Source organism: Leptodactylus fuscus, chromosome 4, assembly GCF_031893055.1.
Source record: "Leptodactylus fuscus isolate aLepFus1 chromosome 4, aLepFus1.hap2, whole genome shotgun sequence".
Lineage (NCBI taxonomy): Eukaryota > Metazoa > Chordata > Amphibia > Anura > Leptodactylidae > Leptodactylus > Leptodactylus fuscus.
This window is the reverse complement of record NC_134268.1, coordinates 52349188-52637545: the sequence shown is the minus strand read 5'-3', so window position 1 is coordinate 52637545 and position 288358 is coordinate 52349188. Positions and strand designations below refer to the sequence as shown.

The following is a 288358-nucleotide window of genomic DNA, read 5'->3' as shown; positions in this document are numbered from 1 at the left end:
CAGAATGGAGAAAGGATACCAGGGAAACAACATGGGCACAGTTGCAACCTCATGTGCATATGAACTACAAGTTTATTTTCTAGAATTCTACACATTTCAGGCTGAGTTCACACGCAGTTTTGTGGTCTGGAATTTGAGGCAGAGGCCGCCTCAGATTTCAGACCAAAAAAACGGTAGCTGTGACTGGATGTCTGTGCAGTGCAAATGAATGGTCCTAGTCAGGAGGGAGTGTCTTTAGCCGGACGTCCGTGGCTGAATCGGCTGTGGCATCCGTCTGAAGAATCAGCCGGAACAGGCCGCTTGATGTCAATGGGAACCTTTTTTTAGGTCAGGGTTTTGAAGCAATTCCACCTCAAAATCCTGACTAAAAAACTTTGAGTGAACTAAGTCTCAGACTACAAAAGCATGTTCTTTATGATGTTAATATAATCATATCTGTGGTTTGGGAGTAACTTTTCTGATTTTTCCTTTAATATATTACATAAAATAAAAAAGTGCACTCAACATATCTCATGATAGATAGATAGATAGATAGATAGATAGATAGATAGATAGATAAAATATAATAGTACAAAAACCTACAGTATCTATAAAAATGTTAAAAATGGCCATCTTTACATTGTACCTTATAATCTTAGATCCTGAAAGCATACATAAATTACAGCATTGTCCTTGTCACAATACTGTCTTGTTCTGATCTTTCATTTCTTGGCACACATTGGCACAGAGATCCAGATGGATAAGAATTGGGCCAGAAGGCTGGATCTGAGATTTCCGTTGAAGTGTGAACTTTTTTGGTAAAAGAAAAAACCCTCCTATTCATTTAGGCCATCTGACAGGTTATCTGGTAAAGAATTCTCCACAAATAGTCTGCAACATGCCAATATCTGAAATCTAACAAATATGCACAAATGCAATACATTTATATAAATAGCAAAAGAACAGATAAATGTTAAAATAATTCACGTGGTAACTATTGTACATAGCAGCATTTTATAAAGAATATCCAATATGTGTGATGAGATAGATAGATAGATAGATAGATAGATAGATAGATAGATAGGAGATAGATAGATAGATAGATAGATAGATAGATAGATAGATAGATAGATAGATAATACTGCACATACTAGTCATGTAAGACACAATAATGGGTAACAAGATTTTACTCACAAATAAAGAATGGGCAAAATCACTCGTTGACATTAGCTTTGGTGTTGCACACTACGTAGATATGTTCCTCTTACCTTTCCTCTTGGTTTAGTATATCCCAAGACACATTGACTACAATTTCCGTTCCTTTGCATGTCTATATCCGGCCACCCAATGTTTGGGATGTGACTATAACTGGCCGAGAGTTCTGCTCACATGTAATAATAATGTATTATATTTACACTATTAGAAATTGGAGTCTTTATCTTTAACTAAATTTGTGGAAATATAAGAGTGAATACATCAGTATGTCAGGCCATAGACGGTGGTCATGATGGGGTTAAATTCAATTGTAGCTCTAAAATGGATTTTCTATCCTAAATCTTGGGACTCGGCCAACAGATGAGAATGTTGATTTTCCTATCATTTTAATGCACAAGTGCTATAATTACAGATAAGATTACATCATTTAGTCTCATTGTGTGGGACCACACATTACACTATGTAAATGAACTGGTTTTGTTTGTTGTTGGATTGAGAAAATATGTTGTTAAGTCATTTATTATACTGTAGAAATTCCAGGAGTATGTAGCCACACATCGATCCAGGTCCAAGGTTTGTTTAGGATTATTATGGGGAACATCATTCAGTAAGGATGAGCCATGTATTAAGCCATGAACTAAGCCTTGACCCATGAATTTCATTGTCACCTATTATGTGGAGCACCAAGAGATAGATAGATAGATAGATAGATAGATAGATAGATAGATAGATAGATAGATAGATGGTTTGGGGGACTTACCTATTGATGACCTATCCTTAGGATAGGACAATACGTGATCAATGGAGGTCTGATATCAAGGACCCCCGCCAACCAGCTGTTTGAGGAGAATGCATCACTCACAAGCTCTGCGGCCTCTTACCTATGCCGATGACATCACGTTCATCAGTGACATGATACAGCAGCTCAGCCCCATTTAAGTGAATGGGGTTTGGCTTCAATTCCTAGCACAAACTTTACAACATATAAGGCAATCTATGGGGTCCCTGCTATCAGACACCCCCCACACACACACACCAATCACATACTGATGATCTATCCTAAGGAAAGGTTATTAGTCCCATTAAACCCCTAACTGTCATTCTATTATATTATTATTAATTATAGATTATTAATTCATGTATCAAGTATATATACATGGCACAAAACTCAGGTGGATAACGTGCATTTTTACTCCTTAATACCTAATTTTAGCTTTTAGAGACAATAAAAAAATTTCCCATCTGTGTTACAGAGGTCATACTTTTTTTTATTGGGCCCTCAGAGTAGCTGTACAGTAAGACACCTTATATTGCGCAAGATAAATTGTTTTTTTATAAAAAAAATTATAGAGTAATTATATGTATTTTTTTAATAATAAAATATTTTAAGTGGATTAAAAAAAATAAATAATTGAATGTTACTTAATACTGTTTAGCTTTCCTAAATATTACTTGGCTAGGTAAAACACTTGAAAGGTAAAAAAAAATAAATAAAATAAAGGCAGAATTAGTTATTGCAGTTGAAGGAGGGCATAGAGCAACACTCCTCCTCAAGGAACCCAAATATGTATAATGGAAAAGCAATTTTGTTATTCCTTTTGGCACGATGATGACTTCATTATCCATTCATCACATAAAAGATGGATTGACCAAATCAGTAAAAATTTGCCTTGTTAATTCACTGATGAAAGTATTTTGTATTGCTCTAACCAATAATTCACCATTTCAGCTTCTAGTTATGTAAATGTGGCAAATACTTCTACATAATAGAAAACTTGAATTTTTACAAAACATTAATGAAGCAATTACATGATTTACCCCTCGTTCACATCTGTGTTGGTATTCCGTTCGGGGGAGTCCGCATTGGGGACCCCCCAAATGGAATACCAAATGCATTTGCAAGTGGTGAGCAGTAAAAACACACAGACCCCATAGCCTATAATGGGGTCCAGGTGCTTGCCGTGAGTCATGCAGATATGAAAGTAGATTCTGAAGTACTTTCCTCTCCGCATGTTCCCTGTGGAGATTTCATGGCAAGCACAGGGACCCCATTATAGTCTGTAGGAATCCGTGTACTTTCACTGCACAATGCTTGCAAATGCATTTGGTATTCCATTCGGGGGGCCCCTTGCAGACTCCCCCAAACGGAATACCAACGCAGAGGTGAACGAGGCATTCTCATAGCACTTCCCAACTGGTTCATCTGGCTCTTCAGGCAGCCACCAGCTAAACCAGGTTGCATAGAGTAGATTTATGATTTTGTTTCTGCAACCAATGGTGAATTCAATCCTGGAATTGCCACCGATGATGATGTCAGGTCTATATACCTATTTTAGACCTGGTTCACATCTGCGTTCGGGACCCCTGAATGGAATACGGACCACATTAAAAAGCGGTGCTCATTGAAAGTACATGGACCTCATAGGCTATAATGGGGTCTGATGTTTTCCGCACGGTGTCCACACAAATCACGCGGAGAGAAAATAGTGCTTGAAGTACTTTTCTCTCCCCATAACTTGAGCGGACACCATGCGGAAAACACATGGACCCCATTACAGTCTATGGGGTCAATGTGCTTTCATTGCTCACTGCTCTTTAATGCGTTTGGTATTCCGTTCCGGGGGTCCCGAACAGAATACCGAATGCAGATGTGAACCAGGCCTTAGGGACAATTAAAAAACATATTTTTGTATATAAACATTTTTCCTGGATTGTTTCATGATGGAATTGATTCTCCAATCCCTATCTTGACTTTGGTCACAGATTCTACTTCTGTCTTGCCCATTGGATTTGTCTCTTGGTACTTATAGTCTATGTTTATATACTGGTCGTCTTCTTTGAATCTGGTGGCAACCATTGGCTTCATTTCTAGCAATAGAAGTAAAAAAAATAATAAAAGAAGAAAGTATAGAGTAGACAGAAAAGTAGAAGCCACAACCCAATTCTCAGACGTCAGCAATACTACATCATCTCATAGGGTAGGTTCTATTCCCCTATATAATCCATGTTTGCAGTAGTTTTCCCAAAACTGTTTGCCCTTGTTACCCATGCCAATAATTAAAGAGGACCTTTCATGGTTTGGGGCACAGGCGGTGTAATATACTGTTGGAAAGCCAAGAGTGCGCTGAATTCAGTGCACTGTTGGCTTTCACGATTGGTGCCCCATGTGAAGAGCTATCGGTGCCGATACTGCAGCTCTTCACAGTCAGAAGGGCATTCCTGACAGTCTGTCAGGAACATCCTTCTTCAGGACTGTAGTGTGTGAGCAGGGAGGAATGCCCCCTCCCCTCCCCTCCTGATAGTATTTGTCCATGGACGAGTATTATCAGGAGAGGAGGGGGGTGTTCCTCCCCGCTCTAACAGTACAGTGCTATAGGTGCTGCTGTGAAGAAGGACATTCCTGGCAGACTGTCACCAACGCCCTTCTGACTGTGAAGAGCTACGGTACCGGCACCGATAACTCTTCACATGGGGCACCGATCATGAAAGCTTTTCAGCAGTGTATAACACCGCCTGTGCCCCAAACAATGAAAGGTCCTCTTTAATGACTTTATTCAAGACATGAGAGTAACATGTTATCCCCATAACCATGTCTAGACTTATTGGCTTTTGTAGCTTTATAAGACAACCATCCATATCCTGGCAACAACATATAAATCCCAAATTCAGATTTTCCTATCTGTCAAATAAATAGTTGGATGGCTTAAAAACCATGAGAGAATATTGACACCTTAGTTAAAGCCGCCTCACATGTGGAGCAAGGCACAAATCAACCAAATGTGCAAGTGCCGACCAACATGCACATAAATCATTTATAACGATAATCTAAAGCAAGCTCCAAATCTCATTAAAGTATATGAATCCTTAATCTGTTTTGGCAAAAAAGAGCCAATACACATTTTTTTCTTTTTATCATAAATTACAGTTCTGTGGCACTGTGCAAATATTACCAAGCTGTAAGACAGCTGTGCTCCATTAAAATGTGTAATGGTCGCTGATTTCTTACAGCACATGGTCATCAGGCCGAATCTACAGCCAGTAATTAGGAAGATGAAATGTTTAATTGTGCCTTAATTTTGATAAAATTTATCTGTCACACATCCCGTAGTCAAGCATTATGCTCACAAATCAATGTCATCTGTACTAAGCAGGAACTAAAGCATGAGGCTCTTGTTCCTTACAGACTCATTTGAATGTCAAACTGTTCTTGGTGTAAACAAACAGCGTCAAATGAGGGGACCGTATTCAGAGGCGCGCAGCGTTACTTCATCAAAAGCGATACCCTAAAAATCATACAGTAGTTTCCCTCCGATGTGACAAATACCTCTCGGCATGTGTTTTGTTTTCGAGGCTGTTGATAGAGGTAGATAAGGAAAATTTCCAAAATTTCAGAAAGTTTTCTTGATCCATAATTTTGCAGAGTAAATTGTGCCCAATTAAAAAGTGGGAAGGAGAGGGGGCTAATAGGAACCATATTCTGTCTGGGAAGAACAGAATATAAGCCGAGGCCCCTAATTTTACCACAAAAAACTGGGAAAACCTATTGACTCGAGTATAAGCCTAAGGGGGGGAAATGCAGCAGCTACTGGAAAATTTCAAAAATTAAAATGGTCAGAGTTTTTGGGTGCAGTAATTGCTGGATGCTGGGGAAGGGGAGGGGGTGTTTTGGTTGTCTGTCTGCCCCTTCCCTGAGCTTGAGGACTGGGTTTTTTCTTCCCCCACTTGGAATTCAGTCTGGCTGAATATAGGGTATCTGCAGTGCTCCTATTAACCCCTCCCGACAGAACAGGAGCACTGCAGATCCCCTATATTCAGTAGACCGGGCACTTTCAGACACAGGGATACCTAATGTGTATGTGTTTCACAGTCATTTTCTACTTTTATATGTATTCTAGGCAAAGGAGGGATTTAGAACTTTTATTTTTTTATTTTTTGTAATTTATTTTTTTTTGCACTATTTTATGAGAGATTCTATACATTGATATTGTGGCTGGTCATAGACCCCACCCCACCCCCCACCTCCTAAAAAAAATATTTCTTTTTTTGTTGCTGACTCGAGTATAAGCCGAGGGGGGCTTTTTCAGCAAAACTGGGCTGAAAAATTCGGCTTATACTCAAGTATATACGGATAGATGGTTTTTTTTATGTAAGAACAGTGAGGTTATGGAAGTCTCTGCCCCAGGAAGTGGTGATGGTGGATTCATTGAGCAAGTTCTAAGAGGCACTGGATGTCTTTCTTGAAGAGAACAATATTACGGGTTATGGGTTCTAGATTTTAAGGACATGTTGATCCAGGGTTTTATACTTACTGTGAGATTGGAGTCGGGAAGGAAATTTTTCCCCTTAAATGGGGCAATTGGCATAATCCTCATGGGTTTTTTTCCCTTCCTATGGATCAACACTGTAGAATTATAAGTAGGACTTAATGGTGGACTGATGTCTTCATCCAACCTCATCTATTCTGCAACTATGCTGTCAATTTATTTGCTGTAAAGGTGCTCAAAGAGGAGTTGGACACTATTCCAAGGTTCTCCCCATTGTCACTGATATATTTGCTGAATCTGTCTAGGACAGGCTGTCAGCTTACTGGAGTAACAAATTACAGCAGCCCATAGAAGTCTTTTTAGAGGGAAGGGGGACTAGGCTCAGTGAGAGGGAAGCAGAGGGACACACAGACATGATGCTTTATTCACATACATACTGCTCAGTAATTCTCTATAATGTCCTCCATGCTGCTTCTCAGTGAGTGAGGGACAGTTAGGGAGCAGAATCTGTTTGCACTGTCTATAGGAGACCTCATGTAGCTGCTAATCTTTCCCTCTAACTCAGGGAGCAGTCAGAGAGAAAAACTACTTAAAGTGGAACTAAACTTTTGGACAACTTTAGATTTTCTGGCAGTATTTGTGTCTTTAATACATTTTGTAATATACTTTATTAACAAATTTTGGTTCCTTTCTGCGCATTTTTTTCACTCTTTCCCTTTCTATTGAGGGCTATTCCCTGCTTCTCAGAGAGATCACTGGTTGAAAACACAGTCAGGATTAGGATATTTCTATACAACTACACATAGATATGAGCACTATGTAAGGTTATGTAATTCGTACTTACTGATATTAAGTAATGTGATTTATGCACTTTCTATTCACCGTAGGCGGACTGTATGTTTGTGTACCTCTGATACCTCGTGTATCTTCCTACTTGCTTTCTTTTCAATGATCTTTCCCATGTGAATACATTGCTGTTTGTTATGTATTTTAATTACATCCTGATTATAGGTTTTGCTTTTAATTAGTATTTTAGATTCTGGTTGGTAAGGTGTCAATTGAAGAATTATATGCTTAACCCACTTATGCGCCAGGACATACCTGTACATCTTGGGTTACGCAGGGATTAATGGCACCTGCTTAGGAACAGAGAGGGCATCCTAACTACCAGGTATCTGGAGACAGGGTCTTTGACTGGAGACAGCTCAAATCATGACCAGATTCTAAGATCAGATGTGGCTACTTTATCTCAATGGTTAGCTTTGTTTTAACTTTTGTTAAAAGTAACAGACTGGTTCTCTCATTGGGAAATTGCACATGCTATTTCATTGCTATTATACACTGTCTACCAATAAGTATTTGGACACCCATGCAAATGAAGATCTCTACGGTTGTGTTGTCTTCCACCGTTAAATAGGAAACAGCATTGGCATTAGTGCATTGGCATTAGTCGCATCCAAGATGCCACGAAGTGCAGAGTTGTCTGATTTGGAGAAAGGGGTAATTGTGGGGTACCACAGAAATGGTTGATCCTTAAAGGACAGAGCAAGCGAACTGAATTATGCAAAATCGACAGTGGCCTATGTGATTACGAAGTGGTAGGTGAGCGGTGATTGCCGGAATGTGCCCCGAGTCGGCAGACCCCCAATACTGGGAGATACTAGAGACCGACGAGTGCTGGTCAGAGAAAAAGCACCCAACCGATGGCTGACATACACCAGGAGTTTAAACAGGCATCTGGGAGTATTGTGTCCATCAATACCATCTGTAAGGAAGCATCTGCTGGGTTCTACCAACTATTGAATATGAAGAAATGTTGTTTTTCTATTCTACCACAGGTGTCCCAATACTTATTGGTAGACAGTGTATCTAGGAGCCTTCTGAAGTACTATTGAGCTATGTCTGTTCAACTCAATCCCATTGTGATTTTTTTTTTCCAGCTTCCTAGTACAACATATTGGAGCCATTAGGAAATAGGATTTGTCCCAAGCCCCATATGGACACTTTGACTGAAAAAAAAAGAAGAAATTCAACAGAAACACCCAAACTAAAATTGGCCCGGGCCTGAAGGGTTTTATCTCATCCAAGTTTTCCCCAAGTCTGTTGACCAGTAAGAATGTAGACTTTATGCTAAAAACTGCACCCCTCAGCAACTACAGCGGTTACGCTTTTAAAAAAAAAATAAAAAATTAAATCTCTGTTGATTGTTGACTAATACTATCTTTTTCTTCCCTGTGGTTCCCTGCAGTTCAAATTGCAGCAAATATTACTAAGTAAGTAGAAATGACTGAATTCATATTCTCGTGCATCAGTGTTAGACGGTGGATTATGAGGACCTTTTTTGCTTCTTTTTCACAGCATGTTTATAGCCTGGTGTCATCTAGGTAATTTTTCCTATTAGTAAAAAGGCACAAGCACAAAAACAAAACAGAATATGCATTTTTAATGCCAGTCACAGAACAAAGTAGGGTAAAATGGTAAAACGGGAAAGTTTAACACTCTGATAATAAATGGCCTTTAAATGTAATATTTCTTCAATGGATCAATGTGAATATGCGAATATCATAAAAAAAGGATAAAGACAATAATTTACATATAAACAGCCCTATGTGGATTGTAAGCCCCACATAGGGCTGACAATGTACATTTTTCCCTTTCCCTTTGGAGTATGGGAGGAAATCCACACGAACACAGGGAGAACATACAAACTCCTTGTAGTTTGTCCTTGGCAGGATTTGAGCCCAGGACTCCAGCATTGCAAGGATAACCACTGAGCCACTGTGTTGCCCCTTTCACAATGTCCCTATTATGTCAGTTACATTCAAAATAGAATATCCACCTCCATTGATAACTCCACGTAATTCTATCATCCATTACTTTACTACTGACAATAGATGATGTCACAGTTTATCTACCCCCCCCCCATACAGACCATGTCTGTAAAATTCTACCATATACCTCAGTGACTCAAGCTCCTGACTATTGCTGCCCATGGCAATGACTATGCTGTGAAGCATATCACAAAATGCTGTTAACATTGCAGAGGAGAAGTTTAGGCAAGATGGCGGTCCCTATAATCATGAATGGAAAATAGAATAAAAAAATATATAATCAGGAAATAAAAACAGAGTAGAAAAAAGTGATCTATCTCACTTTATGGTTATCATAAAGGGGTTTTCCTTTTAAAGGGGTTTTCTGGAGGAATAAAATGGATGCCAAAGAAAAAGCTCTACTCACTTACGTTAGGTTCACACCTGTGTTCGAGTTTCTGTTCCGTTCCCAAGCAGAGACCACAGGTGTGAACCTAGCCTTATGAGTCCACACTGGTCTCTATTTCCTGGCCAGGTCCTAGCCTTACTGAGTCCAAACTGGTCTCTACTTCCTTCGTCAGGTCCTAGCCTTAATGAGTCTACACTGGTCTCTACTTCCTGGCCAGGTTCTAGCCTTACTGAGTCCACACTGATCTCTACTTCCTCGCCAAGTCCTAGCCTTACTGAGTCCACACTGGTCTCTACTTCTTTTTCCAGGTCCTAGCCTGACTGAGTCCACACTGGTCTCTACTTCCTTTGCCAGGTCCTAGCCTTACTGAGTCCACGCTGATCTCTACTTCTTTCGCCAGGTCTTAGCCTTACTGAGTCCACACTGGTCTCTACTTCCTTGCCAGGTCCTAGTCTTACTGAGTCCACACTGGTCTTTACTTCATCGCCAGGTCCTAGCCTTACTGAGTCTACACTGGTCTCTACTTCCTTCGCAAGGTCCTAGCCTTACTGAGTTCACACTGTTCTCTACTTCCTGGCCAGGTCCTAGCCTTACTGATTCCACACTGGTCTCTACTTCCTGGTCAGGTCCTAGCCTTACTGAGTCTACACTGGTCCCTACTTCCTTCGCAAGGTCCTAGCCTTACTGAGTCCACACTGGTCTCCACCTCCTGGTCAGGTTTCAACACACAGGAAGTAACTGGAGATGCCTGCTCGGCCAATCACAGCCCTGTAGCCCACAGAACCGTTTAGACCATGGCTTAACATACCGTAAAACCTTGATATGCTGATTAGTAAAACCAAAAATATGTCATACATAGGGATTTAGGTTGAGTACAAGCTGTAATAGTATCGGATACAGCGTTACACATGAGCGGTCGTACATTAATTACATTTCCTCTCAGTATAACATTGACTTGTCTATATGATGCAGTAACTTACTTGAAGTTGGGAGGTTTTCCTAATATATCACAAGGACAGACACGTTAACCTGCCTTTAATCTGCTCTAATTAATCCTGTATTCCCTACAGCTAGTATGCTAAACCCACAGTTTAAGAATATCATTACAATAATCAGATTTTTAGTTCATTTGACAACAGAAGGCTTTTATGGTTACCTATCTCCAAATGTTCCTCTTTGTAATTAAAATACAGCGATCAGCCGTAAGGATTTTGAAGCTGTTTTAGTAGTTCCGCTATCCTGCTAAACATGTGGCAACCGTAATAATTAAAATGATACTAACACATGCACAATTTTATAGCCCTTATGGTACAGCCCATTATGCCAAATAAGGTCCTCTGTTTTCACAGCATACTGCACATGGTCTCATTACACCCACTTTTCTTTCTAGTCTTCACACTAACAACTGTTAAAGTGAATCAACACACAAAACGCACTATAACAGCTTAGTGTTTATGATATATGTGCTGATAGTCAGTGAACAGGAAAATCCAAACATTTACAGTTTATAGAAGGAACGTTTAGACATCCAGTGGCTCGCCAGCTGTTATCCAGGCACCACTCCTAGCAGGCTCGAACCGTAGCGGACAGCAGATGCTGAGAGCTGTAGTCATATGGGAGCTTGATGTTGCTATGTGTCCGTAACGCTGATTATAGGGTTGTTAGTCGACTCTTCAAACAGTCTGGCGGTAGTTAGTGGCAGGTATGTGCTAAAGCTTCTTAAAGGGGATCGATAGATTCACATGAACAATACTCATAGGAGCGTAGCCTGGATCAAAAAACATTGCAATCTATGGGGTTTTTAATCCAGCTCATAGACCTTGGACAAAAACTACTCCACCAATTGTTGAAAATGAACCCATAAAAAACCATAAGAGTTCTATCATCCATATCAACCATAATTCTATCATCCAACATGGTGCAGAATCACTAGAGGGAAGAATACCGGGTGATAGGATATATGTGAACACAACCTAAGAACCAGTGGTGTACTAAAGCTACAGTAGCTTAAAACAATAAGGTAGATTTATCAGAGTTTTTTTTAAATATATTAAAAAATATGGTACTTGGGGTAGTCATTACCTTATCTATGAAGGCCCTTTACCGCTTTGGGAAAAGTAGGCTGTGCTGTACAGTAGCATTGGGTATAACCTGGTGAAGGTTTTTTTAGCCTACACCAAATATGTTAGTATGTGCCCTTGATATACTCTGTTCTGGCAGAGGGACTAATGCGCCCCCATATCCTGCCGGAAATACCAACCACAATCTACTGTCTATGGACAAGAAACAAAGATCTGATAACTTTGGTTTAGAAGATGTCTATACAGGAGAACAAACTACATTGGTTCCTCAAGTTACAATGGCCTCAGGACACAGTATTTTTAACATACTTTGGTCTTTTCTGGACTATTGTAGCCTGAGACCATCCTCAAAATACAACGCTTGAATGGAAGGTCCAAGATATCAGCAATAAGATTTCCCTGGAAATATCTATTTGTTATCTTATGTTTTTTTCCTTTAGTCTTAATTTTTTAGATGTATCACATTTTGGAGCATTTGGATTGAGTTACGGTCTGAGGAGGTTACAATGGTTACAACTTGCAATGGTCGTCCAATTGATACTGTAACTTCAGGGACCATTGTGTTATGAGATTACAACACGGAAACTGATCATTTTTAGATTAAATCATCTGTTACTTTTTGTACCTCCAACAAATCATTGGGACAAATTTATTAAAAAGGTTGCTAAGTTCTTTCTTATTCATAAATCATGATCTATCCTCAGGATTGGTCATCAATAAAAGATCAATGGGGGTTGACGCTGTTATTACATCTCACACCCAGTATGGAGTAAGCAATGCAATGTAAACAATGAAGGAGTCACAGCACTTGCACAAACATCTGGCCCCTTCAAATAACTGATCAGTTGGGGTGCTGGGTGTCGGACCCTCATAGATCTTTTATGGATGACCTATGGTGAGAATAGGGCATAAATTAAAAAAAAGAACCAAACAACCCCTTGAAACAGTCTAAGGCTCCACGTAGCATACCGCAGCCAAAAAACGCTGCAAAAAGAGACTGTAGCAGAAACGCGTTGCATTTTTTGTTGCAGAACTTTTCACAGAAAGTCTTCAGAATTTTCCTCTATGGACTTTCTGCTTCAATTACACCTATACAGAAAATGCCAACAATTCTGTATGTATAAATGACATGCTGCAATTTACAAAACCGCAAGGGTTGTTATAATTTCAGAGAGTCCATTGCAGATATTCTTCTGCAGCATGCGGATGGGATTACAAGAATCCCATCTACTTTTGCACATAATGTAAAATTCCTTTTCTCATTTTACAGCGGCGTTTCCACCACAGTCAAATCGCATCATTTATGTTACGTGGGGCCCCAGCCTAAAAGAAAAACAGTCAATTATTGCAACCAATAAAAACTCGGCTTTAATTTTGTAATCTCCTGTGCAGAATACAAAAAATAAAAATAAAAAAATGCATTATCGACGTAGGGTCTCAGCCTAAGGCCGAGGCCTCATGGGACGTAAACGCCGAAATTTTGCCCTGTGGGAAAAATTGCGGTGTTGTACAGTGCAGGCAAAGTGGATGAGATTCATACGAATCCCATCCCCACTTTGCGGAAAAAATCGCAGTGTGTCCGTTGCGGCTTTGCAAATCGCAGCATGTGAATTATATCTATGGAAATGCTGGCAGCTTTCCTGTAGATAAAATGTTAAGAGAAAGTCTGCAGAGGAAAACTCTGTGAACTTTCTCTTAAAAGCGCTGTGGAAAGAACCGCAATGCGTTCACGCAGCAGTTCTTCCCACAGCGCTCTAGTGCTGCGGATACGGCCCGTGGGGCCTTAGGCTCAAGAGGATTTCCCATGAAAATAACCATATTTAAATTTGGAGACAATTTAAAATTAAAAATGTTTGCAAATATGAATAATTAAAAATGTACAGAATTTCAAAGCTTCTAACCATCTGACATCTGTGGTTTGTGAGTCTTTTGTTTTGATATGACCATGGATGCAGGAGCTTAGTATGGTCTAGCACTTGATTTCCTAATCATGGTCAGGTTAACACGCACAGAAATTATATGTATGAGAAGATAACCTGACCTAACAAGTGGCAGATCAAAGAAAGTTGTATTCATGGTTGTACACGACCACACACTGTCATTACTAAAGCAGTTATAGAAAATCTTTAAAACGCTGCAAAATTTTTCTTAATTTTTACAAAAATATTTCATTTTCCACAAATTTAAATACGTTTATGTTCATGGAAAATCCCTTTAATAAGTACAAGGTCCTAAACCTCTGAAACTCATTTTTAAAAAGGACCTTTCACATCCTCGGGGCATGAGGTGTAATATACCACTAGAAAGCTGACTATTGCCTTTCCCATTCTGTGCCCCCAGTGAGGAGCTATCAGTGCCGGCACCGTAGCTCCTCAGGGTCAGAAGGGCGTTTCCGACAGTCAGTCAGGAACGCCCCTCCTCACACTAGCATCTATTGTGCTGTACTGTGAGAGCAGGGGGCATTGCTTACCAGCCAGCCTTGACGTTACTCACCGCTCTGCGTCATGGCTGGGCAGTAAGGAACGCCCCCACTCACAGTATAGCGCAATAAATGCTAGCGTGAGGAGGGGCGTTCCTGACTGACTGCCGGAAACGCCTTTCTGACACTGAGGAGCTACGGTAACAGTACCAATAGCTCTTCAGTGGGGGCACAGAATGGGAAAGCTGATTCAGCGCACTGCCAGCTTTCTTGCGGTGTATCACACAACACGTGCCCCAAGGACATGTAATGTCCTCTTTAATGATCCAGTGTATCTAAAATAAAAAAATTAAGCACAATTGCAAATACACATTGATTAATAATATCTCCATGGTAACAGACTACACACCCTCTGTAGTCTGATTGTGCAGGTTACTCCCTTCCCCAAGTAGATCAGCAAGTAGGCAAGAAAAGGCAATAGAATAACACATGATGGCAGGATCTGACTACAGTCTGTTTGTAGTCTGTTACCATGGAGACACATACCTCTGACTAGGGACTGTAGACAAAAACCTGTAGAATATTGTTAACAGAGACTATATGCAAAGTTGTTTCATTTTTTAAAAAACAATTTAGGCACCCTTTAACCATTTATTTGCTGAATTTTATATAACTATGTTCAAATAAAGTTTCAAAACTGATGTTTACCAGCTGTAAATAAATTTTTCAATGCTGCCCACCTTCTTCCTTCCCTGAGGTCAGCTCACACTGCAAAAATATAATAATTATAAATATGGGCCATTTTAACATGAATAATTTTGTAATTAAAAAGCCGGTCTACAGACTCCTAAACTCATTTTACACTCATCAGCTTCGAATAGCTTTCAGAGTCTTTGGTCTGGGACAGATTCCAATGCAAGTCTCCTAGGTGGAACTCCAGCGGATGAGGCTAAATTTATCCTTTGCATTTTTTATGATAGTTTGTTGTGAACAGTATTTAAAACTTAAAATGAAGAATGACAGTCATTTATACAAGGAAAATGTTGTAACCGAAATACAGATGAGTCAAGAGCATGTCAGCGATCTGCAAAAGATAAAGGCATTACATGAAATACACTGAGGAAAGCTACATATGTACAGGCGCCTACATCTCAAGGCTTACTCACATTACTTCCATTTTGCACATGCTTTATAATATTGTATTCTTAGTTATAATGGGACAAATATTTTATTTATTGGTGGATCTCCTACTCCGCAGGCAGGATCCTATGCCATAAAACAATACTAACCTGAATCCGAAATTCAGAATTACTATATACGCAATCCAAACCAACATCTTGGTCCCATTTGGACTTGTAACAAACAATCGGATTGTGTATAGTCTTGGCATGCAATGGCAGCCAGATTCTCCTTAATACTTTATTTATGTAGAACAAGATGTGTAAGAAGACATATGGTAAGATTTTGGGTAGGTCTGGCCTGACATTGGTTACTGTTCTGTGTTGTCACTTTTGGTAGCCCCCCTCCATACTGTACCTATATATTAGCATCTTTAAGTGCCAAATATGTCATAGCGCCTATATAGCATCTGACAGTACCCAAAACTGTCCTAATAATACTTTCATATAGTTCTCAAAAACACATGCGATACAGTGCTACAGCGAACATTCACTACAAAATGAATATACTATACAATACCTTGGTAGCAATGCCCCACAATGCCTAAATGTGCGTAAATACCAAAAAAGATTCAACACCATATAATATTAACCAGATAATTTCACGCATAAAATAACCTAATGGCAGGACTATAAAATATATAAATAATATCGCCATACTATTAATATTACAGTTTCTTGTGGTCATAACATTCAAGTGACAGGTCACTGGAGTCATTTTCTTTACCAGAGACAAATAATGCAACCTGTGTGACCACAAAGGACCTACACCACTAAGGCTGTCTCACCTATCGGGGCCTCGTGCCTTGTGTTGAATGCAAAAACAGTCATTTGACCAGAGGAGGGCGATCCTGTATTTAACATGGCATGGCGTGGCTTTTATCAACAGCATGTTTGCACATAGCCATGTTACAATATTCTGCCATGACTATGACAATGACGTTAACCATACTGGAAGAGCATTTACCGTTACTTGATTCTGTAACGTGTAAAGAGTGAATTTAGAGAGCAAATCCATATCTCCACCTTACTCTCTCCTTGCAACTTCTCGCACAGAGTCTAAATCTTCTCTTTATTAGATACCCTAAATAAATGGTGTGAATGACATATAGTTAAAGAAAATGGGGAAAATGCTGGCCATACACATTAAATGGTTATGAGTTGAATCCTTCACGTCCTGGCAAACTTCTCATGTCCCTGTGGTAAAACAAATTGGGCCATGTTCACACTACTGTAATTACAGTCTATTATTATCATCTGTCATAGGATTACAATGGACATTAATGGTAGTAAAATAGTGGAGTCCCCCCTTTGCCTGGGTCATTTTCCTTTGACTCTAATGTAAAAAACATGATTGAGAAGAAAAGTAAATAACACAACAGAAGAATGCTTCCACCATGTTTTTTTTTATCTTGGGGTGAATGCAGATGGATGGCTCCACCTGCACCTGTCATTTAATGTCCATTGCTCTTATCCTGCAACAAGCAGAATGGAGGATGGAATCCCCAAATGGAAAGTAAGCGCTGGTGTGAATACTGCCTTAATTAAATAAAATTTTTATTCCAAGTTTCATGTTTGTTCAGTGCTTATAGGAGCCAGGCTGACAACAATATAGTAAAGGTTTTCCTATGACTTATTCCACTGCTGGGACTCAAATCAAATCAAACAGGCTTTATTGGCACGTCCGAATAGATATTTGGCAATGCCAAAGCTAGTAAAGTGGTGTGGGGGGGGGGGGGAGTTGGAGTCGGGGGGGGGGAGTGGTGGGTATGGGGGGGGGGTTGATTTGGGGTATAACAGTCCGTGGAGTCTCGTCTTCCTCTTATTTGGTGACTGCTATATGGGGAGGTCGGGTGGGTGGTCTCCCATTCTAAGAAGAGTAACACAGCGGTGATTGTCTGTGTCTGTCAATCCTATAGACTCAATGAAGCAGTAGCACTGGGGTTCTCTTGGTGGGGCCCACAGATATCATACATTTATAGTTTATTATAATGTATTTCATGGGATACCCCCTTAAAAAAGGGATGGTTCAGATTCAGAGAATGTCTCTCCAAAAGGGGACACTTTGGCAGTATGGTAAGAACTGATAAGTGCAAAAGAGGAAACGTGAATGTCAGACTTGTTGTTAGAATCTGATACATGTGGCTCGTGTCCTTTCATTGAAATGAACATTTGTCAGAGGCATTAACCAACCCCATGATCAGGAACAAGTAATCCACTTTGTTTGTTTCTTCTACCAAATGAATTATATTAGTCACCATTAGGAGAACTAGTTGTTTGCAGTCTTGCTGTAGCGGTGGCAGTATTTGAAGTTTCCTGCGGTAAGTTCATTACACGTATTTTGTCCAGAATTAGTGAAGCGTGCTGAAAATTGCTAATGACAGATGTTTCTCCACTCTGTCACACTTCTTGTATCATTTGATTTGGAAAGCAACATACGGTGTTCTGCTCTATCAGTATGTCACAGACTGTCTGCAAACAGCTGGTCATAACTCAGTTCAGTGAAAACCATTACTTTCCAATGAAGTGCTGGACACCCTCCAAATTGCATTTTGGCATGGCCTAGGCTACATAATGCACAAAGTTCTTCTGTTCTGAGGTTACCTAAGGAAGGTTTCTTTCGCTCTGCTTTGTATTGTGGTTTTTTTTTTTTTTCTGAATTAAAGCTTTTTTTTTTCCTCCTAAGCAGTTGATATGTACAGCAGAAGGGAATTGCAACGCTATTCTCAGGAGCACATAAAGAGGAGGCCGTGCTGCTCAAGAAAAGGCTGAAGCATAATTTAGATTGTGCTGCAGGATAAATAGGACATTAGGGTAAAGGCACAGAAAGGAGAACAGATTAAAAAGTTCCCATAACACGGCTGACCCATATGTGACTTCAGCCATTGTCAGAATGATCCACATGGTCATATCATGTAAGGCGGCTGTCCAGAAATACTCTCCTTATGTTGCACTGCAAATAAACTCTATTGAGTCAGGCTTTGTAGATCGTTGGAGTTCTTTTTACGGATAAAGTGATTATTTTACGGTGAAGGGACCATGGTTAATTCACAAAGGAGTCTAGAGCATGTGCATGTAAAGTAGATGGAAAGCATTTCAGTAATATCTGCATAAGACACTAGTGATGTCTCCAGTATCCTACTGTCTAAGAGAGGAAGTGTCATAAATGGCTGCCAATGTTGATTGATCAATTTAGTCAGATCCACCAAGTTCAACAATGACTCTACCGTGTTGGCTTGTTATGCCCATAAAAATCCAATTTGCATGGATGGTTGTGTCTGATTATAATGGGTAGGATGGAAGAGCAGGTCATCTGGTGACTACGAACACTACATGTAATGGCAAGCTGCACATGAGTATGTTACTACTAATAACAGCATATATTGTAAGCCTTATATTATTATTTTGCTTACTTATATGGCGCCATCATATTCCACAGCGCTTTACAGATATTGAATAAATGATCGAATATTTCTGAGAAATGTGTATTTTAATCTCATTATCATTGCTGATAATTCCATTTCTCAGACCTTCTAAAGGTACAAAGCAACAAACACCAATTGTTATATAATAAACACACATTTAGGGAAAATGTCAGAAAATATGAAACAGGATAAAGAAACGAAAATAAAATAAGCTTACAAAGATATATTACACTCATTTCAGGAGATACAATAAGACCCCAGTATCCCCTGGAAATGGGTTCCAAGAATGAATATCCATGGGTAATAGAAACTGTGGATAGATCAAACGCTATTCTGAACAGTGCAGGGAAGAAGAAGACAGCTATGTGCACTGTGTAGTGAATAGGCTTCACTATTGCATGGCTATTCACTGCACAGTATACAGAGCTATCTGGTTCTGGTTCCGTATACTGCTCAGAGAACAAAGGATAGGTGCGGGGCCGGGTAACAACCCTCCACTGACCTTATACGGATGACTTAAGTCTTGCATAACTTTGAAAATGAAGCCACGGATACCGGGTGCTTACCAAATTGTAATAGGAGAAGCTTCACTACAGCCCTTCTAGTACCTTTCACCAGGTGATGTCCCTGTTTAAAAGTTGGTTAAGGAATATGACAATCAAAAGAGTCATACTGGACTGGAAAGGAGAAAGGGAAGGGTGGAGGACAAGGGTCAGTAAAGTCCAGCCCAGAAACGCTGGGTGAATATAATAGAGGTGAGTTGAGCAGCCACCCTAAACTGAGACTTCTTACGGTAAGTTCAAACGTGAGTTTTTTGGGATGGATTTTGAGCAGAATCCGCGTCAGAATCCAGCTCACAAAACCACCTCCCAATGAAATCAATGGGATCCGGTCATTTCTTTTTCCCGTGAGCAATGTGTTCTCACTTGCGGTAAAAAGAAGCGACCTACCCTTTCTTCAGGCGGATTCCACAGGCGGAATCAGCCACAGATGTCCGCCTTACAACACCTCCTTCCCCACTAGGTCCATTCATTTGGGCCTAATGTGGTGCAGAATGCCGCGACTGGATGCCAGTGCACTGCACCAGCATCCAGTTGCGGCTAGCTGTTTTTTTGGACTGGAATATGAACCCAGCCTAAGGGTCCATTCACTCGGAGTAACGCAAGGCATTTTTTGTGCTTATTTTGTGCTTATTTTTACGGCCGTAAAAAGACATTTCCATTGAGTTCTATAGTAAAATATGCCTGTATTTTTACGTCCGTAATTTTATATCCGTTATTTTACGGACGTAAAAATACAGGCGTATTTTACTATAGAACTCAATGGAAACGTCTTTTTACGGCCATAAAAATAAGCACAAAATAAGCGCAAAAAATGCCTCGCGTTACTCCGTGTGAATGGACACTTAGAGGGCATGTACAAGCAAAGAGTTGATTCACTAATGTCCTTTTTATTGTAGTTTTTGCCATGAGTCAATGCAAAAGCACAGTATAGCTGCCTTTTTAATGGGTACTGCAATAGTTTGGGGGTCTGGGGTATGTATTTATTCCAGTCTCATATATGGTCTGGATTTAGGAATCTGTAGTCTGAATTTATTTGCAATAGAAGTAGGAGGCTGCTGCAGAAGTGAGAGCTTTCTGACTCCTTACTCCTAATCCTATTACAATGCAGGGCAGTGCAGGTGTAATTCTTCTTTAACTTTTTGGAATACAGCTTTAAATATGGATGTAACAACTAAAGAAAGACTGAGGTCTAAGGTACAAAGACTATTCTGAAATAAGGTAGTATTCGGTGGAAATACAGCATAAGCTAAATCCAAATTTAAAATTTTCTTTATGTGCAGTTATTATGATCACATAGAGGTCAATAGGGTTATAGATGGGACAACTTAAGCAAAAAGTAAAAAAAAAAAAATTATATATATATATATATATATATATATATATATATATATATATATATATATGTTCATACTAGAGATGAGCAAATTACTCCAGATTCATTTTGTGTTGGGGTTTGGAGCCTTAGGTCCCTGGTTTGTTTTGGAACTAACAAGTTTGGTACCAGCCACACTTCAAATTGTCTTAAAACATAGTGAACACTCTCAGGGCTTCTAGGAACCTATCTAACTAATTTGTAGCTCTCTAAGGCAAACAAAGCTGAAGTTATGTCAAGGTGAAAGAGACGTTATACTCTGGAGTCTCTTCAGACCCAAGAGTATAACAGATGGAGGCCCAGGGGAGTTGAAAAAAATAAAAAAAAACATTCATGCTCACCTTTCGTTACCCCTCTTGGGCCTCCTCACAGCATCAGGCACTTTCCTTATGACATCCGGTGCCTTTCTGTGACATCATTGGCCAAGGGGTCTCGGCTGAGGCCTGTGATTGTGCCACCAGCGATCTTACATGCTCAGGTCACTGCTCAAGCCCAATCACAGGCCTTAGCACTGAACCCGGGCCGATGATGTCACAGAAAAACCCCAGAGTATAATGCAACAGCCATTTAATTTGCACATGTCAAATCTCCATTTGTTCTGTTTCATAAAAAAAACAAATAATTTGGAATATTCAGGACTAACCCAGTTCTTTGCAAGCTGATTCGCCTATCTCTAGTACATACAACATTTTATATTTACCATTGTATTATTACAGCTCATACATGCAAATACATCATGTCTCAGACCAACCTCTAAATGGTACAGTGCCATACTACAACATCCCAAAGCCACTCTATACCTCCAAATTCATACCAAGGTATAGGGAGTGTCTTCTCATTGTATATGAATCTCCATATTTCACAACTCTTTTCCCCTATAGGCATTGCTTTTATGGGAGACTATCTCCATAATACTATCATGTATGGTACACAAACTGACTCCTGTCTTGTAGTACCAAGCTAAAGGAACGCAATAATGAAAAGTATCATGGTTATTTTAATAATATTAGATGGACTGCGCCAATTTTAATTAATTCCCCTACAAGCATTAGACACACCAGAGTTACTAAGAGACTCCAGCTTCCTAATTTTTCTTTTGCATGTTGGGAGATCCCATGTGCCTTAACTCAAATCTACACATGGCAGTAGATCTCCGGCATAACTCACACATTCTCTGGTGTAAGATATAGTAAATCTGATAGATTACGGCATCCTTGCTCTGCTCCGCCCACTGTTTTAAAAAGTACTGAGCGATGAGCAGGAGATGAGACACATCATTGTGCGCCAAGAAAATGAGCCAAGTTAAGGTTGGGACCAGTGGCGTAACTACTAATGGCAGGGCCCCGTGGCAAACTTTTGACATGCCCCCCCCCCCTTCCTGACTGACACTAAAGACCTCGACCAACCTCCGCCGCATTCCTGCGCGCTCTATTATGCTCAATAGTGGCCCCTGCATACACCATTATACCCCATAGTGGCCCCTACACACACCATTATGCCCCATAATGAACACCTATGAACAATTATTATACTCTGGGGTCTTTTCAGACCCCAGAGTATAATAATTGGAGACCCTGAAAGTAACCGCTTTTTAATGCATATAGGTTTCTGTTTGGGGGGTCGCAAACAGACTCCACAAACGGAAACCTGAACGCAGATGTGAACCGGGCCTGAACATCACATTATAAAATACAATTCTAGTATGTATAATGGTAGACATGTATAGAAGCAAATACAGATAGATAGATAGATAGATAGATAGATAGATAGATAGATAGATAGATAGATAGATAGACAGATAGGTGCATAGACAGATAGATAGATAGATAGATAGATAGATAGATAGATAGATAGATAGATAGATAGATAGATAGATAGATAGATAGATAGGAGATCACTATGTGGGGCCCTAGCCTAAAGCACAGTTTTGGCCACTATCATGGTACAGCCCTGTTAGTAAGTCTGGGCCATTGAAGTCTCACAATATGGTTACTAGGGGCGGGCTCACACCTGCACCCGGTCTCTGCTTTGTGGGTTTCCGTCTTCTGCCAACAGGAGACAGAAACCCCACGGTCAGTGTCTGGTCGTGAGCGCCCGTGAGCGTTTTGTGGTCTCCGCGGTGAAACCTTTTTTTTTTTTTTTTTTTTAACAGGACACAAAGTCCTGCATGTCCGACTTTGTGTCCGGTTAAAAAAAAACGGTTTCGCTGCAGAGACCACAAAACGCTCACGGACGCTTACATGTGGACACTTTGCAAACCCATTCAAATGAATGGGTTTGAAAAGTGACTGCCAGTTTCCTTCTCCTGTCCAGTTTCTCGGGCAGAAGACGGAAACCTGAAAGCGGAGCACAGGTGTGAACCCGGCTTTAACAATATGCAACACACAGAATACTACATTATATAAAGCAATGTATTATTCTAAGTATTTCTAATAGTCTAATCATTTTAAGTACTTGTAAAGAATTTCTAGTGTTCGATATGTAACATAATGCTATTACCGCCATCATTTCTTACAATAAGTCCAAAAGAAATCAGAAGAGTGCTGATTTTTTTTTCTTAGTAAAGCGATAGATAAATGAAAAGATTTTCGCTACGACATGGGGTCTCTGTATTTTACAAATGACTGCATTTTTCCAGCTCTATGGTATGTTAGAAAAATGACACAAAAGATGTGAATTGGATTAACGAGGACGCCGCCTGCACCTTAATGGACGGTAAATTCATTTGAATAAATATGACCTTTCCCTTTTCTCGTCATCTTGTAAAAACTGAGCCCATATCCAATCATTATGATGACCACAAGTCCACTCAGGGATCCTGACAGCTGAATCAAACTCTCACTTCAAGAGATTCTGCCTCGGGCATCTGGCTGAACAGACACACATTAGTTGGTCCTCTCCGCACATTAAATGTATTTACAGATTTCATATTCTTTCTGTTTTTACACTGTTTTCATCTCGGCCCCTTGTTCTCTGTAGTTGTCGATAATAATGTGAATTGCTTAGATCCGTTCACAGCACATTGAGCACTACTGGCACAATTCAACATTGTTTGTCCTTTTAATGCATTTTCTTGATTATGACAGAAGTGCAAGACAGCTTTTCTGGCCAGTGCAAACAAGGCTATTTCTAAAGAGGTGCCAGGCTAAGAAAATCTATTTTCAGACGCCCTATTAGGGAATTCTGAGTTACAAGAAGGGGTGCCCTATTTAGGGGTCTCATTTATTATAGTAGGTAAAACAGAGAACAGCTACAAGAGCCTTTTTCCCTCTAGAGGACCTGGCACGTCCATGAATTGCTCCGACAGCTCATTGATTTCATCGGACCCTGTGTAATGCTTCATTTCCCTAGTGGTGGCGCTGCCAGGGGGACTGAGCCATTGCTGCTGGATTTCCTAACAGATTACACTTGATTGTTAGATTCCCAGTAACAATAAAAATGTTATTTATATAGCACCAACCTATTGCACAGGGTTGTACAGAGATTGCTATCATTCACTCCTTTCCCTGTCCCCATTGGGCTTACAATTGAGTTTCCAAATTAACCTATCAATATATTATTGGATTGCAGGAAAGAACTGGAGTACTCAGAGGAGAACGTGCAAAGTACAAGCAGAAGTTGCCCTGGTCTGAGTCAGACTTGGACCCAAGATTTGCAAGTCAACAATGCTAACCTCTGAGCCAACAACATTTCCATAGCAGACAACCCTTTAAATTATAAACTCATTAAAGGGATTGTCTCATTAACCTTCAGACTAAAGCGGCCATGTCAAATATGTTGCCAGAGGACACCACTTCAGCCAGACATTACATTGCAGTCATAGCAGGGAAAAGATAAAATATTTTATATTTTTTAGTATTATATGATCTCATCTGAGCTTTATAAAGGGGGTCCGGAGTGGAAACCCACTTATTAGAATCTGGTTCGGGCATATATATCTGTGTCATCCTCATGAGACCTGGGATCTTTCATTATCTCATTAATGCTAAATTTTGCTCAAAGACAAGGTGAAAATAATGAGGTATATGGAGACTGTAATGTCTTGAACAAATATATATACTGCTCAAAAAAATAAAGGAAACACTTAAGCAACACAATGTAACTCCAAGCAAAACTGATTGACAATCAATTTCACATACTGTTGTGCAAATGGAATAGACAACAGATGGAAATTATTGACAAATATCGAGACACACTCAATAAAGGAGGGTTCTGCAGGTGGGGACCACAGACCACATCTCAGTACCAATGCTTTCTGGCTGATATTTTGGTCACTTTTGAATGTTGGTTGTGCTTTCACACTCGTGGTAGCACAAGACGGACTCTACAACCCACACAAGTGGCTCAGGTAGTGCAGCTCATCCAGGATGGCACATCAATGCGAGCTGTGGCAAGAAGGTTTGCTGTGTCTGTCAGTGTAATGTCCAGAGGCTGGAGGTGCTATAAAGAGACAGGCCAGTACATCAGAAGACGTGGAGGGGGCCATAGAAGGCCAACAACCCAGCAGCAGGACCGCTACCTCTGCCTTTGTGCAAGGAGGAAAAGGAGGAGCACTGCCAGAGCCCTGAAAAATGACCTCCAACAGGCCACAAATGTGCATGTGTCTGTACAAACGGTTAGAAACCGACTCCATGAAGATGATATGAGGGCCCAACGTCCACAGATGGGGGTTGTGCTCACAGCCTAACACTGTGCAGGATGCTTGGCATTTGCCACAGAACACCAGGATTGGCAACTTCGCCACTGGCACCCTGTGCTCTTCACAGATGAAAGCAGGTTCACACTGAGCACATGTGACAGACGTGACAGAGTCTGGAGACGCCGTGGAGAGCGATCTGCTGCCTGCAACATCCTTCAGCATAACCAGTTTGGCAGTGGGTCAGTAATGGTGTGGGGTGGCATTTCTTTGGAGGGCCGCACATCCCTCCATGTGCTTACCAGAGGTAGCCTGACTGCTATTAGGTACCGAGATGAGATCCTCAGACCCTTTGTGAGACCATATGCTGGTGCAGTTGGCACTGGGTTCCTCCTAATGCAGGACAATGCCAGACCTCATGTGACTGGAATGTGTCAGTAGTTCCTGCAAGATGAAGGCATTGAAGCTATGGACTGGCACAACCATTCCCCAAACTTGAATCCGACTGAGCACATCTGGGATATCATGTCTCACTCCATCCACCAACTTCACGTTGCAAAGACTGTCCAGGAGTTGCCAGATGGTTTAGTCCAGGTCTGGGAGGAGATCCCTCAGGAGACCATCCGCAACCTTATCAGGAGCATGCCCAGGCGTTGTAAGGAGGTCATACAGGCATGTGAAGGACACACACTACTGAGCCTTATTTTGACATGTTTTAAGTACATTAAATCAAAGATGAATCAGCCTGTGGTGTGTTCTTCCACTTTAATTTTGGGGGTGACTCCAAATCCAGGCCTCCATTGGTTAATACATTTATTTTCCATTGATGATTTTTGTGTGATTTTGTTGTCATCACATTCAACTTTGTATTCAATGAGAATATTTCATTCATTCAGATCTAGGATATGTTATTTGAGTGTTCCCCTTATTTTTTTCAGCAGTGTAGTTTAAAATGTGCTCAGTTATAGAGAGGACTCATAAGTCTTCTTTATTACATATTCTTACATGTCTGGAAGACTTCTCTCATGCTGCACCCATCCTGTAGACTTGTTCTTCACAGTGACTGCTTCACAGTTTTTCTGCGCTCCTTGAAAACTTTTTTTTTTTTTAAGAACGACATCACTGTATTCCAGTTATGCCTCATACACAGGCCTACCATCAGAACAGTACAGGTATTACTGTTGTCAGAGGCCGAGCTGTATGGGAGCTACAAATGGAATTAATGGACCGTACTTAATAGATATTGATAAGCAAACCTGGCTCCCAATATGGTGTCTTATATTTCCCATAAGATTGAATGCACAAGCCCCAATTAGTGTTCACTTCCCCCTTCCCTATGGGTTCATTAATTATGCAGTACAGACACGAGAGGCTGCATAATGATCAGATTATTCCCCTTCATTGCAAAATCAAGGGGTCATAGTGCATCAACAAAGCAGCCTTCCTCAGGCGCCCACCAAATATATTCAGTAGGCTGCAAGATCAAGGTTCACAGGAGGACCAGATATTTCAGTTGCTAGTCCTGCCTGTACACAACCTGATCATGTCACTCTGCACTTTCCACCCTTGTCAATTCCCATACCGGCCAGGTGAATGCTTCATGCAGCTTTAGTTTTGTTTCCCCTTGTCAATACCTGGGGCTTGAGCCCTGTACAAAAATAGCATCATTTACCTTTTGTGTCACTCATATTATTCCATTTCAATTGTAAGTTCTTATGAACTTATCCTTTAGTCTCATTGTCTCAAGGAACAGCAGAACATCATCAATATTAAGATGTCTTAATAGAAGTGTTTTATCCTACTACACAGTGTTCAGACATTTTCATCCCCATCAATGTTCTATTAAGAACATGAAGTGATAGTCTCCTGAAAAAAATAATCAAGTCCAAACCTGTAGAAGAATTTTTGGATAGCATACTATAGATCTGAGTCACACACATTCCTCAAAATGGCCAGGTGCATGAAAGTCTGTTGACAACTGAGAATAGTAAAAAGATTGTCCTAGACATTTCAGTAGTTATAACCTTCTTTGGTGGGAAGACCAGGTACAGAAATAGATGAATACAAATCAGGAGTGTGTATGTACAGTATATAGCATGCACGTGCCAGGAACCAGGAGCACAGGCATGGACTTCTTGGACACACCTTGTCCACTCATCCCCTCTAGGTGACTGACCATTGAACTCCCTTAAAGAAAACATTCACACATTTTCTTGTGGATTATGTGGGGTAGGCCACAGCCTTATTTATAATTCTTTAACATAGTAACTGTAATCCAACAGATTGTACCATTCAACCATTTCATGCGTGTTATAAACGGTTTTCATCCAACCATTCTTCTTCTTTGTCTTCCCAAATGCAACCCAATTTCTCCGTGCTTCTTGGACATGGTATCAAACTAACCTGTGACAAAGAACTGCAAAAGAAAGAAAAAAACAAACAGACACCAAAAAAAAACAGTTCATCATAACAAACCAAAGGGGCAGCGGGGGTTGGTGTTCCTCTCACCAACTTGTGGTAGAAGGTCAGTCCCACCTACGTGTCCCCACTTTTAAGAACTTCAGCAAACTCTTCCTTATAAGAGTAGCCATGTAAGGGTGGGTTCACACCTGCCCCTGGTCTCCCCTTTGTGGGTTTCTGTCTTCTGTCCAAGAAACTGGACAGGAGACAGAAACCCTGCAGTCAGTGTCCGCCTCTAAGCATCTTGTGCCTCTCCGCAGCAAAACCATTTTTTTTAAAAAAAGGACACAAGTTCCTGCATATCCGACTTTGTATCCGGTTAAAAAGAAAGTGTTTTGCCACAGAGAGGCACAAAATGCTCACAGGCAGTCACTTTGCAAACCCATTCAAGTGAATGGGTTTGAAAACTGACTACCGGTTTCCATCTCCTGTCCAGTTTCTCGGGCAGAAGACGGAAACCTGCAAAGCAGAGACCAGGTGCAGGTGTGAACCCACCCTTTTTTGAAAAAGACAAATAATAGGGTAAGGGGAGAGGGATAACACAGCCCACAAGTCCAGCTTCAATTATTCATTATATATATATATACTTCCAGAAATGTGAAAAAATTGAAAAAACTTACGTCCTGCAGTAGTGGAAAGATTGTACGGAAAAGAAAGCTCCTCGGTTCAAACCACCCTTAGGGTCCATTCACACGGAGTAACGTGAGGTGTTTTTTGTGCTTATTTTGTGCTTATTTTTATGGCTGTAAAAGACGTTTCCATTGAGTTCTATAGTAAAATACGCCTGTATTTTTACGTCCGTAATTTTACGTCCGTAAAATAACGGACATAAAATTACAGACGTACAAATACAGGCGTATTTTACTATAGAACTCAATGGAAACGTCTTTTTATGGCCGTAAAAATAAGCACAAAATAAGCACAAAAAACGCTTCGCATTACTCCGTGTGAATGGACCCTTACCTAGATTTAAAAGATAACAGTATTTCGGCCAATAAGTCAGGAGCCCTTTCCTTATCTATTTCAAGGCTCTCCAAAGTGGCAAAAATCAGTAAGTATAGCAGAAGCTGGATGGAGAGGCACATTATGCTGCTGGAGTGCCTGGAATTATCTTTACACTTGACACTATAAGGGTATGTTCACATAGCGGAAAATGAACAGGAATTCCTCTTCGTTTTCCACCACCGGCATTTTTGCCGCATCTAGCCGCAACCAGATGCTGATGCAACATCAACATTCCGGCGCGGTATCCCGCTGTTGATTAGGCCTGGATGAGCTTACTCTGTAGGGAGTTTCAAGCTGCAGACTCTGTGGCTGAATCAAACGCGGTGTCTGTGACAACATTGAGCAGGACGCTTCTTTTTTCCATGTTCTGCTGAGATCTCTGCCTCCCATTGAAAACAATACGGGGCGGATTCCAGATTCAAGGGTGAAATCCATTCCCAAATCCGCGGCAAATTCCTCTGTGTGAATACAGCCTAAGACAGTTGAAGCATTCTGTCAAGTGGGCGGGCCACTGCTGCACAGCAGTCACTGTTGCCTGTACAGTACCACCAATTTGTGCAGTAGATGAAAGTAATGGTACCCAATATTTTTGGAACAAGGGGCGCTAGAGAAAAATAATAACAGTGAGGGATTCAGCAGGACAATGGAAGCCTATGGGTATTTACAACTAAACAGGTCAGAGAACATGATAAGTCATCTTTAAGGGGTCAATAATCTAGGAATACCCTTTATATTTCCACAGTCATGAGAACCAACTATTATCGTATCTTTGTCTTCAGTATTAGGCTTGATCCTTGAATTGACCCTTTCTCTCTCCCTGCTTTTCTTCATTACAGCATAACTCTTGTAATAATCCTTCCTATTTTCAGTGTCCGATTCACAATATTTTTTTACATTAGAATTTATTGGATTCCTTAAATAGAAATACTGGATCAAGGTGCCAGGTTCATACTGTCTGTGTAAAATGGCTATATTTAATCTTAGGTACAGAAGACAAAAGGGTGAAATTCATTGTCCTTCTTTATGCCTAAATATATTTTTTAAGATAAAAGTGTTGAGCTATTAGGTTCTGAGCTGAAGCACGTATCCACTTTGGAAAGGTAATTTAAAAGCGAGTTGAGCCATGACAAATAGGGACAGCTGGCCTAATTGAATCATTTGATCTAAGACAGCTCAACTTGGTTATCTTCACTAGAGCCCCCACTGATATTAGCAAGTGAATCATTAGCCATGAAATCATGTCGACTTTTCCGACTGCAGCATTCTTGACATGACAGGGAACGCAGTCTGCTTTTCATTATAACACCAATGAGTTTTTTAGCTCATCATAAAGAAACAGGTGTCTGGAAATATGTAAAACTGCTAGAGAGTCTATGTTAATTCCATAAAATAATGCCATAAGAATGTGAAAGGGGTCATTCCAAATGTTTCACATCTCACTTGTCCGTTCCATCAGACACCTATAGATCTGAAACCAATGGCAATCCTAATATAAGGCCATCAATGTGAATGTCCCAGAAACCATCTTTAACAAGTACTGTAAATATACAATTTATACAAGAATGTATGTTTTCCTTCCAGTAGATGCCCTTATCCCTCACCTGGTCACTGTAGATATCTCCAGCATCCTCATTCCCCAAGTTTGGATGGGGTCATGAAGCTGAAATATGTGTATTAGAAGCTCATATTCCAGATACACTTTGGTGGCCCTTACATCTGATTTCAATGTTTCCATTGTTGAGGGAACACTAGGGTCACAAGTTATTTTTCCCTGATTAGTAACAATATAGTGATATGGTTTTAGGGTTAAAGCATTAAAATGCAAAATTCTAAGGTTTTCTCGCTAAAACACTTATCCCTAGTCACAGGGAATAACTAGCTAAACACTAGAGGACCATTCCCAGTGACCAAGAGAATGAGAAAAGTAATATACTTGGCTATTTCCATCAGTCCTATAGAAATGAATAGATTAGTGGCTGTTCGTGTGCACTATAGCTCAATTGATATAACTAGGTTCGGAGACCCCCGATCTAATGATCTCAGGGTGTCCCAGCAATCAGACTCCTATCCCATATCCTGCAATTAGGGTATAAGTGTTGATAATGGGAAACTCCTGTAAGCTATTTTCTAAATAGTTTTTTTTTTTTTTTTCATAAAAAGATTTTCTACAGTTTTTTGCTGTACAGACTATAGAACTCCTATACATAGCTGGCTGTGCTGCTGCTTCAGTCATAAATCTGGCAGCACACTGCTACTGGCTGCTCTCTGCTCAGATAGGCTGATCTTAGTGTTAGCAATTCCAGGAATTAGGTAGAGAAAGCTTTGAAATACCAGAGTGATTCAAACTTTATGTGATATAGAGGGGAGGTCCAAGAATCTGCAAGGGAGGTGTTATGATATTTATATAGTTTGATGTACGTTTTTCTGGTCATGCACATATATATTTTAGGGAGCTCACATGTTTAGTTGTTATGATATTGCAGGAGAAGCAATTTCCAGAATGTGGAGATACCAGAGAGCAATAGAAGAAGCTACATAAATCTCACACTGTGCTGGGATACGGGACTAAGGCAACCCAAATGCCTTCACCAGAGTCCATTGCAAAGCCAGTTGGATTTGAGCTGGTTTTGGACTCAGAATATCACCACAGAAGCTTAGTGTAAGAAACAGATTAAATCAAACCACGACCCACAGAAATACTCACAATGCAGGTCAAACCAGGAGAGCGGAATCAAAGGGATAAACACATCCAAGACAAGGTCAAATCATTAAAGGGATTCTATCATTACAATGCTATTTTTTCTCACTAACACGTAGGAATAGCCTTAAGAAAGACTATTCTTCTCCTACCTTTAGCTGTCTTCTCCGTGCTGCCGTTCGGTAGAAATCCTAGTTTTCTTGGGTATGCAAATGAGTTCTCTCGCAGCACTGGCAGCGTCCCCAATGCTGCGAGAGAAATCTCCAGCGTCGCCTCCATCTTCTTCTGGAACAGCCTTTCCCTGCGTCTTCTTCCAGCGGTGGCTTCATACTTCTAGGCTTGCTCAGTCGGCTCTGAACGTTGGGCCTTGAGCAGAGCCGACTGCGCATAACCTTGGCCATTTTCTTGTGGCCCCTTACCCCAGCTTACTGTGTAAGCGGCCACAAAAAAATGGCCATGGGCATGTGCAGCTGGCTCTGCCCGAGGCCCGATGGCTAGCAAAGAAGATCAAGCAAAGAAGATCATAAACCTCCACAGACTGTTCAAAAAGTCTCTCTGCAAGAGAAGAATACTTTAGGTACCTTATGTCATTTTCTACCTGTGCTGGACATATATAGAGAGAGAGAGCGAGACCTAATTCTAAAATTAAATTGTGATGTTGTGTAAAATGTAAAGAAAACTAATACGCACATGAACATTAGATATTTTTCCGTTTCATTTGATTTCATAACTTTTTAAGAAATTGATGGCAGCATCACATCTCAAAAAAAGTTGGGACAGGGTCATGTGTATCATTGTGCCCCTCTTTTTACAACAGTCTGTTAACATCTGGTAAGTGAGGTACTAGTTGTTGGAGTTCTGGGAGAGGAATGTTGTCCCATTCTTGTTCAATGTAGGATTATAGCTGCTCAACAGGCCTGGCCCTCCTGGGTCTTTTTTGCCTAATTTTTCATTTCATAATGCACCATTGTTGTCTATTGGTAAAAGGTCTGGACTGCAGGCAGGCCAATTCTTCTGCCAAGCCATGCTGTTGTGATGGATGCAGTATGTGATTTAGCATTGTCTTTCTGAAATATGCAAGGCATTCCTTGAAAGAGACATTGTGTGGATGGGAGCATATGTTATCCTAAAACCATTGATAGTGCCTTTCCAAATACATAAACTGCCTATGCCATAGGTACAAATGTAACCCCATACCATCAGAGATGCAGGCTTTAGAACCATGTGCTGATAAGTTGGATGGTTCCTCTCCTCTTGAGACAATAGGGCACAGTGTGCATGGTTTCTATACCGAATTTCACATTTTGATTAATTTGACCATAGAACAGTTTTACCCCAGCCCATTTTAAATCAGCTTTGGTTTAGGGAAGACAGCAGCGTTTCTGGATTCTGTTCATATGTATCTTCGTCTTAGCATGATACAGCTTTAACTTGCATTTGTGGATTGCACTCTGAACTGTGTTCACAGACAGTAATTTCAGTGTTCCTGAGCAAATGCAGTAATTTGCATTACTGATTTATGCCTTTTTTTTTTTTATGTAGTGCCACTAGAGGGCCTATTGATCATCCAGTGTTGAAAACCGGCCTTGTCCCTTGTGTACATCGATATTTTCAGATGCACTAAATTGTTTACAGTCATTATTTACTGAAAATGGTGGAATATTCAAAGTCTTTGCAATTTTTATAGACAGGCATGTGACTTACGGTAATATTGAAATACGGTATATTGATGTATGGATGATCAGACACACTTGGTTTCAATTACCCTAGGGGTTCTAAAAATAAAAGCAAAAATAAAAAACTTTAAGGATGTAAAAATAATGTAAGAATTAAAGTCATACCTATTTCCCTAGATCACATATACAAATAAAGGAAAAAAATCTAATCACAATAGGCATCCTGTATCCACAAATGCCCAAAGTATAGCAATATAAAATTATTTATCCCATACTGTGAACCACATGGGATAAAAAATAACAACACAAAAAACAGAAAATGGCTGCATCACAAAAGGGTTAATATCTCAATCCCACACGTTGTGCTCTTCTTGGGCAATGACACAATAGAAAACCCTTGGATCACTGGATGCCAAAAACAAAAATATACAGATGGTCATTAAACACTACCAGTTGGTATAAAGCATTCTAGTCTCAAAGGCGAAAAAAAAATTGACATACATTTGTGAGTACATCATTATATGACATGTACAAGACACAAAATAAGGAATATACACCCAAAATGGTGTCTTTTTTTTTGTTTCTTTTATAGCCATCTGTAATAATACCAAAATAGCTCTAACAGGAAGAGGGGCCATCCTGAGCCAAATATTCCAAAAATTAATATTTTTAACAAGCTTTTAACCCCTCTATTGCCAGAAGGTGCAATGGATGTTATCTTAACATATTGTTATTACAGCAGTCTGGCATGAATTGTTCTGCTAACAATGCTTTCTCTGTATTCTATAAACACATATGCTAACACTGAATCTGGAATGTTGTAGAAAAATATGCTAGTATCAGCTTGGTTTATGTAGGCCACAGACAACACTATTCTCCATGGTTTAGAAAAATAAAATTAGATTTTTCTACAAATACGTTCATATTATTCTTTATATACAGTGAAAAAAAAAAGTTAATTATATTAATCTTTATACACAATATATAAATAAATTATATTATTCTCTGTATATAGTATATAAGTAAATATTGTGTTATTCTATATATACAGTATATAAAAAAAATTGTTATTCTTTATATACCATATACACTGTCTACCAATAAGTATTTGGACACCTGTGGTCCGAGCGGCATGAGCGGTAATTACAGCCTCAACCCTATGGGGCATGCTTTCCACAAGTCCTTGTATGACAGCTAGTGGTATTTTATTCCATTCGGCTTGGAGAAGACAGGTAAGTTCTTTCACTGATTTTGGTTGGCTACTGCACTCCTTAGTTTGGTGATACAACTCATCCCAGAGGTGCTCGATAAGGTTCAAGTATGTGCTCTGGGCAGGCGAGTCCAGTTGGTTAACCAGATTGTCACTGTACCAAGCCATGGTAGACCTCGCTACATGACAGCTGGCGTTGTCATCCTGGAAGTAACATTGGTCCAACCCATAGAAGCGCCATAATGTAGGAATCACACTGTTATCTAAAATAGTGCAATAGGCATCGTCGTTGAGTTTACCATACACTGGGACCAAGGGTTGCAATACATACCAGGAGAAAAAAAACCAGACCATAACTCCACCTCCGCCGGACTTTACTGGGTGTCCAAATACTTATTGGTAGACAGTATATAAGTAAATGAAACTACTCTATATATATGCAGAGCTGGACGAACCTCTCAAGATTCGTTTAGTTTTAGGTTCGGGTGGTTCAGGACCAAGATTTGTTTCGGGTCGAACAAGTTCGGTACAAATCACAGCTTATGTTGGCTTGAACTATCTATGCAATTTCTAGCTTTGTAAAGCAAACACATCTTAAGTTATTTCAAAGTGAAGCGACATGTATTTCTATGGAAAAACAGATGGTAAGTAGTGGATACAATCTCAGAGTTTACCATGACCATGAATTAAACAGTCACGAATGCACAGGCTAACAGTTCGGGCAGCAAAATATAGAACAGGTCCTATTCCTGTCCTATTTTGTGGCCCTTGCTTCTGTGGCTCCTATTCATTTAATGAAAGGAGCCACGGAAACCACGCCCGTGCACAGGCAGCACATGGGGGACGTCTGCATGTTCCCATATTCTGCCAAAGCCTTTAAGTCATGGATGTATGGCAGCACACGTGTGCAACCGGCCTTAGACACACATGGTGCTTATATTTCAAAAACCCATGGTTTTATAGAAATGTTGCCCATTTTGCGGACTTGTATGTTCTACAGGCTTGTACAAAAATGTCACTAACAGGACTGATTTGTCATTAAAAACTATGTTAAACAGTCTATGGCTCTATTGCATTGATCTGTGGATGTCGGACCCCCACTGATATAATATTGATGGCCTACCCTACACAAAATAATAGTTTGTATATGACATCAGCACTGTAAGGTGTCCACCTACCACTGACTATTGACTGAGAAGCTGTGAGATGGCACCAGAACATCCGAATGACTCACATGACATTTCTCTTCTGTATTATTACTGTATTATTACTGTGCAATACATGTGGCAGTGGCATTTTCATTTTTCAGAGACAAATTCCATTTCTTCAGTTTAGTTAAAACTAGAGATGAGCGAACAGTGTTCTATCGAACTCATGTTCGATCGGATATTAGGCTGTTCGGCATGTTCGAATCGAATCGAACACCGCGTGGTAAAGTGCGCCATTACTCGATTCCCCTCCCACCTTCCCTGGCGCCTTTTTTGCTCCAATAACAGCGCAGGGTAGGTGGGACAGGAACTACGACACCGGTGACGTTGAAAAAAGTAGGCAAAACCCATTGGCTGCCGAAAACATGTGACCTCTAATTTAAAAGAACAGCGACGCCCAGCTTCGCGTCATTCTGAGCTTGCAATTCACCGAGGACGGAGGTTTCCGTCCAGCTAGCTAGGGCTTAGATTCTGGGTAGGCAGGGACAGGCTAGGATAGGAAGGAGAAGACAACCAACAGCTCTTGTAAGAGCTAAATTCCAGGGAGAAGCTTGTCAGTGTAACGTGGCACTGACGGGCTCAATCGCCGCAACCCAGCTTTCCCAGGATCCTGAATGGAATACACTGTCAGTGTATTCCCGTATACCCGATATATACCCCGATACCCGTTCCAACGGTGTGCCCCCCCACCTTCACCCCAGAAATACCCTGCAAGTCCCCTAGCAATAGAATTGGGGCTATATACACCCACAATTTTTACTACTGGTATACAGTGCCATTGTCTGACTGGGAATTCAAAGAATATATTGGGAATACAAATACCCTCATTTCTTGCTACTGCCATATAGTGCCAGTTTCTGACTGGTAATTCAAAGAATATATTGGGGTTACGTGCACCCACAATTTTTACTACTGGTATACAGTGCCATTGTCTGACTGGGAATTCAAAGAGTATATTGGGAATACAAATACCCTCATTTCTTGCTACTGCCATATAGTGCCAGTTTCTGACTGGTAATTCAAAGAATATATTGGGGTTACGTGCACCCACAATTTTTACTACTGGTATACAGTGCCATTGTCTGACTGGGAATTCAAAGAATATATTGGGAATACAAATACCCTCATTTCTTGCTACTGCCATATAGTGCCAGTGTCTGACTGGGAATTCAAAGAATATATTGGGGTTACGTGCACCCACAATTTTTACTACTGGTATACAGTGCCATTGTCTGACTGGGAATTCAAAGAATATATTGGGAATACAAATACCCTCATTTCTTGCTACTGCCATATAGTGCCAGTGTCTGACTGGGAATTCAAAGAATATATTGGGGTTACGTGCACCCACAATTTTTACTACTGGTATACAGTGCCATTGTCTGACTGGGAATTCAAAGAATATATTGGGAATACAAATACCCTCATTTCTTGCTACTGCCATATAGTGCCAGTGTCTGACTGGGAATTCAAAGAATATATTGGGGTTACGTGCACCCACAATTTTTACTACTGGTATACAGTGCCATTGTCTGACTGGGAATTCAAAGAATATATTGGGAATACAAATACCCTCATTTCTTGCTACTGCCATATAGTGCCAGTGTCTGACTGGGAATTCAAAGAATATATTGGGGTTACGTGCACCCACAATTTTTACTACTGGTATACAGTGCCATTGTCTGACTGGGAATTCAAAGAATATATTGGGAATACAAATACCCTCATTTCTTGCTACTGCCATATAGTGCCAGTGTCTGACTGGGAATTCAAAGAATATATTGGGGTTACGTGCACCCACAATTTTTACTACTGGTATACAGTGCCATTGTCTGACTGGGAATTCAAAGAATATATTGGGAATACAAATACCCTCATTTCTTGCTACTGCCATATAGTGCCAGTGTCTGACTGGGAATTCAAAGAATATATTGGGGTTACGTGCACCCACAATTTTTACTACTGGTATACAGTGCCATTGTCTGACTGGGAATTCAAAGAATATATTGGGAATACAAATACCCTCATTTCTTGCTACTGCCATATAGTGCCAGTGTCTGACTGGGAATTCAAAGAATATATTGGGAATACAAATACCCTCATTTCTTGCTACTGCCATATAGTGCCAGTGTCTGACTGGGAATTCAAAGAATATATTGGGGTTACGTGCACCCACAATTTTTACTACTGGTATACAGTGCCATTGTCTGACTGGGAATTCAAAGAATATATTGGGGTTATAAATACCCTCATTTCTTGCTACTGCCATATAGTGCCAGTTTCTGACTGGTAATTCAAAGAATATATTGGGGTTACGTGCACCCACAATTTTTACTACTGGTATACAGTGCCATTGTCTGACTGGGAATTCAAAGAGTATATTGGGAATACAAATACCCTCATTTCTTGCTACTGCCATATAGTGCCAGTTTCTGACTGGTAATTCAAAGAATATATTGGGGTTACGTGCACCCACAATTTTTACTACTGGTATACAGTGCCATTGTCTGACTGGGAATTCAAAGAGTATATTGGGAATACAAATACCCTCATTTCTTGCTACTGCCATATAGTGCCAGTTTCTGACTGGTAATTCAAAGAATATATTGGGGTTACGTGCACCCACAATTTTTACTACTGGTATACAGTGCCATTGTCTGACTGGGAATTCAAAGAATATATTGGGAATACAAATACCCTCATTTCTTGCTACTGCCATATAGTGCCAGTGTCTGACTGGGAATTCAAAGAATATATTGGGGTTACGTGCACCCACAATTTTTACTACTGGTATACAGTGCCATTGTCTGACTGGGAATTCAAAGAATATATTGGGAATACAAATACCCTCATTTCTTGCTACTGCCATATAGTGCCAGTGTCTGACTGGGAATTCAAAGAATATATTGGGGTTACGTGCACCCACAATTTTTACTACTGGTATACAGTGCCATTGTCTGACTGGGAATTCAAAGAATATATTGGGAATACAAATACCCTCATTTCTTGCTACTGCCATATAGTGCCAGTGTCTGACTGGGAATTCAAAGAATATATTGGGGTTACGTGCACCCACAATTTTTACTACTGGTATACAGTGCCATTGTCTGACTGGGAATTCAAAGAGTATATTGGGAATACAAATACCCTCATTTCTTGCTACTGCCATATAGTGCCAGTTTCTGACTGGTAATTCAAAGAATATATTGGGGTTACGTGCACCCACAATTTTTACTACTGGTATACAGTGCCATTGTCTGACTGGGAATTCAAAGAATATATTGGGAATACAAATACCCTCATTTCTTGCTACTGCCATATAGTGCCAGTGTCTGACTGGGAATTCAAAGAATATATTGGGGTTACGTGCACCCACAATTTTTACTACTGGTATACAGTGCCATTGTCTGACTGGGAATTCAAAGAATATATTGGGAATACAAATACCCTCATTTCTTGCTACTGCCATATAGTGCCAGTGTCTGACTGGGAATTCAAAGAATATATTGGGGTTACGTGCACCCACAATTTTTACTACTGGTATACAGTGCCATTGTCTGACTGGGAATTCAAAGAATATATTGGGGTTATAAATACCCTCATTTCTTGCTACCGCCATATAGTGCCAGTTTCTGACTGGTAATTCAAAGAATATATTGGGGTTACGTGCACCCACAATTTTTACTACTGGTATACAGTGCCATTGTCTGACTGGGAATTCAAAGAATATATTGGGAATACAAATACCCTCATTTCTTGCTACTGCCATATAGTGCCAGTGTCTGACTGGGAATTCAAAGAATATATTGGGGTTACGTGCACCCACAATTTTTACTACTGGTATACAGTGCCAATTTCTAACTAGGAATTCAAAATGCGCAAGGCTCCCGGAAAGGGACGTGGACGAGGCCGTGGGCGAGGTCGGGGGAATGGTTCTGGGGAGCAAGGTAGCAGTGAAGCCACAGGGCGTCCCGTGCCTACTCCTGTGGGGCAGCAAGCATTGCGCCACTCCACAGTGCCAGGGTTGCTTGCCACATTAACTAAACTGCAGGGTACAAACCTTAGTAGGCCCGAGAACCAGGAACAGGTCTTGCAATGGCTGTCAGAGAACGCTTACAGCACATTGTCCAGCAGCCAGTCAGACTCTGCCTCCTCTCCTCCTATTACCCAACAGTCTTGTCCTCCTTCCTCCCAAAATTCCCAAGCTTCACAGAACAATAACCCCAACTGTCCCTGCTCCCCAGAGCTGTTCTCCGCTCCTTTCATTGTCCCTCAACCTGCCTCTCCACGTCACGATTCCACGAACCTAACAGAGGAGCATCTGTGTCCAGATGCTCAAACACTAGAGTCTCCTCCATCTCCGTTCGATTTGGTGGTGGATGACCAGCAACCCACCCTCATCGACGATGATGTGACGCAGTTGCCGTCAGGGCATCCAGTTGACTGGCGCATTGTGCGGGAGGAGGAGATGAGACAGGAGTTGGAAGAGGAAGTGGTGGATGATGAGGACACTGACCCGACCTGGACAGGGGGGATGTCAAGCGGGGAAAGTAGTGTGGATGTTGAGGCAGGTGCAGCACCAAAAAGGGTAGCTAGAGGCAGAGGCAGAGGTCAGCAGCTTAGGCGAAGCCAGGCCACACCCGGAATCTCCCAAGATGTTCCAGTTCGTACCCAGCCCCGAAAAACTCCCACCTCGAGGGCACGTTTCTCGAAGGTGTGGAGTTTTTTCAAGGAATGCGCCGAGGACAGATATAGTGTTGTCTGCACAATTTGCCTCTCGAAATTGATTAGGGGCTCTGAGAAGAGCAACCTGTCCACCACTTCAATGCGCCGTCATTTGGAATCCAAGCACTGGAATCAGTGGCAGGCAGCAACGGCAGGACAAAGGCCGCCTGCCGTTCACGCCACTGCCACTGCCTCTGCCTCTGCCTCTGCCACTGCCACTGCTGACTGTGCTGGCGATGCACTCCAGAGGACGAGCCAGGACACCACTTCATCTGCCTCCGCCACTTTGTTGACTTCTACCTCATCCTCCCCTGGTCCTGTCTTATCTCCTTCTCCTGCACCATCAAAGGCACCATCAGGCGTTTCTTTACAACAACCCACCATCTCTCAGACATTGGAGCGGCGGCAGAAATACACTGCTAACCACCCACACGCGCAAGCCTTGAACGCCAACATCGCTAAACTGCTGGCCCAGGAGATGTTGGCGTTCCGGCTTGTTGAAACTCCCGCCTTCCTGGACCTGATGGCAACTGCGGCACCTCGCTATGCCGTCCCTAGCCGTCACTACTTCTCCCGGTGTGCCGTCCCCGCCTTGCACCAGCACGTGTCACTCAACATCAGGCAGGCCCTTAGTTCCGCGCTTTGCACAAAGGTCCACTTGACCACCGACGCGTGGACAAGTGCATGCGGACAGGGACGCTACATTTCACTGACGGCACACTGGGTGAATGTAGTTGAGGCTGGGACTGCTTCCCAAACTGGCCCGGTGTACCTCGTCTCCCCGCCTAACATTCCTGGCAGGGACACGAGAAGAACACCCCCCTCCTCCTCCTCCTCTACCGCCTCCTCCTCCGCCACCGCCTCCTCCTCCGCCACCGCCTCCTCCTCCGCTGTTAGATTGACCCCAGCTACGAGTTGGAAACGTTGCAGCACTGGCGTTGGTAGACGTCAGCAGGCTGTGCTGAAGCTGATCAGCTTGGGGGACAGACAGCACACTGCCTCCGAGGTGAGGGATGCCCTCCTCGATGAGACGGCAATATGGTTTGAGCCGCTGCACCTGGGCCCAGGCATGGTCGTTTGTGATAACGGCCGGAACCTGGTAGCAGCTCTGGAGCTTGCCGGACTCCAACATGTTCCATGCCTGGCCCACGTCTTCAACCTAGTGGTGCAACGTTTCCTAAAGAGCTACCCCAATGTTCCAGAGCTACTGGTGAAAGTGCGGCGCATGTGCGCCCACTTTCGCAAGTCGACAGTAGCCGCTGCTAGCTTAAAATCTCTCCAGCAACGCCTGCATGTGCCACAACACCGGCTTTTGTGCGACGTCCCCACACGCTGGAACTCAACGTTTCAGATGTTGAATAGAGTGGTTGAGCAGCAGAGACCTTTGATGGAATACCAGCTACAAAACCCTAGGGTGCCACAAAGTCAGCTGCCTCAGTTTCACATCCATGAGTGGCCATGGATGAGAGACCTTTGTGACATCCTACGGGTCTTTGAGGAGTCCACAAGGAGGGTGAGCTCTGAGGATGCGATGGTGAGCCTTACAATCCCGCTCTTGTGTGTTCTGAGAGAATCCCTGATTGACATCAGGGATAACTCAGATCACACAGAGGAGTTAGGGATAGCATCCGATCCGTCACAGCTGGAGAGTAGGTCCACACATCTGTCCGCTTCACTGCGTTTAATGGAGGAGGAGGAGGAGGAGGAGGAGGAGGAAGAAGAGTTGTCCGATGATGTGATGGTGATACAGGAGGCTTCCGGGCAACTTCGAATCGTCCCATTGTTGCAGCGCGGATGGGTAGACATGGAGGATGAGGAGGAAATGGAGATTGAACTTTCCGGTGGGGCCAGAGGAGTCATGCCAACTAACACTGTGGCAGACATGGCTGAGTTCATGTTGGGGTGCTTTACAACCGACAAGCGTATTGTCAAAATCATGGAGGACAACCAGTACTGGATCTTTGCTATCCTTGACCCCCGGTATAAAAACAACATCTCGTCTTTTATTCCGGTAGAGGGGAGGGCCAATCGCATCAATGCTTGCCACAGGCAATTGGTGCAGAATATGATGGAGATGTTTCCAGCATGTGACAGTGGCGGCAGGGAGGGCAGTTCCTCCAGTAGGCAACCAAGTTCTCACCGGTCCACACAAACGAGGGGCACACTGTCTAAGGTCTGGGACACCTTGATGGCACCCCCTCGCCAAAGTGCCGCCACGGAGGGTCCTAGTGTCACCAGGCGTGAGAAGTATAGGCGCATGTTGCGGGAATACCTTTCCGACCACAGCCCTGTCCTCTCCGACCCCTCTGCGCCCTACACGTATTGGGTGTCGAAGTTGGACCTGTGGCTTGAACTTGCCCTATATGCCTTGGAGGTGCTGTCCTGTCCTGCCGCCAGCGTCCTATCTGAGAGGGTGTTCAGTGCAGCCGGTGGCATCATCACTGACAAGCGCACCCGTCTGTCAGCTGAGAGTGCCGACCGGCTCACTTTGATAAAAATGAACCACCACTGGGTAGAGCCGTCATTTTTGTGCCCACCTGTGTAAAGCACCCCAACATGAAACTCCATGTCTGTACTCAACCTCTCCAATTCCTCCGCATCCTCATACTCATCCACCATAAGCGTTGCACAATTCTGCTAATACTAGGCTCCCTCCAACATGATTTCCCCCAACTCTGCTGGTTAGAGGCTCCCTCCACCCTGATTTCCACCAACTCTGCTGGTTAGAGGCTCCCTCCACCCTGCTTTCCCACAACTCTGCTGGTTAGAGGCTCCTTCCACCATGAATTTGCCCAAACTGGGCTGTTTAGAGGCTCCCTCCACCATGAATTGGTCCAAACTGGGCTGGTTAGAGGCTCCCTCCACCATTAATTGGTCCAAACTGGGCTGGTTAGAGGCTCCCTCCACAATTAATTGGTCCAAACTGGGCTAATTAGAGGCTCCCTCCACCATGAATTGGTCCAAACTGGGTTTTTTAGAGGCTCCCTCCACCATGAATTGGTCCAAACTGGGCTGGTTAGAGGCTCCCTCCACCATTAATTGGTCCAAACTGGGCTGGTTAGAGGCTCCCTCCACAATTAATTGGTCCAAACTGGGCTAATTAGAGGCTCCCTCCACCATGAATTGGTCCAAACTGGGTTTTTTAGAGGCTCCCTCCACCATGAATTTGCCCAAACTGGGCTGTTTAGAGGCTCCCTCCACCATGAATTGGTCCAAACTGGGCTGGTTAGAGGCTCCCTCCACCATGAATTTCCCAAAACTTGGCTGTTTAGAGGCTCCCTCCACCATTAATTGGTCCAAACTGGGCTGGTTAGAGGCTCCCTCCACCATGAATTGGTCCAAACTGGGCTGGTTAGAGGCTCCCTCCACCATTAATTGGTCCAAACTGGGCTGGTTAGAGGCTCCCTCCACCATGAATTTGCCCAAACTGGGCTGTTTAGAGGCTCCCTCCACCATGAATTGGTCCAAACTGGGCTGGTTAGAGGCTCCCTCCACCATGAATTTCCCAAAACTTGGCTGTTTAGAGGCTCCCTCCACCATTAATTGGTCCAAACTGGGCTGGTTAGAGGCTCCCTCCACCATGAATTGGTCCAAACTGGGCTGGTTAGAGGCTCCCTCCACCATTAATTGGTCCAAACTGGGCTGGTTAGAGGCTCCCTCCACCATGAATTTGCCCAAACTGGGCTGGTTAGAGGCTCCCTCCACCATGAATTGGTCCAAACTGGGCTGGTTAGAGGCTCCCTCCACCATGAATTTGCCCAAACTGGGCTGTTTAGAGGCTCCCTCCACCATTAATTGGTCCAAACTGGGCTGGTTAGAGGCTCCCTCCACCATGAATTTGCCCAAACTGGGCTGTTTAGAGGCTCCCTCCACCATGAATTGGTCCAAACTGGGTTTTTTAGAGGCTCCCTCCACCATGAATTGGTCCAAACTGGGCTGGTTAGAGGCTCCCTCCACCATGAATTTCCCAAAACTTGGCTGTTTAGAGGCTCCCTCCACCATGAATTGGTCCAAACTGGGCTGGTTAGAGGCTCCCTCCACCATTAATTGGTCCAAACTGGGCTGGTTAGAGGCTCCCTCCACCATGAATTTGCCCAAACTGGGCTGGTTAGAGGCTCCCTCCACCATGAATTTGCCCAAACTGGGCTGTTTAGAGGCTCCCTCCACCATTAATTGGTCCAAACTGGGCTGGTTAGAGGCTCCCTCCACCATGAATTTGCCCAAACTGGGCTGTTTAGAGGCTCCCTCCACCATGAATTTGCCCAAACTGGGCTGTTTAGAGGCTCCCTCCACCATTAATTGGTCCAAACTGGGCTGGTTAGAGGCTCCCTCCACCATGAATTTGCCCAAACTGGGCTGTTTAGAGGCTCCCTCCACCATGAATTGGTCCAAACTGGGTTTTTTAGAGGCTCCCTCCACCATGAATTGGTCCAAACTGGGCTGGTTAGAGGCTCCCTCCACCATGAATTTCCCAAAACTTGGCTGTTTAGAGGCTCCCTCCACCATGAATTGGTCCAAACTGGGCTGGTTAGAGGCTCCCTCCACCATTAATTGGTCCAAACTGGGCTGGTTAGAGGCTCCCTCCACCATGAATTTGCCCAAACTGGGCTGTTTAGAGGCTCCCTCCACCATGAATTTGCCCAAACTGGGCTGTTTAGAGGCTCCCTCCACCATGAATTGGTCCAAACTGGGTTTTTTAGAGGCTCCCTCCACCATGAATTGGTCCAAACTGGGCTGGTTACAGGCTCCCTCCACCATGAATTTCCCAAAACTTGGCTGTTTAGAGGCTCCCTCCACCATGAATTGGTCCAAACTGGGCTGGTTAGAGGCTCCCTCCACCATTAATTGGTCCAAACTGGGCTGGTTAGAGGCTCCCTCCACCATGAATTTGCCCAAACTGGGCTGGTTAGAGGCTCCCTCCACCATGAATTTGCCCAAACTGGGCTGTTTAGAGGCTCCCTCCACCATTAATTGGTCCAAACTGGGCTGGTTAGAGGCTCCCTCCACCATGAATTTGCCCAAACTGGGCTGTTTAGAGGCTCCCTCCACCATGAATTTGCCCAAACTGGGCTGTTTAGAGGCTCCCTCCACCATTAATTGGTCCAAACTGGGCTGGTTAGAGGCTCCCTCCACCATGAATTTGCCCAAACTGGGCTGTTTAGAGGCTCCCTCCACCATGAATTGGTCCAAACTGGGTTTTTTAGAGGCTCCCTCCACCATGAATTGGTCCAAACTGGGCTGGTTAGAGGCTCCCTCCACCATGAATTTCCCAAAACTTGGCTGTTTAGAGGCTCCCTCCACCATGAATTGGTCCAAACTGGGCTGGTTAGAGGCTCCCTCCACCATTAATTGGTCCAAACTGGGCTGGTTAGAGGCTCCCTCCACCATGAATTTGCCCAAACTGGGCTGTTTAGAGGCTCCCTCCACCATGAATTTGCCCAAACTGGGCTGGTTAGAGGCTCCCTCCACCATGAATTGGTCCAAACGGGTTTTTAGAGGCTCCCTTCACCATGAATTGGTCCAAACTTGGCTGTTTAGAGGCTCCCTCCACCATGAATTGGTCCAAACTGGGGTGGTTAGAGGCTCCCTCCACCATTAATTGGTCCAAACTGGGCTGGTTAGAGGCTCCCTCCACCATGAATTTGCCCAAACTGGGCTGTTTAGAGGCTCCCTCCACCATGAATTTGCCCAAACTGGGCTGGTTAGAGGCTCCCTCCACCATGAATTGGTCCAAACGGGTTTTTAGAGGCTCCCTTCACCATGAATTGGTCCAAACTTGGCTGTTTAGAGGCTCCCTCCACCATGAATTGGTCCAAACTGGGGTGGTTAGAGGCTCCCTCCACCATTAATTGGTCCAAACTGGGCTGGTTAGAGGCTCCCTCCACCATGAATTTGCCCAAACTGGGCTGGTTAGAGGCTCCCTCCACCATGAATTGGTCCAAACTGGGGTGGTTAGAGGCTCCCTCCACCATTAATTGGTCCAAACTGGGCTGGTTAGAGGCTCCCTCCACCATTAATTGGTCCAAACTGGGCTGGTTAGAGGCTCCCTCCACCATGAATTTGCCCAAACTGGGCTGGTTAGAGGCTCCCTCCACCATGAATTGGTCCAAACTGGGTTTTTTAGAGGCTCCCTCCACCATGAATTTGCCCAAACTGGGCTGGTTAGAGGCTCCCTCCACCATGAATTGGTCCAAACTGGGGTTTTTAGAGGCTCCCTCTACCATGAATTTGCCCAAACTCTGCTGGTTAGAGGCTCAATCCACCCTGATTTTCAAAACAAATGTTGGTGCCAACCTCAACTTACTACAAGGGCCAAATTCACTGCTGGTGACAAGCTCTCCTCACTGCAAGTGCCAAATACACATGTTTCAAGGTGTTTTCCTACTGTCAGAGAGGTGGTATTGAGTGTGTAAAGTGTGTAGTTGTTAGGCTGTGATGTTGGGGTAATAGAGGGTCTTTGGTGTGTTAGATGCCCCCAGACATGCTTCCCCTGCTGTCCCAGTGTCATTCCAGAGGTGTTGGCATCATTTCCTGGGGTGTCATAGTGGACTTGGTGACCCTCCAGACACGGATTTGGGTTTCCCCCTTAACGAGTATCTGTTCCCCATAGACTATAATGGGGTTCGAAACCCGTTCGAACACACGAACATTGAGCGGCTGTTCGAATCGAATTTCGAACCTCGAACATTTTAGTGTTCGCTCATCTCTAGTTAAAACCAATTAAGTACTTAAGTAAATTATGTCGTCCTGTGCATACAGAACATAAGGAGAATATGCTATTCTTTATATACAGTATGTAAGTTATGTAAGAGATTTTATGTTTCATATAAAGTACATAAGTAAGTGATATTATTCTTTATACACAGTACATATATGAATAATTTTATATTGATATACAATATATAAAGAAGTGATATATACATTACATAAGTAAATTATGCTATTCTTAATATACGGTACATAAGTAAATGATGCTGTCATATACAGTACATCGGCAAATGAAAACTATTCCTCATATATAGTACATAAGCAAATGTTATTCTTTTACAGTATATACAGTACAAAAGTAAATTATGCTATTCTTTATATACAGAACTTATAAGGAAATCTGTCACCAAATCCCAGCCTACCACAGTTAGACGGAATAGTGTCACCTGAATCAAACTGTATTTTCCAGTTGTGATTTGGGGACTCTGGTTATGGCTGAGATATTGATATGAGGTTTTGTCGATATGAAAATGAGTTTCATGGAGCCCTCATGGCATTGCCATTGCTCCAAAAATATAAGAGTCAATGCCCTCAGTGCTCTAAAAGGTTAATCTGCATGTTGACAAAAACTAAAATATCTTGGCCATGAAGGCTCCAATACACCAAAAGGAAGCACTATTATATTCAGTTGACCCTGACCTATCTATCTGCTGCCTTTGTTGGTATTGTGGGTGCTGGTGACAGACTGTCTTAATGTAATTGGTGTTACTCTTTGTATATAGTACATAAGTAAGTGATGTTAAAGGGATTAGTGTCCAGAATATATACCATGGTAAATAGCTACAAGGTGGGGGAACACTGCTCAGGCCTCAAGTTGTCTGCATAAATAGGTGACCTCCCATTGCTGTGGTTCATAGAGCGATCCTTCTCCTATTGTGTACCGGCTTAGATACCATGGTCAGCATTAATTGCCAGATCTCAGGGGTCAAATGGTCAGGATACAAGCTGTCTCCGCACATACCCATTGCTGTAGCTGTCAATCACATCCACGCTTCTATGTTTTCCCATTTTGGCTGTGTCACTCAGTCACTAAGAAGTATGAAAAGCTAAAGTGCCATTGTGATCATTTTTTTAAAGTTTTTTCTCTTAAGTTGTGTTTCAAGATGTAACGTACGAACGAGGTCTTACAGTCACAGCTCACCTTGTAATGTTGTAGAATGAAACCCAAACCTTAGGCCTTGAAGGTGAAAATACACAAGAGCAAGATGTTGCTGCATCCTCCATTTCAGGTGTCCGATGCAAATCATAGGTCATACATGATGTACAATAGACCATCAATTTTTGGAAAATCCATTGCAGAAATCCACAAACATATTTCTGAAAATTATCACTGGCTAGTGGGTCTGTACACAGATTAATTCTGCCATATTTAAGTAGCAATAATCCATCCAGGGAATGAATGTCAGTAAATATGTCCGAATTGAGGCATAGAATCTAAATCCTGACCCAATCATCTGAACATGGCCTTAGAGCTCATGCATATGGCTGTACTATGAATTTGTGGTATAGATTTGTAATATGGCACCCAGGAAAAGATTTACAGTTCAGTACAATGTAGACACAGATTATCTAGTGCGTTAGGGTCCATTCACATGGAGGAAAATGGTGAGGAATTTGGTGTTGAATTTCAGCGCTATAAAAGAAAAACCTCCCATTAACTTAAATGGGTTCCTTTTTCTGGTAGCGGAAAAAAAAGCTAGCAGAACCCATTGGGAGGCTTTTTTTCAGTGCTGAAATTCCACACCAAATTTCTCACTATTTTCCTCCGTGTGAATGGACCCTTAGACTCCACTCATCATGCTCGGTATGCACCATATGACCACTGAGACCAATAACAGGAATCAGCAGAAATCCCTTGAGGTCAGCCAGAGGTGGAACAAGGCCTGAAGAGGATACTGGGGGCTACAACATGACCCAGAAGAGTAAAACCAGGTGAGTATGGGTCTGGACCTCCATTTGTTATAATCTGGGGTCTGTGGAGATCCCAAAATATAATAGTGTTTCGTCGGTGACTAATCCAAAAGGTTTTGCATTCCAGCGAATCCAATTTCAAGTCAAGCTCAGTTGTAAACAAATCAGATTGCCCATCCCTAGCGTTAAACCTAATTTGCCTTCTCTGTCCAAGCGCCCAACTTATCCAGATCCATTTGTGTTCATCACTTTAAATAGTTTAGTGTCATCTGTAGAAAATACACAGTCCAGTCATATTAATGTGACCACCGCCTACTTTTGACGTCAACGTTAAATAACCAATCGCAGAAGGCACGTGTCATCAGCCATCTGGGTGCACTCATCATTGTGGAAGGCATGATGGATCAACACAAGTATGCATCTATGCTTGCGGACCATGTTCATCCCTACATGCAAAATGTTTTTCCTCAGGATGATGGCATCTACCAGCAGGACAATGCGACGTGTCATAAAGATCACAGTGTATGTGCGTGGTTCGAGGAGCACCAGGATGAGTTTACCGTACTCCCTTGGCCAGCAAATTCCCTGGACTTGATCACAATTGAGAATCTGTGGAACCACCTTGATCGGGTTGTTCGCGCCATGGATCTTCAACCACATAACCTAGCACCGCTGGCCACGGCACTGGAGTCGGCATGGCTCAACATCCCAGTGACCATCATCACAACATCCTCTCTCTTGCTGCACGTCTCGCAGCGGTCCGCTCTGCCAATATGGTTATTCTGGATTTTGACAGATGGTCACATTAATGTGACTGGACTACGTATTTACTGTGGAGACCTTCTATATGATTATCCAATGCCCTGCAGGTAGACAGGTTAGGGTCATGTGTATCAAACAGTGTTTTCTCCTTGTGAATCGGCACTTCTGTTGATCCAATATTTTTGACAAATACTAAAAAGAGCTCATAAGAGCAATGAGGGTGTTGGTGTAAGGGAATTGCTAAGACAGCAATTCCCAGAACTGTTAAACCCTGGGAGGGGCACAAGAGACAGTGAGCCCTAAGCTGAAGCCCCCCGCTTTCCCTTCCTATTGCCAGGCCCTATCCTAGGTAATAGGCGACAACCACGAGGACAAACCCTCCCTGAATACGTGAAACACAAAACGCAGACAAGACGAACAACAACAAAGGGAGGTCAGCTAGCCAGGGTTCGGTAACAGGAGAGCGATGCAGTGCCAAATCGGAGTAAAGAGAATAGTCAATGAGAAAAGCCAAAGGTCAGGTATAATAGTATAAGCAACAGGTACAGTAAGAGCAGGTATGCGCACGGCAATAACAAGCACTGGTGTGAATGGGAACCAAGGCTAAATAGGGAGGAAGAACCCGCCCATGGAGTTCACAGAAAGGCAGCTGTCAATCAAAGGGCAAGGCCGGATTAACCACTTAATGGACAGAGGCAACCTTGGCAGAAGACGGGTGTGGTGCAAATCCAATTAAGGACTAGAGCCGTGTTCACACAGTGCAACTAAAAACTTTAAGCAGATTCTCAAACTGCACACGCCTCCTGCGCCGCAGCACGCGAGCAGAGGGTGGCGCAGAGGCCTGAACAGGCAGAGATGTTACAGTTGGGGCTTACATCTTAGGTAACGCCCTTGTTGCTGCAAAAAGCTCATTTGTATATTTACAAAAAAAGCCTCAGTCACAGGAGCAACGACTCAAGGGAATAACACTGTTTGATTCAGGTGACCTAACCTATCTGCGGGGCTGTGTTGCCATGCTTGGGAGCTGCTGACAGACTCCCTTTAATACTGACCACTGTGGTACTATCCCATTAGTGCAAAAAAGAGAGGAATGGTCGGGATGGCACTGCCAAGTCTGTATGTAGTATAGCTGCTGGTAGGCGGGAAGTAAATAAACAGGAATATAACCTCGTGTGAATAAAGCCGTGGGGGTGCTCAACATCCAATAAGAGACATTTGAAAAAACAAATAGCAAAAAGAAAAGGTAGGAAGGGCACTCACCCACAAAGAGGCTTATCTTCTTTAAAATAGCTTCCTTTATTAGGGTATCACATCTTTAAAAACAAAATTCTTCTTAGGGAGGGAAGTACAGCATCAATGGCATGAAAGGGAACAGCCGTTTCGCGCTTCTACATGCGCTTTTTCAAGCCTCAAAAAAGCGCTGTACTTCCCTCCCTAAGAAGAATTTTGTTTTTAAAGATGTGATACCCTAATAAAGGAAGCTATTTTAAAGAAGATAAGCCTCTTTGTGGGTGAGTGCCCTTCCTACCTTTTCTTTTTACTATCCCATTAGTATCACTGAGGATGTACCATTGATAGCCACCCTCTGCTTTCTATAATATGTGTAACAGTATTGGCAATTAAAGGTGTAGCAGTGTGACAGAGAGCCCATGCAGAAGACAGCATAATGAAAAAAAATCGAGTACACAGAGGCTATATAGAGAGACTTGATATTAGTCACAGTGAGCAATGGAAGGCTACCTTTAAATAATAATAATACATTTTATTTATATAGCGCAAACAGTACTTTCCCAGTGCCATATTGGAAAGGGCTCTACCAATACAACTAAGTCAAGGAAAAATACCACCAAATACACATACATCAACTATATGCATGATAGATAGATAGATAGATAGATAGATAGATAGATAGATAGATAGATGTGCAAAAAAATAAAACTCCAAAACCTTCAAAATCACCAAGTATATTACAGACACTAACTACTACTACACGTAGAAAGTTGACAAAGACAGTATAAATGGTGGTTAAGGGGAAAGGAGAGGAATGTTATATTATCTGTCATGGGCTCCGACGCATTTGGAAACCCCTAAAAACTCTCCATCAGGGGACCAATATGTCGACAGCTCTATATAGATGATAGTATATCAGTGTAAAGAAGTTATAGTACGTTTAATAAATTATATGAAACATGAAATGTAATATCATCGTTACTGTGATATGTTATTTAGAGATTGTTTGATGTGTTTCTTGTGCTTGTACCCCATAAATAATAAAATAATAACAATGTACCTATAGATTATATAGGAGCCCTTTGGTATTATCAGATCTAAGCACACAATACTGTATCCTAAGCATCCTGACACAGACCTCTCTCGCAGACATGTAGCACATTTTCACGAAACAGGAATGAACCGAAGCCAAAATCGAGATGATTATTTTAATTAATGATAATGATTTTAATGGTTGAACATTTTATACTAATTAATTATGATTGATTGCCGGTTTCTCATCAAGGCGCTAACTCTAAGTTCTAATTGAAAAAAACGGAAGGCAAACGAGTCTTCAAAGAGAACAATATATTCCCGGCTCTGTGAGCGATGATCTCTTTTCAGCGGAGCAGGTCTATAGCTAATTGTTTATGGTATATTTCTATGTATTATTTCAGGTGAGATGGAATATACATCAAGATCAATGAGATGTCAGCTCACGATGTCCAATGGTATATGCTGTCTTTGCTTATCACTGTTTAATGTATCTATAGGATTGTGGATACTCAATGCTCCTATGCTTCATAGACAATGTGATCATAAGTCCATGCTCTCATTATGTCAACCGTACTTCATTGACTGAGCTGAATGACTGAGCTCATGATCATGGCCATATTATGTGTCCGTTTTGTACAGCACTGTAATAGGTTTTCCACTGAGGTACATACTGTACCAATATATACGTCTAACTTCACATAAAGGTAGTTAAAGTTAGACGTATATTTTTATATACCAATGTATACCTTCCAATTGTCAATCAGAGGAGCCAACTTGTGTTATAAGCCATACCACAAGCCATAAGCAGACCACTTTGACCCCATCCAGTCCAATTGTGCCCCCACATAGTATAGTTCCCCTTTAGTGGATCATACATAATGTGATGCCCCCTTAGTGTCCCCATATGATATCATGTCCCTTTTGTGGCCCTGACACAAAATAAAGTATCCACTAGCACCACACAGTATAATACCCTGCCAGTGGCATAGTATAGTATCCTACTGACATTTCACATAGTATAATATCCTCTTGTGGTCCCCACACAGTATAATGTCCTCCTGATGGAATCTCTCCCTTCAGCAGCCTATACTAAGTGGAAACAGCTTTATAAAGCTGAGTTCAGACGGGATTTTTTGGTCCGGAATTTAACGCGGAGGCCGCCTCAGATTCCAGACCAAAAAACAAGTAGCCACGAATGGATGCTGGTGCAGTGTAGCAGCATCCAGTCTTGGTACTCCGCTCTGGATTAGGCCCAAATGAATGGGCCTAGTCAGGAGGGACTGTCTTCAAGCGGACGTCCACAGCGAAACCAGCCGTGGAATCCGCCTGAAGAAAGAGCATGTGCGAACAAACCGCTAGCGGATTAAAAGAAATGACCAGCTCCCATTTATTTCAATGGGAGGCGTTTTTTTGGTCTGGATTTTGACACGGATTCCAAGTCAAAATCCTGACCAAAAAACCACATCTGAACTCAGACTGAACTCAGCCTAACACGGACACCGAACCCAAAGTTCTTATTACACTCAGGATATCTGAGGAGGAATCCTCTAATTTTGGACAGCAGGACAGGGGGACAGCACCCAAAATCCAGAAATGTCCAGCATGGTTGCAAAGTGTGCAACTATGTCATTCTCCATAATACTTAAAATAAAATATTCTAAAATTCACAATGATACAAATGACATCAAAATGAAAATAACCCTTTATAAATTTAAAGTAGAAAAGAATTCCTAAGACCCCCCAGAAAATGTAGCAATGAACAGCTATATTGCCCATTTGGAATCTATTCGGTGCCCATAAAAAATTAGGGATCAGCTCTGAAGGCAAATCAGTAGGTGAACATTGCACCCAAATCATGCATTAATGAGCCACATCAAAGTAAATGAAATCATGTTCGGTCACATTTTAATACTTTCATCTAAAAGGTTTTTATTATTGATTTGCAATGAGTATAATTTACCTTGAAATAAAACAAATAGGACGCAGATCGTTCTCGCAACATTAATTAGTGAAATCCACAAAAATATTTTGATTTGATTAAAATACAACTAAATAGACACGGCTTCATTAGAGACTTGTAATTAAGAAACTTAATCATTCCCTACAAGTGATTACTAAGTTTCTTTCTGACTGTTGTATAGCAGTGCAGGGATTTAACTCTCTAGTGACATCTAGTGGCAAGAATGGAGACTTTCTTACTGGTTATATTCCTGCAGAATGACATTGTATCCTCAGTGGACTGAAGGAATTAGTTCTCAATTCTCAACTGTGATTTATTCAGCGCATTCTGGGAAGCAACACATTTAATTAATGATTCATTATAAGTAACACACATACAACTTTTTTCATAAATCCATAGTGCAGGTGCAGATAGCCAACTTTGCAATGTAGTTTACTGAAGAAAAATGTTACTTCTCTTATTTGCCTTCTCCTGACACTGATGTATAAAAATATATACTATAGATGTCTATGTAAAGGAAAGGGGGAGGAAGGGGAGAGTCCCTCTGATTTCTAGAGTTGTCTTTCACAGCAAATCTGGATTATTAGGAATTAGTATCCTGGTAGAAATGACTCTTTACCCTTCATTCACATCTGCATTCAGTATTCCGTTCGTGGAGTCTGTATAGGGACCCCCCGAACGGAATACCGAACGCAACTGCAAGCAGTGTGCCAGTGAAAGCACACAGACCCCACAGACTATAATGGGGTCCATGTGCTTGCCGTGCGCTGCCTGCACAAATCATGCGGACAGAAGACTAGATTGTGAACTACTTTCCTGTCCACATGATCCCTGTGGAGATCTGGCGGCAAGCACACGGACCCCATTATAGTCTATGAGGTCCATGTGATTTCACTGGCACACCGCTTGCAGTTGCGTTCGGTATTCCGTTCGGGGGATCCTCATGCGAACTACCAACGCAGATGTGAACGAGGCCTTACTGCTGTAGACGGCCTTATATCTGTGTATCTTTCCTTCCCCTTCTCCCCCCCCCCCCGTCCCCTCTTCATAGACTGCATTGTAGAATAATGTGCTTGTATACAGAATAAAACCACTTAGAAAAGGAGTAATAGTTAAAGGGTTGTCCAGGCAAAAAAACACAACCCTTTTAATGTTTAAATAAACTGGGGGCAGCAATACTCACCTGTGCCCGTTGCTCTGGTGTCCTCCTGCACGTCCTGTATCTTCTGCTCCCACAAGCGTCTCCCAGGTCTCTGCAGGAGTTGTGCTGAATCCGCTCAGCAGGCCTCAGGAAGAGAACCCGTGATGTCACAGGTAGTAACATTGCAGGCCCTTCACTGCTTGGCCACAGCGGTCACATGACCTCTGAGGCAAATTGGCAGCTTCAGTGGACCTCCGGAAGAGACGCCGCAGGGGGACACTGAAGCAACGGAGACAGATGAATATGCATTTTACTTTATTTTTTCACTGCCCCGGCTGATTTAACAGTTAAAAGGGATGCCCATTTTTGCCTGGACAACCCCTTTAAAGACACAAGCACTTTTCTTTAGTGAAGCATGTTACATAGTTTATTTATTATTTCACCTGCACTAGTGATTTGTTAAAAAATAAATAAAAGTTTATTTGTATTTTAAATAACATTTATGTACCTGTTAAATAATATAGATGTATACTTTACATATTTAACTTCCAAAACTTGTATGTTCAAGTATAACAATGATGAAAGATGACCGGATATTTATTAAAGTAATAAATTAAACTGTCTATAAATATATACTGTACTATATTATATGTATAGAAGATATTGTAATAAAAGGAGCTTCTGCTTTAGGTTGCCTTCCAAAAACTTTAACTTGCCCCATAGCTTGATAGACAAGGAAAGTACAACTACACATCATCACAGTGCCCCTGATACACATCTGCACCACCACACTGCAGTGCCTTACTGGTACACACTGCATAATGGAGGCATTACATAACCCCAGACTATCACTGGTGCAAAGCTCTATACACAGTCAAAATGCCCCTTGTCAGCTAACGTGCCCCAATGGTCAACCATAATGCTACCTTGCCAGCCCTAATGCCTTCTATGGTGGCTCACATTAATCTTTCTGGTGCTAAAGTTTGGGTAACAGAAAATGGAGTAGTCAACAAATAATGTCACTCTGTTCTCTGCATCTGACAGTTCTCTTGGTGGCATAGAAATTTAATAACAGAGGGGTCATTAACAGCTCCTGGGCAGCAATGCAAAATCTATAAATGGGGCCCGCACTTACCATGTGCGCACGGTGGCTCAGTGGTTACCATTGTTGCCTTGCAGATGTGGTCCTGGATTTTAATCCAACCAAAGGCAACATCTGCATGGATTTTTATGTTCTACTGATGTTTGCATGGGTTTCCTGTAAAAAAAACAACTGACTCTTGAAGATGAGCACCTACATGGCAGCCACTGACTCCCCTTACTCCACAACGCTTCTTACACTTTGAGTCCTTTGGTGAGAAAAGCACATTACAAATGTTTTACATTGGTGTCTTCTTATGTTGGGCCTTTGGGTTCCTTCAGACTCCAGGGCCAAGTAGCAATTGGAAGCAATGCCAACCCCCACCCTATATTTACACCCGTGTATAATAATACTCTCCCCTAGGCAGGAAGCACCCTAGTCATCAACAAAGCAAACACATTTTTTATTTCTCTTATCATAAGGCACCTGATTCTTTAAGTGCTCCATAGATGGAAGGGTTACTGCCATCACTTGCCTAAACTTCCTCTGTCACTATGAGTGTAAAGAAGGCGATTCTCTACTGCAGCTAGACCCACCTGGACATTGTTTTTGGGGTTGCACAGACTCATATAAGATGCCCTGGCTCCTTCAGAGGTCTCAGAAACTACTAAGTAACTACACTGAAACCCTGACCAGTCCTAGCCACATACCAAGAACACTTGCAAATAGTATGACCCTGTTCAGCCCAATTCAGGTTCACAGATCTCACAGTTCACTTGCACCCTCTTCAAGTTTATCATTAATTTGTTTATACAAGATGGAGCTCAACTCCAAACTAACTTTGCTATCTAAGTCACACATATAACAGTGCAATTGTATAAGGTCAATATCTACTATCGGTCAGTATGTGAAGTATCTCATAGCTACGTCTTATAGTTGACAATATGTTGCTGTATCCACTGAAGTTATGATTGAAATGAAACAGAGACGGAGGAAGGGGATGCAGCCTAAGCTTAGGCCCAGACATGAAAGGGTTTTGTTGAAATATTGCAGTAGCTAGGGGGTTAAAATGGAGACTTGAGGTTGAAGTAGAGGTGGCGTAATAACATAATGCAACAGGGGTTGGAAAGTGTAAGCAGAGGGGGAGTCTGCAGTAACGTTGTAAGTAAGGAGGCAGTAAAGTCTGGTGTCATGGAGGTGAGGGTTTCCTCTTCAAAGGATGTTCCCTAAGAAGGTTTGTTGTTGTTCTAGGTGTAATTGTAGAAAGGTTCTAAAGGATCCATAGTTTGCATCCCCTTGTCATATTGGATAACCTGAGTCAGCGCAGCAAATCTGCGGATTTTCTTTATGGGTAGTTGTCTCAGAGATAGCACTTCATATTTACAGGGCTTGCAGGTGTTAGTCCCACACAGATCAGATATTGATGACCTTTCCTAAGGATAGGTCATTAATATTTAAAGGGGTTTTCCAACAAAACATGTTAACCCCTAACTATATTGATCAGGAGACTGGGGGTGCCTGAGATAGCTGAAGTACAGTGCTCGGCTATCTATGGAACTGTCATTAAACTGAATGGACCTGCCTGACCACTGATCCATTCAGAGCAGGATACAAAAGTCCCCCATTCTCCTGATCAGTGGGGGTTTGAGGCGGTCAGACTCCCACTGATCTGCAAATTATTCCCTATCCTATGGATAGAAGAAACTTATTTTATGGGAAAACCCCTTTAACGTCTGGAAAAGCAATGATTGTCATTTGTTGGGTAGAGAATACAATAACCTAGTCAAATCTCTGAACTTTTCTCTATACAATTACTCTTTATGTACCTACTGTGAAGCTGGAAACCCCTTTAACCATCACAGAATCTCACACTCTCCTGAATAGGAGAACATGGTGGTGAATTACCTATTTTTAATACATCAGCGGGTTCTGAAGTTCGCCATCAAAGATTTCTTTGAAATGAATGACTATGCAGTTAGCTCAGATCTCAGGCTTTGATTTCACACAAAGCTCATATCACAAGTACCTTTATCACACTCTCATTTGGGAAAAAATGAGCAAAGAAGAAGTTAAAAAAAAACTAAGATAATAAATGACACCTATCGCTGCAACTGAGAATCCATATTGTATACTGTAACAATATTGTCATGTTTCTATAAGCTTTCCGTAAGTTTTTTTTAAATCTGTGAAATCATTGACTTTAATTGGCTCGAAATGGCCCATAGATGAACAGGTAAATCCCCCAGTGGCCCCTGAGTTGGGCGGGCCCCTACCTTACCCCGGCATGGCATAGTACTCACTGTACTTCATACAAATACTCCTCTGAACCAGCATATGGTCAATATGAGATATTGAGTAGGTTACTATGGAAAATGACCAGTCATATTATATACTGTAGACACACCGAGATGCAGAGTCACGCCAACCAGTGCCCTTCCCCCGCAGTCACATTGCAGGGGCCCAATCGCACATCACCTTGCAGGGTCTTCTGCTGTCTGCAAGCGGTTAGCTACTACTGAAATATACATTTATGTTAGTGACATTTTCGGAGTTTGCATCCACTTTTCAGTTGTACTAAGTAGCTATACATCAGGTCCCTAGAAATGGGCCCTAGGCACTGGTCTTCAGTATTAAAGACAAAACAGACCATGGCAAGTATAATGCAGAAATCACGTACTTGTACGCCAATGTACTGTTAAAAGTACTTGTCATTTCTTTTGACCTATGCATGTCCATGAGAAGTAACACTATATCTGACCATTACATGACTTATATTCAGCAGTTTTCCCATATACATGCTACAGCTTGAGTTTGCAGTCCTCTCTAAACTGGTGGTTGAGACTAGCTGCCACAGAGGAGATGGGATTTCTTCTATAACTGTCTTTCACTCTTTCAGAAACAACCTCAGGGCCATGCAGAACATATAGAGAGAAACCCTTACTGTACTGGTGTGAATGAAGTACTTTGGTTGTGAAAGAAACACTTCTATTTCGCTTCAGTATCAGTCTAAGTCTTGGTTTCTTCTCTTTCTACTTTCTTTGCTCACTCCTTCCCCCTCCATGCGTACTACAGTCCATGCTGAAACCTAGAGAGCACTGACACAGTGAAAGTTGTTTTAGCAGAGATAGGGGGAGCCGGAAAACATCCCAGGGCAGACAGAAGCATTTCTCTCTAGTTTGCTACAATCGCCCGTACTATTCACTTATGCAAAGCTAGTTGTAATGTGTTTATTTAAAGGAGGTTTTCAAGATTTTCATATTGCAATATAGATTATGCAAGATTATTATCAATATTAAGTCAGTGGGAGTCTGACACCCCGCACCTTCACCTCATCTAATTGAAGATGACAATGCTCCTATAGTATCATGACCTCACGTCACATTGTTCTTCTACAGCCCATTCCCATTCAAGTGAACACAGCCATCATACAATGTACATACATTCGAGAGGCTACTACACCCAAAAGAGTTCATCATGATATGAAAATATCTGAAACCCCTTTAGGTATAAGCAGACTGACCAGGTTTGCATTCAGTCTACTAAATGTTCAGCTTAAAGCTCTATTCAAATCATGGCTTCCATTTATAACAGAGCTATCCTGAAATAGTTTTCAAACATAGAGCTGCAGACTGAGCTATCATTGTAGTCATGCAATAGCAGCAGAAATGCTCACGAAAAACCTTACTATACTCTTAACCCAATTGTGAACAGAGCCTTACGCAAAAGGCAATATAGACAGTACAGAGGTAAAAGTCACATCGGCTCTCTAATGCCTTAGGGTAAGTTCACACCGGGATTTTAGGTCAAGATTTTAAGGCCGTATAAGCCTCAAAATCCTGACCAAAAAGACAGCTCCCATTGAAATCATTAGGAGCCGTTTTGCCTCGTGATTGGGCCTGAAGACACTCCTGACTAGACCCATTCACTGGGCCTAATCTGGAGCGGAGTGCGCGACTGGATGCCGGTGCAGTGCACCGGCTTTCAGTCACAGCTACCCGTCTTTTGGACCAGAACCTAAGGCGGCCTCTGCCTCAGGTTCTGGTCCAAAAAACTATGTGTGAACTTACCCTTATAGGGACCCAAAGGCCCCTCAGCCACAGAATACGACTTTGTTATAATTTGTTACAGTCACATACTGGAAATTTGGATTGTCTATTGCCATGTTTCACTGCTGGCTAAGTAGAGTGCAGAGTCTATGGGATCCCCTGGTCTTCATCCATATGATCTTTGCAGAAGGAAGATTCTTAGGTGAAGGTTCAAGAATAGTCATGGATTAGTTTTATTCGAACTAATACTGTAGATGGGTTGTGACAGGCGTCATTTCTGGACATAGCTGGTGGCCATAAGCAGCAGCCACTTGAATTGGATGAAATGCATAACATAATTGTTCTATATGTTATCCTTAGGCTGCAGCATATAGAAGCAGACTTTTGCAATTTCAGCTGCCACCCAATGCCTTCTATGGTAACCCAAATTAGCAAATCCATACAAGAAGGATGGATCTGAGCTGGACTTTTTCTGGCAACAAAAGTGAATTATGGATTTATATAAAAATACTAGATAAATACCATTCAACTAATTTTTCAACTAAACCCTATTAGCCTTAAAAATGTTAGTAGAGTGCAATGTGTGACCCCAGGGCTGCTATCAATAGAAACATATTTGATTGTACATAAGGTTATAGGAAATATTCACACACAGAAGACATTCATTGGAAATATTTCAACGTGTGAAAAATTCTTTCAATATATGTGACCCCTACCCTAATACTCTAAGGCTAGGTTCACATCTGTGCTGGGATCTCCCTTGTTTGGATCCAAGAGCAAAACAGTGGATACCCACGGACATCAGCAGACCCCATAGATTATTATGGAGTCCACCAGGTGTCCAACCTTCATATAGGACTTTTCTCTCTGGCAATTTTTGCAGCAGAGTCTGCAATGGAGACTCCAACACAGAAGTCAACTTAGCTTAAAGCAGTAAAATATTTTAATGTATTATTTTTTTGAAAAAAAAACCTAGTGGAAAGAGGAAAAAAATAAAATAAAGTTAAATGTAGCTTTGTAAAAAAAAACAAGTTAATATTTTTTTTTAAACGTTTGTTATATTGATCAAATGTAAAAATAAATGAAATGTACAAATTCTAAGAATATAATATTATATAACAGAGTACATACACCTTACAATGGCTCTTATTACCAAAAGTGACTTTAAGGAAATCCTCACCACTTGGATTTTTTTGGTATTTTAATAATGTTAATGTAACCCTGTGTATATTCCAGGACTAAGTTTAGAGGACATCCTGGAATATGTGCATTTTTAAGTGTAATGTATAATATTAATAATCCTGTTATTATATCCAGTGCTATTCCTATCTCACTGCAGTAGTAAATATAATAAAATCAGTAGTAGAAGTCAGCGGAGATCAAGCTCTGTTTCTGCTGAATCTTCTTATGTGTAATTGTTCTTTAATGGGAAGTGACTTGACTATTAGTTGTATTTGGATTTTCCCATCACCAGTACCACAGACAGGACTGTCACGCACCATGGTTTCCAATGTATCACCATAATTGCAGTGCTCTGATTGTAACCACTATCAGGACACTAAAGAAGCAGGTGACATACTGGTTAAGCAATTCACATTAAATCATTTCACAATACCTGGTGGATTTCACATACTATGACAGGCAGTGGTGAATTATATGATGGATGGATGGAACAACTGGGGCACAAAATAGCGAAATCCGGCGTCTGACTGCAAATCATGCTGTACATACCAGACAGAAGAACGACTAGTGACTACACCTGGAGGTAGCATACTGTATAAGAGAATGGCAGTATATGAAATTGTTTCCGATAATAATACATTTTATTTATTAAACTGAGATAGAAAATCAATAAAGTTGACCCATGGATAATAGTAATTTTTTGCACAATTAAAGTTAATGAATTTGCCAATTTAGAGAAAAGTTGAAAAACTTTCATGTTTTACTTTATTTCAATGTTGCATCATTGATAAAGTTGAAAAAAGACACAAGTCTATAAAGTCCAGCCTGCTCCCCTACCATGCTGATTCAAGGGAAGGCAAAACCCCTATGAGACAGTTACAAATTGCCCCAAGTTAAGGAAAAGAAATCCTTCCCAATTTTACACATGGCAGTCACTCCAGTCACTGTCTTGGACCTTATACCCCTAGGAATACAATAGCAAAAGACATCACAGCCTATAGACATTGCACAAAACAGCTCTATGGTGTGATTTAGTTTTGCAGTCTACTCATCTCAATTCAGCACTGGGAACAAAAATCCACAAAATTTACCCACAAAGTTGTCCCACGAAGTAAAGACCTTTCTGTGCGCTCATATTCAACCTTACCGCAGCCAGGGTGAATGTGGACCGGACTGAATGGGTCTGGTGATGGTCAGCGTCTCCATTCACTTCAATGGGAGTGCCAGAGATAGGCAAGTGTTACATGGATATTTTTGCCACCCCTACCCTGTTTCCCCGAAAATAAGACATCCCCCAAAAGTAAGGCATGTGGGGAGATTTTGTTAAATTGCCTAATATAAGGCACCCCCCGAAAATAAGACATCCCCAAAAACACTGCAGCTGGCAGAACACTGTGCACGATGTTCCGTGTGCACAGGTATGCCGGCTGCTGCCTCTGCTGTGATACCACTGTTCCTGCTGCTGTAAGATGAGCTGGGAAAGCATCGTATGCTGCGGGGAGTCCACTCTCCCAGCTCATCTCACAGCAGCCGGAACAGTGGTATCACAGCAGAGGAGGCAGCCAGCTTTCCTGTGCACACGGAGCACAGCGTTCAGCCGGCTGCAATGCCCACTAAGTGAGGCTCTCCGGCACAACCGCCGGAAGCCTCGCTAATCTCTGCTAAGCCCCGCCAACCACTTCCACCACCGTGACCAACAGCAGCACCAGCACTGCTATGAAGATGGGGAAGGTAACTAGCATACCACCACCACCACCTCTTGCACCACCTACAACCGGCAGTCATGCCGGCACTCCGTTAAGGAAGCGCCAGCATGACTGCCGATTGTCCCCCGCTCCAGCCGCTCCATAAGACATCCCCTAAAAATAAGACAGGTCATATATTTCGGAAGATAATTTAATATAAGACACTGTCTTATTTTCGGGGAAACAGGGTAGCTACACCTCTGGTACATTGTATAGGTGGAGTTCTGTGGGACTGCCTAAAGATAAAAATTGGCTGAAGTGGAAGCAATGGATTCAAATCCATCTTGATGGACATTAAAAATAGACCCATTGACTTGTACTGTGTCTACCAAGCGTGTCCTATTTCTGGATGGACATTATTCACCATTACTTAAAAAAACAAACATGTAAACACACCCAAAGATTTTCATTGTTCTGAAAAGAATGTTATTACATGGCCGTATTTAACTGTTTTGTGCATGTGGCCTAAGTGTAGCATATTGTGGTAAGATTGTTCATTTGAATGATCTCATGGATGATTGTTAAAAGATGTATGTTGATTCAAAATGTATGTGTTAAATCAGTGATGGCGAACCTTTTAGAGACCGAGTGCCCAAACTGCAACCCAAAACCCACTAATTTATCACAAAGTGCCAACACATCAATTTAATCTTAATGTGCGGATCCACAATGGTACACAATTACAGACCTGCAAAATATGGTCATACGAATAGGACTTTATAGACCTTTCTGCTCCACTGTGACCCCTACACAGTACAATCAGATCCATAGTGCCCCCCACACAGTATAATCTGCTGCACAGTCATCCACACACGGCACAATTTGCTCCACGGTGGCCCCCACAAAGTATAATCTGTTCCACGGATGGGTGCCCAAAGAGAGTGCTACCTCTGGCACCCGTGCCATAGGTTCGCCATCACGGTGTTAAATGAAGAAAATCTGCTTCCAGCAGCTGTGAATTAAAGATTCATGCGGATGTCACCCGTGTGCCACCTGTGCTTCCACAACCCCTTTCATTAAATGAATAGGAGCCATGGCAACAAGGGCCACAAAATAGGACAGGAATAGGACCTGTTCTATATTTTGTGACCCAGACTGATGGCCCACACACATGACTGTGTAATTCACGGCCATGTATACAGGCCCATAGAAGTGAATGGGACAATGTGCTATCCGTAAAATACACAGATAGCACACTGATCATATCCACGGTCATCTGCAAGGAGCCTAAGGGTGATGACACCTGCTCATATTTTGCAGATACCAAGATGTAGACAGTCGCTTGTGAAAATATGTGTAGTGTGTGATTGGTAGAGACATACATGTAGGGTTTTGTCCATATGCAGCTGCCGCTATGTTAGAGCACAGCCTAACACCAGATTCACTCAACTGAGTTTCACCCATGAAACTTGGTCCATGATTTGGCCAGATATACCGGCCTGAACAGAGTTCCAAGACAGGCATTTCTAGCAGTATAGTTATCTATGATATTAAGTGTCCCGGCCTCACCTCTACACAGTGTCGGATTGAGGTGTCTAGGCCGGCGATACCGAGACAGGGGAGCTAAAGGTAATAACATGTCGGGAGTCATGCTACTCACCTACTATACCATGTGCACCACTGCACTACCTAAACCTACTGCTACATCCTGGATGGCAAGTGAACAGTTCAGCGCATCTGCATTGGGAAAAGGAGAACTGATAGTCAAGGCTCGGGGCCCACCAAAGGATTCACCGTTCCCCAATGGGCCAGTCCGACCCTGCGTCTACATACAGTCCTGTAGTGCTTATAGTATGGGCAGTATGTCTCTGGGAGGCAGGGACTCCTAGCATCATATAACTGTATTACTAGGAGTTGCAGGTTTTCACCTGGTTTTGAAAGCTGAATCAATGCACCCTTACCTTTAGGTGTACAGCCAACTTAGCAAGTAATTGTATTCCTTTGGCTCGTGTATTCTGTGATAATCATTTAGTGCTACCCTATGAAAACCTGATTGGAAATAAATGTGACCAGATTGCCGTTTCATGTTTTTTTTTAGAAAGTTCACGTTTCCTGCAGTTAAAAGTTTGTGGTAGAGTTCACACTGCTCATGTTCCCACTTCTCATGGCTGCCTGGAGAGAGTTCTGTGTGTATCAATATTGTACACCGCTGCCAATTTATAGAGTGACCGATTGATCTTGTAAAACCATTACAAATTAAACATCTCTTCCATCTGTTTTAGAGCGGAGACAAGCGTGAACAGCAGGAGGGAATCTTGTCTCTAAATCTCCTGATAATTAATTATTGGATCAAACACATAGGAATGCCTATGAAGAACGCGCTTATTTGCTCTGCTTGTATTATGTGACCTTTTATGAAAAAACATATTGTACACTAAATGGAGATATTCGTTAAATCGGATTTGTTCTAGTTAGTGCCGATACGTTACAAAGAATGATAAGATGTAATACATTGTATACTTAGAGAAAACTAAGCATGAACCTTCCTACGGTCTCTTGGACACAGAATAGTTGAGTGAATACAACTTTTATGACATTGTATAATATGTCTTTCTTCTTCTGAACCATATGCTATCCATTTCGAGTGGAATGGTGCCCATGTATCTGATGGAGCATGCCATGTACGTGGTTAGGCAGGGAGGTATGGATGAATTGAATGGGGCACCATGCAAGGTGGGAATAACCTTAGTGGATAAAGAGTGGGGGTATCTGCTCATCAGGAGCCGACATTTCAGTAGCAATGGAGAGTGGCCGATAGAGCATCATGTGTTCGTTTAAACACCTTTATTGAAACAGGCCGTTCTGTCATTCAAGCACAGAGATGTTTCCGGAATCATTTCAAAGTTGGCCGTCATGGTCGTGTTCCGAAGTTTGACATAATATGAAGTGGGTTATCTGGGGATTAGTTCCCTGCAGTCCTGTTTATTACCCATGCGGAGGGCAGCTGGGGTGGCCAAAACTTGCTTTCCTCCCCTGTTCCTGCTGACTCTGACTCTTGGTAACATGACTGACTCCGTTCTTCTTAACGGGCCGCATAAATTAATAGAAACCAATTCACAGATTCCAGATAAAGAATTGGATGGCTAAACTTTTTACCAACAGGTCATCTAGAAAGTAAACTATGCAAAGCAAATCTTTTCTATTCTCAATCCCAGTCTCCTGAGTCCATATCAAGGCAAGATGAAGCAGTTCCTATAACATGGAGCACTGCCACCACTAACATCAGTGGTCACTTTCTAATACAAAATATCAGCTCATAGAAATAACCGGACAGTTAGAAGTTGAAAAATACTGGGACAGATTTACTAAGGCTGGGTTCACATCTGTGTAGGTGACTACACTGCAGATTTTGTCTAAAATCAAGAAGTCCTCCACCAGGTGGACCCCATTATAATCTATGGTGTTCGGAAGTGCCTCTTTTTTTAGCAGATGGGCTCTTAGTTTTTTGGGTCCCCATTCAAACCCAAATGACGGAGAACAAACACTGGTGCGTACCCATCATAACCCTGTCTAATATGTATACCCTGTATATATAAAATTAAGCAGATTTATTACAATAGCAGATGTTAGAATATAGATATATTATATATATATATATATATATATATATATATATAGTGCATGTTCAGATTATCTAGTCTACGTTTATACTAATTTTGGCTTACTACACACTTTTACACTTATTGTAAGATCCTAAAAAACAGTCACTTGCCAGATAAAGTAAAAAAAAAAAAAGTGTGAAACATTGTATTAATGTAGTACTGGGCAGATATATCAGGTTTTATGGCACTTATTGCTGCAAAGTGCTGCTGAAAGGTTCTCGTTGATGCCAAAATTGCTATATTCGGGTTAAGGTATTTAGAGTGTTAGGGTCAATGCCCACGGAGTTATTGGGCACGGATTCTGACGCGGATTCCACATCAGAATCCGCGCCCAATAACTCTGTGTGCATTGACCTAGCTAAATCACCCTAGCTAAATCCCCATAGTTGCTCTGTAATTCTTCCCTAACTTGATAGTTATGCCTTTTAGAGTTCTGGGAAAGCTAAGTAACTTACCAGGTAGAGTTGTAATAGGGATAGCAGAAGAAAAATCTGCCTACATAAACTCCTCTATATGTGTCCGAGTTATGACACGGCTAAATAGCTTTGCCTTTCAGGAATCTTGGAAAGCTGGGTGACTTGCACAATGTAAATGAAAAACAACCTTACCTCTCATTGGTGTCATTCATGTCCTGGAGCTGCATTGCTTCCATTATACCCTATGGCACTCCATTGCAGCATTACCCTCATTGGGATGTCATACTCATAATCTTGTCCTTTCTGTAGTCGAGGATGGAGATGCAAGGAGGCAGGAAACACTAGAGTTCCTTTAAGATCTGGCTGATTTTTTGTATTACATTAATGGGTAGCACGTGTTACTGTACATTCCACCTGTGGAAAATCTCTAATTTACTGGCATAGTAAAAATGAGCTATTAATGCTGTAATGCATAGTGAAATGTGCTAAGTAGGCATTACTATAAAAAAGCGTTATTAAAGGGAGTTTGTCAGCAGAACCCAGCCCCGGACATAGATAGGTGAGGGTGACCTGCGAAACAGACAAGATATCGCTTGCTTGTCTTATCTATTTGAAAATGTTCCAATTCACAACAGGAAAACACGATTTGATGCAGATCACCTAACCTATCTGTGGTGCTGCGTTGATATACTGCGTTCTAGTGACTCCTTCTAAAAAAAAGCATGGTGTGAACCCCGTCTTAGGTTGCTGTCACACTAGCATTGTGTGACCATTCGGGTACTCTGTCCCCATTCTGCTTAAAATATATGGTACAAGCAGGACTTTTCTCTCTGACCCCATTATAGTCTACTAGCCTCTGCCGTGACTTTGTTTGTGTGTTATTGGCGTTGATTATCCGCCTATATTCATCAGATTGCTGGCGTCAATCGTTCACCTGCTTCAGCGTTTTGGCAGCTCTTAAGTTTTCCTTCTGCTGAACTTGTTTCTCACGCCATGCCTATGATTTTTTCGGCATCTCAGAAGCTCACTGGGACGCCAAATAATGAGCATGTTTTTGGCGTAGATGATCCGCCTGCACTGGCATTTCAGCAGCTGTCAAGCTCAACTGCTGCTGAAATTGTTCCTCGCGCTGTGCCCGTGATTGTTCCAGCATCTCAGCAGCTTGCTGGGATGCCATATAATGAGCGTGTTGTTGGCGTTGATGATCTGCATGTGTTTTGGCAGTTCTCAGGCTGGCCTTTCACTGAACTTGTTCCTAGTACCGTGCCTGTGATTGTTCTGACATTTCAGCAGCTCGCTGTGATGCCATACATTGAGTGTGTTGTTGACGTCGATGATCCCCCTCTGCTTCGCTTGAGGAGAAGTTTGTTGACTTCTGGCTACCTTCATAGCTGTCATTGTTATAGAATTTTGCAACAAATTAGGTTTTCTTTTTCCTGGCATGTTTAAAATTGGCAAACTGCCATTTTAGATTAAAGGTGTTCTCCCATCCAGTGTGTCAGCACTGCCTGGAGCAGATCAGATAATATGCAAATGCAAATACACAATGGACTGAGGGTTAGCTGTGCGTTTACATAGAAAGATAACAGACTTGTCTTTATCAGAACCTGAGATAAGCTGCTGCATCCAAACATCCAAACTTTCACATGTATAAAATTAGTAGGATAGTCTAGTTTTCTCAAGTAACCTCAACGCTAGTGTGAACCTAAGGCTAGTGTGTTGTGTTTTAGCCAGCACAATTACCTTTGGGATATTGCTATTGGGGGTGCCGAGGTAGTAGTCACACCCCGACTAGTGGCTGCGGAGGTCCTAAGGCTCCTCTGCCTTGTATACAGTATATCACATGCTATAGTTCTGAATGACCTTGCAAATCTGAAATAACTTTGTAGTCAGTTTCTAATAACCACTAGGAATGGTTGACATAACTTTCTCTCTAGTCTGGACATTTGGCAGCCCGTTTTCTGCATGACCTCTGTGAGAATGTTACATTCTTTAAATAGAAACTAATACATTGTGATGTTAAAGTAGATCCGGCATCCAAAATAACTAATTAAAACTGATGCGCTTATTTAGTTTCCAATTCATCACAGGTGGGCTCGTGTTAATGCGGAAATGAGAGTAAATTGCCACAATTTGGCAGTCTCTCTAAGTGCCATTCACTTTATTAACTGCAGGTTTCATACTGTATTTTATAGCCAGTCCACACACTAAGTCAAGCCTCAGATCTCCGGGAAAGTTGTTAATATTTCTATTTGTTCCTCGTGTCTTTGTGTTGTGCACGTTTCACCTTGTTTTGTCGGATATGTCACTAATGCCACCCGGGAATCATTGCTCAGATTGGCCGACTCTTTACTTTCTGCAGAATGTTCATTTTATATCATAATTAAAGACATATTTTCAGATCAATCGGGAGTATTTCCCTGGGTTTAGCTGTCAGTTAGTACAATGGAACCATGACAGAACCTGGTAAAATCAATGAAGTAGTGAAACAATGGATGATATGATCACAGAAAGATGAGATTTTACAAAAGAAAGTTTAAAAACAATTAAAAAATCAACAAAAATAGCCGTAAACAGAACCATTGAGGTTAGTAACGCAAAAATTTTGGATAAAAATGGTCGTGAAAAATAGATGAACTATTTTTTCACCACCATTTTGCATCCATTTGGAACCCATTTCCACATATCCTACATAGAGTTGAGTTTTTTGATGGATCCGTGAAAAGGACAAAAAAAAGGATATGTCCTCATTTTTGACAGTCCGTCAAAATGGACTGTCAAAAAAACAGACAAGTGTCCGGCCACACTGTAACCAATGAAATAGATTTATTAAGACTGGCATTTCACACGGCCATGTTGGATGTATGTGTCAATACAGGTTTAGACCTGAAATAAATGAAAGGGTATTTTGACCTCGTTAACCTTTATGTTTATACATGGAATATGGATATGGACAAGGTGCTAGAGAGGTCGTATTGGACGTGGATGGCCCAAACCATAGCAAAAATATCCATCAATATCTTATTGGATGAGATTGGATTGAAGGTTTTAATAGATGGTATAGACCAGGGGTGCCCAATATGTCTTTTAGAACAGATATGGAAACCTTAGATGGTTATTGGGGAAAACCAAACTAGTTGATGCTAATGCAAATAGAAATTTTTACAAAAAAAAGTGATTTATGTCTGCACTAATAACCCATTTCGTCTTTCCGTTTTTCTCTTTGTTTGTCCCGTCTGTTTCCCTCCTGAGCCTTTAATGTCTTTGGTACATGACCCACAAGTTGTTCTATCCTATTTCTCTTGCTGGATTTGGCACCATAATAATAATTTTTTTGCACTGTAGACACAATTTTATAATATGTTAATTTCCCTAATTTCAAGGGACAAGTTTGTTTATGCCGCTTGTATTGCGGTGAGAATGTGCGATTGGTAACTTATGTCTGCTGTTTATTTCTGCTTCCTTTTCCTAGTGTTATATAATAAAAAAAATGTATACATGAGCTTCAGGAAGATGTGATATGGGGAGTTATTTTGTGAGCGTTTTTTATCCCACAGGTGTCCATCATGAAAGAAAAAATCAGTTTTAGACCAAGGCCAACATAGCGAGCCACAATCGAAAACTGCTGCAGGAAAAAACGGAAAGCCGAAACCCACCGTGGTTTTTCCCGCAGCGCTTTTCGCAGAAGTCCTGTTTGGACTTTCTGCTTCAATTATGCCTGTACGGAAAAAGCAGGAGTTTTCCAAATCATGCCATTTCCACTGCAAATTTTTATCCTGTAATGTGTGGATGGGGTTAGCCACTATGCAGGAACTGTAAACCCTGCATCCAGTGGCGTAACTAGGAATGGCGGGGCTTTGTGGTGAACCTTTGACACGGGCCCCCCAACCGACACCAAGGACCCCGACCAACCCCCTTCCGCATTCCTGCACACACTATTATGCCCCATAGTTGCCCCTGCACACAGCATTATACCCCATAGTGGCCCCTTCACCCAGTATTATGCCCCATAGTTGCCCCTGTACACAGCATTATACCCCATAGTGGTCCCTTCACCCAGTATTATGCCCCATAGTGGCCCCATCACCCAGTATTATGCCCCATAGTGGCCCCATCACCCAATATTATGCCCATAGTGGCCCCATAACCCAATATTATGCTCCATTGTGGACACCCATTAACAATTATTATACTCTGTGGTATTTTCAGACCCTAGAGTATAATAATCGGAGATCGAGAGGGGGATACAAACATAAACACTGTTACTTACTAGAGATGAGCGAACAGTGTTCTATCGAACACATGTTCGATCGGATATCAGGGTGTTCGCCATGTTCGAATCGAATCGAACACCGCGTGGTAAAGTGCGCCAAAATTCGATTCCCCTCCCACCTTCCCTGGCGCCTTTTTTGCACCAATAACAGCGCAGGGGAGGTGGGACAGGAACTACGACACCGGGGGCATTGAAAAAAATTGGAAAAGTCATTGGCTGCCGAAATCAGGTGACCTCCATTTTAGACGAATAGTGGATTTCAAATCCGGGTCATATGAGAATGTGAACTTTGTGACTATGAGACAGGGATAGCTGTACAGGCAGGGATAGCTAGGGATAACCTTTATTTAGGGGGGAATGTTATTAAAAATAACTTTTTGGGGCTCTATCGGGTGTGTAATTGTGATTTTTGTGAGATAAACTTTTTCCCATAGGGATGCATTGGCCAGCGCTGATTGGCCGAATTCCGTACTCTGGCCAATCAGTGCTGGCCAATGCATTCTATTAGCTTGATGAAGCAGAGTGTGCACAAGGGTTCAAGCGCACCCTCGGCTCTGATGTAGCAGAGCCGAGGCTGCACAAGGGTTCAAGCGCACCCTCGGCTCTGATGTAGGAGAGCCGAGGGTGCACTTGAACCCTTGTGCACCCTCGGCTCTGCTACATCAGAGCCGAGGGTGCGCTTGAACCCTTGTGCACACTCTGCTTCATCAAGCTAATAGAATGCATTGGCCAGCGCTGATTGGCCAGAGTACGGAATTCGGCCAATCAGCGCTGGCTCTGCTGGAGGAGGCGGAGTCTAAGATCGCTCCACACCAGTCTCCATTCAGGTCCGACCTTAGACTCCGCCTCCTCCAGCAGAGCCAGCGCTGATTGGCCGAATTCCGTACTCTGGCCAATCAGCACTGGCTAATGCATTGTATTGGCGTGATGAAGCAGTGCTGAATGTGTGTGCTTAGCACACACATTCAGCTCTACTTCATCGGGCTAATAGAATGCATTGGCCAGCGCTGATTGGCCAGAGTACGGAATTCGGCCAATCAGCGCTGGCTCTGCTGGAGGAGGCGGAGTCTAAGATCGCTCCACACCAGTCTCCATTCAGGTCCGACCTTAGACTCCGCCTCCTCCAGCAGAGCCAGCGCTGATTGGCCGAATTCCGTACTCTGGCCAATCAGCACTGGCTAATGCATTGTATTGGCGTGATGAAGCAGTGCTGAATGTGTGTGCTTAGCACACACATTCAGCTCTACTTCATCGGGCTAATAGAATGCATTGGCCAATCAGCGCTGGCCAATGCATTCTATTAGCTTGATGAAGCAGAGTGTGCACAAGGGTTCAAGCGCACCCTCGGCTCTGATGTAGCAGAGCCGAGGCTGCACAAGGGTTCAAGCGCACCCTCGGCTCTGATGTAGCAGAGCCGAGGGTGCACTTGAACCCTTGTGCACCCTCGGCTCTGCTACATCAGAGCCGAGGGTGCGCTTGAACCCTTGTGCAGCCTCGGCTCTGCTACATCAGAGCCGAGGGTGCGCTTGAACCCTTGTGCACCCTCGGCTCTGCTACATCAGAGCCGAGGGTGCGCTTGAACCCTTGTGCACACTCTGCTTCATCAAGCTAATAGAATGCATTGGCCAGCGCTGATTAGCCAATGCATTCTATTAGCCCGATGAAGTAGAGCTGAATGTGTGTGCTAAGCACACACATTCAGCACTGCTTCATCACGCCAATACAATGCATTAGCCAGTGCTGATTGGCCAGAGTACGGAATTCGGCCAATCAGCGCTGGCTCTGCTGGAGGAGGCGGAGTCTAAGGTCGGACCTGAATGGAGACTGGTGTGGAGCGATCTTAGACTCCGCCTCCTCCAGCAGAGCCAGCGCTGATTGGTCGAGTTCCGTACTCTGGCCAATCAGCGCTGGCCAATGCATTCTATTAGCCCAATGAAGTAGAGCTGAATGTGTGTGCTTAGCACACACATTCAGCTCTACTTCATCGGGCTAATAGAATGCATTGGCCAGCGCTGATTGGCCGAATTCCGTACTCTGGCCAATCAGCACTGGCTAATGCATTGTATTGGCGTGATGAAGCAGTGCTGAATGAGTGTGCTTAGCACACACATTCAGCTCTACTTCATCGGGCTAATAGAATGCATTGGCCAATCAGCGCTGGCCAATGCATTCTATTAGCGTGAACTGAGTTTGCACAGAGGTTCTAGTGCACCCTCGGCTCTGCTACATCAGATTGCTACATCTGATGTAGCAGTGCCGAGTGTGCATCAGATGTGTAGTTGAGCAAAACTGACTCAGCACTGCTAAGTCTCTGCATTCGCATAGGAATGCATTGGCCAGCCTTCGGCCAATCAGCGCTGGCTCTGCCGGAGGAGGCGGAGTCTAAGGTCGGACCTGAATGGAGACTGGTGTGGAGCGATCTTAGACTCCGCCTCCTCCAGCAGAGCCAGCGCTGATTGGTCGAGTTCCGTACTCTGGCCAATCAGCACTGGCCAATGCATTTCTATGGGGAAAAGTTAGCTTGCGAAAATCGCAAACTGACAGGGATTTCCATGAAATAAAGTGACTTTTATGCCCCCAGACATGCTTCCCCTGCTGTCCCAGTGTCATTCCAGGGTGTTGGTATCATTTCCTGGGGTGTCATAGTGGACTTGGTGACCCTCCAGACACGAATTTGGGTTTCGCCCTTAACGAGTTTATGTTCCCCATAGACTATAATGGGGTTAGAAACCCATTTGAACACTCGAACAGTGAGCGGCTGTTCGAATCGAATTTCGAACCTCGAACATTTTAGTGTTCGCTCATCTCTATTACTTACCTATTCCTGCACTCCCGCTGTCGGCTATCTTCAATGATGTCAGGGACGTCATGTGACAGGGGGCCTGCGTTGCGATACATAAGGACGCAGGCCCCGGTCATGTGACATCTGAGACGTCACACAAGTAGGCCCCGAAGCCTTCGCGGAGCGTGGAGAGGTAAGTAACACTGTTTGTTATATTCGCTTACCTCTCCCAGGCCTCTGATCATTATACTCGGGGGTCTGAAAAGACCCCTGAGTATAATAGTGATGTTTGCGGGGCCCGCGGTGTCACTAGTAAGTAGGGCCCGTTACCGGCTGGAGTAAGGCCTATTTTTTAAAAAAAAAAAAAAACGCAGCGGTAGTGGCTGTCGCCAGGCCCCTAATGTCCCGGGCCCTTTGTCAGCTGCCTCTGCTGCTTCCTCGGTAGTTACGCCACTGACTGCATCAAAATTGGGGCCTTGGTCTTAATATCCTTATTTTATGGGTCCACTCTTTTGTTTGTGAAGATAAGAAATATGCAACTAAATACTCTTTGGTAAAATAAATAAATAAATAAAGGCGGAGGAATGTATCTCCCTATAGAACAATGCATTGTTTTCCTGAAACCTAGTGGCATAATCCAGGAATAAAGTCAAGCCAGGATATCTCCTCCAAAAGGAAGAAAGACCTATATGCAGACAACTGTTTCAAGGCTGCTTCAAGGTTAAATATGCCACTAGGTTTCAAGAAAATTAGGCATTGATGCTATAGGGAGCTACTTTCCAAAAGGTGGTGCTGGAGCAGTTTTCCTTTTTTCCACCAAATAGGACTTACTTGCATATTCTCTTCCCAGGGCAGTCAGATCTAATAAGTCTTCAAACACCACAAAGTGACCTAATAAACTTAAAGTCACCTTAAGGAGACCCCTTGTGAGCATAGTTAAGATACGAAATTCAAGTGTAACCGCTATCAGGGTTGGGTTTGCCTATCAAAGAACAGGCGATCATTCATGACCCCAGATACTCCCATGATATTGGGACCCATTAGTAGCACAGTGTTTATCACATTATAAGTAGCACAACCCACCAAGTAATCCTTATTGTGGATACAGCCTTGGTTTATGGGACAATAGATTCTGAAATAACAGATCATTTGTCAGTTTTAGCTAACGCATTTGGCCATGTTTCCTATGAAAAGTGAATATTTCTGTTTTCAAAAAATTCCAATTCTTTTGTTTTTGTGACAGTCAGACTAGGTTCACATCTGTGTTGGAGTCTCTGTAAGAGACTACGCTGCAGATTCCATCAGTGGAAAAAAAGTCTTGCCTATAGGACCTGAACGGCGGAGATACGAACGCTAGTGTGAACCTTGTGTAAGAGTATTTTAGTATTGTTAATTCTGGCTTAAGAAACCTTTTTTGTAATTGTGTAACTATGAATGTACTTCCAGGTCGAAAAAGTATATTATTTCTTTTAGCTTCGTAAATCTAGACTTACAAGATAGATTATATAGATAACAAGTTAGGTTACTGACCCATAAAATTCTAATTAATGGGTTATGCCAATTTCACCCAATAAATGTAATTTTTGTATATAGTGAAAAGTTATATGTCCCAATATAGCTTCATATAAATTTCTCAAGGGCTTTGTATGCTAGTCTTAATAAAGCCTTCAGCAGGCACAAGGGACATAGATTTCTATTATAACTCACACCGGGAAAACTGGATCAAGTTATAATGAATATGTCATGAGGATGTGTCTCTGCCGCGGCCTGTCGCACTCCTCCCAAATTTGCACAATGATCTTCCAATGGTACAATGGCGCAAAATATCTATCTTTCATCTATCTATCCCATATCTATCTATCTATCTATCTATCTATCTATCTATCTATCTCCTATCTATCTATCTATCTATCTATCTATCTATCTATCTATCACTCTATCTATCTCATATCTATCTATCTATCTCATATCTATCATCTATCTCTGTATCTATATATCTTCTATCTCCTATCTATCTATCTATCTATCATCTATCTATCTATCTATCTATCTATCTATCACTCTATCTCCTATCTATCTATCTATCTATCTATCTATCTATCTATCTATCTATCTATCTCATATCTATCATCTATCTCTGTATCTATATATCTTCTATCTGCTATCTATCTATCTATCTATCTATCTATCTATCTATCTATCACTCTATCTCCTATCTATCTATCTATCACTCTATCTCCTATCTATCTATCTATCTATCTATCTATCTATCTATCTATCTATCTATCATCTATCTATCTATCTATCTATCTATCTATCTATCTCATATCTATCTATCTATCTATCTATCTATCTCATATCTATCTATCACTCTATCTCACATCTATTTATCTATCTATCTCATATCTATCTATCTCTCTATCTCATATCTATCTATCTATCTATCTATCACTCTATCTATGTTTTTCGGTTACTTTTTTGTTTTGTTCCTTGCTCTTAGAAAGGACCACTAAGTCTAGAACTGTGGTTGGTCATGCTGTATTTCTTACAAGACATTTCCAAAGTTTTGGTTGCAATGGATCATTACTTCCTTAACATGCTTATTGTCGGAGTGAATTTTGAGCAGTTTTTAGGCTGCATACTGTTTTCTTCCACATAATTTGCTGGATTAAAATTAGCAGTGTGAAAAGCTGTAGAGAAATCTAAATGCCTGCCAAATCAAAGAAATAATCAAATTTTTATGAATATTTAATATCATAGTCATGGCAAATAAGGCAAGTAATTAGTACTTACCATAAATTTGCAAAGTATTATTTTATGTAAATGCTACTAGTTTGAAATGAATTATTCATTGAATTACCAGAAGCTGACACAAACCAGTAAACATTTTTTATCTACATGTGATTTGTTTCCGTAGACTTAATGACAAACTCTATATATGTGGTATAGTTCCAAAACTGATGCTTGGGAGGGGCATTTCATCTGCAGTCATCCCACTACTTGTTCTGCCTAAAATATTCCAGGGCGAATGCCAGCGGCGCTGCCAACCTAGGGCATTAGTAGAAGACTAGTAAACTTAAAAGGGCTAAAAAATATTGATAATTTATTATCGATATCAGATCGGATGGTCTAACATCAATAAGCTGTACATAGAGAATGGAGCAGGTGAGATAGATAGATAGATAGATAGATAGATAGATAGATAGATAGATAGATAGATAGATAGATGCCCCCCCCCCCCCGACCAACGCCGAAGACCTCGACCGACCGACACCCCCCCCCTCATTCCTACATGTTCTATTATGCCCCGTAGTGGCCCCTGCACACAGTATTATGCCCCATAGTGGCATCAGTACACATTATTATGCCCAGAGTATAATAGTCGGAGACCAAGGGGGGGTAAAAACATAAAAAACATTGTCACTTACCTATCCCCGGCTCCACCGCAGTCCTTGGCGGCGTTGGCCATCTTCAATGACTTTGGACGTCACATGATCCGGGACGCAGGCCCCGGTCATGTGACATCAGGAACTGCACACAACTAGGCCAGAAGCCTGTCTGGAGTGCGGAGAGGTAAGTAACACAGTTTTTTATGTTCTCTTACCTCCACCGGGCCTCTGATCATTATACTCGGGGGGTCTGAAAAGACCGCCAAGTATAATAATAGTGTTTGTGGGGCCCGTGGCGACACTTACCGATCCCAGCCCCTGCCAGTATTGGTAAGTAAATAGGGCCCCTTATTGGCTGGAGTAACTCCAGCCAGCAATGGCCTATTAAGAAAAATAAAAACGCAGTGGTAGGGGCTGTCACCAGGCCCCTAATGTCCTGGGCCCTGTGGCAACTACTACCGCTGCTACCCCGGTAGTTACGCCACAGATAGATAGATAGATGGATGGATAGATAGATAGATAGATAGATAGATAGATAGATAGATAGATAGATAGATAGATAGATAGATAGAGAAGTGGAGCAGAGAGATAAATAGATAGGGGATAGGGAAACACTAGATAAACAGATAATGGATGGATATGAAAAGAATGGATGGACATGTATTCAATAGATGGATGGATGGATGGATGGATGGATGGATGGATGGATGAATAGATAGATAGATAGATAGATAGATAGATAGATAGATAGATATGAATTTTAACATTTTGCTACATATTGTAAATGTTATTGTCATTATAACATTATATTATAGTGCTTTTTTGCTGTAACGTCGCTACAAGGGGCCTTAGCCTAAAAGGGTAATAAATTGGTTATAAATCTAGTCCCAGTACCTTGTAGAGGTGATTTTACAAATTCTAAACATGCCTTTGTTATTCAGTTTTGGAGTCCCATATTCATATAAACTTCCCTTTTATATCCATAGCCAAATGAAGGGAAGCACTAAATATCAGAGGCATAGTTGGAAACAGTAGAATCATGTCATCAAGGTATTGGGATTCAGTCTATAACCAATTTACTGCTGATAGGCTCCCTTTAAGTTATCATGGCCATAAACATACTTTGGATCTGTATTACAGAGCTGCACAAGGCCTCCACTTCCTACTTTGTATATTCTTACAAACATACAAACACATTGTTTTTTTTATTTATTTTCCTAGTAAGTGTAAGTTCTTTTAACTGTATTCCAGCCAGTGTGGTTTTCTGGCTCGTACTTTTTAATGTATGGTCATCTCTGGTAACTTGCCCTTTCTGAACAAAGACTTTCACTGCCTAAGTGAACATGACAAATCATCCGGCTTCCTTACTTTTTAAACCATCATTCATTAAAACAGCAAGAATATCGAAACGATCGCTCGTTAAATTTGATGGTATATTTAATGCAAGGGAGAATCAAGGAATTAAAAAATACTTGATGAAGAAATTACATGCTGCAAAAGTGACCTTGAGAGCAAGTATTGAAAGGCATTCTCCAAAAAAACTAAATTAAAGCCAAAATGAAAGCAATAAAAGATACGTATGCAGATATATTTATATGTATTTTCAGCAAAAATGTTGTAACGTTGTAATATTGTATCAATTATTGTAAAGTTCAACGTTGAGGAAATGGCCAGAGCTATGCGTACAGACGGAGAGTGTGCAGAAAAGTGATGACAAATGGGAAGTTATAGGGCTACAGGTAAAAGCTGAAGATTTGGGGGGATCCAAAACTTACCTGTCCTCATACCAGCATCCCTTATTTTATTTCACAGGTTGATACAAATTTCCATGTTTTCTATGGGCTCCTGACGTTTAAGGAGCCCATATTGGTGCAGCTACTAGCCCGGCTACATATCACATACAGTACACACAGTCCATTGACTATAGCCCACAAGTAATTTATTCCAAGCAATATTGCTGCTGGCTTGGATTGTATAGTCCATTTTAAATGTTTTGAGGAAAGATCATCTAAATTACTACCCTGGGTCTACTCCTCTATTCTTACAAATGCTAAAGAAACCTTCCATGAGAGACCAGAAATATGTTCCCATCTAATATACAGCATTACTTTATGGCACAAGGAGATGATTCCTGCTTTCTGAAGCAAGAAATGAAGAACAGTCTCCTTCAAGGACATATTGTAAAAGCGCCTTGGAACTAGATAGTCTCAGATGTGTTTGAGTGTGTAAATGTATAAGGCTATAAGAATATTCTGTTTATACCATATTACAGTATGTACAGTATGATATACGCTGGGAAAATCTCTCCATCTATATGACAACTGTCTATCCCCATTGTATACAACTGTATACTGTGAGTTACAAATGATATCCATTAACTTCCTTTGCAACCTATACCATACAAGTAGCCTGATATTGAAAAACATAGGCAACTATGTAGTTAACCCAATTTGTAAAAAAAATTATCCCAAGGCAAAACACTTAAAGCTACGCCTATTGGAGACTCTATTCACATATGTACAATCTTTTATATCCTATAAAGATGTAAGGTATATATGTTGGGGAAATGTGTACCATGGATTTTGTGCAAAGAATAAAATAAAACTAATTACAACGAAAAATAAAGAATTTGTTAAGATGGCGTTCTGTAGTCCAGTCTTAGGGAAGTCTCCGAATAGCAGTAACTGTGCCGGAATTATTAAAAGGCCTTTATATAATTCACTTCTGTTCGCCAGACTATCTACATGAGTCATGGCATAAATATCCATTATAATTCAGGTCAGTTTTTGGTGTGAGTTATAGCAAATTCGTCACTCAATGTAGAAACCACGACAACACAATAGTGTAGTTTGCAAATTAAGAATTCTGTTTATTCGCTCAACTGAGCTATAAGTAGGTTATACATCAGAGCCTAGCTGGTGAAAAGATGGGAACCCATTAAATGGGGTTATGCCATATAATGTATCTATCCATAGGACAGAGGACTGATCCATGGGGTCTAACCACTGAGGCTCCCACTGATCCCTAGAATGGGGAGTGTTTACCACTTGGTGGACAACCCTCCGTATCACTTCCTCGACATAACCTAGTGCTGTACTTTTGCTATCTGTGGTGTTCCCATTGAAGTGAATGAGACTGTGGATTCATCTTCCACCAAGCGACAAGTCGGACACATCCTGTTCTCAAGATCGGCATAAATATGTTTTGTGGCATAACTCTTTTAAATCCAAAGAAAACAAAGGTTTTAACAACTTGTAAGATAGCTAAAGATGATAGTAAGCAGGGGAATATGTATAGGAATACGGAGGTAGAAATTGTACCCAGTAGAGGCCCATAAAAGAAGACACTGCGTAATGGTATATTTTGCATAGGCAATATTGCAGAGATATGATACTGTAGTATCACATAGTAACTATTCCTTACAAGAATGGCTAAAAGAAAACAAAAATTACTTAAGTTTATATAGTGATAAAATTCTTTTATCTTCAATCCACAGGATAGGAAATAAGGATTTTATTAATGGGGGCCAGACTGTTAAGCCTTCCAATGATCAAGAGAATAGGAGCCTGGAATTTCCCCTTGCTCTATGTGAATGGAGCAGCGGTAAGCGTATGTGGCCATTGTGTCATTCAGGTCTATGGGGCTGCTGGAGATCGCTATCCTGGTAGTTCTATAGAACTGAATGGTGCGGTTACCACTAGGGTAAACTTCAGCTCCATTCACATGCCATTCTAAGAGTCCATTCACACGGAGGAAAATGGTGAGGAATTTGGTGTGGAATTTCAGCGCTGAAAAAAAGGGAACCCATTGAAGTCAATGGGAGGTTTTGGTTTTTTTCAGCGCTGAAATTCCACACCAAATTCCTCACCATTTTCCTCCGTGTGAATGGACCCTAAAGGGAAACTTCAATGCCCAAGTTTTTTAATGCCTTGGGTCCCAGAAGTCATAGCACAAAAAGCAAACACTCATCCCTTAACCTCTTATGCTAGGAGGGAGACCATTACCAGGTGAACACAAAACCATGATCATACAACCAAGAAGGCTAAGGCTGAATTCATATCTATGTTAGGAATTTTCTGCTATAGGAGCTTCGATGGAAATATCTAAATGTTTTGGGGTTTTTTTTTGGTTTTTGGTTTTTCACAGTGGTAGTTAAATATTTTGTTATGAAAAAAGTGTGAAATTCTGCAGCAAAGCCACTGAAAATACATGGTAAAAAACACATTTTAAAATTTGCTAGGAATTAAGAAGCAAAACAAGATATTGTAAAGAAACACCATTCACATACATGCCTTTATTTTCTAAAATAAGAAACAACATAACAAAAAGTATTTATAAAATGCCATTGTCGCACCAGAACCAGAGCCACGCAACATGAGTGTGACTATATCTTACTCCATGTCTTCTTGATATTGATGTTGCGTGACATTTGTGGGAAAGCCTCAAGTACATACAATGGTCAGCCACACAAATCAGTGAATTCCTATGGACCATAACTGTATATTCCAAAATTCTAAAGCTATTAGACTGGGACAGACACAGGCATTTAAGGGACCGTGTACTGGAGCAGTATGTGGTATTCTTATTTATTTTGCTTATGCTAGGTTCACACTATCATTCAGCTCTCCATCCTTCAGGTCCACATGGGGATCCAAAAGAAAGAAACCCTGCTCACATAAAAAAGCGATTACCCACAGACACCTGCGGACCCCATAGACTATAATGGGGTTCACCGGGTTTCCGCCGGTTTGATACTGAAACTGGTAGAGAGAAAGGTCTTCCTTGGAATTTCTCTGCACCAATTTTAGTCAGAATCTGCTATGGAGACTCCAATATAAATGTGAACCTAGCCTTGCTTATATAGCACCACTATATACTGCAGCGCTTTACAGACATTGTCAGTCACTGTCCCATATAGGGCTCAGACTCTACATTCCCTATCAGTATGTCTTTGGAGTGTGGGGGAAACCGGAGTACCCAGAGGAAATTCATGCAAGCATAGGGAGAACATACAAACTCCATACTTTCCAGCTCATGGTTAAAAGGTTTTTCCGGGATCAGAATATTGAGGAACTACTTTTAGGATTGGCCATGAGCATCAGATCAATGGAGGTCAGAGTCTTGGCATCACTAGTGATCAGTTGTTTGAAGGGTTCACAGCCGCTGTTGGATTGGGATGCCTGGGGCCCACCAGTAAGATTCATCCTGAGGGCCTACTGGACAGTTACATGCAAATATTACATCATTCCTCGAGCAAATTTCTGAAACTGAGCTGACGCACAATTGTCAGTAGTAACTTGCTGCCTACTGTTTTGGACTGTTCCTGTCTTGAGGGGCTCGGTCAGTAGCCTGGCTGGAGATACATACTCATATAGCAGAAGGCCTCAGCTAGCAACAATACTCTACAAGGTGATTCATGACAGGGCCCCACGGCAATGTCAAATGGTGGGCCTGAGGAAGGTGGATACTGGTGGGCCTGCCTCTGTGCCTACATGTCATCCCAGCCACCATATGTGTTTATATAATCATATCCTGGATAGGTAAAATGATCTATTCAGTTTGTTGTAAGGACACATAGGCTGGATGAGATAATACGCTGCCTATATGTTTGTAGTACCTGTACTGTACAATGGTCATGCATGTTGGAGGGCATTGAAGGATTTAGCTGTACCCCTGTGGGCTAGTTCCAGCCTGGTCGCAGTGTCCGGTCCATTTAAGTAAATCGGATGAAGATACCCTGCTCTTCCATTACTATGTAGACAGTATGTAAGTAAATGAACCAATGTAAACAATGAAGAGGACACAATACTCAATAAGAGATTGCACCCCACAATCGATGCAATATTGATGGACTATACTGGGGATATTCCATCAATACTTTAATCCCTGGAAACCACTGGAGGTTGAAGCCCCATGTTAGGAAAACGCAGTGCTTTTGCAACAGTGGAAACACAGCTGCGAAAATGCAGAATCTTTTCTAGCGCCTGCAAAGTGAATGGGATTCTGGCCAATCCCATTTACACATGGCAGAAAAAAATTTGCATTGGAAATGCTGGGTTTTCAAAAACACCCTCGTTTTTGAAAATCAAAACATGTCAAATATACCTGTTAAAACACTACTGTATCCTGCATTGGCATGATAAGGCCAGAAAGTCTGCAGAGGAAAACTCAGCAAAAATGCAATGAAAAACACTGTGGGAAAAAACGTGATGTTGCGCTGTATTTCTTTCCACAGCATTTTTTTAAATTCTTTTGCTGCATATCGCTGAGTGGGGCCTTAGCCTGCGTGAGAGTGAGGAAAGACTGTCTTTCATTGTGTTATCTTCAGAGGTGTGAGGTTTTTTGCACTGATTTCTGAGACTGTACCACTCATCTCAAAGGGACGTGTAAAAATCATGCACAAGAACAACCCCATGTCACATGTGAGTCGCAGGTCACAATTTGCATGAGACTTTTTCCCCATCACAGTCACACAATGTCTCATGTACAATTCAACACCATAGAGATAGACTGAAATTTTTGTCACATGACTTCTGTGTGACTTTTTGTCATGCGATAAATGTCGCTGGGAAGCCTTAGATCATTTCTTTTGCTGGTTAGGATGGGTTCACACCAGCGCCCAGATTCCGCTTTCGGGTTTCCGTCTCCTGCCGAGAGAAACTGGACAGGAGACGGAAACCCGGCAGTCAGTTTTCAAGCCCATTCACTTGAATGAGTTTGCAAAGTGACCGCCCATGAGCCTCTTCTGCCTCTCCGCAGCAGGACTTTGTGTCCGGTTAAAAAAAATGGTAGAAGACGCTCACTGGCGTTCACTTTGCAAACCCATTCAAGGTTTCTGTCTCCTGTCTAGTTTCTCTTGGCAGAAGACGGAAACCCAAAAGCGGAGCCTGGGCGCAGGTGTGAACCCGACCTTACTTATTTTATTTCTATGTTAGTCTATTTAGTATTTGATAGATAATATCTGTATTTTCATCACCATTTTCCCAATAAGTGTTGAACGTAATATTTTCTGATTTTGCAACCTGCTTTATTTCTATACTTTTTCATGTACATATTTGTCACCACTTCTGTTGTTTTAGGCTATTTTACCCCCCCCCCCCCATTCCCTACTTAAAGTAACAGCAGCCGTGAGTTACATGCAGCATTGACATATGTCAAGCTCTGACCTCATCTGCCATTTTGTATCACATCTGAAGTGCCAGTCTATAGTGTGCACTTCCCCTTTGCTGCCATGACAAATTTACATCATGTCACGTCAATGATGACGTGACATATCCAGACATATCTAGCACCTGCTGCAGGCCATAACTTCTTGAACCTGTGACAGGGGAATAATTGTGATTTTTTTTTCTCCATTTTTACCCAGCTCGCAAAGAATAAAAAAAGAATTGGAAAATATAGTTCTCTGATGTTTATTCTTATACAGAGACATCTTAAAAGAAAAAAAAAAAAATCAAAAGGGGTTAATCCAATCCTTTTGTGAGGCAATGAATCACAGAGGAAGACAAAACAAACCTGTGATCTGGAACTTCCTGATCACCCACTTAGGGTGGATTAATGAGAAGTACACGACTGTGAAATTACGTGCCCTCTCAGTCACGAAAATGGTCGTAGTGGTGCATGACCTTGAAATGAATGGAAGAAAACATCACCTGATCCACAATTAGAAAGACCTAAAGGGGAAAAAATCTAGAGGATACATTAAATGACATGAATATAAAGCACGCAAAGAAATAATAACCCGAAATAATGACAAATAAGAAAAGATATTAGCAAGAGGCGAGGTTCACAAGAGGCAGCGCTATAATCTGTTTATGTATGGAGGGCATCTCATCCGCTGACGGCTTTGCTCAAATTTGTCTATTTATCTAGGCTGAATTTTCCACTTTTTGCTGTGAATTATTGTTTAAAATGATTTCTAGTCTTAGCAGACTTACATGACAGTATTATCAAGGATTCATCATGAGGCCATCTGTCGATTCTGAAAAAAAAAAGGGAAAAAAACAGCTGAGATGGAAAGAACAAGACAGACACAAGGCCGGAGAGAAACTGATGCAAAAGCATGTGTCTAGGAGCAAAATAAGAAATAAAAGTCTAACATCAATTCTCACACATAGGGACTCATTTATTATGCCTTGTATGCCACTTTTCTGGCGTATAAGCCATGACTAAAATCACAGTTTTTGGCACAAGCCGAATCTGCGCAAAAATTTCAGACCTTTAGGCCGGGGCCCCACGGCCATTTTACAGTAACTGCAAAGTGGATGGGATTCATGCGAATCTCATGCTCACATTGCGGTTAAAAACGGAGCGCGGACACGCTACAATCTCCAAAATCAGTGCAGTTTTGGAAATTGCAGTTTATCAATTATATCTACGGAAACACCAGCGGCTATAACGTAGATATAATTGTAACAAAAAGTCTGCGGAGGAAAACTCTGTGAACTTTCTGTTTAAATCGCTGTGCGAAGAACCACGTTGCGTTCCCACCGCTTTAGCATTGCGTATCATCCCGTGGGACCTTAGCCTAAGGGTAAGTTCACACAGGTTTTTTTGGACCGGAACCTGAGGCAGAGGCCAACTCGGTTCCAGTCCAAAGTATGGGTAGCTGCAACTGGATGCCAGTCTGGAGGGAATGGGCCTAGTCGGGAGGGAGTGTCTTCAGGTGGATGTTGTGAGGCCAATCAGCTTGAAAGAATGAGCATGTCGCTTACTCTTTTCCAGGAGCCAGAACAGACGGCTCTTGGAAAAAAGAACTGACCGGCTCCCATTAATTTCAATGGGAGCTGACTTTTTGATCAGGATTTTGAAAACTTTTTATTTATTGCCTATCCTTAGCTTATCCTTGCTGGGTTTGACTTGTCATGGTTCATATTCAACTTAAAATATTTTTAGAGGAGAGGTGTATGATGTATGAAGATATCATAAAGAATACACAAGTATTACAATACCAATACTGTCATCTAGGGCCTAAAGTTATGGTAGAGTTCCAGGAGCAAATATAACGAAATAACAGGATATGGCTGATAACAGAGAGTAGCAGAACAGCAGCGAGTATTTCAGCAGTATAGCATTTTGGGAATGGACAGAAACACACCCAGCATTGGTCACAGCAGCAGGATGGAAGTGATCAAGGATTGGGGCTGGAATTGCTACGGAGGTGAAAAGTCAAAGAAGTCTGAGCTGCAAACTCTGATGTTGTGTGCACCACACATAAGTTTTAGGATTAGTAAACATGAGCGTATTATAGCTCCATGCAGGAGTATTTTTTGTCATATTATGTCAATCCATTTCATCTACTGGCTATACAACATCTGTCAGCAAAATGGAGGACATATGATGCGGTGCATGGACAGTTGTACTCACAGAGGATATGGCACTATTTGGTGAATGCAGATGCACTGGCTGAGATGTCCCCTACAAAGTGACTAATAGATGGTCTTATTTAATGGAGTATATCCTGGTGATTTATTTATTCAGAAAGTTTCCCTTCTCCTTTGTACTGTGATCCATTCCCATTTCTGACATGGAAGAGGACAAGGCTTGATTTATTTGGTGTAGGCCCCTTCACCAAACATTTAGTACCATCCGAACCCTAGAACTTGGAACTTACATAATCCCCTGTCGAGGCCATAAAATCTAAGCCATTAAAAAAAGGTATCAACTACTGAAGACTCTCAAGTTTTTTTGTTTTTTTTTTAATATTTTCTAAGCCATATATAGGAGAGACAGCAGCTCCTTCACATGGCCCTCATCACTTAAAGGGATTTTCCACCACCAAATCAAATTTTTAACGCTGATGACATTTCCGCAGGATATAGGACAGGACAGGATTAGTATGTGATCTGTCAGGGTCTAACACATAGACCTCGCGCAGATCATCTGTTCTAGCAGCCTTCAGGTACCGGAAGCTGATAATGGACTGACTATGTGTGCTTTGCCACTCCTGTTCACATAATAAGAGCACTGCTGCAGCTCACTAAAGCCACCATTAGTCTATGTATAGGTCCGTATGAAAATCCAATTTGGGGCCAGAAATCCCCTTTAAGTTATGGGAATGGATTTATGGAGACAAATGAACCAACAACTGATAGAATCATCAGTATGGCCCTACGGATTGTGAGTGGTTGCAGGCCCAGAGGTCCCCAAGGTGGCAGATGTGTTAGGACATTTGCCTCATGTGTCTTCTCTATAATCCAGCCCTTGGACCTTCCAAGCATAGTGTACAGTCTAAATACTCATCCACCACCACAGGCTATTTTACGAACACCTACAGTCCAGTGACAAACTAGTCTTTATTTGCACTGTAGTATATTTGTATAGACTTGGACATTTAGACTCCATTCCTGTTCCAGCTCCTCACAGCACACAATGCTCCATAAACCTATGTCCTGCACGCTTGTCATAGGTCGCCCTTTACTCAACCTAGTAATCCCTGATATCGGTGACTTAAAGGCACACTTGGGCAATTAGCCTAATGGAGTGTAAAACACTTCCATACAACAGCCAATTAAACAAACAGCAAACCGCTTTTCGGAGTCCCTGAGCATATGACTGGGGACTTTTCATATTGAAGAGCTTCTATTAAGCATATAAATAAGAAAAGAAGGGTGTTTTTAAACAAGACACCGCAGGGAGTACAGAACATCACTTACCCCGCAGCTCCATGTATATTTAATATGTGCCGTGAACCATGGAGAGTTTTTTTCTCATTATTGTTTTTTTTTTTCCAATCAGCAAACGCTAAACTGGGAACATTAAATAAAAGTCATTTCTTCCATAACCCATATTAGGCGGCCCATGTTTTGTGATATCGCTATCATATTCTTAACGTGAGGTGAAATTACAGGTCAGGTGCTTTGTAATGTATGTACAGTTAGTTCTGAATTTCTAATAACCTGTCATTCCTGGGATTTGGATGTCACAATACAGCTGACAGCGGTAATGCTACAAGGCATTGCTTTGATGAGAGCTTTGGGCAAATCATGAGGAATATTCCTAGCCCACATCATGAGAAGGTTACCAAGGAGAGCCTTTCATTCTTCCCTGACCCCGTGATCTGACAAGTGACACCTACAAAATGAACAGCTCTCCAGCTTAAATTGTTTAACTGTAGCCTGATCAGTTTTATTATCTTGCTAATCCAGATATCAGCCATTTCATCAGAATGGAAGATATGCATATCATGAATTATTTTGACACTGAGACCTTTTAATTTTCGCCAGCAATATTTCATTGCACCAATCAGGGGATGCAGTCAGTGATGCTGCTCGCTTCCCGGGATGTCAGAGGACAGTGCACTTGTGACAGCACCAAATCATCTGGGAGCTGTAAAGAGCCACCGCTGCAATGATTATTATCTGCTGTACTCATGCATTTCATTACAGGACAGCAGAGCAGAGCCTCAGGATCCAGACAGACTTTATCCAGGCATTTGTGTCTCCTCAATCCACTTGTGATTACAGCGGCGCAGACGATAACGTGATGGAGGGCTTTTTACCTTTTGTACGTTTAGTATGATTATTGCTATTACTACTACGGTAACTGAGACCTGAAGGGTGTCTGATTATAAAGTATTTTGGATTATCGAAATTCATACAAATTAAAATAACAAATTTGTAAGGGTTGTAAACGATATAAACATAACATCCAAGTACTCACCTCTCTGCGGGCCTTTGTTTCCAGCAGCAACAGCTCCATTGATCTGTATACACCAGTGATGTCCCATTTGTGCAAGGGGCCAATCACAGGGTCTCTTGATCTCTTCACAAATGGATTGTGACTGTGGTGAGGTGGTCTTTGCAAAGAAGTGATAGCAGGCCTCTAGCTGGGTGCAGCAGTCACCTGCCACAAACAATTGGGGGACCTGTATACAGGAGCTGTCGATGAAAATGGAGGCCTGGGAACAGATAATGGTTTGTTATATTTATTGCCCCTGGCAGGGGCGCCCTGAAGAGCACCTGACAACTTCCTTGACATTGCTGTTTTAGTAAATAATTCTAATCCTTATAATATAACAATTCTGGAACAACTTTTCTTTAATCGCTACATTGGGCATTAATCTGTTATTCCTACTAGAAAGTTATGAATCATTTGACAACTGGGTGTTAACAATTGAAGGGGTCTCTTAACTAGTCTAATACAGTCCGACTAGTGCAGATGGTGTCTTATTCTATAGGCAAACAAGGACAATGGTAACACCCACTTGTCAACTTATTCATAAAGAGGAGTAATCAAGAAACAGCACAAAGTAAAGTTATAAGCAAAGATGCACTAGAATAGATATTTACATGGGGAACACATGTAACTATTCATCCCATTGTTTACACATCATTGTCAAGGTACCCTGCCTGATATCCCATCCAGGTCAGATGAGGTGACTCAGTGCTCTGGTGGCTGGACAATTAGGTCAGCCAATTGCAGTTTGCTGATAAAGGCTCAAACAGTGTCTCTTATTTCTCTATGTAACTACAATGATAACATTGAGTTTTCTGTTCTCTCCTGCAACATGTAAGTTTGTTTTTCTCTCTAACACTGTGTAATGTAATATACATTTACTGTACATATTATTTTATCTGCATTTATGTTAGATTTCTAGTAATGATAATAAATAATCTTTGGTAAAGACAATGTCTATATCTACTGAGGTATGTCATAGTGTCCAAGCCCACCCACCAGCTTGTTAAAGAATACAGCCATTACACATCAAAATAGCAACTGTCCAGGTCTACAAGTAGTAGAACGTTCTTACTAATGTGATATGACTGTACTTTCTCTCCATATTCTACTAATACCCGTGGAATGGCTCTATTGGCAAGGTGTCAAAATAATGGTAGACCAACAAGATAACGGCAGAACAATAAGCTGTGCATGGCACAGTACACACACTGTATTACAGATAAGCAAACCACAGCTTCTCAACCACCCTACACTGAGGGCCCTAGGTCAAGGAAAGAGTAAGTCAGCATGCTAGTGACCAGACCCCAGGACAGAAGCAAATTGCAGCAAGGGCAAGGCATCAAGCCTATAATGAAGAAAGCATGTGTTGGTACACTTATAGGAATTTGCAAATAGTTGTTAGGTAATATTTATGTGTAGTTGTCTGTTGGTCCCTACAGCAAATTATACTGGTTGGCCTTAGGCACGCCAGTCTGACACTGAGCTAGAGAATGCTACGACCATGTGTCCTTGGTGCTGGGTGCCTTAGGGGGCCAGGGGACCTGCCTTGGACAGCTGATATAGATATACAGCAGTCGATTGTATTGTCTCCATGGTTGATGGAAATCCTAGTTACAAGTCCACCACCACGAACGGGGTTATGTAGGAAGCCCCATTCTCAGCTGATGGATCCAGTTGTGTCCACCATGACTGCTTCTCTATTACACAATGGATCCACCTAAAAGCAAACAAAGTCCACTTTATGTAATTTTATATCTTTTGCATATGATTACTTTAATATCAGTTTTTATTGTAACAAGACCATGGCTAAATATGGCAGAGCGGGTGCCGAGATGTTATCAATAAATTAGCCGTACAAAGCAAAGGAAAAAAATCATTTCAAGTAGTGCTCAGCATCTGATCCTCCATGAAAGATTAATGTAGTTTAGAGGTTTATTGAAGATTATCATTCTGCCCTGTCACATTTAGCACAAATGATGATTCAGTCACAGTTCAGTAATATCCAAGCATATTATTGCTGGAGAGATTGGAGAGCCGAGAGAATCATTGAAGGGCACAACGCACACATTTAGTTGTAAGGTAAAGAACTATTCAATATACGATTTCTACAAATGAAATGAATGTTCATTTTATTTCACACTGTTAAACTGGAGCAAGATCTCTATTTGAAACAAAGACAGAGTTCAGCCCTTTCATTTCTGTCTAAATCTGTGGATATTACACCGGAGCTCGCTGCACATTAGTAAAATACAACCATCTGCACAATTAAATACTACAATTAGATTTTACACCTATGTATTTTGTGGGTGGAATTAGCAGTTTGTTAAATTGTTCTCACTCACCTCCCCCCACCCCCAGTCTGCAAATCTTAGGCTTTATTCACACCTGTATATTTTGTTTCCATATTTTATCCATAGAACTCTGCCTACAGAGTCATTGTCGTTCTACAGTCAGTGGTTTTAGGTTTCTGCTTTTCTATACAGCCATACTTCTCAAGAACTCTCCAAGAACTTGACTTTTATGGCTGAAGACAAGTGATGAGTTTTTGGTGCGTTTTTCTGTTGCAGATTTTGTTGCACTTTTTGAGCCAAAGGCACCAGTGGATTCAAAAGTGACAGGGAATAGAAAGGAAGGACTACGTCTCATTTTTGCTGAATCCACTCCTGGCCACAGCCAAATCTACATTTTAGCTTAAGGATGAGGCCTCATGTTGCAGAAACGCAGCTTTTTTTGCTGCAGATTTTGCTGCGTTTTTTTGAGCCAAAGCCAAGAATCGCCACAAAAGGAATGGGATATATATAGGAAGTTCTTATACTGCGACCTTCTGTATAATCCTCTCCTGGCTTTGGCTCAAACGCAGTACAATCTGCAACAAAACAAAGTTGCGTTTCCGTAACGTGGGGCCTCAGTCTAAAGAAGTTTTACAATCTTTTATAGCCATTTATAGCCTGTGCTAGAAAATACATGTCTCTTTGTGGGGACAGGCTACAAGTACCCCAACAAATCTTGAAAAAAAATAAGCTTGCACTACTATTTTTGTGCTCATGGCTTTGGCCATAACACAACTTTGTAGGGCCCCAGAGATGGGTTACGTGGTGGCCGCAATTTTATTTATTTTTTTAAATCAGCCTATACAGGAGTGGGGAATGATAAGAGGTCACTGCCTATTGGAATAATCCAATAGGTAGCATCTTATCATTGTGTGGGGGCCAATAAAAGGGGCATTATATGATATGTGGGTGCTTAAAGGGGCATTATGTTGCGTACGGGCCAAGACAGGGGCATTTTTTACAATACAACACCTTATTTGCATGGGCAGCATGGCTCAGTGGTTAGCACTGTTGCCTGGAGGCACTGAGGTCCTGGGTTTAAATCCAACCAAGGTCAAAATCTGCATGGAATTTATATGTTTACCTGTGTTTTTGCATGGGTACTCTACATGCTAAAAATATACAGATACATGTAGGTAAGATTGCATTTTAAGGCAAAAAACTATACAACAGACTATAACTGGCTTAGAAGTGATTTTGGTGGTGGTAGACCTCTTTATGTAGAGAACCCTACATGAAATGTAACCATCTTGTCAATAACCTGATCTCCATACATCAAGCTTTTTAATCCCTGCCATCTCTTCAAGGACTTGGGTTACCGATTGTCCAGCAAGGTCCTAGGTTCTGAAAAGGAATTCAAGTTTAACCATTGAAGTGAATGAAACTATTATTAGACCGAATTAAAGTAAATGAGGTTAACAATACAACTCATCAATCTATTAGTATCCAGGACTGAGACCTCCAGCGGGTTCACTTCAACAAGGCACATGCTGTTTACATACATAACAGTATAGACGGGGTCCGGTAGAGGCAGAGATTTATTTCTGGGCGAATCAGGTTATATCTATAAAGTTATTAGTCATAATTTGCCGATAATTTCAGGTTAAACTACAATGGCTGTAAATGAGAGGATTCATCTCAATTATACGCGGAGTGTCAGTGGATGACGTACCGTGTATTATGAGTAATTAAAATGAGGCAGAAAAGGTGCACTGTAACAATATGGTGAAAAACAGCAAGTATCTCGGTGGTGAAGGTAAGGACACCGCACAGATCGCAACGCCTGAAACTTCTAGTATGATTGGATATGGGTTAGAAAATAATTACACCATTGCTTAGAACTTGGATTAAAAATCCGTATGAAAAAGGGAAATGCTTCAAGAAATTTACAGCGCCAATTCTGTGATAAATAAAATGTATATATAATAGAACAGCTATTTACATCTTTATATGAGATGTTAACCTTTGCTTGAATCAGTGATCTCCTTGGTTGTCATTGGAACCTCCACACTGTAGTTCATATTTGCATAGATTTTAATACATAAACTCCATTACTCTTAAGAAAACAATAAAGTCACTGATATCAAACTGATATTCAATGATAGCCTATAGATTATGTGATAATACCCGTTTTACACCAAAAAAACATTCATATAGGTTCAAGGGGTTATCCAAGGAATAATAAAGCTTACCACTGCTTTCCCCAAACCCAGTTTATGACTAATACAGATGCTGGTCCCCTCGGGCCCCATTTATTACATTTGCAGAGAGCAGCTGGGAGGCCAGAACTCTCGTTGCTCTGTCTCCCCTACATTCACTCCATCTCTCACTGGTGTCACCGACTCCACTGAGTAGAGAAGAGTTTGTCGTGTGACAGGCGAACAGAAAAATGATGCGAGTTATACCTGAAATCTAGGCCAGTGTCTAAATGGCATATATTTCAGTTCTGGCAACCTCTTGCCAGCGCACTATGTACCAGTCTTAATACGTTTGCCCCAGTGTATTACTTATCTTCTACTCGGTGGCATAGCTGGGGGGGGAGAGAGACTGGAGGAATTGTTGCCCTGGGCCCACTAACTCTGTGGGGCCCTTCCCGGGGCCGCCATTGAAACATGCTTTAATTTTATCTAGATCGGCATTTGCAGGACATCGATCTAGTTAAAATGCATCCTGTACCTGTCTTGTAAACCACACGCCATTTCTACAAGAGACAGACATAAGATGTCACAGCATTGCGCTTCCTCCACTGAGATGCAGACATCCTATGTGTGGTCACAGTGTTTAGGTGGCGACATAAGAGGAGGTGGCAGCTGCCGCTCTGTTCATCAAGGGATCGCTGAAGGTAAGTATAACTTATTTATTCCTTTTTTAGGGCTTTTATAATAGTATAATGGGCTGTGCATTATCACTATAGGGGGTCATTATTAAAACGGGTCACTGAGGGCATTTATATCCTGACTATTAGTTGACATTATAAATACAAGGTGATAATTGATATAAGAGGTCATTAGAGGTAGGTGGGATCAGGGGCATTTAAAGCGGTACTTGGGCTTTATTAAAGGGGTTTTCCAGTTATTTTTCTTTATTGATGAGATAACCCCAGTATAGATAATCAGTAAGAGACCAGTGGATCCCCCCCCTTACACACATACTGATCAGCTGATACAATATAAACAAATAAGAGGGTCACAGAAATTGGACAAGTGCCATGGTCCCTTCAAACAGCTGGTCAGCTGGGGTTCCCGGGTGTTGGAACCCTACTGATTTTTTTTTATTGATTACCTGGAAAACCCTTTAATTACTAAACTGATGGGACATTACTAACTAGCGGCACTATTTAAGAGGGTACATAGGGGGAATTAATCATTCTGGGGGGGTTATATATTGTATAATCGAGGGTAGTAGCAGGACGGAGACTTTTGTAGGTGAGGACAATGTGGGTCACAAAAGTGAAGAGCCAAAGATGTCTGTGCTGCAAACCTGGAAGAAGTTGTAATAGAGGCGAGAAATGTGAAAGATTATAGTCAGAGATGTCACCTGTAAGTCACTAAATGTAACTGCAATGTATTGACCTAAATTGTCTGCAGAACCGGTATATACACTGTCTAGTGATAATATCGGTATAGCTGAGTGGGGGGCACTCTCGGATGTGTTTGCTCCTATGTGCTGAACTCTACTTCTATTGATCCTGAGCTGAATTCACACGTTATTGCAAAGTTAATAAGCTTGTCGATAAGCATATTGATAACGTATCAGAGCTCCTATAAACTGCTAGGATTAGGGTTTCCAACATCAGGTTACAGTATGGTGCCTGATGTGAATTCGACACTTTCCAAAAATGCAATCACCCATACAAGGCCTGAGCATGTACTGAGCCAGAAATGAATGAAAAGCGATATTTTGAATACAGACAAGTTTTAACACACACAGAATCTGTACAAGATAATCATTTTATGTAGATTCTATCTATATGTACTAGTATTCATTGCTGGATATATTTATTACTATGCAGTCAAATATTCAGCCATAACTGTGGAGTTTGGCTCCACTTGGCCTAAGAACAGAATGGAGCAAAGTTCACCACGGCATATGCTGTAGTCACTGGGTACATGTTGGTAGAACATATACAGCTGTTAGAATACCCTTGATCCAAAAAAAAAAGAAAGTTCTTTGTCCTAAAGTGTCATCGAGGAGACTTTTGCAAGCTACTTGTCTTACAAAATGACTATAATAAAAGAGAGATGCCTAGAAGCTACATATTTTACGAAACAAGACAATAAGCTGATTCAAGTGAAATAAAAGTGTGCCTTAAGCTGGTGTCACCATGGCCAGGACTCACAAATGACACCAAACAGACAGCAACATCTAAAAATATGCTAAAAGTACCAGCATAGAAATCTATGGTCAGAGTATTGGATAGTAAAGCAAATAATCTGTAATAGTGGGTATAAAATGGTGATAATATTCCAGTATAGACGTACCAGGCTCTGTTCACACACTGGCGTCATTCGATTTTTATCAAGGGTTTTATTCATTGTGATAATAAAAATAGTGTAGTCAAAACCATAGCTAGGAAGACGGATAGATCCTGGTATAAGTCAGTGGCATTGACAGGATCTGTTGGGATCTATTCAACGATAAATTCAGTGGTCACGACTCCTTTATGACTTGAAGTCATGATTAGAGATGAGCGAGTACTGTTCGGATCAGCCGTTCCAAACAGCACGCTCGCATAGAAATGAATGGACGTAGCCGGCACGCGGGGGGTTAAGCGGCTGGCCGCCGTCAAAGCGGAAGTACCAGGTGCATCCATTCATTTCTATGGAGCGTGCGTGATCGGCTGATCCGAACAGTACTCGCTCATCTCTAGTCATGATGCTAGTGTGAATGGAGCATATATATGCCTTGTGGTACAGTTTTGAGAACATATTTTCATATATCCTATTAGGGAATTGTGAGTTGACTTGATCCCTTTTCAAGATCCTCATCTTGTAGCCGATGTGGATCGTGATGACAAAGAGATTCTGCAGTTCTGGACGACTTGTCCTCCATTATACTGTGTGGGGGCTACTGTGTGTCGCACAAGGAAGAACTATTACTGTAAGGGAGGACAAAGGGATTGGGTAGGGCCAATGGAAAAATGGGCAGGAGCCCAAGAATAAATTTGCTCATGAGGTTGCGTGCAGCAGTCCTGTGTAAAGTATGGAGGGGTGCCACATAGGGAACCTAGCATGTTCACCAGTAAATAGGGGATGTCACCTGTAAATAAGGTTGCTGTAATCTTAGAAACACATATTTTAGGTGTATAATGATAAATCTGACTAGCTTGACAATGAGCTTGGATAAAAATGTGACAATAGTAAACAGATTCACCAAATTTATCAGCCACAGTGATAGATATGGCACATTGCAGACTATCTGAATAATAGACACAGCCAATGGATACAAGTGGTGGTGTTTCAGGGAATGAAAAAAGCAGACTTTATGTTATACAATATACCACTGGCAGACAAGTTCACTGTCATGTAGCTTTAGATAGTCGAGCAGCACCAGGTGAGTCAACATCCACTACCAAGTATCTGAGGCAACAACGGTACTGAGGTCAAGAAGATATAGTAGGTAAAAAAATATATAGTAGTGGCGGGAGTACCACCATTTGTTCCAAAGAGTAACAGACCAACCATTATAGAGGCATAAAACACACTATGCTATCAAGTAACATGGAAGCTCATGGACAACTCTGAGAGAAGACCAAGAATGCTTAGTAAAAGCTTATGTATGGGACTGCATCTGAGCCCTCATCCTGTGTGCCAATCCCTATTACTGACACGTGCCACATTACATACCCACCATTGTTGAGTGCAATATTTTGGCTTTTCACAAGACTTTTTCCACCTGTAGATTTTGTTATTAATTTGAGAGTCTATGACCATGAGACCCTTTGGAGGACTGGTCACCAGGGCTGACCTACATCATGTGATAGTCGCCGTAATCTTGAATATTTTGATGTTGTTTATTCAAATCTGCTCAGACATTCCAAAGATATAAGTCCTTTTAGCATTGATGCAAATTATGGTATAGAAGCCGAGTGGGCAGTAACACTGTGGTTTCTCTGGGGCGGGGCCTCTGTGCTGTATGTCAGGCAGTGTTACCACCCACTTGACTAGCAGATCCTAATTTACATCAAAAGGACTTATATCATTGGAATGGCCACATGGATTTTGATAAACAAAGCATTAAAATGCTCAGGGTGACATTGTCTATCAGATGTGGTATCACGTCATTGGGCTTTTCAGAACTCGTCCTCTCTAAGACCAGGTTCCCAAAGGGATGAGGTTGCAGTGGACAAGCTACCACAGACTTGCAAACCCACTTATGTGTACAGTACAAGCAGAATAGATTAAGTTTCAACACATTTCATCCTCCTGCAAATTCGGCTATAATGCAGATTTCCAAGGCTACGTTGCATTACGAAGGTTACCCACAACAATTAAAAAAGGAAACTCACCCCAATTAGGGCGATTTCTGCTGCAGCGGAATTCTGGGAAACCTTTTTGTTATAATAGCAGATGCAGCTCAGAGCCAAAATGAGAACCAGTGCTAGATATACTGATTTAAGGTCCATGGATCCAGAAGGCTGAGGTGGATGATCAGCAGGTGGCACCAGAGCGTAAAGTGTAGTCGCCAGGTCCAGGTTGTCAATAAGAGGTCTGCGCAGTACAGAGGAAAATTCAAAGAGACCGTCAGGCAGGCCGAGTCAGTAACAGGAGTGGTAGCGCATTACAAAACGTTGTTCAGGAAGCAGAGGTCTAGAGGCAAGCAGGGGTCATAAACACGAGCAGGCACAGTACAAAAATCAGGAAGCAAAGGCAAGGTCAAAGGTCAAGGCAAGGGGTAAGAAACATAGGCAATCAGATAACAGGAGAAAACGCTTACTACCAGGACGCGAGGTACAACTGAATAGCTAGTGGCGGTCCAGAGCCAGAATCCTCCCTAGCCTGAAATCGGAAGTCCTTGTCCGGCTCAGGAGGAGACTGGCAACCCCTGCACATCACTGCGGAGGTTTCGGCCTGCCACCTGAGAGCCAGAAGCAAGGGACTCGGGAACGCAGAGAGGAGAGGGCCGACAACCTTCGTGCAGTGCTGTGGAGGCTCCGGTCACACTAGCAACACTTTTTTTTTTCTATTGGACAATCATCAGTAGAAACATACTAAGGCCCCATTTGCACGGCAGAATTTGCCACTTATTGGATGGATGGCTGAAAAAATAAACGCCCTATGTAATCCTCTGAACCTAAGGATGCATTCACACGGAGTAAAATGGAGTGTAATTTGGAGCATTTACGGAGCGTTTACGTAAACACTCTGTATACGCTCCAAATTACACTCCATTTTACTCCGTGTGAATGCACCCTAAGGGTGCATTCACACTACGGAACGCCAGCGTGTATCACAGCCGTACACGCGGCATTACAGCAGGGCTACTGGACACTTCCCATTCATTTCTATGGGAGCCGGCATGCGAGCGCTCCCCATAGAAATGAATGGAAAAAAGCAGTCCATTCATTTCTATGGGGAGCGCTCGCATGCCGGCTCCCATAGAAATGAATGGGAAGTGTCCGGCAGCCCTGCTGTAACGCCGGCATGTACGGCTGTGATACACGCTGGCGTTCCGTAGTGTGAATGCACCCTAAGAAGTGGTGGCAACAAATGCCAATGGTCTGCTCTCCCACTGCCATGGTGGTAAATGATGAGGAATCCGAGGCAGGTGTCTACCTTAAATTCCTCTTCGTTTTCCGCTATCTGAACGGGCGCAGACCAGTCACTTTGTGTTCGACATAACCGATACTAGAATTTGAGTAAAACAATTTTTCTACATTTTGTACTCAGGAAAGCAGATCACACAGATTAAATCTGTCATTACACTGACAGGGTAAAGTTTTTAAGAATAAAATATTTTTTTTTGCACCAAACAGAATGGTGCCGCATGCTGACTTAAAATTAGACAAAACAGATTGAAACTGACAAATGAGCATTTATATATTCAGAGAGACTTCTCATTGTAATCCGATGACTATAGGGAAGATGTAGACACATAATGACTCCGTATCATGTCATACAAGCTGAAAGTAAATTAGTGCAAACCATCCTTAATGAACTTGTGCAATATAAAGGAACTAAACAAAAAGTATATACATCGTTGCATATAACAATTATGATGAAGATGATAATTATTATATTGGGTAATAAAAGTGCAACACATAAAAGTCAAGATGCCTTATATGGACCCTTCTTACATTGTGAGCACCACCAATATCTGTGTCTCCCTGCCAGCAGCATTGTAATGTATGCCAATCATACTTCTATGCTGCCATCTAGTGGATCAAATAAAAAACAGTCACATTTTAGACCTACTTCGAATCCGTATGCAATTTTTGTACAGATTAATTAAAATTTGATATAATAAAGTACCAGATGTTGGGGTCAAATAATTAACGCGTATTAACGCTATGTTTTAGTTACTTAAAACTGAGTGACAAACACGTCTTTTCCTTTCAGAGTAGAAATCTGCTAGGCAGATGCTGAGTGCAATATCATTAACATAGTACAGATATACAGTATTCTGCAATGCTGTACTGTTGTGAATCTCCGGTGTAGACATGTATACATCCCGTTCATTAGGGTTGAGCGATCGGGATCAGAAAAGTTTGGATTCCGATCGGCGATCAAGTAAATTTCACGATCGGAGTTCCAATCCTGATCTTTTCCGGCGGGATTGAGGTCGGAGGTTATTTCCCACAATGCTTGGCTACTGGCCAAGCATTGTGGGAAAAGCTAATAATGTTAGCTACTACTACTACAATGTACCGTAATGGAGATGTAGCAGAGTCCAGTATACGGCACAGCAGGGAGGAAACAGAAGAGTAGATAATATCTACTCTTCTGTTTCCTCCCTGCTATGCCGTATACTGGACTCTGCTACATCTCCATTACTGTACATTGACTTGTCTATCTACTCTTCTGCTTCATCCCTGCTTTACCGTATACTCAGCTCTGCTACATCTCTCATCTCAGATGTAGCAGAGCCGAGTATACAGTAAAGCAGGGAGGAAAGCAGTAGAGTGGAAGGCTGAGGTAAATCACTGTGTGCTGCTGCTATAGCTGCCTTATCTGCAGTAACTGACACTCGCGGGCTGCGACTATTTCAGGTGAGTGCCCTTCTCCCTGCACCGCACTAACAGCCGGAGTGATGCCCTCTCTACCCAGTACCTTTATAGCTCTCCAGCACGTCCTTGTAGGCCTGCAGGTATTCCTGTTCTTCAGTGCACTGCTGTGAGGACGACGAGGCACACGCCATATAATTAGCCATGGCTGAAGTTCGCGAGTAGATAGATACTACTGTACATTGACTTGTCTATCTACTCTTCTGCTTTGTCCATGCTTTACCGTATACTCAGCTTTGCTACATCTAAGATGTAGCAGAGCTGAGTATATGGTAAAGCAAGAACAAAGCAGAAGAGTAGATGGACAAGTCAATGTACAGTAATGCAGATGTAGCAGAGTCCAGTATACGGCACAGCAGGGAGAAAACAAAAGAGTAGATAGTATCTATCTACTCGCGAACTTCAGTCATGGCTTATCATATGGCAAGTTGCCTCGTCGTCCTCACAAAGTGATTAAAAAACAATGTTTCATGGCCATTTAAGTGTTCCCTTGCTCTTTCTTTGCATTCTAAGAACTTGTATGTATTTTTTGGTAACTTTTTATAGCTTTTGAAAACGATCTTAGAAAAAAAAAAAATCCCATTGACTTGCATTAGGATCGGAATTGGGATCGAGAGCGGGTTCGAATGGAAAATAATTGGAAATCGAATTTTAAAATCGATCCTGAAATCTCAAGATCGGCTCAACCCTACTGCTCAGCATAGATAACTATCCTACGAAGAGTCCTTGGACCAGTATACTAAATCCATGGATGAAACTCAATCACGTAAATACGGGGTAACTTTTTTCCAATACCACCCAAAACTGACACTGCCTCCAACTTTACAGCTGTAAAATACCTGGTGTCCTCCTGTTTTTTGTGTGGTTCCCCCAGTTTTTCTCCCTAACACACAATTTTTTTCTCCCTAACATGTCGGAATAGCCTTAAGAAAGGCTATTCGTCTCTTACCTTTTCTTTCTTCTCCGCACCGCCGTTCACCTGCAATCCCAGGTTTTTCTCGGTATGCAAATGAGCTCTCTCCCAGCACTGGGGGCGTCCCCAATGCTGGCAGAGAGCTCTCCAGCGCCGCCTCCATCTTCTTCTGCGACAAGGTCTTCTTACTTCTAGGCCTCGGGCAAGCCGACTGCGCATGCCCACCAGCCACGAGAAAATGGCCGCTTACAATACTGTGGAAGCGGCCATTTTTCTTGTGGCTGTGGGCATGCGCAATCGGCTTGCCCTAGGCCTAGAAATAAGAAGACGCAGCTGTGCGGAGAAGAAAAGCAAAGGTAGGAGACGAATAGCCTTTCTTAAGGCTGTTCCGACATGTTAGGGAATAAAAATTGTGTTTAAAAGATAGGTTCCCGTTAAGCTTTGGCACCTTGAAATACTCCGTCCTACTCTTGCATAGACTAGCCCGCAGACCACACTGTGTACAGAGTAGCCCAAGAAGCTGGGGGCCATTATACAGATATGAAAAATAAACTAAGAATCGTATGCACCACCAGAAAGATTTAAAAAAAAAAAAAAAGGCACTAATCATTTTAACTATGCATTATGTATTTAATATGACACCTATATGGGGAACTATAGGGTGCTGTGCTGACAACATTCAAATATATCTGTCTAGACCAGACGTTACTTCTCTGTTGGCCAGAGTTTCAAAGTGTCTAGCAGCCATAGCCTCCATTCTCTCCTCCAGCTTTCTCAAACTCAACATGGAGTTCATATTTGACCCACCTCGTAAGGCCCTTCTACTTGACCCATCTATTAAAGTTAATGGAATCACGTTTACTCTTGTCCCATGGGTCCGTTGTTTTGGGATAACCTTAGACTCTAACCTATCCTTCAAATCGCATATCCAAACCTCAACACCTCCTGCTGCCTAAAACTCAAAAACATCCATCAAATCCGCTCCTTCCTCACCCCTGAAACTACAAAGATGCTAGTCCATGCCCTCATTATCTCCCACTTACATTACTGTAACACCCTTCTCCTTGGCCTCCCAGCGAATATTCTCGCCCCCCCTCCAGTCCACCTTTGTGCTGCTCGCTTAATTCACCTCTCCCCCCGATCTTCATCAGCTGCTCCCCTCTGCTAATCCCTTCACTGGCTACCCTTTGTCCAGAGAATTGAGTTCAAGTTACTAACATTGACATACAAAGCGATCCACAACCTGTCCCCTCCAAATATCTCTGACTTAATCTCCCGCTACCTGCCCACACGTAACCTCAGATCCTCCAATGACCTCCTACTCCGCTCTCATCCGCTCCTCACACAACAGTCTCCAAGATTTCTCTCGTGCATCCCCCATACTCTGGAACTCCGTACCAAGACACATAAGACTGACCCCCACAATCACAGGCTTCAAGAAGGCCCAGAAGACTCACCTATTCAGGAAGGCCTACAACCCCCAATAACACTATCACCTCACTGCCATCTGTACAGTCTCTATCCCTCTTAGATTGTAAGCCCTCGCGGGCAGGGCCCTCTACCCCACTATGCCAGTCACTGTTAGTATTATATTTGTATATTTTGTGTACCGAATTTAAACCCCCAAATGTAAAGCACCATGGAATTAATATAATAATGTATAGCACCGTGGAATTAATATAATAATGTACAGCATCATGGAATTAATATAACAATGTACAGAGCAAATGCAGAAAAATGAGGAAGGGCACTCACCCACGTTCACGCTTGTCTTCATAAAATGCTTCTTTTATTAAGGTAACATATTTCTTTAAAAACAAGTAGTGCAGGGAGGGAATAGAGCATATATAGGCATGTAGGCTAACAGTCTTTTTTCGGTTGTTGAGCACCCCCACAGCTTTGTATACATAAGGTTATATTCCTCATACTTACCTCCAGTTTGTCGGGACTTTCATTTGTGCATTCAGCAGTGCCATCCTATATCTTTTTTCTTGGCTTATAACAATGTACAGCACTATGGAGTGAATACACAGCACTGAGTGCCACCAAGTGCAATGCCGTATCCCATTGCGATTTTGCAACATCAAAAGAAAGAGGAGACGCGGATGATTTTATTATTTTATTTTACACAACATATTTCAAAATGTAATGTACAGGCTGCCTCCATCATGGCGAGCGCAGCGAGAGCAAACAATGCATTTTTTGGTGACTGGAAAAGAAAGAAATCTGATTACAACGGTTATTACCACTATATAGACGATGCACAAATTATAGCTGGAATATTAAAAGGCTGATGCGCTCCTCTGCAAACAAGGGCGGCTGGATTCAGACAGCTTACAAGACACGTTCAGTCTACTGAATGATGTTACAGGTTTTTAAGAGATTCGCTGTAATGCGGCTATAACAGGAGTAATTGACGTGGATAGCTTTAGCCTTTACTCTGTGTGCATATATTTGCTTCTATAGCATATTTATATCAGGAGAAAAAAAGTTACCAACATTATGGGAATACTAGTTTGCGGTTAATTTTACAGCAGCATTAGAGTCAATAGACATTCATTCTACAAGTGCGAGGATGTTATCAGCAATGTACCATTTTGTTCCATTAAGTAAATGATGGGATTCACACAATGATCATCTGTGCGCTTTTTTTTCTATTACAATACATAATATTAGGCAGCACATCCTAAATGTCCCATAAATTTCTGGTAAAAAAGGATAATTGAAAAATCAGATTAATAACAAGATCTGTTGGGACACAGACCAATTGAGATTAGTTTATAGGGAAACATTGTCCCATAGCTACAGTCTAAAGTGACGTGTACACGATCGCATGTGTGCCGCCAGGCCAGGATTGAACGGCAGGTACGGCACATGGATATCATCTGTGTGCTGCCCATGCTTTCACGGCCACATTAATTGATAGGAGTGAGCACGGGTCGCAAAATGGACAAGAATCGGACCTATCCTGAGTTCTGCTCCTGACACCGTGGAAAACACTGAGCACATGGTTGTGTGCATGAGGCCTTAGGCGTTGTTTAAATACTACTTCATACTTGGGAACCGTAAAGGAGTGAGCAAGTATCCCGAGGATAGGCCATAAATATCTGCTCGGTGGGGGGCTGACAGGTGGAGTCTTAATACTTTGGCCTTAGTCCCTGTATAGTGAACGGACACTGGTAATGTCAGTGACAGCGCCTGGCCACTATATAAAGCATGTAGCCAACCCCTTCTTGCTCCATACTATCCATAGTACGGGTGTCAGAAGTGACCCTATACAGAAATCTGTCAGCCCCCTGCCCGCCAATCACAAACTTATGGACTATGCTAAAGATAATCCATAAACAAAAGCAATTCTGACCAACCCCTTTGACAGTTTAACAGACTAAATAGGAACTGACTGCCTGACAACCATATCTAACAACCTAATAACCAGTCTGAATGGAAAGCTACGTGGGCACCAGTCTGACAACTGAGAAGGGTTAAGGAGAAGCCATCTCAGCGGATATTATTCAGCAGATTTTCTACACACGTTTGGAACCAAAAATTGTGCCTGAATTCAAATTATTAATAATGGAAGAATTTGGAAAAATGTCTGCCTATTGTTTCTAAATAATAATAATAAAAAGAAGAAAAAAAAAATGGCGCCTCACGGTGCAGAAGGTACAGTATAGAAATGGAGGTGATGAGGTAAATGGACAAGTGCTCACCTGGAGGGGTGCAGAAAAATAGCTTTTAAGCTTCTGCTATCCCTGGGGCCAGAGAACCAACAGGTCTATGGCTATGGAAAGGGATGAAGGAAACAACAACTGGGATTCTAAGCTGGGTAGCAAGAGGCACGGAGGAAGATACTGAAGAAATAGTTTTATTTAATTCAGTCAACATTTTCAACACGAGAACAGCATCTTCATCAGGCCAAAAACCGCTGTTAGGGCCCGTTCACACGGAGTAAACGCGTGTGTATTTTGGCAAAATACACGTGTAAAATAAGACTCCCATTGACTTCAATGACATTTTACACGTGTATTTTGATTTGTTGTTTTTTTTTTTACACGTGTAAAAAAACGTCATTGAAGTCAATGGGAGTCTTATTTTTACACATGCATTTTGCCAAAATACACATGCATTTACTCCATGTGAATGGGCCCTTAGCTTCTGCTAACAAGGACAGGGAATCCTTCAATGTCCTCCGCTGTGCCTCTTGCACCCAGCTTAGTGGCGCTCAGTCACCCCAATCGCTTTTCCCCACATCCTCCTATTGTGTAGGTCATCCATTCACCTTTACATAATATGTTCACAGAAACTTCTCAGACCATCAGGAAACGTAAGGAGAATTAGAGAAAACTGCTGCTGTCTGTAGACTGTAGTAATGTGTACTCAGCAGAGCAAGGCCGCTTTCAATGTAACAAGCATGTGAGGTATGGTAAATGCTCCGTATATCATCATCACATTAATGTTCATGTTTCATCTCTAAATAATACACCAATACCACTATGGCCTCCAAAACTACAAGACATTAAACAGCAAACAGATTTCTTACCTACATGTAGCAAAAAAACAGTGGAAAATGGCAGCCGTATACACTTAATCAATACCGTCAATGTACTGTGTGGGCCTTATAACCGTTCTGTACATGGCTACTAAGTGTTTATACTGTATACAGTCTGAACTCAAATATTCTGTATTACATGAACATTACTTGTAATAGCAATGAAAGGACAATTGTAAAGCTTTCCTTAGAGCTCTGCTTTGTGCCATCAAATTGTTCTCCTTAAAAATGTACCAAATTGACAACTGGGTATCACAAGTCCCTTCCACAATGGGGAGTCCCTACAGAGACTGACATTGTGCAGTCAGTAACTACAGTAGGAACATGCTATCGACAAGGGCAATGGTAACACCCAGTTGTCCATTTTTCATTCCTTTCCAATGTTTCTGTTTTAGGGTTAACTCAAGTATTTACTGACACCAGTTATTTTTTTTTTATTATATCAAATAAGCCAAGGCCAGGTTCAGACTGCAGGGTTCGGCCAATGAAATATACACACCTGCTGGCTGTAACACTCCAGGAACCCAGACTCCCAGCATCATAGTGATCCAAGAGTTTCTACCTACCCCGAGACTAATGTCTCGTATTGTAATCTCATTTCAGTAGAGGATAGTAATCTCATAGGGAGGCAGGGACTCCTAGCTTCATAAAGGAGTCCCTGCACAGTATACAGTCTGGGAAACACGGCCAACATACAATATGTATTTCATAGACCAAACACTATCGTCTATAACCGGCCTCATATAATGTGAAGAGAACTGACCAGTCCTCTTTGCATCACCAATTGATCTTCAGTTACATATCAGAATATCATTTTGACTGGATTTTCATGTAAAGAGTAAGTATAGAAATAGGACTTTGCTTTGAACTGTTGAATGGGTTGTGCCTCAAATTAAACTTGTCCCCTATTCACAAGATGGGGAGTGTCTAATTACTGACATCGACACACAAAAGCTGTCACTCCATTCAATGCTACAGACCTGACAGACAAAGCGGTCATTTCAATAGGAACCAGACCCTGATTTTGTTCAGCTAGCGGGAAAATTAAGAGTCATGCTCGATCTTCCGTCGCATTTGTCTGATTACGCCCCGTTGACGTGAAAGGCAGAATAATTCGGCCTGGCTGGTATGGAATTTGCTGCGGAATTTGGTCAAAATTTCATCTTCCTTTGTCAGGTAGGAAAAATTCTGCTGTGTGAACATACCATTAGGCTCAATTTCCATGCAGTAGATTTGTTACAGAAACTCTGTATGAGGTCCGTTTCTGCAAAACCCAGTGAGATGAATGGGATAGTCACAGTAATTTCAGCCACAAATCTGCAGCATGGAAATTGACCCTTATCCTGGGTATCATTGGTGGTCCACAAGCAAGAACTAACCAAGCCAGATCTTCTTCGTGGTGTCCATCAAAGATTATTCTGACTATATTTTGTTCTTAGCGACTTGACCTTAGTCTTTTTTTTTTTAGAAACACCCTTAGGAGCAGCATTACCTTACAAAAACTATAACTCTCTAGTGACGTAATAACCGTATGACAAACACTCACAACCAAAGTGTGCAATTCCATTCCTGGTCCATCAGAGCAACAGAAAAAAAAAAATGTATGAAACAAATCACGGCGTTTTAATTTTACATCTAAAACATACATTTAACCCCTTCTTTTCATTACAAACAGTTGCAAATATAAAAACACCACCATCATCGACAGGGAACGAAAACGGCTGTACTTCTTACATAGGGTCTCTAAAAATGGCACCACGGTATATAGCAGGCAGCAGATCTTGCACACATTATATATATATGCATTTTTCTAGCAATAGTGGTTCTTGGTTATCATGTTAAACCATCAGTCTGACCTTGCGAGCCTGTATTATATCATTTATATTTGTGGTTAACACATTGCATATTCATGGTTTATGTCGAAATCATTAGCTCTTAAAGGGGTTTACCACAGCGAGACTTATTCCCCCCCCCTTACAAGATACGGAACAAGTGCTTGATTAGTGGCGTCTTATTGCTGGGATCCCCATCATTACAGGGTCATTAGTACCTTCTAGATGAATAGAGCAGTGGTCACACATTCATGCGACTGCCTCACCCATCCCTATGGGACTGTCCAAGTCCTAAAGAATTTAACACACATGTGCGACCACCACACCCATTTAAATGATCTGTACAGATCCCTGCGGTCAGACCCCCACTGATCAGACACTTACCCCTATCTTGTGTATAGAGGATGAAGCTTGTTCGTGGCACAATTCCCGTAACATGATCGCATCATAAATACTCAGGCAGGACTAAAAGTGAACATTGTTGTAGGTAATATTTAGATTTTATTATATTTTAGGCTTGTTGCACTCCAGATCTTTAGTACTATCGCCCGCTAATAGTTAAACCTGCACATAACTCAGATCCTCTATCATATAGAAGGCATAAACTCTTTGAGATTTGGAAAGTTTTCACTTTTTGCAAAAAAAAAAAAGAGGTTGTGTTTCTGCGGACAGTAGCACGTGTCACAGGAACCAATCCTTCCATAAAATAAGGCAAGTGAAAGAAAACGTTTCTTAAAAGGCGTTCATGCACTAATATCTAATCTGAATGAGAACTGGCGGTCCTGAGTATTGAGGTGAGGAGACGCTTCCCGCGTATAACAACATACCAGTGACCTTAAGGCTGAATATCAGAGTGTTCACTATCACAATTATTTGGCTTATAACATGACAGTGTAATAGCAAAGGGTGGACCCATTTACAAAGTGAGGCAACACGCAATAAATGAAGCAACACGATCTGTGACCGTTGTCCGCCATGCTGCTTTACGAGATCGGCTATTGTACATGTAAAACACGGCGTAGGTTGCGCGAATTGAAACTGTGTGTGTGTGTAGTATTTTATTGCAAATTGCACTTCACTGGGATGATTGAAATATTTCTTGTCTTGCAGTCTTTTAGTCCCTAAGCCCATGTCACCAGTAAAAGGATCTGGATAAAAAGTTTGCTGCCGTGCTGAGCCAACTGCTCCCACCATCTTGGTGTGCCCCAACACGAGACACCGCTTTATCCTGCTCCTTCATAGGGCTTTCATCCTCAGGTAGGTAGTCAGGTAAATCTGTGTTCTGCTCCACGTCCACAGGAGTGTCTTGAAATGGCACCAGCAACTTAAAGGAATGGTAGAGGAACATGGCATCATTATGGTAAAAAAAATCACAGAAAAGCACAAAATACTTATTAAGGGTGGGTTCACACCAGCGCTCGATGTCCGTTTTGCAGGTTTCCGCTTCCTGTCCGAGAAACTGGGCAGGAGACGGAAACCGGCAGGCAGTTTTCAAACCCATTCATTTCAAGTGTCCTGCCCGTGAGAGTCTTCTGCTTTCCACGGCGAAACCTTTTTTTTTTTCTTTTTTTTTTACTGGACACAAAGTCAGACAAACACGACTTTGTGTCCGGTTAAAAAAAAAAAAAAAAAAAAAAAAAAAAAGGTTTCGCCACAGAGAGCAGGAGATGCTCACGGGCGCTTCTGCCGACAGAGGATGGAAACCTGTGTAACGGAGATCAGGCGCTGGTGTGAACCCGCCCTAAGCCTGTTGAAGGTAGAATAATACGAAGTGGACCTGATCTGACTGCTGCAAGGCTCCTTTTCCCCACACAGACAGACCCTGCACAGATCAGGCACTGGAAGTGTGTGCAGGCCGTGTCTGTTCAAGTAATAGGAGCCGCATACAAACCTTCTGAATCACAGATATACACCGGACAGGGTGCGGCACCGCTCCTATTACATGGACAGGCACATGATTCCTGTCCACTACAGCAGCTTCCAGAACAGCTGATCTGTTTGGGGTCCGGTGTCCCACGGATCACATACTGATGACCTGTCCAGTGGATAGGAAACCCTTTTAACCTTTATGTCCTACTGTACTGCATTACATTAAAATTTATTTTTTAACCTGCAATACAAAATGGCAGCTACACAAACTTGTTGTGGGTAAGACATCCAGTTTTTTTGCAGCCATTTTTATACACAGTGCATACAGTGCTGTTATGATAACTGTGTAATAGTATTATCAGTAATAAAGAATCATACTGAGCAGGTGAGATTGTGGGAGAACTCAATGGGCAGATTTAATCAATGCACAGACACCAGTGTACTGGGCGAATGCCATTTTATGAAGCCCTTTTGCCACTTTTTTCTACATGCAGGTATACGTCAGAAAAATAGTTGGGGGTTTGTGACACCATTTTGACCAGGCATTGTGTAAACCTCCACAGCAAATTCATCAAATGCCGCCATCTGTCATCTGGAAACTGTAAGGAAATGTGTAACAAGCATAAAGCCCTCAGCGAGAACATCACCAACCTCTTCTCCAGTATCTCCCTTTACTACTTGCTGCGCTTTCATCACTTTGGTAGATGCTATTGCTGTTGCCAAAGCCTGAAATGGGTGGGGGAAAAAACAGCGAGAATAAGATAATAAGAAAATAAACATACCTATAGCCCTACTACTACAGACAGTAAGCATGCATTGTATATGTGTGTGACAGGGCGCTTATAATACACATGGGAAGAGAGATACTTCTTTATAACACAGGTGATTGCAGCTCAATCCCTTTCACCTGAATGGGACGGAGCTGCAAACAGGGAATGTGACCAATGAATGCTCAGGTCACAGCCTATGAAGAGAAAGGTGTGATCGGCAGGAGTGCTAGAAGTTGGACCCTGATGAGCTAATATTTCGAGAAATAGTCTTTAGTCTGCTAACAGCTCGTTCCCCTGTCACCATTAAATATATGAGGAAGAGAAGTAATTGCCATCAGCTGAACAAGCATTCTAAGGTGTCTGACCATCTTAAGTATTTGCACTTCATGATATAGATGCACTGGTCTAGTAGGCTGAGTGTGTACAGAACATATATTAATATGGGTATTACTAGGACATACATCCTATATACATGTATGATCTACCAAGTGTGGAACATAGAAATCCGGGGCTGATAACATGCAGCATCTTCTGACATTCAAAAGGGAATATTCAGAAGAAGAATAGTACGATAGTCCAAGTCACTCTACAATCCCTCAGTATTTAGATCTTACCTCTGCTTTCAAGTCAGACCGAATACGGACAACGCATCTTTGCACTGCCATTTGAAATGTAAAGCTAATGACGCCTTTGATTTTCAGTAGGGCATCTTCACAGAGACTCCTTCGAGACTGCGAAGACAAAACAATGGTCTTTTTAAGGTAAAGCTACAAATAATGCATAAAAAGCTCAAAAGAGTTCATAAACTCTGAACAGACTGGGAAATAAAAATGCATATAATAGGATTAACCCTATTATGTCACACAAATACAACACATCAGGAAGGTTGAATGGTGGTTACTCCTACACAAGCTTATATGTAGAGTAGATTTTCATTCAAAACTAGAGAATGGGATGGGGTTGTGTATAATGCTGTAATGGCGAATCTATGGCACGCGTGCCAGAGAGGGCAAGCAGACCTCCTTCTGCGGGCACGCGTGCGGTCGCCTGGATTGTTCAGTAATGGGGAATCCAGTACAGGATTCCCAGTTAGTGAGAGATTGCTGCTTTCAGCTGGTTGTGCAAATGTACATCCAGCTAAAAGCTGTCAGTGTAGTACGCGCGATCCGCGCGGTCTACACTGACGGCGGAGTGCGACCTCTGCCCCAGTGCAGGCGTGATGACATAAGTCAACAGGAAAAGGATGCCCGGCGGCTGTTCAGGTAAGTATATTTGTGTGTGTACTGTGTGGGAAGGGGGACTACTGTGGAACATTTCATGCTGTGTGGGGAGGGTGAACTACTGTGCAGCATTCAATACTGTGTAGGGAGGGGGCTAATGTGGGGCATTTAATACTGTGTGGGGAGGGGGCTAATGTGGAGCATTTATTACTGTGTGGGGAGGCGGCTACTGTGGAGCATTTAATACTGTGTGGGGAGTGGGGCTACTGTGGAGCATTTAATACTGTGTGGGGAGGCGGCTACTGTGGAGCATTTAATACTGTGTGGGGAGTGGGGCTACTGTGGGGCATTTAATACTGTGTGGGGAGGGCGGCTACTGTGGAGCATTTAATACTGTGGGGGGGGGGGGCTGTGCATATAATCCTTTGTGGGGGCCACTGCGGAACAGTTTGTACTGTGTGGGGGCCACTGTGGAGTAGATTGTACTGTGTGGGGTCCCCCTCACTATTTATATCACACAGTATCGGTTTTATAGCAGACATGATATTAGTACAGGCAGTAATAACATTTCACAGTCACTATAATACTGATCCTGTGCGATGTAAATAGTGAACATTAAGTGTTCAAAAGTACCAAATGCAGAGACCTTTACCTTTCGGCACAAGCTCTATAAAGCCCCAGTCACACAACTGTAATTTTTGGGTCCGCAATTGTGGATCCACAGAGTTTTAAGGTTAAAATGCCATTTTGGCACTCCGTGATAATTTATTGGGTTTTGAATTGCAGTTTGGGCACTCGTCTCAATAAGGTTCGCCATCACTGATATAATGTGTAACTTCCCAAGCCTTAGGGCAAAACCCCCTAAACTATTTGTTATGTCTCATACATATGGAGAACCTATCCTCTAAAACAGCAGTTACCCGCGGACCCCATAGACTATAATCCACACCAAACTCCTTTATGTGAACATACCAAGTAACACAATAATCCGTCACAGAACACAAGCGACATTTTGTTGCACGGTGTACAGCACCAGACAGAGGAGGAGGTTGCCGGACTGAGAACACACAACTGGTCCTATGGTCTGGCAGCCAAGCTGTTAAATCACATAATCTATGCTTGGTCGGGCAGAGAACAACCTTGACATGTGTTCTTTACTCGTGACTAAAAGGTACAATGCTTACATGTTAGAAAAAAAAAAAGAAATCGAAGTAGATAAAGTAAACTGTAAATCATAAGACATTGCTGGAAAGCCAAGACTTGTTTGCTCCATATGATAAGGAAAGCATTTCCCCTTGGTTAGGCTTTGATTGACTGAAGTGGTCATTGCTAAGCAGTTAGTGTTTAGTTCTCGGTTTATCAGACACCTTGCATGCATGCTGACGGAACGCATCAAAGCAGATGTTGCAACCCTTCAGCAAATTGTAGATCACAAGCGCTGTGCACTGCATTCACTCTACATGCTCTGAAGCCAGACAGTCTTTTCAAACAAGCAGACGGGTTTCATACTTGAAGGATGAATACTATTTCTGGCAGACACGTGCCGACTGATGTCTTATAAAACAACAGGAGGGGGTCATTTGCATTTGTGTTTTCTGCATTCTTTTATGATGCGTCTTCAACGTGGAACTAAGTGGGGCGCAGAAGAAAGTGAATACAAAGAAAAGCCAACGTTTGTACCATTGGTCTTGAAGAAAGTTTATATACAAAAAAAAAAGTCACATGGGACCAACTACTCTGTGAAAGGGAGACCTCCATTATATCAGTACTGAAGACCTTAGACAGACGTAGTAATAACAGAGCAGAAAAGAAAAAAAATCATTAGGACATCCTTCTGACTTGTCTTGGTTTTTTCCATAAACTTAAACATCCATCCAACTTGAGCTACAAGAGCAGTGCTCCCAGGGCTGAAGGCCCGCCCCCGGTGAACCAATACTCTAATTTGCATAAGAAATGAAAATTGGTTTTATATAAGTCTACAAACGTGATAAACATATGTTGTAGTAACAGAGTGATGATGGCTACATATCCTTGGGGGAGGCATTAGACTCCATTTAAAGGCTTACAGAATTAGGGTACTGTGTAAGCAGCCATTTTTCTTGTGGCCGCGGGCATGCGCAGTCGGCTCTGCCTGAGGCCTAGAAGTTTGACCCCCAACGCAGGAAGAAAACGTATGAAGAGGCCATTCCTGAAGAAGATGGAGGTGGCGCTGGAGAGTTCTCTCGCAGCATTGGGGACGCCTCCAGTGCTGCGAGAGAACTTATTTGCATACCAACGAGAACCGAGATTTCTACCAAACGCGGCGCGGAGAAGGCATCTAAAGGTAGGAGAATAGCCTTTCTTAAGGGTATTCCTACATGTTAGACACAAAATCATTTTAATGATAGGATCCCTTTAACAGGGAATATGTCATGAAGTCAGAACCCATAAAGGTAAAGTTGATGGTCTGACTAAGGTGGCCACAAACCTTCTAATGCCACCTCTCTGAATGCCAACTTGTAATTTTTGGCCTGACTATCCACGGTGCCTTATAAGCTCTATGAAGGTGCCGTGGCTGGAGTCACACAGGGTTTCTAAAGGAAGACAGGAAGGAGCACCAGCTCAATAAAGTGACCAAACGTAGGCTTACCGTGTCATCAAGACCATCAATATGTAGGACCACAGTTTTGGCACGTTTATTTGTAGCTCCGAGGAAGAATTGGGCCTTTCGCCGCCTAGAGTTCATCTCATTCATACAATCTCCATCTGCGGTGCTGGATGACTGCAGAAGATCATAGATTTCTGTAGCAAGAATCTGTGTGTCCCCTGGTGTGGTAGTCCTGTATCAAGACAAAAAGATATGCATATTACATACTGCGGATACAATCTGTGGACAATAACAATTGTGAATGTGGGCGGATGGAAAACATTGAACTTGTAGTATAGTTTGTGGCTATGTAGTAATTTATTGATTTTAATCTCTGCTTATTCTGAGCTTAGGAGTCCAGTGGGCGGTCCTACTACCTGTTTGATGTTTATATGTATGCTCATACTCTAAAAAGGATATGGCTTAGCAGGAGTGTCACGTAAGGACCATCATAGTATATATGCGGCTGTCAGGGGTCAATTCACTCAATCTTGCACTCAACCCTTAACCCACACTGCAAACTTAGCACAAATCACACCCCAACACAGTCCATGCACCCCAAATGTACACTGTCACCCCCTCTCTAACAGTCAGACATAAAACACCTAAAAAAAATGTAATGGGTTCACAGAGCATACACTAAGTACCATTACATGCAATGAGTTAATACTCAAGGGGTTCAGCTCTGATACAAGTAAACAGAGACAAGATAGATGAAAAACAAGCAAAACAGTCTTTAGAAATAAAAAGGGAGAAAAGAAAGAAGAACTTCGTAACCTTTTGTTTCCATAGAAGCATGGAGAAAAAAAAAATGGACGACGCTCAGCTTAATCGCCGACTTACAAAAATGTGCCAAAATCCAACGCATTACCAGTTTTTTTTGTTTTTGCTTTTTTTGGTGGGGGGAGGGGTGCTGGACAGTGTGGTTGTGGGCTGTTAATTATGGCTGGTTGGTAATGGTTTATATCTCCCTATTCCCCCTTTATGCTTATATCCGTGTGTGTGTGTGTATATATATATATATTATATATATATATATATATATATATATATATATATATATATATATATATATATATATATTCAAGTATAACCCGACTCGAATATAAGCCGACCCCCCTAATTTTACCACAAAAAAAAAAAAAAAAAAAAAAGGGAAAACTTATTGACTCGAGGGGGGAAATGCAGCAGCTACTGGAAAATTTCAAAAATTAAAATGGTCGGAGTTTTTGGGTGCAGCAGTTGCTGGGGAAGGGGAGGGGGTGTTTTGGTTGTCTGTCTGCCCCTTCCCTGAGCTTGAGGACTGGGTTTTTTTCCCCACTGGAATTTAGCCTGGCTGAATATAGGGGATCTGCAGTGCTCCTATTAACCCCTTCCTGACGGAACAGGAGCCCTGCAGATACCCAATATTCCGTAGACTGGGCACTGTCAGACACAGGGATACCTAATGTGTTTGTGTTTCACAGTCATTTTCTACTTTTATATGTTTTCCTGGTGAAAGGAGGGATTTAGAACATCATTATTGCAGCTGGTCACAGACAACCCCCCGAAAAAAAAGAAAAAAAGGAAAATTTCGGCTTATACTCAAGTATATATGGTATACAGGATTATGTTTTAATTGGTGCATTTATTTATTAATTATTTGCAATATTCATTCTGTACAGATGGGGTCATTTATACACTTATGAAATGTGGATTTTTGTAATGGGGATTTGCATTTTGTTGTTTTTTAGGGGGGGGGGGTGACATTTTACATCAGACACATACACAGATTGTACATATCATATTTATATAAGATATTCAGTAATGATTGCCTGTCCGTATGTACCACTGTCCTTAGTGCATTTTTTTATTGATTTTAATAGTATCTTGCTACTTTATATGTCATAGATTTTGATTATTTATTATTATAGATTTGATTTCAGAAAGATAAATTCATATTGCATTATTGTCCTGTTTGTTTGGGGAACATATATTGGTTATATTCCCAGTTTTTGTAAGGTAAAGCTTCTGGCTTGTGCTTAGTCATGCCCCCGGCCAAGGTGCCCCCTTTTCCTCCCCTTGAAAAGCTGGGAAATGAATTGCTCCATCTGCATCAGGGAAAGAGGAGTCCCCTACAGATGGCTGAGGTCACTGTCCAGTTACAACCCTCCATCCTCTCTTATACCTGACTGATTCTGATGTGGGCTAGTTGTAAAGCAAAAAACCTGGCTTATCCGGGGTAATAAAACAGGACGTCTGGTCTTGTGACTGCAGGAAGAAACTGTTTCATCCCTGACCAGTTCCAGACATTAACTATAACAACACATGCCAATGTAATATAGTGTCATAAACACTACATTCACTAATGATATATACACGAACAATAGGATTCAGTACTGATATATCCACAAGTGGAGCTCTGCTCATCACACGGAGGTAACACTTTCTCAGCTCCTTCTGCTCTTTACTTTGCTGCTTCCAGACCAGGCTGCACATTCATTGTGACCAATTCACATTCATTGTGGCCATATGATCTAAGGTGACCCCACCTCATGGGATTAATGTGATGTTCTCTTCTCTCTATGTGAAAACATACCATCTTAGACACCAGACCTTCGAGTATAATTGATACTGGATAGAGTGTGTCACACATACTCTCCACTAGGGGGACACAAACTGCTATCACTAGCTACTGCTGATGACACAGCTCCTGTCACACAGTTACAACACCAGACATCACAGCTCAGCTGGGTGATTATGACCTAAAATCAAAATCATGATTACCGTATACACTAGAGTATAAGCCGAATTTTTCAGCACAGTTTTTGTGCTGAAAAAGCCCCCTTCAGCTTATACTCGAGTCAGCAAAAAAAAAAAAAAAAAAAAAAAAAAAAAGTTACTGTGACACACATACACATTAGGTATCCCTGTGTCTGAGAGTGCCCGGTCTACTGAATATAGGGGATCTGCAGTGCTCCTGTTCCGTCGGGAAGGGGTTAATAGGAGCACTGCAGATACCCCATATTCAGCCAGGCCGAATTCCAAGTGGGGGGAAAAAAAACAGTCCTCAAGCTCAGGGAAGGGGCAGACAGACAACCAAAACACCCCCTCCCCTTTCCCATCACCCAGCAACTACTGCACCCAAAAACTCCGACCATTTTAATTATTGAAATTTTCCAGTAGCTGCTGCATTCCTCCCCCTCGGCTTATACTCAAGTCAATAAGTTTTCCCAATTTTTTGTGGTAAAATTAGGGGCCTCGGCTTATATTCGGGTTGGCTTATACTCGAGTATATACGGTAATTGAACAATTTAACTTGATTACGATTAATGAATGATTACTTTAGGACATTCCTCTTTTTATATGCCACGCTCCACATTTATATGCCATTTCATGCCTGTGAAGTTTGGTTTTGGTTATCAGCAAACCTGATTGGATATTGAAATAATCGATCTCAGAAATTTCACAACTATTAATTAAGCTTTCTTTTTATTTCAATTAATTGCCCGGCTCTCCTTGACTATATACTTATTATACCGTCACAGAAAAACCTCCTTATGACTTTGGGAGAAGAAGAGCACTAAAGAAGACCCTTAGATGTCGTACACTGTCACAATATGGCCATGTCCATGTCCAAGTAACTACAAGTTTAGGAGACTGACTGTTGGGTAAAACCATACTTAGGCCTGGTTCACATCTGCGTTCGTAAAAGCAAACACATTAAAAAGTGGTGAAAAACGAAGCACATGGACCCTATAGACTATAATGGGGTCCATGTGTTTTCTGCACGGTGCCCTGACAAGTCACGATGAGAGAAAAGTAGTGTTTGAAGTACTTTTGTCTCCGCATGACTCATGTGGACACTGCGCGGAAAACACACGGACCCCAATATAGTCTATGGAGTCTGTGTGCTTACACTGCTCACCACTTTTTAATGTGTTCAGTATTCCATTTGGGGGGGGTCCCCAAACAGAATACCGAACGCAGATGTGATCCAGGCCTAATAAAAAAGAAAAAAAAAGGAAATAAACCCTACCAGTGAAAGTCATGAGTAGCGATGGAGAATGTTCTTTGGTGAGACGTTCACCCCTTTAAGGGACAGCTGATAATTCGTCTTGTACTACATTAAGGCTCCTAATCACCCTAAGTGAACGCTAATTTACAAGAACAGATTACAGCAGTGGATTTCCTTCAGCCTGTTAAAAAGGCAGACGATCCGGCCAAGGCTCACTCTAGTTTTTTTTTTTTCACGGGCAGATAGTTATTTAACATGTCGATTATCTGAAGCTATAGAAGGGAAGAAAAAAAAAGTTAATTAAAAAACTTTATCCTTTGGAAGATAAAAGAAAGCTGTTACCGGAGGGAACGTCCTTCTTTACCGACCATAAAATCCAATTATTCAATAACAGTTGAGGCTGCTAGCTTTAATGTAGTTCATATGGACACATTAAAATGTGTGAAGCATGCATAAATACCAGCATTGACAAACTACTCCGCTCTTTATTATGCTCAGCATCGCATGCACTCAGTGTTATTTCTGCATGGAACTGTGGAAGGTGTCACTTCTGCTCTTCGGAAAAGTCAAGTAAATATGTCTTTAAGCTTGACTTGAAGTCAGACTTGACATTCTAGGTTTCTGCTGACAAAGAGTTCCCAAGTTGACATAACATAAATGTCTTTAAAGTTTAGTTTCCTTGTGGAAACCAGATTAGCCCTTCACTGCCGGGGGGCCTGGAAAAAAAAAAGAGGAGTGCAGTCAAGCAAACGATCGGGGCCGAAGGGGTTAACGCACAAAAACGTCTTGCTGCGGGACAGAAGCGACGACGAGACATTGTTCGGATACGCTCTCCAAGTATAAATTAGTAGCGGCAGGTTTTATTAAAACTAGTCGTAATTGGGAGGTAAATCATCAGATGGAGACGGGATATTTAACCTGGGAAAAGCAATCGCTCGTCTCCTCCTTAACCTTTACGCTGTCTTTACGGTCGGAGCGCGCCTCGTGACATTTTTTGAATGTCAAAGGATTTGAATTTGTCACCAGAATTTCCTGCGCTGTCACGTCGCTCACCCTAAAGTAGAACGGACCGACGCTTATCCAGACGTATCAATCAATTATATCTTCTAGGTCTACATTTTATTTATCGGGACCCAAATCCAAAACCACTTTCATTTACCACTTAGGTTCAATTTATGTCAAAATAAAGGATGAGGTTTATTATAGCCTCAAGGAGGCAGACACCCTCTATATTAAAGGGACTGGACACTTTACACCAGAGCTAAGCTCTCCGACATTCGCGTCCAATGGGGGACCCAGACGACAATGCTGGACCGCTCCAACCGTGGTTACATGTGGAGACCCTATTCATTTTAATGGGGTCCGCCATTTCAAAACAGTACAGAAAAAAAGTCCACTGTGTGGGATCTTATTCATCACTATGCTTCGGGCAGAAATGAGCAATACAACATTAATAAGGAGCTGAGCATAGGCTGGTGTCCTGTATATCCCTCAACGCCTGCGCCAGATCAATTTGTACACGTGCTTTGGTTCAAGACCACATGTGTTGTCTAACACAGCACACGCACCCCTGAACTGGACCACAGCGCGTGCGCAAATCGATCTGGCGCAGGCATTGTGGGATATATAAGACAATAAGCCTATAATTAGCTCCTTTTCACGTTATAATGCCCATACCTGACACGTAGCAATGTTGGTACCGTACTTCCAAAACTATGGCCACAACAGTTTTATGCTACGCCCTGGGACCAGGTATTATATTCATTGGGTTTGTTTATGACTTGACACTGACACTCCCATAGGGGAAGTGCTAAGAAAACTTGTTGATTATAAGTATGTATGTATGTATGTATGAATGTATGTGTGTATATATATATATATATATATATATATATATATATATATATTTACATAGGAAGAATATGCAAATCTGACTTCCATGATGTAATTAGGACGTCAGTGCCTCAAGTATGCACACCAATAGAGGGCACTGACTGAGAATGTGCAAGTCTATCTTCCATGAGTAATTAGAAAGACAGAATCTCAGTCAAACAAACCTATAGAGGGCGCTCCCTTTAATATCATGCCGACCTTCTCAGAGGCCTTTGTTTGCAATGATGTTGGGATTGTACCAGATACAGTCTCTCAGCCAAGGACAGCTGTTTCGATGTACTTGCATCTCATCAGCTTTGCGCAGAGAGGACTGATCTGGCAGAGGTGAGAGGCTTAGACAGGGTTGAGGGGATATCGTCATAAGGAGAGAACCATACACATTATTTATATATATATATATATATATATATATATATATATATATATATACATATACATACACACACATACGCACTCTTGTGTGTATACATGGGTTAATCTTCTGATTTGCTCATCACTTGAAAACTGGGCGATATCCCCAAAACACATCATGCGTATTTTTGTGACTTTGATAAACTTGCTTAATATTGGACTAATTAGAGAGCGAAGATTTCCATTTTTTACATCGAGTGTATTCATATCCACTCAATCCCCACTGCATCCACTGACATCCGGGAGCTGCTCCATCCAATGTGAGAGGCCGTCTGGTCAACTCCCGTTTCGAATAGCACACACCCATAGGAATGAATGGAAGCGGCAGGCACGCAGACTTTGCCGGCGGCTGGCCGCTTAACCCCCTGCGTCCATTCATTCATTCCTATGGGTGCGTGCTATTCGAAACGGGAGTTTCGAATAGTACTCGCTCATCTCTAGGACTCATTACAATTGGCAACCAAAACCTATATCTATATAATCAATACAATATTACACTATGTGCCGCTCGGGGCTTCTCTTTTTGTCTGCAAGTGATACAGTTTACAGCAGCAAGGATAAAACTTGCATGTAAGATATCACACCCCGGTGCAGGGTTACCAGCGATTTCATGATTTTGGTTAAAATCAGAATTATGATTTATTTTTTTTTTTAAATTGAAAATTAACTACACATCCCTACTTGACCCCTCTGGGCTGTTTCCCTTATAGACAAAGTTTCCATAACATAGCTGCAGCTGGAGGAGCATATGACTATATAGGTCACTCAGCCTCCTCCATTGCACCTGCACACCTTTCCTGAGCACAGTGTGTTACTACGTGGGAAGCTAAGTGATGTCACATGGTTCTTCAGTTGCTATCGTGATATGGACCAGAGCATCAACTACACAAACCAGAGGGGTCCTCTGTAAGAACGGCCATACACATTAATACCTGCCAAACCTAACTGTTTGGGAAGGACTAGACGACTAATGTATAAGGGGTTCTTTCCGACTCTTACACAATGGCAAATGAGGTTGTTGACTTTTAACATACCCGATTCTTATATTGTCAGGAGAGAAATGCCACTAATAGAGGAGTTGTACAGCAGCTTTCCCTGTGAACATGTATATGGGAACTGGAAGGAGTAGGGGTCGGCTGACTAAATACAAAACCAATGGTCATTAAAATTAGTCTGAAGGAGAAACATCCCCCACATCACCAGGAGGGACGTAACCCCAACATTTCCATAAATAGTTGCCACCACGTACGATATACCAACACCACACCTGTATCTGATACACCCAATAAACCACTCTCTATCACACTGGCATAGAAGAGTTAGGTGTAAGGGTTGGTTCACACTACTCTTATTAATGTCTGTCATTAATGGTAGTGGAGTGATTGATGCAGATGAGCCCATTCATGTGCATTCACCCACATGTAAAAAAAAATGACTTAAGTTTTTTTCAGGCATGTTTTTACGGAGCATACTTTGCAATAACCTGTAAACAAGTATTATTATCTGCACTGGATTGACATCCCGGCATCCTGGGATGTGTCACGTGACTTGCACACATACCTAAAACCAGACAGATCTACAACAATTAACAAAATTGATAACTAGACACATGGATATACGCAAAATTCATAACACCCCCCCCCCCCATATTTCTGTCCTACAATAAACATAGCATGTATTGTGTGAATGGAGACCAGTCAACAAACTCCAAGATGATTTAGGGCTATCTCCCTTTCTCTTCCTCATTATTCTGTGCCGGGCTGTAAGATAACTGGCTAGAGGAGGAGCCATCCTTGCACACCTCAGCAAAGATGGAGCAGATCGGCAGAGAATTAATCCTTTTGTTTCCTGCAGGACTTCTACAGGAACACGCAGAAAATGCTGCAGACGGCGGGGGACTAAACTATCCCCTGTTTACATGTATTGTTGGATTTTCGAGGTTGGGTGCTCCTTTAATTTAGGGTACATCCACATGTTTTAGCCAAGATTCTGGGAAAGCAGCAAAAGTAGATCTTGGTGGCATATGAGTCGTATGGTCATATCTCTGGAAGCACAGGCAGATCTGCATGCTCATCTTTCATATGACACAAGAACCACTACCCTAAGTTGTAAAATGCCCGAGATAGAACTATTTAAAACGACAACCCCTTCAGCCTCAGTTTCTCTGCATTATACAGGAGCCCACACACCCAAACTCCAGTGAGAAGCAGGGAGAGGATTTCTGCTGATAACAGAGAGACCAGTTAAAAAACACAGAAAGGACCAGAACACTATTTCAGTGCAGGATTTCACAGTAGAGAGTCCGAATCCTTTAATAAATTATATTCAATATTTAGTAATGTCACAGATCCTGGCAGAAGATTAAACGTCAATAGTTTCTGTACACTAATTCCATGGTATTATATCCATTGTAGCAAGGTTAAATAATAAAGGTTATTCAATAATTAACACAAGCCACTCATTATTGCATAGGGCTTGGCATGAGTATAAAGGACACCATTAGGAGAAGTCTCCCCACCAGAACCACCACAAGTCAGCATAAAAATGTATATAGGCCTGGACCCAAGGATTGCATATCTGTCAACCAAACATAAATGATAAAGACAAAGCTACAAAAACGTTACCCATAAAGCTTCATTTTTAGTTCATCTGACGATGACAGTTTAGCTGGGTCACTCTGGTGCTTTCTAATAAACTCCATGAATGTTTTTATGTGCTTTGGATTTCTTCCAGCCACTTCCCCACACAGGTCAGTAGTGTCACGACTGACTGCTATTCCACCTTAGTCTCAGTCACTGACCTCTGTCGCTTTTTTAGATTCATTTTAGACTTCTCTGTGGCATAACTCTGCGCCATTTTGCTCTGACACAATTTTGGGGAACAGCAGTGCCAGAGAGGCATGATACAAACCTCCCCTATATTTGCTATCTACTGTGTGCAGAATCTCCAGTGTATTCAATAAGATGCACCTTCACAGGCAGGCTAAAGTTGCATCTCATCGGAATACACTGAACTATCTGCCTAGAATAGAGTCATCCTGTAAATCCTTTGGCTATGTGGAAATGTCCAAGATGGGAATGACCCTTTAAGAAATTCTCTAGTAAATAAACAACGTTAAGTGCCAGTAACCAGCAGAAATGCAAATGGACAAAAGTCCTATAAACATCTCTGCATCACAACAAGATCTTCATGCATACAACTGTATTACCGCTAAGTTTTTCACAGAAATGTAATATGGCTACCACCATGGTATACAGAACCATAGTCAGGCACAAAGACTACCTATGTGCTTAGGCACTTAATGGCGATTGTGTACATACAAAAGTAAAAAAGAAACTAATAATAAAGTCTTTGCCCTTTATATCACTGTTGTTAAATGCCGCTCTACATCAAGTCTAGGAAACACGTCTGAGCGCTGTACTATGTGCACCTCACTACACATTACATCATATACAGGATAGGTTACTTACTTCTGAAAGACGTTTTGCAAGCTCAGCATCATTCCTAATTCGCTCCTCATCTTTTCTCTGTTGGCGCGACATTCTGCTAAATAGCGAAGAGCCTGCATTGAAAAAATAAAAGCACTGGTCAATGAGGTGGTACAGAAAAATAAAACAACCCTGGACGTAATTTATAATATTATATTAGCTTATGTATTACTCACCACCACCAAGGTGGTGGTGGGCATTCAGGGCAAGGCATGCAGTGGATTGGGCAATCCATTACTGATAAGGGCAAAGACGACCCAGTATTAGTATACTGCTAACAGATATCTGGGTATAATACACACCCAAGTTTGTATGTTCTCCCCGTGTTTGCGTGGATATCCTCCCATTCTACAAAAAAAAGACATACTGATAGGAAAAAAAAACAAAAACAAAAAAATAATGTACATTGTGATCCCTATATGGGGCTCACAATCTACATTTAAAAAAAAAAAAAAAAAAAAAAAAAAAGGAAACAACCCTGAGAATGAAGAGTTGCGAGTCCTGAAGAGTTTACAGCCAAAAGGAAGCTCAATACCATTACGCCAGAATTCACATTGCAAACAACTGAAAGCTACCTAATAGAAACCACACACAATTTTTGCACTGACCAGTAAAGCGGAGTAAACAACTTGAGGATTGGGATGGTCAAGAAACAGAATGAGGCCCGGCAGGCAGCCTTGATCTTGTACAATGGCTCGGCGGTTCAAAGGATCTGAAGCCAAATCTCGCAGTTGATTGACAACCGCTAGTGCGTCAGGCTCCACGCTCATTTTCTGAAGATGTCTTTATGCCATACGCACAGAATACCTAAAAAAGAAAAAAACAAAACAAATGAAGAGCCTGTACACAACAGCCAAGTACTTCACCATTGCTAATGGAAATTTTACATGAAGATGGTCCAAAGAAGATCCAAAACTAGAGTCTGATCATAAGGCCCCTGGCACAGGACTGTCTGCGGACCGCTAGTCGTGACTGAACGTGATTCAATCAATGAGGGCCATGGAAGCATGGCTACAAAACCAGACAGGCATACGACCTGTCCTGAGTTTTGCATCTGGACACAGTCATGTGTATGGGCGGACAGAAATGAATGGGTCACATATGAATGATTGCCCGGGAAAAGCCTGGACAAGACACTTACCTAGCACACAGTCATGTGAATGACCCCCTACATAGAAAGATTTCAGAGCATTGGGGCCCCACTATGACATGTCCAATCCCTACTGGATCCATAGTCATAGCCAGGACTAAGGATAGGGTAGGGATTGTAAACACATCAGAGGTTTAGATACTTTGTTTTTTCGTGCTCACCTGCCTGTTCCACTAGGGAATCCATCCTTTACCCCCAACAGTCCAAGGAGTCTCTGTTTACATGGAGAAGGAACAAGACAAGCGAGTAATGTTTATTTTTTTTTTCCTATTTAGGATCTTTGCAGTTTGTTTAAAGGGGTATTCCCATAACTCTTGGTCTGCAGCCTGAAGGCTCTGTACTCTCTTCACTTCCTGGATTTCTCGCACATTGGTGGGCGGGGTTTCACTTGCTCTGCTATCTGCTATGATCCACAGTATGACGCTGATGTGGAAACTGATGTAGCAGAGCTGGCTTTGAGTGCGCTTGCATTACATACAGAGGTAACGGACTCCTTATCTCAGCCCAATTCAATTAAACCAGCTGATAAGTGGAAAAGCTGAAGATAGACAGCACAGTAATCCCAGAGTTCTCACCTCCCCCTCCCCTATATGAGGAGCTACGTTGCTTGTCAGCCCCTCCCTCACCCCCTGAGAGCAGGCAGCTACAACGGGCAGATAATCCCAAGGGCCAGTGTCAACAATGAAGTGAATAAATTAAGATAGCGGCCAAACAAAGCAGTTTAGCTGAAGCAGTGTATTTAGGAAAAGTATTATATCCACATAAACTAGCAGTATAGATAGGATCCTTGTGATGGGACAACCCCTTTAAAATGTTTTTCTTAACCTGAACAACCAATTTACTAATAATTTATACTTAGGACCTTCAGGTTTTGACCCTAGGGGTCTGACCACAGCATAGCCACTGGTCAGCAAGGCCAAAGCAGACCATAGATATACAGTATATCAGATATATTAGAGTAGGGCGATTATGACCTAGATCACAATCCCAATTAACTGAACATTTTACCTTCATTACCATGAATTAATGATTATGTTAGGACATGCCCCTTTTAAGCGTCCTCTCTTTGTATTTGACAGTGTCCAGTTAGTGACATATCTTTCAGCCAATGGCAGTGTGAGAAGAGATAATGTGGATGCAAAATAATTGAACGATTAATTTTAATTTTGGTTATTTTACGATCATTTGCTGTGGCCCTACAAGACAATTGCCATACACACGAAACATCTGCCACGGACGGGGGGAGGTCTGGTTTGCAGAAGTTTATCCCTTACATCTACTTAAATAAAAACGCATGTCTGGCCGATCCAAGGAACTGTTTCTGTGGCGTAGTACGGCGAGGCAGCATTCAGCCACCAGCTATTCTATGTGTATGGGCAGCATAGTACGTATCCATCATAAAGCTCTGCCCTTTGCTTCTGATATAATGGATTTAGCAGTAACAAAAGGCCCCATACAGCCAGACTAAACTCATGCGCTCTGTAATCTTACTATTACAGAGAAACAAATGTTACAAACCCCTTCCCAAAAAGTCCGCCTGCAGCTCAAAAGCTAAGTATATAAAACTGGTTATAAATGTGCCCACAAACTGTAAGTGGTAAAAGACTGGGAAAAAAAACCTTAAACTGTATCTGTATTCTTTCATAGGATGAACAGTTTCGGGTAGGTCCTCACTGAAATCTGGTGCAATGGATAAGAACATCTCTCTCCACACGATGCACAAAAAAATAACAAAAAACCCTGCAATGCAAATGTTAGAAAGCTGCAGCACGATGTCCGTTTATGTTGTAGGTTTTCATCCTTTGCAATGTATAACATAAAATCTGCGGCATGGGTCCAGCTATTATGTTTTGACATTTGATGCAAAAAACATGATTTTTTTGCCACCAGATAAACCCTGAGTCAGCTAATTTTCCATCTCCAATTCCTCTTCTATTTGGCCCATGCGGCTTCCTGTGGCTTTCCTCTGCTCAGGAGAATGGGGCTGACCAGTGGCCACTGCTGCAAAATCTCTGCCAAGATGGAGCAGGACACTTATCTTTTCAGAGTTCCTCCCTCCAAGTGAAAACAATGAGAAGCAGATTGAGGGCGGAATTTGAAGTTCCCCACGTGAGCATAGCCAAATTTCTATGGAGACTGTGTACCCACAAACAGCATCCAGCTCTATACTTCAGACAGATAGATAAGACCCTTCACTTTTGGGACAGGAGATCATTCACACCCCCAAGAAAAATAGTTCCACTTGTCATACATGGAAGGTGGAGTGCATGGCATTGTAACAGCATTGGTGCACATTCTAAATAAAATACAGACTATACTTCTAATCTAATCATTCCCTTTAATCTTGTTAATCATCTAATTACCAGGAAGAGCTGCAGGATCTAAAGCTGTCCATATACTTCTAAAGAACTGAAAACTTGTACAGTATTTCCATCAGCTACTACTTCTGAACTCCCCATACATATGTATGCTTTGGCTTGACCAAGCATGCATGTGTCTTCAGTGGGTAAAGGGTAATAAGTGGCAGTAAGAACAAAAGACTGGGCATTCCAAAATTCAGCATGCCTGATCCTTCTCGACACCCACAGGTGACTCTGCTCACCCCCATACACATAAACTAGTTAAAGGGGTTGTCCAGTTTCAGCAAATAAATAGCAGTTTGTATAATGAAAAGTTGTACAATTTTCCAATGTACTTTCTGTATCAATTCCTCACGGCTTTCTAGATCTCTGCTTGCTGTCATTCTGCTTATTGACAGTGAATAAAATTCAATCTCTGGTCATGTGATGGACACAGGTACACGGCTCGGTACAAGAGAGCTGTGGCCAGCCATGTACCTGTGTGTCCATCATATGACCGTGGATTGTGCATCACATGACCATAGATGGTTTTGTATCCACTGCACTTAAACAATGAATCAGAAAGATCTATGAAACCAGGAGGAAGTGATACAGGAAGAATATTAAAAACTAGAACTCTTCCTTAAGAGCCATGAGACAGCAGGGACCCCTAGTATCATGTGATGCCAGAAGCCTAGGCTCAGGTTCAGGGTTCAATCTAGGAAATCTCTTAGAGCCCGAACCCACCCTATAAAGACAAGTGCTGCACAGCAGGGTACTCCAACCCTGTATTCTTCGCTCCGCTGTCAGTCCCATCTACAGAAAAGTTATTTAAGGATGCACAGCTGGGCGTTCTGCATCTATCCCTACTAGAACATACCTGTACATCCTCGAATAGATAAGCAGATGCACAGGATCATGCAGCTGCAAAAGCAGGGAGCTGGCTGTTGTAATCCCAGAGACGGTAGGGATGATTTATGACAGTGTCTACCTACCGAATCGCTGTATACACGGCACTCAATAAGTCCTGTGTACGCAGTTATAAACGCTGCCATGATGCGGCTCCCCTACACTACCTGGTAAAATTCAAGTAAACTCAAATAACACAACTAACAAACCCACATCACAGGTTCAAGCATCACCTACGGCAACACGACAGTGGGGGAAATTTATTAATAACTCCATGTCAGATTTCTGGTGTAGAGGGATGATATTGCTATATACGTGTGACAGAGACCCTATTCATGTAAAGGTGGGCTGCGAAGTGCAGTGAACGGGGTGGGGACGCCTTGGCCCGAAATATTCATTATAACTCACACCAGTTTTCTAGCGTGAGTTATAATGGAAATCTAAAATGTTGTAGACCTCCAGGCCACATGTACGGGAAGAAAAGAAAAGGGTCAGTTCCTGAAGTTGTTAAACATTATATATTTGGCTGTAGCAAAATCTCATAAAAGTAAAAATCTAATTCTAACCATAATGTACAAACAAGACTTGCTAAACTTCATGTTGTCAGTGGGGTAAATGAACAAAAAGTCAACTGGAAATTTGACTACTGTAAAGAGCTTATCCCGTAAAGAACAACTGAAGTCACGCCATGACGTGAATGTATCTTGTATGTGAAATGTAACATTGATGGGATACAATCTGTACCTCTAGGGATAAAGCTACATTTACATTATCGAGCTGCAAAGTGAATGCGATACAAGTTTTTAGATACATGATGATTGTGTGCGCTCCGAAACTATGATCCTTCGTATATCATTGGCCATACAGTAACACAGTGTTTTATTGTGGCCCTTTTTAATGGTACAATCTCACAACGAGGACTTTGGACCAGAAACATTTGAGCATCATGTTGAAAGACAAAAGGACTTGATAAACTACATTACAACATTTTATTACAACCCTATTAAAGAGGACCTTTCATCAGATTGGGCACAGGCAGTTCTATAGACTGCTGGAAAGCTGACAGTGCGCTGAATTCAGCGCACTGTCGGCTTTCCCAATCTGTTCCCCCGGGTAAAGAGCCATCGGTCCCAGTACCGTAGCACTTTACAGTCAGAAGGGTGTTGGTGACAGTCTGTCAGGAACGTCCTTCTCCACAGAAGCGCCTATCGCGCTGTACAGTGTGATCGGGGAGGAACGCCCCCTCCCCTCCTGATAATACTCGTCTATGGACAAGCACTGTGAGCAGAGGGAGGGGACGTTCCTCCCCGCTCACACTGTACAGCACGATGGTACAACCCATATAAATCCCTATACTGTCTATGCTCAGAAGTCCAGTGCTCAATCCTAATAGATGACTGACAGCTATCTTTGTACCTACCTGCGGCCTGATGGAGCTTTATACTTAGATATTTCCCATAGATGCTCAGCCTCCTACTCCATCAAGACAGAAAAAAAATCAGACACCCGTTCTCAAGATTGGTGGGGTCCTGAGCAGTCAGACCCTCACCAATCACAAGCTTATCCTGTATCCTGAACTTCTAAAGGATTTGTCTAATCTAATGTTTAATAGTGCTGGCAATAAAAATTTTTAATCATATTTCCTTTGGCCTCAGTTTCCAGCGGCGACAGCTCCGGTCTTCTGGCTGACATCACCAGATCCAATTACAGGCCTCAATGGTGACCTCTTCACAAACAGCTTGTGACTACTGTGACACAACATTTGTGAAGAGATGGCTGCTGAGGCCTGCGATTGGCTGCCATCAATGTAAATGGAGGACAGTGGAGTCATTTTTTTTTATTTATTTTTTACGTTCATGACCCTCTCAGCAGCAGTATTAAAGGGGCAGTCAATAGAGTTTTAAAATACTTGCCAAGTCCTGGGGATTGTGGCCAGGTCAGGTCCTCTGGGTCATGTGATCTGATGTAGCATTCAGCCCCCAGACCACTCTGCCCCATTCCTTTGTTGGTACAAGTATTAATAACCTGCGCTATGGTGTTCGGCTGACTATAGTAATGCCAGCCACGTAGCACAGGTAACAAATCAGGTGCAAGATTGGGAGTGGAGGGGGCAGAGTGACCCACGAAACCGAACACTACATCAGATCACGTGACCCGGTGGTCGTGACTGGTTGATCACCAAACAGGTAAATTATTACTCTTGGGACAACCCCTTTAAGTGTGAATTAGTCCTTATAACCTGAAGCTCAGCAGTGACAGGTGAATGTATATGGGATCTGCAGCGGGTCACAGTCATAACATTCATCAATGTGCCGCCTATATTGGTCCATGACTACAACACCTTCTGTCATATGATGTACATTGCATCATGGTTTTCCTCTTGAACTTCAATAGTCATAAAAATACTAGCTAGTGCCATCTGCACGGTGTGAATGAGCCCTGAGCCAGAGGGGATCAGTATGTGTTATGTGAACTGCAGCATACTAGGAGGTAATAACCGCTGGCTGCCACCCTCATGTATACACCACCCTTACAAAGCCCATCGGGCACAGCAGTGACCCAGTGACCCTGCCCAGGTGGCCATTCCTGCAGAGCTACATGTCATGGAATGTGTTTATATGACGTCAGCACCCACACGGCCGCAGACAGCCCGGTAACGGGACACACGTGACCCTGAACTCTCTGCGCGTCCATTATATAACCTTCCCACACACACCGGTACCAGACACCGTAAACACTCACCGATTACAGGTCCGGGCCTCTCCAGCCGCGGCCTGGGTCCACCTCCCGCAAAGCGGATCTGTAATTGGCTACTGACAAGCCCCTGTCCAGTGGTCCAATCACCTGCCTCGTTCTAAACGTGCGCTGTGATTGGTTAGCAAATAGACAGCTCTGTCCCTAGCCGCCATGTTTAGTGTGGGCGGCTGATTCAGAGGAAAGATAAAGTCATCCCAGAGATGGCAGGAGATGAGTGACAGATGGCTGGATGTGCAGATAGTTTGGGACATGTTGTACAGGCTGTGCTGAGGAGAATGAGACGACATTATATTGATACGACCTTAGTTGTCACCTTCAGCAACCTACAGGGGTTGTCAAAGGATAATAATTTGACCTATCCTTAGAATAAGTCATACATTAAAGTTGGGAGCGGGTCTGATACATGGGACCCCTGCTGATCAGCTATTTAAAGATGCCGCAGCATTTGCATGAGTGCTGCGACCTCTTCATTACTTGCCAAGCACAGTGTATACAGTGTATAGTGGCTGTGCTTGCTATTGCAGTTCAGCCCCATTGACTTGAATGGGACTGAGCTGAGAACAGACCATGTGACCAATGCACATGATGTTAGTTACATGGCCTGTAAAGTGGAAGCAGCACTTAGGGAGCACCACTGCCATTTCAGAGAGCTATCCACGGAGTCTTGGGTGTTAGAATGGAGGATAAATCATCATTTAAAGGTGTTTTATCATGAAAATAGCTGTGTTTAAGTTTGTAGATGATTAAGAATTTTTAAAAAATTATCAAATATAAGTAATTAAAAAATTTGTAGTGTTTTAAACTTTTTTTTTAAAATTCATTCTAGTGGTGACAGTCTGTTGTCTTGATTAGTTACCAATGGATACGACCATGAATACAAGAACTCTCAATGGTCTGGGACCCAGCCATGTGTTCCTTATTATGGCGGCGTTATCTTATATCTGCACTGTCCCTGCCTGATAACCTGTCCACAATAAGGAAATCACAACTCGGTTTATCATAAATGTCAGACCAGAGAGTTCCTGCAATCATGGTCATATCCAGTGGTTATCTACCAGGACAAAGACACCACAAAGATAGCTAAAGAAAATCTTTCAAATGTACTTTCTTTTTTAACCTCTATCAAGGCTTAAAACAATATACACTATATATTCACCTGCTCATTTAGCTAGGGATCCACTTGAAAGTCTCTGGTGTTGCTGACCTTTGACCCATGCAGGAGTGCATTAGATACATTGTCTGAACAAAGCATCATTTCTCACCTGGTGATTGGTTGACGAGCTTATGTGCCATTAGAAAGATCGGAACTCGAACAGAGAGTCCTTCCTGCATCCCCAATCAAACAGACAGGTGAGTATACAGGGTTTGTTATTTGAAGGGCTCGTTCCCACAGGGCAAGAAGGGGCAGATTCTGATGCAGAATCCAGCTTAGGATCCGCCCCCTCACAGTGGAGGCCTATGTAGACTGCTAGATTTCTTTTTTCCGTGAGCGCTGTGTTCCGACTCACGGAAAAAAGAAACGAGCTGCCTTTTCTTCAGGCGGACTCCGAGGCTGAGTCAGCCCCGGCGTCCGCACCCTCCGGGCTGGGCCCATGCATTTGGGCCTATTCCGGAGTGGGAAGCTGCGACAGTCGTTGCAGGGACATTTTGGTCTAATTCTGATGTGGCTTCCCACATCAGAATCAGTACCAAAATGCGTGGGCTTATCCCCGTGTGAACTAGCCCTAACCTCAAATGAGGGTATAAAAAAAAAAAGAAGTGGAATACCCCTGTACTTACTTATATTTGCAAAAATGTTTAACTTTTAATTGTCTGCAAATTTAAATCCTACTAATATTGTAAATGTGAACGTTTGTGTGTTTGGATGTTTGTTTTTATCCCGGAAAATGACATGGTTTCACGACTGTTATGAATTTATGTTCATATACTATATTAAACTCTTCTTCCTGCCAGGACTATCAGTTAATTGCATTTTGCTGATATAGCCTGGTCTGTTTTTTCTCTATGTCAACACAAAGATAACACTGAGTCCATTGTGTACAAACATCTGCATATTATCTAATTATAAAATCTAATTTTTGGCAAAATTCTAAAACAATGGCAGCTATGAATGTAGCCAGAAGTCACAGACTTCTCCTCAAGTGAAACTCAGGAGGATTGAGCAAGCTGGGCGTTAAGCAGCTCTTAGAGCAGCTGAAACACTGGAGCAGGCGGATCTTCGACACCAACAACTCAATCATTATATGGAATACCAGTGAGCTCAGCACAAGGAACACACGAATCATGGACATGGCACAATGAACGAGTTCAGCAGCAGGCTAGCTAGACAGCTGCCAAAACACCGGAGCAGGTGGATCATCGATGTCAACAACACACTCATTATTTGGCATCCCAGTAAGATCCTGAGATGCTGGAACAATCACAGGCACGATGCAAGGAACAAGTTCAACAGCAGGACAGCTTGAGAACTGCTGAAATGCCAGAGCAGTCGAACCATCAATGGCAGGAATTTGCTAAATGTAAGTGGATCATCAATGCCAACAACACGCAGACGGAGTTGCGGGCAGAAGCTAGTATTCTTATATTGCACTGTCCACCTCCTCACTGCCCCTATACAAGTCAATCATTGGACTCCACACAATAGGGGACTAACTAAACAAAATATGCCAGAACTCTGTAGCAATTTGCACCTAAACAATAGGATACAAAGTGGCACCAAATTTCTTTATGTTTAAATCCATATTAAGTGTTGTGGGAATTCTGCATAACAGTGCGTAAAGTTCCTCCCAGAAAACCATGTTCTGCCCTACAAGCTAATTGTACACAGCTTTGCAATATGTGGATGGCCTTAGACATGTTCTCTACTAGGGGGTTACATTCTAAATGACTGTATCCTGTATATTCAATATACTCAATGTTATGCTGCTACTCAAAACAATTTAGTTTAAGATTCAAAGGAGTTCTAAAGAAATTTAGGATAGACTATTAAGTTACATACAGTAAGTGGGGCCTTACCCTTTTTGTCTTTACCGATCAGATATCTGAAGAGACCACAGCTGTCATTGGTCATCTATGCATCAGGAAACAGGGCGTATAGGGACGCCACAAAGTGTCATCCCTAAGGATGTTCTGGCTACGTATGGAAAAGATGGCCCTCTTGCTCCTCTGATATATCTAATCCAATGGTTCTTAACTGGGGTTCGATTGAATGCTAGGCCCTATGCACGGTTCATTTTGTGTACCAGTAAAAAAAACATATACCTATGTCTTGAATTTGGAAAAAAAATCCTATTTGATTTATCACTAAAGAAGGGTTCGGTGAATGTGCATATGAAACTGGTGGGTTCGGTACCTCAAACAAGGTTAAGAACCATTGAGCTAGTCAAACTATTCCATTTATTTTCTTATCAGCCAGATCCTTGCAATGCTGAGGATCATCCCTGCCCTGCCACAAAGAACAATGACCGGATAAGGAGCAAAGGGCAGACAAGTAACAATATCATTGGAAACACATCATGAGGCACATGTATATTCAACCAGACACCAGAATATTGTAAGGTCCATAATATAAATAAGAAGCAAAGGGCTTCTAGTAAACAATACAAAATATAAGGTGCTGAATAGAGATGAGCGAATATACTCGATCTAATACCTCTGACGCATTGCTCCTGGCGTCAGGGAGGTGGGAGGAGCAGTACAAATTTGCTGCACCGGAAGTGATTATACACTGAGAGCTAATGTGTCGGAGGTATTCGATCGAGCATATTCTCTCATCTCTAGTGCTGAATGATATTAAAACAGAGCAATCGAATAAATCATAAATACAAATAAAATCCCAATGTTGGCTCACACAATCACTCACAGGAACCCGACGTGTGTTTCGCCTCAAGGCTTTGACTGAGGGTGTCAGACAGGTAACCCCCCCAGACGAAGCCTTGTGGCGAAACAGCCAAAGTCATCAAGGACTATGTTTGGTGTTAAGAAGAACAAGGAGTCCTGGAAGTGATGATACAGTCCCCACAGAGCCCTGATCTCAGCATCATCCAGTCTGTCTGGGAGCACAGGAAGAGACAGAAGGATTGGAGCAAGCCTACATCCATGGAAGATCTGTGCTTAGTTCTCCAAGATGGCAGGAACAACCTCCTCGAGTTCTTTCAAAATCTGTGTACAAGTATAACTAGAAGAACAGAAACTGCTTTGAAGGTATAAAGGGAGTTTATACAATATTGATGGGATTTAGATTTCTCTTTTCTCATTCACTTTATTTTGTTAATTGCTAATAATAAACTATTAACCCTTCTGTTACTGAAAGCATTCTGATTTTGCAGCATTTTTTCCACACCTGTGTAAAGCTTTTGCACAATACTATGTGTGTTGTTTTTTTGTTGGTGCCTTGGAGGCTGTGCCAGAAAAATTATTGGTCCTCTTATCAGCCTTTTATCTACCATATTGAATAAATCATTTTCCTAGCATCCTATCCTATTAATATTATAAATGTGAAAGTTTGTGAGTTTGTGTATTTGGATGTTTGCATGTTCGGATGTTTGTTCCTCAATCACGGAAAAACCGCTCCACCGATTTGGCTGAAATTTTCCACAAACATAGTTAATACACCCGATTAAACAATAGGCTACTTTTCGTCACAATAGCGCACATACGTTTGTGCCAGGACCCCCACAAAACCCAAACTCACACCACCATCTCTGCAATCTCACACACTTTGGACCATAGCAAGCCACAAAATTCATATTGCCCTCTGCTGCCTAGCCCCTAACCTTAATACTTTATCACCTTGCCCCTCACCTTAAATATACTACAGGAGGTTCTCTTTAACGCTCCAGAGCAGCCATGTTTGCCGACCCCCACCGCTCTGACAATCCGCGACACCGCCCACCCATGTCAATACCCCTAGGCGGTCTAATAAATGCAAAAAAACAAAGTTTAAAAAAGTTAAAAAAAATATAAAAAAATTAATAAAAAGGATTAAACATTCAAATCACCCCCCTCCCTAGAACACATATAAAAGAAGTTAAAAACTGTGAAACACATACATGTTAGGTATCCCCGCGTCCAAAATCGCCCGCTCTACAAAGCTATGCAAATATTTTTCCTGTTCGGTAAACGCTGTAGCGGGAAAAATGGTCAAAAGTGCCAAACCGCCATTTTTTCACTATTTTAATTCTGATAAAAATTTGAATAAAAAGTGATCAAAGCAATAACATTTCCCGAAAATGGTAGAACTAAAAAGTACATCCCCGTAAACGCACGTATAAAAAAGTTACGCCTGTCGGAATATGGCGACTTTTCAAAAAATAATTTTTTAACACAGTTTTGGATTTTTTTTAAGGGGTCAAAATATAAATAAAACCATATAAGTTTGGTTTCCCCGGAATCGTAACGAAACACAGAATACAGGGGACATGTCATTTTGGTTGCACAGTGAACGCCGTAAAACCAAAGCCCGTAAGAAAGTCGCAGAAATGCATTTTTTCTTCAAATCCACCCCATTCTGAATTTTTTCCCTGCTTCCCAGTACATTATATAGAATAAATAATGGTGGCATCAAAAAATTTGTCCCAGGAAAAATTAAGACCTTATATGGCTCTGGGAGCGGAGAAATAAAAAAGTTATGGGGTTTAGAAGGAGGGGAGTCAAAAACGAAAAACAAAAATCAAAAAATGCCATCGGCGGGAAAGGATTAACTTCAAATACTTCTGTCCCAAAGTCACTATGTAAAGTTTATACCAACACCGTATATATAGCAGCTCAAATACAAATTAACTTCAACACAAAAGTCTCACGTATTCTCTGAATTACAGAAACAACAAGATACAAAGTTACATTTCATATCCCATACCTTATACACACTACGAAAACCTTACCAACGCCTGTATATACCCACTTCTACACTCACCGCAGACGAAGTCGTACCAGCTAGTAACCCATAAGTTTGCTTGACAAATGTTTCCTTATATGATAACTATATCAATTTGATTAAACAACCAACAAACTGCTATCAATTAGAGAATATCGATATCATTATAAACACATTTTATACAATCCTAAATCTTTAGAGTTGCTAGTATGGGCTAGTTTGCCAGGACTCAAAATGTCTGCCGTAAGCAGCGCGTACGCAACGTGTCTTCCTGTCTCCGCCCACTCAATGTGCCGGCTGTAGCGTGGACGTCGCTGACGTAGTGAGAAGTTGCCGCCGCTGGAGCTGGCTCTGGGGCTCCGTTCTGCTTGAGCTGTCACCGGGAAGAAGACTCGTGACCGGGCAGGCAGCTGGCGGCAGGTACGTGTGGCTGGTAACTCCTATGGGCCGGGGTCTCCGCACTGTATATGGCGCCTGTGCTGCCAACCCGTGCCAGCTGTGCGGGTGAAGCTGGAGTCAAGGTCAGAATACCTGGCGCTGGGTGGTGGAATAATGGACCGGGCTGAGTGCGCTGCAGCTCCTCTCCTCTGTCACCCGGCAATGCCATGCTAAGGTCATAGATAGAGCGCCCCCACTTGGCCCTGCGCGTACATCACACCCGGGACATGGACGCCGACAGGATTTCTGGAGATTTCGTAATTGTATTTTACAACCTGGGCTAGCAAGGTGGCAGCAGAGAGGTGCAGGTATTGTGCAAGTGAGGACATGATGGCACTTGTAGTTCTACAACAGACCATAGACATCAAGACTGTATCATCCTTCCGTGCAAACTGGCCTCAGACTGTCCACAAGAGATGTCCAGAATATTCTATGTCTGTTCAGTAATCCATGCAGCAGCATATACAGTGCAGGGATTTCCGTCTGTGGTTTTGACAGCTGTATTTATGATTGTGACTTGTCCCGCCCTGTTGTCTCCCTTCCTGATCAGCGATTGTCAGGTGGGAGGGCTCATGGAGACAGCCGCTGCCTCCTCCTGTTAGGTTCCTTAGATGCTGCATTGACTGTTGCATTAAAAAGGTGTTTTCTTGGCCCTAATGTATTTCCCTTACAGTTGATCTCTCCACAGGAAAGACCCCCAGTATATGATCAGTCGGGGTCTGACGCACAAACCTGCACAGATCAGCTGTTCTAGCAGCCTCCGGGTTCTGGAGAAGCAGCAAGTTCCATACCCGGAGCTGCACTTCCCCAGAACCTCCGCTATGCAGTGGACAGAGTGGCTGCACCGCTCCTACTATCTGAATATTACTGGAGCTACATACACCACCCAGAGGCTGCTAGAACCGCTGATCTGTCCGGGTGTCAGATTCATACAGATCACATACTGATGACCTATCTGTGGATCCGTCATCAGTATAGGGCTGGAAGACCCATTTAATACCCAATCCTTAGGGTAGATCATCAATGTGTGATTGGTGGGGTCTGACACTTGGATCTCACTGTGATTGTTATTACAGACTGTGCTGATTAAGAACACTTGTCCTCTCCTCTTTGCCAATGATGTCACATGGTACAGCAGCAGCTCAGTCCCATTCAAGTGAATGTGGCTGAGCTGCAATACCATACACAGTGCCTACGATTTGTACAACACTATACTAGGTATTCAGTGAAGAGACAGCAGCCTCTTCTACAAGTCGATCTGTGGGTGTTTTCCCCCCCATACCTCCTGCCCATCCACATAAGGATAGGTCATCGCTATACATGCCTAGGATTGGAGATAGCTTTGATCCTGGCCGTCACAGTAGGATGACCCCTGTACATTACAGCCGGCACACACTGCTAGGACAGAATAGGCATGTCCATTTCCAAGAAAGGATGAAACAAAAATGTGTGCGGGTGATGTATGGAAACAGTTGACACCCAACTGTGCTAAAAACCTGAAAATTTAGGTGTGACTTGTATTTTCTCCATGGGTGTCCATGAAGAAGACATCTGGGGTTGTCTTCTGTACGGTCCATACATGGCAGAGCTGCTTGGTCTGTGTATTCTGTTATATTTGGCCGGGAATCTGATCTGTAGTCTTATTGCATCGAAGGTGATGTAAAGGAAGGACTTGGATTTCTTCTTCCTGCTGGATCCAGTTCTGACTTTGGCTCAAAAACTGATTGTGATGCCAGCTTTTACCTGTTAACCCTTCAGAGTTTCGATTGCTGGTGACTACAGTTTTCTCCCAATGTTACTCCTAGACACTGAGACTTCTAGATCAGCTTTACAAACCGCATTCTAAATAACGCCAGGTTAGGGGCTCTCTGTCCTTCAGGTCCATCAGAGGACCCAAATAATGGAGAGCCCCGCAGCTAAAGATAGACTATAATGGGGTCCATCGGGGTTCCACGTTTTTATACTGGAGAAACGTCCTCTGTGCGCGACTTCTCTCTGCCTGTTTCGGATATTAATACGTGATCCTAGTCATAGCCTTGTAATTGGACATGGGACCCTGATATATATGAGAGGCGGCGCTGTAGAATAGGCTTTGGCATATGTTCAGGCACCGCTACTTTTGTTCCATGATATAACTAAGATTTGTTGGGTCTAGTTTTCATTCTGCTTGTTCTACATTGCACTAACTCGCTGTTCATCGCTAGATTTGCCCCACCCGGTTTGGTATTGTGAAACGCTGCGTTCTGATGGGACGGCACATAGTAACACTCCTATTACTGGCATTTTATTAGCAGATTTGGCCTGCGTTGTACTTTTCATCTTGTTTAGCTTTTCAGTCATACTAAGGAATAGCTCCAGTAGTGAGATGTCAGCTGTCATATTGTCTCCTCCAATGGCGCCGCCTTGTTGGTAGGCCAGGGACTGCAGGTGGGGTCTATGTGTGTCACTTGTATTTGCTTTGTGTGCTGCCATGTAGTGACCTGAAGATATTTGGGCTATTTTCTGGTGGATTGGATCAATGTGTTTACATTGGTGAGTCTTCATAGAATACTTTTTTTTTATTACTAGATGTTGTGACATTGTATATAATATATATAGACAAATACTGTGGTGCCATATGAATGAAATCTTTCCTCTCCGCTATCCTGTGGATCCTCGTCCAGCTTGAGAAAGGAGTCATGTCAGGTGGACCCAAAAGACGGAGACCAAGGTGCAGATGTAAGCTTGGCCCGCTGCTCCTTCCAGTTCAGTGAGGACAGATTGCTTATTGATTTCCATAGACACTGTATTTCCTAGTTTATCCTGAGGTGGCGATGTCGGGGTATTGAATACTTCCCCACAGGTTACAGCAACAGTAGTAGGAAACATTGGCCCAGACCATAGTTGGGGAACTCCTAATGAAATCAATCTGCCGCTTTAAAGGGGAGGTCCAGTTCTTTATTTTTTATTGCTGAGCTAGGCTTAGGATTGGTCATCAATTATAGATTGGGGGGGGGGGGGTGTCTGTAATTCTGGACTCCCCACCCAGATGTCTGAAGGGGATGTGGCACACAAGTGAGAGCACAGTCACTTCTTCGCTTTTTGCATTGTGTGCTATTTGTTTTCAAGCCTTGCCATATAAAGCTCATCCTATAGAAGTGAATGCAATAAGGCTGTAATTACAGTGCATGGCCGCCATGGAACAAACCGCATGCAATGCAAACACTGAAGGGGTCATGGCGCTTGCTTGAGCACCTCAAACAGCAGATTGGGGGTGTTCTGGGTGTCAGATCCCTTCACCTCCCCCCCCCTCCCCCAGAGCTTTTATTGATGAGATTGCTGTTGATATGGCTCACTTCTATCTCTTTGTCTACCGCCATACACATGCATCCTTGGGTTATTTATGGCGCAGTGGTAGAAAGCTGCTGCCATACATGGATGGATACGGTAGGTAAAATTCAGCTGCCAGTTTTTTATTTGCATTGATATCTAGCATTACACAGTAGGCCTACACTCTTTTGGCTATGAGAGCAAAGTCTGACAGCCCTGTGCAGTACATTTCTATATGTATATGGCGGGTGTATACGGCATGTCTGGAATGTAACCTGTACTCTCTAGTTGTTACCCTACAAGGTAGACTTTGGCTGTATTCACCTGGGTGTATGCACTGTACAGGAGCCTTGCCATCAGTAGAAAGCAGAAACCCATCACCATAAGGATCTTCTGCTTTCCTCTGCGGGGATTTGTTTGGTAATAAATAAGCAATTCTCCTAGGCATGTGTAATATGCCATGTGAACGGCGCCTTATGCTATTATGTCAGGTAAGTTCTTGTTTGCACAACATACCTGGAATTCCAGCTGTGTTCTTTGCCTCCATAGAATAAAGCAAGTTTTTCTAGAAACCTTGCTTTTTCACATTGATTCCACAGCGAAGAGTCATTTACTGACGCGGTTCAGAACTTCCGACTGACTTCAGGTTTCCTCTTTTTTTTATCACTTACTGAATTTATCCTGAAGAAACCTAAAGAAACATTGGGAGACATGGAGGGGGATTGGCTAGTATTGTGGTGTAGAGGGATGATATTGTGGCAAACGTTTGGCGTAAGGCCCTTTCTTGCACCAAATCTGCCCCACAAGCCTCGAGTTGCGCATCGCACACCGCATTGTGTGAATATGGGTGGAAGGGACCAGGAGTAGATTTCCATGTTGTCAATAGTAATGTGTGTAAGTGCGGCACGTACACTGCTCAGCGCCCTCCTTGGTACATGTATCACGGGTTAGAACCACTGTTGTGAACTATAGGAGTCATATAGATGACTGCAGGAGCCGGGTGAAATGTTTAGTAATCCCTCCGTATATGCTGTCGGACCAGGTTCACACAGTTTAGTTTTTATGGCAGGTATCCTGTGAGTTCAGACACTTTCACAACTGTTTTCTAGTGATCTCTATGGAGATTCTTATTGCTGGTTCTCTAATGTATTTTTCTATCTACTTTATTTCAGTTTGAGGCCTTATCCTGATTTTCGTAAACCCGACTCTGCTGTATACAGAAACCTTAGGTGGTTGTTCTGAGGATCAGCGCGCCGCAAGTTGTTATGTCCCTCATTGTAAACTAGTTTTGGGAAGCGGCGTCTACACCCTGTGACTCATGGTGGCTTCCTTCGACGCCCTGCCGGATTCATCTCTTCCATCCCCATTATATACAGATCTGCTCTATTGTATTTTTAGTAGTTGACACATCTGATCCTGTATTTACTTCCCTACTCGCAGGATTTTGATTTTGTCTTATTCTCACCCTATTTGTTTATATATATAGTTATAGGCGCTGGTCACACTATGGTGGATCAGTTTGTCAGGGGTATATATTGAGAGGATTCCTCCTACGCGCAGCTTAGATTTATTCCACTGTATTGGTGTGGATAGACTTCCATTGTAATAAGTAAAATAGTCTACTGTGATATGTATATGCAAGTGCATATGTATAGGGGAGATGGATGGTGTAAAACATGGTGTATGCCAAAAGACAACTCAAACTCCTGATGGACGATGCTGTATGGATGTGTTGGACATATTTGCCCAAAGCTTTCCCAGTATATATGTGGAATATAAACAGCAAATGTATTGTGAGCAGAGCTTTATGGTGGAGCTCGCTTTTCCAGTAGTTGCGCCACATCCCTGCTCTCTGTACTTTGCTTTACCCCTTTTGCACAGTACTAGGCGGCATGTGTGCATGTCCGGCCACCAAACTAGATTCAGATCAGAGCTGGCTGCGGTAGAATTATTAGATGTGCTATTACCTATGTGTAACACGTAAGCCTAGTAAGGTATGTGAATGATCGAGCACGTGGATGTTGTGGTAGGCAGCCCACGTTATAGTCTAATTACTGAGTAAGAGGCAGGAATATTGAGAGAAAATCCTTTTCAGCTTTGTATGTGTCTGACTAGGTGAAGATTGGGGTCCTGTGCTTCTCCCTCTTTTCATGGCCCTTCTGGACGATCCTGTTTAATACCAGTTTCTTATATATTTAGAAGCGTCTTGTATTTACCGCCCATCTTCACTCGGTTGTGTTTCCTCATTTACAACCTTGACATATCTTACATTTTTTCAGTTAATCATTGACCTACCCAAAACCGCACAGATCATATACAGCGATCGCTGGAGTCTGAAAGTAAAGGTTTTGTTTTCTAGGAAACTGAAGAAAACCCATGAAAATAGAAGTTCTGGGAGACAAAGTCTGAGGCAACAAATGTGGCCACTTCTGCATCTCCCAATGTAGTTGTCGTTGGCTTTCCCAGAGTCTTAAAGGGATCCTATCATTTAAACTCAATTTTTTTGTCCCTAACACGTAGGAATAGCCTTAAGAAAGGCTATTCATCTCCTACCTTTAGATGTCTTCTCCGGGCCGCTGTTCCGTAGAAATACCGGTTTTCGGCGGTATGCAGATGAGTTCTCTTGCAGCACTGGGGGTGTTCCACAGTGTTCAAACAGCACTGAGGGCGTCCCCAATGCTGCGAGAGAATTCTCCAGCCCCGTTCCGTCTTCTTCAGGAACGGGTCTTCTTCGCATCATCTTCCGGTGGTGGCTTCAAACTTCTAGGGCAAAGCCGACTGCGCATGCCTGCCAGCCACAAGTAAATAGCCACTTACACAGTATTGTAAGCAGCCACTTTCTTGTGGCCAGCAGGCATGCGCAGTCGACTGTCCGAGGCCTAGAAGTTTGAAGCCAGCGCTCGAAGAAGACCCATTCCTGAAGAAGATGGAGGCGGTGCTGGAGAGTTCTCTCACAACATTGGGGACGCCCCCAGTGCTGTGATAGAACACATTTGCATACCAACGAAAACCGGATTATATACCAAACGGCGGCCCGGAGAAGAATAGCCTTTCTTAAGCTATTACTACGTGGTAGGCAGAAAAAATTTAGTTTTAATGATAGGATCCCTTTAAAATGAGCGGAAAAATGCGGACTCCATACTTAGTAAAGTGTCCTTCTGTGTTAGTGCAGCTCTGCTCCCATTCACTATCTTACCTTTTCGATGTTCCTTCCTGATGGTGATTTGTTTGTCGCCTTGTGCTCGGATCCCTGCTGCAGCCGTTCACTGACCTCAGCAATGACCTGTGCATATACTGCAGGTGACAGTGGGTTACCTGTATGGTGTAAAAATTTTTTTTTTTTGTCATAAACCCCTTATAGTGAGAGTTTTGAATGTGATCCATTATGTAATCTAATTCTATATGTTCAGAATTCTGTAACCTTACAAAAATGTAAGGGAAAATCACCCCCTGTAGTTTATATCCAGTATAATCCTCACTCATGACTTTGTGCTGTTTGCTATTACTATGTATTTTCTGCAGTATGAATTGACAAACTGACTCTTTCCATGACAGAAATGTTTCCAGGCCCAAAAATCTGTCAGCAGTATGTCAGTTACTTCTACTTACACCAAAAGATGTGACACCTCGGCCTGGGAAGCTGCTTCACGTGCATGTAGTCACGAGATGCTGAAGACGTGGAGAGTTGCAAACAACTTGCCATAATTTGCAACTTTTTTCATGACGAAACGTAACTTGAAGCTCCTGGGCCCAAATGCAAAATCTGCGATGATCACCTAGCTGCCGTGTGCTATTAATAATATTATTGTAGCCTTATATTGTAGAGAGATCTTTGGGCCCCTTCAAGCTTGAGGGCCCGGTAGTGACGTCTACACCCCTGTTTATGACGTAGGACTGAAGAACACTGCATGACAAATGTCTCTTGAGTGTATATCTATCTATCTATCTATCTATCTATCTATCTATCTATCTATCTATCTATCTATCTATCTAACCGTGTATGTATTTACTTATATACACATACATATTTGTGTACTATATATATATATATATATATATATATATATATATATATATATATATATATATATGGGAAGCCATTATCTTTGATGACCTGGATTATGGCTGGCAGGCAGGCTGGCATTGCCAGGCAGGTGCCAGTACTTTTCCTCTAGTAGGTTTTGTTTGGCCGTCTTGTTCTTTTTGCAGTTATTCGTCTTGTGTAATACTTTTGTCTTTGTGACACAACCTGTACTAATTTGTACTATAGTTACATGACCTATAGTTTTACTAATGACCTTTGCTCAGTCATTGGTAACCTGAGTTACAGCTACAACTCCCAGTGTGACCTGTGTTGGATTCCAGACTATTAAAGTGGTTATCTGGCCAGAGGTTTTTTTTGTTTTTTTTTTTGTTTCTTTTAACGGTCAAAATGACATAAAAAGTAAAAATGCATATTCCACACGGGGCTTTTTTCACATTAATATTATCCAGTGCTACAAAAAACTGCTAGAAACTTACTGAACAGGACCGCGGTGTCTGTCGCTCTCTCACGAAGCTCTTCCTTCCTTTTCATTAGACTTCTTTGTAATTTGTATAAGTGCTTCTAACCCTAAGGCTGGTCTTACACTACTGTAATGATTTTACAGTCCACAAGTTGCTGATCAGCAACATAGATACCGCAGATGCCCGTAAACTGCATAGAGTTCTATGGGCAAGTCCGTGCAGTGCCGCAATTCATGGCCATCGGCCCGACCACACCACGGATAAAATATCCAGTGGTGTAAGAGGCCGCATTGCGTATATTGTTTCCGCAAATGGTCCACAATTGAAAGCCCTCAATTGCGGACCATTTGTGGACTTACATTACGGTAGTGTATGACCAACCTAAATGTGTACAGTTTAGGAGGGGGGAGAGGAAAGGAGCCTGATAAATGGCGAAAGAAACAAATTATTACAAAATTTCCTAGAATTGTCTGTACAAATGAAGAGAATTGGAGCAAGAGTTATTCTTGTAGTAATGTCATCCAATGCACTAATATGACCTAAATATAAAAATTGTCATATCCAATATGTCACTGCCCAACACTTAAAGGGGATGTCCCAGATTATTTTGTTTTTCTAATGGCCTACGTCAGCTTTTCAGGGTTGCTTCTGTTGCCCCTCACTATACAGTGCTCAGAGCTTTCCAGATTGTTTATTTTTTTTGTTCCCTTTTGTCTATTATTTTAGTTACAGTTAAAGTAATCTATGAACCTTTTCTGTAGTTAAAAATGTGTACAATCTGCATACAATACTGCTGCTTACATCCTTATCTTTGTATGATGTTTGCATTTTTTCCTCTCTGATTTCTGTTTTATCTCACGTTTTAGGGATTGAGATACCACTGGAAATGCATTGCTGAAGAGTGCCAAGAGAGCACCGAATCTGGTTTAAGGTACTGTTATATATTTTTCACAGTGAACTCATTGAAATTGTCTGGTTTTTGCCAAGGCTGGCCCGGCTTTCACTTGCAAAATGTGCAGTAACTTGTTTCTGTGTTCAAAACATGCAGCTCTAAACCCTTTTCACTGTGGGTTTTTATTTGCAGTATGGGGGTTAATAGTCTACAGTACACTGCTTACTGTACTGAAGGTACTGTGCTTTCTTCATGTTGTCTGTTGTTTTTTTGTTTTGTTTTTGTTTTTTTTATTTTACACACTGGTTGTGAATGCAGATGAACACCATATTGTGGGGGCTCCGTCTGCATCTGCTGTTTAATGACTGTTGTTCTCATCCTTTGATTAGAGCAATGGATGTTAAATAACATTAAAGTGAACCCAGCCTGAATATGACTGTCAGTTTTCAGGTATATAGTAGGCAGAAGGTGCAAATGATGGCGTGTACCATAAACTATTTTTTTTTTCTACATCTGATGTTCACAAATCCAGAAAGTTTTAGTCTGTCCAGTGCACTTTGCCCAGAAATTTCACACCAATTGTACTATAGCTCCACATATTACATAATCCAACCCTAAAATGCATAAATGACCTTGATGAAGAAATCCTATAAATAGTAAGATGCTTGCTTTGTAAGAGGCGTCTGGCTGCGGTATTTTGTCTGGTTGCTATAAGCAGCTCTCCTTATAGGGCCGGCAGAAATAACGGTTTACATTTGTCTTTCCAGCTTGACTATGGAACAGCAGCGTCCCAGTACTCTCAGGCTGTTTATACAGGGCTCTCTGTGCAAAGATTTACTGCTGTCCGATGCTGCACTGGATTTTATGTCTGGTTAGGATGGTTCTACAGCAAGTATCCTACAACATGGAATCGGTAAGTTCTGCTGTCAGATGGCGACAAAACTGAGACACGTAAATGAACTGCGGAATTACAAGGCCTTAATACATTACTGGAAATCTATAAGTAGGCAGTTATTGTATTGAGAAGACTTCAGGTAACTATCTGACTGCCGGCACAACCAATAATATGTTATTGATGACCTATCCTAAGAATAGTTCATCAATATCAGAAAACCCCTCTAAACTTCCTATTGTAAATGACCAAAATAATGGGTGAGGAACAATAGAAAATATGGATTTAATGTTCAGCTGAAGAAACTGTAAAACATTACAACTCTGAATCTCCAAAAACAATTAATGTTGTAAGTGTGTTAGCGGGATTGGTGTAAAGATCTAACATGCTAAATAAATCCTCCTATGATCCTCGGTATACTCAGCATTTTGCTTTTCTCAGCATGTGGCAAGGTCCTCTGCTTGTGTCTAAGGCCCCGTTCGCACGGGGCAAGAGGGGGCGGATTTTGGCGCGGAATCCACATCATAATACACCACCTCACAATGGTGGTCTATGTAAACCACTAGCGTTTTTTTTTTTCGCTAGCAGCATGTTGCCCCTAGCGGAAAAAAGAAACGAGCTGCCATTTCTTTAGGCGAAATCCGTGGCTGATTCAGCCGCATTCATTTGGGCCTAATCCCGAGTGGAAAGCCGTGACAGGATGCCATGCACTGCACCGGCATCCCATTGCGGCAGCCACGACGGAATATGCACATGAAATTGCGTGTGAACTAAGCCTAACCTTAACAAGCTGCAGTGGTAGACACTTGCTCTGCCTACTTTAGGATTGCATGGTTTACGCAGGTTTATGATCTCTCTAGAGCTGGCCATACATATTAGATGTGTATATATCTATACACATATACAGAGAGTGAGGGAGAAAGCGTTACAGCCAAAAGTGAGAATAGCCCAGTCAGTCATTGGGGCAGATTTATGAAAACCATATAAAAGCAAAACTATCCATACCAACCAATCACAGTGCAGCTTTCATTTTTCAGGAGCAGAATGTGGACTGAAAGCTGTGCTGTGATTGGTTTCTATGGAAAACTAAGATTGTTTTGCTTTTAGACCATTTTAATAAACTTCACCATTACGCTCAACTCTATATGTCACTAGTACTATAATGGCCTACCAATGGAAAACAGAACAGAGAAAACATTCATACTAGTCATATGGGTCTATTCACACTAGCATCATGACTTCCATTACTAATGAAGAAGTTACTCTGTACGGCCCCTTATGGCATAGTCCAGTGTCCTGGCAGACTTGAGAAATATCAGCCTGGCCGCAGCTTTCCCAGGCACTTTAGGCTGTTTTCTGGTCATATCCCTGACTTCAGTATGAAACGAAATAGGTTTCATTAACATCACCATCAAAATGTCCCATTATATAAATACTATTGGTTACTTGGCATTGAAACCTTTCTGCTGCTGGCCTGACTCCAGTGCTATATATCTCATGTACTTGATTTTTATTTCAGGCACTTTGGTCTGGAAAATCTTATGGGTCCTCGCGAAGTATCGTCCGGAAAATTGGCTCTAATCTCCCCATCATACAGTCGCCGAGAGTTCATTTCCAGGTATGAGGCCTGTCCATGCTGAGTAGATGTAAGGCGACAATGGCTTTGAACCCCGTAGTGACCAGCTCAGGGCCTGATGTGCACGTATGGTCTTTGTCTATTGCAGTTTTTTTTTTATAATAGTCTGCGTTGGCCTGTCAGGCCTGTGTTGTTCTATAGCTGCCTCTCTTTTTATGTGCACTGATGTACTATGATGGATGAGTCAGCCAAGCAGTCAGTGTGCATTTCTATCATTTGTTTCAGCAAATATAACTTACTTATTGTGCAATGAAAACTTAATTACCGTATATACTCGAGTATACACCAAATTTTTCAGCACAGTTTTTGTGCTGAAAAAGCCCCCCTTGGCTTATACTTGAGCTAGCAAAAAAAAAATAAAAAATCAATGTATAGAATCTCCCATACAGTAGCGGGAAAAAAAAAAAAGAAGAAGCTATAAATTTTTTTTAAAAGTTCTAAATCCCTCCTTTCCCTAGAATAGACACAAAAGTAGAAAATTACTGTGAAACACAAACACATTAGGTATCCCTGTGTCTGAAAGTGCCCAGTCTACTGAATATAGGGGATCTGCAGTGCTCCTGTTCCATCGGGAAGGGGTTAATAGGATCGTTGCAGATCCCCTATATTCAGCCAGGCGGAATTCCAAGTGGGGGAAAAAAAAAAACTCAGTCCTCAAGCTCAGGGAAGGGACAGACAGAGAACCAAAACATCCCCTCCCCTTTCCCAGCACCTACTGCACCCAAAAACTCCAACCATTTAAATTTTTTAAATTTTCCAGTAGCTGCTGCATTTCCCCCCCCCCCCCCCCATTTTCCCGGCTTATACTCAAGTCAACACGTTTTCCCAATTTTTTGTGATAAAATTAGGGGCCTTGGCTTATATTCGGGTCGGCTTGTACTCGAGTATATACGGTATTTTATAATTTCTGCATCAGTTTCCCAGTGTCTTCTTGATGTTTGCTTCCAGTGGGTTGAAAGACTTATCCAGAACCCCATGTATTTTGGTACTGATGACTTATCCACAGTCTAGGTCATCAGTATTTGATTGATAGGGGTCCAATGCCATGACATATGTTGCATGTATACGTAGGATAATTCTACTAAAATATACTTCCAAAAATGACTTGCTGCCCACTCAGGTTCTTTGTATTGAATATTGGATTTTGGGCTGGTTCTGATACCAGGTCACATGATTGGATCCAGATGCTGGGAGTTGTTTCTGATCATGTGACCTGGTTTGGACAAGCCCTGAAGCCGGAGATTCAACACACAAAACACCCAGGCAAGCAGTAATAAAATGGCCCTGGAAAACCCCTTTAAGCTTGACCATTCTTGGTCATATGTTCTTGTGAGGTTTGTGGGACATCGGTGAATGCTGTGAAGCCTAATAGGTTGTAATAAGCGCTTCCAAACCAGACAGATACCTGTAGGAATAGGTAGAAACCTCAGTCTGTGTGTGACATGTATGGATGGAGTCTAGGAAAGTATTGACTCAGTCTGAGTAAAGCTCGACTGTTCCTTGGTCCAATAGCTGTTAACTCACTAAAACTGCTCTGTGAGCGCCGTCTTAGGAATATACTGCTGCCATATAGTGTGGCCCAGTGCAAAGCAGAAGTCTATGGTCTTCTATACCCGTACATTCCACTAAGTCATAGTGTCCTATGACAATACTGGAGGTTTAATGATGTCGCTGTTATACGTGTGTGTAGGTGAGAGAAGAATTTCCAGTGCCATGGTTTCCTATGGTGATTATTCAGGAGACGAAAGTGGGAACGCTGTGAATACTTGGGCTGTGGAGTCCAGACAATACGTCTTTGTTCTGCTTACGTCCTAAATGTTGATCATAAGACAGTGAGCATATTGTACAGACAGAGGAATACAAATGTGTATTTAGTTGTGATGAAGCGATACCTGGCCTGTGCACGCTGTTGTGTATACTGGGAGCATTCACATGGCCAGGTTTTATATAGAAAGTGCTTGTTCATGTTAGACAACCGTCTAGTCATTTAGGTTTCAGAGACTGCAGACCAGTTAAAGGGAAACTCATCCGTTTCAACACCCCTGAAGTACTGTCACCACTAAATAGCATATAGGATGGTATAACACAATTTCTGAAGGTAGGCATATATATACACAGAGGAGTGGGGTGTTAGATGCAAAATAGATGGAGAACAGAACACAATGTAAATAAACATATATATCAATTCCCAGGAAAGTTCTCTGGGTTTATAGCTTCTTTGATCAGTGACGTGTTGTCTAGTGGTTGTAAAACGTCATAAAACCCTGTGCCTGATTTAACCCCCTTTGGAGCGTGTCAAAGTTCACCATAAGTTTAACCTCCCGTATGAGGCGATCTTTTCTGCTCTTGAAATTCCCTCTCAGTACCAGGATCTTCATATCCTGGGCCATAGAATGATTTTGATTGCAGAAGTGTTTTGGCACAGGGAGGTCCATTCTCTGTTCTCTAATCGTATGTCTGTGTGAGTTCATCCTCATCCTAAGTGACTGTCCTGTCTCACCTACATACAGGCCCTCAGGACACTTAGTACACAATATCAAATACACTACATTAGGTGTGCTGCAGGTGAAGTTACCTGGGATCTTGTAGTGTCGATCGGAGTTCGGGATCTTTATTTTGTCTGTAGTCAGTATGTGCGGGCAGGTCTTGCACCTCTTATTTCCACATGGAAATGTTCCTTTGTTATAGCAGCTCACTGTCACCTCTAACTAACACCCAGCGTTAGGCAGTATATACTCTATGGGCACCATTTGTATAACAGTATACACTGTTGTACACATGGCTTTACTATTTACTACTTAGCATATGCAGTGCTGTCCTCATAGTATGGGGAGAGCATTATATACAGCCTATGCTGTAAGGAAAACGGTGTATACAGCTTACTACACAGTATCATTATATAACCACTGCTGCCGACCCATATATAATACATTAAGCATTCTGCTTCTATGTGTCTTTAATGGACACATGTATGATACATGAGCAGAGTGTGTAATATATTACTGGTATATACAGGCTGGTGGCCTTAGTTATTTACACATGTACACAATGGGCATATGAGCAGGGTCGTCTAATGTAATATACGCATAACAGCAATTACCATACAGTACAGACCAAAAGTTTGGACACCTTCTCATTCAAAGAGTTTTCTGTATTTTCATGACTATGACAATTGTAGATTCATCAAAACTATGAAGTAACACGTGGAATTATATACTTAACAAAAAAGTGTGAAACAACTGAAAGTACGTCTTATATTCTAGGTTCTTCAAAGTAGCCACCTTTTGCATTGATTACTACTTTGCACACTCTTGGCATTCTCTTGATGAGCTTCAAGAGGTAGTCACCGAAATGGTCTTCCAACAGTCTTGAAGGAGTTCCCAGAGATGCTTAGCACTTGTTGGCCCTTTTCCTTCACTCCAGCTCACCCCAAACCATCTCGATTGGGTCCAGGTCTGGTGACTGTGGAGGCCAGGTCATCTGGCGTAGCACCTCATCACTCTCCTTCTTGGTCAAATAGTCCTTACACAGCCTGGAGGTGTTTGGGGTCATTGTCCTGTTAAAAAATAAATGATGGTCCAACTAAACGCAAACCAGGTAGAATAGCATGCTGCTGCAAGATGCTGTGGTAGTCATGCTGGTTCAGTATGCCTTCAATTTTGAAGAAATCCCCAACAGTGTCACCAGCAAAGCGCCCCCACACCATCACACCTTCTCCTCCATGCTTCATGGTGGGAACCAGGCATGTAGCGTCCATTCGTTCACCTTTTCTGTGTCGCACAAAGACACGGTGGTTGGAACCAAAGTTCTCAAATTTGGACTCATCAGACCAAAGCACAGATTTCCACTGCTCTAATGTCCATTCCTTGTGTTCTTTAGCCCAAACAAGTCTCTTCTGCTTGTTGCCTGTCCTTAGCAGTGGTTTTCTAGCAGCTATTTTACCATGAAGGCCCGCTGCTGCACAAAGTCTCCTCTTAGCAGTTGTTGTAGAGATGTGTCTGTTGCTAGAAGTCTGTGTGGCATTGACCTGGTCTCTAATCTGAGCTGCCGTTAACCTGCGATTTCTGAGGCTGGTGACTTGGATGAACTTATCCTCCGCAGCAGAGGTGACTCTTGGTCCTCCTTTCCTGGGGCGGTCCTCATGTGAGCCAGTTTCTTTGTAGCGCTTGATGGTTTTTGCAACTACACTTAGGGACAATTTCAAAGTTTTCCCAATTTTTCGGACTGATTGACCTTCATTTCTTAAAGGGGCTCTATCACTGGGAAAAGTCATTTTTATCTAAACACATCCTTGCATAGGCTTTAGAAAGTCTATTCCACACTTACCTTTTGTATGTAAATTGCCTCAGTGGTTTCTGAATAAGTCCGTTTTTATTCATATGCTAATGAGCTTCCAGCCAGCACAGGAAGTTCTCAGCAGCCTCCTCTATCCTATTATCTTCTATGTGTGTGAAGCAAACAGGAAGCTGAGTCGTCATCAGCAGCAGCAGTCTCCCATAGGAAACAACAGGAGAGGTGTGCGGGTCATTCCGTGTCAAGTGAACCAATGATTTTTCCCTCTATATTTTTAATTCTTTTGAGATTTTGTTATTTGGTAATAGTGTGTCAGAGAATGCAAAATGTGAAGAAAAAAAATTCTAGAATTTTTTTTTGATTTTTAATTGATTTTCAAAGTTCAGAAAAAGTTCGAATTTCTGTGTTGCCTGCCTTTACATTTCTCCTCATAACTTAGGCTAGAAAAAAGATAGAGAAACAAAATAAACGCCATGCTACTCAGAACTATACAGGCTTTCACCAAATATGTCACAAGAGTATCTTTGTTAATATTTTACCCATGTGAACACAAACGCAAAATTTTAAAACACATTTCTGGAAAAAAACGTTTTATTTAAAAAATTTTAAAAAAATGCACATGGGCCTGCTATGCCCTTAGCCACATCTGTACCAAAATTCAAGTTGGGATCGCGATGGGATAATATTTTAAAATATAACTATTACAGTGTCATTCCGAAAATCTTGAATTCAGATCTGTTCAGCCTGTGGTCTAAAAGTGTGGGGTCTGTATGTGAGATGTGTACAGAGAATGATCCACCTCACAAAATTTTAATGTTAACTAGTTTCAGACTAGCAGTATACAGGTCCTGTAATATGACACTAGAGTGGGACCATCTCTCTCAGAGGTGTGTTTCTGGTAGGACACTTATTGTAGTTCACCTCAGATAACCACAAGAAGGGAGGTTCCAATCTTCATGTTTGATGCATGTCCCTTATTATTAAAGGTAGAGTAATTAATACAGAAGTCATGTTGTTATGTTCTCATATTGCATTGCTCAGTATATGTTGATGCAGTCACTGATGTAAGGAATGACTGAGGACTTGATGCTAATGTACAATTACTAGGTAGTATGGAAGGACAAGATTACATTTCACTCACTAGAAAGGACAAATTGATGATAAAAGGCCAGTAGTTTAAAAATGTCCTATTAATTGTTTGATTAGTTCATATTTTATAGAATGAGGATTTATCTACTGGACTATTTTTCTTAATAAATTACATGCTTAGTGATATAATAAAAAACAATTGTTACATGTAGAAATAGGTGTTAGAAATATTGGTTCTTGTACTCTTGTTAACATATAATTAGGATGAGACTATTTAGAAAATCGCTTTTTTCTTTCGGTTTGTTCAATGCATTCAGGTTGAAAATGCTGAACAAGTTGTGTTCTGATGATAAGATGTATTTGTTCTGGCACTTACAGTATTTGTTTTTTATGTTTTTTTATTGTTGCATATAAATGTTGAATGCAGCAAGTTGTAATTTGAAAAGAAAAAAGGAAGAAGCTCACACAAACATAAAATCAGATGATTCAAGGCCTAAAAAAATTTTTTAAAAAAAATTGATCTCAATTTGGTCCCAAGTTGAAAACCTGTACAAATATAACCAAAAACACAAGTAACACAAATGCATTTTTTCACAATTTTAAAACATACGTTTTTTTCACAATTGCGCATCAAAATTTTGAATTTGATTTCTCCAAAACAAAATATAAAGAAACATCATCTTGTGACATATCAAATGAAAGCCGGTACCGCTCTGAGAAGAATGATGCCTCTCCCACCTATTTAACTTAATTCTAGCCCAAGATATGTTAAAAAATGTAAAGCCATACCAGGCCAAAATTCACACTTTTTCAAAACTTTAGAAGTCTATAAAAAATTAACTGATGAAGAAAAAAATTCAAAACTTTTTATTTGTAATTAACTTAAGTTGTACTTCATAAAAAATAAAAAAAAAAAAAAAAAAAAAATCTAAAGACGTCAGGTAAAAAAAATATTCCTATTTGGATCACTTGATATGGAATGACCCGTGCACGATCTATCGTGCACCAGTCTAATTAGCATATGAATAAAAACGGACTTATTCAGAAACCACTGAGGCAATCTACATACTATAGGTAGGTGTGGAATAGACTTTCTAAAGGCTATGCAAAGGTGTGATTAGTTAAAAATGACTTTTCCTAGTGATAGAGCCCCTTTAACCACTTCCGGACCGCCCATAGACTATATACGTCCGGATAGTGGTTGTCTAGTTCTGCCAGGACGTACCTGTACGTCCACCAGAACACAGCAGCTGCACGGAGACCGTGTAGCTGCTTTCACTAGGAGCTGGCTGTAACTTCAGCCGAGCTCCCAGAGAGATAGCAGGGAAGATTTATTACCTGCTCTGCTATCTCCATCGCTGTGTATACAGCACTCAATGAGCGCTGTATACATAGCTATGGACTCAGCCATAAATTAGCTGCCCTCTGACCCAGCAGACATGTGATCTGCCGGGAGCAGTGTCCTGCAGAGCTTCTGGGTCCTACAGGACTCAGATCAGCTCTGTATACCATGTAGCAGTGTGCAAGAGGTTGGATTTCTCCTGTAACTGAGATTAAATGTAGCATCCTCAGTTATAGGAGAAATCAGCCTCAAGTACAAAAAAAAAAGTGATCAGATGTCCCCAAAGGTCTCTTATCACCTTATAGGGACACAATCTGGGAAAAAAATAAAATAAAAATATAATAAAAAAGTTTTAAAAAAAATGTAAATAAAATAATAAAAAAATAAATAAATAATACGCTAATAAAACGCCGTTATTAAAGGTTATAGCCCCACCCCCGACGACACCATACAAAATAAAAATTACCGTAACGGAGAGGAAAAACTATATTATAAAGCTTTTCAGTGACACTTTGTGTTATTAAATAAAAAAAAAATTATAAATTGAAAACCAGACACAATTTCCCTCCTATTTTGTTTATATTTTCCTGGATATAAAAAAAATTAAAACACATTTGAAAATAAAAATAACATAAAAATAAAGCCCTATGTGTCCCCGAAAAAAGACGCAAAAATTAGTTGACTAAGACATACGAGAAAAATTTTACAGACCTCAAAACCGCACATACAAAATAAACCTAAAATGTGTCTGGTCCTGGACCACAAATTGGCCCGGTACTGAAGTGGTTAAAGTAATGATGGCCACTCGTTTTTCTTTACTTGGCTGTTTTTTTTCTTGCCATAATACAAATTCTAACAGTCTATTCAGTAGGACTATCAGCTGTGTATCCATCTGACTTCTGTCCAAACTTTTGGTCTGTACTGTATATACCTGTGTACATAGCGGTACAGATGTGTTTTACGTATACCTGGAGGTACTGTAGGGAAGTTACATTGCTGCTATTTGTGTCTCGCCCCACCACAAGTTCGCACTAGAAGGGGAGCATGGCTGTCCTCATGTTCTATTGTCTCACACTGCCAGTTGCTATCAGGTACGTCTCTGTACACTATCCCGTCAGAATCGCTGATAATTTCTGACGGCATAGCGCACAGTTAGTGACTTATCTGTGGCAGGCAATGTGAGCTAATGGAACATAATAATATAACTGTTACAGCAGATAACACCCTAAAGTTGAGAAAAATACTTGCTAGTATCCCAAAAAATATGACCATGCATATTATCTGTATTTGTGTTTGATGGTGTATCTACTGCTGTTGTGTGTATACTGTATATTTCTCACTAAACCTTCTATAACTGCTATATCTCTCCTTACCTGCTTCCTGTTCTATAAAGGAGCAAGCTTCTGAACCACCGTAGGTCAGTGCTCATAGAGTGCTGCATGTTCCCAGTCCGTGCTCTCATGCATGTTTGTTATGTGACTTGCTAGTGGGGTTTGTATATTCCTGTGTTTTATGTTGTACCTAACTCTACGTACACCTTATATTCCATGCTTAGCAATATTACTTCTCAAACCTTCCATAATGTACAACATCTCTATAATGGCCATGTAACTACAGCAGGGGAAATGACTGACTGGCCACAGCTTCAAGTGAACCTGTCACCAGGTTTAAGCTGCCCTATCTGTGGGCAACATAAAGGGGTGACAGAGGTCCTGATGCCAGCGCTGGGTCACTTGGTTTCTTGCAATAGAACTGGTAAAAGCAGTGTTTGTTTTCTAAAGTGTCCTGTCAATGCTTTGTGTCCTCTGAGTCCTCTATATTCAGGATTTCTGGCTCAGCCTACATTTATCTGCCTGTGACAGCCTTCTCGCTATATACAGTGTAGGGAGAAAGCTGTCCATCAGCAGAGCACACTGTTACTCCTGTTTGAGTCACTCAAGGCAACTGGTATATGGTGATTTTTTTTTTTTTTTTTTTATGCAAGAAAGCATAGTGACACCATGTTGGAATCGGATTCCTTGTCACAGCTTTATGCCACCCACGTGTAGGGCAGCATACACCTGGTGACAGATACCCTTCACTCTGTAACAGCTGATTGTCGTAAGGTTTCCAAAGCTGGATCCCCAGCGATCAGCTGATCTCTGGGCTGGTTTCATTGCAAAAAAAACACCCCGAACATTCAGCAGTTCCGTTATAGCTGTGGCCGCACAGATCTCTGCAGCAGGTATGCCGTGTCCTTCATTGATGTATCATTACATTACTTATATCATCTTTGTTTCCTACTACTTGGAGGTGTTACACTACTAAGACATGAGCACTGGTGACTTACGTGTGGGGATAACCATTTATTGCATGTCTTATTCTGTGTATACAGTCATTCAGCAATTACAATAACTCATTGTTTCTATAGTCATTGTACATAAAGCTGGGGTGGTGCTGCATGGTAATGCCCTGGAGTTTTGTATCATGCATAGTAATTCTTATTAGAAATCTTTTTTTTCAGCTTATTCCATATCCTGTATCAATAAATGGCAGCAATCCACACGGAGCCATAGCTTCATTTGCTGATGTAGGATGGGTCGCAGATGATGAGGGAGAAGCTTTTGCAAGACTCAGGTGAGTGTTGAATTATGATAAAAGGTAAATCCCCAATATTGTGCGACTGTAGTGGATTCCCTTTTTATTGTTTTATGCCAAGTAGTTGGAAAAGACTTGTGGGGGATACTAGTCTGAGTTTCAAAAGGTTTTTTTGTTTTAATGCATATCTCCAACATAAAGAGACTTTCCAGAAATGAATACTACAAGACGAGAAGCTTTGTGATACTGTATGTTGTATTAAAATGCATTCTTCCCTATTTCCTTCACTATGCCTGTTATCACTGCTATAAAATCCATATCCAGGGACGAAACTCACTGTTGGCCTTGCAAACAGATTAGGTTACACCTAACATTGACGTTTATGGAGAGGGGAATACTGCTTGCTTTGCTATGATTAGCAGGCAACACATTACTTAATAGACCGTAACATCTCTTCTTTCCTTTAGGACAAACCTCCTCCCCTTTCCTTAGACTTCTAAGTTAAAGAGGACCTTACATCAGATCGGGCACAGGCAGTTTTATATACTGCTGGAAAGTTGACAGTGTGCTGAATTCAGCGCACTATCAGCTTTCCCGATCTGTGCCCCGGGTAAAGCGCTATCGGTCCCGCTACCGTAGCGCTTTACAGTCAGAAGGGCGTTTCTGACAGTTAGCCAGGGACGCCCTTCTTCCCAGCAGCGCCTATAGCGCTGTACTGTGTGAGGGGGGAGGAACGCCTCCTCCGTCTGCTCACACAGCTCGTCCATAGACGAGTATTATCAAGAGAGGGAGGGGGAGTCCTCCCCGCTCGCACAGCGATATAGGCCCTGCTGGGCAGAAGGGCGTCCCTTGCTAATTGTCAGAAATGCCCTTCTGACTGTAAAGCGCTACGGTACCGGGACCGATAGCGCTTTACCCGCGGCACAGATTGGGAAAGCCGACAGTGCGCTGAATTCAGCGCACTGTCAGCTTTCCAGCAGTATATAGAACTGCATGTGCCCAATCTGATGAAAGGTCCTCTTTAAGTGAAATTAAATGTGTGTGTGAGTCTATCTCCTCTTTGGATACAGGTTCTATTAGTGATGAAACTTAGTGAAGGGAGGAAAGCAGTCTGATAAATTATTGAGCTATGCTTAAAAGAGGACCTTTCACCACCTCCACCAAGTCATTGCTGCCGCTCCATTGATTCCAGCACTGTTGGAATTTTCGCTTTAGCGCCCATGATTCCTGAGCAATGAGTGAGTTAGTTTTGGTACCTGCTGTGCTATTTAAGCTCATGGACGGTGACAGGCAGGGGATAAGATAAGATAATCCTTTAATAGTTCCACAGTGGGGAAATTACAGTATGTTACTGCAGCATAGTAATACAGATATAGGATAATACACAGTAATATATTACGGAAGTAGACACCCATATGCTGAGAAGAGAAGATATAATAGGAGTCCATAGCAGCTAAGGAACAGAAGAAAGAAGGAAGACATCATAATCATTAGTTCTCTGTGTGGAGTGATCTTCGCTTGGTCTGATGTAGATTATACAGCCTGGTCGCGTTTGGAAGGAAAGTCTTGCGATAGCGCTCCTTCTCACATTTGGGGTGAAGTAGATGGTCACTTACAGTGCTGCCAAGTGCCATCAAGGTCTCATACATGGGGTGGGATTTGATTTAGAGCTCCACTAAGAGGCCGTCAGTGTCAGAGTCACAGCCATTACCTGCTCCTGCCTGATACCGCCCTCCTGATAGTTCAGAGTCTAAATAGCATAAAAAGACTGATTGCTTGGGAATGGTGGGGGCCAGAGAAAAAAAATTCCAACTAAGCTGGAATCAGTAGAGCGGTGCCTATTAGTTGAGGTGAAGAGCTGGACTTGTTGGAGGTAGTGAAAGGTCCTCTATAACCCCTTTACGACTGGCCCATAGTAAAACTACGTCGGCACTGACAGGTCCTTCCTGACTGCCCTTTAGTAAAATTACGTCAGGCATTCAGGGAAGGATTCCCAGTCAGTGCCGACGTGCAGCCTGTGTCTCCAGCCTGTAACATTGATTCAGCAGTGAAATCATTGCTGAATCAAGTGTCCTAAAAGGGACACATAAAAAAGTTAAACAAAAAGAGTGAAAAATAAATAGTGTTTGAAAAAAAAATGAATAAAGTTATAAAGCCCCCCAAATCCCCTTTTTTCTATAGAAAATGAGTTATGTAAAAAAAAAAAACACCTAAAAATTAATAAAAACAATACATATCTGGTATCGCCACGTCCGTAACAATCTGTCAATAAAACTGAAATAATATTTAATGTATACGGTGAATGTCGGGGAAAAAAAAATGGAAAAAAAACCCCGCCGGAAGTAGCGATTTTTCGCCTTCTCACCTTAGAAAATATGTTATAAAAAGTGATCAAAAAGTCAAATACACCCCACAACAGTACCAATAAAAAGCGCAGGTTGTCCCGCAAAAAATAAACCCCCAACCAACACTGTCAACCGAAAAATAATGTTACGCCTCTCAGAAGATGGTGATGCAAAAATCACTGATTTATGTCCCCAAATGTGTTTTTGTTCTGCAGAATTAGTATTGCATAAAAAAATACTATAAATGAGGTATCGCCGTAACCGTACCGACCCGCAGAATAAAGGTCACATATTACTTATACTGTACGCTGCATGGTGCAAAATTTAAAAGGTAAAATGAAATGCCAGAATTGATTTTATTTTTTTTAATCCAGCAAAAAAGAGTTAATAAAATGTATTCAATAGATTGTAGGCACCCAAATATGGTGTCATTACAAAATACACCTCATCCCGCAAACAACAAGCCCTTATATGGCCACGTCACCAGAAAAATAAAAAATATAGCATCTACCAATGTGAAGACAAAAACCCTCAAAATCGCCAAATTATTAGAACACAACTGGCTGCGGCAGAAAGGGAAATATATAACCTGTGCGAGCGTATATCAGGGGACACCCCAGATTTAGAGCTTATGAGGGAACAGACACCAGAAGTGACCCCCAAAGTGACCCCCAGAGTGACTCCCCCAATCATAGGAGCTACTGGGACATAGTAGGGAATTTGGTGTTTGCAATGTCCTCCGCACCGCTTATATATTCCCTCTTCGCCATCCGCTGTGCAGTCACGTCCGGGATATTAATACTCACTACACCCCCTAATAAATTCTTTGAGGGGTGCAGTTTTCAAAATGGGGTCACTCCTTTGGGGAATCCACTTTTCTGGTACCTTACCGGCTCTACAAACATGACATGGCGTCCAGATACCAAACATCTGAATCTGTACTCCAAAAGTCTGTTATCTGGAGTACACCAGTGTCATACATGTGGGCATACACCACCATTTGGGTGCACAGCAGGGCTGTGGATGTGTAGGAGCGATATGTGCTTTTGGAGTGCAGATTTAGATTGTTGATGTTTGGACACCATGTCACATTTGCAGAGACCCTAAAATTGCCATTACAAAATGGGGTCACTTCTTGGGCAATTCCAGTTTACTGGCACCTCCAGGGCTCTGCAAAAACTTCATGGCGCCCAGAGGGTCCCTCTAAATCTGTACCCAAAAAGCGCAATGCTCCTTCCTTTCTGAGCCCTGCTTTGTGCCCAAGCAGCAGTTTACACCCACACATATAATGTTTTGCCCCTCGGGATGGCCCCTTAATAGTTTTAGGAGTGCAGGTCTCTGACCACAAAGTGTACATTTTTGAACACGGGAGAAATGGGGTCATCTATTTTAGGGTGTTTTTCTTCATTTTTATGTGCAAAAAACACTGACTATAAAATGACACTTTTGTGTAAAAAAAAAAAAAAAAAAAAAAAGTTTTTTTTGTTTGATGCAAATTTTCTCAAAACTTATGGGGTCAAAGTACTCACTATACCCCTCAATGAATACCTCAAGGGGTCTAGTTTATAAAATGGTGTCATTTATGGGGGTTTTCAATTGCTTTGGTAACTCAAATCTTGTTCAAATGTGCAAAGGGCCTAAAATATCTGCAAGCAAAATTTGTGTTTTGCAATCCATTTGGCCCTCCCTACCTCTTAGGCCCTACTATATGTACGTACATAGGACTAAGGCCACAAAGTGTACTTTTTTTTTTTTAACACGGGAGGAGTGGGGTGATATATTTTGGGGTGTGTTTCTTCTTTTTGATGTGTTGTGTGCAAAAACAACTGGCTTTAAAATGACACATATTTGAAGAAAATGAAAATGTCATTTTTTTTTGTTCATCATTTGTAATAATTCTTGCAAAACAATATTTGTTTGATCGAAATGCTCAGTATACCCCTCAAAGATACCTGAAGGGGTCTAGTTTTACAAATTGGGTCATTTAATGGGAGGTTCTGTCATTATGTCACCTATTCCTGTCTTCAAACATCGCTTGGTACAGGAAAAAATCACAAACTCAAAATTTCCAAAATTTGCTTATAAACTTGATAAACTTCTAAATTGTCTAAATTACTCAAATATGCTAAAATTATTTCAAATATGCTTGAAACACAAAAGGAACATTTGGAAGTATATAACGGCTAACTTTATTGCCCTGTATTATTGTGCATATGTGAATATTACAGCTGAAAATGGAAAACATTGAAAAAATGTCAAAATTTTCGGCATTTGCGAGGTTTTTTAATAAATTTACACAAGTTATATCAGTCTAATTTTACCTTCTCAGTAAAGTACAACATGTCACAAAAAAACAATATAAGAATCGCTTGGATGCGCTATACTGTTACAGAATTATTCATTGCCACACAGGGCAAATTTCCAAAATTTGGCTTGGTCATTAAGGTCCAAAACAGGCTGGTCACTAAAGGGTTAAGTGCAGATTTTGGTCCAAAGTTCACATTAAAGGGGATATTCTTGTTGTCAAAATGATAGAAACAGCAATGAAATCCAAGAGACTTTATTATATGTCGGAGTCTGCAGTGGTATCTGCACCATGAAAACAATACTACATTCTACTACGAACAGAAACTATTTTGCAGATGTCATCAGAGGTTAGGCTAGCGTCTATGGAAACATTGGATGGGAATATATTCATAAGAACAGATCACTGGCACTACTACTGGACTACTGTTTTAATATGTGCATAGCTGCAACGTCATATAGCGGTGCTCAGTGTGTGTGATGTCGTTAGGAACATATCTGAAACCACAGAATTTCAGTTTTCAGAAACATAGGGGCAAAAGCGCTCAAGCTGAATGATGGGACCTCTTAAAGGAGTATTCCCATGACGCTTGTTCACTAACCTGCAGGCTGTCGTGCTCTCTTCACTTCCTGCTTCTCTCGGCACATAGGTGGGCGGGGTTTCACTTGCACGGGATTGGTTGTAAATGAATTACCACAGTGTGAAGCTGATGTAGCAGAGCTGGATTTGAGTCAGTTTGCATTACATACAGAGGTAACTGACTCCCTGTCTCAGCCCTTATCAGCCAAATTCAATTAAACCGACTGATAAGAGCTCAGAAATCCCAGAGCTCATTCTCTGAGAAGCTCCACTACTTAAAAGACACAAACAGCTCAGAGCTGCTCCCAACCCCTCCCCCATGAGAGCAGGCAGCTACATCACTTGACAAATGAGCAGTTAATCCTAAGGGCCATAGAAAAGGAGTGTAAACAATGAAGTGAATAAATTAAGATAGAGGCCAAACAAAGCAGTTTTGCTGAAGCAGTGTATTAGGAAAAGTCTTAAATCCACATAAACTAACAGTATAGATAGGATCCTTGTGAGGGGACAACCCCTTTAAGCCTTGTTTGTCTTTGCTCAGCTCTCCACAGAGACACAAGTCCTAGACCACACAGTATGTGAGTGTCTAGACCCAACTGGTTGCATCTTGGAGCCAAGTAAAGCCAATCACAACCAAATGGATATAGCACTCAGCTCCAGCACTTCTTCCCCTTAGATTCAGCGATCGGTGGGTAGTCTCCGTACACAGACCTTCACCAGTCAGATCTCCCATGGCATGTCATATATTTTCTGAAACTGTAGGTATACTTTACATTCAGCATTAGAGATAACATCCTGCTCAACTGGATCCTCTGGATATTAACATGAGATATGATATGACCTAACTATATATATATATATATATATATAGATTTGTCTTTGGTTTTTTTTTTTTAACTAAACACAAACTGTCTTGCAGGACACAGAATAACTTGCACCACCCTCTGTCACTAGACGATGACTTGGCTCACATTGACAGACCATTACGGAGACAAGTATCTATGCCCGTTCTCATGAAAGAACAACCAGAAGTCAAGCCAGTAGCCAATGAAGAAGCTCTGCAGAAGATCAGCGCACTGGAAAGCGAACTTGCCAGCTTAAGAGCACAGATAGCCAAGATTGTCACCATCCAGGAGCAGCAGAACGTGGCAGCAGGTACGCCTTTTAAAAGGCATCACTTGAAGTTGGTCAAAGGGGTGGCAAAATTTTGAAAAGGGTGTTCTGTATCCCTGCGGGGAGAAAATACAAAGTCTGATATATCCAGCTATAACATAGGCTCTGTATAGCCCGAATATAGTTTGCTGATAATCCTACTAATATTATAAAGGTGAAAGTTTGTGGGTTTGTGTGTTTGTTCCTCAATCACAGCCAAAAGGCTGAATGGATTTTGTTGAAATTTCACACACCGACATATTGCCCAGGAAGGAAGGATAGGCTATGCTAAATGTGGGTCACTCACCACAAATCGCCACCGCGACCCTCAAAAGTTCACTCTGGCTCTGCTGTAGGAGCTGGCATTACGCCAGCCCAGGTCTTTCCACGCACCTCCTATTGGTGCATGGCAGGGTGTGGGCGGGCTATGGAGCCAGCAATGCTGCACTATACGTTGCCGGCGAAGTGTGGGCAGGGCAATTGACCGGGTTGACAGTAGTCAACATGGCAGCAGCCCTAACGGCGCCTCAGTCACAGCTGACCGAGTCGCCATGTCCTCCGCCAGCGCGTGGGCGCTGCGATGTTCCTTCTCCACTATGTTCCTTCTCCGCGCCGGCACCCGGACCAAGCTCCAGGGCCGGCATCACGTTGCTATGGCAGCTGGGAGCCTTGCGCAGGGTCCCCGGCCTGTTGGTCTTTCGCTCCTACTGCAGCCTATGCTACGTAGCCTGCAATTGAAGCGCCAGTATTGTGCAATGCATGGCATAAAAGTGGCACTTCTATTGCAGGCTATGCTATGTGGCCTGCAATCCAAGCGCCGGTATTATGCAATGCATATTATGCAGTGCCTGATATTCCCTAATCCATCCCAACCTGGCTTTGTTTTACCCCACAGGAAATCTTTTTTTCTTTAACCACTTCAGTACCGGGCCAATTTGTGGTCCAGGACCAGACACATTTTAGGTTTATGTTGTATGTGCGGTTTAGAGGGCTGTAACATTTTTCCCAGACTTCTCATTCAACTAATTTTTGCGTCTTTTTTCGGGGACACATATGGCTTTATTTTTATGTTGTTTTTTTTATTTTTGAATGTATTTTAATTTTTTTTATATCTAGGAAAATATAAACAAAATAGGAGGGAAATTGTCTGTCTGGTTTTCACTTTTTTTTTTTTTTTTTTTTTTTTTTAGTTTAATAACACAAAGTGTCACTGTAAAACTTTACAAAATAGTTTTTCCTCTCCATTATGGGAATTTTTATTTTGTATGGTGGTGTTGGGGCTATAACATTTTAACAACGGCATTGTATTGGCGTATTATTTAACTTTTTTTTTTAATTATTTAAAAATTTTTTATTTTTTTATATTTTTTTTCAGATGGTGTCCCCATAGGGTGATAAGAGACCTTTGGGGACATCTGATCACTTTTTTCTTTGTTAGAGAGGCTGATTTCTCCTATAACTGAGGCTGGTACATTTAGCCTCAGTTGTAGGAGGAATACAGCCTCCTGCACGTTGTATACACAGTATACAGAGCTGATCTGGGTCCTGTAGGATCCAGCAGCTCTTGTAAGACACTGAGCCCGACGGATCACGTGACCGCCAGGTCAGAGGGCGGCCGCATCATGGCGGCGCCCATAGCTGTGTATATAGCGCACATTGAGCGCTGTATACACAGCGATCGAGAAGGCAGGGAAGGGAATAAACCTTCCCTGCCTTCTCTCTGGGAGTTCCGGCTGACGTTACAGCCGGCTCCCGGTATCAGCCGCTGCACGATCTCATGCAGCTGCTGTGTTCTGGCAGGACATACTGGCACGTCCTGTCAGAACAAGGCAACCACTATCCGGACGTATAAAGTCTATGGGCGGTCCGGAAATGGTTAACCAGTTCAGTACTGTTTTTTTACCCTGGTTGATTTCTGGTTAATTTTTTTTTCATATACTGCGATTTTAAGGGCTATTTTTTTTCCCCCTGACAATTGGGGTTTTATTTTTTGTTAGGCCCAGTTCACATCAGCGTATGGGTTTCGTTCGGGGAGTCTTCTTGGGGACCCCCCCTGAACGGAAATCTAATCTGCATAAAAAAGCGATTACCTTAGGAATACAGTGGACCCCACCGGCTATAATGGGGTCCCTGTGTTTTCCACTTGAAAAATTTGGAGAGGAAAGTGCTGTTTGTGGGACTTTTCTCACTGCATTTTTCATGCAGAGAGGGGAACGGAATAGCCCAAATGCAGATGTGAACCGAGCCTTACCTTGTGTTTTTTCTTATTTGTATTAATATCTGAGAAAATGTTACCAAAAAAACCACTGCTTTTTAGATTTAAAAAAAAATAAAAATTCCTCCTGGTACAGTAATTGACTCTTGTTGTGTGGCTGGGGTCGGAGCTAGAACCTGTAACCTGAGGGTGCAAGCTCTAATACAGGGGTCCTCAAACTTTTCAAACGGGGGCCAGTTCATTGTCCCTCAAACCAGTGGAGGGCCGAAATATACTTTAAAAAAATTAAGATTATATACTCCACAGTAGCGCCCCCCCCCCATAGTATTATATGCTCCTCAGTACGATCCCCCACCCCACTGTAATATACTGTATACTCCTCATTACGCCCCCCCCCCAACCCCACTGTATTATATGTCCTTCATTACCCCCCCACTGTATTATATGCTCCTCATTACGCCCCCCACCCCACTGTATTATATGCTCATTATGCCTCCCACCCCGTGCAACCGCGGCTTACACTGACAAGCTTTCAATTGCTTGTGCAGCGATCCGCTCACTATCGGGGAATTGGATTCCCCATTAGTGAGCAATCCAGGTGATTACGTGCGGGACACATGCGTCGGGCCGGATAAATGTCCTCGACGGGCCGCATGTAGCCCGCGGGCCGTAGTTTGAGGACCCCTGCTCTAATACATCTGGACCACTGTTTTTAGTGCTGGTACAGAAGAAGGTGACTTATCTAGGAATGTGATTATGGGGGTAAATTGCGTGCCTGCTGCCATCTTGTTTTCTATGAACATAGAGTCCTTGGGCAGGAGGAGACCTTGAACTTTGGGGTTCTGTGGTAAGAAATGAGAATAAGTTTGGTTGGGGCCTCCAGGCTATGGCATGTTAAAGATTTCTTCAGAAAATGGCTATAGTTTATAAACCTTTCCACATGAAATGTAAAAAATGTCATTGTAAACAGCATGGCGGCACTTCCTATAGTCACCCTTTTCTGAAATGGGTATTACGGCTGAATAGAAAATATCAAATACATCTGTAAAAGAAAGTTGTCAGACATTTCTACAGCTCTGATGTCAGAATAGATACCTCCATGTAGAAAAATGCTAATCAATGGATTTCACCAATACACCTTGTTATACTTGCATAACTCCTATGTCCCATCTAAAATAGCCTTTTGCGTTGTTACAGTGTCCAGTCCCGCACCTGTTCCTGGAGCTCCTCCTATATGTGCACCACCACCTCCTCCTCCTCCTCCTCCACCGCCACCTGCTTTTCACCGGAGTGTCTCCGCCATTGACCTCATTAAGGAGAGGAAAGGAAAGAAAAGCAGTTCAGAAACAACAATGCTTGAAAGTGCACCAAAGAAGTCTGAAATACCAAACATGTTGGATGTCCTTAAAGACATGAATAGAGTAAAGCTGCGCTCAGTGAAAAGGTAACTTGTGTTAAATTTCTATATTCATACATATTGTGTCTAACTGCTGAATGTATGTCAGAGGGATTCTCTGGGTTTTAGATCTGGAATGGGTCATAAATGTCATGTTCACATTGGTAGTTTCAAAAATATATTGTTTATTTGATACTATGATGGGCAGCATGGTTAGCACTGAAGCCTTACAGCACTGGAGTCCTGGGTTTGAATTCTGCCAAGGACAACTTTTGCAAGGAGTTTGTTTGTTTTTCCGTGTTTGCTTGGGTTTCCTCCCACACTCCAAAGACATACTGATAGTGACTATAGATTGTGAGCCCTATATGGGACAGTTGAGAAAATGGCCACTAGTATCTTCTATGTAATGCCTGCATGGCACCGCTCTAGTAGGATCCTGCTGCTTACAACAATATCCACAAAAAGCCCTGCTGTCTAATATGATGCTAAAATCCATGAACATTTATTGAAAGCAGTCTCTAGAAGCCATATTGTTAGGTATCTTTTTGGGGAAAAAAAAACTCCAGCTTCAAAATAAAATGAATAATTCTTTGTAATGATTACCTAATATTGTATAATTACATGTTTAGTTACTTGTTTAAAGGGGCTCTATCATTGGGAAAAGTCAGTTTTAACTAATCACATCCTTGCATAGGCTTTAGAAAGGATATTCCACACTTACCTTTAGTATGTAAATTGCCTCAGTGGTTTTTGAATAAGTCCGTTTTTATTCCTATGCTAATTAGACTGGTACATGATACATCGTGCACCTCTTTGCTATTGTTTCCTATGAGAGTATATGCACTGGCTGCTGCTGTTGATGACTCAGCTTCCTGTTTGCACACACACATAGGAGATAATAGCAGGGACGAGTGCTGCCGGGAACTTCCTGTGCTGGCTGGAAGATCATTAGCATATGAATAAAAACGGACTTATTTAGAAACCACTGAGGCAATTTACATACTAAAGGTAGGTGTGGAATAGACTTTCTAAAGCCTATGCAAGGATGTGATTAGTTAAAAATGACTTTTCCCAATGATAGAGCCCCTTTAACTTCATAGGAGTTCAACCACCAGTTTTGTAATGAATTAGGAGCGTTCCTGTGTCTATTGCTGTAATCTATTTATGAAGGGGTCTGAGCTGGAGCAGGAGTAAGGTTGGGACAAAATAGGAGTCATTGGTGGTTTGGCCTACCCGACGCCTCAGCCCTGGTAAATGTGACCACCGTTGCTGGATAAAAGCTCTTCAGTGGTCACATGTCTTAGCATTTGTATCATCACTTACTTGCCCCCTTTACTCCTGGTACGGGTTGGTTTTCGGAAGGCCTGTCATCACTTCGAATCGTTACCTTACGGTTTCTGTGGACTGTTTCCAATAGATTTTCATCCATTTCTGGATCCTCTTTGAAGTTTTTCTGTGGATAGTGCTACGTGATCATTAGGCCTGGGATACAGCAAATGGATTCTTATCTGGTTGCTGCTATCCTTGGACAGGACACTAAAGGCCCTTGTACACAGCACAGTTATCATGTTGGTTCTGGGAACAAGTTTTATGGAAAAAATAAAAAATATTGTAAATGTATCGTCTGCCGGACAGGCAAAGGCCATGTGTATATGGGACAGGGTGCTGCTGACAAATGCAAGCTGTTCATCCCCATACATCAGGGATAACCTAGGGGGCAGTGGTCAGTAGTGAACGTTCCTGAGCACTCGCTATTCCCTATTGCTACCAGGTCGGCCTGTATAAAGGGCCCTTTAGGTCTATTGCTATCTGATAGTCCACAGGAGCCGTAGGGTACCCGGGATGACGGCACATGGCTGCCACAAATGATATGTGCTCCACTTGTAGATTGTATTACAGATATTCCTATATTTCTGGATTGCTGCATACAGATGCAGTGTCCTGTATTACCACACTGTCGGTGACTGACTCTTTCCATTTTAAGCAGTTTAGACTATTTTTCTCTTGCTGTTGAATCAGTGGTGCACGTCTGGATGCCCAGGTACTATGTGCTGTGAATTGTGTGTCCCCCATGTTGTGTTACACTAGGATATGGTGATAGCCGTACTCCTGCACCTACGCAATGCTGTAAATGTCCTAGTGTATAATCCCCTCTTTTGGACTCACGTTTTAGGAAAGAACTATATTTCTGATATGAGCAATTCTTCATTATAACTCTGGGTGACAATCGGGTATTACTAGGGAAGGGGGCGTCCATATATATTCTGCAAGTGTCCATCACAGCTAACTGTACCAGACTGTAGGGACACACCCCTTTGCCAAGAAGAATGGTAACGCCCAGATGTCAATCTTATAATCAGTAAGAAGGGTAACAATAAATATATATTTCAGTAAAGGAGTTTGACAACATTGCATTGCTCTCTGACGTCGGACCTGTCTGCGCTTCTTCGCTGGTCTACAAGTTCCTATATATGCCGACAAAGCACAGGATTGCGGCTTAATGTGTGTGACAAGCCGCCATATTGTCCTGTGCAGCGTTCATTGCACACTAGTATAGCAGCTGTGTCTACTGGCATTAAACATGGCCTGAGCTGCGGCATGAATGTAGGAAAGGAGATGAATATTCTCTATTTTATGGTTTAGTTATAGAATAGAATGGAGTGCTCACCTCTCTGTACAGATATAATGTGTGGTATTGTCGTGCTGTGCTGTGCTGTGTTGCTGTGAATTGGATTACATGGCTGTGTTCTCAGTTATCAGACTGTATCTTGTGAATGAAAGCCTTTATAGCATATGTCATAGAGATGTTTTATGCCTTTACACGTATCCTCAGAATATACCATTAGTCTGTGACTAGTGGAGACCCAACAGGCTTGAGCAGTGTTGCTGCACCAGATGAAGCACTTGGGTAAGACTGGCGTTGTATCTTCACTGGGTACCCTCAAGATTACATAGCCACTTGTGATTATTGGAAGTGTCAGCTCTTGGACTCCTCCACTCCTCACATTGGTGGCATTTCCTTGAGGTATTCCATTAATATTTAAATAGACATTAGAAGTACATTAGCCAAACCCACCGATTTCTGCAGGCCTGGTCCATTGTCTTCTATATACACAGGGACCCTCCGATCTCTTGCCCAAAAGCAGAATAGATATCAATATGTCAATCCTTTTACATTCAAAGGAATTCAAAAATCTCCTGCCATAGACTTATTCCTCTCATTCGGACCACTTGCAAGCCGGAAGCAGCTCCACATAACAAAATGGATCCTGATGCAGCGACTTCCACATCCACTGCTGAAACAGACATGTTTGACGCTTTCTCCAAAGTAGTTCCCCCATGAACATTACAATTCTTACATTTGTAGACAATTAAAAGTGAAACTTTTTGCAAATAAAAGTAATTCTAAATTTTGCAGAGTTTTAAAGATTTCCTCTAACCTTCTTAGTGGTGACAATCCTTTCATCTTAATCTGTTGCTGATGGCTACGACCATGAATGCAGGAACTTTTTATGGTCTGGGACTTGTCAGAAACCCGGCCATGATGTCCTTATTGTTGCTGGGTTGCCAGGCAGGGACACGACATACATGAGAAGATAACCTAGTCATAATGGAGTTTCTGACAAGTCCCAGCCCATTGAAAGTTCCTGCATGGTCATATCTATTGGCAACTGATGAAAACATAAGATGTCACCACCAGGGGCAACACGGTGGCTCAGTGGTTAGCACTGCAGCCTTTCAGTGCTGGAGTCCTGGGTTCGAATCCCGCCAGGAACATCATCTGCAAGGAGTTTGTATGTTCTCCCTTTGTTTGTGTGGATTTCCTCCCATTCCACAAAGACATAGTGATAGGAAAAAAAAAATACATTGTGATCCCTATATGAGACTCACAATCTACAAAAAATAAAAAAAAGTCTCTACCAAGACAGATAAAGAAAATCCTTTAAAACTCTGCAAATTTTTAAAATTATTTTTATTTGCAAAAATGTTTGTCTACAAAGGAAACATGGTTATGTTCATAGGAGAAGCCCTTTAAGGTGGTTTTCCATTCTGAGAGTGTGTTATATAGCAGGTCAAGGGTTTCTTCCATTACAATTGTTAATACCAGTGATTTTATCTTCTTACAGGACTGATGAACCTAAACCCAGTGACCCGGCTGATCCCGCCACTCTCATTGCAGAAGCTTTAAAAAAGAAGTTTGCCTACAGATATAGAAGTGACAGTCATGGGGAATCCGACAAAAAAAGCTTCCCTACAGTGGAACACAAAAAGGTTACAGAAGCTCCACTGGTACGTGAGGAGGATGTACCCCCCATCACCTAACCCCTCATCCTTACTATGTTATGGCTGCTCCATCATTCAAATATTTACTGGTATCTGGATGATGGAAATTTGTGATTGCATAACTTTTATGAAGTTGTTAGCATACAGTACAAGCGACATATGTGTGTGTATATATATATATATATATATATCTCAAAGAAAAATAATTGCAGCAGCACCAGCAAATCTGGGGATTATCCCACAAATTGCACGACAGAAACCCCTCTCCAGACAAAAGGGTTTGCAATAGAAAAAAAACAATCTGGTCTGTCAGCAACTTGTATGGATGGAAAAATGTCCTTTTATTGAAAAAAGCAGTACACCGCGTATCGGTCCGCACTTGAGAAAGGTCCCAGTGTGGACGGATACGTGGTGTACTGCTTTTTGCAATAAAAGGACATTTTCCATCCATACAATTTGCTGACAGACCGGATTGTGTGTGTGTATATGTATATTGCACGCATTAACAACGTTGTTTTTTTTTTTTTTTTTTTTTGTACAAATTAGGTTTTGTGCAAAAGTGTACAAGTTTTTTGTTCTATGCGTTCCAACCCACTTTGTTGGGCAGGGGCATGGTGTGGACACTCTAATGTTCCCTATGCAGTATTGGAAAGCAGTGAGAGTGCCGGATCTGTTTAACTTCTATAGATTATATATAACTCTTTACTTTTTCTCTTTCTTTGTAGTTCGGGCCTCACATGCTGAAATCCACAGGGAAAATGAAGACCCTCATTGAATCTACTCACTCATGACAATGCGGCTTGGGCGGTCTTCTGATTCACAATTGACTGCTTGTAACCAGGACTTGTCAGTATTTACAGCATTGGTGGACGTGCAATGGATTATTCCCGGGAGGAAACCTGGGATGTTGTGTAACACTAAGTCTTGCCATTCAGAATTGTAGTATATATAACCAAGTGATGACGATGATGATGATGATGAGTACTAGTGATATATTTATAAAGGTTTTGGTACTATGGTTTGTGAAGGTTCATACTGTATATTGCTGCTGGCATTAGAAGGATTGTGGACTGTTGTACAGACCTCTAAACCATTCACTTCAAAAGGAACTTTATGTTCAGTGAGAATCCGGTCTGATATATCATAGACGGCCATGTTGGACAAGTCTCAGATCTTGGCTTACTACTGATATTCAGAATTCAGCGCTCTATAGGGTGTATACATACTAAGATTGGTTACTGGAAATCTCCTACAACCATCTTTGTCATTGTTGTATTTTGTCCCATTTCCAATAACACGGGGGGTCTGTAGAGTCATTTTATTCTAGAAGTCGGTAGTGGTTTGTGATCAGACTCACGTGCTCTGACATTAAATCATTTTGACTAGATGTCCCCTTGAAGTGTCCTTCAGTAACTCTAATATGAACAATCTGGTTATCTGTATCTTCAGATATGGGAAAAGCGCTTAAGTAAAGGGAACCATACACTAACTTTTTGACACTTAAAAGGGGTTTCCATGACTTATTTATTGATGACCTATGGGCAGGGGTCCAACACCCAAACCCCTAATCTGCTGTTTGAAGAAGCTGCAGCCTCCTTGGTACTTACTAAGCCCACCTGAAATTTGTACAGTGGCTGTGCTTGGCATCTGAGCTCAGACCATTCACTTGAATGGGACTGAGCTGTGATCAGGCTATGTGGACATCACATGGCCTATGAAACGGAATTACTCTCATAGAGTACCGCATCTGTTTCAGCTGATCCACGGTGATCTTGGATGTCTGCCCCCCACGAAACTATCCTAAGGGATAGATCATCTATTTAAGAAACCCAGAAACCCCCTTTGAGACAAATTGTGTATTTTTTGGATTCTAAAAACTGGTAATGTTGAAGCAGTCTTCACACATTGGGGAATATTGTATACTCCCCGTCTCAGGACACTGGGTCTGCCCTCACACTAGATGTAGTGTTTCATGGATATCAGTAGTCTTCCAGATCTCCTTTGTATTCTGTTACATTATAATCTATGCCAGACCACAGTATTATTCTACAGAACTGATCATCAGATCTTAAAGGACCTTTCCCATAAACACAATCTATCACCTATCCAGATAGAAGGGGATAGCTCTCCAATGACAGGGACTCCCACTGCTATAGGGATTGATGGAGGCGGCTGAGTACAGCATGCTATCTGTCCTATAGGTCATATAGTGTCGTAGTGTGCAAGGACCCGTATTCTTGTGATTGCTGGGATCCGCAGTCCGACCTCTGGCGATCATACACTTATGTCATAAATAGGGGAAATGTTATTTAAGGGGAAAATAAACCCTTTCACAAGTAAATCTCAGCTCTGCGACCCCTTATCCCCCTCCTCAGTTATCACATTGCTTTACGGTATGTCCTTAGTATGACGCAGCAGTTCATAGTACACATGGAGGGAGCAGTAGATACACCAGAACAGGGAGCTTAGATACACTTATAGGAAAGAGCTCCTAACTGTGTGATCCATCATGTGACAGATGATTTCTGGGTGCAGATATAAGACACCCATTTCCTTCTTTACCTGTCAGAATATATGATGCGGGTACTAATAATACTGTAACCTCAGTCCCATAGTCTGAGGATATATATATTCATGGAGGGATCGGGCACAACCAATCACAACTATAACGCTCTGTGGGGCATATTGTGCTCCAGTTGTCCATTGGAGGATACGTTGCGGTCAGGCAGGATGATTTCTATAGGTAGACGTCTCTCGCCATCTCTAGGTTGTAATGTTCGGATAAAAAAGTGGGGTTTTTAATGTCTTCTATTTTGTGTTGCCAGAAAAGTTCTTTATCGTTTTATATAGAAAATGGCCGATGCTATTACCAGCACATTAACCCCTTACTGTAAAGGTTTAGTAGATTCATAGGAACGTACATGGAAGTGCTTATACTATAATGGAGGATTTCTGGATGTGTAGCAGAGAATGGGGACAGTTTTCAGTATAGTGTGTCTCTTGGAGGTTATAGCGATGGGTGGAGTGCCTAGAAATCTGGACATGGCAATAGGAACATTTGGGTTATCTCCCATTTGTATGGAATTACATTGCCCTCTGGACCTGTAATGCTGCACTAGTTCTATTAGGGCTGGCAGCCCTATAAGACTTCTTATACGTCACATTACTCATCTGTATGGCTTGAAGCGCTTTACAATCCATCATTTTCTTTATACTGTCACAGTTGGAGTGATTTTTTTTTTTTTTTTTTTTTTTTTTTCTCTTCCATGACCGCAAAAGGAAACTGGAAACCATTTTGTATATTTTAAGGTTTGACCTGTTAAATATTTTATTGTATATTTAGTTTTTTTATTGATCTTATGATTGGAATTTACATAAGGACACTAAAGCTGTGTTAACGCATCACATGTGCCGGTCAGCCATGTGCGCCAATACAATAAAACTATGGCTTGTTTACCCATTCTCATGTCTGTTTCATAGGTGGCGTACATATGGGAATGCTGTACAATATTTAATTATAGGTCACGTCTGGAATATGCCATGCACATCTATGGTCTGGTCCAGGTAGAACAGAGGTTAAGCACATTTACAGGGATATAGAACTTCTGATCTACCTGGACCAGACCATGGATGTGCATGGCATTTTTCTTAAAGGGGTTCTCCTGGCCCCAAACTGTCTTTTTATACTGATGCACCTGTCCACAGGTTAGGTCCTCCGTGTGTGATCTTTTTAGTGTCTGACACCCTGGACCCCACACAGATCAGACGTCCTGCTTTAATATGAGCGGGATCCTGGAACCACTGATATGCAGAGACAAATCAAATAAGAGCAATTTGCAGACTCTCCTTATTCACTAGAAGCTTCCAGAAGATAAAATAGCTGATCTGTGATGGGTATGGGTGACAGACTGACGGATCATCTACTGCTGACCTATCCTATAGATCGGTTATCTATGTCAAATGACCCCTGGGCCACCTGCAGTCCAATACATGGATAGCGGCAACAGCATTGAAATAGGACCGTGAAGATGTAGGATTGTGTGTATAGGCCATAGCAATGAATGGGTGTGTAAAAAGCAGAGCCATCACACTGACTGCACACAGTCCTGTGGATGAGGTCTTATTAGGAAGCAAGCAAAACAAAATCAGGACTAGTTCACTGTGAGTACATGAGGAAGGGGCTGTGCTTTCTTCACACAGTGAATGGAGGGGGTAGGGTTCTCACAGGTCTAGTACTTCTGACTATCTGATGGGATGTTGGTCTAAGACAGTAAGCAACACTGTTTCTGTGCCGGGGATCTTTTCAGCTGTATCATAAACTGGATTTGTAGTCTAGTATCTCATGGCCATATATGTGGTTGTCTTTCCTATCCGGATTTTTTAAATGTCTAAGCAGATGTAGCCATAGCTTCCTACATGAGAATACTGTAAATTTTCGTCCATTTCAGAAAAGCGTTTTTATGAACTCGTATTACTGCCATAAGTTTGTCTAAGATAAGATATCATAAGATATGTCTCAATGACCTGGACAGACAGCATAAGGGTAAATTCACCTGGAGGAATTTACTGCAGATTTGGGGATGGATTCTGCCTCCTATTGTTTTCAATGGGAGGCTGAGATTACAACAGGACATTAAAGGGGCTCTATCAGCAAAATTATGCCGTATGAGCCCACATATGTCTGAATAGCCTTTAAAAAGGTTATTCAGGCACCGCTAATGGTATTTTCAAAGCACACACCCTCCTTACTGATAATCTGATTTCCTTTTATCCTCAACAATGACACCTGTAGGAGCCCTCACCCTCGGGGACAGGAAACTGGAAGTCTTTAAAAAGTCCCCCCACCATCACTTCTCCAGTAATAACATAGAATCAGTTATACAGTATATGCTTAAATACAACGCATCAAAATATCGTGAAGGCACGTGTTGTTTTATACACTGCTAGAAATCCAACCATGCGCTGAATTCGGTGCACTATCGGCTTTCCCATTATGTGTCCCTGGGTTGGAGATATGTGTTCGTTTCAGTACCGATCTCTGCCCACTGTCAGAAGGGCAGTCCTGACAGTCTAGCTGAGCTCCACAACGGTACGTGTGTTTAATGGGAAAACGCACTACCTACTTTCTAGCAGTATATAGAATCGCTATAAAGCGCTCTTTCGGCTTTCTAGCTCTTGTTCCTTTGGTCCAGACAACCTCTCTTGATTCCGAAAGGAGCAACTCTGGTGATAGAACCTGGACTGCAAGAGAAACCCTTATTTATCAGATGCCTCCTCCAAAATCTCATCTAAACATATACACTATATCTTCAAAGGGTAGTCATGATATTTCTTTTTTCTTTGGAGATTTTGGCACAAGGGCATCAGTCTTCAGTGTGCCATCACACGGGGCTGCATCCTCTATGAAAGACGGATATTTCTCTTAAGTATCCTGGAAGCGGTGTATTTCCTATTTAGTTCCTTTCCCTCTTTGTTGTACATGTGGATATTCTTGTGGACAACCCTAAATGTCTTCTATGGAAACTGATGGAAAGTGGCTCCTTTGGTTCTTCCATGGTGGAGGATGAGATAACTTCACCATCTTCATCCTTACTCACTGAGATCTGGACCCGCTTCTGGTGTTGAAGGGAAGACGTAGAAGGAGTGGCTGTACTGCAGGCAACTGGAATGGGCAAGCGCTTGTCTACCATAGGAGCAGGTAATGCTAGAACTTCTACCGGGTGTTCTGCTCCCTGTACAGAACTAATAGAGAACTAGGGATAGAGCCGGCTGTACGTGGACTCTGCATCGGCAGGATGACTTCTATTCCACAGGCACAGGAAATGATGGAAGAGGAGGAGGGACCTTTATAAGACTTCCAGTTGTTTCCTGTTCCTGGGGGTGTGGAAATCCTCCTACAGGTGCTGTTGTGTAGTTGTAGGGGAAATTACTTTTAGTCTAGAATCACATTGCTCTAGTAAATGAGGTAAATAGTTTCTAAAGTTAGTGACTATTTCTAGCAGATTCTACCTAAAACTGTGAAATGAATGGAAATCTGATTCACATTCCTTCTGCCTGACCAAATTCATCCATGTGAATATAGTACAGCCCTATGATGCTTTCGGTTGGGGTAATTAGATTCACCGTCAGGGTTGGAATGGTTACCAAAATATAAGCAGACAAATGCTAGTGTGATACCAGCCTTATTTTGCACGGCTTGTATTGCGTCATTCAATGCTGCACTTTCAGTATGTAAGGGTATATGTCACACCTCCATAAAGTCCTAAATCTTTACTGAATATTGTGTATAAATGCAGGCTTTATACCTACTGGCCCATCTCTGATATGTACGCAGGGGTATCGCACAGCCAGACATGACAGGTGCGGAGTCTCAGCCTGTGCTCTGGGGTCTCATCAGTTTCTTCATAAATCACTTATTGTTACCTTGTATCTAACCAGGAGCCAAAACTGCCCCCACCCTGTAAATTATAAGATTAGCAGGGATCAAAGAATTAAAGTCACAGGTTGGGTGCGTTTATACAAGTCACATAATCCAAAAAGACAACTAATGTAATTATTGTATATTATTACAATATGCACCTCTGCTGTTGCAGAACCTCTTTGAGGAATAAGGCCATGAATAATAACATCATGGTGGCTCAGTGGTTAGCACTGCAGCCTTGCAACATTTGAGTCCTGGGTTCAAATCCTACCAGGAAACCATCTGCAAGGAGTTTGTATGTTCTCCCCGTGTGCGTGTGAATTTCCTTGTTAATTTTAGAGTTATTATGCAAAAAAAAAAAAAAAAAAAAAAAAGTTTATCAGTTCCTTGCCTGCACGGCATAGGCTTACATACCACTGTCTATGCAGCTCTGCTATTGCCCCATTCTTAGCTTTGAGGAGTTCAGAGGGAAGGGGAGGTGTGGGGGGCTGGAACTCCTGCCCTACTGATGCTTCAACTCTCAGTCATGAGACGGACCCCACACTACTCTACGTGCGAGAACTGTTGGCTTTCTAGCGGTATATAATACCACAAATCTAGAAGGACGTGAAAAGGTCTTCTTTAATATTGGAAGGTATTTGTTAAAGACACCCCCACTGGCCATATTTGAGTACTACAGTTCAGCTCCACCGAATGGGGGTACCGATTTCATGGTAATAGACCTCCTTCAGAGTAAGTGACGCTTTCTCCATTGTAATGTAACAGTTGTCCTCCAATTTGGAGTCGTCATCCTAGGAGTGAGGCTGTGGCCTCCATAGGGCCCCTGATGTCTACATCATCCAGTCTGGGATTACATGAAGAGAAAGAAGGACTGGAGCAAGTCTACACATACAGAAGATCTGCGCAGAGAGGTTGTTCCAGACATGTTGGAGAACAGTCTACAAGTGTACCTAGAAGAATTGATGGCAGGTATAGGGCATTTACACCAAATATTAGGTTGGATTTAGTTTATTTTTGTGAATGAAGAAAAGAGAAACCTGACACTATTTGTGAATAACAGCTGATATCCCTGGCATCGGGGTTATGAGGTCGGGAGCACATGTTGGGCAGAAAGGCAAACAATTATAGTAATGGAAAGCCCATAAACGCAGGTCCCGGAGATCTGTGTGCGCAAATAAAACAGAGCTATTGCACCTGAGGAAGAGCAATTTTCAAGCCCGAAATGCGGTGTCTAAGTTTTACTGCCAATAAAGCCGTATATTATACTGCTATGGTGGAAGCGCAGTTACTTATAAATCAGACTGACGAACAAATCCGTTTGCTGGTCCCTTCGCTTATCCCATACACATCCCAGAGGTGTGAGGAGATTTGCAGCTATACCCCGCCCAGAGCGAGGGACCCTCTGACCAAGCTGGTCCCAATGTGCAGTGAGGAGATGTGGCCACCTTCATCCTATCATTGTCATTACTATACAAAATTACACTATGGGCCGCTCGGTGTTTCTCTTTCGTTTTTGATCACTTTATATCTGAAAGCATTCTTCTTTTGAAGCATTTTTCCCCCTCACCTGCCTAAAACCTTTGCACAGTACTGAAAAATTGATATCAAGTGAAAGGTCATTATACAAGTTTAATGTGAAGCCTTGTCTAATTCATAAGACTGTCCAGTAGTTCCTTCAACTCCAAAAATCAGTCTTGGTGCATTTCAGAAACTGTAGAATAGAATCGATGACATTTTGAAAGTTAAAAACACCAAAAAAAGATTAATTTTTTTGTTTTATTTTTATTCATCAAAACTGAACAGCAACAGGCACGTATTAAAATGAGTATGGCAAAGCCGTGTACAAATGGCTTTACGCTTAAGCCGTCTCCCAAAAAATGTCTGTTGCAACAAACTGTAAACAGATGATAAACAGTCTTAAACAGCAATACCAAGGAAAATACAAATCAGCTAAAAAAGCACCAGTTTTTTTTCTTTTTACCTAGATAACAGTTGTGCTCACTATACTTAAAACAAATTACAAAATAATGGAATGTTTAAGTTTAAAATTAGTCCTGCAACTGGTCCTAAAAACAACTCATCGTACAACAAAATCCCACAAAACTAGTTCACTAAAGAAACTGAACAAAATCCAGAGAGGAAATTAATAAAATAAAATAAAAACACGACACGTTTGGTCACTTAGCTTTGTGCATAGATTAAGGCATTTTAGCAATTCGTTACATTTCACTCATCCTTTATCTGTGACAAGTAGATAGACCTCGGGATTGGCGAGCCGACGCGTCCGTTTTTTTTGCTGACCTACAACTCCCGCTATCAATGCAGGGCTGCTAAACATCAGGAAACTTGTCGTCCAGCAAAAGCATCAGCGTGTAGCTTTCCAAACCGGTGGTACAGACCTGTAACCAATCGCATGCACACATTCACACTCGCACGCAATTCAGTCCTCTCACTCAAAAAAACACAGGCACACTGCAGCAAAAAAGGCATTTGTACCCTTGTCCGAACAAAAAAATTCCCTTCCCTCTTTATTTCAGATTGGCAAATACCCTGAGCTGAATATGGTGTTTACATTAATTCCACCTTTTTTTTTCCCGTGCAGTTCAAGTGTTCAGTAGTGGAAAGTTGTAATAAAAAACCCCAGCATGCAACGCGTTTCACTCTAGCTTAGCAAAACAACCAGGACACCGTTCTTGCATTCTGCTATTAAAAAAAAAATCTTCCAAGCCTGGCTGTATGCTAGTGAAAATATTGCAAAATGTGGAAAGTTCCCAAACAAAGTAAGTGGTGCTGTGAGGGAGAGGAAGGATTGCAGTCAACATTTGTTCTCTTAAATAATCATACAAAAAAAAAAAAAAAATTCTAAAAAGATCCAGTTAGTGGTTCCTTCACAACCATGCTTCAAGGCAAGTGTCAGTCAGTATTTTCAGTGTATTTGTAAACAGCATTCCTTGCCGAGGCAGCAAAGCAGTTGTGGGCACTTCACATTTCCATACGAGAAGTCAACAAAGTGGAAGTTAGAACATCAGTCTGTAAAGTCTGGCAAATTCCCACCAGTAGCTGGAAAAATATCTTCCAATTATAATAAGAGATCGGTTTCCTTTAACGGATTCAAAAAAGGGAAGAAAAAAAAAAAATTAAAAAAACAAAAACAAAATACACCTGTGGCACATGAAAAGCTTCCTGCAGTTTCGGTCAGTCATTGCTGTGCTTTGCATATTCAAGCTTTCGTAAAAACAAAACCAACTGAGGTATGTGCATATTGCTCTATGTTCAGGCTGTGATAAAATTTAAAAAAAAAATAAAAAAAAGGGAGAAAAAAAAAATCAAAAGAAAAAAAATTTGCAAAATAAATTGGAGCATGTTAAAGGGAAAAATATATCGGATATAAATAATGCTGGCATTTTTTTTGTAAGTAACCTTGGCAATCAGGATAAATTCTCTCACACCAAGACCTTTGCTGATCACGTCGCTTGCTACAAAAATTCCATCAAAAAGTGGTTTTGATGCATACCCTAGGTTCATGGTGTGCAGTCTTCCTGAGGTAAAAAAAACAAAACAAAAAAACAACTTATATAAAATAAAGAAAACAAAAAACTACAGATAAAGGTCAGTCATCAAAGGCAGGGTCGGCCTCTTCACTACTGGACCGCTCCTGCAGCATTCCCTTCCAGCTGGCTTTATTTAGTCCCACGTGGCCCAGCATGGTCTGCGACAGCCTGGTGTTACTGAATCTGGCCCACTCCACAAACAATGGCTCCACAAGGTAGGTGATAAATCCTGATGGAACAAGAAGACGGCGTCAGACGCAATGGAGGAAAGACAGTCAAATGTGTACACACCACAGAGTCCGCTTCTCTAGCTTTTCATGATGGGTCAGCAACTGTACTATCGATTTTGCCAATTCCCCAGTGATACCAGTAGTGCCCACCAATAATAACCAGAGTGATTGATAGTATTAGTAAAATCTGCCTCTGTTTTAGAACCAAAGACCCTACAAAAGTTTATACAGGGAAACCGTTTATACAGAGAAACCACTTAAAACTTGTGAACAAGTCTGTCTAAGGAGGGAACTGGAGAGGTAAGATTTTGGCCAAATGCTCATCTCCTGTATAGTCAGCCAGGCAGTCTAAAAACCGGCTTCCCAATTGGGGCCTTCATTTCTAAAAATGTTTCCTGATCTGCTATTGAGAAGTTTGGTGCAACAAGAACATTATTATTAATTATTAATTATTATTATTATTATTGCTCTCATCACACCAAAACCAATGCTCTCCTGTGCCCAGTCCCTCCATCCATCCCACCTTACTATGACTGATTTGTACACTGCCTGGTCCATGACCGCACTCCATCATTGATTTCATGAAAATGCACAAAATAATACTGTTAAAATATGGCAGGTTCTCTTTAAATTGAGGCTCAGTTAACTATCCAGTTTTCCTTTGCTGGCTTCAGTTTTCCTCCGCCGGGCTCCGCTGTTTTAGTGGTCTGCCTCTCCGTTGTTCGGGTCCATGAGCTTCACAAAGTATAAATAGGTCATACATAGTTTGATTCTTGCTGTGCCTCTGATCCATTTGGGGTTTGTATTTTTTTTTTTTTTTTAAATCTGTCCTCCCATTAAAAAGATTTTATGTGAATTAAGTCTTAATCACAAAGTTAGAAAAACAAAAAAGGTTACCGCCCACTTGATGAATAATACAGTATAACCTTCCAGGGGCCATTTCTTCTGAATTGGAGGACAGACTTTACAAATACAAACACCAAACTGTTCAGGGGCCCAGCAGGAATCAAAGGAGGTATAGCATTCAGGATTTTCTACATGGTGACAGACGACGGCGACCCTAAATCTTACCTCAATTCTTTTAAATGCCAGGGACAGATTATAATAAGGGCAAAATGGGTTGTAACCCGGGGGACGCTCAAGTAATTGTCCATTTTCCCCCCATTATAACCTTACTTCAGAGTCAACTGTATTGAAATCAGTGCTGAAGGCCAGGGGAGGTGAGTAACGGAGACCCCGGAGTATGTTAAAGGGGTTGTCCCATCACAAGGATCCTATCTATACTGCTTGTTAATGTGGATGTAAGACTTTTCCTAAATACATTGCTTCAGCAAAACTGCTTTGTTTGTCCACTATCTTACTTTATTCAATTTTTTGTGGCCACAGCCCTGACCTAGCTGCTCCTGAGTCAAATGATGTATCTGCCTGCTCTCAGGGGGGAGGGAGGAGGGGCTAAGTGCAGGGAGTGAGCCTGTGTATCTAGCTATTCCTGTGTCTACACCATCTGACCTAGGTTCCTGTTAGCAGATAGAGGAGCTGCTTTCATTTCTTCTGTTCCCCCAGTTATCAGGCTAATTCAGTTGTGTTCAATATGGCAGAGACAGGCAATCTCTGTATGTAACACAGAATGGAGTTGCTGCTGCCTGTACTTCATAGTCCAATGTGGGTGGGCGGAGCTAAACGGCAGGTTGCCTGTGAAACCCCGCCCACCAAATGATGCAAGAAACCAGGAAGAAAGAAGATTTTACAAGAGTGAAGACTGGTCAGTATGTGAGGTGGGAATACCCCTTTAATAGCAGCTCCAGCTCAGTCTAAATGAAACCACAGGTAAAACCTCACGAATATTGTAATAACCAAACCAACCACTGAGCACAAAAATCACATCTATTGACTAGGTTGGCGGTTGGTTTTGGTTATTTTTCTATTAATCGCTTGGCCCTATGACAGACCCTCTTACTGGTGCATATTCATCTATCCCATTGTCTTCAGACATTTCTGCTTTCCAAAGATAGTTTTCCTTTTTCACATAAGTACACTACATGCAGTATTACGAGTTTCTGCTTGTACATGCCACACACACACACACACACACACACACACACACGTTACGTGAAGTTTGTCCTTACCAATCTGGATGTTGGCTATGTTTGATGTGTTACGATCGCACAGCGGACTGATATCCAGATTACATTTCCTCTCCACATCTCCTAAGACAGACAAACGTTTGTAAGGTCATTTGTAAGTTGATTCTGATACACTGGTAGTGGAAAGGGTTAATTTTGTTAGTCTTGACGGTTCTCCCACTTCAGTTTTAGCTTTGTTTTAGTAGACCCATTGGCTAATATGTCTATGTCTTATGGTCACTGGCGCCGAATGTCACCTTATACCCTTGTAGACCCCCCATCCTAATGTAGTGGTATAATAAATATGTATTAGGCAGCCCATGTAAAAGATACTTTCTGGTGGAAACCACACAAGTCCTGGTTTATATAAAGAGCACAGATGTGCCGATAACCCGCAAAAGGTAGGATGAAACCACTATATTTAAAGAGATTGTCCACATTAGATTATTCCCTCTCGTATAATGGTCCCCAAGAATACGCCATGGTACCCAGCGACCATCTAATCTGTGAGGAACATGGCAGGAAGTGTTCAATCCCGCTATAGCGCTACCAGAGGAGCCACAGAGTATTACACAGTTCTCAATGAGATCACTGGGCTGCCCCTGTAATGTGGATGTGCCAGATCCTCCAGAACATGAAATGGTCTCTGCACCCTAGAACTGAGGACCCCTCAATACCTACAATATTGTTTTGTAAATTTTCAGTGTTAACCCTGGTCTTACCTTGGTAGAAAAATTCTTCCGTCACTTTTTCACTCCACTGCTTGCTGAGCTCCCAAGTCCGGCACGGGTTACAGATGTCCGCACACTTTAAAGCCATCTATAACAGAGCAGCAGAAGAATATACGTGTTATTAGACTTTCATGTATCGCCAGGACCAGAACCCTGACCTGTACATGCAAGCTGTCATAGGAGAGTATACCTGCAGAATAAAATGGCGATGCCCAGCAAGTTCTAGACATAAGTCGCCCCGATCCAGGTGGGTTCTGAACTGTGACAGGTATTCATTTTGTCGACTAATGTCTGTAGCAAGAATAATTGATCCTAACTGGCTTTCCATGTGTTGCCTAAAACACAGAAAGCAGAGATTTCCAGAGCCATTGTAGTCCATGCAAAAAAAGAAAAAAGGGCAACACACAAGAAAAGCAAAGACCATGTCATGTTTAGGCTTTACGCTGGGTTCACACCAGCGCCTGAACTCCATTTTCAGGTTTCCGTTTTCTGCATGCAAAAGACGGAAATCTGTCATGCCGAGTCCGGCTGTGAGCGTTTTATGCGCTCCACGGCAAAACCGTTTTTTTTTAACCCAGACACAGAGTACTGCATGTCCGACTCTGTGTCCGGTTAAAAAAAAAAAACGGTTTCACCGTGGAGAGCATAAAATGCTCACTGCCGCTCATGATCCGAGACTTTTCAAGCCCATTCAAATGAACGGGATTGAAACATACCAGCAGGTTTCCATCTCCTACCCCTGTTTTGTGCAGGAAACGGAAACCTGCAGAATGGAGTATGGGCGCAGATGTGAACAAGCCCTTACGTATACCAAAATTACAATCCTTTATTATCTATCCAAGCAATGTCATAGGTATCAGATTGGATGCAGTACCATACCCATACTCCTATACAACCTACTAAGTCCCGCGTAACCTACTGCACTGCATCGGCATACCACACGGCTAGCTGCGACAGAATGTTCACACGCGGAATCTATTTTCCGCCGTGTGAACATACCCTTATACCTATACTTAGGTTTCTGTAGCTATGATTGACATGCTATAATTTACAAAAACACAGTGGTTTTTCAAATCGCAGCACTGAGGCTGCAAATATTTTTCTGCAATCCCAGAATTCCATCCACTTTGCAGGTACTAGAATATAATATATAACATGATATAATACTATACTATAATATTAAAGGATTATCTTATTTGCAGCATTTTTTTTTTTTATTTAAGCATATTATCAACATGGGCCTTAGTGTCATATGAAAGATGAGAGTCTTCTATCATGACACCAGAATGACATTTCTACATTTTACATTGCCTGAGATATAACTGAAGTGACCCTCCCCCACCCTGCATTACACACAAGCCCGCACACTGTATACATGATAAAGCAGGAGCCAGCTCTCAATAGAGAAGCAAAGGAAAGAATAAAGAAGTGCAGGATTTCACTGAAAGGAGGCAAAAATGTACAAGATATAGTAATGTATACTATTACTACTAATATGTGTATTATTAATAATATTGTATGTATAATGTTATTAATGTATAGTAACCCAAAAAAAAAAAAAGTCTGAAAGTTAAAGTTATTCTTTAAACCCTTGTCCATACAAACATACAGCACTATAAAGGGTCAGAATACAACAAAGCATCCTATGAGAGTGTGAAGAACTAGAATATGACACGTACCTTTCATCCAAAGTCATGTGTGCAAACAAACCAGATTCTCGCAACAAGCCCACTGCTGACCTCCAGTGGTGGTTTTCTAATACTGAGGTATTCTAAAACAGAGGGAAAAACTATGAGAAGAGCGGGTGAAGGAAGTCTCTGCGACAGTAGGTACACTAGTACATGCAGAGAAGTACCTAGCTGGGTTTAAGCACAAATGGCCGCCATTGATTCAATAGAGGTGTTGGCTGATTCAGAGATTGGTCCATTGCAGGGGGTTTGCTGGTTCTGATACCCATCACAACAATGCAGTTTCTCCGCTCATTTTAATATGGTCATAAATATATATTTCATAACACATTATTTTCATAGCAAAATTTGCATAAAGTGGGTCTTTCACCATTTCCACAAACAGCTCTTCGCCTCTTTCAATAGACTCCACCAATTCTGGCACAGTTGGTATTTTTTTTCCCTAGCTTTTGCCATCCCAGAGACTTTCTGCATATAGTCACACTCTCTACTGACATGTGGGCGGTCCTGGGCTGGAACAGACCGAAAAGGACCACCCGACAGCAGAACTGTGCTAAAATGAACAGAAATAATTGCTCAGGAAAAGTCAGGGCTACAAAAAATAATTCCAACTGTATGGGAATCAGTGGAGGGGAACCTACTGAAGGGTTGCTGATGGTGGAGACGGTGAAAAGCTCAATTTGAAAGAATACTGAAAAGGACAATCTCCCAACCCTTCTTCCCTTCACCTCCTCCTTTCTGACAATGAAATTAATACTGGGAAATATATTAAAAGAAAATTCCTCTTTGTGTCCCAGAAGATCAGCCATGACCTTATTCTCACTATCCTGTAAGACAACTGCCTGCAGCAGGAGCTTCCCCCCTCTTCAATGTAGGACAACCTAAGGCCAACTCCTTAACTGTTCCCCGAGCCAAAGATGTAGCTGATCGACAGGAGTTTAACCCTTTTGTTCTCTTCAGAGTTTCTACAAGACTGATTCAGAAACATGCAGAGAATCCCGCTAGAGAGGGCGAACCTGTACCCCACTTGTTTATACCATTCATTTCTAGACTAACAATTTGGAGATAGTCAGGTATTGTCTACTCACTTTGTATAAAGTTGCTAAGTAGTGGTTCGTTTTTATTAAAAAAGACTGGTTCACACCGGGATGATCCAGATCATGTGTTGCAGCTGCGATTAAACCCAACAGGACATCCCATGGAGTGAGAGACTTGGCAAGCTGGAAAAGAACCAATGACATTACACGTAACTGCTTTGTGTGTACATCGTCACATCAAGAACTAGGTCATATCCATTCTATTACCCCATGTCTAGCTACAACCTTAAAGGGGTATTACCAGCTCAGTGATGGCATGTCACTAGAATGAACAGGTTACTCAAAGAATAGAAATAAACCTCCGTAGTGCAGAGAAGAATAGTAAAGGGGATGCAATACCTGAATCCCACCAAGCATAGAGCGACAGCATATCCTAGAGACAGATCATTACTGTATTATGTGAGAAGAAGTCTTTAAAAATTATTTTCCAGGAGCCATTGGATATACACTCACCGGCCACTTTATTAGGCACACCTGTTCAACTGCTCGTTAACACTTAATTTCTAATCAGCCAATCACATGGCGGCAACTCAGTGCATTTAGGCATGTAGACATGGTCAAGACAATCTCCTGCAGTTCAAACCGAGCATCAGTAAGGGGAAGAAAGGCGATTTGAGTGTCTTTGAACGTGGCATGGTTGTTGGTGCCAGAAGGGCTGGTCTGAGTATTTCAGAAACTGCTGATCTACTGGGATTTTCACGCACAACCATCTCTAGGGTTTACAGAGAATGGTCCGAAAAAGAAAAAACATCCAGTGAGCGGCAGTTCTGTGGGCGGAAATGCGTTGTTGATGCCAGAGGTCAGAGGAGAATGGCCAGACTGGTTCGAGCTGATAGAAAGGCAACAGTGACTCAAATAGCCACCCGTTACAACCAAGGTAGCCAGAAGAGCATCTCTGAACGCACAGTACGTCGAACTTTGAGGCAGATGGGCTACAGCAGCAGAAGACCACACCGGGTGCCACTCCTTTCAGCTAAGAACAGGAAACTGAGGCTACAATTTGCACAAGCTCATCGAAATTGGACAATTGAAGATGGGAAAAACGTTGCCTGGTCTGATGAGTCTCGATTTCTGCTGCGACATTCGGATGGTAGGGTCAGAATTTGGCGTCAACAACATGAAAGCATGGATCCATCCTGCCTTGTATCAACGGTTCAGGCTGGTGGTGGTGGTGTCATGGTGTGGGGAATATTTTCTTGGCACTCTTTGGGCCCCTTAGTACCAATTGAACATTGTTGCAACGCCAAAGCCTACCTGAGTATTGTTGCTGACCATGTCCATCCCTTTATGACCACAATGTACCCAACATCTGATGGCTACTTTCAGCAGGATAATGCGCCATGTCATAAAGCTGGAATCATCTCAGACTGGTTTCTTGAACATGACAATGAGTTCACTGTACTCCAATGGCCTCCACAGTCACCAGATCTCAATCCAATAGAGCATCTTTGGGATGTGGTGGAACGGGAGATTCGCATCATGGATGTGCAGCCGACAAATCTGCGGCAACTTTGTGATGCCATCATGTCAATATGGACCAAAATCTCTGAGGAATGCTTCCAGCACCTTGTTGAATCTATGCCACGAAGAATTGAGGCAGTTCTGAAGGCAAAAGGGGGTCCAACCCGTTACTAGCATGGTGTACCTAATAAAGTGGCCGGTGAGTGTAGGTCATCAATGTCTGATTGGTGGGGATCCAACATTCAGGATCTCCCATAGATCAGCTAGGCCTCTTCACTGAATACCAAACACAGTGATATACATTATATAGGTGTTGTGCCTACTAGTCCTATTAAAGTGAATGGTGCTGAGCTGGACTGAGGTATTTAAAGAGGACCTTTCACCGATTTGGGCACAGGCAGATCTATATACTGCTGGAAAGCCGACAGTGCGCTGAATTCAGCGCACTGTCGGCTTTCCCGATCTGTGCCCTGGGTAAAGAGCTTTCGGTCCGGTACCGTAGCTCTTCACAGTCAGAAGGGCGTTGGTGACAGTCAGTCTGGTACAAAAAAGACAAAGAGTCTGGTACGTCCTTCTTCCCAGCAGCGCCAATAGCGCTGTACAGTGTGAGCGGGGAGGAACGACCCCTTCCTCTGCTCACAGTGCTCGTCCATAGACGAGTATTATCAAGAGGGGAGGGGAGCGTTCCTCCCCGCTCACACTGTACAGCGCTATTGGCGCTGCTGGGAAGAAGGACGTCCCTGACTCTTTTTGTCTTTTTTGTACCAGACTGACTGTCACCAACGCCCTTCTGACTGTGAAGCGCTACGGTACCGGACCGAAAGCTCTTTACCTGGGACACAGATCGGGAAAGCAGACAGTGCTCTGAATTCAGCGCACTGTCGGCTTTCCGGCAGTATATAGAACTGCTGGTGCCCAAATCTGTGAGAGGTCCTCTTTAACCAAGCACTACTGCTGCTTAGATTAGCTGATCTGTGAGGGTCCCAGGTGTTCAATATCCACCAATTAGATTATTATTATTTGTTTATATAGCACCATCAATTCCATGGTGCTTTACATTTGAGGGTTTACAATACAGTGTGTATTGCGCACCAAAACTAACAGCATTGCATGGGAACAGTGGGAGCTAGAGAAAAAAATCCCATCTGAGCCAGAATCAGTGGAGCGGCAGCTATTAATGATGTAAAGACCTGGGATTGTTGAAGAGTGAAGTCTCCATAGTCACAATATTCAGAAACTTCAGGAACGCTGACCCTAACAATGTCTATACGTAGCAATTTCAGTACTACACACAAGACCTGACTAATTTGGTTCCAATTCTCTTAATACATTTCCAAAAAGAGAATAAGAACCCATCCCAGCATAGAAATGGTCATTAACTAAGACCTATTCATTTTAATGGAGTAATGATCCTGGATATTCTCCTGATATGTTGGGTTAATGGTATTTAGCAGTCCCCATTAATACCCTAATAGATGGCTTTGGATGCTCCCCATTGGTCATTCATATTTGTGAGCATGGCAGCTCCTAAACACAAAGAAAATGATGAAATTTCAGAAAGGGAATTGTCAACATATTAGCCGCCTCTCTGGATTATACATCATGGAGGAATGCATACAATCAGATATTTCTGATCAATCAATAGAACCAGTCATCTCCAAGGAGCAGCAAAGTCCTCACGTGTGTCGCCCCCTCCTTACCTTGGGTTCTTTTAAATAACAGTACATGGCCTGAGTCACATCAGCAGCGTGCACTGCATTGTGATATGGGTTTTGACTGTGGTAGTCTTCTTGTACCATAACTAGGGAGAAAGCAAGAAAAGAAGTCAGAAAAACTGTATACCATTTGCTGACTGCAGAGTCCAAGTATATCACAGATATATAATAAGTATATTGAGCTGAGTGCGTGGTATATTATGACATGGGCACTGCTGGGTAAAGGGGAAGGTGCGGTGTTTAACCCATGGAAAATTGTTCATTCCATGCCCAGTCTACAGGCTGGGGCTTTCACTTCACATGGGTGCAATTATGGGAGTGTATTTCCTTAAAAAGAAGATGTGGAGCAGTGAGAAGGAGCACTCAGCCTGGGGACACAGCAAACCTTCCAGTGTGAGAGACAAATGGAAGGAAAAGATTGATAAAACTTGGTAAGCTGAGACACAGAAGCACTTCGGTTGTCAGACTGGGACGTCTGATACATAGTAAATGCCGGATAGACAAGGATTTATTTTGTCGTCATGTTTGTTTGCAACCTTTTAAAATAAACCTGTGTGATATTGTTGGTCTAAGTTGGATGTGGACACAGACACACTACCCTTATTACACCAAAAAAAGATACCATAGTAGTGTAGACATAAACAAGGCCTGCCAGATTGGAGTCAGGAAGGAATTTTTTCCCCTGAAATGGGCCAATTGGCATAAGCCTCATGGAGTTTTTGCCTTCCTGGATCAACACTGTAGGGATTGTAGGGTTATAGGTTGGACTTGATGGACTGATGTCTTTATCCAACCTCATCTACTATGTAACGTAGGTCCTACACCTCTCCACATGAATTAAGTGATGGATGTGCATACCCATTGCGTGTCATCATCCCTATAGGACAACCACATGTAGCACAATAACTGGGTTCAGCTCCCTCCAGCTGTCCCATAGAGATGAAGTTCAAAAGACATACACATGTGTCACTGAGTTCCTGTGTCTCTCTACATGAATGTACTCTCAAGGTAAATAGGGCTCCAAGCAGTCAGATTCCCATCATTCAGATAAATACCTTTCAGTGGGACAATCCTCTTTAATAATCATTTTCCATCCATGGATGGGTATTTATCGCAAGCTTTGGAACTTACCTAGAAATCTACGCAGTTTCACCATGTCCAAGTGGAAGTGATCGATTAGACCATTATGACTCAAGAGGTGAAAGGTTAGGGTAACCAGACTGTTTCCTGGAAGAAAATACACCCCAGAATTATTGGGTGAATCCGGTCTCATAAGCAGACACCTTTCTTACCACTTCAAGCCCTAAAATGGACAGCATCAGAAACTGGCACAACCATTCTAGGAAGTCAAACCCCCACATAAAAGGTCTTACACTTTTGATGTACATAAAAAGCGATTCATACATTTTTGCTATGTGTTACTGGAAGGCTATGCAGGGGAACAACCAACAGCGAGAGGCTATCATCTTACTTCTCGCTGCCACTCACAGCTCCCCCTTCCTCCATGCAGATCCTGATATAATCAAAGTAAGGGTTGGTTCACATCTGCGTTTGTATTCCATCTGGGGGAATCCACGTGGGAACCCCCCGAACGGAATACCAAACAATTGCAAGCGCTGTGCAGTAAAAGCACACGGACCCCATAGACTATAATGGGGTCCGTGTGCTTGTCTCCAGATCTCCGCAGCGAACATGCAAAGGGGTTGTGCCATTAAGGATACTTATCCCCCTATTCAAGCTTCAGATCGCTGGAGGTCCAGGCACCGGGACCGCAAGTTATGAGAAAAAGGGACTGAAATGTGAATAGAGCAATGATGCACTTGCGTGACCAGCACGCAATTCGTTTCTATGGAGCTGCCGATACTGCAATCTCCAGAAGTAGTTAACAGGCAACATTGCCGTTATATTAATCCCATATAGGAAACATGAAGAATCACAAGTTACACATGCCGAGCCCAGTATCTTACCATTCGTCAATCTATCAAACAGAAATATATCAAAATTCCAGTTCCCGACTTTTTCCAGCATACACTAAAAGGGACAGAAAGAAGAGATAAACTTCTCAGAAAAGGAACATAGGCAGAATAAGATCAGTGAATGCGGAGGGATTAAGAGCAGCCGGTGGGGTGTAATGTATTCCAAACTTGCTAGAGAGAGGGGCTGTGACTGCCCGTACAACTATAGATGCAAAGGGATTGTATAGATTCTGGGGAGGAGGCTGTATGTATGCACGTACCTTGGCTTGTCCATTGTAATCATCATCCAAGATGTACAATGAATTCTGTGCAGTGACACCCCGGAAAAATCGTGAAGACCTTAGGTACCGTTGAAAACTTAACAACCTCCGGATATTTCTTGCAGACAAGGAGATTTCAATTTCTGAATGTGCTAGGTAGAAGAAGATTTGAAAGTCAGATCAGACTGGATACATAACATTTAGATTTTTCAAGCATGTGGTGGCACTTTTATTTATTTTTTAAATTTAGATTGTGAGCCCCATATAGGGTTCACAATGTACATTTTTTTTTTCCTATCAGTAGGTCTATGTAGAATGGGAGTAAATCCACAAAAAAACGGGGAGAACATACAAACGCCTTGCAGATGTTGTTCCTGGTAAGATTTGAACCCAGGACTCCAGCGCTGCAAGGCTGCCGTGCTAACCACTGAGAAACTGTGTTGCCCCTTGGTGGCACTTATTTCTGTGCCATCATGTCAAAGTTATAAAGTAGTAAGAGTAATATTCTGGTTATATTATGGATTTATTATTATTATTTATTTATATAGCACCATTAATTCCATGGTGCTTTACATTTGGGGGTTACATACAATACACAGAATATACAGGTAGATATAATACTAACAGTGACCGACTGGCACGATGGGGTAGAGGGCCCTGCCCGCAAGGGCTTACAATCTATGAGGGAAGGGGGTAGAGACAGAAGGAGAGGAGGAGACTGTACAGATGGCAGTGCGGTGATAGTGTTATTGGAGGTTGTAGGCCTTCCTGAATAGCTGAGTCTTCAGGGCCTTCTTGAAGCCTGTGATTGTGGGGGTCAGTCTTTATCACCCTTCCTGTTCTGTATGACTAGGTGGACACCCAATAGACATAATCACTGCACATAGAAGTATCTGCAGGATTGAATATTTTGCCAAAGATATCGGTTAATATCTTCTGTGGATCATTTTTCGAAGATTCAGCCTGGAAATGGGGTCTCCATAATTTGTTGGGGTCACTTAAGGTATGGGGCAGCCCACCTGATCCTTATGTATGGTCGTAACCAGGGCTGTGGAATCGCTAGGCCAAAGCGCCAACTCAGATTCTTCATAAATGGCTGACAGACATGGTCAGTCAGAAGCAGTGAAAATCCACTAAATCCTTAAAAACTGTAGTGCCTGAAATCCTATGAAAGTATATATGTAACAAACCAAGTATCTAATTCATTATACAATACCAATAATTGTATAACATAAAAGTAAAAATACTGGTAATTCATCATTTCATTTTGAAGCCAAAGTGGATAACTTTTTCTGACTGACTTCTTATAGTAGCCCTATGTGTGTGAGCTGTATAATACAAGGCAGCTACCACCACCATGTAAGGTCGGTGTGAAAGGGGGTACAACCTCCAATAACACTATCACTGCACCACCATCTGTACAGTCTCCCCCTCTCCTTCTGTCTCTACCCCCCTTCCCTCATAGACTGTAAGCCCTCATGGGCAGGACCCTCTACCCCACTGTGCCAGTCAGTCATTGTTAGCATTATATCTACCTGTATATTCTGTGTATTGTATGTAACCCCCAAATGTAAAGCACCATGGAATTAATGCTGCTATATAAATAAATAATAATAATAAATAATCCATAAGTCCATTTGCCTACGAGTCCCCTAATGTAGCGTTATGGCCGGCCTGTTTCCTGTTGGGTAGGTTCACCTGTCCTTCACAAAGAATCGCCTCCCTCTAGAATAGCTCTCTGCGGGGTTACTGACAGAAATATAATCCTGTTTGGCAAACCTATTTTTAAGTGAGCCATGGAGTAAGGCTGCAGTAACATGGGCAACTCAAGAATGGCGCAGAGACCTATCGCTGAAATAGATACCAGGTGTTTATATAGTCTGTACCTCCATGGACAGGCATGGCCAGTGTGGGGACTAGAAACCAGCAGGAATTGTAAAATCACAGGCCTGAAATGTCTGCGGATAGTAGTTGGCTTGTTCGGTCTGTTTAAGGCCAACTGACAAATATGGTGAAGTAATAAACTGCCATGTCAGGTGCCAAGGGGACGACTGCACCGACCTGTGGATAAGAGAGTATAGTCCTAGTGCAGCCAGATGGGATGTGAGATGTATAGATAGTAAGCTCTTAGTCCTTGTACAGCCTGAGATTATTATTATCATATTGTTTATTTATATAGCACCATTAATTTCATGGTGCTTTACATTTGGGGGTTACATACAATACACAATATACAGGTAGATATAATACTAACAGTGATCGACTGGCACAGTGGGGTAGACGGCCCTGCCCGCGAGGGCTTACAATCTATGAGTGAAGAGGGATAGAGACAGAAGGAGAGGGGGAGACTGTACAGATGGCAGTGTGGTGCTAGTGTTATTGGGGGTTGTATGCCTTCCTGAATAGCTGAGTCTTCAGGGCCTTCTTGAAGCCTGTGATTGTGGGGGGTCAGTCTTATGTGTCGTGGTAAGGAGTTCCAGAGTATGGGGGATGCACAGGAGAAATCTTGGAGACTGTTGTGTGAGGAGCGGATGAGAGCAGAGCGGAGTAGGAGGTCATTGGAGGATCTGAGGTTACGTGTGGGCAGAGAGCGGGAGATGAGGTCAGAGATATATGGAGGGGACAGGGTGTGGATGGCTTTGTATGTTAGCGTTAGTAGCTTGAACTCGATTCACTGGGCTATGGGTAGCCAGTGGAGGGACTGGCAGAGGGGAGCAGCCGATGAGGATCGGGGAAGTGAGGTGAATTAAGCGAGCAGCACAGTTTAGGGTGGACTGGAGGGGGGCAAGGGTGTTAGCCGGGAGTCCATGGAGAAGGGTGTTGCAGTAATCTAGGCTGGAGATTATGAGGACCTGGACGAGCATCTTGGTAGTTTCCAGGGTGAGGAAGGAGCGGATTCGGTGGATGTTCTTGAGCTGGAGGCGACAGGAAGTGTTGAGGGTTTGAACATGTGACTTGAAGGACAGGTCAGAGTCCAGGGTTACCCCAAGGAATCGGGCCTGTGGGACAGGGGTAAGTGGTGTTCTGTTAACTTTGATAGATGGGTTGGGTGGAGGGGCCACACGGGATGGGGTGAAAATGATGAACTCTGTTTTCTCCATGTTGAGTTTGAGAAAGTGGGAGGAGAGGAAGGAGGCTACGGCCGCTAAACAATCTGGAACTCTGGCCAGCAGGGAGGTAATGTCTGGTCCAGAGATGTAGATTTGGGTGTCGTCGGCATAACAGTGGTACTGAAAGCCATGAGATTCTATGAGTTGGCCCAGGCCAAGGGTGTAGATGGAGAACAGGAGGGGTCCTAGGACAGAGCCTTGGGGGACACCTATAGAGAGAGGGCGAGGTGAGGAGGTGGTGTGCGAGTGGGAGACGCTGAATGTGCGGTCGGTGAGGTATGAGGAGATGCAGGAATGGGCCAGGTCTGAAATACCAAGGGATGAGAGAATTTCTAACAGGAGTGAGTGGTCAACTGTGTCAAAGGAGAGGAGAGGTCATGCGAGATGTATAGATAGTAAGCTCTTAGTCCTAGTGCAGCCAGAGATGGGGTGTGAGATGTATACATAGTAAGCTCTTAAGCTAAGGCCCCATATTGTGGAAACACAGCTTCTTTGGTTGCAAAAGGAATGGGAACGCTATAGGAAGTTCTTATACTTTTCCCTTCTGCTCAATCCACTCCTGGCTTTGGCTCAAACAAAAAAAAAACAAAACAAAATCTGCAACAATAAAAGCTGTGTTTCCGCAATGTGGGGCTTCAGCCTAAGTCCTAGCGCAGCCAGAGATGGGATTCAAGATGTATAGATAGTGAGCTCTTGAAACCAGGACCCCCATTTCTATTCTGCGACTTTATTGCTCTACAATGACACATTTGTCTGTACATGAACCCTATGATTTGTGAAGTGCTATGGAATATGTTGGCGCCATAAAAATAAAATCTACGATGCAAGGTCAGAATAGAGAGCTGTAATACAGACATTGACATACAGAGACTGTAACAGCCCCAGAGTGCGGTCACACTGCTTGGATGGGCATTTATGTATCTTTACATATTTTTGTCATTTAGTGGAAATCTATAACAAAAATAAAAAGCCACTTTGGTTTAAAGAGGAATGTCCGATCCGTTGTTGTGTCAGTTTTCCTACATCCTTGTATTTCCCAGTAGACAATTTTGGAGCATTTGGGTGTTGCCCTACAAGAGCAATGGTAATGCTGCAGTGAATGGCGCACTTCTGCACCCATCTGTGAGCGTTTTTTTATTAAAGGAAACGTTATAATGGCTGTAGATAAAATATTCTGTGATGTGTCTAAAGGAAACCCCCTAAAATACTGCAAAGTGATGTAAAAACACAATACATCAGGTTTCGAAAGGAAAGTTAACAAATATCAGATAAAAACAAGCTGTCACAAGCAGTTACATAAGGTCACACTTCTAACAACCTTTAGCTAGTGCTCTGGTGGATGAAGTCGCTCCATATCGTAATACTAAAGCAAAACATGATGAATAACGACTTATATAGGGTACCTATTCATATCAATGGCCATAAAGGTAACACTATGCTTTCTGTGCTGTGGAACTATATAGCGGTCTGGTAGTTCACAGATTTTTTTAAAGGGATATAGGGCAGTACCCTGTAGGGCTGTCAACACAGTTTACAATTATGTATTTCTTATCCAGGACCGCTACTCCATTCTTGTAAAAAGTCGTCCTTTTATCCGTACGCAAATGAGCAGAAAAGGGTTTTATGGACATTAATGGGCTTCACTATCTGCTGCTAAGTGCTACTTGTCTCTGCCCACTATCTGTACCACACAATGCCCTCCCCCAACATCTGATGCCAGCTGCCTTCACTTCTGGGTGCAGGGTGACCTCATCAGATATGTACACGGCTGAGCTGAGCAGAACTTAGCAGCAGCAGATCGTGAAGCCCATTGATGGAAAGCAATGTCCCTAAAGTCCTTTTCTAATCATTTGCATGGGGATAGAGAGACGATTTTTAAAATGGATGGAGCAGCGGTCCTGAATAAGAAATACAGCACTGTAAACTGTGTCGACAGTCCTACAAGGTACTGTGGTTAGTTTAGATCTGAATTTTGTGCTGATAGATTTCCTTTAAACAAACGAGAAAACCAAGATTGCTTACTGCAGAAGGATTGCAGCCAGTATTATAAATGCAGTGACTATGAGCACATGGGTAAAAGAAGAAAATACATTTGACTGGGAATGATCTTAATGACATCTATATAATACAGCGAGAAAAGCTGAACTCTGTGGTATATAGGTATAAATGGTGTAGAGCAAGATTTCCTGACAGGACCCCTAGGAGAGCCACAGGCCGAGTTCTCACGGGACTTTGAGGTAGAATCCACCTCAAAATCCTGACCAAAGAAACGTCTCCCATTGAAATCAATGGGAGCTGGTTAGTTCTTTTTTTTCCGGGAGCTGTCTATTCTGGTTCCTGGAAAAAAGAAGCGATATGCTCATTCTTCAGGCGGATTCGTCTTGCGACATCCACCTGAAGACACTCCCGACTAGGCCCATTCGTTTGGGCCTAATCCGGAGCAGGGTGCCATGACTGAATGCCCGGATGCAAGTGAATGCACTGCAAAGGCATCCAGTCGCAGCTACTGTTTTTTTGGTCCAGAATCTGAGACTACCTCCGCCTCAAATTCTGGACCAAAAAACCCCATGTGAACCCGGCCAGAGAGTCCCGATTACTCCGCCCCACAGTGATGGACACCAGTCCCGATGTTAGTGTGTGTGCGCGCAGAAGACTGTCAATCACTGCGTGTGGGCGGAGTCAGGACTCTCACCATCTCTCCTAGGAGTCCTGTCAGGAAGTCCAAGAGCAGGGGGCAGCCAAGTGCTGACTATGAAGAGCAGCCTTTATCTGACAATCCACTTTTTTTTTTTTTTTTTAATGTAGATTGTGAGCCCCACATAGAGCTCACAATGTACATTTTTCCCTATCAGTATGTCTTTGGAATATGGGATGGAAATCCATGCAAACACGGGGAGAACATACAAACTCCTTGCAGATGGTTTTTTGCCCTTGGCAGGATTTGAACACCAGGACCCAGCGCTGCAAGGCTGCAGTGCTAACCACTGAGCCATCGTGTGGCCCCGACAATCCACATTTTCTGTGAGAATGGCAGGGCAAAGGGATATTGAGTTTGGTTTAGAGACTATTCAATAACTTACAGTGCAAAATACGAAAGTCGATGTAAGGATGAGAGCCCCGTCTCTCCGATTCAAAGCCAGCTCTGCTTCTTACTCTGACATCTCCTGCAATAAAGAGAACGCATTACTAGCGGAGTACCATCACGACTCTTCGTACATCCCCACCCACCCATCAGCAGATTACACAGTTCCAAGGTTTCCAAACATGCAACTGCATGCTCCTATAGAGTCATAGTAAAACTATAGCCTGCGCAAACCAGGTCAAAGCATGTGCTAAGCATTCAGATGGGCCTGGACTACATGTCCCCACAGTATAATGGTACAAGGTGCCTTATTGTGCCAAAACAGGGTCACTCCATTCATCACCACTAGGCCTGCAGGGATGCTGACAAACAGGAGAGTCTGCAGTGTGTACAAGCCTCAGCACCTAGAAATGGCAGCGTTCAGCAGGTCAGCTTACGTTCCCACTATAGAAATAAATTTAAAAAAAAAAAAATGACGCATGGTCCCACTAGCATTTACTTACTTGCACTCAGCTGTTTGAAAATTACACAAGAGCCTATCAAAATACCAAAACTGAGTATTAACACATGATCATGGGACATAAGGAGTTAACCATTGCAGGTTAGCAGGTTGTCTTTTAGAAAGCAATATTAGACAACGCCTGTATTACACATGCACATGTAATAAACTAACAATAGTAACAAAAAGAGCAAACGTGACACAGAAGTATATGGAGCGCCAACTGATTCAAGGCCAAAAAGATCCCTATATATTGTATTTTAACATGTTGTCCCATGGGGAAAAAAAAAATAAATTGTTAAGGGGCTTGGAATGGGTTAAAACATTAAAAACAGCCATAACAACCAATCTCCCGATCCAGCACTGCTCAGCTCCCCCCCCCACCACCACCAGGTCTCTACTTCCTGTAATTTCCTGTATTGAGAGGGGGGGACTAGCAGGGGTACACCAATGGGAGAAGCACTGAAGACTATTGCTACCTTTAGGTTTTTAACCCATTCTTAGCACTTAATCAAAAATTTATGTTCCTAACCCCCCCCCCCCCCCCCCCCTCCGCAGACAATCCTTTTAAAGTACATTTACTTATTACATTGCTTTAAGTACTAAACTGATCCATAGATCTATGAATAATCCAGCTGGCAGCTATTGGAGGCTTCGGCCTGAATCCCCAAGACTCATGAACGTTAATACACACACATGCCTTGTATATCCAATGAACTGTATTAATGTAACCGTACATGATGACACGCTGCCAAAAAGTTCTGGCAGATCGGGCCTGGTAAACTCCGCTTTCCATTTATTGACTTTCTGTAACCAGATGTATCATTTCCTATATGGGATTATACACAAATACAATCAGACATTCAGCCTGCAAAGAAACGACAGCTCCGAGGTCTGCAGCGTTATGAATGCAGCTCTGACCGAGAACACGACGGTTAGTTAGGATGGTTAGTGAATGAAGCAACACATTATATGTAACAGATCTCTGTTAATAAAAGTCAATGTAGAAATCTGTACAATGGTGTTCTGAGATCAACACAGGATTCAATGCCTGGAAGCTTTATCCCATGGAAATGAGGAGCGAGGGGGTTCAATTTTAACAGACTGGAACCCTTTATTTAGCTGAGTATGAGGGCTTATGTGCAGACTCGCGTCCCTCAAATCCACCTCAAATTCCTCTTCCGTTTCTGCCATGCTAGCGGTCAGACAATTACACTAGATACTGTTAGGGAGAACATGCTATTAATATGGGGTCTAATTCACACAGAAAGCAAGAAACAGAATCCCAGAGTGCAAAGGTGTAATGATAGGGAGCTGTAGGGATGTGTAATATGGGGACCAGGCAGTCACAAAACAATGAACATTTGCCAGAGCAACAGGACAGACGTGTCCAAATCGCGTTGAATCCGATTTTACATTCTAAGGGGCTTTCACACTACCGCTGGAATGCCGTTCTGATAAGGCATCCTTTATAATAGGCAGACATCATCATAACTGACATTAAACAACACTGATTGAGGTTAAGGAGACTTTTTAATGGATTATTTTATTGGCCACATAAACATTAGTTTCTATTAATATTCATTTTTATACCGTCATTTTTTGTTTTCTTTATTTTTTGTTCCGCTTTCTGAGCATGTGCAGAAATAAAAAAAATAAAAAAAATAAAAATTGAACAACCACCCCTCATATGTCCATTAGTCATAAAATAACGGACACTTTACATCTGTCATAAGTCTGTTATTTTGAACTCTGCCAAAATTCCTGCACCCCAGATTACCTCCACCAAAATAACTGACACTGACTGACAACACAACACATCCCTTTAAAATCAATGGGATTTTTAAACCCTTGCCGTCACGGGCATTTTTTTTTTTTTTTTTTTTTTGACTCCTCTCCCCTTCCAAACCCTAAAAACTCTATTTTTTCCACTCTCAGACTCATATAAGGTCTTAATGATTGCGGGACAAATTGTTTTTCATGATGCTCCCATTAATTATTCTATACAATGTACTGGGAAGCTGGAAAAAAAATAAAAAATAAAATTCAGAATGGGGTGGATTTGAAGGAAAAATGCCTGCAAATGAAAATCATTGCAGACAGGTTGGTGTGCCTTTACAAAGCTCCAGGCTGTCATGCCAATGTGACATCGGCCCTGGAGCTTGTTCCAGGTGCTGGCAATCACTGGCAAAATGGCCGCCAGGAAAGTGGCACCTCCTTCAGCTTTGACCGAGGTGCCAGAAGGGTTAATGCCCGCGATCAGGCAGCCGTCATAGTTATGCACCCGGCATCTACCATACTAGTACGGTGGATGTCGGGAAGGGGGTTAATGGATCTGCTAGGGTCTGTTAACATTTTCTGACTGATGCCAACAGGTAGTGTGAACACCCCCTTAGTCACAAATACGGCTGCTAAAGAATACATCTAGGCCTTTCCAGAAATCTAGTGCACAGGAGGTGTGTTCTGGGGGCCATCAGAATATCCAGCTATAACAAAGAACTCCAAAAATATTATAGTCCTCCCTCTTATACCCTTTGCCTTTAGGCTCCCCCATAATAGTCCTTTTCTCATCCAGGGTTCTATGGATTATACATCCAACAAGAAATTGATTCCAGCCAGGTTGCATGGAAAGATGCAAATATACTTCTTCTTTATTGTTAAAAAGTTTACGAAATCACAGCAGCATAAGCACAACACAGGAATGAGGGCGTCAGACTGACGCGTTTCGGATATGTTATCCTTTGTCAAAGTCTGATCAGAGTTTGACAAAGGATAACATATCCGAAACGCGTCAGTCTGACGCCCACATTCCTGTGTTGTGCTTATGCTGCTGTGATTTCGTAAACTTTTTAACAATAAAGAAGAAGTATATTTGCATCTTTCCACGCAACCTGGCTGGAATCAATTTCTTGTTGGATGTACTATCGTTTGGCTCCGGACCGAGGGAGCATATTTTTTCCGAGCCGGTCTATAGATCCACGGATCTCAGAGTGGGAAGCGATATATGGGAGAGTGATTTTCACTACAAGTTGGCTGAGTATATTTTTCCTTTCCCTTCCTCCCCTTTTTTTCTATGGATTATGGTTATAATCAATTGTCTGATAACCGTAACGCAATACACGTAATGCACTACATTTTCTGTTCGAAAAATTGCATAACTGCAGTGTAAAGTATGTTGAATAACGGAGCAGCATTTTAAAAAGGGGTAAGTTATGCCCTATACATAGGATAGGACATAATTTGTAAATTGATGGGTGTCCAACTGCTCAGACCCCCACACATAGGAGGAACAAAACTCTTCCATTCCCCTGTTCTGTATGGAGTAGTGGTCACAGTGGTCAGGCTGTACAAACACGGCTTTATTTCAGATGGAAGGATCAGAGATGGCCGAACTGCAGGGATCAGCTACCCCCCGGCTCTCCTATTGATGTGAATGTTGTGCTCGCTGCCTGACAACCGGTTTATTTGGAGCAGGAGACAGAAGTTCTCCAAACTATACCATATCCTGAGGAAAGGGCAGAATTTGCTTATATGGGAAAACTTACAAACAAAAAAAAGCTGTAATCGCTTTTAGTTTTATTTATTTTTTAAAAAACACAGCATTTCTGCAAGTGAACATGTCACTTTCTTCTAAATCACAGCTTTTCTACGTTGCTCTAAATTACTCCACAAAGTCTTCTCCTCTATCCAATACTTTCCAGGTTGTATACACTTACAGTGATTTTTCCCCCACTCTCCCATGTACACGGCTGACCATACACGCTCACTGACTTATCTTATATGTAAGAGCACCCCCTAGTGGTCTGTACACTGATATCTGATAGTCGGCCTCACCATCTAACCATTATATTTTACCTGGATATGGACAAGAAAGTGCTCAGAGGGAAGAGATCTCCTTATGGACAATCCCTGAATAGGACAATCCCTTCCAACCAATAGATTTCTACAATTACAACGTAAGATGCCGAAAGATGGGCCCACCCCATTTCTTTAAAGGCCAAGGCCCCATATTGCAGAAATGCAGCTTTTTTGTGCCAAAGTCAGGAACAAACCAAAACACTGAATATTTGCACTATAAGGGTAAGTTCACACGATGTAACGTTGAGCGTGATCTGGCACGTATACGGCATGTCAGAGTTTGCACGCCGTAAAAGATCCCATTGATTTCAATGGGAGTTAGGAGCGTATACGCCGCGTTATTTTGCGGCCGCAAAAATCACGCGGCTTATACGATCCTAACTCCCATTGAAATCAATGGGAGCATTTTGAGCGCGTCATCTGCCGGCACGTGTATACGTGCCAGATCACGCTCAACGTTACATCGTGTGAACTTACCCTAAGACAGAAGTTCTTCTGATTAAGTGTCTTAAAGGGGCTCTATCACCTGTAAAAGTCATTTTTAACTACATCACATCTTTGCATAGCCCTCAGAAAGGCTATTCCACACTTACCTTTAGTATGTAGATTGCCTCAGTGGTCTCTGAATAAGTCCGTTTTTATTCCTATGCTAATTAGACTGGTGCGTGATACATCGTGCACCTCTTTGCTATTGTTTCCTATGGGAGTATATGTACTGGCTGCTGCTGATGATGACGACGACTCAGCTTCCTGTTTGCACACACATAGGAGATAATAGCAGGGACGAGTGCTGCCGGGAACTTCCTGTGCTGGCTGGAAGCTCATTAGCATAGGAATAAAAACCGGCTCATTCAGAAACCACTGAGGCAATCTACATACTAAAGGTAGGCGTGAAGTAGCATTTCTAAAGCCTATGCAAGAATGTGATTAGTTAAAAAAAAAAAATGACTTTTCCCAGTGATAGAGCCCCTTTAAAGAGAATCTGTCACCAGGGTGAAGCATCTTGATTCAGAAACACAGATAGTTCTGGCTCTCCTGGATGTAAGATCAGTGCACTAGGTGTGATGAACATGACTAACACCCAGACACAGTACAGGTTTGCGGACACAGAGCCTCACCCGAAGGCCACGTACACATAACTTGAGGTTTTTACAGTCTGCAAAAACTGATTTTATGTCTCAAAAAACATGTCCACGTTGTAAATGTATATCCCAGTAATCCGTGAATACTTGAATGAACAGGAATAGGACCAGCTCCATATTATGCATGGGTATCTACAGCCCAGAAACGGATTTGTAAAAATGATGGGCGTGTGTAAGGGGCCACAGAAGTGAATGGGTCCATATACTGTCCGCTTACAGATCTGTATGTTCAGATAATATAAGGAAAACAACTAATGTCATATAGGAGACCTGACGGCTCTCTGCAAATCCCATCAGCCAATGACCTCGTTAATAGCCAGAATTAAAGTCACGTTCATACTGTGCAGAATCGGTTAGTATGTTGTTATTTAAGCCAAAATCAGGGCTCTGTTCTAGATACAGATTAAATATGCTGAATATAGAGATTTATTACATACCAAATAAGTACTGTGTGGTGACCTAATAGTTATATGTGGGGAAAAAGGGATCAAGAACTACAGCCACATCTTTATAGTGAACCATTCATGTGGTGTGTGCTGCCCTATCCGAGAGCAGGGCATGATCTAGGGAGAGAAGCTGGGCTCTGCGATATATAGTTTATATGGTTTGGAGCAAGATGGAGTAAATCCTGATAGGACTCCTCGGAGACTTAAGAGTCCTGAGTACTGCGCCCACACAGGAGGATTGACAGCTCGCCCTGTATCACTGTGTACACAGAAGGATCATTGTGTGGGCGCAGTAATCAGGTCTCTTGTAAGCCATTACCCCACTGAGCCGTTACCCCCACTGTTTAACACAAATCCTATCCACACTACAAAGGTTTTGAAACTCCAGCATATCATTTATTAGGTTTGGCCCAGGTTTTCAACCTTTGCAATGCAATAGGCCATAAGTCAGTCCAGCCACCTAAGAGTCGTGGGTGGAAGCCACAGTGAAAATCGGGTTCTGGTGGTTGTTGACACATCTGAGTTTGCTGTGGGATGTCCATCTCAGGCTAAGGCCCCACATTGCAGAAAAGCAGCTTTTTTGTAGCAGAATTTGTTGTGGTTTTTGCAGCCAAAACCAAGAGTAGTTACAAAAGGAATGGGAAATCTAAAGGAAGTGCTTATACTTCTCCCTTCTGCTCAATCCACTCTTGGCTTTGGCTCAAATAATCTCAAAATCTGAAACAGAAAACTCTGCATTTCTGCAACATGGGACCTCAGTCATAACCTAGGTTCACACTGAATAAGCATAAAATGAGTGGAGAGAAAAGTCCTACAAGGAGGACTGTTCTCTCTGCCGATTTCCTTATAAAATCAGTGGAAACCCAACGGACCCCATTATAGTCTGTTTCAGTGTTTAAGCAGATGAGAGTCTGAAAAACAGAAACCCAAAGGCTGGGTTCATATGGGGATTTTTGGATCGGATTTTGACGCAGAATCTGGTCCAAAAAAAAAAAAAAACCGCCTTCTATTGACTTCAATGAGAGCTGTTCACTTTTTTTTTTTTTTTTTTTTTCCGCTAGCGATTTCTTCCCACTCGCGGAAAAAAGAAGCAGCCCTCCCTTTCTTGCCGCGGATCCCGTGGCCCAACACTCCCTTCCGACTAGGCCCATTCACTTGGGCCCAATCTGGAGCGGAATGCCGAGACTGGATGCCAATCGTGGCTAGCCGGTTTTTTTGGACCAGATTCCGAGGCGGCCTCCATGTCAAAATCCGGCTGAAAAAAACCCATGTGAACCCAGCCTAAGCGGGCCTAAAGGACAGAAACCCAAACGCTAGTGTGAACCTAGTGCTAGGTTACTTGCACACAAATGTGAAAACTGGCTGCGTGATGACACTTTGTAGAAAACATTGGGATAGATTATACTACACCTCTGGCTTATCACTTTGTAAATGCAGGTTACAACATGAATGGTCAGAACTGGTTTTTGTTTTTTTTTTCCTTTTTGTTTGGTGCACTGCACGCGCCACTTGCCTGAATGGGGTTTTGGCAAAGATAACTCCAGTCTTCAGAAATCTTCCCAGCGGACCAAGTTTTATGTCCATTTCTGACAGACCATAGGACGTCACATTTTTTGTCAGTTTTCCTGGATCCGTCAACAGACTGAATTATATGTGGGATGTGTAAAAATGGCTGACCAAGGATGGAAACGGGTAGTGATAAAATAGACCATTTCTTCTGTTTTTCACGTGCCTGTAGCTTTATACGACTCTTTACAAATCCATACATCACAGAGCTCAGCTTCTCGCCCACCATCATAGACTGCTCTTATACAGAGCAGCAGGAATCAGATTCACTTTAAGTAACACATCCATTAATCCTGACTTTACATTTAGTCCTGTAAATATGGCCGGCTTTCACATATCAAGTGACTACACGTATGACAAATTTAACATCCCATGAGTCAGCTCATGCAGGACAATAGGAGGGAACACATTCATTACTATAACGCTGTTTAAATTTATTTATTTTTATTTTTTTATTGCAAACTTACCTAGCATACGAATGTAGAGAGCAGTTTGGTCAGAGCTGTCATACGAAATGGCCCCACGTCTCTAAAAGCGAAAATAGAAAAAGTCTTAAGATTATGCAGAGATCTTTAAAGGAAACATTTTAATATCACAGAAAAAAAAAAAAAACACCCCACCAGCATGTGGCTTAAAGAGGACCTTTCATGGATTTTGGCACATGCGGTATTATATACCGCTGGAAAGCACACTCTGTCAGGAACCTCCTTCTGCACAGCAGCACCTATAGCGCTGTACTGTATGAGTGGGGAGGAACGATGGACGAGCACTGTGAGCAGAGGGAGGGGACGTTCCTCTCCGCTCTCACTGTACAGCGCTATAGGCGCTGCTGTGCAGAAGGATGTATCTGACAGACTGTCAGAAACGCCCTTCTGACGATGAAGAGCTACAGTAACGGCACTGATAGCTCTTCACACGGGGCACAGATCGGGAAAGCCAATAGTACGCTGAATTCAGAGCACTGTCGCCTTTCCAGCGGTATATAACACCGCATGTGCCCAAACCCATGAAAGGTCCTCTTTAAAGCAGCTTGTATATAGAGTTATATCAGCCAAACCCAGCAACCAAACATGTATGGGAAGTCTGGACACCCCCCTCAACAGTAGATGCCAATGGAGAAAAGGATCGAGTAGATTAGATTTCGATATGCACCATCTTTTTGTTTCGAATAGGGATATGCCAGACGCTTATTCCCCTGCCCTATAGGGACACTGCTATATGTACACTTGGATGAATAGAGGGAAGAGGAAAGTGGAATACGTACATAAGGCTGGCCATACAAGTGGAATGGGAGCTGAGCTGTGACATAACAATCGGGCCACCATGCTGTGTATGCAGCCGTGTACTTCTGCCTCTGTACGTGGGACCCAAACCCATCTTTATTAATTGTAGTTCTTGGATAATCCCTTTAAAGGGTTTATTCTCCTGAACCTATTGTTTCTAAATGACGTCCTTCTTACTATGTAGATAACAGATCACATATTTACCACCACACAGCCCTTGATGTTAGAGAACACTGTGTTATGCCAAGTACATGGCTTGAGGGGTAAAGAACACCAAAGACAATCTCTTTGTCACGCTCCACACCCTCAGTAATGTCACACGGTGTAATTAGAAGTTTTTCGGGTCAAACCTGCTGGCAGACCCTGCAGTCAAAACGGACGGCGCTAGACACAAGCCCTGGAGAGCTGTTTGTGGCCAAGGCTTCACATAGACACACGCAGCTAAAATAAAACATTGCAGAAAACGAGGTTTTTTCTTTGAGATTTTCATAATCTCAACACATTGCAAAAAAATAAATAAAACACTGCAGAATTGAGTGTTTTTCCCTATATATTGTAATAGGGGGAAAAAAAATGACTGCGAAAAATGCAGGAAAAACTGACTCACACTGCTGGCACTGTAAAATGCTGCGTTTTTTTTCCTGTTGCAAACAGCTTTGTATCTGCTACCCCTGCAAGTGCCTAGAAGGCAGACCCCGACTCCGAAGTGCTCTTGGCTTTGGTACTCTACAACCCCCTACCCTCTGCGTGATGGCTGTAGTGTCCAACCATAAGACTGCTAAAGCTACCACTCAATGGCAGTGGGTAAGGGTTGTGGCTTCGGCAACACTTCAGCATGAGAGCCTTCCTCCTGGGCACTTGTGGGATTGTTCCGCTCCAGATTAAGAATTGTGTCATGGTGTGGCAAGAAAACCCACAAAATGGTATTCGCTACGCAAGTTTCCTACTTGGTACCATTTCTGCTGGATATACGGTACATATCATACATCCAATATCTGACATTAAATTGGCATCTGATCCTTGACCCCATGTTGGGCAGCCCAGGAGCCAAGATCAGCAAGAGGTCTATTACTGCCCCTATTAAAATAGACTTGCAAATACACTATCCAGCCTGGGTGATAACAGGAGAGACCGTGCTCGGCCAACATATGGCTAATGTGTATGGCAGCTTTACTGAACACCAGACCAAGATGAAGTGTGTGGGTGCATCTGCTCGACCTCCACACCTACATGCAACTTCTACTTCTGTATACTCATAATTCCCTATATTCCAGTGTATAGAGAAGAATGATATTCCATATAATCCTGAAAGTGTCAGTCCCATCCAAGCCAGTACATCTTTACACAAATTCTCAGTGAAAGGGGCTGTGCCCACCACCAGGGTCTTCTTCGAGGAAATTTACACTTCTACTGCCTTCACAAATGACCCATCAGAGTTAAAAGGCCATGTACTAGCAAATATATCTGAATGGGCACTATAATGTACATTATGACGGAATAGGTTGTAGATCTTCCTGCAAATGTAGGCATTTGGGTCATCTATACTTTACATGGAGAGCCATTTATCTAAAAAAGCCGTTATGTGACACAACATTCTCACAAACGTGAAATGATCGGGCGATGACAGCTGCTTCTCGAGGATCTTCGAAGTTGGACAGAAAGCAAACCAAGAAGTTATATTGTTAAAATCAGTAAAGAAAGGTTTTCTGACAGATGTTAGTAGTTAAAAATGGCTGTATATAAGGATATAATGTCCTGCTCTACAACATCGAGACACAGGGGATGAGGCCCACTTGCGCTCATGGCTTCTAAATTCTCAAATCTGGATTTTATGTACTTTTCTTCCTTACAAAACCCATCCCCATAACTTCACAGCCTTCAGTGACTGAGCTGTGACATCTTATAGCTACATACGTGCAATGTGCCAAGTGGCGTTATATACAAGCTGCCATGTAAACATATTCCGTTACAGGATTTCACCATCTGATATACGTAGCATTAGTGCCATTATGTCATCGCCGTGTCTGGTAAACACTTTCAGATAATTATATAAAAATAATAATAATAATAATATGAATGTAATTAAATTATATATTAAATATATACACAAATCTATTGTATACACACACAACTTGTAGAAAGTTTCTACAAGGGCTAATAAGAGATAACACATTGTACAAAGGGCCGTGCCCCCGGCTACTACAGACTGCTGTGTACTTGCCCACCTTAGAAGCGATCCACTTGAGGAGTATCACGGCTATAGACCAGAGTAATGTAATTCCCATGGAGTCACACAAAGCCTTGCATCGTAGCCTGTTTTGGGAATAGTGAGGGCGCGCTAAGTGACATTAAGCAGAATGGCGACCGGTGATCTGAGCTCCAAGCAGCTGCACTAACACAGCAGTCACCTGATGATGTGGGCACCGACGCCTCACAGCTCTGCACCCAGGCTGCCAACTACAAAGTCACACAGACACGCGCACCAGGAGAACCTGTCACACCACAATACGTACATTATTAGCTGAAGACATGGGCTCCTCTGTACCCCTCACAGTACAAACAACCAAAGTCTTCGGGGATGATACAGAAGACATCACGGTGATCACCACCACCCTGGCTTTCATCCACAAACTAAACCTTTTATACCTTAAATGGACGGACACAACAGTTCAGACTGCTGCAAAATTACCATAAAGTGTTGTGCCACCCAAAACTTGTCAGGGTTACTTTTGCATCTGGGTCTTGAAAAAAAGACTAACCATTTTTTACCTGAGACAAAAGCAGTCCCTTTTAGAACACAACATGCTGGCTATCCGCCGCAGTCACTAGAGGGCACTAGTGAGCTTCTTGCATACTCCTATGGGGAGAATAATGGCTACCGCTAAGATAACTGGACTTCTCTTTATGCTAGATTCACATTAGTGTCAACTGTCCGGTCTTCTGATCCACTGGACCATACCGCGCCTGGCAGACCATATTCATTATAATGGGATCGATCGGGGCATCTGTTCATTTAAATTTGAAACTCAGGCGAATATTTTTTTTTTTTTATTTAATGTAGATTGTGAGCCCCATATACGGATCACAATGTACTTTTTTTCTCCTATCGGTATGTCTTTGTAGAATGGGAGGAAATCCACACAAACATGGGGACAAGATACAAACTCCTTGCAGATACTCAGACGAATATTGCGACAGAGTCTCGGCAAATGTTTCAGAAATAGCGCCACTGCTGAGCACAGGCTGTATGTGGTACTGCAGCTAAACTTTATTTGCTTCAATATACATAAGCTGCAACAGATACAATCCAGGGAAAAGTGTGAAGCTGTTTTTTGAAAGAAGGCAGCCATGTTTTCTAATCTTGGACATCCCCTTTAACTGCAAATGATCTCTTTTTCTATAACGATGAAACCCGTCTCCTTAGTGACACCTACAGGTCTAAACATTAGGTGCTATCTGACCTCAGCTTGCTGTTGTGCAACAAAATTATTGGTATGATATGTCTGGGGAAAAGAAAGCAGATGTTGTTAAATGGGGACGGGGACATTCTAGCACTTTTATTCTGCATTTCAGCAGTTTATCCCTATGCAGGCGCTATACACCATTTTTAGCTGTCCCAGAGATGATGCTTAGAGACGGTCCGCTGCTGTGCTCTTAATAAATCAGGAACGCCCGTGCGCCAGAATGAAATTCCTGTATATGCCAGAATACTGGTGCCAGTTATCATAAATCTAATGGGACGAGGCCCCCACCCCACCCCCACCCTCCCTCATTTGTGGAAAGTGTGCAGCAATGTGCAGAACAAGGGAGAGCGTGCCACATCATCACCCATGCCAGAAATCTTTCACTAAAGCTTTGGGCCTGTGAGCCCCCTCCTCCCCATAACCTTTATCACTTGCCCATTTTGCGGGTTGATGTGTAAAGCCATATTAGCAGGATATAAGGTATAGAATAGGATCTGCGCCTTTGTAGCATGTGCTGTTACTTACTCCAGGTTCACACTAGCTCTGGACCATAATATCACAGCGGGCAGCACAGTGGATAGTTGCCCCTATTTGCACCAACATGGTCAACGTCAACCAACAAGATCATCCACACAGAATCTGTATGTTCTCCCCATGGGTTTATGTGAACAGAGAGAACATATAGATTCAGTGCCATGTGGTTCTTGGTCAGATTTGATCCTTCTGGTGCAAGTAAACACCGCTAACAATGCAGTTTCCCCTATACTGGAAAACACTGTTTGTTTATATGGGTTCCCATTAAATTGACCAATAAGGGACTCATTACATACTTGATGCGAAGGAGAACAAGTGCTGTTGACAAGATTTGTGAATATATTGATCTGGACCATTAAAGATATTGTTCATGGAGGTAAAATGAGCTTTTTGGATCCAGTGGGCACCTGATTACTGGCTTGGGATTCCAGACCCCCAGGTCATTGATGTGACCAGAATCAACGCGCCAACCACAGGGCTGCTCTGCCCCCTCCTGCCCTGATGGTAGGGGGCTGGCTGACTATAGGGAGGAGTGCTAGCTCCAATTATGTCATCTTGGAAAAAGAACCAGGAGGGAACCCCCCGCCCCCCCATGTCCATCATCAAGAGTCTGCCAGACCATTAATTTCCAGGACAATCCCTTTAACATAGGCTAATGCAAACAACATGAGGAGGAGTGGGAAAGTGACCCCATACACAGGGAGACGAGCTTCCAACAGATCTGACAAAAAAAATACAAAATTTCAAATACACATTTAAAATGGCAAAAAAAAATGCTTACATGTAATAAGAACCATACAAGGGCCAATAATCGGAAATAAGTATTCTTATAAGAGTCATCGGCCTATTTAATAGAGACATAATATAAGCAGCTCAGCAATTTGGAATATGTCGGTGCTATAGAAGTGATATGAGGGGTGGGTTTAAGATTTTTTTTTTTTTACCCAAAATTGTAAAAAAAAAAAAAAAAAAAAAAAAAGACTGGGTGACATGTAAACGAAGTCCACGATAACTCTGTGCACAGATGCAGAAGTTTCCATCCAGATGTAGAGACATTATTACAAGTTAATATGTGCGAATATCACTGAAGGGGGGGAATAAAAATGTGAATGAACTCCAGCCACAAGGACACCTGTCAGTCTTGGCACCAGTCTTTATCCATGTACAGAGGGTTTAACTCCGCGTGTAGATCACTTGTCCAAATTAGGTGAACCTCATCTGCATTGACATCAGCGCTTGTAATTTTGGAATCCAAAATAGACAGAAATAGCTCCACGGCCATACAAACACCCTATCTGCCAGAGAGGGGCGAGACGCTTGTGTGTTGTCAGAGGACACATCACACCGACACATACAAGACCCTGACACCGGCTGATACCAGGAGGTAAAATGAGGAGTCACTTAAGATGCTATCAGTCCTGTACTTACTGCTAGAGAGATTTACGGAGGACATGTGAGCGCCATAGACAGAGGGGCCTGTACTTACTGGACCTCACTACTGTAAGAGATACAATAAAAGATGCCACAGACTACGGTTACCTACCTAAGAAACAGGCAAGTCAGGAGCAAAGATCTTTACTCGCTCCCCGCATCCCCTTTCCCCGGTAGATTCTACGGTAGTTCATGTCCTGGGGCAGATTTATTAACAGTCTATAGATAACAGATATTACAAGGTTAGAGGACAGTCTTATACTACACCAGATTTATCACAGTGACAGATGCTAGATGAAGAAATGCTGCATGTTAGACTTTATATTCCAAGTTTAAACTATTTGTTGGTTTTGTTCATAGTAAAAAAAACTTGTATCCATCTTTTTACGATTATGCAAGTCTGCCTGCAAGTACACCAGATATTTGCCTGGTTTGCCATATTTGCCTACAGACACTTGCAAATGAAATAAATATTTGGGTATGGGGCGCTAACTTCGTAAAGACTACTTTTTAATATTCTCACAGATATTTGGCAATGTTGATTGATCTATTTCTACAGACGTTGGTGATAACGATTTGTAGGCAGAGGCCTATTCGTTAACAACGGAATACCATTGTGTGCAGCCAGTGGGGGATGGGCACCTAGGGAATTTTAAAGCTGTCAGGTCAGTATACTTGGAGTCAAAAGTCAAATCAAATATTATTAATAATATTATATAATGATTTCCAGACGTCTACACATAACAGAAAATCATCTGTTTACAGCTTCGGCTATAGGTAAAAACAGAAAAGAAAAAAAAAAAAACAACTCCCAAATATATCTAGTATGGGGCCACACGGTGGCTCAGTGGTTAGCACTGCAGCCCTGGAGTCCTGGTGTTCAAATCCCGCCAAGGGCAAAAAAACATCTGCAAGGAGTTTGTATGTTCTCCCCATATTTGTATGGATTACCATCCCATATACCAAAGACATACTGATAGGGGGAAATGTACATTGTGAGCGCTATGTGGGGCTCACAATCTACAGAAGAAAGAAAAAAAAAAACCACACATATCTAGTAGTCAGCCGCAGTATAATACTAAGCCCTTCTGGCTGGTCCTACACTAAGGCATTCCCGTAACCTTCCTGCACTGGCCACCAGTCTCTCCACAAAAGTAGAGCCCAAGAAGAACATTTAGGCAAGGCCTAAAGGTTGTCACTATGGGGCGAGGCTGATATTGAAGAGGTGCAGTTATTAAATTAAAATTTTGAAAAATTCTGATGCCTGTTGAAAGTCTGTCCACCAAATGCCACCTATTATGCCCAAATCCCCCATATCAATACAATGATGGCTTAAAGGGGTTGTCCATGGATTACAGAAAACCCTGGGGCTGCAGGTGGGTGTTAAAGAAAAGGCAGTCTCACAATGCTCCAGGGCTCCATTGTATTGTCCTGATCCCCTTTCCCTCACGTGCCAAGGCTTCTCGGGTTAGAAGAGGAGACTCTATGGTCCCTAGAGAAGTACCGGTCTCTCATTTATTTATATATATATATATATATATATATATATATATATATATATATATATATATATACACACACACACACACACACACACACACACACACACACCAGTTCCTTACCAGAGACCACAAAGGCTACCGATTGGTCTATGCCAGGGGTCAGCAACCCCCGCCACACATGCCAAGAGTGGTACACGACCCATTAGTCTCTGGCACGCAGCTTCACCCTCCATACCATGTGTTTTACAATGGATGATTGTCCACTCCATTCTGTCAAACTCCAGCAACCGCAGATATTGATCCTGTATATAATATGCAGGCAGGTGGATGACCATGTGAATATACACATCATTCAGTGTCCTCTATAGCAATGCACAGTGCTCTGCAAAGTATTGTAGGTGCTGTGAAGGGGTAACATGTACAGTCACATGGTTCTTTACCCGGCACCAAGTTATCAACTGGATCAATGTCTGCAGATACCGGAGGTTGACCAAATGGAGACTGTGCAGTGTTCTTTACAACTGATGATTGCTCGGAGGTGAGGAATACAGAAGGGTTACCTGGGGCAACAGTGTACGGTGTCCCATTGCTGCCCTTTGTATACAGTAGGATTCCCCATCATCATGCTGTGCATAGGTGCCAACAATGGGGCATTCTACTATATATAGGGTATCATACTGTATAGAGGTGGCCTGTCATTCTGTGTACAATTTTTTTTTACTTCCATTGGAAGCTTCTAACTTCTGTATTAAATGTACTTATTGGGCCTGGTTCAGGCAGCTGTAATACTGAGGCCATCTCCTCTCTGTATTACAGCTGCAATTCCCGCTATAATGACGTTTATGTCGGGGCTCACAACCTATGACACTCCGGGTGCCTCAGCCTTCATTTATCCATTTATTTATTTAAATCGGCACGTCATATAAAAAAGGTAGCCTACCCCCGGTCTAGCCAGTCATTTCAGCCTCCCTGTTTATGGCCAGATGAACGAACATACAAAAATGGAGCACCAAGGACACACGAATATGCATTTTTTTGGGGTCTCTTTTACACCCAATCGGTCATCCCAGAATTTTCTGTAATTCTAAGATAACCCCTTTAAGCCTTATAGGATCCACGCCATAGCAAGAAGAGGATAGAACCTCTATACACGTGTGACATCTATGGGCATGTTTATCTAGGATATCACAAGTGTTGCGTCTAGTAATGGCTAGGCATCATACATTACTTTTATGTATGGTTTTATTACTTGTACAGTACAGTAGTCTTCTTCTCCAGCCAGCCGTTGTACATTTGCACAAGGTTTGCATATCAGGAGCATACGCATTGAGCCTTATGACAGATTATGCCTTTGTTCCATAATGTATCATTAGGGACCGTGCCATTCGGGGTAGTGAATGATTTACTACTTATCTGGACAGTAGTATACACAGCTATTAGCTAGTAATATTTACCCTAAGTCACGGGGTAAAACAATAGGACGTGGCCTGTGATGACCTTCAGCATACAACTATGTGTTCATTGCACTAAAAGTCCACAGGCCTTATTTACCCTTATGAAACAGGGACGAGAAAAGGACTTCATCTTTCACCCTGTCAAGGTAGCTGTAACATTGTACACAAAGCGATAGGTGCGGTTGGTCTCATTACCACCAAGGCCCAAGGAAAAGTGCAAATAATCCAGCAACAGGTCTCCTACGTCTACAGAGGTTTACTAGATAAAGGAATTCACTGAATGGCCGACAGAACCAGATACAAGGGCCACGGAACACTCTTTAGCTAAAGGGGATTAAAGGGTTAACTTGTTCCAACAAGAACACTCCTTTAAAGGGTACCCGAGTTTTCATCAAATGTTGAAATATATGCAGGATCATATGTTCTCTGGCTATATAAGCGATAATACATAGTGTCTTCTCAGTTTTCCAGGTAATATAGTCCTATTATGGATGCAGCACATTTTACATTTGTCACTAAAGAAGTCTTAGCACAATCAGGAAAGCAGCTTACTGTCTATGCCCAATAATCCATCAGCAATAACACAAGCAGCTAGTCAGAAGTGGATAGTGTCCTAACACTCACTCCGAGCTGTGAGAAGTTGCATACTCCTCTCTACAGACAGAAAAAGCCATATGGAAGCATGTAGAGGTTGTGAAGAGAGACCTGACCCTCCCCCCTGCGGTGTTCCCTTCTTAAGCCTATTGGTTTTTAAGAGAAGACCTGCCCTAGTAACAGGGAGTGAACAGCAAGTCAGGACAGAGGGAGACCGCTACTGGCAGAAACTTTAGAGAGATTTTTCCAAGCAGAAAACATTTTTAAATAAAGTGCGTTATATTTTATTCCAGAATTACATGCTGTGACCATTGATGTATTCCTATACCCTGGACTAGAATGACGCAAGCATGCAAGATACATAATACAGGTAAATATGCCATCTACCACATACTCCTGACATAGACCAATATATACCAAAACTAGTAGACAAATAAGACACACACGCCGAGTTCATGATGCCGCGTGTACGTCAGTAGGATACAGATGACTAAGAGCTTTGCTTATAATCACCTTTATGTCGGATAAAAGCTCAGGATCAGTTGGGTAAACACTAAAAGTGACAACCATCACATTCTAGCGACATAAGACCAGACTCCTACAGAGGGCGCTCTGCAGTAATCCAGGGCTATCGATTTGATGTAATGTTGTGGTATCACTCACTGACAGTAACAGAGATCTTATTAACCCTCTTCCATGTTAGTCGACCGGACACTAGAAAAAGGAACACCGAATCCTTCCTGCACAGGCAGAAATACAAGTGGTTGCCTAACACATTGGACTTTAAGAAGGGCACCACCACAAATGGAAAATAACCAGGCTATAGGGTTGTGGAGCATGACCTGATGGCACAAACTATACTATTGCATAAACTATGCTATGAAAAGCTATTGCAAAAGGGCTTGTGCTGGGAATGTTCTATGTGGCAATGGTAGAAGAGTCACAGACAAGTCTCATCAGGGCCCAGACAGATATCCTGTAAGCGCTGTCTGCTCTGACGTATAGGCAATGATGACTAGTAGTAATATGCATGAGACTTTTCCAAATTTCAACACCTGAGCTAAGCCCCCTACTCCCCCAGCACTGGCATACGACTGACTCCCGCCTGTAAGTGCGCTGTATCTCCTGGACTGAATTCAACTCCCGGCCCAATCCCTACAGTAATGAACTGAGAGTGTTATTTCAGTCCATTAGGCTCTACACACATGTCCGAGTGTGCCATCCGATGGTACCCCATGGGGTCACCTGACTGTCCTTCTGTTTAAAATAGAGCAGGTCCTTATCATTGGAACAGAAAAGTTCAGAAGCCACCATAGAGGCAAGTGCATCATGCAATGGACTCACGTCACCCCAAAGTGTCATCGGATTGCAATCCGCTGCAGACTTGGTCCCATATCATATGGCACACTTGCTCATGTTCATGGGGTCTTACTGAAGTGATCGGGCCGAGTTTGGTCCAGGAAATACAGCTCACACATGGATCATTTTCTATGGACGGGCTCTGTTGTGTTCAAGGGCCCCAACTATGGCGCAGGTCTCCACTGTGTAAAACTGCAGAGCAAGTGCCATAACTGCTGGCTCACTGAGGTTTTATGCAGTGGAGACCTGGTGCTAATGCCCACGATCAGTCAGATGTCTATGGCAGATTTTGCTACAGTGTGACCTTACCGCAGACTTTCTGTGAAAAGCACTGCGGGGAAAAAAAACGCAATTATTTTTGGCCGCGGTTTTTTCTGTAGTGCTTTGTGGCTGCAGTTCACTCCGTGGGGCCTCAGCCTTAAGGTCCCAAAAAGGGAAAAAAAAAAAAAAAAAAAAAAAAAAATTATAATGGAGGTCCTGGTATAAAATAGCAGCTTATGTCTTTCTGATGCGCTATTCAGTACAAGTACACCTCCCATGATACCGCTCGCTCAGTAATATAATGGGGGCCGATAGGCTTTACTGCCATTTACACACTGGGGGAACACAATGTGAAAGAGCCAACGGGCACCAAATACCGGTCAGTAAGGGGTTAAATTGAAAAGTGCATTTACTCCATTGCCAACTGTAATGTTTAGTGAGCGAGCACCAGATATTTGCACTAGTAATGTACACATATGAAACTTGTGGCTCTCTTATCAAATATTTACTCAGTCACTGACATAACATACACTTGTTTCTAAAAAGGTAGAAGAAACCGACAACTTAAGATGAATTATTATTAAAAAAAAAAAAAAAAAAAAAAAAAATTCTCCCCTCTCCTCCATCTTAGGGAACATGCACATGACGCAGCCAGGTCATGGTTAAATGGCACGGACAGTACATGGATAACATCTGCGCGCCGCCTGTGCCCCACAGCCCCATTCACTGAGGTCAGGGACTGGACCTAGCCAGAATTTTGCCCCAGACTCATAGAGTAGGGTGTAGGGGGCCATCGAAATGAATGGGTGCTAACTGTGAAAAACACAATGAGCACACTGACCATGTATACAGGAAAGCCTTGAAGGGTCTACTTTTGTATATTAAGTCACTTATAGGGTGCAGGAATATCTTAGGTCCCATAGGTCTCCCCCTAATAAGTGATGTAAAGTCAGACCAAGTCTAAAAGTGCTTGAGATTTATCAAACAGTGTCAGACACTTTGGAAAATCTGGTGCAGTCTGACTCTGCCTGGCCTAAAACTCAGACCGTGGTAATCTGCCCCAATATGTATAAATATCACACCATAGCAATGCATCGAGGAACAATCCTTCATAGTCCCACAAAAACACTGAAAAACTGTGCACCATCACTTCGTAAACAAAAATGGAGATTCCCCTTAAATGCAGCATGTAAAGCCCCTTTCACGGTTTGTACAGAAGTGACAATATATATATATATATATATATATATATATATATATATATATATAATATGCTCTTTCACATGCAAAAGAAGAAGTTCTGCTACAAAAGGGGTTTTCCAGCAGGATACAAGCAGTAGACAGGATACTGTTCACACCATGTGTGCTGTACTCTATCACAAGAAGTCTACCTTATGTATTGTAGTCTGAATGGCTTCGCTAGATTGTCATTCTACTGTACTAAATCGGTTTCATGATATATTCAAGATAGAAGAATCCTCCAGTTATTATGCAGCTTACCAAGAATGACTAGTACACGTGAATATAAGAAACTCTGTAATACATCTCTTTTAGTAATAGGTTTCGTTCATTTACAAAGCAGAGATACGGCAGTCTATGGAGAGGGGGAGGGGAAGGAGGAGGCTGCTGGGGAAGATAAACTAATGGCTACAGCTGCTACACAGAGAGGGAATCACGCAGACACGGCTGTATCTTCAAGATACCACTAAGGGTAGTAATTCACACATAATTTTTTGATCAGGGTTTTGAGACCGTATCCACCTCAAAATCCTGACCAAAAAGACGGCTTCCATTGAAATAAAATGCAAAGCGAGATGTTCAGAGTCACCTCGCGATTCGGAGTGAAGAAACGCCCTCCTCCCGACTAGTCCCATTCATTGGGCCTAATCTGGAGCGGAGCGCGTGGCTGGATGTAGTGCACCGGCTTTCAGTCGTGGCGACCCAGCTTTTGGATCGGAACCTGAGGCGTGTGAACTTACCCTAACACTGCGCACAATAAATCAAACAGCCCTCCTCCTCTCTCCATAGAGTAATGATAGCTCCACATACACGCAACTCTATGGAAACAAACATACTTGAGTGACCAGGAGTTCAGAGTAGGAGGATTTTAGAAGTGAAATCTTCCTCCTATTTGTTTCAGTATAAAATTATATATATCTCAATGGTATTTCTAACGGATCTGTTAGTGCCTGACACGTTAACAACAGACACCAATAACGGTAGTGTGAATACCTCCCTACAGACAACTGGAAGTTGGGGGGGGGGGGAGAACAAACAAACATTTTATTGCTATAACATGTTATATCACCACCAATGCTGCCGATACTATAGTGCAGCGTCATGGCCACCGACTCCCACTCCTGTATTTTTCCAGTCTGGCTCCGACTCTTCCATAACAGGTCAGACAGAAGCTGGATACAGTCATGTCACTTATTAAGTAGTCAGGGATTGAAGTGTTATGAAAGTTAATATGTAATAAAATATGGATCCAATTATAGATGATTAAGAATTGTAAAGTATAATTAACAATGGCTCATCTATAGAGATCTTAATTTTTGCAGACTCCACAGCCCCGACTACAAACCAAAATACAGAAAAGCCTCCATCCCAGCATCCAAAGAGAAAAAGGTGAAGTGGGAATATTAACCATTGGAGAGTGTTCTTCGGTGAGGTGCGGAGTTGGATGTGTCACCCTGTATAATAGCAGGTTCATGTACAAGCCATAGTCCATTTGTACTGCTTTGTATTGAATGGTTGGTGAATCACGTAGTAAAGGCTACTGTATGTTGACACTTGCACAGGGCAGCGTCCACTGACCGTGAACTTTTCCAGTAGTGATGCAAGAATGCCCGTAACTAAAATCTACAGACGCACGCACCATACAATATAGTATTTTAATGCACCAAACTATTTCATGGCAGATTCCTCAACAATGAAGAATATGCCACACACTATTGTAATGATGAGCCCTTCAGATTATTATTCTAAACCATTCTGGGTAAGATGCCAAGCTGGCTGAGCTCTACTGACGCACTTTTATTATTTCAGGGACAATAGAATGAAACCAGAGAAGAAGAAGAAGAAAAAAAAAAAAAAAAACCCCGTAGAGGAACAGCAGATTACAGAGACGCCCTAAGCACTAACCAGCACCATTAACTCATCGCCTTCCACAGGGGTTAAACAAAGTTACCAAGGACCAAACAAGAGCACGTGTAAATAAGAAGCATATGCTGGAATTTGGCATCTGCACAAAGTCGCTGGACGGCGTACAACATGTCTATTACAGAGAGGAGCCCCAAGTCAGCAAGAGAAGATATCATCGTATGACATTTTAGGATAAAGGCAATTGTGCCGCCAAAACCTTTGTTGTCCAGAACAGAAAGAGACTGAAGACTATAAAAAAAAAAAAAAAAAAAAAAAAAAAGAAGAATACAACAGACAAAACTTTTTATAGTCTAGTCCACACATCTCCTCTCCCCTAACCTGAAAGGGTTAGCCAGCCGCCAGGAGCCTGACCTTTCCATACTCATGAACTCACGCCAGCTTCACTAGTAAACATCCAGCTTGTAAGTGTCTTGTATATCATACAACCTATTCCTTTCCATGAAATAGGCAAGTTAAAAAACAAGTAAAAATATGGCAAAGATACAAAACTATAGAGATGTAGCAGAGTTATCCCGAACTTCTGGAATTGGTTTAAGAGGATTTTTTGCCACCCCCAACAAATCCAGTTCTATATATCATTTAAAGAGATTCTAGCATTAAAATGAAATTTTTTTCTGGGTACCACGTTGGAATAGCCTTAAGAAAGACGACTTCTCCTACCTTTTGATGTCTTCTCCACGCCGCCGTTCGGTAGAACGTCAGTATGCAAATGAGTTCTCTCGCAGCACTGGTGGCACCCCCAATGCTGCGAGAGAACTCTCCAGCGCCGCCTCCATCTTCTTCAGGAACACGCTCTGCACGCGTTTTATTCTAATGCTGGCTTCAAACTTCTAGGCCTCAGGCAGCCGACCGCGCATGCCTGCCAGCCACAAGAAAATTTTCTATTTTGTTGTGGCCGGCGGGCATGAGCAGTCGGCTTTGCCCGAGGCCTAGAAGTTTGAAGTCTGTGCCTGAAGAAGATGCAAAGAGGGGCCAATCTAGAAGAAGATAGAGGCGGCGCTGGAGAATTCTCTCACAGCATTGGGGGTGCCCCCTGTGCTGTTTGAGCACTAGGGACCGCCCCCAATGCTGCAAGATAACTCATTTGCATACCAACGAAAACAAGGATTTCTACCGAACGGAGGCCTGGAGAAGACATCTAAAGGTAGGAGAATAGCCTTTCTTAGGGCTATTTCTACGTGGTACCCAGAAAAAAAATTGCATTTTAATGATAGAATCCCTTTAATAGCTGCTGATTTATTACTTGAACAATTCTTGCTGTTAGTTTTGGAGCCTGATAGGTTAGTCTGTGTACTGTCAGGTGGGCGGTGTCAGGCAAGAGCAGACAAGGGGTGTGAACCTGAGCCGACACTGGCTGCCTCTGATTAGAGCTCTGAATCACACCCCCTACCTGACACTTCAACGCCACAGAAGAATACGGTTAAGTTTGGGGGACCTATTGACTATAATAGGCTCTGCCGGGTGCTGGCTGTTATCATACTGAATGCAGTGGAGAGAAAAAGTCCTCCATGCAATTTTAGCGGTTTGGCGCAGATTTGTCCTGCTTCAGTATTACTGTCAGATGGTTTGACCTCACAGTTCATTTTCTTCGCAGCTCATCTTTACAGTAGAAGACTATAGAAGTGTACGGTCAGCGGCTCGCCCCTCACTGCCCAGCAATGACTGACCTGTGTAGCCAGCCTTTCTGACACTGCCGTATAGGTAGCTGAAACTAACAGCACCAATAGCTGGAATGGGAGGGGGGTGAAATACTGGCAAGGCTGAGCATGAATGGAAAGCATAACATTCCAACCCAGGAGGGCATGAAAGGGTTTCTTTAAGTTATATGCTAAGGAGCTGTTGTGTGTACCCCGAGCATGGGCACATCTGCTGGAGCACCTATATGTGTCTTTGGTAAACACTTGGGGACCCAACAAGCTATATATCTGAAGAAGCACTAAAGGGATTTTCTCCTCATCTGACACTTCTAGATCATCCACAAGAAGGGTCATAAATGTCTTATAGATGTGGGTTCTACATCTCTCTCAAGAACAGGCTCAAGAACCCAGTGACTGAAGAAGAGGTTGCAGAGCATGCACAAACCTCTCTACTCATTTCTGCAGAATGCTATACAGTAAGTGTTTTTGGCTATTTTCAGAGTTAATGGAGAGCTGTGCACGTGCAGACATCGCTCCATTCATGGTTGTGGTACAGGAGTCCTGACTGAAGTTCTCAAGATAGGAGTAGGGTGGCTTCTGACCTCAGCCTATGGACAGGTGTGAATGTTTTTAGAAGGCAGCAATTTTCCTAATCTTGATCATCCCCCTTATGGGTGCAAACCTGGACAAAACCCTAAAAAGTACAGTAAGTACGTCCATCCTAAGCACTGAGGAGAAGACTTTCAGCCAAGTACATAACAATAACATTACTCTCAGACATTAATACTTGCGGATAAATGTCATATACAGTAATGTCTAGACACAACAAAATTCATATTGACATTCCTACCGTACCACAAGTAATGCACACCAAGATTCACGTCTCTAGCCTGACCTTGGCATTAGATTTCTAAACTTCCAGGATTTATTGTAACACTAGATGTGATGATCAGGAAGACCTTGCCCACAAAAATGTTGTTTCCCCAGTAAACCTTAAAATATTCATCTACTGCTTAAGGAGGATCTGTCATGTGGTCATCAATGTGCGGTATTATATACCGCTATGAAGTTAACAGTGCTCTAAATTCAGCACCGTTTTGGTTTTCCTGGGATATGCCCCGCTGCAGGAGATATTGGTGCCATTAGTTTTGGCACCGATACTTTCCCATTGTCAGAACGGCGGGCATCACCATCATCCATGACGGTAGGCTGTAAGGCCCGACCTTCTGACAGCACACGGTCGGCTTTGTAACGGTAGCTCAATGACAGCATATGGGCTTTAGTTACAGGTAGCACATGGAGGTCACTCATGCGCCATTTTATGTGTTGGGGCTTTTATCAGCGAGTAAAAGAGAAAAAAGGTTCTCTATGTAAATTAGGAGGGTAAATTAAATCCCAAATCCCACCACCATTGTATAGACCCAGCCTATAGCACAAGAATAAGGTAAGTGCCTACACAGATACTCTTCACAACTTCTCAAAGACAAACAAAAGGAAAATAATCCCGGGATATTTTATAAGATTGACTCGCTCAAGCCAAGTCCTTAAAGCGGTCTTTAAAAAAAAAAAAAAAAGCAGGCAGAAGAATTCTTTGGCACTGTCAGAGTATTACGCTGAGACGAGATTAGTAAAGCCTGCTCTCAGGGTTGCTCATTTTATTTTTTCAATCAACCATGGCTGGGTCAATTTTTTCTAATTTAGTTATTGTAATTCAACCAAGGTTACTGCAATTACAGAAAGCCATGAATAATAAAACCGGGCCAGAATATAATGGTGCTGTGGGAACGGCTCACACTTACTAAACAGTTACCGGTATGTAGCAATAAAATACACACAAACCCCACACTGCCATACAGTACAAACACACACAAAAAAGGAAGTACTGTATGGCAGTGTTGTAGTAATAATAATAATAATAATAATAATAATAATAATAATATCGTCGTCGGGACACACAGTAATTTCAGAGATAACAGACAATTTTGTAAATGTCTTATTTCTTCAAAATTGCTCTGACCTTCCCTGTAAGGACCATAATAGAAAAATAAAATAAATTAAATAAAATAGAAAAGTGTACTTATGAAAGTAGTTTTGTAATTTATTTTTTTTTTGTCTTTGTTTTACACACAAAAAAAAAAAAAAAATAAAAAAAAAAAAAATAAAAAAAAAAAAAATAATCCAAACCTGTTGAGAGGTTGGTTGCAGGTCAGCTACAGCGATTTGCATGTAACATATTTATGCCGGGACTGTATTTTTACAGTCAAATCACAACGCTACAAAAGTTGCAGGTAAGTCACACAACTGGTTTAGTTGTGCGACATATGTTGCTCTGTAGCCTTAGCCTAAACTCACATGTTCAGATTAGCCGAACGATCCCCTTACACCAGACCTCTATCAAGTGTATGTTACCAAGGGTCCATTCGTATGGAGGAAAAATGGTGAGGAATTTGGTGTGGAATTTCAGCACAAAAATAAAAAAAAGAGTTTGTCTATACCCCATTAGACACACCAGTGTGAACAGCAGCTGAAGAATCAGAATGGAAGAATATTGGGAGATTCAATACAATGGGGCAAAACAAAAAGATCCTCCTTGTGCTGTCCTAGTCCTCTCATAGCAGCTCCTCCTAAAACACAGAATACCAATGCTGTCCTTGATCTGTCTTCATTTTCTGCGACAACTCTATCATAAACTGAATACCTCCTTAACTTCTGACATTTTCTTGCATAGGTAGGCTTTTTTTTTTTTTTTTTGGAGTCCAAAAATAAAACCTGTACCTCAAGGTCTTTGTGTTGCAATTGATGAAACCAGTTCACTGTACATGTAAGGACCTAGTCACACGATATTTGGCTATCCTTCTCTAATGGATACAGCGCTGCCGTCCAGTTGTCACCATTTCACATGGCAAGAGTCCTGGAGGAGGATTTTTTTTTGTAGTATAATGCAAGTCTATGGCAACAGGATACATACACTCACCGGCCACTTTATTAGGTACACCTGTTCAACTGCTCGTTAACACTTAATTTCTAATCAGCCAATCACATGGCGGCAACTCAGTGCATTTAGGCATGTAGACATGGTCAAGACAATCTCCTGCAGTTCAAACCGAGCATCAGTATGGGGAAGAAAGGTGATTTGAGTGCCTTTGAACGTGGCATGGTTGTTGGTGCCAGAAGGGCTGGTCTGAGTATTTCAGAAACTGCTGATCTACTGGGATTTTCACGCACAACCATCTCTAGGGTTTATAGAGAATGGTCCGAAAAAGAAAAAACATCCAGTGAGCGGCAGTTCTGTGGGCGGAAATGCGTTGTTGATGCCAGAGGTCAGAGGAGAATGGCCAGACTGGTTCGAGCTGATAGAAAGGCAACAGTGACTCAAATAGCCACCCGTTACAACCAAGGTAGCCAGAAGAGCATCTCTGAACGCACAGTACGTCGAACTTTGAGGCAGATGGGCCAAAGCAGCAGAAGACCACACCGGGTGCCACTCCTTTCAGCTAAGAACAGGAAACTGAGGCTACAATTTGCACAAGCTCATCGAAATTGGACAATTGAAGATTGGAAAAACGTTGCCTGGTCTGATGAGTCTCGATTTCTGCTGCGACATTCGGATGGTAGGGTCAGAATTTGGCGTCAACAACATGAAAGCATGGATCCATCCTGCCTTGTATCAACGGTTCAGGCTGGTGGTGGTGGTGTCATGGTGTGGGGAATATTTTCTTGACACTCTTTGGGCCCCTTGGTACCAATTGAGCATCGTTGCAACGCCAAAGCCTACCTGAGTATTGTTGCTGACCATGTCCATCCCTTTATGACCACAATGTACCCAACATCTGATGGCTACTTTCAGCAGGATAATGCGCCATGTCATAAAGCTGGAATCATCTCAGACTGGTTTCTTGAACATGACAATGAGTTCACTGTACTCCAATGGCCTCCACAGTCACCAGATCTCAATCCAATAGAGCATCTTTGGGATGTGGTGGAACGGGAGATTCGCATCATGGATGTGCAGCCGACAAATCTGCGGCAACTGTGTGATGCCATCATGTCAATATGGACCAAAATCTCTGAGGAATGCTTCCAGCACCTTGTTGAATCTATGCCACGAAGAATTGAGGCAGTTCTGAAGGCAAAAGGGGGTCCAACCCGTTACTAGCATGGTGTACCTAATAAAGTGGCCGGTGAGTGTAGATAACAGGATGGAACGCTTTAGGATCTCTATTTATTCTTTTTAAAAATAAAAAATAAGTAAAATAGCAGGGAATTTTAAAAGGAAGAAATAACATGGTGTGAACTTCGTCTTCTAAAGACCAATACTAGACTGCCCTAAAGAAATCCCTTGTCCCATCTTCTATACGCAAAGCCAATTCTATTTCGCCTAATCAATTGGTAAGAAACCTTTGTTCTTAAACTCCATCTCACGTTTGGCTCTTGGTTGCGGAAGTAATACTGTTCTGTGTATGCGTTTTATTTTATTACACCGCGGCAAGATCATTAAACATATAGGTTTAAGAGCTGGAAATTTCCACTGCTTTTAGTTTGTGTGTTGCGAGAGGTCAGTATTATGGTACAGCCAGTACTCTATAGGCTTGTTTTGCAATAAATTATAGGGGGGAGAAAAAAAAAAAAAAAAAAAAAAAGTTATAATTTTTTTCTGCATCTCATCTTGTACAAACATAAAGTGCAATTAAGAAATCATTAACCGAGTCTAGAACAATGAACATATTCATTACAGCAACTATGCCAGTTGTGTAGCTCAACTAAACACAAAAAGAGGGATAATCCTACCTACTGGCTTATCCTGTAGACCTTTGGGACCACATCAACCAGGAGAACAGTAGTCCCCAAATCACCCCAACAGTTGTGGTGCACCACGCAGGGTGGCGGTATCTGCTTCTTTAGTACTTTCCATAACTCCAATAACCTATACACATGCAGGGCCATCTCTGCCTGAACGGGGTAGTCATCAGTCACCTGGTGAGGGTCCCCTGTTCTCTACACAAGTACAGGTCCCAAAATCTGGAGTTGAAACTTCCACTTTTAGATTTCGTTCATATCTGCGTCGGAGACTCCATCACAGCATCTGCCTGAAGTCCTGCACAGAGGACTTTCCTTCACCAGTTTCAGCTTTAAAAACAGACGACACTTGTCGGACTTCATTATAGTCAATGTCAGACTGTGTGTGTTACTGTCATTTTAGCTGTCAACCTGTCCATTGTTCTGGCCCTCCTACGGACCAGGACAACGAGGAAATGCTAGTGTGAACCTAGCACAAGACTAGCCCAGGAGGTTCTTTCCCATGGTGTACATGGGGGGTCCAGGCTGGTGCCCTGGTCGTATGCTGCTGTAACACACTGAGTTTCCCCATGGTGGGACTATTAAAGGATTATCTTCTATGATCAGAACCTACATCTGTCTCGTGGGTCACGGCACCTCCTCCTTACAGCAGTGGAGTCAGACTATAGCACAGTGTATCAGATGAATGGGACTTCGCCTCCTGTAACCCCATAGAACAGCCAATTAAAAGGGCCACATTGTTTTGGAGAGTACAGGGGCCCCTTTATAGTTTTACGAGATGTATACAGATGTGCCTAGTAGTGACTCTACTGAGAGGGATTGAGTTGTACGAGCAGACACATTCACTACTAGATGCTGATGCAATGTCTTCCCGCCGCCAATGAGTGGGGGAGTTTGGCTCATATTGATAACCTATCCTAAGGAGATAAAGTACTGACTGTATAGTTTATCACTAATACCAATGACATTATATTTACCAAGCTTACATTACAATATGAAGGATATACTATAATCATTTAGTAGACCTGTACCAACAAAATGGGTTCAACTATTCCACACTAGTCCCCCATCAGAGGGATGGTCAGGCCTAACAGTAAACTAGTGCAATATGTTGTATAGGTAATGGCCGGCAGCTTATAAAATGACGGGAGGATTTGTGGATAACACATTAGTTTGTAAATCACAGGATAAGCCGCTCATGGCTTTATTGATGCATTAGGAAACAGCTGGTCCATTTATTATTCCGCTCAACTGTGCCAGCAGGGTCAAGGCACCGGCTCAGTTACTATTGTGGTGACAACTAGACACCGGCACTAATGTGGAGCATCTTTGGCAAATAGTGGCACATCCACTTGGGGGCTCAAATTTTTTCGATTTCCTAGACATGTGGTTGTGACTTCTCATGTAAAGGTGTGTGGCATAATAGGCGCCAAAACTGTGTAGTACATTATAGTAGTAATTCTGGCACAAAGCAAGATAACTAAAGGGTAGTATAAACCTATTATTATAAACTTAGTCTAGTCCAAAGATACGCCAGATTTATCACCCAGTAGCAAGCGGGGTGTGAAGTCTGGCGTATTTTCATACTGCATGTTTTAGTAAATCTAGGCCAAAGAGTCTCCAATAACAACCGTACTAGAGAAGTGGACATGTCACAGAGACCGCGAGAGCGAATTGTGAACAAGCAACAAGGCCGCTTCCAGAATGCCTAATTTATTTATTTTTTTGGTTTACTAAAGGGTTAACCAAAACTATTGCTGTATTAGTGCCCCCCAGGGGTAGTATTACCTGGGAAAGGGGGGGTGGGGGGGCTATTACCTGTGTTTGGCACTATTAAATAAATAGTGACCGCCCCCCCCCCACTTGATAATATTAGCTGTATTGGACTGTTCTTAGCTGTAGGGGTGGCACTATAAGGGCTAGTTCACAAGGGGACAAGCCCCACGCATTTTGGTCCTGATTCTGATGCGGGAAGCCAAAATGCGCCTGCCACGACTGTCGCGGCTTTCCCCTCTGGAGTAAGCTCAAATGAACGGGCCTAGTCCAAAGGGTGCTGTCGCGAGACAGACGACGGGGCTGAATCAGCTGCAGAGTCCGTTTGAAGAAAGGGTAACTCTCTTTTTTCCGTAAGTCGGAACATACCACTCACAGAAAAAAGAAAGCTAGTGGTCTACAATAACCTCTACTGTGAGGGGGCGGATTCTGAGGTGGATTGTGTGTCAGAATCCGGCCCCTCTTGTCCAGTGTGAACGACCCCTAACTGTAATAGTGCTCGAAACAGTGGAACAGCCGCTACTAATAGAGGTAAAGAGCTGGACTTGTTGGAGCTTGTGAAAGGTCCTCTTTAAGGCTAAGGCCTCACATTGCGGAAAAGCAGCTTTTTTGTTGCAGATTTTGTTGCAGTTTTCAAGCTAAAGTCAGCAGTGGATGGAGTAGAATGGAGAAATAAGTACTTTCTATAGATTACCAATTCCTTTTGCAGCCATTGTTGGCGTTGGCCAAAAAAAACTGAAAAAAAAAAAAAAAGCTGTGTTTCTGCAACGTTTCTGTCTTGCACAGATTTGGGGGCGGTTTGCAATGGGATGCAGAGATCGCAGCAGGATGCAGGGAAAAAAGAAGCAACCTGCTCGATCTTGTCATGGATTCGCGGCTAGAGACTCCCTCCTGGTTAGTTCCATTCATCCCGGGTTTAATAAGGAGTGCTGTATCGACATCCCATCGCGGCTAGACCATGGTGAAAACGTCGATGGTAGACATGAGCAAGTACTATTCCAAACGGTAGTTTCGAATAGCATGCACACATAGGAATGAATAGGAGCGGCCGGCGCGGCAGGACGCTAGCCCGGGCTGCGTCCATTCATTCCTATGGGAGCGTTTCGAATAGTACTCGCTCATCTCTAGTCAATGGTGGAAGATGAAGAGGAATGCCTCCTCATTTTCCGCCATGTGAACAGACCCTAAATGAGTGAGTACATGGTTGACATTTAGTCTATTTTACATATAATCAGCACACAAACCAAAAATACGACAGTCTGAATTAACCCTAAAGAAGAGAGAGACCTATCCTCCCTTCACCTAACATAGCTAAAAAAAAAAATACATAAAAACCTACACAACACAAGAGCTGCAGCTAGCTACACAAAAGGTCCCCGGTGTATTTGTGGTTGTCTCAGTTCCTCGGGCCGATCCCTCTAGAATATAAGATTTCTGCTACTATGGAATTCCTATTGTGTAGTGATGACATCAATGGTATCAGCGCAGTCAGACATGAAGAAAAGACACAAAATAACACGTGGAGACAGGGAGGGGGAGGTGGCGTTTTATCTCATTTCTGCCAAGATTTTCCTCTCTCAATACTTGATGTTTTTAATTTACAATAAAAAGAGGGATGTTAAAATAGAGCTTGCGTCAGCAGTCAAGAAAAATCTGTAGCAGAGACACCGGCGTCCTCCCCCACAATGATGTACTTCAGAGTTTCTCTTTCTTACAGCTTATTAATTATACATTTCACAACCTCAGAACTGGGCTCGAAAACCTGCATTTGCCTATTATATCAGCTCTATTGCTCCTGCGACTCATGTTCAGCCATGTTTACCCAGACGTGGGAACGAATATTAGAAGCTGGAGGAGGTAGGGCAGGGAGGGCAGATGTAAGTGGCAGCGCTAGGATATGCCAAGTGGAAGAAGATCAGTGTCTGGTGGAAATTCTCACCTTGACAACATGATGTCTGACGTCAGCGTTCTCTTCTGTAGGTTTCTGAAGAGCAAAAATACAGGCAGTAGCTGGGCCAATGCATAGCAATAAAACAGGAATATACCGGGCGACAACCACGGACCTGCTCACACCTTTGTAATATGCACACAAGAATCTGCTCCCTGCCCATGATAAAGGAGTATTCCAGGTCTTTTAGTTCTTTGACCCCTTTAAGACAGGTCATCAAGATCAGATAAAGGCTGGATTCACAACTGCATCAGAATCTCCATTTGGAGACGCCATTGCAGTGACTGTCGAAAATAGAGGAACAATAAAGTGCTGAAAGGCCACCCAACAGATCCCAATATAGTCAATGGAGTCAGTTGGGTACCATTAGTATCTGCTATTTTAGCAGTAAATGTGACACATTGTCGCAGACGTGAACATAGTGTAACCTGGTCTCAGATTACTAGCACCCCTACCGATCAGCTGTAAGGAGCCACAAGGAAAGCTCTGTGTACTGTATAACCATTGGGAAGCCAAGTCACATCCAAGAGAAGGGAATAAGGAGGACACTACCTTTCATGTCTGCCACACAAAGTACCCATACACAGTGGCACTCTCCTGCAAACAGTCAAAGGAAGGGGGTTCTGGGATTGTGAGATTGATGGGGGGGGGGGGGGGGAACCACACACTTTAAGTTACTGCCAAATGGTTGCTTTTGTCCCTCCCTACAGAGTTCGCACATTGCCTGTGACATGCCGGTACCATCTACAGTGTCCTTGTTCTGTATCTTCTACTACCCTACTCCACACTGGCAATAACCCAATGTCTATAGCGTCTGGATGATAATGCCGCATCTCCCGATGTGATGTCCAAGTAGTACATATACACTCACCGGCCACTTTATTAGGTACACCTGTCCAACTGCTCGTTAACACTTAATTTCTAATCAGCCAATCACATGGCGGCAACTCAGTGCATTTAGGCATGTAGACATGGTCAAGACAATCTCCTGCAGTTCAAACCGAGCATCAGTATGGGGAAGAAAGGTGATTTGAGTGCCTTTGAACGTGGCATGGTTGTTGGTGCCAGAAGGGCTGGTCTGAGTATTTCAGAAACTGCTGATCTACTGGGATTTTCACGCACAACCATCTCTAGGGTTTACAGAGAATGGTCCGAAAAAGAAAAAACATCCAGTGAGCAGCAGTTCTGTGGGCGGAAATGCGTTGTTGATGCCAGAGGTCAGAGGAGAATGGCCAGACTGGTTCGAGCTGATAGAAAGGCAACAGTGACTCAAATAGCCACCCGTTACAACCAAGGTAGCCAGAAGAGCATCTCTGAACGCACAGTACGTCGAACTTTGAGGCAGATGGGCTACAGCAGCAGAAGACCACACCGGGTGCCACTCCTTTCAGCTAAGAACAGGAAACTGAGGCTACAATTTGCACAAGCTCATCGAAATTGGACAATTGAAGATTGGAAAAACGTTGCCTGGTCTGAGGCGTCTCGATTTCTGCTGCGACATTCGGATGGTAGGGTCAGAATTTGGCGTCAACAACATGAAAGCATGGATCCATCCTGCCTTGTATCAACGGTTCAGGCTGGTGGTGGTGGTGTCATGGTGTGGGGAATATTTTCTTGACACTCTTTGGGCCCCTTGGTACCAATTGAGCATCGTTGCAACGCCAAAGCCTACCTGAGTATTGTTGCTGACCATGTCCATCCCTTTATGACCACAATGTACCCAACATCTGATGGCTACTTTCAGCAGGATAATGCGCCATGTCATAAAGCTGGAATCATCTCAGACTGGTTTCTTGAACATGACAATGAGTTCACTGTACTCCAATGGCCTCCACAGTCACCAGATCTCAATCCAATAGAGCATCTTTGGGATGTGGTGGAACGGGAGATTCGCATCATGGATGTGCAGCCGACAAATCTGCGGCAACTGTGTGATGCCATCATGTCAATATGGACCAAAATCTCTGAGGAATGCTTCCAGCACCTTGTTGTATCTATGCCACGAAGAATTGAGGCAGTTCTGAAGGCAAAAGGGGGTCCAACCCATTACTAGCATGGTGTACCTAATAAAATGGCCGGTGAGTGTAGATACAGTGGTCAAAAAGGAGAAGATGCAATACAACCCCATGTACAATGCAACTGAACGCTCCTATAAGTATCTATCGTGACTCAACTTGTAAAATGTATACTAGCGATAATACCCAGAGAGACCTCTGCCATACTACACAAACATGGTGTATATTCTGACAGCTGTGATGTCACACAACCTTACAAGACACCATAACTGAATGTGGCCATCTCATTGAGCCGAGAACCTCATTCAAGGAAAAACTCGTTCTGCTGCAATATCAGAAATAACAAACCCTTGAAGGTGACGGCAGACAAAATACTTTACTATGTTGTATAGACAAGTGGGCAGAGCAGATCTATTATGTTCTCCATACTCATTAGACTGGCATAGCCCAAACCTGCTGAATTTGAGTGTCCATCTAATGATATTGGGGAACATAGTGTTTGGCCAGAGGCCTTCTACCCTCTCCCAAACCAGAACAAATACAAATACATATCCCAGCCAAGACAAGTGTGGTGTGCAGTGGGACACTTTTTGGCCGACCCCAAGCTAAGGTGTATGTTTAAGTCCACTAAAAGCCCATGCCCACTCCATACAAGATATAAGTTGTACGAAGCTATAATACAGCACCTACAGCATATACAATATATACAGTCCAGTCATATTAATGCCCACCGCCTACTTTTGACATCAACGTTAAATAACCAATCGCAGAAGGCACGTGTCATCAGCCATCTGGGTGCACTTATCATTGTGGAAGGCACGATGGATCAACACACGTATGCATCTATCCTTGCGGACCATGTTCACCCCTACATGCGAAATGTTTTTCCTCATGATGATGGCATCTACCAGCAGGACAATGCAACCTGTCATAAAGTTCGCAGTGTATATGCGTGGTTCGAGGAGCACCAGGATGAGTTTACCATACTCCCTTGGCCAGCAAATTCCCCGTATTTAAACCCATTCGAGAATCTGTGGGACCACCTCGATCGGGTTGTTCGCGCCATGGATGCTCAACTGGGTAACCTAGCACAGCTGGCCACGAAACTGGAGTCTGCATGGCTCAACATCCCAGTGACCATCACCACAACATCCTCTCTCTTCCTGTACATCTCGCAGCGGTCTGCTCTGCCAATGTGGTAATTCTGGATTTCGACAGGTGGTCACATTAATGTGGCTGGACTGTGCATTTCCCATTATATCCAAAACTTGGATAAAAACTCCAGTTTCATTACTGTAGTATAAAGATACCCCATAGGCTACCATACACCACGTTATGACTAGAAGGACGTCACATGCCACCACATTTCTCTGCACTTCCTACCACCACTTAAACAAGACAAACGGCTTGTCTAATGATGGACAAAAATGGACCCCAATGACTACAATGGGATCTGTTTGGTATCCATTATTTTACGACCGATATCACCGAACCAAGAAAAAAAAAAAAAGTTGGGCTTGAGGGACTTTTTCCATCTGCAATTTCAGACGGACACCAATGCAGATGTGAACGTAGCCTCACAATGGCGTACAAACAGAAGGGGCGTATTCTACTCATTGGCACAGCAGTGTGTGTCTACAGCAGTGATTCCCAAAGTGGTCCAGGTGGACCCCAGGGGTCTCAGCCGCGATGCAAATTTCCATCATTAGATCTAATCTTCATATTTTTTGAGTTTTGGGAATATGGTAGAAATGTAGCAGCAGGGGGTCCACCGAAAGCAGTAACATTTTGAAAGTGGTCTACGAGAAAGCGTAAGCAGCTGGTGGGGAATCTCGGAAGTGCCAGAGCGATTGGTGAGAAAAGTATAATTTAATTTTTTTTTATAAATACTTGTACATTAGTGTGAGCTGCTTTACGGTAATATTTATTCACTGGACAGCAGCCTGTACAATAAAAGTTAAGCATGAATGATAAATGTGCATGTCGACAACGTACGCTACTTTATATTAACTACTTTATCTAAATGAGACCATAGCCAAAAAGATTGAGCGTGGAGAAGGGCGCACATACCATAAAGGCAGACTACGGCGCCGCCAGATAAAGGAGACCCAATCCCAGCTGATAATATCCCTTGATTTAATGGGTGTGAGGAAACCCTACAAGACAAACATTGGTTTTCATCTGTAATTACCTGATAAACTGCAATTTTACAAGAGCGAGACAGTCAGACCCATCAGAGCTGGTTTACATGAATACTGTATGTGCCGCTTCTCCCTACAAGAACAAACACTAAAAAATTTCTCAGAAGGAACGTGCAGTACGTGTACCTACTGTAATAGGTACAGTCAGATAAAACAAACAGACGCTAAGCACTTGGCACAGCGAGGAGACGTCTGGACACTAAATTTACTACCTGTAACTTTCAAGCTGGATTTACGAATTTCCAAAAACAGCCTGTGACAATTCACTGAGATTATACAGTGTATAAAATGTCTGTTCCCAGTCCAACCAAGTAGTCTTTCTGGTCCAGGTTATCAATATCAGATCGGGTAGGGGCGGCTTTAGAAAATACCACATGCACCCCTACAGATCAGCTGTGTGAGGCAGTCAGGCGAGTGCCACTTCTGCTTCACAAGCCTATGATGTCGGGTTCATCTATCACATGGGCATTTTGGCATGCAGTCTCATTCTAATTCATGGGCTCCAAGGAAAAAAAATAAATAAATAAAACAAAACAAGCATAGCCTCTACACAGTGTACAGTGCTGTCCTTGGTAAGCAGTTAAAGAGGACCTTTTGCCACCCTCACCCATTCAAGTTCTTAGCATTTGTTAATAAACACTGCTCCACTGACTCCAGCGCAGTTGGAATTTTCTCTCTAGCCCCCACCATTCCTGAGCAACAAGCGCAGTTAGTTTTGGTACCTGCTGTGCCATTTACGCTCAGTCATATCAAATGGGCGGTGTCAGGTAGGGGGCGTGATTTAGAGCTCCAATCAAAGGCAGCCAGTGTCAGAATTACACCCCTTGTCTGCTCCTGCCTGACACTGCCCTCCTGACAATACAGAGACTAAATAGCATATCAGCCACCAAAAATAACAGGATTGACTGCTCAGGAATGGTGAGGGCTAGAAATATTCCAACTGTGCCAGAATCAGTGGGGCACCAGTTATTAAATAATATAAAGATCTGGACTTCTTGGAAGGTCCTCTTTAAATTCAGCTAATCTCTGGAGGTGTTGGATCCCCACTAGCCTATTTCTGATTCACTATCCCAAGGAAAGATCTTTAGTCCCGGTAAAGCAGTTTAGGCCGAGGCCTCACACGGCACACGTATCTGCAGCAGGTCAATTTGATGACCTGTTCAATAGACTTGCTTTTCAATTGTTGCCATGCAAAGGTTGAAAACTGGCCCAGCTGGAGGGGTAAAAGCAGCAGTTTTTCATACCAGCAAAAAATAAAATGAATAAATAAAATAAAAACAAAATTCAATTAAATAATGCAAAGCTGTATTTAGAATTTTAAGTGGTACTTCTTTTTACAATCTTTTGATCGGTGGGGTCCAAGTCATCAAACGTCTACTGATCCGTGGGGAAGAAGCACTGACCTTTCTATGAATTCGCTCAGTTCTTAGAAGGGCAAAGCAGAAATGAACAGGATGAATTGGTACATTGATCAGATGAGTATTTATAACACCTAGTAATTGGTGGGGGTCTAAGAACACAAGTCCAATCTAAACATCTGGTTGCAGCTTATTCCCCCCTTTAAAAACACAGAGCGCATTTGTCGGACAGCCACCTGAAAGTGTATGGCCAGCCGCAGAGGATGACAGAAGAAGGTCCAGACGGCTGTAGGTGAATAAAACATTACTGAACTTTGGTTACCCCTACGATTTACCAATTCTTTTTACAAGTTTGGGAGAATTTCAACCAAAATATTTTCCAATTATTAACCCGATATCCATTGATGGAAGTCAAGTCTATGGGTCAATGGATCAAAGCACCCACTCTTATTTTTCTCCTGCTCAGACTCTGTCCGTGGCCATGGTCAGTCAGAAGCAGTAAAGATCCTCTAATCCGATAAACTAGTTCATGATTTCCTACAAATGTCAATAATTATATACTCGAGTATAAGTCGAACCGAATATAAGCCGAGGCCCCTAATTTAACCACAAAAAACTGTGGAAATTTTTGACTCGAGTATAATCCTAGGGGGGAAATGAGCATCTACTGGAAAATTTCAAAAATTAAAATGGTCGGAGTTTTTGGGTGCAGTAGTTGCTGGGTGTCTGTCTGCCCCTTCCCTGAGCTTGAGGACTGGGATTTTTTTCCCCCACTTGGAATTCAGCCTGGCTGAATATAGGGGATCTGCAGTGCTCCTATTAACCCCTTCCCGACGGAACAGGAGCACTGCAGATCCCCTATATTCAGTAGACCGGGCACTTTCAGACACAGGGTTACCTAATGTGTGTGTTTCACAGTCATTTTCTTTTGTATGTATTCTAGGGAAAGGAGGGATTTAGAACTTTTATTTTTTTTTTAAAGCTTTTTTTCCCCACTATTTTATGGGAGATTCTATACATTGATATTGCGTCTGGGCATAATTTTTTTTCTTTTTTTTGCTGACTCGAGTATAAGCCGAGGGGGGCTTTTTCAGCACAGAAACGGTGCTGAAAAATTTGGCTTACACTCGAGTATATACAGGTTTTAATAATTGCATAATTAAAAATAATTTTAATTTTCAAGTCAGTGTCTGTAACTTTTTTTTTCTGACTCCAGCTAAAATTGGGCCAGACTCACTCTGACTCCACAACCATGTGGAAGTCTACTTCGTAGTTTGTTTTTTCTTGTTGTTGCAGATTTTGCTGCGGTTTTTTTGAGCAGTGGATTGACCAGAAAGGAGAAGTTCTAGAGAGCTCGCATTCCCTTTGTAGCCACTAATACGTTTGTCTCAAAAAAACACAGCAAAATCTAAAGAAAAAGAAAGATGTATTTTTGCAACATGGGCTCCTCAATGTGAAAAACGCAGTGTTTTACTGTACCTGTAAAGGATTCTGGGCCATTCCCATCCACGTATTGCAGAAACAAAAATACACAGTGGATGGGGCAACACGGTGGCTCAGTGGTTAGCACTGAGTCCTGGGTTCAAATCCTGCCAGGAACAACATCTGCAAGGAGTTTGTATGGGTTTCCTCCCATTATACAAAGACATACTGAGAGGGAAAAAAAAAAAAAAAAAAAAAAGTACACTGTGATCCCTATATGGGGCTCACAATTTACAAAAAAAATTTAAAAAAATTACACTGCAGAAGCACTGTATTTTAAAAACAAAACAAAACACTTTTTTGCAAATCGCAGCATGTCAATTATACCTGGAAAAATGCTGGCGTTTTCCCATATAGGTATAATAAAAGGAAGAAAGTTCACAAAAACTGGAAAATTGTGACTATGTAATGGAATACAATGTGGGGGGGAAAAAAAAAAAAAAAAAAAAAGCACTGTTTCCCTGGTTATAAATTACATGTTGCTATTTCCAAAACTGCAATAGTTTTGGAAACAGAGTGTCCTTTGCACATATTCTACTGCACTGTGGGATGGGTTTCGCTAGAATTTCACAGTGACTGTGAAACGCCATGTTTTTTTTTCTACACTGCTTCCGCCAAGTGGGACCCCAGCCTTAGACTAAAGCGCTGCGGAAAGAACCACGGCGTGAACGCATTGCGGTTCTTTCCGCAGCGCTTTTAAGAGAAAGTACACAGAGTTTTCCTCTGCGGACTTTCTCTTAATATTAGATCTACGGGAAAGCCGCCGGCGTTTCCGTACATATAATTGACATGCTTCGATTTGCAAAGCCGCAACGGCTTTGCAAATCGCAGCATGTTCGCGCTGCGATTTCTTCCGCAAAGTGGGCATGGGATTCGCATGAATCCCATCCCCTTTGCTTGAACTGGGGCGTTTACGTCCCGTGGGGCCCCGGCCTTAAAGAGCTTTTCCCATAAACTTATTTAGATGCAAGTAATAAAAACTCTGCAATATATATATATTTTTTTTATTTAATGATTTCCTCTAAGCATCTCTTAATTGGTTGCCAATGGATACAGCCATGAATGTGAGAACTTTCTATGGTCTTGTCAAAAGCCCAGCCATGATTTTCTTATTGTGGACAGGTTATCAGACAGGGACACATGTGAGAAGATAACCTAGTCACAATAAAGAAACTATGGCGGAGTTTCTGACAAGTCCTCGGACATAGGAAGTTCCTGCATTCATGGTTGCATCAACTTGTAACCAATCAAGATAAAAGGCTGTCACCACTAAGGCTAGGGTCACACTAGAGTAGGGCTGTCGTTCAGGTCCACCAGGGGACAAAATTTAAATACGGTTACGTTCAATAGAATACCCCTTTAAATTAGAGGCAGCTATGGCAGTAAGTTACTGTATACTCAGATATGTAGATACACAGCATTTCTCACAATAGAAGGCATTTTCCATATATTTTATATACTTAACCCTTAAGTACAATCATGGTGTCTGTCATACATTACCACTATCATACACATATCATTATGATAGACCCCATAATAGTACTTAAGGGTTAAAGTTGACGGTTCCAAAGGAATGTAGGGGCTACCAGGCAGACGGCTAGTGGTATTGGGACGTGTACACATGACTACGTGTGGTCACAGACTACACCCACGTGTGAACTGCTGCTACTATTTACCATTACACTGTTATGAAAGGAACTCAAATGACAGTTTATTTGCACAAGCGAGTAGTATAGCGTTACATATACAAATGTGACACACAACACACAATACCGGCCTCAGCTGTCACAGATCCTAGGAGTGTGGGGGGGGGGGACTGCTGAACTGTTCTTTCTAATATAAAAATACTAATAATTATAATAATAAAAAAAATAAAGCAGGAAAACTCATAGCAAGTCAATAAGGAAAGAAAAAAAAAATCTGTCATGGTTTTCTTAAGAATGGAAGCCATGACAGGAGGTGAGGGGAGTCTTAGAAATACATCTCCTCAGGGGTTACTTGTATGCAGGACACTATGCTATGTGGTATCTTTTCCACCTTCATACAGATATACCTACAAACCTTTGTAGCCCTGAGGATATACTAAGGTGGTGCAGGTTGTTTTATGGAGATTTCCATTAGCAAGCTGCAGAATTGCAGTAAAAGCCACGTACAGATTATAGCTGCGCAGGTCTATGGGGCAGATTGTCTGGGCTGCATCTGCACGGTTTTAGTCAATGTGGACCTGTGACTTCTACATAACACAACATTGGAGACATCTCTTCTTATATCTCTGTCTTCTGCTGATCTTCTAACAAATTTACAAATCAATTGACAACTTGATGCTCCCACAATGTAAGAATGACCCTACAAACTCATGGGAGAGAACATATTACTTGAGAAAAAGAATGGAAACCCCCAATGTCAATTGATTCATAGATTTCTAGGAGGAAGCAGAGGAACAGGAATTGGAAGAATAAGGGCAAGTTCACACTGGGTTTTTTGGACCCGAACCTGAAGCAGAGGCTGCCTGAAGCTCCGGTCCAAAAAAAACGGGTAGCCGCGACTGAATACTGATGCACTGCACCGGCATCCAGTGGCGCACTCTGCTCCGGATTAGGCCCAATGAATGGGCCTAGTCGGGAGGAGAAAGTGTCTTCAGGCCGAATTGCGAGGCGAAACGGCCTGTTGCATGAGCGCCTCGCTTCTTTTTCCGGGAGCCAGCTCCCATTGATTTCAATGGCAGCCGACTTTTTGGTCAGGAGTTTGAGGCGAATCCTAAGGGTAAGTTCACACGGGGTTTTTTGGACCGGAACCTGCGGCAGAGGCCACCACAGGTTCTGGTCCAAAATACGGTAGCTACGACTGGGCCTAGTTGGGAGGGAATGTCTTCAGGCGAATGTCGCGAGACGAATCCACCTAAAAGAATGAGCACCTCGCTTCTTTTTCCCGGGAGCCAGAACAAACCAGCTCCCAGAAAAAAAAGAACTGACCAAATGGGAGCCATCTTTTTGGTCAGGATTTTGAGGCAGATAGGGCCTCAAAATCCTGACCAAAAAACTCAGTGTACACTTACCCTTACAAGAAAATGTGCTCCAGAATTGTTAGATTTTGGGAAATACAAACATTTAGTAAAACAGACAGGTCAGGGGAAGGGTCCCTGATATATCAAAGGGTACAATGCTGAATGATAAATTGATATATACTTACCCTGCATTCGTAAAACAGAGTTTCTGCCGTGAAACCCTGTCCATCTGTTGGCTGGATTAACTGGCCTGAACAGTATTCCAGGAGAGGGACTCCTAAGGGCCTGTGCACATGATGTAACGCGGCGCTCATTCTGACACGTAGCTTCAAAACAGAATCCCATTGACTTCAATGGGTTCCATTTAACGCGCATAACACATTGAAATCAATGGGTTAAAAAGCCTCCCATTGATTCCAATGTGTAGCGCGCGTAAGCCGGCACACATCGAAATCAATGGGATCTGTTTTGAAGCGCAGCGCTCTGAAACGCGTTTATGTGTCTAAATGACAATGACTCGCACCCAAAAATTGAATCACTTTTTTGTCGCAGCATTTTTTCATTGTGGATTTCCTTCACTTATTAAATCTATAGAGAAAACGCGGGTGTTTCCGCAGGTAAAAGTGACATGCTGGTTTGCAAAAACACTGAATTTCTGCAATGTGGGGCTGGCTGAAGACAAACAGGTCATGCTGAACCAATCTTCACTTTGTCTCAAAGTAAATTGACAACAATGTCGTTGCTCCAGATAATGGGGTAGATTTCAAGTATAATTCATGCCAGCTATGGTAAATCGGGGCGAAGCATCTATGCCCTGCCTTGAACCCGCCCTATTCTGCCCACTTTTCTTAAAAGTGGCAAGCAGATTGGAAAATAAAGGGGGGCATTTTTGGCACAAAGTATGGTCCATTACAAACATATGGTGTGTGTACCTAGCCTTAGTTCTGTTCAGACTGGCATCATGGCACAAATGTTTACAGGATCCATATTTCATCTGTGCAGATGGGCTTAGCCCACACTGACTAATACCACCCAGTACCCATACAGGATAGATGCCGTATAGTTTAGCACACTGTGGTGAAACAGTTAAAACCTACACAAGTGGGATCCACTCCCATAATGCTTAATATTTGGTCCCAACATGAAGAATTAATAGGACTATGTGATAAAGATCTAAGGTCAAGTTTATTTTGCCGTGTTGTGACTATTTGTCCCACAAAAAAAAAGAAAAAAAAAAATTGGGAGTGGGTCCAAGAAGGAAGAGAGGAATAAAGAACGCTTTATAATCCTCTTCCCCGTTGGATCCAATCCCAGTTGTAAAAAACATGAGCAGCAAACACAGCCGGGCTGTAGGCACCAACACAACTCCGCACAGGTTTACTTACTAAGTGATTAAAATTTAACCAAGTATTGAGAGGGAAGACGACAGCTGAACAAACAGCCCAACCAAGATGCCAGGACACTTGTAGGTTCTTCCATGTTCCATCTAATTTCACGTAACCAAGTGCTCAGCCAGCAGATTCTTGTAAGTTGACGGCACACGTAGGTGTCACAAGCCTGCCCACCCACAGCGTCCCAATGACTGTACTGCCCATTGACTATATGGTTAATGTTGGCCGCCATGTTTACCGTCATCCTAAAAGAGCATCCTTATTACAAATTTAGTCAAATCAGAAAAACTGAGGACAGTACAACATGAATCTCCAATAGCAAGTACTGAAGCTTACTACTAGAGATGAGCAAGTAGGTTTTTGATGGAATACTTCGATATTTGAAATACTCGTACTCAGTCCAATACCACACGGTAAACGCAGTAAGAATTCACACTATAAATATACACTGTATACGTTTTTTTCAATGTCTACATTGTCCTAGTTCCTGTCCCACCTCCCCTGCATAGTTATTGGTGTAAAAAAAGCGCCAGGGAAGGTGGGAGGGGAAATCGATTTTTACGCATGGTATTCAACAGAGTACGCATAGTTCGAATACCATAGTATTCGACTGAATATCTACTCGATGGAATACTATTCGCTCATCTCTACTCACTACCCTCTTAGACCAGCCATATACATTAGACCTGAGGATGGGATTATTCATATGAACAATTCCTCTAGGAGACTATGCAAGTTGGCCGGTATTTTCAGCCAAAAAAAATAACCCAGCATATCCGATCTGTTTTGGCCCTTGTACAGATAGCTGTCCATTTATAACGAGAAACGGCACAGGTACCCATTTCGGCTGCTGCTAAAACTGATGTATATGGCCGGTTTTACCCTATATGTGTAGGTTATGCCAAACACAAGCATTTATGACTGTGCAAGCAAACCCTATAAGAAAGAATGTCGCACCACTTAAAGATTTGTTCAAGATTTTACAAAAACTGCCTAAGGATAGGAAAGTATAAAATAAAGACGTATCCTATAACTTTACAATGTCTCTCTGTTCCAGGGTGTCGCGCCGGTCTCCATTATTGTCAATCACATGAATGAAGAATGTAACATCATGGCTACAGGACAGGACTGAAGCAGCGGCTCATAAAGACGAACCTAGACCATTTCTTTAGGCTACACAAATTCCAATCCTTGTACAATTATTTGAAAATTCTTGGACAACCCCTTTATTTACTGTATAATGAAGTCCTTCCACTTAAAAGGAATAAGTTAACATTTTTTTTTTTTTAGTTATGCCTATAGCACTTTTTTTTTTAATCCGCTTTCAGTTTCTAATTGTACTTATTTTTTATTTTAATTTTCTGTACATGATCAAGGGGGCTGCCATCTTGACTGAGCTTCTTTCGTAATCAGGTTTGTGATGTAAATGAGGTAACTGCTGCAAACAAAATCCCTACAGAATTGGCAAAAAAAAAAAAAAACTTCTTCAGATATGCTTAACATAAAAACTCAGTATATAATAGATCATTTTCTGGTGACACACTGGGGCAAATTTATTAGGACTGACATATTGTACACCGGTCTTAATAAGCGGCATAACTGGCGCAGGGAACTGGAGAACTAGCAAGACAGACTCTTCAGAAATCTGTTGATTGCCTTGGCGCGAGAATGGAAATCACAAAGGAACTGGAGTAGGTTAAGAAAAGTGCACCAATCCCCGCAACTAACACATTCACAGAATGACGGACGAGGTGTGGATTAGGGCTTGAGGCACGTTTGTCTCGAGAAGGGGCCTTGCACCAAATATGTACCTTGAATATCCAAAACTGGCATAGAGGGATGAATGCTCCCCCCCCCCCCTACCTTGTCCATTCACTGCTCCAGTGGGGCTCACAATCCAGTGTCCCACCTAATGTATACTTGGGCCATTTTGCGTGCAGAAAGAAGCTGCAACGCTCAGAGGCAATCCACACCGGTAACGCTCCTCTCACACCACCTGCAGTGCGCCTCCGAGGTTTCTTAACATACAATGGCTAAACAAAAGCCAAAAGGACTCAGTTTTGTCTTCTGTCCAACAAATGGGATCCCAAGTATTTGTTTTCCATAGGCGCTGGAGCTTTCCCAGCAAACTCATTACTAAAACACAGTCTGAAGAGCGCCCAAGGCCTTATGAAGAGGGCCGTAATACATCCAGATTTTCCAGACCATTTCGACAACTACAAATCCTTTTCTGACAGAAGGGTTTAATGACCCAACTTACGGCACCATAGATCCCTATGGCATTGTAAATTTAGGTCATCTAACCCACAGCCAGGACGGAAATTGCAACCGGAATTTGGTCCTGAAAATCCAATTGAAGTATGGCCTCGTGCAGGAGACCTAAAGACAGGACCGATACCCCACCTGCTCCAAGCTCACCACCTTAATGTTGCAAGGTAACCCACTGTGCCACCAGGGTCAAAGATATTCACCCATATCAAACCTAAATTTTATAACAAAGGGGATTCCTCACCCAGTAAACTTCTCATGTACATCCCCAAACTCCTTGTAGTCCAATAGACACCATGTATGGACCTCTCGTGTCAAAAAGCGAAGCTATATTCACACTTAGGCTGTGAAAACTGGACGAGTATCCAGATATTTGTATCCGTTTACCCAAATTGTGATCATCCAATATCATCCATTTTTAATAGACCATTGAAGTGCATCCATTGGTAAACTGTATCATCTTTTTGACCCAATTCACTGATCCGTTTTTTAATGGATGTACCTTAGACATCAATCTGTTTTACAGCCCTGAAAAATAGACCCATTGATATACATACACACATAAATATGCTGGCCATCAAAACACACACACACACATATATATACACATATATATATATATATATATATATATATATATATACACACACACACACACACACACACACACACACACACACACGTGTGTGTCTGTCTGTCTAACTGGCCAAATTCAGACAAGGAAGGCCTGGGATGTACATGGTTTTCTGGAACACAACAGGAAGCCAAGCAGAATTAACCACATGGAAGAAGGGGGCAGCTTAGACACAGTTCACACCTTTGCTGATCATTTCTATTGTTCTGCTCAGTGATATGATGGGAAGTTGCGGGATCTGTTACATGATGGACACCAAGAGCACCAATAATGGGATCTGTTGGGTTTCCATCAGACAATAACAGACTGTGCTGTGATATTTCGTCCACCATTTTTGCAATGTAGCCTCCAATGCAAACAGAAACACCGCCATATCCTTAAAAAAATACAATAGCGAGTTGTGTAAATTGCAATTATTCATGGAAACCACATCATATCCTGCATTGGTGCGGGGACCCCGTATACTTATGAGATGTATAATCCAGGTCCCACTTGTACACGGGTTATAACCTGACAGCTGCTCCCGATCGGCCCCATTGATAACAATGCATTAGGATATTGTTTCCTAATTTTGCGCCCCACTTTATAGGACACAATAGTAACCTGTTCAGACCTGGCACAAATGCCCAGCGTATACATCTCAACTGCGATCTTACCTGAGAAAGCTGCCTGGGGTTGGGACATCCGAACAAAGCAGAGCTGGAGCTGAAGCTGATGGCACCGCGGCGGCTTAGGACATGTTTGGGGACCGGTCTGTCCAGGGGCAGCACCGGCAACTGGTAACATACTTCCATTGAACAACTGCCTCAGGGGGGCAACTCACCGAAATAAGGACAAGCAGACAAGACACAAAGTAACAGAGTCACAGGGAGGAGGAGGAGGAATCACAGAGGAGATGGGATCGGAGCAATGTCTCTACCATCATAGCCACCACATCAGCCATTCATTGTGGCCCGGCTATCAACCATCATCAGGGGCAGGTGAGGGGGCACAGGTGGGTAGGGAATGAATGAACCCTCCTAAATCCAGTTCTCTGCAGCAAGGGGGGCGAAGGGGCAGACAGATGTCGTCTATATACACAGGGATCCTCAGAGAGAAGAGCGATGTGGCCCTTCGGGGCCCCTGATCACAGTAGCCGGGCTCCCAGGAGCAGCCCGGGGCTGGCACTGATGTGAGCTGGTCGGATACGGGCTGCAGCTTTCTCTTCTCCTCCCTCCGTACGGGCTCAGCATTCCCATCTTCACCGCCTGTCACAGCTGCATCTCCCCGGCTGCACAGGCCGCGATGGGGCCTCCCCGGGTCTATAGACCACCCGGCGACTGCTTGCTTGCTAGCCCGGGCCCGGAGCGGGTCACAGGGTCCGATGAGGGCGAGCGTGTCCTGGAAATCACAGGCGGCTGCTGAGGTCTGTGTCAGGCAGGCTTTGTGTGCAGCTGCAGATCCCCACAATGAGAAGACTGCCCACCTTCATCCCCCTCTGCCGGCGTCTCCCGCACTGTCCCACATGCCGCAGCGAATAAAAAACCAAGAAACTCAAAGCTTAAAGAAAAAAAAAAGTAAATGGGGAAAAAAAAAAAAAAAAATCCGTCCCCGGTGCTCACGCCTCTCAGCAGGTGCCCATACCGCCGGCTGCCGCGGCCACCACACTACAGGCTGCCTTCCAGGGGCTTAAAGGACACTTGATGACATCACGGTCATATGACCGGGCTCAGTAGTTACGTCATCACACTCATGTGACTTTAACCAGGCGGGAGACTTGAATAGTAAAGATGCTCTGCTAAGTAATGCTGGGACTTGTAGTTCCACAGCTGCTCAGCACAAGTCACTAGTGAGTCCCAGAGTCAGTGACTGAACACCATCACCTCACAAATCACTAGATCAAGTCTGCGACAACGGTGTCCCCTCACGTAGAATTCAACGCGTTTCACAAGTGGATGTGGAAAATGTAAAAAAAAACAAAAAAACTAATGAGTTTCTTTGACGACTTTTTCTTAAACACGTGAACGGGCCATTCTCCCCGATTTAGGAGCAAACCTTCCGCTTTTTTTGGTACATGCGACTCTGAGGGCTAGAACTCTATTTTTATTTTTATCATTTTTACATCTTTTTTCAGTAACAGCGACCGTAATGCTTTTTTTTTCTTTATTATCTTTATTTTTTTATATATATTATTATTTATCTCTATTATCCAGGAAAATGTACAAAAAAATGGCGAGGAAACATCTGGTTATCACATAGCAGCACAAAACGGTACTAAAAAAATTAAATACCGTGATTTCCCTCTCAGTTACGGTGATGTGGCGCATAGTTTTTTGGCCGTGATAGTAACATTCTGCCTGCAGAAGACGGAAACCTGTCAGATCGTGTCCGGCCGTGAGCGCCGGTGAGCGTTTTGAGCTCTCCGTGGCGAAACTGGTTTTTTTAAACCGGACACAGTCCTGCATGTCCGACTTTGTGTTAAAAAAAAACGGTTTAGCTGCAGAGGGTATAAAACGGTCACCGGTACTCACGGCCAGACACTTTTCAATCCCATTCATTTGAATGGGTTTGGAAAGATGCCTGCAGGTTTCTGTCTCCTGCCCAGTTTCGGACAGGAAACCTGAAAGCGGAGACCCCGGGCGCAGATGTGAGCGAGCCCTTACTTGTTATTACTTATTCATTACTTTATTTTTTATTGTACTTTTGTCTATTTGCGCGCGGCGGCAAATTTAGCTCCACCCACTTCTATATTGACTCGACCCATTCTCATCCATTTCTCCATGTGCCCCCATACAGTATAATGTTCCTACAGTCATCCTAACATTATGTGCCCCTGCATTATAATGTTCCCCTCCAATTGTGCCACAGTATTAAGTCCCTCTCCTCGTGCTGCAGTTTAAACTGGGGGAAATTAGAGGGGGACATTAAACTGGGGCAGCTGGAGGGGGATATTAAACAGTGGGGGTAGTTGGAGGCCCAATAGAGGGCGCTCCCTTTAACATCATGCCCGACCTTCCCAGAGGCCTTTGCTGCAATGATGCAATGATCCTCAGGGAGCGCCCTCTATTGGGCTGCATGACTGAGGCACTGTCTTCCTAATTACATCATGGAAGATAGACTTGCACATCCTCAGTGAGCGCCCTCTTTTGGTGTACATGACTGAGGCACTATCTTCCTAATTACAACATGGAAGTCAGATTTGCATATCCTCAGGGAGCGCCCTCTATTGGGCTGCATGACTGAGGCACTGTATTCTTATTACATCATGAAAGACAGATTTGCATATTCTTCCCATGTTCCTTTGCATAGTGGAGCACAAAATGGCTTAATAAGACTCCGCACACCTAAATGGTGGTCTCTACCTAAGGAGTGACGATATCCCCTTAACTTTGTTTATTTACTCCCATCTAGAAAAAGATTTCAAATGTTTTAGGATTTTGAACATATTTTTTTAAAACTTTTTATTATCATTAATTATTATTATTTGTTTTAGATTCCCTAGGAGGCTTCTGTTAAACAATCTGATGCTTCGCTCACATTTGCCAGAGAGATCAGAAGGGTTAATACCTGCAATAAGTTAGGCATTGCTGCTGGGTCTCCTCTGAGTGGGCGCCATGTTTAAAACGCAATGACAGATGTCAGCGAGGGGTCTGCTCCAGCAAAGAAGCTGAACTTGCAAAAAGTGTGAAAGTGAAAGTGTGTCTTCAGACTATTCAGTACATGACCATAGGTATGGCCAGAATGCTGCCTCTGGGGCTTTGTAACTGGACACACTATGAGCTGGTGTGCATTTCCCACCAATGGTCCAGGCCCCCATCATCTTACCCCCTTTTTGAGGGCAGCGGAGCCACAATATTTTTTGTGCTAAACACTTACTTGTGCAATAAACCACCTTTTTATGCCTTGTATACCAGAAAAACTGGCACGAGTCACCAGGGCCTCCATCAGGAATTTTGGGGCCCCATACAGCCTAAGTGTCTGGGCCCCCCCCCCCCCCCCCCGTCATTTTAAAACGACCTTATTTTGCGTCATACCAATTATGTATTACATTTCCCTTTATTTAGCAGCATCACAAGGCTTAATCAGATTCTATTTGCAGGTATAATCTGCTACATTGCGTTTTTGGCCTCTCTTGCCGGGATACGTTGGTAACCAGTCAAAATCAGCTGTCAACTTATCCCTGCACGAAGAACTGGCCATTAAAAAAAAGGGGGGGGGCTGCAGTTCTCCGTGCAGGGATAAGTGGGGAGCTGATTGTGACTGGTTACCAATGTATCCCGGCAAGGGAGGCCAAAAACGCAACTTGAATACTCCTTTAAAGTGAAAGTCCCACCCCCAAACAGGCTGCTATGCTAGTAACATAGCGGCCTACATCATTATTATTATTCTCCAGCTAAAAACGTATATATTATTGCCCCAGTTCCCTCTCCGCAGTGCCGCACACCCGATGTCCCAACGATCCCCCCGTCCACCCTCTAACATCTTTCCATTGCCCCCTGTACCCATACATCCCAACTTTTGAAGAACCAAAAGAGGGATAAAATGCGGGAAATTTAGCCCCACCCACTGTTATATTGACTCTGCCCACTCGTTAATTTTTCATGTGCCCGCACACAGTATAATCGTCCTACAGTCACCCATAAATTATATGTCCCCCCTCCGTCTCTCCCCCAGCTTCATATACACCCTTCATCTGCCCCCAGATTCATGTCCCCCCATCTCTGCCCCCAGATTCATGTCCCCTCCATCTCTGCCCCCAGATCCATGTCCCCTCCATTTCTGCCCCCAGATTAATGTCCCCTCCATCTCTGCCCCCAGATTCATGTCCCTCCATCTCTGCCCCCAGATTCATGTCCCTCCATCTCTGCCCCCAGATCCATGTCCCCTCCATTTCTTCCCCCAGTTTCATGTCCCCCCATCTCTGCCCCCAGATTCATGTCCCCCATCTCTGCCCCCAGATTCATGTCCCCTCCATCTCTGCCCCCAGATCCATGTCCCCTCCATTTCTGCCCACAGATTCATGTCCCTACATCTGTGCCCCCAGATTCATGTCCCCTCCATCTTTGCTCCCAGATTCATGTCCCTCCATCTCTGCCCCCAGATTCATGTCCTCTCCATCTCTGCCCCCAGATTCATGTCCCTCCATCTCTGCCCCCAGATTCATGTCCTCTCCATCTCTGCCCCCAGATTCATGTCTCCACATCTCTGCCCCCAGATTCATGCCCCCCATTTCTGCCCCCAGATTCATGTCCCCTCCATCTCTGCCCCCAGATTCATGTCCCTCCATCTCTGCCCCCCAGTGTCATGCCGTCCTCTCCATCTCTGCCCCCAGATTCATGTCCCTCCATCTCTGCCCCCAGTGTCATGCCATCCTCTCCTTCATCTGCCCCCAGTTTCACGTTCCACATAATCCACATTACACTTACCTTTTCCTCGTTCCCCCGCTGCTCTCTGCGCGCCTCTCTCTCTTACTGGCGCACAGTTGTAGACGCGATGTGACGTCATCACATCGCGTCTACACTGCCGGGTAGCCGGCGGCAGCGGCGAAGCGAGGAGCTGACACAGGTCAGCTCCTTGCTTCAGCCACGTATGTGTTCAACTCAGATCTGCTTCCTCTGGACGCAGATCTGAGTTGAAACAAACAGGACATACAATGACTGCTGCCGGCGCCAGGGGGCCCGGGCCCCCCCCATTTTTAAATTTGGCCGGGCCCCTGACGCCAGTAGCATTAGTACTGGCCTATCGGCGGCCCTGCGAGTCACCATAAATCTACTCCAATGGCTCTCAGCAAAACAAGAATGTCATCATCTTGTGAATGTGAATATGTACACTTATTGACAAAAAAAAATTGTTGAAAATTTTTTATGTGAGAATGCAATGATGACATATGTAAGTGAGTACAATATTATAGCAAAAGGTGAAATCTATTGGGATGCAAGATGAGATATGGTAGTGCATGGAGGCATAGGGGTTCCATATGGTATCCTGTGGCACCTTTGCCCACGGATGTTACAGCTGGGCCTGTAGATAGCTGGTGTCCCAACTGGTGCCATAAATCTGGTAAAGAAGTACGGACCAGAAGATGACCCAAAAACAGTCAACAATGAGAGGAATTGTGCTCACTTGGACACAGTAGTACAATCCAACGATCCTTTATTGAAATATCACACCATGTGCTCCGGGGTGCATACCCCTTTCTCAAGCGTACCATTAAAAATGGAACAAAATACAGCAATGTTCAGCTACATTTCTGGTTCACACTGTTTGGCAGTGCTGGCCAATTCTTGTCTTTGTTGTATTGTGCTTTTGGGGTGTGCGGCTAAACTCCATTTTGGTTTGTGCATAATATGAGTGAACTCCACTCCCCTATTCATTGAGAGGACTCAGGTCAAGAGAGAAGAGGTTATTTGTGGTATATACAAGATATGATATGGCTAAAAACACATTTACCCTCAATTCATGGGAGACTAAGACCGTAAGAGAGGTGAGTCATTTTAGTGTATGGACCCACATAACAGAGGTCACCTTGACGTGGCAGATGGGCTTGCGATTAATTTGATCAAAATGTAAAAAGGTACCAAGAACCTTTTTTACATGTATTCTTATATACAGTTTGTAATTGCAGTAATGCTCTTGGTGCTAGCAGAAGGCTGTTGCAACTTTTTATGTTCTTTGTCTTCCTTTCCCTGCCTGGACTGTAGCAATGTTGGCGCTGGGCAATGGCTCTGAAAAGAACCGATCACCCTTCCCTCAGGAGTTGGATTGGTCACTCTCTCAGGACTGCAACTTCATCACACTTCAGCAAGACTAAGTGCTTTGTAGACTCAGAGTGTCCACCCCTTGCCCCAGCCAATGATTGGTTGGACTGGTCCAAGCTCCCCTATAAAGGAGAGGTGTACCATCCATGGCGGAAGGTTCCTGAAACAGAGGAAGTAAAACGTAGGAAAGCTGCAAAGCAAACAATATATACACATACACAAACAGTGGATCATAACATAATAAAGCAACACTAAACAATTATATGCAGAGTCCACTAGGATGCTGCAACAGATCTGCATGCCGAGTTTTGCAGCAATCCAACATTTCTATCTGGGTGCATGGGGTTTTTTTGTCAATGAGTGTATATATGTATACTAAATATAGTGTTCTGACGTGGTTGTCAAACATTTGGATGGAAACTTCGAATAGAATGTTCCTCTAAAACTATCATGTGACCTTGTATGTTGTGTTATCACTTCTCTCTTTAGACCTTTTCCAGAAGTGGAACCTTTGTGATGGCCTAGTGTTGTATGACAGGTGGTTCTGGTTTGAGCATGTTCTTAGATAGGACTCTGCGTAGCTATAGCCTTATACTGGGTCTTACTCAGTGGCTCATCTACACTATACATAGAAGTGCTTATGCAGCAGTTTGGGTCCCAGCAGTGTTACCCTTCTAAAGTGGGGCCAATGATTAACTATACCGCTATCATAAGGTTTTTCCTGACCGCCATCAACTCTGCTTACCTCTTAAAGGGGTTTTTCAAACACAAATGGATTGTTCATATTGATGACCCATCCACAGGATAGGTCATTTGCCTGTCATCCGGACCCCATACAGATCAGCTGTTCCTGCAGACCCCAGGGGAAGGTGCCAGAAGCTCTCTTACATATATAGCACCAAAACTTGGTGATCTCCAGTAGTTGATACCTTTTTAATGGCTAACTCATAATGATACACGGTACAACAACACGGTACAACAACGAACATTTTCCTTTTATATATAGCACCAACATAATCTATAGCTCTTTACATTTGTTGTCATCAGTCACTGTCCTGTAGTGGTTACAACTAGAGATGAGTGTCACTATGTTTTTGGCATATGGGAAGAAATCAGAGTACCTGGAGAAACCCACACAAACACATTGAGAATATAAAAACTCATTGTAGACATTGATCTTGACTGGATTCAAATCCAGGACTGCAGCACCGCAAGACAACAGTGCTAACCACTGAGCCACCAGGACCGCTGCCTGAAGCTTTCTAAACTTTGTGTGCAGAGTGTAATAACTATTATGTCAAGAAAAGACTTGATCGTCAGAGACTTCTGCAAACATTGCTCTGTTGCCATTGTGATGGTGAAATGTGTGTGAGAAAATAACATTTCTCTGCAAAAATGGAGAATGTATTCTCTGGCTTACAATAGGTATGACTACATTACGGTTACAACCAGTACTAGATGGGATTCTCTTATAGGCATCAGTTTATTTAAAAATTTCCAAGGGGAATAACAGAGAAACCACGCAACATAGAAATGAAAGAAATAGTATTTTCAAGGGGAGTTTAGGTATTTATTAAAACATACATGCCAGGATAGGTGACTAGGCCCTCTATAAAGAGAGTCTATCATTGGCCCTAGTGATTTTTAAATAAGCATATCTTTGCATTGCTTTTAGAAAGGCTATTCCAGGCATACCTTTTATTCATTCATCAGCGCCTCCTTTTTCGAATTAGTCCGTTTCTATTAGTATGCTAATTATCCTGCAGCTGAAGCAGTGACGCAACTAGGAGTGGCGGGGCCCGTGGCGAACTTTTGACACGGCCCCCACCCCCGACCGACACTGAAGACCTCAACCAACTGACTCCTACCGCCGCCGCTCCCCCCTGACCGACGTTGAATACCTCAACCAACTGACCCCTACCGCCGCCACCCCCCCCTCGCGCATTTCTGCGCACACTATAATACCCCATATTGGCCCCTGCACACAGTATTATGTCCCCATAGTGGCCCCAGTACACTGTATTATGTCCCCATAGTGGCCCCAGTGCACAGTATTATGTCCCCATAGTGGCCCCAGTACACAGTATTAGGTCCCCATACTGGCCCCAGTACACAGTATTATGTCCCCATAGTGGCCCCAGTGCACAGTATTATGTCCCCATAGTGGCCCCAGTACACAGCATTAGGTCTTTTCAGATCCCAGAGTATAATAATCGGAGACCCAGAGGGATACAAACATAACAAACTACTGTTACTTACCTATCTCCCGACTCCCCTGCATTCTCCGTTGCTGTTGGCTATCTTCCGGGACGTCATGTGACCGGGGCCCTGCGTCACGGGTCATATGACGTCATGCAAGTAAACTGAAGTAGGCCCGGAGCCTGAAGAGGTAAGTAACACAGTTTTTTATGTTATCTTACCTCTCCCGGGCCTCCGATCGTTATCGGTCTTTTCGGACCCCCGAGTATAATAGAGCTCGTGGGGCCCACACCGCCACTTACCGATCCCGGCCCCTTCCAGGATCGGTAAGTATATAGGGCCCGTTACCGGCTAAAGTAACTCTTGCCAGTAACGGCCTATTAAAACAAAAACAAAAAAAAACGCAGTGGTAGCGGATGTATAATAATCGGAGACCCAGGATGGATACAAACATAAAAAACACTGTTACTTACCTGTCCTTGGCTCCGCTACACTCTCCAGCTGGTAAAGGCCTATTAAAAAAAACAAAAAAAAAAAAACGCTACCCCAGTAGTTACGCCCCTAGCAGCGTCATGAGCTTCCCTGGTTCTATATAGGTCTATGGAAGTCTGACATGCTGTGTTTCCGGTGCCTGTTCCACATTTTTTTTAATGCAGTAAGATTCAGTAACATGCAGTAAGATATATTTGGACAGTGTTTTTTCTTCTGCTTTTTTAACAGTGACCAAAAAAAGCTTTATTTCTACAGCTGTGTAGTAAGATGTATCGAAAAGTATTTACGATCATTTTCAGTATTAGGGGAATTACGGTACATACAAAAATATGTAAACTTTCCCTTGTATAAACAAAAATATGCAAACTTTTCCCCAGAATCCTTGTGATTACAGATTATCACACCAAAACTATATACTATAACGATAAACAATATTTATATGGTACAGCCATATTGTCCCCAAAAATAGTAGTGCCAAACAGATAGTGCCTCCATAAATAATAGACCTTCATAACTGTGATCCAAATTATAACAGTGCCATAACTGTCTGAATGTAATTGTAGAATGGCTGTTAACAGCGAGGCGATAGCTGATGTGCTTACTTTTACTGATGTGCAGTAGGTACAGCAGCTTACACGATTACGCTGGGTTCAGACCTGCGCTCAGGTTTCCGTTCTTCGAATTCACTTGGGTACCTGAAAAACGGGACCCCAATCCACTTAAAAAGCGGTTACCGGTGGAAAGCTACGGACCCCCATAGACTATAACGGATCCCACCGGGTTTCAGCCCAAAAAATGTGGAGAGAATAATCTTGCTTGCTGGACTCTCTCCGCATTTTTCAAGCAGAACGGGGGGATAGAATCCCTGAACAGTAAGCAAGTGCAAATGTGAACCTAGCCTTATAGGGGTTATGCCATCATAAGTATTTATCATCTATCCATACACCTCAGGATCCGGGTGCAGTGCCTACAATCAGAGGCATATCTGATCCCAGACAATGGTGACCACAGCACCTGAGGGGTTCTGTTTACTTTCAGTTTTGTTCCCCCTCCTTTTCCTGGCTCCAATGTGTTCCATTGCTATGGCTGCCAGGACTCTTGTGAATAAAATTTGAGCTAAACATCGCACATTTCCCAAAATGGTATCAATAAGGGCTAGTTCACACGGGGACATGGACGCTGATTTTGACAGCGGATTTCGCGGCCAAATCAGCGTCCATACAATGTATCCCTATGTGAACTGCTCGCTTTTTTTTTCTGCTAGCTCGCTAGCAGAAAAAGAAGCGACATGACCTATCTGTTGGGCGGAAGCCGCTCGCGATGAGCCGCGGCTTCCGCCCAGCCGCAGCGCCCTCCATGTCGGCTCATTCATTTGAGCCGACAGCGGAGGTGAAAGCCGCGACCGCGATGGTCGCGGCGGGAGCAGTTCACATAGTGTGGACATTGTATGGATGCTGATTTGGCCGCAAAATCTGCTGTCAAAATCAGCGTCCATGTCCCCATGTGAACTAGCCCTAAAACTACATTTTGCCCTGTCTAATAAGATGTCTAAGGCTATGGCCCCATGTTGTGGAAATGTAGCTTTTTTAGTTGCGGATTTGGCTGAATTTTTTTAAGTGAAAGCCAAGAATGGCTACACAAGGAATGGGAAATATCTAGGGAGTACTTATACTTCTACCTATTGCTCAATCCACTCCTGGCTTTGGTTCAGGAAAACGCAGCAAAATCTGCAAATTCACAAGGAGTGTTTAGGAGAACTTTTATGCTAAGTCCCTACGGGCTGGAAACGCAGCACTTTGAACAGAAAGTTCATGGAGTTTTCCTCCATGGACTTTTTGTTACAATTATATCTACGGGAAAGCCGCCGGCATTTTCATAGATATAATTGACATGCTGCGATTTTCAAAACCGTGACGTTTTTGGAAATCGCAGCATGTCCGCGCTAGGTTTTTTTCCGCAAAGTGGGCATTGGATTTACATGAATCCCATCCCCTCTGCAAGTACTGTAAAACGTCATGATTTTTACCGTGGGGCCCCGGCCTTAGTCCCCTTCACTAATGATCCCAAGGAGTTTAACACTGCCAAAATGGCTTCTAAACCACTTATATGTAGACATAGGAGTTTTTAGCGACATAGTGATCATACCTGTGTTATGTTGAAGCCCAATCTTGCTGATAAGAAAATCAATCCATATGTAAATCCATATGTAATCTATATGTATTTTAATCCATATGTAAATGAACTGTTTGATTTACCTAGAGTGGCCATGCATGCTAGACCTCTCGTTTTCGTCTGTTTCGCCACCCAGTGCTGCCCATACATACAGACTAATAGGTCCTAACATGCCGTGACCACAGTTGAAAATGGGCGTGCTGGTACACAAAGCCACATCCAGGGTGCACTGATCAGCTCATTTGTATATAAATTAAGGCTGAGGTCCCACTTGTATGGGATTGAGATGCAATCAGGCCATGTGGCTAATGACTTTGATGTCACATGGCCTTAGGTTGCTTTCACACAGCAGTGTTTGGTCAGTGATTTTGTTCAGTGATTGTGAACCAAAATTAGGAGTGGAGACTACACAGAGATCAGCTATAATAGAAATATTTGTACCTGTTCTGTGTCTTTAACTCACTCCTAGTTTTGGCACACAATCACTGATCAAAATCACTGGCCAAACACTGACCTTGTGAAAGCAAACTAAGAAGCAGAAGCCAATTCACAGGAGTCCTGGGTGTCAGACCTCCATGGAACTTTAAGGCGATTCCCATGCGAATCCCATGCCCACTTTGCGGAAGAAATCGCAGCACGGACACGCTGCGATTTGCAAAGCTGTTGTGGCTTTGCAAATCGCAGCATGTCAATTATATTTACGGAAATGCTGGCAGCTTTCCCGTAGATATAATGTTAAGAGAAAGTCAGTGGAGGAAAACTCTGTGAACTTTCTCTTAAAAGCGCTGCGGAAAGAACTGCAATGCGATCACGCAACAGTTCTTTCCGTAGAGCTCTAGCGCTGCGTTTACTTCCCGTGGGGCCTTAGCCTAATTGATGAAAAAGACTTCACTTTCCAAAGATGTTTTTCTCATCCTGCATTGCAGCTTAATTTTCTTAAAAATCAGCAGTTTATACTTATGCAAATTAGGGGCTTTAAGGGCATTTATTCTCCTACTGGAGCCAGGGCCGGTTTTAGGCAAAGTCGGGCCCTGGGCAAAATTTTAAAGTGGGGGGTTTTAAGGAGGATCTATTATTAATAAAGCTAGGAAACTAATGCCCCCCATCCTATGGTTAACAATAAAACCTCCTTATACATAGCCACCCTCCCCTTATAAATTACCCTAGACTTATTAAATATAATCCCAGTTAGTAATTATGTGCCCCCTTATCAATAACAAAGCCTTTTACTTTGTCAGAAAAATTATAAACCTGTAACACACCTTCCCAGGCTGGCTCCATGCTGTGTCCTGACGCTGAAGTCTCTCTCCCTGCTGTGGACTACGCAGTAGGACCTGTGATGCGTCATACACCACGCCCCTCACAGGTCCTTGCTCCGGAGTTCTCTACACATTGATCTATGGCAGAGCAAGGACTACAGCTCCCTGGTCTTGTGAAGGTAGACCATGTCCATTCTTATTTTTATACATGCTTTATACTGCTTAAGAAATTATATTTTTCTTTGTGCAACGTTTATACATTAAGATGGCGCCTGTATCCAGTACCGCACCCAGATGCTGACACACATGATCGTCATGTGGTTTACAAGAAAGACAGTATCATTTCCTGGGAACTCGAAAGCTAAGAGATGTTGAAATTTAACAGCCAATGACTGATCGCCAGTGTATTCGGATACAAGACGTATATGCTTACAGCCTGCCTTTTTCTTATCTTTCTTGCATTCCTGTATAAAAACTGTAACTTCCTCAATAAACCTCAGTTCTGTGTGAACAGGCATCACGCTCATTGCATGGACTGAGATTGAAACTGCATCAATGTCAGTGTTTATCTTTGTCAGCGCACACATGCATGATTAATTTGGAGCAGGTGACTGACCACTGTAAGTGACCCGTATTCTGACGGGGGTTCTCCCTCAACAAGTGGTGCCGAAACCCGGGATCACGGCCATGGGACCACCGCGGATGACCGACCCGCGCAGGACCCTGGACGCCAGACGACGTCTCACCGACCCGAGGCCTGATCACCCTCATTAGAATCACGGTAAGTGTATGCATATTCATATGAATGTGTGTCATTTGCCTGTGACTGTCGGTGTGTCGTTGTCTGGCTGACAGGTGATCCAGTTGGATCGATTGTCCGGTCTGAGTGATACAGATAGGTGGGTCCTAGAGCCGTAGTCTGAACTTGTTTTTCCTCACGGTATATATATATCACCGAGTGTTCAGTCACCTGTGGTGCTGCAGATTCCAGGAAGTGAATTTCTTGCCCTCCTTGATATAGAGTAGTATATGTGATCTTTTTGGACGGTCGCAACTAGTGGTCCCTGGCACTAAGCCTTGCTGTTGTGTGATTTGACTGTTGATCCACTGCATGAGGCCGTCAGGGAGGAGGACGGGTGCAGTGGTGTGATTTGACTGTTGATCCACTGCATGAGGCCGTCAGGGAGGAGGACGGGTGCGGTGGTGGGTGTGATTTGACTGTTGATCCACTGCATGAGGCCGTCAGGGAGGAGGACGGGTGCGGTGGTGGGTGTGATTTGACTGTTGATCCACTGCATGAGGCCGTCAGGGAGGAGGACGGGTGCTGTTGGATTGTTTTAGGCTTTGATATTGCCCAGTGACTGCAACCTGTGGTCAGGGACCTGACAACAAGAGTCTGAAACCGGTAAAGGTGACTTTGTTGGTGGTGAGGTTGTGGGGTCACATATCCGTCAGTGCACAGGCGGATAAGCAATATTTGGGACCGTGAGAATGTTGCGGTTGTTCAAAAGGAAACATGTTTTGCCTGACGGGGCACAGACTGCTGTTGATTTGGTTCGAGTTGGGGAGGGCAAGAAATACGTGAAAGAAGCTTTGAGAATGTATAAACTGGCTGAGGTGCCTCCTACGGGCCGATTGCAACCTAGTATGTGGAGAAAAATGTTAGAAGAGTCACGGGGAGTGTTAGAAGATAAAGGTTTGCTGGAAGCCGCCCAAGCTCATTACAGGGTCGCAAGGACTCTAGAACGTGAGGGATATGAAAATGCTGAACCTTTGTTTCTTTGTTTGGTTATCCGAGTATAATTATGCCGAGTATAATTGCTTGTGCGCCACTGCCCCAAAATGGCGCCGAGAGTAGTGGAGATGGGTGGATCTGTGACGTCTGTAGGCAGCTGAATCCTGATTTGCAAGATGTCTGTGTAGCCTGTGGAGCTCCCCGCCCATCCCCTGTTGTCACATCTTCCGGACCCACGCCCAGGGATGGCGGAAGTGAGGTTATGGCTGTTCCCACTGGCAGCCATGTTAGTACACCCAGACCAACATCTCCGGCCCTCACCGCCCCTCAGATCACGCCCCCTTTATCCGGTGATTCCAGTGATAGCCACATCCAGTTCCTATCACAAACCCTCAAGCCCGGAAGAGGTCAAACCCCCGCCCCCTTTCCGAGTGTTCGAGTGTCTATGCCCAGTTCAGCTATAAAGGACCTCACTGTATACCACTATTATGATGTTTAGAGGATTATACGTTCAAAACTTTGGTTGGGATCTAGTAAAGAAAAGGAAAATTGGGAAGGTCTGGTAAATTTCTCTTAACTTCAAGTATAGTTTAAGAGATTCTGAACACTTGTGGTAATTACTAGAGTGAGGTTTCCTATGAAAATAAAAATTGCACAAAAATATTGTGTAATTTTGGTGTCAGTATATTAACTGCTGTTTGAGTTTTATTCCTATTTTTATTTCTGTAGAGGGCAATCAAAGCATTTTAATTGACTGCCAAGAGCTTCAAGGTCGTTTATCTCATAGACTGCCAGATGCTGGAGGAAGAGCAAAGAAGATGAAACTTGGCTTTGTGCCAGCACCACAGTCCACAGTCTATGCATTATATCCAAAGAAGTGACTTGGTACAAAAAAAGGAAAAAAAAAAAAAAAAAAGGGGTTAACCTGAGTAACGTATAATGACAATGTGTATATAGGGATATCCAAGCATATGATGTAATGGTTATGTTTTGAATTATTGTTTGTCTGTTATTGTCTTTTAAACTGTTGTGTCCACAAAAGAGCAAAAAGGTGATAGTGAGAAGTTTTGAATCTTCACAGCGTGGGTATGGGAGGTCACGGAGGGGGAGACGGCCACTCACCCTCTGTCACCTCGCCAACCTACAAGTTGGGGTTTTACCCCAAGTTAAAATCTTTGTGCAAAGGTTCACGGCACACAGAGATTGGATTACTGGTATCATCTATGTATTACAGAGAATATTCTGATTTTTACTTGTTTGGTTATATTTCTATGTGTTTATGTCTTATTTATGGGAGTGGGAAATAATGAGATGAAACTTCTTCTTTGTGTCTTATCCCATAGTTATGTGTTGAAATTTATGTTGGAATTTTATATCCCATTATGCTAATTATTCTAATGTGTCTTCTTCTTGTCTAAAAATTTACCATAAGAGACCAGAATCCTTTTCCTGAGCTGACTCAGATCGCGGTTATGAGGGAAGGTAACTCATCTGGTCTGTGCTGTATTTTAATCTTTGTATATTAATCTTTATAATTTGTATCATACAGAAGTGTGCACAATATCACACTAGCTTCCGTTCTCTTTTTATGTAGTCACTGATCCCACATAGAATTGTCTTAGTAAAGCATTTGGTATTGCCTTCTTTAAAGCCGTACCCAACCCCTTAAGATAGTTGGGAAAACATATAGTGCTATAAGAGGGGTACGGTAGAAGGTTTTTCTTGTTAGGACTGTGTTGTTAGCAACATTTTGATCTTAAAAGTAAAATTCTAGGTAAATTCTGATAATCTGGAATTTTGAGACGTCCATCCAATAATCCGGAATATAGTGTGAAATTGTGTTAAACATGTATTTTAGTCAATGAGCGGTCACAATGTGTTAGATTATGTGAATCATGAAATGAATGGTTGAAAAATGTTGACGTAATGAAGAGGTGCCAGAAAGTGGCATGAAACAGGAGGTTTAATGCCTAAGTTTAGGATGTCAAAGAGATGGAACTTGGAATGTTGAACCATAAAGTGATGTGACAATATGCACATAATAGGATGGGTATCGGATTTTAGGGTGAAGCAAGTGGAAAGATTGCGCAAGAAAGTGAACGTAGGTTGATGTAAGCTGATTGAAACCAGGATCGTCCCCCATTGTAGGAAAACTGTTATTGAAACTTAGAAACTCAGTAAGGTGTCCGAATTTGAAAACGTGTGTGTGTATGTTGATAAAAAAAAAGACGTAGAACAGATTATCTTTGTAATGATGTTTTGGTTTTAGGAAAAAGGAAAGAGAGAGAAAAATTCCTTTGTGTCTAAAAAAAAAAAAAAAAAAAAAGAATTAGAAGTCACTCTCATACCTGTTGTATAGTATTCTGTGTGTATGATTTTGTTGTGTGACCAGGAGATTGATTTGATCCCTCAGTTAATGTTTCTGCTTTCTCTGCTGATATATATATATATATATATATATATATATATATATATATATATATATGTTCTATATATGTTCTGAATATGTGCCTAACCTTATTGTATTGATATTATGAGATTGTACAAATGTGTTTCTGTTTCTTTAAGAGAGATTGCTGAAGTCTGTAGTCCTACACAAGACACAGCTATGAGATACAGGGGGGGATACCCAGCCGCAGCTATGAGTGGGATGAGCAGCTATGTGAGCTGCAGCATGATAAGATAGTACTGGCTCTTCTTGTATTGTCTAGCTTTGACCTTGCAGAGACTCCTGCGCCCCGTCAGACATGTATCTCTCTCACAGAACATCAAGTACTTTTGGAAAAAAAAAAAAAAAAAAAAAGGGTCCAGTCCACGTAACATTAAGATTGTGTTAAAGTTCATTTTTCTGACAAGTCACATTTGCTTGCTGCATTAGAAGGTTTTTGTTTTGTTTTTGTTTGTTTGTTTTTTGTTTTTTTTTCCAGGGGGGAAAGACAGCACAGTCATGTGTGGGATGTGTAGCTGCTTGCACAAGAAGACACTGATTAAATCTCACATTGGAAGTAAAGATGGGAATGAGTCTTGTTGAAGTGTGTCGTGTTTATGTCTCCTAATGTAGCCTTTCCACTCTGCACTAAAAGTTCTTTTTAACTGGTTAACTGTCAGGATCTGAGTTGTTTGGGAAATTGTTGTTTGTTTTCCTGCACGCCCCATCCTATTTGTTACCGTTGGCAGCTGCACCTATTCTTTCATTAGGGGTGACCATCTTTAGTATCCCAGTCCCTAGCCTCTTTCAGCTCTCACCCCACCTGTCTGTTAGGTCTTCGTGTTTAGAGAGCCAGAAGTTGTCGGGGCCAAGCTTAGCTTGGGAACAGCTGACCAACACCCGCAGGCAGGGCCTAGTCAGCCAGTAGCGCCAGGGAGAGTTTTCCTACCCCATTCCCATAGAGGTGCATGCAGCATTCAGTATATGGTTGTTTGGGCATTGACACAACCGAACCGTGATGTTATCAATATCTTCAAGGGGGGGGGGGGGGGGTGAAGAAGCATAAGATAACTTAAGAAAACTTTGCTGATATGAATCTGTTGATAACTTTTTTGATTGAGCTCTATTATAGATGGTCTTATATTTGGGAAAGATGGTGAATCCTGCATCAGATATGCCACAGTCACCGTATATGAGGTAAACCAAGCGTAAGGAGACCTATTATGGGACTCCACGGGTCTCAGCTGGACTTGAAGCCATCGCTTGAACATGGTACAATGTCTGAGGGTAGGTGTTGGATATAGTAGAATTATGGTCCGATCTGGAGGGCAAGGACTTTTGTGTGATGGAGACCCTGCAGCTGCTCATAGGTATAGTCAGAAGTCATGGCACACACCAAGGCTGATACGAAAGAAAGTAGAGGTAGCATGTGGGCAGACACTGCCATTAGCCCAGCTGCGGAAGCCTAGGGGACATGTTTTACTGGTAAGACCCAAACCTTTTAGCTCTCTTTTCAGGTTTTATGACACTGATGCACCGTAGATGGTCCAGGAGGAAAGGAGACTTGGAAAGAGGATGTACAAGTCCTGGTGTCTGGTGGTAAGAGAGTATGTACTGAGAACATTGTTCCCACTGATGGCATAAGCAGATTATTATTATTAAGTGCACTGTTTAGTAGTAGCCATGTGTGACCTGGTAAGCGGAGGATGGGCAGCTGCAGGATTTAGCATCACTATAGTCAGATATATAGATATATATGTGAGCCTGCATGGCATGTGCTAGGCCGGAGAGCCAGGCCTGAAGCCCTTGTACCTGTTCCAGAGATTGCAGGTTGAGTATATACAGTGAGACGGTATGAGTACGTGCTTGTGTGTAGTTGTCTCCCTTCAGGATGGCTTGGGGCATATCTGGTGAGGAAAAACCACCACAAACAGTCCGTGTACAAAGTCCACTAGTTCTGGGGCAGACGTGTCTACGCGTGTCATTATTGGTTACCTGAATCTATTGTCCATAAGTATGCGGTGTGTTTCACACTAAGTTGAAAAGAGGAAAATTGATATTTAGCCCTGTCTTTGGATTGTATTTCTTATAAATGTTCCAGATGTAATATGTTGTGCTGACTGACTATGTGACGAATCATCAAAGACATATGATTAATGTATATTCTCGAGTTTTTCCCTTTTTCCCTCCAGATTCTAAGTCAGTGGAAGGAACTTCTAAACTAAAACCCAAAGATTGGATGGTGATAAGGAGATATGAGATTCAATGGTCACTTCCTGTTCCTGTTGATCGCCAGTACAGCTGTGAGAGTATAAGGAAAACCTTAAACCTTTGCCCACTTGATGATGTTCTTGAAAATAAATGGGACAATAAACTGTTAGAGGATATGGACTTTGAGAAGAGAAAATTTGAAGACTGTTGGATCTATCTGAACTTATATTCCTGTTATGTTTCTATAGTTATTATATTCATATTGCTTATAGGTCTGACAATAGTCAATGTATATGCTTTCTATAAGATCTGAAGGGTATTTCCTTACAGTCCAGTAGTGAGAGATAGGGACAGACATCCCACCCTGCATTCCCTTTGTCTGGAGCTGTTTCAAGGGGGGACTATTAAGGTCATGTGTATATACATGCTGGTAACTACACCTGTTTTACTGCCAATGAAACATCTGGAGTCAAACTAGGCATATTTGGCTCTGACTTCTGCATGAAAAACTCTACCACACCCTCCTCCTCTCTCCAAACCCGACTAGCTATAGATATGATCACAGCAGAAAGAGGTGGAGTCTGCTCCATGATTGGTGAAGAATGTTGTACTCACATTCCAGATAACACTGTGTAGGGAAAGAAAAATATAATTTAGGGGGGAATGTGAAGGTAGACCATGTCCATTCTTATTTTTATACATGCTTTATACTGCTTAAGAAATTATATTTTTCTTTGTGCAACGTTTATACATTAAGATGGCGCCTGTATCCAGTACCGCACCCAGATGCTGACGCACATGATCGTCATGTGGTTTACAAGAAAGACAGTATCATTTCCTGGGAACTCGAAAGCTAAGAGATGTTGAAATTTAACAGCCAATGACTGATCGCCAGTGTATTCGGATACAAGACGTATATGCTTACAGCCTGCCTTTTTCTTATCTTTCTTGCATTCCTGTATAAAAACTGTAACTTCCTCAATAAACCTCAGTTCTGTGTGAACAGGCATCACGCTCATTGCATGGACTGAGATTGAAACTGCATCAATGTCAGTGTTTATCTTTGTCAGCGCACACATGCATGATTAATTTGGAGCAGGTGACTGACCACTGTAAGTGACCCGTATTCTGACGGGGGTTCTCCCTCAACAGTCTATCATAGATATTCACAGCATTGGCGTGCACAGCACACCAATACACATGTCACTAGGGCTCCCCTGATCCGGAGCATCAGACCAAATGTCTGGTGCTGCGGATCCTGGGGCCCCTTTGGGGTCGGGGGCCCTGGGCAATTGCCCAGTTTGCCCCCCTAACGCCGGTCCTGACTGGAGCTTCACTCTCTGCTTTAGCTAACTGACTCTAACTGCAGACAAAGTTGTCAATCAAGCAATGTGGGAGAAGCTGGGCAGAAGATAGGAGCGATTATCTAGAGCAGAGAGTGAAGCCCCAGCAGGTGACAAAACACCCCTAAGGGTAGGTTCACATGGGGTTTTTTGGGCCGGAACCTGAGGTGGGGGCCGCCTCAGGTTCTGGTCCAAAAAACGGGTAGCCACAACTGAATGCTGGTGAAATGCATCGGAATACAGTCACGCAATCCGCTCCGGATTAGGCCCAATGAATGGGCCTAGTCAAGGGAAGGGAGTGTCTTCAGGCTGAATTGCGAGGCGAAATGACCTGAAGAATGAGCATCTCGCTTCTTTTTCCAGGAGCTGGAACAAGCTTGATTTCAATGGGAGCAGTCTTTTTAGTCGAATACGGCCTCAAAATCCTGACCAAAAAACTCTGTGTGAACTCTGTTAGGCCTCTCTTTGTGGAAACACAGCTTTTTTTGTAGCACATTCTTTTGAGCCAAACACAGGAGTGGATTGAGCAGAAAGTAGAAGTATAAGAACTTCCTATATATTTCCCTTTCTTTTTGTAGCCATTCTTGGCTTTGGCTCTAAAAACCGCAGCAAAATCTACAACAAAAAAGCTGCGTTTCTGCAACGTGGGGCCCTGGCATAGAGATCTTTTCAGCTAATCTGCATAAAAATAAACCCTGATTTACTGATAATGGAACTGTAATGCAGAAAAAAAAGTATCTTTGGAAAGTGTAGAAGCCAATCTACAAGGTGCTGTCATTAGTTTGATACCTATTTTGCAGCTGACAGACTCCCTTTAATATTATTGTCACTGTGTGTCATTGGGCATCTAAATGAAATACATTTGATATCTTTTATTTTTTCTTATTTATCTTTACACGAGGTTTCCCAATCTTGCGCGGCTTATTACATGGTCAATTACACCACAAAAGCAGCAAGGACTAACAGGTCTTAACAAATGTTAGAAGATTCAGATATTCTTATCTGTCATCAGCACTAATGGTTTTCACATACAAACTGACTTTACTGGCAGAATACAGAAACGAAAAGTGAGTCTCCGTTATCTGAATATAAAGTCATGCTATAGGTTATGCCATGACTGCAGACGCTGAGGAAGTCTGTGTGCTCAGGAACCAAGTAGGGTATTATAGCTATATACAGCGATAATATAAAGCTAATACAGTATATATCAAAGTAAACACAGTGATGTCATATGTGAATCATATCTTATAACAATAAAGTGTATCAGAAAAGCTCTATACTATATGTACACTTCCGCTATCCTTAAAAACTGCGCCATGTCTATGAGAACCAAATCAGGGAATACTAGTGAAAACTACAGAAAGGCGCCATGCGATATATAAAAAGCCAAAGTAAATTAAGAAATATTATAAACATCACAGGATCAAGAGCACCTCATGTACAATAATAAATAAATAAAACATAGAGAACAAGGATATAATCTCAGCATTGTATATTCACATATTTACAGAAAATATCTAACCAAAAAATACATTAAAAAATTAATAATTCAGATTTTTTTTTCAGGTATTCTACTTATGTTGTGCATACTAATATCACATACAATTCACTGCTTGATACCAGTGTTGGCTCGATTGTTTTTTTAAAGTGTCCAGTAAAAATTTGATTCAGTTTAAAGGGATCCTATCATAGAAATGCTTTCGTTTATGAGTAACACGTCAGAATAGCCGTAAGAAAGGTTATTCGTCTCCTACCTTTCGTTGTCTTCTCCGCGCCACCGTTCTGTAGCATTCCCGGTTCTTGTCGGTATGCAAATGAGTTCTCATGCAGCACTGGGGGCCGGCCTTAGCGCTCAAACAGCACTGGGACGCCCCAAATTCTGCGAGAGAACTCTCCCCAGCACCGCTTCTCTCTTCATCAGCAGGGTCCTCTTCTTCCGGTGCAGGTTGGTTTCTGACTTCTAGGCCTCAGGCCTTGGGCAGAGCAGACTGCGCATGCCCACAGGCCACGAGAAAATGGCCGCTTGCACAGTATTGTAAATCATGGCATGTCCGCACCATGATTTTTACCGCAAAGTGGACATGGGATACAATCCCATCCACTTTGCCCTTACTGTAAAATGCCACAATTGTTCTTTGGCGTTTCCGCCATGGGCAAATCATGGCATTTTTGTCCTGTGGGGCCTCAACCTCAAACTGAAATAGATTCATCACAGTGACTAATAATGACTGATAAATCTGGTGTATCTTTACACTTTCTAGGTAAACTTTGCTTAGTTTGCAGCAAAATGGCGTCAAAATATTTATGCATTTTTGGTCTAGGGTGTCACATTTTCAGTCCCACCCCTTTAGGAAGCCCTGTACTTTTTATGATAAGTCCCACGCCTTACTGGGAATAACAGAAATTGTCAGACGCAGTTAGAGGGATTTTTCTGGCAATTTTTTTTTTTTTAATGTCTGTTAATGCTATTAATGGGTTAATAAATGCACCCATACACCTTTACCAGTGTTTTGAGTGATTTCTGGGTTTCTCTGGGAGATCCTGGTATCTCCTGCATTTGTTTACTAGGTTCAGCTTCCTGCTATGTAACTTCCAGAGTAGATCCCTCTCACCTCATTCTCTCACTCCCTCCTCCCTCCTATACACCCCTCCCTGTCTCTGTATGTATTCTACCCACTCCTAGCCCTTCCCTACCTACACAGCTCAACCCCCAACCCCATTATATGCGCTCCAGCAGTTAGAAAAGAGGGAGTAGCCGTACTGCAGGAAGAAGCCTGGAAGGAGGAGAGGTAAGTATGATGGAGTGGATAAAAGAGGGAGTAGTAGTGACGTTCCATTTCTGGGAAACGGATAGTCACCGGATAACCAGCATATTTCCCTGGGGCAGTCATATGATTAGTATTTAACACAGATAACCCCTTTGATAAATGTGGTGTAAAGCACGAATATCAGTTTTTTGGCATAAATTGTGGCAGAATTCTAGTGTAGTTTGAATAGAAAATCTGCCTCAGTGTATTGAATCTATATCTTAGTTACCACCTAACATTTATAACTGTTGCAGTAATATTTTTGTATGTTAGATTATACTCCAGAGTTGGCCAGTTTTAGACAACCAATTTAGACCATTGATGTTATTATGACACAGGATAGCAGCAAATTGACCTCTGCAATGCTGCACCACCACACACCAGGGCAGATTTACCATTGAAAATATGCCAAAAATCTCTTGTATATGTTTTACATCTCATTTATAAAGTGTTGTAGACACTGTCTAACAGGTTCTGTAAATTGTGCATCAGGTGGGCAGGACTTACAGGAAGGTGGGCCTAGCTTGTTGAGAAAGGACATGTTTAAAATTAGAGATGAGCGAACAGTGTTCTATCGAACTCATGTTCGATCGGATATTAGGCTGTTCAGCATGTTCGAATTGAATCGAACACCGCGTGGTAAAGTGCGCCATTACTCGATTCCCCTCCCACCTTCCCTGGCGCCTTTTTTGCTCCAATAACAGCGCAGGGTAGGTGGGACAGGAACTACGACACCGGTGACGTTGAAAAAAGTAGGCAAAACCCATTGGCTGCCGAAAACATGTGACCTCTAATTTAAAAGAACAGCGACGCCCAGCTTCGCGTCATTCTGAGCTTGCAATTCACCGGGGACGGAGGTTTCCGTCCAGTTAGCTAGGGCTTAGATTCTGGGTAGGCAGGGACAGGCTAGGATAGGAAGGAGAAGACAACCAACAGCTCTTATAAGAGCTAAATTCCAGGGAGAAGCTTGTCAGTGTAACGTGGCACTGACAGGCTCAATCGCCGCAACCCAGCTTTCCCAGGATCCTGAATGGAATACACTGACAGTGTATTCCCGTATACCCGATATATACCCCCGATACCCGTTCCAACGGTGTGCCCCCCCACCTTCACCCCAGAAATACCCTGCAAGTCCCCTAGCAATAGAATTGGGGCTATATACACCCACTATTTTTGCTACTGCCATATAGTGCCATTGTCTCACTGGGAATTCAAAGAATATATTGGGCTTACATATAACTTCAATTCCAGGGAGAAGCTTGTCAGTGTAACGTGGCACTGACGGGCTCAATCGCCGCAACCCAGCTTTCCCAGGATCCTGAATGGAACACACTGACAGTGTATTCCCGTATACCCCATATATACACCCCAAATCCCCGTTCCAACGGTGTGCCCCCCCACCTTCACCTCAGAAATACCCTGCAAGTCCCCTAGCAATAGAATTGAGGGCTATATACACCCACTATTTTTGCTACTGGTATATAGTGCCATTGTCTGACTGGGAATTCAAAGAATATATTGGGGTTACGTGCACCCACAATTTTTGCTACTGGTATATAGTGCCATTGTCTCACTGGGAATTCAAAGAATATATTGGGGTTACGTGCACCCACAATTTTTGCTACTGGTATATAGTGCCATTGTCTGACTGGGAATTCAAAGAATATATTGGGGTTACAAATACCCTCATTTCTTGCTACTGGTATATAGTGCCAGTTTCTGACTGGTAATTCAAAGAATATATTGGGGTTATAAATACCCTCATTTCTTGCTACTGGTATATAGTGCCATTGTCTGACTGGGAATTCAAAGAATATATTGGGGTTATAAATACCCTCATTTCTTGCTACTGCCATATAGTGCCAGTTTCTGACTGGTAATTCAAAGAATATATTGGGGTTACGTGCACCCACAATTTTTGCTACTGGTATATAGTGCCATTGTCTGACTGGGAATTCAAAGAATATATTGGGGTTACAAATACCCTCATTTCTTGCTACTGGTATATAGTGCCATTGTCTGACTGGGAATTCAAAGAATATATTGGGGTTATAAATACCCTCATTTCTTGCTACTGGTATATAGTGCCATTGTCTGACTGGGAATTCAAAGAATATATTGGGGTTATAAATACCCTCATTTCTTGCTACTGGTATATAGTGCCATTGTCTGACTGGGAATTCAAAGAACATATTGGGGTTATAAATACCCTCATTTCTTGCTACTGGTATATAGTGCCATTGTCTGACTGGGAATTCAAAGAATATATTGGGGTTACAAATACCCTCATTTCTTGCTACTGCCATATAGTGCCAGTTTCTGACTGGTAATTCAAAGAATATATTGGGGTTATAAATACCCTCATTTCTTGCTACTGGTATATAGTGCCATTGTCTGACTGGGAATTCAAAGAATATATTGGGGTTACAAATACCCTCATTTCTTGCTACTGGTATATAGTGCCATTGTCTGACTGGGAATTCAAAGAATATATTGGGGTTACAAATACCCTCATTTCTTGCTACTGCCATATAGTGCCAGTTTCTGACTGGTAATTCAAAGAATATATTGGGGTTACGTGCACCCACAATTTTTGCTACTGGTATATAGTGCCATTGTCTGACTGGGAATTCAAAGAATATATTGGGGTTACAAATACCCTCATTTCTTGCTACTGGTATATAGTGCCATTGTCTGACTGGGAATTCAAAGAATATATTGGGGTTACAAATACCCTCATTTCTTGCTACTGGTATATAGTGCCATTGTCTGACTGGGAATTCAAAGAATATATTGGGGTTACAAATACCCTCATTTCTTGCTACTGCCATATAGTGCCAGTTTCTGACTGGTAATTCAAAGAATATATTGGGGTTACGTGCACCCACAATTTTTGCTACTGGTATATAGTGCCATTGTCTGACTGGGAATTCAAAGAATATATTGGGGTTACAAATACCCTCATTTCTTGCTACTGCCATATAGTGCCAGTTTCTGACTGGTAATTCAAAGAATATATTGGGGTTACGTGCACCCACAATTTTTGCTACTGGTATATAGTGCCATTGTCTGACTGGGAATTCAAAGAATATATTGGGGTTACGTGCACCCACAATTTTTGCTACTGGTATATAGTGCCAATTTCTAACTGGGAATTCAAAATGCGCAAGGCTCTCGGAAAGGGACGTGGACGAGGCCGTGGGCGAGGTCGGGGGAATGGTTCTGGGGAGCAAGGTAGCAGTGAAGCCACAGGGCGTCCCGTGCCTACTCCTGTGGGGCAGCAAGCATTGCGCCACTCCACAGTGCCAGGGTTGCTTGCCACATTAACTAAACTGCAGGGTACAAACCTTAGTAGGCCCGAGAACCAGGAACAGGTCTTGCAATGGCTGTCAGAGAACGCTTACAGCACATTGTCCAGCAGCCAGTCAGACTCTGCCTCCTCTCCTCCTATTACCCAACAGTCTTGTCCTCCTTCCTCCCAAAATTCCCAAGCTTCACAGAACAATAACCCCAACTGTCCCTGCTCCCCAGAGCTGTTCTCCGCTCCTTTCATTGTCCCTCAACCTGCCTCTCCACGTCACGATTCCACGAACCTAACAGAGGAGCATCTGTGTCCAGATGCTCAAACACTAGAGTCTCCTCCATCTCCGTTCGATTTGGTGGTGGATGACCAGCAACCCACCCTCATCGACGATGATGTGACGCAGTTGCCGTCAGGGCATCCAGTTGACCGGCGCATTGTGCGGGAGGAGGAGATGAGACAGGAGTTGGAAGAGGAAGTGGTGGATGATGAGGACACTGACCCGACCTGGACAGGGGGGATGTCAAGCGGGGAAAGTAGTGTGGATGTTGAGGCAGGTGCAGCACCAAAAAGGGTAGCTAGAGGCAGAGGCAGAGGTCAGCAGCTTAGGCGAAGCCAGGCCACACCCGGAATCTCCCAAGATGTTCCAGTTCGTACCCAGCCCCGAAAAACTCCCACCTCGAGGGCACGTTTCTCGAAGGTGTGGAGTTTTTTCAAGGAATGCGCCGAGGACAGATATAGTGTTGTCTGCACAATTTGCCTCTCGAAATTGATTAGGGGCTCTGAGAAGAGCAACCTGTCCAGCACTTCAATGCGCCGTCATTTGGAATCCAAGCACTGGAATCAGTGGCAGGCAGCAACGGCAGGACAAAGGCCGCCTGCCGTTCACGCCACTGCCACTGCCTCTGCCACTGCCACTGCTGACTGTGCTGGCGATGCACTCCAGAGGACGAGCCAGGACACCACTTCATCTGCCTCCGCCACTTTGTTGACTTCTCCCTCATCCTCCCCTGTTCCTGTCTTATCTCCTTCTCCTGCACCATCAAAGGCACCATCAGGCGCTTCTTTACAACAACCCACCATCTCTCAGACATTGGAGCGGCGGCAGAAATACACTGCTAACCACCCACACGCGCAAGCCTTGAACGCCAACATCGCTAAACTGCTGGCCCAGGAGATGTTGGCGTTCCGGCTTGTTGAAACTCCCGCCTTCCTGGACCTGATGGCAACTGCGGCACCTCGCTATGCCATCCCTAGCCGTCACTACTTCTCCCGGTGTGCCGTCCCCGCCTTGCACCAGCACGTGTCACTCAACATCAGGCGGGCCCTTAGTTCCGCGCTTTGCACAAAGGTCCACTTGACCACCGACGCGTGGACAAGTGCATGCGGACAGGGACGCTACATTTCACTGACGGCACACTGGGTGAATGTAGTTGAGGCTGGGACTGCTTCCCAAACTGGCCCGGTGTACCTCGTCTCCCCGCCTAACATTCCTGGCAGGGACACGAGAAGAACACCCCCCTCCTCCTCCTCCTCTACCGCCTCCTCCTCCGCTGTTAGATTGACCCCAGCTACGAGTTGGAAACGTTGCAGCACTGGCGTTGGTAGACGTCAGCAGGCTGTGCTGAAGCTGATCAGCTTGGGGGACAGACAGCACACTGCCTCCGAGGTGAGGGATGCCCTCCTCGATGAGACGGCAATATGGTTTGAGCCGCTGCACCTGGGCCCAGGCATGGTCGTTTGTGATAACGGCCGGAACCTGGTAGCAGCTCTGGAGCTTGCCGGACTCCAACATGTTCCATGCCTGGCCCACGTCTTCAACCTAGTGGTGCAACGTTTCCTAAAGAGCTACCCCAATGTTCCAGAGCTACTGGTGAAAGTGCGGCGCATGTGCGCCCACTTTCGCAAGTCGACAGTAGCCGCTGCTAGCTTAAAATCTCTCCAGCAACGCCTGCATGTGCCACAACACCGGCTTTTGTGCGACGTCCCCACACGCTGGAACTCAACGTTTCAGATGTTGAATAGAGTGGTTGAGCAGCAGAGACCTTTGATGGAATACCAGCTACAAAACCCTAGGGTGCCACAAAGTCAGCTGCCACAGTTTCACATCCATGAGTGGCCATGGATGAGAGACCTTTGTGACATCCTACGGGTCTTTGAGGAGTCCACAAGGAGGGTGAGCTCTGAGGATGCGATGGTGAGCCTTACAATCCCGCTCTTGTGTGTTCTGAGAGAATCCCTGATTGACATCAGGGATAACTCAGATCACACAGAGGAGTTAGGGATAGCATCCGATCCGTCACAGCTGGAGAGTAGGTCCACACATCTGTCCGCTTCACTGCGTTTAATGGAGGAGGAGGAGGAGGAGGAGGAAGAAGAGTTGTCCGATGATGTGATGGTGATACAGGAGGCTTCCGGGCAACTTCGAATCGTCCCATTGTTGCAGCGCGGATGGGTAGACATGGAGGATGAGGAGGAAATGGAGATTGAACTTTCCGGTGGGGCCAGAGGAGTCATGCCAACTAACACTGTGGCAGACATGGCTGAGTTCATGTTGGGGTGCTTTACAACTGACAAGCGTATTGTCAAAATCATGGAGGACAACCAGTACTGGATCTTTGCTATCCTTGACCCCCGGTATAAAAACAACATCTCGTCTTTTATTCCGGTAGAGGGGAGGGCCAATCGCATCAATGCTTGCCACAGGCAATTGGTGCAGAATATGATGGAGATGTTTCCAGCATGTGATGTTGGCGGCAGGGAGGGCAGTTCCTCCAGTAGGCAACCAAGTTCTCACCGGTCCACACAAACGAGGGGCACACTGTCTAAGGTCTGGGACACCTTGATGGCACCCCCTCGCCAAAGTGCCGCCACGGAGGGTCCTAGTGTCACCAGGCGTGAGAAGTATAGGCGCATGTTGCGGGAATACCTTTCCAACCACAGCCCTGTCCTCTCCGACCCCTCTGCGCCCTACACGTATTGGGTGTCAAAGTTGGACCTGTGGCTTGAACTTGCCCTATATGCCTTGGAGGTGCTGTCCTGTCCTGCCGCCAGCGTCCTATCTGAGAGGGTGTTCAGTGCAGCCGGTGGCATCATCACTGACAAGCGCACCCGTCTGTCAGCTGAGAGTGCCGACCGGCTCACTTTGATAAAAATGAACCACCACTGGATAGAGCCTTCATTTTTGTGCCCACCTGTGTAAAGCACCCCAACATGAAACTCCATGTCTGTACTCAACCTCTCCAATTCCTCCGCATCCTCATACTCATCCACCATAAGCGTTGCACAATTCTGCTAATACTAGGCTCCCTCCACCCTGATTTCCCCCAACTCTGCTGGTTAGAGGCTCCCTCCACCCTGATTTCCACCAACTCTGCTGGTTAGAGGCTCCCTCCACCCTGCTTTCCCACAACTCTGCTGGTTAGAGGCTCCCTCCACCCTGCTTTCCCACAACTCTGCTGGTTAGAGGCTCCCTCCACCCTGCTTTCCCACAACTCTGCTGGTTAGAGGCTCCCTCCACCCTGATTTCCACCAACTCTGCTGGTTAGAGGCTCCCTCCACCCTGCTTTCCCACAACTCTGCTGGTTAGAGGCTCCCTCCACCCTGATTTCCACCAACTCTGCTGGTTAGAGGCTCCCTCCACCATGAATTGGTCCAAACTGGGCTGTTTAGAGGCTCCCTCCACCATGAATTGGTCCAAACTGGGGTTTTTAGAGGCTCCCTCCACCATGAATTGGTCCAAACTGGGCTGTTTAGAGGCTCCCTCCACCATGAATTGGTCCAAACTGGGGTTTTTAGAGGCTCCCTCCACCATGAATTGGTCCAAACTGGGCTGGTTAGAGGCTCCCTCCACCATGAATTTGCCCAAACTGGGCTGTTTAGAGGCTCCCTCCACCATGAATTTGCCCAAACTGGGCTGTTTAGAGGCTCCCTCCACCATGAATTGGTCCAAACTGGGGTTTTTAGAGGCTCCCTCCACCATGAATTGGTCCAAACTGGGCTGTTTAGAGGCTCCCTCCACCATGAATTGGTCCAAACTTGGGTTTTTAGAGGCTCCCTCCACCATGAATTGGTCCAAACTGGGGTTTTTATAGGCTCCCTCCACCATGAATTTGCCCAAACTGGGCTGTTTAGAGGCTCCCTCCACCATGAATTTGCCCAAACTGAGCTGTTTAGAGGCTCCCTCCACCATGAATTGGTCCAAACTGGGGTTTTTAGAGGCTCCCTCCACCATGAATTGGTTTCAAACTGGGCTGGTTAGAGGCTCCCTCCACCCTGATTTCCACCAACTCTGCTGGTTAGAGGCTCCCTCCACCATGAATTGGTCCAAACTGGGCTGTTTAGAGGCTCCCTCCACCATGAATTGGTCCAAACTGGGGTTTTTAGAGGCTCCCTCCACCATGAATTGGTCCAAACTGGGGTTTTTAGAGGCTCCCTCCACCATGAATTGGTCCAAACTGGGGTTTTTAGAGGCTCCCTCCACCATGAATTTGCCCAAACTGGGCTGTTTAGAGGCTCCCTCCACCATGAATTTGCCCAAACTGAGCTGTTTAGAGGCTCCCTCCACCATGAATTGGTCCAAACTGGGGTTTTTAGAGGCTCCCTCCACCATGAATTGGTCCAAACTGGGGGTTTTTAGAGGCTCCCTCCACCATGAATTTGCCCAAACTGGGCTGTTTAGAGGCTCCCTCCATCATGAATTGGTCCAAACTGGGGTTTTTAGAGGCTCCCTCCACCATGAATTGGTCCAAACTGGGGTTTTTAGAGGCTCCCTCCACCATGAATTGGTCCAAACTGGGGTTTTTAGAGGCTCCCTCCACCATGAATTTGCCCAAACTGGGCTGTTTAGAGGCTCCCTCCACCATGAATTTGCCCAAACTGGGCTGTTTAGAGGCTCCCTCCACCATGAATTGGTCCAAACTGGGGTTTTTAGAGGCTCCCTCCACCATGAATTGGTCCAAACTGGGGGTTTTTAGAGGCTCCCTCCACCATGAATTTGCCCAAACTGGGCTGTTTAGAGGCTCCCTCCATCATGAATTGGTCCAAACTGGGGGTTTTAGAGGCTCCCTCCACCATGAATTGGTCCAAACTGGGGTTTTTAGAGGCTCCCTCCACCATGAATTGGTCCAAACTGGGGTTTTTAGAGGCTCCCTCCACCATGAATTTGCCCAAACTCTGCTGGTTAGAGGCTCAATCCACCCTGATTTTCAAAACAAATGTTGGTGCCAACCTCAACTTACTACAAGGGCCAAATTCACTGCTGGTGACAAGCTCTCCTCACTGCAAGTGCCAAATACACATGTTTCAAGGTGTTTTCCTACTGTCAGAGAGGTGGTATTGAGTGTGTAAAGTGTGTAGTTGTTAGGCTGTGATGTTGGGGTAACAGAGGGTCTTTGGTGTGTTAGATGCCCCCAGACATGCTTCCCCTGCTGTCCCAGTGTCATTCCAGAGGTGTTGGCATCATTTCCTGGGGTGTCATAGTGGACTTGGTGACCCTCCAGACACGGATTTGGGTTTCCCCCTTAACGAGTATCTGTTCCCCATAGACTATAATGGGGTTCGAAACCCGTTCGAACACACGAACATTGAGCGGCTGTTCGAATCGAATTTCGAACCTCGAACATTTTAGTGTTCGCTCATCTCTATTTAAAATGTTATACCCCCCCCCCCATCTTCGAAAATCTATCAAAAATACATTGGTGTGAATTTGCCCTAAAGTTGTATTCCATAGGATATGCAAAAGGAATGGGAAATATAAAGGAAACATTTCCTTTAGGGTCTATTCACACGGAGGATAATGTCGCTGAATTTGGTGCTGAATTTCAGCGCTGAAAAAAAGGCCTCCCATTGACTTCAATGGGTTCCCTTTTCTGCTCCATGTGAATGGACCCTTAGGTTATATCCACTCCTAATTTTGGATCAAAAAATGAAGCAAAATCTGCAACAAAAAACACTGCACTTCCACAACATGGGGCCTTACTCTTAGCCATATTTAAAATGGGAATGGGAAGACCCATTTATAAGTTGCCTTTACATACTGCAGGTGAGTTAGTGAGTGTATTTCCTGAATTTTAATGATGTATTTCCATTTACTTTAAATTATTAGTAAGTCCAAAAAGCAATGTGGGTGTAGTGTATATGTAGGACCAGTAACACTTGTTACAAAACAGAAAATTCTACTAAGTGTGCATGTATGCCTTAAAGGGTTATTACATGGCAGAACTATCTAGCGAATTATTGAGGGCACTTATCTGATGATTGCCACAGATTCAGATTTTGCAAATGTAGCTTTTGAAGATACTACAAGGGGCGAATTGAGAGAATTAAGAGAAGTACAGCCAGCGCGGTGGCTTAGTGGTTAGCAGTGCTAGGTTTGCATCCAACTAAGGACAATATCTGCATGGAGTTTGTACATTCGCCTCACATTTGTGTAGGTTTCCTTCCACATTCTAAAAACATTTGATAGGGAATTTAGATTGTCCCTATGGCACAATGAATGGCAATGTCTGTACAGTGCTGCAGACTATGTTGGCTCTATATAATAAATAAGTACTATCTGTTCCTTAATATGTTCTTACTATTTGTGAGCCACACCTGGTTTCCGCTTCAAAAACTGCATCAACAAAACCTTAGGATGCTATTACGTAGTTACGCTTTTACTCGTGTTAAGGCTTGTGTTTTTTGAAACCACAAATGTGTTTTGCAGTTTTGATCAGAGAATAAGTCATTTTCATTGGTGCATAAAACCATGCATTAACGTGATTAAAAAGCTGTGGCGACTGCATGCAGACAGAACCCTGTTCACATGTGGCTACTAATGGTCACACTATACTACAGGTGTGTACTGTGCAGCTGGTCAATCAACAAAATTGTACATTTATCAGCTCATTTCATCTTTGTGAGTAAGGACAAAAGTGTGATTCATTGACATAGGTTTTGGAGTCAAAACCAGATACAGTTCCTTTTAATTTTTCTAATCCACTCTGATTTTGGCTTCAAAAACCTTGAACAAAACCTTAAAGGGGTTCTTCAGCTTTTAAAAATTATATGTAAATACATCCATGGCAGTGCTAAATACTGACTGTTCCCTTGTACACAATTTGCTTAACTTTATTTTACTTGCTGCTCCATGTATCACTGTTTGGGCCCGTGCACACGATGTAACGCAGTGCTCATTCTGACACGTAAACTCGTGTCAGAGTCAGCACTTCAAAACAGAATCCCATTGACTTCAAATGGTTCCATTTAACGCACATAACACATTGAAATCAATGGGTTAAAAAGCCTCCCATTGATTTCAATGTGTAGCGCGTGTAAGACAGAACCCATTGAAGTCAATTGGATTTTGTTTGAAGCGCTGACTCTGACAGGAGTTTACGTGTCAGAATGAGCGCTGCGTTACATCTTGTGCACGGGCCCTTACATGCAGTGGTCCTGTGGAAAAATTACAACTCCCATGATTCAACTGTCTGCTTTCACTTTCTGTGCCCCCCTCGCTTTTCCACTCTCCCCTGGAATGAACTCATAGGACCCACACACTGCCTGTGGGAAAATTCCCACCCTAGGGTCTGTGTTATTTCAGATTTCTTCTTCAGTCTGCGAAGCACCACCCTCCTCTGTATATCTGACTAAGTAATACTTCCACATCCGAGGTATAAGTGGCTTCAAGCAGCAAGGAGGTCACGTGATGTTTCGTTTGCTGACTGAACTGCTCACAGGGAAGGTGTAGTGATCTTGTAAATGAAATGTCACAGTTGTGGCTAGTGACCTAAAAATAAAGCAGAGAAACGGTACCAAATTTAAAGAGGATATATATTGAGAAATGTTTTGTAGTGATGCATCCCATATAGACCTGTATTTTTTAAAGACTTTATAACCCCTTTAATGTATGTCCATATCCATCATTTTGGGAGTTTGTATGTCCATTATTCTGATCATCTGACAGGTCAGAACAACGGTAGTGTTCATTCACACTTGCGCCTGCTGTACGTAGGACATGGAGCAGGGAGAATGATAGACCTGCAGGATAGTATTGCTGCATCCCTCCTGCAGAACCAGCGTTGATTGGCTGAATGCTATACACTGTATAGGGCCGTTTGGGGGGGCCTCCTGCGGACTCCTTCCTGACGGAAGGCAAGCGCTAATGTGAACTGGCCCTTACTCGTCCTGCAGATTCAGCATTGATTGGCCGAATGCTATACACTGTATAGCATTCGGCCAATCAACGTTGGTTCTGCAACAGGCTCTTCTTTGCTAGTCAGGAGATCTGGCAGCTTGCGGTTATGCGGGCGCTGACTTTTTCTCATAGGAATGCACTGACCAGCGTTGATTGGCCAAATGCTATACAGTGTACAGCATTCAGCCAATCAATGCTGGTTCTGCCGGAAGCTCGTCTGTGACGAGGCAGAGTCTAAGATCGGACCACAGCAGTCTTCATTGTGGTCCGATCTTAGACTCCACCTCGTCACAGATGAGCCTCCGGCAGAACCAGCGTTGATTGGCCGAATGCTGTACACTGTATAGCATTCGGCCAATCAACGCTGGTCAATGCATTCCTATGAGAAAAAGTCAGCTCCCACATAATCACAAGCTGCCAGCTCTCCCGACTAGCAAAGACGAGCCTGCTGCAGAACCGATGTTGATTGGCCAAATGCTGTATAGCATTCGGCCAATCAACGCTGGTTCTGAATCGAATCTTTACTGCGAATAGGAATAGTATTCGATCGAGTACAAGTATTTCGAATACCTTAGTATTCGTTCAAATACCTACTCGATCGAATACTACTCACTCATCTCTATTCATTATATGACACAATTCAAAATAGCACCATATTATATTATTCCATTAAATTCCTCCACTTAAAGGGATTTTCCTGGATTATGACATTGGTGACATGTTCTTGGGAAAGGTCATCGATATCAGATTGGTTTGAAGAGGCCGTAGTGTTCAGAGGAGCACTACAACCTCTTTGTTTAGGAGCTGCAAACAGTCCATGTGACTGCTAAACAGGATAAAACGCCTGCAAAGAGGAAGCGAGAGAAAAGAGTTGAGACACTGAGCGCACTAAGTGTAGTATTTAACTTGATAATTTTGAGGTATTACAGATGTGTTAATAGTACCAGATGGCCTCTCACCTTGAGGAGTTGTGTCGGTCAAAACTCCTTACAATGCGTGTGAATATAGAATCAAGGTGAGGGTGGCAGCAGTTCAGCTTGTTTACACTGGAGGACCGGACAACAACAACAAGGACCTAAGTCCATGGCAGGGAATCCGCGCTCACTGGTAGGCAGAAGAATACCGGGTCAAACATTTCAAGTAGGAAAAACCTTTTAATGAGGGGAGTATTAAAACTGAAATTCACAACGCGTTTCGGACTGGGGGCCCTTTTTCAAGTGCAGAATAACTGGTCACGTCCCATCCCCACTTCCCAGGAAAGTAAGCGTAGCAGACACGCTGCAGTTTCCAAAACCATTGTGGTCTTGGAAATCACAGCATATCAATTATACCTACGGAAACACTGGCAGATTCCCTATAGGGATGATTGAAGCGGAAAGTCCGCAGAGAAAACCTCTGCAAACTTCCTGTAAAAAAAAACCACGATGCGTTGCCCGCAGCAGTTTTTTTTTTTGCTGATGGACACCACATGGGACTTTAGCCTCGAGGAGTTAAAGTACTGTATATACCATGTTTGTTTTGTAATTGAGGTCAGTGGTGTACCCCTTTTATCTATCTACAGTGAAACCTCTCCATAAAACCACCTCTTTGAGAAGACCACCCCCCCTAGAAGTCCAATTTTTAATGCAATTTTGTGTGGTCATCTCAAGGAGGTTTCACTCCATCTATCTATCTATCTATCTATCTATCTATCTATCTATCTATCTATCTATCTATCTATCTGTCTGTCTGTCTGTCTGTCTGTCTGTCTGTCTGTCTGTCTGTCTGTCTGTCTGTCTCGCTGTCATATATTTAATTCTAAACAGTATATACAGTGGTTAGAATTGTCATTATTGAGTTAATTAATCTAATTATGTTCGTTTCTGTACAAGCTAATGTCAAGTGTCTGTATCTAAAACCTTAACAAACAAACAGAGCATAAATCTTTGTTCCTTACAAATAAGGAAACCCCCTTAGGGCTGAAGCTAATGTGTATGCAGCCAATATGCACTGAGATAATTGTAGAGTGGAGTGTACTCTTCTAGGACGGGAACCAAGCAGCAAAATCCTGTATGAACTCACAGGCAGGACTTCAGCTCTATATAATGTACTCGGCCTCATGTAATTCGTTTCAGTGACTTGGAATCTATTCCTTGCACACTCTATGAACAAATAGCAGAATATTATTAAATAATAATGATTGGGGTTAGACATTGGTGATAACCTACAGTAGATAAAAAGACTCTTTTTTTATATGTGACTTATATTTATGGTTGTCTCATGAAGACAACTTTTATCCATACTGTATGCTCTATTATAGCAAATGGACATCATACAGGGGAGTCCCTGGCTTCCAACCAACTTCTATGAGCCAAATAGACAACTGAGAAGAAGAGCAACACTGGTAGACCGGGCCTGTCTATGCAGTACATGGTTGCCAATCATTCGGCGTAGCCTCCTTCAAGCAACACTCCAGGAAAAAGTTTTATCTTTTCAATTCCAGCGCTATATAAAATGTTACCCAGATGAATGACAGTGTCTGCTTTATGGACTGAAATGATCCTTTTCCAGGTTTGGTGTGATCCAGGGGATTAGGTAAATGCCTCGCTGGGCCCCTATGCCAGGGTAGACCACTGAGCCAGGGTGGGCTCCTGTCCTACACTTATATAGTCAGCGTACAATATCTCACCCAGCCTTTGCATCCATATAATAAACTAGGTAGATTACTTAACAAGCCATACAGGTTATTATTATAAGGATGCATTAGATAGCTAAAATGACTTCTAGGCACAGTGGCAGGCCGACTAAGATAAGATTATCCTTTAATAGTCCCTCAGTGGAGAAATTTCAATGTTACAGCAGCATAGTAATACAGATACATCAGTCACTACTTATGAACCAAGTCCCTCTGTCCCTCTGGGCCAGGATCGGTAAGTGACACCGTGGGCCACACAAGCACTATTATTATACTCGGGAGTAATGATCGGAGGCCTGGTGGAGGTAAGAGAACATAATAAACTGTTACTTACCTTTCCACACTCCTGGCAGGCTACGGCCTAGTTGTGTAACGTCACTGATGTCACATGACCGGGGCCTGCGTCCACTATGCGGGCCACTATGGGACAAAATACTGTGTGCAGGGGTCACTATTGGACATAATACTGTGTGCAGGGGCCACTATGGGGCATAATACTGTGTGCAGGGGCCACTATGGGGCATAATACTGTGTCCTGGGGCCACTATGCGGGATAATACTATATACAGGGACCACTATGGGGCATAATACTGTGTGCAGGGGCCACTATGCGGGATAATACTATGTACAGGGACCACTATGGGGCATAATACTGTGTGCAGGGGCCACTATGGGGCCTAGAGCATGCAGGAATGTGGGGGGGGTCGGTTGGTCAGGATCTTCGGCGTCAGTCGTGGGGGGGGGCAAGTCAAAAGTTCGCCACGGGGACCATTCCTAGTTATGCCGCTGATTTAACCCTTTTTGATATTGGAATAAGATGTGTATTAATAAACTAAACTTATTATATTGTTCCAAAAAATATCTATCCTGTCCATAACTTTATATTAGACCCTAACTTATATATAGTATGTTATAATTTGCCACATTTTAGACATTAATAAGTTTATATTCAGATATTATTTCTAATACTGTAATAAAAACCTACTGAAGCATGTAGATAGGCAAACAAATTTTGTATCCCTCTGTCAAAGTGTCCCTCTTTGATGGTCCAAAAAGTTGGAAGGTGTTTTTGTATATGTGACTATTGGGAGACTACACTATTCTGTCCTAAAAGAGAAAAGCCTACCCTGCTGTAAAGGAGGTCAAACCTAGTCAAAAGTATACTCTTTTAGATCAAATTTAGTCCTTAAGGTCTATGAATACATTGAGGAATGACTTACATCATGAACACATTTTATAGGGCAAAAATGCACCATGAACAGACCCCTAACTGTATACAAATGCTATGTGAAACAATCTAAGTAACTAAATATAATCCACATATCCAAAACCATCTGAACCATCTGATTCTTCTAGTAAAAACATCACTTTAGTTTCTGGTTTTATATGATTTGAGATGATTCTGGTTTTATTGTTCTACGCCTTCATAAGGATATTTTGTATAAGATATCAGTTATGTGAGAAATCCCTACTGTAATCCCTTCTATTCACTCATTTTCACTCTTTTCCACTATATAAAACAAAGGCCATGAAAAGTTGAGAGAACCCTGTGAACTGCTGTGGATATGGTCCTGACCTTGTGTAAAAGGTATCTTTTGACTAGTAAATTATGAGAACTTTTTGGTAAACATGCATTTTATTTGACCTCAATAATAATCTGTTTAGAGCGCTTTCTTCTTTATTATAATAGTCTTGTGATTTGTTTCTCAGAGATTGAGGCAATAGATAATTTGCTCCTATTATAGTTGATAAGTAATATGCAGGGTTACTTCTTATTATTTCCCTTCAAACTAAATTATATATACTTTTTACAGTGACCGAAGCCAAGAAATCAGTGGCCTATGACCAGAAAATAATACTGCTACCATACACTTGTATAATTTCCAAGAAAACGGATTTGAAGTGTATTCACCCGTAGAGAAGGAAATGAAGTAACTGACAAACCAAAGTCCTGCTAGATATGGCTGGTTATGGATTTATGTGGACCTTTGCGGGACAATCAGAATGGCCTTGACCCCTACTATAGGCCAGTGAGGTCCACTGAGTGCTATGTAGGTTGTATAGCTAAAGGCTAGATTCACACCAGCGTTGGCTCACCGTACGGGGATTCCATTCCCCTCTCCGCTTGAAAAATGTGGGGAGAAAAGCAACGCAAGAAACACTTTTCTCTCCGTATTTTTTGGGCAGAAACCAGGCAGACCCCATTATCGTCTATGGAGTCCGTGGTTTTTGCAGGTAACCAATTATGATTAGGTTTCTGTTTGGGGGGTCTGCAAGTGGACTCCTGGAACAAAAACTTGAACACAGATGTGAACCTAGCCTGGCTAGTTCATCATCATCCTCCCTTATAGATATAATTCGCCCCCGTATACTATTAAAATACCCACAACTGCGCTAAAAATCCCCCAAAAAGCAAAAGTTATTCTCACCTACTTGCAATCCTTTCATGAATGGACCTGTCCATGGAAAGGATATCTGTGTCTAAGCACAGGAGGCACAATGCTATAACATCATCGCACCGCCTGTACTGAGAATCAGACATCTGTCTGTGGTCTCACTATCTTGTAAATCGCAGGCCTGCTTTGGCTTAAGTAGCAGGATGCTTTTTAACTAGATCAGTGTCTGTAGACATCAATCTCATTCAAAACTTGCTGCTGGATTAAGTGGCCCCTTCTGCACCCACAGATTCAGTGGTCCTGGAGAAATTGCTCCTTCTGCCCCCTGCTAGCTACCCCACTGCCTTGATTGGATTTGAACCTGGGACCTCAGTGCTGTAAGCGTTAACCACTGAGCCACGTTCTGCTGGCAGGCATGCTCTGTGACCTGTGCAGAAGTCATTGTGCAGAGCCGGGATAAACAATCACCTATTGTGACTGGTGGATTCTGTATCTTATCTACATATACACAATAGCTGTGATCTCAGTGCACTGATAAGTGAGGTGACTGCTACAAAAGAAATCAACTAAAGAACAGTCTGTTTCAGTGTTTCAGTGTCACTAAAAACACTACCTTTTGCCTACAAAGCTTTGTGCTTACATGTAAACTATGGAGCAGTCAAACAGAAATTTGGCTGTAACCATAGGCTGGTTAAGTTCATAAATAGCTTGACCTAACTAGGAACTCAATTGTTTACATAGAGCAGGGGTCGGCGACCCCTGACACGTGCTACTCTTGGCTTCCAACCCATTACCCTCTGGCATAGATACTTCCTCCTCTGCTCTGTAAAGAATGATCGTCTGACCCCATTCTGTCAAACTTCAGCACCTGCAGATATTGATCCTTTCCATGACTTGACAGCAGGGGGGAGGACCATGTGACTGGACATGTCATTCCTCATACTCTATACTATACAGTCTAACTCTAGAGTGACACACTAGCTCTGCAAACTATTGCAGGCACGGTGGAGGAGAGACATGTACAGACACATGGTCCTTAACCCACCACCAGGTTATGAACGGGATTGATGTCTGCAGGTGCTGGAAGCTGTGACAGAAGGGGGTGGAAGATCATCAGCTGTAAAGAACAAATAAAAGAGGGGAAGGATCACTTGGGGCATCACATTATGTATAGAGATCAG

General features: G+C 42.6%; 3 protein-coding genes and 1 long non-coding RNA gene across 10 annotated transcripts; 2 read left to right on the top strand and 2 right to left on the bottom strand.

Moving 5' to 3' along the window:
- Window positions 1–103921: 103921 nt before the first annotated feature.
- ARMC1 (armadillo repeat containing 1) lies at window positions 103922–131671 on the bottom strand. The gene is made up of 7 exons (XM_075270467.1): window positions 131597–131671; window positions 125065–125263; window positions 124439–124530; window positions 114671–114860; window positions 111436–111552; window positions 110703–110777; window positions 103922–109506 (listed from the first exon to the last, which is right to left on the bottom strand). Exons 2-7 carry the CDS (start codon window positions 125224–125226, stop codon window positions 109315–109317), a joined length of 828 nt encoding a protein of 275 aa, XP_075126568.1. The 5' UTR covers window positions 125227–125263; window positions 131597–131671; the 3' UTR covers window positions 103922–109314.
- Window positions 131672–137803: 6132 nt separating this feature from the next.
- Window positions 137804–176192, top strand: MTFR1 (mitochondrial fission regulator 1). 3 transcript variants are annotated; one of them, XM_075270456.1, is made up of 10 exons: window positions 137804–137906; window positions 146606–146670; window positions 147399–147544; window positions 149043–149141; window positions 158387–158499; window positions 164609–164844; window positions 168254–168500; window positions 170440–170493; window positions 172580–172742; window positions 173462–176192. In XM_075270456.1, the coding sequence occupies exons 3-10, from the start codon at window positions 147479–147481 to the stop codon at window positions 173525–173527; spliced, it is 1044 nt and encodes a 347-aa protein (XP_075126557.1). In that variant the 5' UTR covers window positions 137804–137906; window positions 146606–146670; window positions 147399–147478; the 3' UTR covers window positions 173528–176192. The 3 variants fall into 3 exon arrangements, with proteins under 3 accessions (XP_075126557.1, XP_075126556.1, XP_075126559.1); XM_075270455.1 differs by having other exon boundaries at window positions 170437–170493; XM_075270458.1 differs by lacking the exon at window positions 170440–170493.
- Window positions 176193–180955: 4763 nt separating this feature from the next.
- PDE7A (phosphodiesterase 7A) lies at window positions 180956–248764 on the bottom strand. 4 transcript variants are annotated; one of them, XM_075270437.1, is made up of 14 exons: window positions 247904–248764; window positions 208160–208220; window positions 200685–200717; window positions 200180–200263; window positions 193990–194141; window positions 193721–193784; window positions 192885–192980; window positions 191739–191839; window positions 188569–188700; window positions 187472–187563; window positions 185983–186127; window positions 185784–185880; window positions 185065–185145; window positions 180956–182937 (listed from the first exon to the last, which is right to left on the bottom strand). In XM_075270437.1, the coding sequence occupies exons 1-14, from the start codon at window positions 248039–248041 to the stop codon at window positions 182768–182770; spliced, it is 1446 nt and encodes a 481-aa protein (XP_075126538.1). In that variant the 5' UTR covers window positions 248042–248764; the 3' UTR covers window positions 180956–182767. The 4 variants fall into 4 exon arrangements, with proteins under 4 accessions (XP_075126538.1, XP_075126540.1, XP_075126539.1 ...); XM_075270439.1 differs by lacking the exon at window positions 247904–248764 and adding an exon at window positions 211201–211315; XM_075270438.1 differs by lacking the exon at window positions 200685–200717.
- On the top strand, window positions 214305–223381 carry LOC142200264 (uncharacterized). 2 transcript variants are annotated; one of them, XR_012715442.1, is made up of 4 exons: window positions 214305–214357; window positions 218248–218324; window positions 222136–222245; window positions 222623–223381. It is a non-coding gene; the product is annotated as an uncharacterized LOC142200264 (long non-coding RNA). The 2 variants fall into 2 exon arrangements; XR_012715441.1 differs by lacking the exon at window positions 214305–214357 and adding an exon at window positions 214970–215069.
- Window positions 248765–288358: the final 39594 nt, after the last annotated feature.

Coding starts and splice junctions, on each gene's coding strand:
- PDE7A (XM_075270437.1), bottom strand. CDS start 248,041: ATGGAAGTATGTTACCAGTTGCCGGTGCTGCCCCTGGACAGACCGGTC. Junction 200,718..208,159: donor TCTCTACATTCGTATGCTAG/GTAAGTTTGCAA, acceptor GTATTTTGATAG/GCTCTTGTGTAATTTTCAAA. Junction 193,785..193,989: donor ATTACAATGGACAAGCCAAG/GTACGTGCATAC, acceptor TGTCCCTTTTAG/TGTATGCTGGAAAAAGTCGG.
- MTFR1 (XM_075270455.1), top strand. CDS start 147,479: ATGCTGCACTGGATTTTATGTCTGGTTAGGATGGTTCTACAGCAAGTA. Junction 147,545..149,042: donor TATCCTACAACATGGAATCG/GTAAGTTCTGCT, acceptor TTTTTATTTCAG/GCACTTTGGTCTGGAAAATC. Junction 158,500..164,608: donor GAAGCTTTTGCAAGACTCAG/GTGAGTGTTGAA, acceptor ACTGTCTTGCAG/GACACAGAATAACTTGCACC.
- ARMC1 (XM_075270467.1), bottom strand. CDS start 125,226: ATGAGCGTGGAGCCTGACGCACTAGCGGTTGTCAATCAACTGCGAGAT. Junction 110,778..111,435: donor GGTCTGACTTGAAAGCAGAG/GTAAGATCTAAA, acceptor CACCCATTTCAG/GCTTTGGCAACAGCAATAGC. Junction 109,507..110,702: donor AGGGAGATACTGGAGAAGAG/GTTGGTGATGTT, acceptor CATTCCTTTAAG/TTGCTGGTGCCATTTCAAGA.